The sequence below is a fragment of the Ovis aries genome, chromosome 2 (assembly GCF_016772045.2).
Source record: "Ovis aries strain OAR_USU_Benz2616 breed Rambouillet chromosome 2, ARS-UI_Ramb_v3.0, whole genome shotgun sequence".
NCBI classification, from domain to species: domain Eukaryota; kingdom Metazoa; phylum Chordata; class Mammalia; order Artiodactyla; family Bovidae; genus Ovis; species Ovis aries.
Genome location: NC_056055.1, coordinates 29500491 through 29768657, shown reverse-complemented (window position 1 = coordinate 29768657; position 268167 = coordinate 29500491). Strand labels below are relative to the sequence as shown.

At 40.0% G+C, this 268167-nt stretch overlaps 4 protein-coding genes across 26 annotated transcripts; 3 read left to right on the top strand and 1 right to left on the bottom strand.

Moving 5' to 3' along the window:
* Positions 1-47381: 47381 nt before the first annotated feature.
* Positions 47382-84356, top strand: HABP4 (hyaluronan binding protein 4). The gene is made up of 8 exons (XM_004005238.5): positions 47382-47843; positions 52289-52451; positions 59968-60129; positions 60342-60410; positions 62602-62685; positions 76990-77161; positions 80564-80749; positions 82985-84356. Exons 1-8 carry the CDS (start codon positions 47483-47485, stop codon positions 83039-83041), a joined length of 1254 nt encoding a protein of 417 aa, XP_004005287.2. The 5' UTR covers positions 47382-47482; the 3' UTR covers positions 83042-84356.
* Positions 84357-86214: 1858 nt separating this feature from the next.
* Positions 86215-218346, bottom strand: CDC14B (cell division cycle 14B). 23 transcript variants are annotated; one of them, XM_042243031.2, is made up of 15 exons: positions 218031-218346; positions 147650-147740; positions 147028-147103; positions 145014-145106; positions 132170-132246; positions 126898-126964; positions 124057-124119; positions 120637-120724; positions 120125-120355; positions 113575-113713; positions 112958-113117; positions 112169-112266; positions 102581-102697; positions 91147-91210; positions 90152-90168 (listed from the first exon to the last, which is right to left on the bottom strand). In XM_042243031.2, exons 1-14 carry the CDS (start codon positions 218188-218190, stop codon positions 91192-91194), a joined length of 1479 nt encoding a protein of 492 aa, XP_042098965.1. In that variant the 5' UTR covers positions 218191-218346; the 3' UTR covers positions 90152-90168; positions 91147-91191. The 23 variants fall into 23 exon arrangements, with proteins under 23 accessions (XP_027820020.1, XP_060265041.1, XP_060265048.1 ...); XM_060409056.1 differs by lacking the exons at positions 90152-90168; positions 91147-91210 and adding exons at positions 94235-98263; positions 204257-204338 and having other exon boundaries at positions 218031-218132; XM_027964219.3 differs by lacking the exon at positions 102581-102697 and having other exon boundaries at positions 86215-90168; positions 91147-91206.
* On the top strand, positions 155066-156109 carry LOC114112940 (S-phase kinase-associated protein 1-like). Its single transcript, XM_042243035.2, has one exon. The coding sequence runs from the start codon at positions 155167-155169 to the stop codon at positions 155656-155658; it is 492 nt and encodes a 163-aa protein (XP_042098969.1). The 5' UTR covers positions 155066-155166; the 3' UTR covers positions 155659-156109.
* Positions 169546-173475, top strand: LOC132659148 (uncharacterized). The gene has a single exon (XM_060409067.1). It carries the CDS (start codon positions 170554-170556, stop codon positions 171520-171522), a length of 969 nt encoding a protein of 322 aa, XP_060265050.1. The 5' UTR covers positions 169546-170553; the 3' UTR covers positions 171523-173475.
* Positions 218347-268167: the final 49821 nt, after the last annotated feature.

Sequence of the window (268167 nt, the reverse complement as noted above, 5' to 3'; positions counted from 1 at the left end):
GCGGGCTAGGGGCGGTCGTTGGCCGGCGGGGGCTGGCGTCTGCCCACCCCACCCGCCTGTGGCTGTTGGGCTGTAGTTCCCGCGCGGCTGCGAATTTAAAGGGCTGGGGCCCGCGCCGCCCTCCCGGTCCTTAGCTCCCGCCACCCGCTCAAGAAGGACCAAGGCCTTCCTACTGTAGTTTCTAGTAGACACCAAGAAGTGTGTAGTTTCTTAATGATTCCCGTCTGCCCAGCTATTGGACTCGCTGTGAGTGGACCCAATCCGCGCCCCTGACTCGCCCCAAGACTGAGGTGGGCATCAGTCCTAGCCTTCGCCTCCTCGGGCGTCGGTTTCCCATCTGTGCTAAGTAGGATAGTTAAGGAAGTCATCTCTGAGTGCCCTGTGTACTGTTCGCGCCTCGGAGAGACACGAACGCAGGCGAGTGTCCATTCTCACACTCGGGACGGATGCCCCAAAGACACCAGAGGACTCCCCGCCCTCCTGCCGCGGATCCAAACCCAGTCTAGGGCTGCCCCTTCATCCCCCATCTGGAATGGTGTGGAACTGTGGATGCCCCGGAGGGTTCCGGTCATTCCAGACCCCACTCGGCACCCAAGGGATCTTGATTGACAGGAATCAAAAGTCTGACAGTCAACATCCGCCCCCACCCCACCCCTGTCAGGAGCACTTTGGTGCTCAGAAAGGGATGGGGCAAAATGGAATGTCCAGGCTCGTATTCACTAGAATGTGAAAGAAGTGACTGTCTTGTTTTGTTCTTTGCTGTATTGCCAGGGCCAAGCCTGACTTGTTTTAGACTTTCAATAAATATTTGTTGAATAAATGATTTCCTTGTAGCTCAGTCGGTAAAGACTCTGCCTACAGTGCAGGAGACCCGGGTTCGATCCCTGGGTTGGGAAGATCCCCTGGAGGAGGAAATGGCAACCCATTCCAGTATCCTTGCCTGGAAAATCTCATGGACAGAGGAGCCTGGTGTCTGCAGTCCATGGGGTCGCAAAGAGTCAGGCACGACTGAGCGACTAACACTAATTAGAACAGGACTGCATAATAGATAGCTGAGTATTCTCTCCCTCTCTGCCCTCCACCCCCAATACACACACAGACATCTGTCCCATAAGTGTTTAAAAACAAGTACAACTTTTATAAACAACTTCTAAGATACATTTTAAAGTGATTTTTTAAAAAATATGGAATAGTGTGATTTTTTTTCACATAGTTTAAAAGGTGAGGGGAAATGTATACACTTTAGCTTTTAAATATACAAAGTACCTCTAGCAAGGTACACAAGAAACTGATACATTAGTTGACCCCAAGGAGGGGAATTGTGTAACTTGGAAACAGAAATGGAAAGATTTCAGAAGATACAACATATAATTCTGTATCTTCTGAAATTTGAAGCAAGTGAAAATATCTTTTTAGTAAAAAAAATAGTATGTATGTACCATTTCCTGGAGGCTTACTGTATTAATAGCATATATCTACTGATAAGGTGGATGAATGCTTCTCTCCCATTCTACTGTTCTCAACAATTCTGTGAGGTAGGCATTACTATTCCCACTTTATAGATGAGGAAATTTGAGGCTCATCCAAATTCACCTAACTTGATAAAAATACCTTGTAAGGATGGCTCTGAAAACCACCTATGGTTTATACTCCCTTAGCATCTGCTGAACAAAAGGAAGTGGCTGAAAACTGTGGGTCTCATATTTCTGAGATTGCCTCCACCCCCTGCCACATTTCCTTTTTTTAAAGATTTATTTTTTGGTTATGCTGGGTCTTTGTTGCTGCATGTAGGCTTTCACTAGTTGAAGTGAGTGGGCTCTAGAGCACAGACTCAGCAGTTGGTGCAGGGGCTTAGTTGCCCCAAGGCATATCGGATCTTCCTGAGTCAGGGATCCAACCAGTATCCCCTGCATTGGTAGGCAGATTCCTAACCACTGAACCACCAGGGAACCCCCCTGCCACACACACACACATTTATGAGACCTATTTCTCAAGTCTAAAACCTTTAGGTTTTCTTTAGAGATTAAAACCAACTTGACATTTTAATAAATAGGTGATATGGAAAGATGAAAGTTTATCTCTCATTTTACTTAATAAACACTCATTTTGTTTTTACAATTTTATGCCAAGTGACTGTACCAGATACTTCTGAATCCATCATAAGGAAAATACAATTCATCTATTTTATACTTGAAAAACAGTGAAAAGTAAAAAGTGATAATTCCAACTTGGACTCAAATTACCGGTTGAGCAAGATCCAGCAGATTAAGGACCAGCCAATAGTTACTGTTTAACAAGGCCCAGAGTGTGAGATGAGTCATTCAGAACCGAGACACTAACTTTCTGCTTCTAAAAATTATTCTTCATCAACAGTAACCTGGCAACTCCACTTGCTCTCTGCCACAAGAGAATGAAAGGCATGCCAGGAATTTGTGAACTGGGCAGAGGGTGATTCCAGGAGCAGAGCTGAGGACATGCAAGATCTGCTTGTTTGGCTCCATTTCCCTGCAACTAGGAAGCTTTCTGAAGTGTGCAGATCATATTTCTGATGTCTTTGTTTTGCCCTAGTCAAAGTGTAAATACTAAAATTGAGAATACTGAGACTCAGAGTACTAAAATTCATCTAAGGATACTTGCTATATTATTACAGTAGTCTTTCCAATTGTTTAAAATGTAGACCTCTTCTGGTAAATATATATACCTCAAACACTCTTTTTAAAATATGCTTAATGGTTTCAAGATAAAATCTGAGTAAAACAAAGCAAGGATTTTTTTTTTTTTTTTCACTTTGAAAACAGTATGAAAGCATTTGGAGCTGCTTCACTGCTACAATATCTTCCTATGTGAGAGGCTGAACATAACATAGATCCTGTTAAGTGATTTGTCTTCACAGCTAAAAGTGCATATAAAACAGCTGTGCAAATAAATGTAGATGAAATGGGATAAAAATGCCTGATCACTTGTTTTGACATAAACAGGAAAATATTTTACTGTAAAAATTCTCCAAAATAATTTTCTCAGTGTTCTAGTTGGCAACAAACTCAAATTTGAGTTCCACAAAGTCCTCTTAAAATGAATGAAACCTCGGAGGAAATGATTCCCTGCAATATATCAGTGGGGTTTTTAAGCTCTAACAACAGGAAATTATCTACATAGACCATATCTACATATCTTTCTTCAAAAGAGCTTTCCCCAAAATATTTTCCAAAAGGATTGTGCATGAGAGTTTCATTAAGTTAAGAGAAAAAGGAAACATTTTAAACATCTATTTACCTATTTACTGTCACAAATGCCCAGATATATCATTGTGATGATATTGCTAATTTTCTTAGAAATAGCTCTTTTGGTTTTAAATAATTTTGGTTACAAGTAAGAGTAACATCAGACCAGGTTAGAAAACAAAGAATTATTAAAAGGAAACAGGGGTATCAAATGGAGTCCAAAGTCAGGATTGGAACCTGAAACGTCATCTGAACCTGCTGGGGATACATGGTTTCCAGCCTCAGTTCCTGGCTCTATGGATGTGCTTCATTCTTTCCTCTCTGTAGACATACTTCTTTGCTTTTCCACATATGTTGCTAAATATACAGAACTATACACCAGCCTCTTGAGTTGTTTATGCCGTGTTCAAGTCACCAGAAGAAACAGATAGGCATTTACAAATCTCAACTTAAGATTATTAAGAGGTAGAATGTGATTGTCCAGTTTGAGTCAGGTCGTTCAATCAGCAGGCACAATCCAGTAGTAAAGATGTGGTACGTGGATGCTTCCCAAGTTGCTTCAGTTGTGTCCAACTCTTTGACCCCATAGACTGTGGCCCACCAGGCTCCCTGTCCATGAAGTTTTTCAGCCAGAAATTCTAGAGTGTGTCGCCATTTCCCACTCCAGGAGATCTTCCCTACTCAGGGATTGAACTCATGTCTCTTGCATCCCCTGCACTGGCGGGTGGATTCTTTACCACTGCCCCAACTAACTTCTGTTATCGAAATTGAAGTTTTTTAGTTTGTTGTTTTTACAATCAGTGCTTTAATGACAATTAAATCTTTGTCTACATCCATGATAATAATCTCAGGTTATATTTTTCTATGTAAAATTGATAGGTTCAAAAGTTTACAAAATGTTTTTGATATGTATTAGAATATTATTTCCACAGTTTATTGTGATCCACACAATCAAAGGCTTTGGCGTAGTCAATAAAGCAGAAATAGATGTTTTTCTGGAACTCTCTTGCTTTTTCCATGATCCAGCAAATGTTGGCAATTTGATCTCTGGTTCCTCTGCCTTTTCTTAAACCAGCTTGAACATCAGGAAGTTCACGGTGCATGTATTGCTGAAGCCTGGCTTGGAGAATTTTGAGCATTACTTTACTAGCATGTGAGATGACTGCAGTTGTGCAGTAGTTTGAGAATTCTTTGGCATTGACTTTCTTTGGGATTGGAATGAAAACTTACTTTTCCAGTCCTGTGGCCACTGCTGAGTTTTCCAAATTTGCTGGCATATTGAGTGCAGCACTTTCACAGCATCATCTTTCTGGATTTGAAATAGCTCAACTGGAATTCCGTCACTTCCACTAGCTTTGTTCATAGTGATGCTTTCTAAGGCCCACTTGACTTCACATTCCAGGATGTCTGGCTCTAGATTAGTGATCACACCATCATGATTATCTGGGTCGTGAAGATCTTTATTGTACAGTTCTTCTGTGTATTGTTGCCACCTCTTCTTAATATCTTCTGCTTCTGTTAGGTCCATACCATTTCTGTCTTTTATTGAGCCCATCTTTGCATGAAATGTTCCCTTCAGTTCAGTTCAGTTCGGTTGCTCAGTCGTGTCTGACTCTTTGCGACCCCATGAATCACAGCACCCCAGGCCTCCCTGTCCATCACCATCTCCCAGAGGTTACTCAGACTCACGTCCATCGAGTCCTTGATGCCATCCAGCCATCCCATCCTCGGTTGTCTCCTTCTCCTCCTGCCCTCAATCCCTCCCAGCATCAGAGTCTTTTCCAATGAGTCAACTCTTCGCATGAGGTGGCCAAAGTATTGGAGCTGCTTGGTATCTCTAATTTTCTTGAAGAGATCTCTAGTCTTTCCCATTCTGGACATGAACAACAGACTGGTTCCAAATAGGAAAAGGAGTACGTCAAGGCTGTATATTGTCACCCTGCTTATTTAACTTATATGCAGAGTACATCATGAGAAACGCTGGACTGGAAGAAACACAAGCTGGAATCAAGACTGCCGGGAGAAATATCAATAACCCCAGATATGCAGATGACACCACCCTTATGGCAGAAAGTGAAGAGGAACTAAAAGCCTCTTGATGAAAGTGAAAGAGGAGAGTGAAAAAGTTGGCTTAAAGCTCAACATTCAGAAAACGAAGATCATGGCATCTGGTCCCATCACTTCATGGCAAATAGATGGGGAAACAGTGGAAACAGTGTCAGACTTTATTTTGGGGGGCTCCAAAATCACTGCAGATGGTGACTGTAGCCATGAAATTAAAAGACGCTTACTCCTTGGAAGAAAAGTTATGACCAACCTAGATAGCATATTCAAAAGCAGAGACATTAACGTTGCCGACTAAGGTCCGTCTAGTCAAGGCTATGGTTTTTCCTGTGGTTATGTATGGATGTGAGAGTTGGACTGTGAAGAAGGCAGAGTGCCGAAGAATTGATGCTTTTGAACTGTGGTGTTGGAGAAGACTCTTGAGAGTCCCTTGGACTGCAAGGAGATCCAACCAGTCCATTCTAAAGGAGATCAACCCTGGGATTTCTTTGGAAGGAATGATGCTAAAGCTGAAACTCCAGTACTTTGGCCACCTCATGTGAAGAGTTGACTCATTGGAAAAGACTCTGATGCTGGGAGGAATTGGGGGCAGGAGGAGAAGGGGACGACAGAGGATGAGATGGCTGGATGGCATCACTGACTTGATGGACGTGAGTCTGAGTGAACTCCGGGAGTTGGTGATGGACAGGGAGGCCTGGGGTGCTGTGATTCATGGGGTCGCAAAGAGTCAGACACGACTGAGTGACTGAACTGAACTGAGCTGAGAATATTATTTAATCTTATAAATCCCATTTGAAACATCAATAACTGCAGGTATATCAGATAATCTCAGACATTTCTGCCACTCTAATGGCAGAAAGTGAAGAGTAACTAAAGAGCCTCTTGATGACGGTGAAGAAGGAAAGTGAAAGAGCTGGCTTAAAGCTAAATATTAAAAAAAAAAAAAAACTTAAAATCATGGCATCCAGGCCCATTACTGCATGGCAAATAGAAGGGGAAAAGGTGGAAGTACTGACAGATTCCAACAGCGCAAGAGAAGACTCTACATATGGACATCACCAGATGGTCAGTACAGAGATCAGATTGATTAGATGCTTTGCAGCCAAAGATGGAGAAGTTCTATTACAGTCAGCAAAAACAAGACGAGGAGCTGACTGTGGCTCAGATTATGAACTCCTTATTGCCAAATTCAGACTTAAATTGAAGAAAGTAGGGAAAACCTAGACCATTCAGGTATGACCTAAATCAAATCCCTTATGATTATACAGTGGAAGTGACAAATAGATTCAAGGGATTAGATTGAGTGCCTGAAGAACTATGGACAGAGGTTTGTGACATTGTACAGGAGACAGGGATCAAGACCATCCCAAGAAAAAGAAATGCTAAAAGGCAAAATGGTTGAGGAGGCCTTACAAATAGCTGTGAAAAGAAGAGAAGCTAAAGGCAAAGGAGAAAAGATAAGATATACCCATCTGAATGCAGAGTTTCAAAGAAGAGCAAGGAGCGATAAGGAAGCCTTCCTCAATGATCAATGCAAAGAAATAGAGGAAAACAATAGAATGGGAAAGACTAGAGATCTCTTCAAGAAAATTAGAGATACCAAGGGAACATTTCATGCAAAGATGGGCTCGAGAAAGGACAGAAATGGTATGGACCTAACAATAGCAGAAGATATTAAGAAGAGGAGGCAAGAATACACAGAAGAACCATACAAAAAAGATCTTCATGACCCAGATAATCATGATGGTGAGATCACTCACCTAGAACCAGACTTCCTGGAATCTGAAGTCAAGTGGGCCTTAGGAAGCATCACTATGAACAAAGCTAGTGGAGGTGATGGAATTCCAGTTGAGCTATTTCAAATCCTGAAAGATGATGCTGTGAAAGTGCTGCACTCAATATGCCAGCAAATGTGAAAAACTCAGCAGTGGCCACAGGACTGGAAAAGTAAGTTTTCATTCCAATTCCAAAGAAAGGCAATGCCAAAAATGCTCAAACTACCACACAATTGCACTTATTTCACAGGCTAGTAAAGTAATGCTCAAAATTCTCCAAGCCAGGCTTCAGTGGTACATGAACCATGAACTTCCAGCTGTTTGTTTAAGCTGGTTTTAGAAAAGGCAGAGGAACCAGAGGTCAAATTGCCAACATCTGTTGGATCATCAAAAAAGCAAGAGAGTTCCAGAAAAACATCTGCGTTATCGACTACACCAAAGCCTTTGACTCTGTAGGTCACAACAAACTGTGGGAAATTCTTAAAGACATGGGAATAGCAGATCACCTTACCTGCCTCCTGAAAAATCTGTATGCAGGTCAAGGAGCAACAGTTAGAATTGAAAATGGAACAACAGACTGGTTCCAAATCAGGAAAGGAGTCTGTCAAGGCTGTATATTGTCACACTGCTTATTTAACTTATATGCAAAGTATATCATGCAAAATGCTGGGTGGGATGAAGCACAGCTGGCATCAAGATTGCCGGGAGAAATATCAATAACCTCAGATATGCAGATAACACCATCCTTATGGCACAAAATGAAGAACTAAAGAACCTCTTGATGAAAGTGAAAGAGAAGAGTGAAAAAATTGGCTTAAAACTCAACATTCAGAAAACTGTGTCCATGGCATCCAGTCCAATCACTTCATGGCAAACAGATGGAGAAACAATGGAACACTGGCGGACTTTATCTTTTTGGGCTCCCAAATCACTGCAAATGGTGACTGCAGCATAAAATTAAAAGATGCTTTCTCCCTGGAAGAACAGCTATGCTTCCCTGGTAGCTCAGACGGTAAAGCATCTGCCTGCAGTGCGGGAGACCCGGGTTCGATCCCTGGGTTGGGAAGATCCCCTGGAGAAGGAAATGGCAACCCACTCCAGTACTCTTGCCTGGAAAATTCCATGGACTGAGAGGCTCCTCAGAGCCTGGTAGGCTACAGTCCATGGGGTTGCAAAGAGTCGGACATGACTGAGTGACTTCACTAAGACCAACCTAGACAGCATATTAAAAAGCAGAGACCTAACTTTGTGAACAAAGTTTTGGATAGTCAAAGCTGTGGTTTTTCCAGTAGTCATGTATGGATGTGAGAGTTGGACTATAAAGAAAGCTCAGCACCAAAGAATTGATGCTTTTGAAATGTAATGTTGGAGAAGACTCTTGAGAGTCCCTTGGACTGCAAGGAGATCCAACCAGTCCATCCTAAAGGAAATCAGTGATGAATATTCATTGGAAGGACTGATGCTGAAGCTGAAACTCCAATACTTTGGCCACCTGATGCAAAGAACTCTCTCATTGGAAAAGACCTTGATGCTGGGAAAGATTGAAGGCAGGAGGAGAAGGGGACGACAGAGGATGAGATGGTTGGATGGCATCACCAACTTGATGGACATGAGTTTTAGTAGGCTCCAGGAGTTGGTGATGGACAGGGAAGCCAGGCATGCTCCAGTCCATTGGGTTGCAAAGAGTCAGACATGACTGAGCGACTAAACTGAAGTGACAGATTTGCTCTTGGGCTCCAAAAATCACTTCAGACAGTGACTGCAGCCATGAAATCAGAAGACAATTGCTTCTTTAGCAGAAAAGTGTTAACAAACCTAGACATTGTGTAGAAAAGCAGAAACATTACTTTGCCAATAAAAGTCCGAATAGCCAAGGCTATGGCCTTCCCAGTGGTCATGTACGATTGTAAGAGTTGGACCATAAAGAAAACAGAATGCCAAAGAATAGATGCCTTCGAACCGTAGTTCTGGAGAATACCCCTGAAAGTCCCTTGGACAGCAAGGAGATCAAACCAGTCAATTTAAGGGAGAGCAACCTTAAATACTCACTGGAAGGACTGATACTGAAGCTGAAGCTCCAGTATTTTGGTCATCTGATGCAAACAGCTGACTCATTGGAAAAGTCCCTGATGCTGAGAAAGATCGAGGGCAGAAGAAGAAGAAGGCATCAGAGGATGAGATGCTTGGATGGCATCACTGATGCAATTAACTTGGGCAAATTCTGGGAGATTGCGAGGCCTGGCATGCTGCAGTCCATGGGGTCACAAAGAGTCAGACATAACTGGGTAACTGAACAACACAACAATAATCCCATTTGATGGGCTTCCCTGGTGGCTCAGACGGTAAAGAGTCTGCCTGCCAATGTATGAGACATAAGAGACGCAGGTTCAATCCCTGGGTTGGGAAGATCTCCTGGAGAAGGGAATGGCAATCCACTCCAGTATTCTTGCCTGCGAATTCCATGGACAGAGGAGCCTGCCTGTATAGTCCATGGGGTTACAAAGAGTCAAACAAGACAGCATGCACACACTCATCCCATTTGATAAGTCCTGAATTCAGTGTACTTATATCTTGTTTATTTTTCATTTTCTCCAGTAGGTTTCAAATTGCAGAGCATATCATAGAGGTTAAATTAACATTTGCTAGTTGACCAATTTTATAAGTTAATATGTGTAATGTGGTTGGGAAATATCACATTGAAGTATCAATATATGAAATTTGTTTAATACACATATAGGGATAACAATTGGTGATAACTTAAACTGACTATAAGTTAGAATTTGGTCTTAGGAAAAGGACAGACTCTCAAAATAACTGTAGTTTTTGCATTTACCCAATTCATTTGATTTATCACAGGGAATAAAGTATCCAGTGTGCCGTATGGAATCATTATTACCCTGAAACATAGCAGGAAGCTCAATGTTCCTCCTTTCTGTATTCAGAATGACCCTATGGCACTAACTGACTACTTATTGTCCCCTTCTTTCTTCATAATAAAATGCCTATATTTTTGATACATCATCCTGTGTGCATGCGTTCTAAGTCATTTCAGTAGTGTCCGACTCTTTGTGACCCTGTGGACAGTAGCCTACCAGGCTCCTCTGTCCAGGAGATTCTCGAGACAAGGATACTGGAGTGGGTTGTCATGACCACCTCCAGGAGATCTTCCCAACCCAGGGATTGAACCCAGGTCTCCCACACTGCAGGCGGATTCCTTACCACTAGTGCCGCCTGGGAACCCTGGTACATCATCACACCTAGCTAAAATTCTACATTTACCATCCTCTCTTGAGATTGGGGCTTCCCTCATAGCTCAGCTGGTAAAGAATCCGCCTGCAATGCAGGAGACCCAGGTTCAATTCATGGTCAGGAAGATCCCTGGAGAAGGGATTGGCTATCCACTCCAGTATCCTTGGAGTTCTGTGGCTTAGCTGGTAAAGAATCTGCCTGCGATGCAGGAGACCTGGGTTTGATCCCAGCATTGAGAAGATCCCCTGGAGAAGGGAATGGCTACCCACTCCAGCCTTCTGACCTGGAGAATTCCATGAAAGTCCATGGGGTCGCAAAGAGTCAGACACAACTGAGCAACTTTCATACCACTTGAAACTAGATGTGGCCATTGTGAATTAACTATTAGGCAATGTTATTAGGGATGGAATTTCAGGAAGCTTCTTTAGTCTTTTCACCCTTCTTCCCTCTTCCAACCTGAATTGTGAATGTGATGTCTAGAGTTTAGCAGGCATTCTGAAAAACTGAAGCTTAATGTAAGAATGATAAAGCAAAAAAGCAGAAGCAACAGCCTTGATTGATTCAACAGCCATACCTGCCAAGACAGCCCAGTTCTGGATATCTTTTACACGAGAGAGACATGACTTCGGTTTTAAGTTATTCTTATTTCAGGAATATGTTACTAATGACCCAAAGCCATTCCTAATTGGTGGAATACCTATATCCAAGTTGGATTTCAATTGAAAGGCTCTAATGACATGCTGAAAGTGCTGCACTCAATATGCTAGCAAATTTGAAAAACTCAGCAGTGGCCACAGGACTGGAAAAGGTCAGTGTTCATTCCAATCCCAAAGAAAGGCAATGCCAAAGAATGCTCAAACTACTGCACAATTGCAGTCATCTCACATGCTAGCAAAGTAATGCTTAAAATTCTCCAAGCCAGGCTTCAGCAATATGTGAACAATGAACTTGCAGATGTTCAAGCTGGTTTTAGAAAAGGCAGAGGAACCAGAGATCAAATTGCCAACATCTGCTGGATCATCAAAAAAGCAAGAGAGTTCCAGAAAACATCTATTTCTGCCTTTATTGACTATGCCAAAGCTTTGACTGTGTGGATCACGATAAACTGGAAAATTCTGAAAGAGATGGAAATACCAGACTACCTGGCCTGCCTCTTGAGAAACCTATATGCAGGTCAGGAAGCAACAGTTAGAACTGGACATGGAACAACAGACTGGTTCCAAATAGGAAAAGGAGTACGTCAAGGCTGTATATTGTCACCCTGCTTATTTAACTTCTATGCAGAGTACATCATGAGAAACACTGGGCTGGAAGAAGCACAAGCTGGAATCAAGATTGCCATGAGAAATATCAATGACTTCAGATATGCAGATGACACCACCCTTATGGCAGAAAGTGAAGAAGAACTAAAGAGCCACTTGATGAAAGTGAAAGAGGAGAGTGGAAAAAGTTGGCTTAAAGCTCAACATTCAGAAAATGGAGATCATGGCATCCGGTCCCATCACTTCATGGGAAATAGATGGGGAAACAGTGGAAAGAGTGGCTGACTTTATTTTGGGGGGCTCCAAAATCACTGCAGATGGTGACTGCAGCCATGAAATTCAAAGACACTTACTCCTTGGAAGAAAAGTTATGACCAACCCAGACAGCATATAGGCCTGCAACCGGCACACTAAGTGTGAGCGGCTGCGACTGACGCACTAAGCGCGGGTGAGAGGAGCAACCCCATGTCCGAGGTCAGGTCAGAAACTGGGAGGACCCCATGCCCGAAGGGCGGTGGCCAAGAGGAGGCACCTCATGTCCGAGGTCAGGGGCAGCGGCCGAGAGTGGCAGGCTGCGACGGCGCAGGAACAGCCAAGAGGAGCTACCCTACATCCGAGGTCAGGGGCGGCCAGGAGGAGCCACCCCGTGCCCGAGGCCAGGGGTGGCAGCCAGGAGGAGCAACCTCACGTCCAAGGAGTGGTGGCTGCGCGGGTGCAAGAGGGCCTAGAGGAACTATCCCACGTTGAAGGTCAGGAAGGGTGGTGGTGAGGAGATACCCTTCATCCAAGGTAAGGGGCAGCAGCTTCACTTTGCTGGAGCAGCTGTGAAGAGATACCCCACACTCAAGGTAAGGTAAGAGAAACCCAAGTTAAGATGGTAGGTGTTGCAAGAGGGCATCAGAGGGCAGACACACTGAAACCATACTCAAAGAAAACTAGTCAATCTAATCACACTAGGACCACAGCCTCATCTAACTCAATGAAATTAAGCCGTGCCCATGGGGCCTCCCAAGATAGGTGGGTCGTGGTGGAGAGGTCTGACAGAATGTGGTCCACTGGAGAAGGGAATGGCAAGCCACTTCAGTGTTCTTGCCTTGAGAACCCCATGAACAGTATGAAAAGGCAAAATGATAGGATACTGAAAGAGGAACTCCCCAGGTCAGTAGGTACCCAACACACTACTGGAGATCACTGGAGAAATAACTCCAGAAAGAATGAAGGGATGGAGCCAAAGCAAAAACAATACCCAGTTGTGGATGTGACTGGTGATAGAAGCAAGGTCCAATGCTGTAAAGAGCAATATTGCATAAGAACCTGGAATGTTAGGTCCATGAATCAAGGCAAATTGGAAGTGGTCAAACAAGAGATGGCAAGAGTGAACATCAACATTCTAGGAATCAGCGAACTAAAATGGACTGGAATGGGTGAATTTAACTCAGATGACCATTTTATCTACTACTAAGGGCAGGAATCCCTCAGAAGAAATGGAGTAGCCATCATGGTCAACAAAAGAGTCCGAAATGCAGTACTTGGATGCAGTCTCAAAAATGACAGAATGATCTCTGTTCGTTTCCAAGGCAAACCATTCAATATCACAGTAATCCAAGTCTATGCCCCAACCAGTAACACTGAAGAAGCTGAAGTTGAACAGTTTTATGAAGACCTACAAGACCTTTTAGAACTAACACCCAAAAAAGATGTCCTTTTCATTATAGGGGACTGGAATGCAAAAGTAGGAAGTCAAGAAACATCTGGAGTAACAGGCAAATTTGGCCTAGGAATGCAGAATGAAGCAGGGCAAAGACTAATAGAGTTTTGCCAAGAAAATGCACTGGTCATAGCAAACACCCTCTTCCAACAACACAAGAGAAGACTCTACACATGGGCATCACCAGATGGTCAACACTGAAATCAGATTGATTATATTCTTTGCAGCCAAAGATGGAGAAGCTCTATACAGTCAACAAAAACAAAACCAGGAGCTGACTGTGGCTCAGATCATGAACTCCTTATTACCAAATTCAGACTTAAAGAAAGTAGGGAAAACCTCTAGACCATTCAGGTATGACCTAAATCAAATTCCTTATGATTATACAATGGAAGTGAGAAATAGATTTAAGGGCCTAGATCTGATAGATAGAGTGCCTGATGAACTATGGAAAGAGGTTCGTGACATTGTACTGGAGACAGGGATCAAGACCATCCTCATGGAAAACAAATTAAAAAAAAAAAAAAGGCTGTCTGGGGAGGCCTTGCAAATAGCTGTGAAAAGAGAGCTGAAAAACAAAGGAGAAAAGGAAAGATATACCCATTTGAATGCAGAGTTCCAGAGAATAGCAAGGAGAGATAAGAAAGCCTTCTTCAGCGATCAATGCAAAGAAATAGAGGAAAAGAACAGAATGGGAAAGACTAGAGATCTCTTCAAGAAAATTAGAGATACCAAGGGAACATTTCATGCGAAGATGGGCTCAATAAAGGACGGAAATGGTATGGACCTAACAGAAGCAGAAGATATTAAGAAGAGGTGGCAACAATACACAGAAGAACTGTACAAAAAAAAAAAACTTCACGACCCAGATAATCAAGATGGTGTGATCACTCATCTAGAGCCAGACATCCTGGAATGTGAAGTCAAATGGGCCTTAGAAAGCATCACTATGAACAAAGCTAGTGGAGGTGATGGAATTCCAGTTGAGCTACTTCAAATCCAGAAAGATGATGCTGTGAAAGTGCTGCACTCAATATGCCAGCATATTTGGAAAACTCAGCAGTGGCCACAGGACTGGAAAAGGTCAGTGTTCATTCCAATCCCAAAGAAAAGCAATGCCAAAGAATGCTCAAACTACCGCACAATTGCACTCATCTCATGTGCTAGTAAAGTAACACTCAAAATTCTCCAAGCTAGGCTTCAGCAATACGTAAACTGTGAACTTCCTGATGTTCAAGCTGGTTTTAGAAAAGGCAGAGGAACTAGAGATCTAATTGCCAATATCCGTTGGATCATGGAAAAAGCAAGAGAGTTCCAGAAAAACATCTACTTCTGCTTCATTGACTATGCCAAAGCTTTGACTGTGTGGATCACAATAAACTGAGAGAGATGGGAATACCAGACCACCTAACCTGCCTCTTGAGAAATCTGTATGCAGGTCAGGAAGCAACAGTTAGAACTGGACATGGGACAGCAGACTGGTTCCAAATAGGAAAAGGAGTACGTCGAGGCTGTATATTGTCACCCTGCTTATTTAACTTCTATGCAGAGTACATCATGAGAAACGCTGGACTGGAAGAAACACAAGCTGGAATCAAGATTACTGGGAGAAATATCAATAACCTCATATATGCAGATGATACCACCGTTATGGCAGAAAGTGAAGAGGAATTAAAAAGCCTCGATGAAAGTGAAAGTGGAGCGTGAAAAATTTGGTTAAAGCTCAACATTCAGAAAAAGAAGATCATGGCATCCGGTACCATCACTTCATGGGAAATAGATGGGGAAAGAGTGGAAACAGTGTCAGACTTTATTTTTTGGGGCTCCAAAATCACTGCAGATGGTGACTGCAGCCATGAAATTAAAAGACGCTTACTCCTTGGAAGAAAAGTTATGACCAACCTAGACAGCATATTCAAAAGCAGAGACATTACTTTGCCGACTAAGGTCCATCTAGTCAAGGCTATGGTTTTTCCTGTGGTTATGTATGGATGTGAGAGTTGGACTGTGAAGAAGGCTGAGCGCCAAAGAATTGATGCTTTTGAACTGTGGTGTTGGAGAAGACTCTTGAGAGTCCCTTGGACTGCAAAGAGATCCAACCAATCCATTCTGAAGGAGATCAGCCTTGGGATTTCTTTGGAAGGAATGATGTTGAAGCTGAAACTCCAGTACTTTGGCTACCTCATGCTAAGGGTTGACTCATTGGAAAAGACTCTGATGCTGGGAGGGATTGGGGGCAGGAGGAGAAGGGGACGACAGAGGATGAGATGGCTGGATGGCATCACTGACTCGATGGACGTGAGTCTGAGTGAACTCCGGGAGTTGGTGATGGACAGGAAGGCCTGGCGTGCTGGGATTCATGGGGTTGCAAAGAGTCGGACACTACTGAGCAACTGAACTGAACTGAACTGAGACAGCATATTGAAAAGCAGAGACATTATTTTGTTAACAAAGGTCCATCTAGTCAAGGCTATGGTTTTTCCAGTAGTCATGTATGGATGTGAGAGTTGGACTATAAAGAAAGCTGAACGCTGAAGAATTGTTTCTTTTGAACTTTGGTTTTGGAGAAGACTCTTGACAGTCCCTTGGACTGCAAGGAGATCCAACCAGTCCATCCTAAAGGAAATCAGTCTTGAATATTCATTGGAAGGACTGATGCTGAAGGTGAAACTCCAATGCTTTGGCGACCTGATGTGAAGAGCTGACTCATTTGAAAAGACCTTGATGCTGGGAAAGATTGAGGGCAGGAGGAGAAGGCGATGACAGAGGATGAGATGGTTGGATGGCATGACCGACTCAGTGGACATGAGTTTGGGTAGACTCCAGGAGTTGGTGATGGACAGGGACGCCTGGCTTGCTGCAGTTCATGGGGTTGCAAAGAGTCAGACATGACTGAGCAACTAAACTGAACTGAATTGAATGGCAGGGTGGTCTCCTGTGTCACACAACTAGATATCCACCAAAAGATGTCTCCTTCCTTTTCACACTGCAGAATTTTCCTATAAAAGAACAGTATTGATAGAGACGACTGTTTTGTCATTCCATACACCTGAATGTCACCATGTCACTTCTTCTCAGCAATGTAATATGAGCAAAAGCAGTATGTTATTTCCAGACCTGCAATTTTAAGAGGAAGATGTGCCTAATCCACAATCTCTTCTCCTGTCTGTCAGCTGGATGCAAAGCATTAAACCAAAGACTTTGAATCCTTAAGAAATAGCAGGGCCACAACCTGAAAGGAGGTAATGTCCCTCCATCACCACAAAGAGAGGACCTGCCAGGCATTAAGAGCATCATGGAACGTTTGTTACAGCAGTCAGAATTACCTTAACTAACACAGAAATTAGAATCAGAAGCAGGATGTTGATATTATAATAATCCAACAATATGTGAAGCTGGGTTCATGATCAGGTGAAGGTGGCAAAGAAACTGGTATCTGAAGCTGAAGAGAGAGATCCATATCACAAGAGATTTGGCAAAACTGTCTAACTGGTAAGTTGGAAGGAAGACTATAGGTCTGTTGAGAAGCTTTAGAGGAAGCAGTTGGTGAGAGTTGGTGTGATAGCATATACTGATGTTTATTTTCAGCTTTTTGCAATTTCCTACAAGCAAAAGACGGAATTCAGGGAAAGATTGGCCAGTTTGAGAGCAGAAGTGAAATGTAATAGAGAAAAACCAAACACTGGGGCCTCTAGGCTCTAGGTGTTGCAGAAACTGACTTTTTCAGGTTCCAAACAGTCAGAGACAAGACCAAAAGAGGGACCTAAACTTATAGCTAAGGCAACAATCAGATCAAGAGTGCAGGGTTTTCACCTGCTGTTTCATAGGGCTTCAGTGTAGTGAAGAGAGCAATAGGAGGCAAAGAAACAGAGAAACAGATTAGGCCTCAGAATTCTGCCTAGGGTACAGTTATAGTCACACTGAAATGCCTGAGTGTAAATAGATTAGAAGGCTACTAAGTGCCACAAAGAATTCCTGACCATAAGCAGTCACAGGACAGGAAACCAGAAGGCATAGCCAGAATCTACTCTGAGAACTCACGCCCTCCCCATTTCAATGCCAGCCCTGCAGGATTTTGACATTTCTGTGGACTAAGAACTGCTATGTGTCTCCAGGTTTGCTTGTTTGATTGGGTCTTTTATCCTATCCCTGATCCACCATTGTATTGTAGAGAAGACAACTTTGTGGTTTATAGGTGATAAACCATGAGGAGCCACTTTGGGCTTTGCAAAGAGGACTGTGAACCACCGGGTTGTAGTAAATTGGATGGCTCTTTGGAGGAAATGAGTGTGTTCTATGAATGAGAAGGGTGCTCTTGGAGATTTGGTGGCTAGAGGCTTGGGGGAGATGTATAGCTATCTACTATTAAAAAGAAAATCATGGGCCCAAAATGCGGCCACTTATACTAAGCCCTGCCATCAAACCAGGGCTTAGTACCTAACTTAATTGGAGCGTCAACATCCCCTAGAAATTTAGTCTTAACAGGCCTGCCAGGAATTTTCTGCTCAGCACCTATAAGGTGATCTATCACATGGGCCCTCACCATCCTCCAACGGAAGATGAGGTATCCACCTCCCAGACCCCTTCTATCCCCCATAGGGGGGTCATCTAAGCCTGAAATAATCTTTCTGGTATGACTTTCTTATGTTGCCTTTAAAAAAGTTTCCCTTTTTGTAGTGTTTTGGCACACCTCACTACTTGCTAGATGGAATGCTGCCTGATTCGTGAATTATCCAATAAAGCCAAAAAGATCTTTAAAATTTACTTGGTTGAATTTTTGTTACTTAACACCACTAAAGGTTCATTTTCTACAAAGATTCTTTTTTAGTCCAAGGAATACATTTCCTAGACCCCTGTTATCTAGGTGGGAATTGTGTGACAAGTTGCCATGATATCATGTGATCAGAAGTGATGTGCTTCACTTTCACAGTCTCCCATTGTGATGCTGAGGATACAGCAGATGAAGTCTAGGCCTCAGGGACCAACAACATCAGCATCACCTGGGGACTTGATAGAAATGCAAGTGATTGGATTCCATCCCCCCAACTTACCACCATCCCCTGCCCCAACCTACAGAATCAGGATGAGACCCAGCAACTTACAATTTAGCAGGCCCTCCAAGTGATTCTGATGACGCTCAAATTTTAGGGCCACTGATGGAGCTCAGTCTCTAAGAGGCCTGAGTCCGTCTCTCCCCAAGGAGGAAAATCACCCACTTCTTTTGGAAAAATTAAGTTATTTCATGTTTGGCCATCAAACATTTGGGAATGTACCTGTTTCAACAGCTAGAGTCACTTTAATTCACTTGAGTTTGGAAAGGGGCTGAGAACCAAATCCATCTACACCAGACTTACCCTGGACACTGAGAATTGAAACTACTTCACTCCCCACCGACCTCATCCTCTACGTTGACATCTACAACACTTTTTTATTCCTCTGTTTTCATTAGTTTTCTGGGAGTTTCTTTCCCAGACAAATGTTGAAGTTCATCACAGAAAATTCCTAAAAGAAACTCTTCAAAGGAAGACATCCAAGGCTGTTTGAACCCTAAGATTCTTGAATTCCTAGCCTCAAAACCCATTCTTTGTTATTTTCACCCATCCTGAACAGTTTTATCTGATCTTTACCCAATTCTAATGAAGTCCCTACACGGAAAGACCTTTCTTAAGCCAAACTTCAAATTCTCAATGAGTTCTCCTGACCTTCCGCCATTTGAGAAACTGCCAAAATTCTGAGGAGATGTCGTTCTTCCTTACCAACATAAGCAGTAAACTCAGCTCTATTTTATCCATAAATTGTGTTAGTGATAACTGGGCGCTATCACTAAACAGGGCTGGCAGAATACTACTATATGCATAAGTTAGTAAATAAGGCAAGTGGAAATCACATAGATTGAGAGCATATTAAAATGTGCTTAACAGTAGAAGAATGAAATCATGGCATCCTATTCCTCCCTGGACAGAGTATGACCTTGGGCAAAAATTTAATAGAACTTATATAAGTACTGACTTGACAGCCTCAGTGAGATCTAATATGGCTAATGGAGCAGCCTGTAAAAGGTACCGTTTATGGGCTAAAAATAGGATTGCTTTGTTTTCCTAGAAGACCTGAGAGGTCATAATTTGAAAGCAGAGAGCAAAGAAGGAGCAATGAAGGTAAAGAACCAGTACATTTTATATTATAATATCTAGTAAATAATGCACAGGACAGATTCCATTTATCAAGAAATGGCTTATAAATTACGAGTAAGCAGGGGAATACTTCTCTTTCTCTTCATGAGTTTACTGTGCTACTTCTGGGAATTAAAATTTGTTCTGGGAGATGATATGATGAACACGACTATATATTGTTTTATTCCATAGTTAGCCTAGACAGTCCAGAGAATAAAAGATATGTTAAACTCTTTAATTCAACAGAGATCAAGAGAATAAGATTCTAAGTTACCCACAGCTGCCCTAACCTGCTTCTTGAAACTTGCAGCACCAAAGTCTGCCCTTACTTCCATGTCCATCTGTTCTGTGGGACTTGGAGAGTCACCACCAACACTTCTTCTCCAGGCCCTCTTCCCTGGGGTAATTATTCTAGTCTAGATTTGAATAACTCATACTTAAGGGCTTAGGGCTTCCCTGATAGCTCAGTTGGTAAAGAATCTGCCTGCAATGCAGGGGACCCTGGTTCAATTCCTGGGCCAGGGCGATCCCCTGGAGAAGGGATAGGCTACCCACTCCAGTATTCTTGGGTTTCCCTGGTGGCTCAGCTGGTAAAGAATCTGCCTGCAATACGGGAGACCTGGGTTCGATCCCTGGATTGGGAAGATCCCCTGGAGAAGGGAAAGGCTATCCACTCCAGTATTCTGGCCTGGAGAATTCCATGGAGTGTATAGTCCATGGGGTCACAAAGAGTTGGACACAACCAAGTGACTTCCATTTTCACTAGGGGCTTAAGCTGCTAAGTGAGAAACATAGATTCAGAATAAGACCAATCCTTATGTGTAGGGTCTAGATTTTCTTCAAAAGTAACAAGGGATTGGGACACCTGTATGAACAGGTTTAGAAGGAGGCACTTGCATAAGAAAAACATGGCCTCGATGACAGGGAGGCAAGAGATTAATGCAGGAATGAAAAGTCTTCATGGAGATTTTAACTTCTTGATTATTCATACCTAGAACTTTGTGGAAATGATATTCAGTGTATACTTTCGAGTTTTTCCTCTCTTGCATAACAATTTCAAGTTTTCGGAAAAGCCTGGTGCATCCTCAGAGGCATGCATTGTAGTCCAATAAACAATAAAGAACAAGGCAGAAAGGGAAGTCTGACTGGCTCAGGCTTCCTAGGCTCATGTGGAGAAGAAAAGGAGTCTAGGAGTTCTATATGGTGACTGGCTGGACAAAGGACGGAGTCAAAAGGGCAGAGAGGGACAGCTAATGGGAGAAACTCAGAAGAACTTAAAAGTAAGATCCCCATCTAAAAATATACACATATATTTCATTTGCTTGTAGAACTTCACAAGTATAGCTGAAAAAACATGGTGAACAAGTTACATATTTTGCTTAAGATCAAACAAAAAGTTATTATTTATCAAACTTGAAATTAGACTTTATTTACAGATGAAGACATTGTGAGAGCTCCATAAAGACCATAAATATCTTGCTGTATAAAATAAAATTGCCCTTTTTACAAATTTATGGTGACAGAAAATAGATTAGTGCCTTCCTTGGGCTAGAAGTGAAAACAGGATTGACTACAGCTGGGCAGAAGGCCAAGGCAAAAGAGAAGCTTTAACATTGGATTATAGTGATAAATACACAACATTGCAAAATTAAATCAAATTGTGCACTTAAGAGGAGAATTCTGTGGTAGGTGAACCCACTCCAGTGTTCTTGCCTGGAGAATCCCAGGGACGGGGAAGCCTGGTGGACTGCCATCTATGGGGTCGCGCAGAGTTGGACATGACTGAAGCGACTTAGCAGTAGCAGCAGCAGAACTGCTTTTAAACAAAATTCCCAATTGCCTTTTTCAGTTAAAAGGAATACTTACATGAAACCCTCATGTAATCAATGAAACTCTCTTATGAACATGCATCCTAAGACTACTTGGCCTTTAATCAGGGAAGAAATTAAGAAAAAATTAATTCCAGAGCATTGCTTTTGAAGTGAAAAATTGATGCCTTACCTGAAAATATAATAAACATCAACTTTTAAATAAGTAATTAAATAAAATCACACCCATGTTTGCAATTTGTTGTGAAGTATCTACAATACAGAAAATTATCCTCAACTGTATATTTATAATGCACTGTTAAATCTCCTATAAAATAAACTGTTTATTACCATTATTTTATTCCTCCCTTGGAAAATGGTTAAAGCTGATTCTATCTTTGAAGATATCTCAAAATTTTTCAAAGCTAATGATCTGAATTCATTCTTCTCTATATTGCCTGACCCAACTCCCCTGGCTAAAACTGAGTGAACAATGAGCAGGATTTGGAATTGGGTCTGAGAGAGTCAGCCAGTCTGTGGGTCGCTAGCATGTTAGCAGGTATGTTAAGGAGCTGTGGGGCAGCAGTCAGCCAATAAATGGAGAAGTGAAGAGATGATCTAAGAGAGATGAAGTCTGACGGACAGAGCCCACAGAGGGGAGACCCGGCAAAGGTGCAATGTGCTTCCTGACCTCTCAATGACCCTTCAGCTCCCAGGGGCCCAGCCGCATTTCTGTCCAAGGTTTCCAGAAGACACCAGGTTTTCTGTTTTCTGTTACTTGCAACCAAAAAGTCTTAACTGAAGCAGAAATGTAATTACATGCATAGAGATGTAACTGGGAGGATAGTTACCAAAATGGCAACATTGATTCTATGTGAGCAGTGAGACTGATGTTGATGTTTTATTTCTTGCAATTGTATAAATTGTCTATAATTAAAGTTGCTATTTTGCAATAGATTACATTTTATTGTAAAAAATACATATACATTTTACTCTTTTAAACATTTGACAGTGAACAATTCAGCAGCATTTAGGACATTCACAATATTGTACAGAATTCACCACTATCTGGTTTCAGAACATTTTCAACATTCCAGAAGAAAACCTTGTTCTCCTGACACAATTACCATTCCCCCTTCTCTCCCTAGGCCTTGGCAACAACTAATCTGCTTTTTCTCTCTGGACTTGCTCATTTAAAAAGGTTATATTTACTTTTTAAGGCTGACATGAATAAAGCAATAATAGCTGACCCCCCGAAGTTTTGTGGCTCCCTTGCTAACCTGTACCCAAAGACCTCTGACATTCCAAAGTACCTCTTTGGAAATGTGTGATCTCTTATAAGATTAAATTTATCTTAGGAATTAAATGTCAAAATTCTCTCATTAGAAGACCTAAGGCAATGGCACCCCACTCCAGTACTCTTGCCTGGAAAATGCTATGGACGGTGGAGCCTGGTGGGCTACAGTCCATGGGGTCACTAAGAGTCGGACATGACTGAGCGACTTCACTTTCACTTTTCACTTTCATGCATTGGAGAAGGAAACGGTGACCCACTCCAGTGTTCTTGCCTGGAGAATCCCTGGGACGGGGGAGCCTGGTGGGCTGCCGTCCATGGGTCGCACAGGGTCGGACACGACTGAAGCGACTTAGCAGTAGCATCAGCAAAGTGAATAAATGTTACAGATAAACCTGATATTTTCAAATGTGCACATGCCAAAGTAAGAAAAATTATTTCCTAAAAATAAAAGTCCTGACTCTTTTTGAATGATCTCTGTCCATACCGCCAGTACTTGTGTGGCTTCATAGTGTGGAAGCTTGATGTTTAACGGGACTAATGCTATTGTCTTTTTTCTGTATCTGGAGTTTAAAATTATATAGCAAAAGTTTTACTATTAATTAGCGGCTCTATGAATTTTCTTCAGGTTTAGTAGATTGATTAAAAGGGATATATGGGCACTATGTAAGCTTGAGGGAAAAATAGAATTATTTTACAAAATTCACAATAATAGGCAAAAGAGGAAACCATTTGCTTAAAAAAATCTTTACAATAAAAACTAAAAATTCCATAAATAGACATATCAATGTTCAAGACATCAGATAACACTAATTCTTCTCCTTGGAAAGAGAATTTATGATATGAATAGACTCCACCACCAATTTAAACTTTGGAATATAGTCTTCATGTTAGAAACTCTAAAAACTCTGCATCTTTGACTATATAAAGATGCAGTAGAAAATCACTAATTTTTAAAAAGAGTCAATGTGAGAATTGCCTGTCAATCCAGTGGTTGCTGCTGCTGCTGCCGCTAAGTCAATTCAGTCGTGTCCGACTCTGTGCAACCCCATAGACAGCAGCCCACCAGGCTCCCCCATCCTTGGAATTCTCCAGGCAAGAACACTGGAGTGGGTTGCCATTTCCTTCTCCAATGCATGAAAGTGAAAAGTGAAAGGGAAGTCGCTCAGTTGTGTCTGACTCTTAGCGACCCCATAGGGATTTTCTAGGCAAGAGTAAATCCAGTGGTTAGGACATTATATTTTCACTGCTGAATACTTGGGTTCAATTCCTGGTCAGAGAACTAAGATATCATAAGCCCAAGTTATGGCCAAAATAAAAGTCAGTAGGTATGCATTTCAATTTTAATGACAAATCTGAAAATGCTGATTTGTTTGAAGCAATCAAGCCATACTAAAAAAAATTCAAATGTGGATCTAGTGTCTATCTCATGATTGCATGATGATCAATGAGATAAGATGTGTGAAATTTGGTACTCAATTAATTGCTTTTGAAAATGAAGGTAACCCTCTTTGCAAGTCATTTTCCTACAGTCTACACAGCACTGAATATAATATTCCTCAAAGAACACATGTGAGTTAATTGTATGAAGTGTGTCAAAAATTATGAAATAATATAGTGTGTCATACAATTGAAATTCTTTATGATAATGCATTCTGCAATTAATGATTCTGCTTGCAAACTATTACATATAGAATGAATAAACAATATGCTCTTACTGTATAGCCCAGGGAACTGTATACAAATTTTGTGATAAACCATAATGGGAAAGAATATATCAAAGAATATACATATATGTATAACCTTGCTGTTCAGCAGATTGACACAATAGCCAAGATATACTTCAGTGTTTTTTTAAAAAAGAATGATTCTGCTGTGTAAAAAAAAAAAACTAATTATCTATCTAAAATGTATTTCTTTTTCTTTTTTATTGTGATTAAAGATATATAACATGAAATTTACCATTTTAATCATTTTTAACTGTATAGTTCAAGGGCATTAAATACATTCACATTTTGTGCAACCATCAACATTATTTGCATCATCCCAGACAGAAACTCTGAATTCCATTCTTCCCTCCCTTAAGCCCTGTTATTCTTCCCTCCCTCAGGCTCTGTTAACCCCTAATCAACTTTCTGGCTCTATGAATTTGTCCATTCTAGGTACTTCATGTTAGTGGAATCAATCTTCCATTTGCTTTTACCCTGAGAAAACAAAATAACCAATGTCTTCACCTTCTACTCTGTGCTTAATCGCTCAGTCGTGTCTGACTCTTTGTGACCCCATGGACTGTAACCTGCCAGGCTCCTCTGTCTATGGATTCTCCAGGCAAGCATACTGGAGTGGGTTGCCATGCCTTTCTCCAGGGGATCTTCCCAACACAGGTATTGAACCCAGGTTTCCCACATTGCAGGTGGATTATTTACCATCTGAGCCACCAGGGAAGGCCACCTTTGACTTCTCTTTCCTCAAAACTCAATGGATTTACAAATCCTACAGATACTATCTCCAGCATGCTCCTGAATTTATCCTTTCCTTGCCACCACGTCCCTATCTGCTTCTTCTCATACCCTTTAAGACCCTCCCCTCCAGTCTCTCTCCCTCAAGTTTCTCTCTACTTCAGTGCTTTCTCATTTCTTAGAAGTCAGCTGCCAGGTTATCTTTTCTCACCTCAACTGGATACAAAGCTAAGAGCTAAGGATGTACATCTTTGTGTTCTCAGCATTCAATATTGTGCCCAGCACATATGGTAGTCCCCTTTTTGAAACAGTGCCTCATAGGGCTAACAGAAATCGTGACTAACAGAAATCCTTGACCTTGTCTTATAGAACAGTAGATAAGGGAACAACTTGTTTTTTCAAATACACATAAAAAAAACCCCCTTCACTTACAACTTGCCTTCACTGAGCAAGCTTGCCTTTATTTACTTATTTGATAATCCCATACTCTCTGATGGAGAAGGAAATGGCAGTCCGCTGCAGTACTATTGCCTGGAAAATCCCATGGACAGAGGAGCCTGGTAGGCTACAGTCCATGGGGTTGCAAAGAGTCGGACATGACTGAGAGACTTCACTTTCATACTCTCTAAGCTTCACACAGCCTAGGCACTTGTAGCCAGTACTTGTCCAGGTCAAGCCAGCTAAGACTGGACCACCAACTCTAAAACGGCCTGATCAGGTGTCCAATGCACCAGGTGTCCTTTTAACATCAGAGGGCCAAAAACTCCATGTGAAGGTCATGTGCAAAAAAATGTTGCTGGGTTTAAAACTATTGGGTTGAAAACTATAGAAAATTTTAACTGGTAAATGTATCCAAATTGCCCTTCTAAAATGCAATAAGTTACATTCTTACCAGTAGTATAAAAGAGTAACTTTTTTTTCACATTCCCAGTGACACTAAATGTCATCTTTTTTATTATTGCTAGGTTGTTGGGCAAAAATCATTTATTTTTTATTCATTTTAATCTTTACTGAAGTATAGTTCATTTACGATGTTGTGTTAGTTTCAGGTATACAGCAAAGTGAATAAGTTGTATGTATATGTGTGTGTGTATGTATATATATATATATGCTGCTAAGTCGCGTCAGTCGTGTCCAACTCTGTGCGACCCCATAGATGGCAGCCCACCAGGCTCCCCCGTCCCTGGGATTCTCCAGGCAAGAACACTGGAGTGTGTTGCCATTTCCTTCTCCAATGGATGAAAGTGAAAAGTGAAAGTGAAGTTGCTCAGTCGTGTCCGACCCTCAGCGACACCATGGACTGCAGTCTTCCAGGCTCCTCCGTCCATGGGATTTTCCGGGCAAAAGTACTGGAGTGGGTTGCCATATATATATATATATCTCCACTCTTCTTTAGATTCTTTTCCCATGTAGGTCATTATAGAGTATTGGGTAGAGTTCCTTGAGCTATACAGGAGGTCCTTATTAGTTACCTATTTTGTATACAGTAGGGTGTATGTGTCAATCCCAATCTCCCAATTTATCCCTCCCCTCACTTTTCCTTCTATAGCCATAAGTTTGTTTCCTACATCTGTGATTCTATTTCTGGTTTGTAAATAAATTCATTTGTACCATTTTTTTTTAGATTTCACATAAATGATAAAAGATATTTGTCTTTCTCTGTTTCTGACTTCCTTCAGTGCGTAGAACAATCTCTAGGTCCATCCATTTTGCTGCAGGTGGCATTATTTCATTCTTTTCATGGCTGAGTAATTGTATACATTGTATACATTGTACCACATCTTCCTTATCCGTTCTCTGTCAGTGAGCATTTAGGTTACTTCCATGTCTTGGCTATTGTAAACAGTGCTGCGTGAACACCATGGTGCATGCATGTGTGAATTAGTTTTCTCTGGATATACACCCAGGAGTGGGATCATATGGCAATCTATTTTTGGTTTTATAAGGAACCTCTATACTGTTTTCAACAGTGGTTGTATCAATTTACATTCCCACCAACAATGTAGGAAGGTTCCCTCTTCTTCACACCCTCTCCAGCATTTATTATTCCTAGACTTTTGAATGATGGCCATTCTGACCAGTGTGTGATGGTACCTTATTGTAGTTTTGATTTTTATTTCTCTAATGATTACCGATATTGAGCATCTTTTAATGTGCTTATTGGCCATATGTATGTCTTCTTTTGGAGAAATGTGTATTTGAGTCTTCTGCCCAGTTTTGGACTGGGTTGTTTGTTTCTTTTGTTATTGAGTTATATGAGTTATTTGTAAATTAAGCTCTTGTTAGTTGCCTCATTTGCAAATATTTTCTCCCAGCTCATAGGATGTCTTTTCATTTTGTTTATGGTTTCTTCTCCTTGCAAAAGCTTATAAGTTTAATTAGATTCCATTCATTTATTTTTGCTTTTGCTTCTATTGTAAAAGTTAATGATTTTTAAAATTTTAATTTTACATTCTGCTACTTCATTGAATTCTTCTAATATTTAAATTAACTTTATCATTGATTTTTGAGAGGTTTGCAGGTATACTTGGACTGCAAAGAGATCCAACCAGTCCATTCTAAAGGAGATCAGTCCTGGGTGTTCTTTGGAAGGAATGATGCTAAAGCTGAAACTCCAGTACTTTGACCACCTTATGCGAAAAGTTGACTCATTAGAAAAGACTCTGGTACTGGGAGGGATTGAGGGCAGAAGGAAAAGGGGAAGACAGAGGATGAGATGGCTGGATGGCATCACCAACTCGATGGACGTGAGTTTCCGGGAGATGGTGATGGACAGGGAGAACTGGTGTGCTGTGATTCATGGGGTCGCAGAGTCGTACATGACTGAGCGACTGAACTGAACTGAACTGACAGGTATACTATCATATCATCTACAAATAAAATTATTTTTACTTCTTCTTTACCCATTCTGATGCCTCTAATTGATTTCTCTTGTCTAATTTTATTGGTTAATACCACTGGATCACTGAAAAATCAAGAGAGTTCTAGAAAAACATCTATTTCTGCTTTATTGACTATGCCAAAGCCTTTGACTGTGTGGATCACAATAAAGTGTGGAAAATTCTGAAAGGGATGGGAATACCAGACCACCTGACCTGCCTCTTGAGAAACCTATATGCAAGTCAGGAAGCAACGGTTAGAACTGGACATGAAACAACAGACTGGTTCCAAATAGGAAAAGGAGTATGTCAAGGCTGTAAATTGTCACCCTGCTTATTTAACTTCTATACAGAGTACATCATGAGAAACGCTGGACTGGAAGAAGCACATGCTGGAATCAAGATTTCTGGGAGAGAAATATCAATAACCTCAGATTTGCAGATGATACCATCCTTATGGCAGAAAGTGAAGAGGAACTAAAAAGCCTCTTGATGAAAGTGAAATAGGAGAGTGAAAAAGTTGGCTTAAAGCTCAACATTCAGAAACCTAAGATTGTGGCATCTGGTCCCATCACTTCATGGGAAATAGACAGAAAAAAGTGGAAACAGTGTCAGACTTTATTTTTTGGGGCTCCAAAATCACTGCAGATGGTGATTGCAGCCATGAAATTCAAAGACTCTTACCCCTTGGAAGGAAAGTTATGACCAACCTAGATAGCATATTAAAAAGCAGAGACATTACCTTGCCAACAAATGTCCATCCAGTCAAGGCTATGGTTTTTCCAGTGGTCATGTATGAATGTGAGAGTTGGACTGTGAAGAAAGCTGAGCACTGAAGAACTGATGCTTTTGAACTGTGGTTTTGGAGAAGACTCTTGAAAGTCCCTTGGACTGCAAGAAGATCCAACCAGTCCATCCTAAAGGAGATCAGTCCTGGGTGTTCATTGGAAGGACTGATGCTGAAGCTCCAATACTTTGGCCACCTCCTGCAAAGAGTTGACTCATTGGAAAAGACCCTGATGCTGGGAGGGATTGGGGGCAGAAGGAGAAGGGGACGACAGAGGATGAGATGGCTGGATGGCATCACTGACTCGATGGACATGAGTTTGGGTAAACTCCAGGAGTTGGTGATGGACAGGGAGGCCTGGCGTGCTGCGATTCACAGGGTTGCAAAGAGTCGGACATGACTAAGCGACTGGACTGGACTGAACTGAACTGAACTGAATACCTCTAGTACAATGTTGAATAGTAAAGGATAATCCACATAGTTTTCTTATTTCCAGACTTAGAAGAATTAATTGCTTGTAATGTTTGCTGATTAAATAAGAAACTAGTTTTAAGAGTAAGGTATATATTATATGCTTCTCTTGTGGCTTAGCTGGTAAATAAACCATGTGCAATGCAGGAAACCTGGGTTCGATCGCTGGGTTGGGAAGATCCCCTGGAAAAGGGAAAGGCTACCCACTCCAATATTCTGGCCTAGAGAATTCCATGGACAGAGGAGCTGTATAATCTATGAGGTCACAAAGAGTCAAACACAACTGAGTGACTTTCATGTTAACATATACGGATATATAATCGTGTTAAGAAAGAATTCTTTAATTTCTGTGTGTTTTTATAATGAATAGGTATTGATTTATTCAAAGGCTTGCCAGCTTCTTTGATTCTTTTTCTTGGCTTTATTAATATTATGCATGACAGTAACTGATTTCTAAATATTAAGCCAAATTTTCATTTCTGGAACATAACCCACTTGGTCATCATGCATTATTTTCTTAACATGGCATTGAATTATTTTTGCTAATTATTTTTTCTGATATTTTGCTTAGAATTGTGTGTCAATATTCATGAATGATGTTGGCCAAATAGTCTTTTTTCTTTGTACCCTATTTTGTTTAGATAGCAGTGTTATACTTGCTTCATGGAAAAAACAAGTAAGATTTCCTTCCTTTTTAATGCTTTTGATATGATGGTTTGGTAGTATTCCCCTAGGAAATTATCCAGGCCTTGTGCTTTTTCTTAGGGTAGTTATTTGATAATTTTTTTTGTTTCTTCTATGGAAACTGTTTTCTTTAAGCTTTCTAATTCTAATTCTAATGGGTTCTATTTTGCTAATCTGAGTTTCCCTAGGAAATTATCCATTTCCTTTAGGTGCTCAAATTTATTTCCATGGAAGTCTGCAAAGTGGGCTTCCCTGGTAGCTCAGACAGTAAAGAATCTGCCTGCAGCGCAGGAGACCCAGGTTCAGTCACTGGGAGGGGTAGATCCCCTGGAGAAGGGAATAGCAACCCACTCTAGTATTCTTGCCTAGAGAATTCCATGGACAGAGGAGCCTGGTGAGCTACAAGTTCATGGGGTCACAAAGAGTCGGACATGGCTGGGCAACCAACATTAACACTGCAAAGTAGTCCTATATGATTTTTAAAGGTTTCTTGTCCCTTGTTGATATTAATTTAAAATGTGACTTAAGAGAAATCTAATATGATGGGTGAAGGAATGAAAGGAGACTTTCTTGTTATTCTTGGTATGTTTTTATATTCCTTTTCTTTTTCAGTGGAAATGTTCATGTATTCCTTATATGAAAGTGAAAGTGAAGTCTCTCAGTTGCGTCTGACTCTTTGCTACCCCATGGGCTGTAGCCTACCAGGCTTCTCCGTCCATGGGATTTTCCAGGCAAGAGTACTGGAGTGGGTTGCCATTTCCTTCTCCAGGGGATCTTCCCCACCCAGGGATCGAACCCAGGTCTCTGGCATTGCAGGCAGATGCTTTACCCTCTGAGCTACCAGGGAAGCCCCCCATTCCTTACATAATTTTTATATAAGGAAAAATATTTCCTTATATAATTTTTTAAAAAGCAATATGAACAAAAGAATGAAGCCCCAAAGGGATATAGACACATGCATGCACACAGAGGGGTGGTATCTAACTGCTAAGCGTCTACTCTATGAGACCTATGTATGGCTCAGTCACCCTCCTTGATAAAAATTAATGCGCCAAGGTCCATTTGAATCAGCCAGTTCTTTTAAAAATTATGTGTATCTAACGCACATTTTGAAAATGACTGCCTTATTAGTTAGAGCACATTTTCAATGTACATACTGCCCCCCATTTATCCATCTCAACAGAAAGCCTCTCCATGAGCATAGGTATAGATTTCTCCCATAGTAGAGGCTATATCAGGTGCCCTAAAATTGATGACTGATCATTACTTTGACATAATGATAATACCTTCCATTCTTATGACGCTTTTCAGGCATTCAAAGCACTTTTACAGATTTTACAGATTTTCTTATTTGACTCTCACAATATCTCTGTTAGGTAGATTTGGCAGGTTATCTTCATTTTACAGTTGAAGGAAACATCCCAAAGAGATTACGTGGCTTTGCTAAGGCCATCTGGCTGGCATGGGGCAAGGGGAGTCCAGGCTCCAAGTCTGCTATTTTATGCTGCAGTGCTCATCACAAGCTGACTTCTCCCAGGCTGTGTTTTATTAGTATGCCCCATCACAATGCTTGCTAAATTGATAATGTCAGTAACAGCAATGTTATATAGGCAAAACAATTTAGAAACTGCGCTTTTAAGTGCTCACTCAGACTTAAGAGGGTAATTATATAATGACTTAGGAAACCCAGCCATGTAAAAAAGACTTTCTACAATGGCCAAAACAATCTCTGATGCTAAGCAAAGGAATAAAGTACATTGTATTGCTTAGCATTTTTGTTTAGCTGAAAATACAGTTTTAGACATTCTATCTCCATTCATTCAACAAATATTTATTGAGTGCCACTTATGTGCCAATCCCTGTTCTCAGCAGTGAGGATACAGCAGTGGACAAAGCAATGTCTCTGTTCTCAGAGCTCACATTCTAGTGGAAGGAGACAGACAACAAATAAAAGAATATACATCACGAAAAATGCTATGGAGGAAGATAAATTGGGAAATGGGGCTTAAAATGGACTGTCTAGGGAAGGTATCTCTGATAAGAAGACATCTGAGCAAGGATGGAAAAAGAATTCAGAGAATGAGTCTTATTGACGAAACAGCTCCAAACAGCAAGACCCTAGAGCAGGAGAGAATTCTGCCATTTTTTCCTTTTTAAATTTTTAATTGAGATATAGTTAAGATGCACTATTTCATAACTTACAGGTGTGCAACATCAGTTCAGTTCATTCGCTCAGTCTTGTCTGGCTTTTGTGACCCCATGGACTGCAGCATGTCAAGTCTCCCTGTCCATCACCAACTCCTGGAGCTTATTCAAACTCATGTCTATCAAGTCAGTGATGCCATCCAACCATCTCAACCTCTGTTATCCCCTTCTCCTCCCATCTTCAATCTTTCCCAACATCAAGGTCTTTTCCAATGAGTCAGTTCTTTTGCATCAGGTGGCCAAAATATTGGAGTTTCAGCTTCAGCATCAGTCCTTCCAATGACTATTCAGGACTGATTTCCTTTAGGATGGACTGGTTGGATCTCCTTGCTGTCCAAGGGACTCTCAAAAGTCTTCTCCAACACCACGGTTCAAAAGCATCAGTTCTTCGGTGCTCAGCTTTGTTTATAATCCAACTTTCACGTCCATACATGAATACTGGAAAAATCATAGTTTTGTCTAGAGGGACAGCTTTTTAATATGCTGTCTAGGTTGGTCATAACTTTTCTTCCAAGGAGCAAGCATGTTTTAATTTTATGTCTGTAGTCACCATCTACGGTGATTTTGGAGCCCCAAAATATAAAGTCTATCACTGTTTCCATTGTTTCCCCATCTATTTGCCATGAAGTGATGGGACCGGATGCCATGATCTTAGTTTTCTGAATGTCGAGTTTTAAGCCAATTTTTAGAAGTTCTATTTTATTTATAGTTACTATTAAATACTGGCTATAGTCCCTGTGTTGCACAATACATCCTTGTGGTTTATTTATTTTATACACACTTGTATCTCTTAATCCTCTACCCATATCTTGCCCCTCACCTCTTTTCTCTCTCCACTAGTAACGACTAGTTTGTTCTCTATATTTATGAGTCTATTGCCTTATTGTTACATTTCCTAGTTTATTTTTTAGATCACACATGTAAGTGATACCATACAGTATTTATATTTCTCTGACATTTCACTTAGCATAATACACCCTCCAAGCCCATCCATGTTGTTGCAAACAGCAAAATTTTATGGCTGAATATTATTCCATTAATTAGAACTGGACATTGAACAACAGACTGGTTCCAGTGGGAAAGGAGTACATCAAGGCTGTATATTGCCATTCTACTTATTTAACTTATATGCAGAGTACATCATGTGAAATGCTGGGCTGGATGAAGCACAAGCTGGATTGCTGGGAGAAATATCAATAACCTCAGATATGCAGTGACACTATCCTTATGGTAGAAAGCAAAGAAGAACTAAAGAGCCTCTTGATGAAGGTGAAAGAGGAGAGTGAAAAAGTTGGCTTAAAACTCAGCATTCAGAAAACTAAGATCATGGCATCCGGTCCCATCGCTTCATGGCAAATAGATGGGGAAACAATGGAAACAGTGGCAGACTTTATATTTTGGGGCTCCAAATCACTGCAGATGGTGACTGCAGCCATGAAATTAAAAGACACTTGCTCCTTGGAAGAAAAGCCATGACCAACCTAGTCAGCATATTTAAAAGCAGAGACATTACTTTGCCAACAAAGGTCCAGATAGTCTAAGCGGTGGTTTTTCCAGTAGTCATGTATGGATGTGAGAGTTGGACTATAAAGAAAGCAGGGCACCAAAGAACTGATGCTTTTGAACTGTGATTGTGGAAAAGACTCTTGAGAGTCCCTTGGACAGCAAGGAGATCCAACCTGTCCATCCTAAAGGAAATCAGTCCTGAATATTCATTGGAAGGACTGATGCTGAAGCTGAAACTCCAATAGTTTGGCCACCTGATGCAAAGAACTGACTCATTGGAAAAGACCCTGATGCTGGGAAAGATTGAAGGTGGGAGGAGAAGGGGACAACAGGAGATGAGATGGTTGGATGGCATCACTGACTTGATAGACATGAGTTTGAATAAGCTCCAGGAGTTGGTGATGGACAGGGAAGCCAGGCGTGCTGCAGTCCATGGGGTCACAAAGAGACAGACATGACTGAACAACTGAACTGAACTGATTATTCCATTGTGTATATGTATATACTATATCTTCCTTATTCATTCTTCTGTTGATGGACACTTAGGCTGCTTTCATATCTTGTCAATCATAAACAATGCTGTTATGAATATTAGGATATATGTATCTTTTTGAATTAGTGTGTTTTCTTTATCTATATATACACCCAGGAGTGGAATTTGATAGATCATGTAATTCTATTTTCAGTTTTTTGAGAAACTTCCATACTGTTTTCCATAGTAGCTACACCAATTTACATTCCCACCAACAGTGTACAAGGGCTCCCTTTTCTCCACATCTTTACCAGTATTTGTTGTGTTCTTTTTGATGATAGCCATTCTGACAGGTGTGAGGTTCTCTGACATTCTTAAATGTGTAGAAGAGAGCACTAATTCTCTCATACCCAAATGATCCAAAAAGGGCCTCCAGAACTCAACGTTTTCTCCATGATTGGAGACTCAGTGTCTTATATTAATATTTAAAATATTAATATAATATTTAAAATAAAATTTTAATAAATAGTAGAACCTACTATGCTTCTGTTGCTTAAACAATGTCAATTATTTAAAAAAGAAAAAACTAAGTTTTTTATTAATCTATTTTTATGTCTTCACCACATAGACACTATCTTTAGTCCTTGTTTTTTTTTAAATATTGCATTTTACCTGAAGAGTTTATGTAAGCTACACATCGTGAAGCTCTTGAAATTTAGTTGACCAGTGAAACGACCAGAAGAGATGCCTTTTTATGTAGACCTTTGTTGTGCTGAATTGCCCTTTGTGTTACTTCTTGCTCAAGATGCTTACGTACTTTTGTTACTGAAACACAAGTCCATGTGTCCAATGCACAGTAAGGTGAAACAATACTGAAATGTTGGAGTTCGGAACAGAGAAAGGTTTATTGCGGGGCCTTGCAAGGAGATTAGGTGACTCATGACTTAAAGACCCCACACTCCCCGAAAACTTTCAACAAAGCCCTTTTCCAGGAAAGGCAGTGGTGGAGCGTGGTTAGTTGTTGCAAACTTCTTGGTGTCAGAGCCTTTCTTCTAGAAGTCAGGTCACAGTCAGGTAACGATCTTCTTGTAACTCTCTACCAAACAAATGTTATTCTGTGTTCTAACAAGCAAAGGCAAGGTCCCAAGGCTCAGCTTTCACCCTCCAAGGTCCAGGTCCTGGCTAAGAGGAAGCAGATCTCAGTTGGCGGCCACCTCCGGGACAGGTCCCCAGACTCTGCCCAGCTGTCATCACTGAAGGAGCCAGGTGCCCAACTCAACTGACCCTCAGGCTCCTCAGGCCGCTCAAACCATGGGAGCTATGTCCTTCAGACTTGTGACCCAGGCAGACTTACACAGCTATTAGGTCGCAGAGGCAGGGATGGGGGAGGTTCACTGATGCCTCAAGGCCTGGGCCCGGCCAGTGGGGAGCCTTGGCCAGGGCTCCGGAGCCTAGCAAAACATAGTCCCCAGATTGTTCGCTGGGGCCCCCAGCTCACCTGCTGGCCCAAGGCTGGATGAGCTGGAGGTCCCAAGGGAGAAGCGCAGGATTCACCTCTTGCCTCACTGTGCCTGACAACCACCACTCTACCAGCTGGGTGAGTGGCCCACCAACAGTTGCTTGCTTGGAGAAGGGACCCACCGTGGTGCTGACCAACGGCTGAGAGACTGTTAATGGTTTCGAGGTAACTGTTACCTGGTAATGGAGTTGGGGATAATGGCAAAAAATGACTATGTGCTAAGAGCTGCACACTGCTTGCTCTATTACACTGTCTCTTATAGTTGCTCTATGCTAAGGAAACATCTAGGATATTTAGTATCTTTGTGTTATTGAACTCCCAGTCTGATGATCTCCAAACTCAAAACCCAGTGACCTAAAATAACAACCATGTTATTATCTTATGATTCTGTGGATTGACTGAACTCAATTGGGCAGTTCTTGCTGGTCTTTCTTGATGTATCTCAGGCAGCTGGTGGGGTTAAAGTCATCTGGAAGCTTCTGGTATGCAGAAATGGCTAAGTTTCCTTCCTTTCCCATGTGGTTTTGTGGGGCTTCCCAGGTGGCACTAGGGGTAAAGAACCCGCCTGCTAATACAGAAGATGTAAGAGACATGGGTCCAATCCCTAGGTCAGAAAGATCCCCTGAAGGAGGAAGTGGCCACCCACTCCAGTATTCCTGCCTGGAGAATCCCATGGACTGGTTGGGTTACAGTTCATAGGGTTGCAAAGAGTCAGACATGACTGAAGCTATTTAGCTTACCCACGTGATTTTAGGGCTTCTCCTCTTCATGTGGCTTTTCCACATGGCTGCTAGGGCTTCCTCAAACCATGGAAGTTAGGTTCAAGAAGAAAACTGAAGCTTTTCTTAAAGGCTAAGCCCAGAATTGGCACAGTATCATTTCTACTTTACTCTGTTTCTTAATAGTCACAGCCAATCCAGATTCAGTGAGGGAGGTGACTGCCCAAGTACATGATACTGAAAAGTGCCATTCATCGAAAGCCATCTTTGGAGAGCAGTCATAAAACCTCATCCTGCATTATCATTCCGTGTGTTTACTTTTGTTAGATCATCTGATAGAAAACTTATAAGACATACCAGTACAAAGTGTTATGCAATCGCAGAAAAGGGAATGAATGGCCAACACTTTCTGGTAGGGAAAATAATAACCTTGAAAGAAAGGAGAATTTAAAGCTAAATCTTGAGTGATGAATAGTCTCCCTGGGCAGATTAGATAGACAAAACAGCACCGGTGTGGTCGCTGATGCATGAAGAAGTCAGGGGTGTTTGGGGAACACAAGTATTTTCACTTTAGCTCAGCGCTTCCCAGATTCTACTGTGTACAGACATTTCTTCGGGACCTTGTAAAGTGCAGATTCAGATTCAGTGGCTCTGTGGTGGGCCTGAGATGGTGCCTTTCTAGAAAGCTCCTCGGTGATTTGCAGCTGCTGGTTCACAGATTGTCCTTAGAGAGTGAGATGAGAGCTTATTTTTAATATATTTCTAAAATATAATCTAAGCAGAAGAGCAGCATTATTTCAACATCTTAGTCAATGCAAACTTAGCTTGGACACAATATAGCTTTCAGTTCACCAAATTATGTGTTTTAGGGGTCTAAGTTGAACCGAAGTATACCATTTCCCCTACTTATGTCTCAGTAAGCACTCCCTCACAAAGTTCTATTGGTGATATAATTACAGACCCCTGCTCAGCTTCCTCTTAGGGCTCTTCTGAGAACTGTGCCTTAAATGCACAATGTCTGTTCCCAGCCTGCATAGCTCTTGAAGGAGTGAAACCGCGTCCTACTCACACCTAAACTGTTAGCTCAGTGTTTAGCAAAAAGCATTATGGTTAGGAGTATAGACTCACATTCCTGATCCCAGAACTACCACTTACTGAAGCATTAATCTCATGGAATTAATTAGCACATTAATTAATAATAATTAATACATACATTAATTAATGTACATGCCATACATATATGGCATTGTAAGCTGGAGATGGAAGAAGTATTCACCTTTTCTGGTTGTTGTAAGGATTAAACAGAAAATATTTGGAAACATTTAGTAAGCCTCTTGATGAAAGTGAAAGAAGAGAGTGAAAAAGTTGGCCTAAAGCTCAACATTCAGAAAACTAAGATCATGGCATCTGGTCCCATCACTTCATGGGAAATAGATAGGGAAACAGTGGAAAAAATGTCAGACTTCATTTTGGGGGGCTCCAAAATCACTGCAGATGGTGCTTGCAGCCATGAAATTAAAAGACGCTCACTCCTTGGAAGAAAAGTTATGACCAACCTAGATAGCACATTCAAAAGCAGAGATATTACTTTGCCAACAAAGGTCTGTCTAGTCAAGGCTATGGTTTTTCCTGTGGTCATGTATGGATGTGAGAGTTGGACTGTGAAGAAAGCTGAGCGCCGAAGAATTGATGCTTTTGAACTGTGGTGTTGGAGAAGACTCTTGAGAGTCCCTTGGACTGCAAGGAGATCCAACCAGTCCATTCTGAAGAAGATCAGCCCTGGGTGTTCTTTGGAAGGCCTGATGCTAAAGCTGAAACTCCAGTACTTTGGCCACTTCATGCAAAGAGCTGACTCACTGGAAAAGACTTTGATGCTTGGAGGGATTGGGGGCAGGAGGAGAAGGGGACGACAGAGGATGAGATGGTTGGATGGCATCACCGACCTGATGGACATGAGTTTGGGTAAACTCCGGGAGTTGGTGATGGACAGGGAGGCCTGGCATGCTGCGATTCATGGGGTCTCAAAGAGATGGACATGACTGAGCAACTGAACTGACTGACTGACTGAAGCCCTATATAAAATTCAACTATGATTATTAGCAATTGTATGGAATAATGAATCTTACAGATAAAAGAAGCATTGTCACATCCATTTAATCATGTAAATGTATTAATTAACTTCCACACATTAATTAGTTTGTTGCATTTTTACTTTACTTTTAACACATGCAAAATTGTCAGGAACACATACATGCAAAGAAGAAACTCACACAACAAATATTTCCTGGAAAGCACTTTTGCAAGCACTGAGGATGAGGCCATAAAGAAGGGAAGGGGAGGACAAAAAAATGAATTAGCTAAGATTCCTCGCCTTAGGGAGGAGAAATAAGAATAAGAATTATAATACAAAGTAAAAGAATCCAGTACCTCAAGAGGGGTGCCAGTGACATGTTCATGCTAATCGTCACTTGTGGGGAATTCCGTTTGCTGCCTGCCCAGCCCTCCACTCCTATCTGCTGGAATTGGAAACATTTTCCTTGGGGATCCACCTCGTTCACTCAGCTTCAGTTGAGGGGGCTGACTCCAGCTTGTCCTGGTGAACTAGGCCCTTTCCTTTCTAGCTTGGCTTATAACTATAAGGGTTCTAAAATGTCACTACTGGGACTATCTACACATTGAAACAGATCAAAGGGAGGTAAACACAGAAGAAAATACAGCAAAGAGATGGCAAGTGGCGGAATGAGAGGTCAGGTCCTGGTGCGGTTTGTCAGTGACCCAGCTATGCCTGACAGACTCTTGGACTTTTTTCTTGAGCCAACAGATTCCTTTGTTTTAATTATAGGATTTCTGTTGCTCACAACTGTAAGGATCCTGAATAAATGTGGAACCTAGAAGTTCTAAATTCCAAATTATTTTATTCAGACCTGATTAAAATTACAACCAAGACCAATGTTTTAATAGTAGGAGAGAGAATAAAAAACTCTTCTTTTGACATGAGTGCCTGAGAATATAAAGCACTGTGGTAGCCAGTAACATATTGACATAAGAAAACTGGAAAGAACCTCAGTGACACTAAGAATACAAATATTTGTTGGTATTCTCTCCTGCAGCATCCTGATTCTTTTTATTTTTTAACTGAAGGATAATTGCTTTACAGAATTTTGTTGTTTTCTGTCAAACTTCAACATGCTAACCTCAGCATCCTGACTCTTAATGATTTATGATTCTATAACCCCTAACTTGGGCTTCCCTAATAGCTCAGTTGGTAAAGCCTGCAATGCAGGAGACCCCAGTTCGATTCCTGGATTGGGAAGATCCCCTGAAGAAGGGAAAGGCTACCCACTCCAGTATTCTGGCCTGGAGAATTCCATGGACTGTATAGTCTGTGGGGTAGCAAAGAGTTGGACATGACTGAGTGACTTTCACTTTCACTTTTCACTTTCAATCCCTAACTTTGAAACTGTGTACTTGCTTTATTCATTTCCTGTGGCAAACTGAATTTGAATCCACTTATATTTGGTAACTGGAGAAGGCAATGGCAACCCACTCCAGTACTCTTGCCTGGAAAATCCCATGGACGGAGGAGCCTGGTGGGCTGCAGTCCATGGGGTCGCTAGGGTCGGACACGACTGAAGCGACTTATCAGCATCATCAGCATATTTGGTAACAACTAAGCCAGAAACTATGATTTCACTGATATTACCACAATTAACTCAACTGACCCAAAAGATAGATGAGATACTCTTAGAGTCAGAAAACATATTTTTGTTCTTGCATATATTATTCAAGTAGAAACCATTATAAAATAATATAATTTTTCAACCTTTTAAAATTTACTTCTTTGGTTTTATCCTCCCATAAACCATATGAGGAACACAGTATCAATTTAATTATCCTAATTTTACAGAGGAGAAAAGTAAGCAAAGAGGGAGCAACAATCCAGTGGCAAAACAGAGCATGTGGAGTGAAACTCTTCAATGATTCACAAATACTCACACCCTTTACAGCCTCACTGGTCCCTCCTCCTTGGCCCACATGTGAAAAGTGAAAAGAAAGTGAAGTCACTCAGTCCTGTCTGACTCTTTGCTACCCTGTGGACAGTAGCCTACCAGGCTCCTCCCTCCATGGGATTCTCCAGGCAAGAATACTGGAGTGGGTTGCCATTTCTTTCTCCAGGGGATCTTCCTGACACAGGGATCAAATCCAGGTCTCCAGCATTGCAGGCAGATGCTTTAACCTCTGAGCCATATAGTCAAAGGTAATAAAGCTACATGCTTTTAAACTCTCTTTCTGTGCATCTTAAGTCAATCTGGAAGATTTTAGTGTATTTTATTTTATTATTCCTAATGGAATTTGTCTATTAATTAACTCAAGGTAATTTACATTTTATTTGGTCATAGCAAACACCCTCTTCCAAGAACACTAGAGATGATTCTACACATGGACATCACCAAATGATCAATACCAAAATCAGACTGATTATATGCTTTGCAGCCAATGATGGAGAAGCTCTATACAGTCAGCAAAAACAAGACTGGCAGCCAACTGTGGCTCAGATCATGAACTCCTTATTGCAAAATTCAGACTTAAATTGAAGAAAGTAGAGAAAACCACTAGGTCATTCAGGTATGATCTAAATAAAATCCCTTATGATTATACAATGGAAGTGACAAATAAATTCAAGGGATTAGATCTGATAGACAGAGTGCCTGAGAACTATGGACAGAGGTTCATAACATTGTACAGGAGGTCCTGACCAAAACCATCCCAAAGAAAAAGAAATGCAAGAAGGAAAAGTGGTCATCTGAGGAGGCTTCACAGATACCTGAAGAAAGAAGAGAAGCAAAAAACAAGGGAGAAAGGGAAAGATAACACCCAACTGAATGCAGAGTTCTAGAGAATAGCAAGGAAAGAAAAGAAAGCCTTCTTAAGTGAACAAACAATGCAAAGAAATAGAGAAAAACAATAGAATGGGAAAGACTAAAGATCTCTTCAAAAAAACTGGGGATAACAAGGGACCATTTCATGCAAATGGGCATGATAAAGGATAGAAAGGACTTAACAAGCAGAAGAGATTAAGAAGAGTTGGCAAGAATACACACAAGAACTGTACAGAAAAGGTCTTAATGACCTGGATAGCCACAATGATATGATTACTCACCTAGAGTCAGACATCCTGGAATGTGAAGTTAAGTGCACCTTAGGAAGCATTACTATGAACAAAGTTAGTGGAGGTGATGGAATTCTGGCTGAGCTATTTCAAATCCTAAAAGATGATGCTATTGAAGTGTTGCTGCACTCAATATGCCAGCTAATTTGGAAAACTTAGTAGTGGCCACAGGACTGGAAAAGGTCAGTCTTCATTCCAATCCCAAAGAAGGGCAATGCCAAAGAATGTTCAAACTACTGCATAATTGTGCTCATTTCACATGCTAGCAAGGTAATGCTCAAAATCCTTCAAGCTAGGCTTCAGCAGTATGTGAACTGAGAACTTCCCGATGTAAAGCTGGATTCAGAAAAGGAACCAAAAGGGGAACCAGAAATCAAATTGCCAACATCCATTGGATCATAGAAAAAGCAAGCAAATTCCAGAAAGATATCTGCTTCATTGACTATGCTATAGCTTTTGCCTGTGTGGATCACAACAAACTGTGGGAAATTCTTAAAAATTGGGAATACCAGACCACCTTACCTGCCTCCTGAGAAACCTGTGTGCAGGTCAAGAAGCAATAGTTAGAACCAGACATGGAACAACAGACTGGTTCCAAATTGGGAAAGGAGAACATCAAGGCTGTATACTGTCACCCTTCATATTTAATTTATATACACAATACAGAAGAAGAAGTGAAGTCACTCAGTCGTGTCCAACTATTTGTGACCCCATGGACTGAAGCCCACCAGGCTCCTCCATCCATGAAATTTTCTAGTCAAGAGTACTGGAGTGGGTTGCCATTTCCTTCTCCAGGGGATCTTCCCAACCTAGGGATCGAACCCGGGTCTCCCGCATTGGGAGCAGACGCTTTACCGTCTGAGCCTACCAGGGAAGCCAGAATACATGATGCAAAATGCCCAGGCTGGATGATGCTCAAGCTGGAATCAAGACTGCTGGGAGAAATATCAATAACCTCAGATAAGCAGATGACACCACCCTAACGGAACAAAGCGAAGAGGAACTAAACAGCCTCTTAATGAAGGTGAAAGAGGGGAGTGAAACAGATAGCTTAAAACTCAACATTCAGAAAACTAAGATCATGGCATCCGGTCCATCACTTCATGGCAAATAGATGGGGGAAAAAAATGGAAAGAGTGACAGTGTTTTCTTGGGCTCCAGAGTCACTGAGGATGGTGACATTAAAAAATGCTTGCTCCTTGGAAGAAAAGCTATGACAAACCTAGACAGCATATTAAAATACAGAGACATCACTTTGCCAACAAAGGTCCATCCAGTCAAAGCTATGGTTTTCCCAGCAGTCAGATACAAATGTGAGAGTTGGACCATAAAAAAGGCTGAGCACCAAAAAATTGAAGCTTTCAAACTGTGGTGCTGGAGGAGACTCTTGAGAGTTCCTTGGACAGCAAGGTGATCAAACCAGTCACTCATAAAGGAAATGAACTCTGAATATTCACTGGAAGGACTGATGCTGAAGCACTAATTCTTTGGCCACCCGATGTGAAGAGTTGACTGACTCATTGGAAAAGACCCTGATGTGGGATGAATTGAAGGCAGGAGAAGGGGACAGCAGAGGATGAGATGGTTGGATAGCACCATTGACTCAATGGACATGAGTTTGAGCAAACTCTGGAAGAGTGAAGGACAGGGAAGCCTGGTTTGCTCCAGTCCATGGGGTTTCAAATAGTCAGACATGACTCAACTACTGAAAAACAACAGTTTACATTTTGTATGTAGTTAAACTTCACTGCATTTCCACTGGTGCTAATAAATAACTGCTATGAGATGGCTGGTAGTACCAGCCTTCACACTTCACTGCTTTTTTTGTATGCCTTATTTTCTAAGTTATATGATTTCATGCATTTTTGGTTTTTTCTTTTTGTTATCATAATTACTATCAAATGACTTTTACTGAGGATATAATCTGTGCCAAGTATGGTGATGAACACTTCATATGTATTATTGGACCCAGTTCTCTCAATAAACCTCAGAAGTAGGTACCATTATTGCCTCCTTTTTACAGATGAGAAAACTGAGGCACAAGAATAAGGAATATATCCAGGGTTACAAAGTCAATCAGTGGCATTGCTAGGATTCAAACCATGATTTAACTCCAAAATATAAGCTTTAAAAATTTTGGCAAACTAAACATAAAACTTATTATTTTAACCATTTTACAATTCAGTGGTATTTAATACTCTCACATTTTTTGCAACCATCACCACTATTTAGTTCTAGAAAATTTTTGTCACTCTAAAAGGCAACCTCATGCCCATCAAGCAGTCACTCCTCAGTCCCTGCCCCACCCCAACCCCTTATCTGTTTTCTGTCTCTTAAGGATTTGCCTATTCTGGACATTTCATAAATGGAATTATATAATATGGGATCTTTTGTGTCTGTTTTCTTCCACTTTTCATAATCTTTTCATGATTCATTCATGTTGTAGCAGGTATCAGTACTTCATTTCCTTTTTTGACCAAATATTAATCAATTGCACCCTCTTTAGTTTATCCATTAATCAGTTGATGTACATTTGGTTGTTTCCAATTTTTGTCTATTGTGAAGCTCTAATATGAACATTCAGGTAGAAGGTTTTGTTTGAACACCTGCTTTCAATTCTTTTGGATAAAAATTATAGGCTTTTGATCATAAACCTCTATTGACTCCAAGAAGGAAAAGACCGGATATCTTAAAATCTTCATTCAACAAATATTTACTGAGAATCTACTATTCAGCTACCTAGAATGCTAAGCACTGGGAATGTAAGTTACAATGAATAAGACAGACATCATCCCTGCCCTCCTCAGGAATGACAGAAAACTGAGTAAGTTAGTAAAACACAGACCTGGCAGCAGTTAAGATTAAAGGTTCCTTTTCCATTTGCTATTAAAGGAAAGTCAAACCTGATAATGAGCAAGATGCTATAATGGAATGCTTTTGGATGCAAGAAACTAGTACAACTAAGACTAGTTTAAAGGTGAAGACTATTCTCTACACCTCCACTGAAAGTATCCTAGTCAAAGTCACTATTATCACCTTTTCCCTGTAGCTCTGCAGGAATCTTCAGCTTGGTTTCCCTGCGTCCAATTTGACCTCCCACCAACATAGTTCTCCCACCACCTGTTCTCCACGTTACAGCTAAGGTGGCCTTTTTAAACACATGCTTATGCTTAAAATTTGCTTCCCATTGCTCTTAGAATCGGAGAAGGCAATGGGAACCCATCCATTCCAGTACTGCTGCTGCTGCTGCTAAGTCACTTCAGTTGTGTCCGACTCTGTGCGACCTCATAGACGGCAGCCCACCAGGCTCCACTGTCCCTGGGATTCTCCAGGCAAGAACACTGGATTGGGTTGCCTCCAGTACTCTTGCCTGGCAAATCCCATGGATGGAGGAGCCTGGTAGGCTGCAGTCTATGGGGTCGCTAGGAGTCGGACACGACTGCGGGAATTCACTTTCACTTTTCACTTTCATGCATTGGAGAAGGAAATGGCAACCTACTCCAGTGTTCTTGCCTGGAGAATCCCAGGGATGGGGGAGCCTGGTGGGGTGCAGAGTCAGACACGACTGAAGCAACTTAGCAGCAGCAGCAGCAGCAGTTCTTAGAATAAAGACCATTTATTGCCTTGTGTGTGTGTGCTTAGTCGCTCAGTCGTGTCTGACTCTTTGTGATCCCATGGACTGTAGCCTGCCAGGGTCCTCGGTCCATGGGAATTCTCCAGGCAAGAATACTGGAGTGGGCTGCCATGCCCACCTCCCAGGGATCTTTCCAATCCAGGGATTGAACCCAGGTCTCCTGCATTGCAGGTAGATTCTTTACCATCTGAGCCACCAGGGAAGCCCATTTACTGCCTTACATAAGTCTGAGGTAGGAAGTTTCCTGATTGTGATGTCAGCAGCTCCACAGCATCAAGGAACTAGGTTTTCTCTATTCTTCTGCTCTGCTATCTTCATCATCTTCATAGTCACAATAAGGATAAGCAACTCGAGGGATCATGTCCTCCTACATAACAAGGACCAAAGTACAGAAGTGGAAAGATGGCAGATCCCACCAAAAAAAAAAAAAAAAAAGTTCCCTCTAAGAAATTCTCCAGAATACTTCCCCTCAGGTCTGTTCGGCCAGATTTGCACCAAAAGCCTATTCCTACAGCAATCATGGTAGGGGAATGGCAGTACAAAGAGTGATTTAAGATTAATCAAGTCTGAGGCTAGAAAAGGGCCAAGTTCCCAAATGGGGCAAACAGCTACCTGATGCACCAACAAAACACATTTCTGGGAAAGTGTAAGAGGGAAAGGAAGAGTTGTAATATAGGCAGTGTAGAAAAGTGTCTCCATGAGTGCCTAAGCAAGAATTCCTGGAGAAAGTCTAATTCATGTTCTCCTCTGAACTTCAAGGCCTCAACTGAATAAAACAACCAACCAAACAAACAAAACAAAAACAAAAACCTTAAATCTCAACATGTCCAAGACTGCACTTGTGAGTCTCATCAAAGTGGTCTCTTCTAATGATTTCTTTGTGAATAACACCACCATTCCAGTTGTAAGAGCCAGAAAAACAGGAGTCATCAAATTCTTTTTCCTCACCAGCTGTATCTAGTCCATCATCGAGTCCTGTTGATATAACCTCCAAAATAGCTCTTGGATCTACTACTCTTTTCACCTCCACTGACAGTATCCTACTCCAAGTGTTTATCATCACCTTTTCCATGTAGCTCTGTAGGAATCTTCAGCTTGATTTCCCTGCATCTAATTTGACCTCCCACCAACATAGTTCTTCACATTACAGCTAAGGTGGCCTTTTTAAACACATGCTCATGCTTAAAATTTGCTTCCTGCTGCTCCTGGAATAAAGACCAAAATAAGGCTCTTCCCCAACTCTTCAGTCTGGAGAAGGAAATGGCAACCCACTCCAGTATTCCTGCCTAGATAATCCCGTGGACAGGGGAGCCTGGGGGCTGATCTACACGGGGTCGCACAGAGTCGTACGCGACTGAAGCGACTTAGCATGCATACATGCATTAGAGAAGGAAACGGCAGCCCACTCCAGTGTTTTTGCCTGGAGAATCCCGGGGACAGAGGAGCCTGGTGGGCTGCTGTCTATGGGGTCGCACAGAGTCGGACACGACTTAAGATACTTACCAGCACCACCACCAGCAGCAGCAGCAGCAGCAGCAACTCTTCAGTCAGTTCAGTCGCTCAGTCGTGTCTGATTCTTTGAGACCCCACGGACTTCAGCACACCAGGCTTCCCTGTCTATCACCAACTCCTGGAGCCAACTCAAACTCATGTCCATCGCATCAGTGATGCCAGCTCCCCAACTCTTAGCAATTCATTTAACTGGTTTTCTTTGAGCTTTCCACCCCACCTCAGACTTGTGCACTTGCCATTACTCCTGGCCCTTGCTATCCTTCATATCTCAGCTTAACCGTCATTCCCGCGGGAAAGCCTCTCCAAGCTTCTTAAGTAGGTCATAGAGAAGTCTGTGCCTTTCCTTCAGGGCACTTTTCTGCCTTAAGACTAAGATCTTCCGAAACAGGGAGCTAGTATCTCCTACAACATAACACCTGGCACATAGTAAGTGTACATTATATAGTTGTCGAATCAATATATACACTTCAAAGAAGAGTGGAAGATGATAAATGTGGACCCAGTCTCAGAGAAAACACAAATGACGGCCGTGACCCACCAGCATGGCCCAGCAGCCTGGACCACAAGATTCGTTGCTCCTCCCAGCAGCTCCGCCCCTTGGGTCCAGCCCCTCCCTGCTGAGTCGTGGGGCGGGGCATAGAGGTCGCCTGACGTGACAGCAGCCGGCCTCTGATTGGGCTTCCAGGCGTGCCGGCTAGGAAAGGGGGCGTGCCCTCGTGCGCTGATTGGCTGGTGGGAAGCAGCTAGGCGGGCGGCGGCGGCGGCTGTGCGGGGGCGGGCGCTGGGAGGGACGGGACTGGGCAGGGCAGGGTTGGGAGGGCAGTAGCTGCGGGTAGGATGGGTCCTCATCGCCGGCTTCGCTAAGACTCGCTCGCGTGGGCTGCCCGCGGCGGGCCCGCAGTGGCCGCGGCGGCATGAAGGGCGCTCTGGGAAGTCCTGTGGCTGCGGCTGCCGCAGGCGCCGCGATGCAGGAGAGTTTCGGCTGCGTCGTGGCCAACCGCTTCCACCAGCTGCTAGACGATGAGTCTGACCCGTTCGACATCCTGCGCGAGGCCGAACGCCGGCGCCAGCAGCAGCTGCAGCGCAAGAGGCGCGACGAGGCGGCGGCGGCGGCGGCCGGGGCTGGCAACCGCGGCGGCAGGAGCCCGGCTGGGGCCTCGGGCCACAGACCCGGCGCGGGCGGCGGCCGGAGGGAGTCCCAGAAGGAGCGCAAGAGCCTCCCGGCCCCCAGCTCGCAACAGCCAGATAGCCCAGGGGGCGGCCCGCAGCCGCCCGGTACGCGCGCCCAGCCCAGCACCTGGGTGTCCCAGGGTGGGCGCGGTGGGCGGGGAGGGGAAGGAGAATGGGGTCATGGAGGTCACTCCTCCTCGGCTGCCCCAGGACCTGCTACTGCGAGACTGGGGTCGCTGGAACCTGTTCCAGAAAGGGAAGGGGGCGCTGGGAAGAGTTGACCGAAGTTGAGGGTCCCAGTGGCTGAGGAAGGTGGGAAAAAGGACAGGGTAGGGGGAGTGTCACGCCCCTTCTGGCCTTTCCCAGTCCCTTCTGGGAGCGAAGGAGAGTGCAGGCTTGGAGTAGGGGGTTTCTGAACGGTGGGACTGAGCCTTTACAAGTTGGGCAAAGTTGAGGGATATTTCTTGGGTGGTGTATGAGGGTGAACACTGGGGTCGTTGCCCGAGGGCTCTCAGATCTAAAACTAGCAGGGACCTTCTCCATCCTCCAGCCGAACCTCTGCAAGATTCGCGTCGGGAGGCGAAAAGAAGCGTCGTGGAAAGGAGGGAGGGGAGTGCCTCTTAGGGAGAATGGAGGAGGGCGCACCCGGCCCCTGGGGGTGGCGGCGAGAACTCGGGGTGTGTGAAAGGATCGCCGGGGTGAGGAGCTAGGGCCTCTGTGATGGAGGGAAGGCCTGGGTGACCGCGGGGGTGGGCTGTGACGTCAGGGCCCCGAGCAGAATGCGGCGGGGGTTGACGCGGGGTCCCCAGCGCCTTCCAAGCTCTGTGCCTTCACCCATCCACCTCCCTTGCGGTGGCTTACAACAGTCACCCCGCACGGGTTTTCAATACAGCAAGTAGTGTTGATGGCTTGTGTAACTTGTCATTAACTCAGGCTGCTTTAAGAAAAGCGTTTTTAACCTTTTCAACAAGAATATGCAAAGTTCCCCACTCCCTGCTTAGCCAGAATGGCCGGTGCAAAGCTTGGTGTACTATTGACTGCATCTAGGCATGGATGGTGCTGAAGAGTCGTTTCTCACCTGAACTGCTTCAGTGGTAAAGCCTCCAAGATTCCACCTGTGTTTCCTCTGTTTTCCAAAAATAAAATAGTGGTCCTAAGGTTTCAGAAAAAAGTTTTAAGATGCATGATTCGACCACTCCAGCCAGTGTTTGGGAGTGTATTCAACTCGGCTTTACTGGCTTGTTCCTTGCTTACTTGATAAAAATTGTCAGCCCAGTCCTGAGAGAATAATTCCTGACTTGAGTGTTGGTGCCCTGACTTCTGCAGCTAGGTAATGTTTACCTCTATCTGTGCAGAGTTCAATCCAGCAATATCTCTTGAGAATCAGAAAATTAAGTCATTATAATATTGACAATTATTTTAAGTGCCGTTGAGATATCCCAAGATTTCTTGATAGGCAAGTACATATATAAGCCTATTTAAACAGTGAGTGAGACTTGAGATATATTGTACATTTTGTATATGTTCTATTTTTCTCTTAAATCTATTTAGATAAATATCATAGTAATAAAATAATTGGACAGGCTAAGCTTTATTTTTTAACAAGTGAAAATATGTATTATCTTTTCATGAGAAACAGAATTTAGTTTTCTCTGTTAATATATTGCTTTTTAACCTTTTTACTAGTAAAATTGTCATGCATTTTTGTTGTATTTTAAACAATTCAGAAGTGTATGAAGTAAAGTGAAAATGCATACTTTTCTTACTGTTAACACTTTGTATTTACACATATAAATGCACAGAGCTACTTCTTTTTTTCCCCTAAATTTCAGATGTTATAAACTCAGTTGCAGCCTGCATTTAGCATAATAAATAAACATCGCATTATAATGTAGTATGCTAATAACTTTTTCTGTCAATTGTTTATAATCCAGGTGATCTGGTTTTTGAGATCTGTATTAAAGAACTTTAGTTAATTTTGTAGTTAGAATGGAAGTTTTGTAGTTCTAGTTCTTTTTCAAGTGTGTTATTTTAGGAGCAAACAGCTCATTAATTTTCATTTGTGCAGTTACTGTACTGAATTTATCTGTAATGGGTGTTAGAGAGCTACCCTCTTAAGGTTTTGTAACCCTAATTGATATGGACTGTACTTCTCTAACACTAAAATTTTTTAAGTTTATTTGGCTATTAAAAGTGAATGCTTAGTGTAGACAAGAGTCAAAGTCAAAACAAGTTTGACATATTAACAAACAGTCACAAAAGGATGTGAAAATCATAAGATTTTCCCATAGAAATAGATTTTTAATATCCCTCACTATTTAACAATATAGACCGTTACTCAAAAAATTTATTCTTAATTCTTCAGAGGCTGTTTCAGCTTTGCTATTCCTGGCTTTTCAGAACTTCTCCAAGTCAAAGCTCAACTTTATTTCAGGGAAATCGTACTGTAAATTTTACAGTATTCTGTCTCTTTATGTGGGCTGGGGTTAGATCAGTGATCAGATTGCATATGCCAGCCTTTTATTTCGAAAGGGCTAGTAAAATTCAGTGTTTGCATTATCCACTTGGAGCTGCTGATCCAGCACAGAATGACTAGCTTCAGTTGCAGTCCTGATCTCTTAGTAGTAAGTTGTGGGAAAAACTGGACCTCTATTATCTTTGTTTTTTGGATTTTGGAAGGAAAATGAAATGTTTGCAGGGTATTGATAATTATTCTAATAATTATCAGGTCATATTTAATGCTTTTCAACTTATACACAGAAGCTCTGGAAGATGCTGTAGTATAAAGTATGTAGCAAATGTCATTTTAAGTTTTGAATGATGAATTCCAAATTTAATTGATACAGTTTTAAACATAACTTTGAAAACTGGAAGGTGGAAATAAGCTCTTAAGTATGATTAAGTGGAGATATTTAGTATAAGTTATAGATTATGGATAGGAAATTTGAAACTGTATTAAAATAACTTTTTACATTGAGGGAAAAGTATTACTATTGAGGTACTTGCTGATGGCTATTATGTCATAGTCTGTTACAGTTTCAACTTGTTAGTTAACTTTCATAATAACATTTTTGCCTTGCATTTTAAATGCCTCTTCCAAATTTGATCTCTCTTAGTAACATGTGTGCCCTTGGATATGGCTTTGCATACTCCTGGACAGCTGGGTATGAGTGTTGGTCTCTGTTTTATTTCTGAAATAAAAGCATAATGCTTTATTCATGATAACAGCTTTCCTGTATCCTAAACATGTCACAAGTTTAGATTGTGGCTTCAGGATTCAAATCAGATTTGAGCGTTTCCTAGGTTATGGGACATTAACTTAAGATCGAACTTAGATCTATTGTGTAACATTTCACATTTCAAGTAATTAACTAACAAGTAATAAATTGAGCAGTTTTGTGTTAGTGATGTTACAAACATGACTTTTGCTTTAAAATGAGGTCAGTAAGCTATTGAAACTGGGTTAATATTTACCTGTGCCTTCTTTATAAACTTTTGATAGAAAATGTTAAATGGGAAAATAGAATACAGGTAAACATATATTCTTTAAGAGTCATGAGTATCTCCTAAGTAAGAAAGGAACCCAATAGTTTAAATAATACCCATTAATTCAAATACATTTAATATATTTTTATAACCATACAATGAATGTGAAGGGTGACTTATACCAAGAAAAAGCTACTAAAATAAAAATTATACATAATATTGGAGATGGAGACCTACTAAATGTATACAAGGAAAGAATAAACATATTTTTGGAAGATTATTTAAGAAGTAACAATGTTCTTCATAATACATTGATATTTATCAAATAATAGATGCCTTAAGACGTAGAATCTGCTGAAAATTTTTTAAGTGTCAAAACTGAGAAGGGTGAAGGGAGAACAGGGAACACTGGAGTGGCCCCAGCCCCAGCCTCCTCAGTGCCGGCCTCTCCATGGACAGGAGATACCCCTTCAAATGCTGGCTGGCCCTTCCATGAGTTGGCAAATACCAACTTGGCCTCATATTTGAGAAGTGTGATTATAAATGTATAAATCCCATCAAAGAACAGGAAAATCTGTTTTCAAATGAGAAAAATTGTAATGATACAAACTATTTAAAAATGAAAACTTTAGTAGGTAATGAATGATAAACTATAGGTGGGATTCCAAATACAGGGTATTTGTCTTTTACTTTTCTGGAAAGACCTTAACTACCATGTTTTGATAAAGCTGCTCTTGTGAAATGTAGTTGATATATATCTTCAATAGCTATCACAAAGTCATTGTGAGACACTTAATTGTAAGTTAGTTGGTATAGTTTATCTTATCATAGTTTATAGGACATAAGGGAAAGCATATGCTTCAATGGTAATGTCAAAGTTTTATTAAAAGACAACTCTGAGCAGTAGTAGTATCAGCAACTTTTTTTCTTCTCTGAAGTTTTTCAAACTTCCCAAATTTTCCTATGACATTGATTTCTAGAAAAGTGAAATTTAAAAGTACTTGTAATAACGTGCTGCTGCAGACTTTGGGTTCTAGTTCTCCCCTTTGATTTCTCCCTCTCAGGCCAGAAGCGAACTCCCAGAAGAGGGGAGCAGCAAGGATGGAGTGATAGCCGAGGGACAGAGGTGACGCTTGATAGAGCAGAGCGGAGATCCTACAGGGAATATCGACCCTATGACACCGAGAGGCAGGCGGATTTTACACCTGAGAAGTTTACAGATGAAAAGTAGGTACTGCAGACCTCAGCTTAGAGGGTTGGAGGAACCAGGATTTTCAGAGGATATGAGCCTTTGCAAACTTTTGGTGGTGCTAGTCCTGGGAATAGTTTGCCAGTCTAACTAACAAATCACACTGCTTTAGGTAACACATGAAGGATCTTCCGTTGGTTCAGGAAATGATTACAAAATAAAAAGTGGATAGTTTATTGATAACTTTGAAAGACCTTCTTATAAACAAACTATACAGAAGTATGCTAAATTTTCTTTTGAAGTTTAGGCCAGAGGTATAATTATGTTCTTGATTTAGTAGAACTAATTTGGGCCACTAATGAATTTAAACAAATTTATGATGAAATTTGACCAAAAAACTGATAGAATGTGTGATGCCAGTTTAAGGCTTCCATGCCTTCTCTAGAGAGTGCTCTGACCTGGAAGATGGTCTCAGGCTGATACAGTCTGAGTAATATGGCAGTATGTAGGCTATCATACCCACCTGAACACAGGAAGCAGTTCTTAATGTCTTATGCTTAGTATTAACAGGATGGATACTTGCTGCCTCAAGTTTTTAATTATTAAACCTACATAGCACCAGATTTAGGTTAAAGCAAAACTGCTTGTGAATCACATTTAAAGGAATAGAAAGTTTAAAAAGCTAAAAGAGACTAGAATAGTGTACAGTTTAATGTCAAGGGCTGTGTTGTTCCCAAAGTCTTTTAACTTCTTGACTACATATTTCGTTACACATTCAAAACAGAGATGGTATATCTGCCACCATGTTAGAGGATGAAGGCAAGAGAAAGGTTTAATTCTGCTTTTTTGGGGTGATTAGTTCAAATTAGCTATGCAACGACTATAGTCTGCTTGCTTACAGAAAGCCTTCTAGATCAGAGCTGCGAGGGGAAGCATTTGTGTATTTTCCCCCTACTTCAGGGATTTATTCTGTACAAATAAAGAAATTATAACTCAGGTTTCTAGCTTTTTTAGTAGCAAAATTATGAGTTGTTTTTAAAGGATAAGTCTTTATATATTAACATGAAAAAAATGCCTTATTCAGGGATGATTTACAGAAAGTTGCAAGAATTGTATAAGAAATCCCCCAAAATCCATCCAGATTCTCCAAAAACTTTTTACCACCTTTTCTTTATCATACTCCTCCCTTTATCTCCCCTCCTCTTTCTCCTTTTCTCTCTCTGTTACACACACACACACACATACACACACACACACACACGCATCTTTTTTCTTTGGCTTTGAGAATAAGATGCAGAAATGTTTCCTAAAAACATGGTTCAGTTATCAAACTCATTAACATTGGTGCAATACTTATAATCTAATTATCTGAATCATGTAATCTATAGACTACTGAAACTATACCAATTGTCCTATTAATATGCCTTTCAGTTCAGTTCAGTCGCTCAGTCGTGTCTGATCTTTGCGACCCCATGAATCGCAGCATGCCAGTCCTCCCTGTCCATCACCAACTCCTGGAGTTCACCCAAATTCATGTCCATCGAGTCAGTGATGCCATCCAGCCATCTCATCCTCTATTGTCCCCTTCTCTTCCTGCCCCAAATCCCTCCCAGCATCGGAGTCTTTTCCAGTGAGTCAACTCTTCGCATGAGGTGGCCAAAGTATTGGAGTTTCAGCTTCAGCATCAATCCTTCCAATGAACACCCAGGACTGGTCTCCTTTAGGATGGACTGGTTGGATCTCCTTGCAGTCCAAGGGACTCACAAGAGTCTTCTCCAGCACCACAGTTCAAAAGCATCAATTCTTCGGTGCTTGGCTTTCTTCACAGTCCAACTCTCACATCCATACATGACTCCTGGAAAAACCATAGCCTTGACTAGATGGACCTTTGTTGGCAAAGTAATATCTCTGTTTTTTAATATGCTAGCAAAAGAAAAAAAAATCAGTTCAGAGTCCAGGAATGTGCATTACATTTACTTATGTATTCATTTAGGCTGCTTTGGGTCTTTGTTGTGGTGCATGGGGGCTTCTCTCATTAGGGCACATGGACTTCTCTTACAGAGCATGGGCTCTAGAATGCACCGGCTCTCCAGTTGGGCTTAGTTGCCCCATGGCTTAGTTCCCCCTGACCAGGGATTGGACCCACATCCCCTGCATCAGAACGCAAATTCTTAACCACTGGATCGCCAGTGAGGTTCCATGTATTGCATTTAGTCTTAAGACAGCTCTTTAGTTTTTCATTTATTTATGGAGTTGACATTTTTGAAGAACATCAACCAGTTATTCTGTAGAACAGTCCAGATTTGAGTTTGCCTGCTTTTTCCTCATGAGACAAGGTTCTGCATTTTGGCAGGGATACATTAGAAGTGTGATGTCTGTGTCCTTCCCAGTGTATCATATTAGGAATATGTAGGAAATGTTTACTTTCAAGGAAAGTTGAAAATATTTTTTGTGAAGTCTTACACTATCAGAAAAGATAACTTTCTCTTTTCTTAAAAAATACTTTTCATTTGATAAGCAGCCATAAGATCTTTAGTAAAAGTAATTTTATAGTCACTTTAGAAAATTCAGAAAATGAATAAAATTAAAAAAAATTTAAACCACTCTTTTACCATTTAAGATGACTACTGTTTAACTCTTCACCAGTTCATGTACACTGAGTACTATATATTCTTTCTTCACTTGACAAGTAGAAGTCATTAATGATGATGTCATGGACAGTGTTGGTAAGCATTTCTAATGGTTCTGTTATGATCTTTTGTTAGGAGTATTACAATGTAATTATTCCATTAGCATTGGATCTTTGCTCAGCTTTCAGCTTTTTGCTTCATGAATAATACTCAGTGAGCAGCCTTTTACACATACAAGGCCTTTCCTAGATGTAGTTCTTAAAGTAGGAATCCCAGTTAGGGTCTTAAAGCAGTGGTTCTCCACTGAATATCATGTATCCAAATCTGGGACCCAGCTGGTACTTCAGTGTGAGGTTGGATTGGTACCTGTAGTGTGAAACAAACAAAAATTGGAGGGGACTATTAATACATAGTGGCAAATCACCATGCTAGTAACATGTCAGCTTATTCTGTTGCTGTTAATAGTAATCTATAAGAGCATTTCTCGTAGCGCTTTCTGTAGACTTCAGTATGATAAAATTTGATCTTTGTTTATTTGATATCTATACATGTTTATTGAGCATGTTTATTGTATATAGGATTTCGATAATCTTAACAGACTACTTAATTCAGTCCTCTCAATTTATGGATAAGGATATACCCAGAGTTTTAGTGGCATGGATTTTTATTCCCTTAGAGCAGAACATAGTTTTCACATAGAAGCAATAGCCATGGATGGTGCTGCAAGTAACTGTCATGTGGCTTAGGCACAGAGATCAATCATGTCACATGTATATATTCTGGGAATGCAGCTACTGTTTTTAATGCAGTAAGATTTTTCTTTATTCTCCAAATGAGGAACTCTTTTTTTAAAAATTTTTTTAGTTTTTTATTTTTTTAATTTTAAAATCTTTAATTCTTACATGCGTTCCCAAACATGAACCCCCCTCCCACCTCCCTCCCCATAACATCTCTCTGGGTCATCCCCATGCACCAGCCCCAAGCATGCTGTATCCTGCGTCAGACATAGACTGGCGATTCAATTCTTACATGATAGTATACATGTTAGAATGCCATTCTCCCAAATCATCCCACCCTCTCCCTCTCCCTCTGAGTCCAAAAGTCCGTTATACACATCTGTGTCTCTTTCGCTGTCTTGCATACAGGGTCGTCATTGCCATCTTTCTAAATTCCATATATATGTGTTAGTATACTGTATTGGTGTTTTTCTTTCTGGCTTACTTCATTCTGTATAATCGGCTCCAGTTTCATCCATCTCATCAGAACTGATTCAAATGAATTCTTTTTAACGGCTGAGTAATACTCCATTGTGTATATGTACCACAGCTTTCTTATCCATTCATCTGCTGATGGACATCTAGGTTGTTTCCATGTCCTGGCTATTATAAACAGTGCTGCGATGAACATTGGGGTACATGTGTCTCTTTCAGTTCTGGTTTCCTCGGTGTGTATGCCCAGCAGTGGGATTGCTGGGTCATAAGGTATTTCTATTTACAGTTTTTTAAGGAATCTCCACACTGTTCTCCATAGTGGCTGTACTAGTTTGCATTCCCACCAACAGCGTAGGAGGGTTCCCTTTTCTCCACACCCTCTCCAGCATTTATTGCTTGCAGATTTTTGGATCGCAGCCATTCTGACTAGTGTGAAGTGGTACAAATGAGGAACTCTTAAGTAAACTCTTAGATCAGACTGTTAGGAAATTAGTCTGGATAATTATTCTGACTCCATACAGTTTGATTCTTTCTTTGGCTCTTTCTGCAGTTTACTTCTGGTCATTTAAGGTCAGCTCCAGTTCTAAAAGAATCACTTACTCAGAAGTCTACATTTTTTTTTTCTTCCTCACCAGAAAGAATTTTTAAAACTTGTTTAGTTCAGTTCAGTTGCTCATTCATGTCCGACTCTTTGCGACCCCATGGACTACAGCATGCCAGGCTTCCCTGTCCATCACCAACTCCTGGAGCCTTAAAACTTGTAGTAAAATGATAAAGAATCTGCCTGCCAATGGGGGAGATGCAAGAGATGCAGGTTCAATCCCTGGGTCAGAAAGATCCTTTGGAGTAGGAAATGGCAACCCACTCCAGTATTCTTGCCTGGAAAATCGCATGGACAGAGGAGCCTGGTAGGCTACAGTCCATGGGGTCACAAAGAGTTGGACACGACTGAACAGGCACACATGATGATGCGTCGCATGTTTAGTGTACAGTGCAGTGGCATTAAATACATTCTGATTGTTGTGCAACCATCACCACTAGCCACCTCCAGAAAACTTTTCATCTTCCCAAGTTATACCCATTAAACATTAACTCCCAATTCCTCCCTCCATGAACTTCATTCCCTTTACCTGTAAAACCTGTACCCATGTCTACTTATTAGGACTACAGTAAGAGAGTAGATTACAGGGATGTAATAGATGGGGAAACTGGAAACAGTGGGAGCCTTTATGTTTTTTGGCTCCAAAATCACTGCAGATGGTGACTGCAGCCATGAAATTAAAAGACACTTACTCCTTAGAAGGAAAGTTATGACCAACCTAGACAGCATATTAAAAAGCAGAGACATTACTTTGCTGACAAAGGTCCGTCTAGTGAAGGCTGTGGTTTTTCCAGTAGTCATGTATGGGTGTGAGAGTTGGACTATAAAGAAAGCTGAGCGTTGAAGAAGTGGTGCTTTTGAACTGTGGTGTTGGAAAATACGCTTGAGAATCCCTTGGACTGCGAGGAGATCTAACTAGTCCATCCTAAAGGAGATCAGTCCTGAGTGTTCTTTGGAAGGACTGATGTTGAAGCTGAAACTCCAATACTTTGGCCACCTGATGAGAAGAGCTGACTCATTTGAAAAGATGCTTTCCCTGATGCTGGGAAAGATTGAGGGCAGGAGGAGAAGGGGACGACAGAGGATGAGATGGCTGGATGGCATCACTGACTCAATTGACATGAATTTGGGTAAACTTCAGCAGTTGGTGGACAGGGAGGCCTGGCATGCTGCGGTCTTTGGGGTCGCAAAGAGTCGGACACGACTGAGTGATTGAACTGAATGGAACTGAAAAGTGGGATGGGATGGTTGGCCCAGTGCAATATTGTTTTCTTTTTGCTTGTATGTCACAATAAAGCTTCCTAAGTGGAGTCGAGGATTCCTCAATGCTTACCAACCTATAAAGAAATAGAGGATATCTTTTATAAGAAGGGAATTGTAAGGAAGCACTTGAGAATATTTTTAACTGGGAGGTGGGGTAGAGGTGGGGTAAACCTGTGGGATAAAAAAAAATTATTTAAGGGATTAAAATAAACCAGACCACAAAGCTGTTTTGGGGACCAGTTTCAGTTACTATCATATTTTTAATGAATTTGTTATTTTATCAGTATCTCAGCTAGATTTCATGTACATTTAAATCTAATTTTTACTGCTGGCATTATTTTCCACATATGCTTTTATGCTTCATTTCCTCTCAGTTTTTAGGTAGATGCCTTTTATGGCCCTGTCCAGCTTTCCGGTTAAGAACTTACTGTGTTACTTTTCATTTATTACTGTTTTAGAACTCTGCTTTAGATGTTTACTGTAATGTGGAATCATATTCTACAACAGTCTCCATTTAAAATTTTGGTTTTGGTCCGAGGAGGTGGGAGACAGAAAAAGCCAACTTGGGAAACTGATTTAAGGTGATGTTTCTTGAAAGAGACTGGCATAAAGTTAATGATCAGTGCTTCTGTATTTTTTCATCTTTTTGAGTAAGGAGAATTGTGAATTTTGTGTGTTTTTATCCACGATCTATAGTTGCTTTTTAATGTAACATTTTCAGCCCTGAAATACATCTCCAGTTCCGGTGTTTGAGCCACTAATGTCACTAGATTTCAATAATTTGTTGCTTTCAATGTTTTTCAAAGTCTTGACAAATTAAACAATACATAATTTATCTTATTAAACTAAGGTTTAACAATGAAAAAGATGAGATTCTTCCTGCAGAAGCTTTGGGTCTGGTGGAGGAGAAACAAGTCCCCATAAAGAGTGACCGTGACCAGATGGTAGCAGAGAGCAGTGAGGAGAAGCGCACAGTCAGGCCCTGGACCCAGGGGTTGTGGCAGGGGAAGAGAAAAGGCAGATTCTTTGCTTGGATACTTCTGTGATGTGAGTTAGGGACCACAGGGGGAGCACAACACTAAGCCCTTGGTTAGTGTTGGTCATGTATCTTCAGGGACATGAGGTGACATGGAGAAATGTCCAAGAAGTAACTGTCTTTATGACCGAAAATCAGAGATCCCCAAATGAGAGATACAGGGGCACATGAAGGGGTCACATATCAATAGCATAGAGATGAGGATGGTGCATGCAGCAGTGGGGAGGCTGGAATGCTGATATTCTTAAAGACAAATGGGTGGGTATCCAGAAGAAAGGTATCCAAGACACGTTCCTTAAAAAGACAAAGTGTGGAACCTTTCTTTATATGTGACTGCAGTGCCTGGCTCTGAGAAGTCGAATTGGGTGCCCAAGAAGCAGGATGAGTACCTTGTGTATGTTTGGATGTTACCTATTGCAAAAAGAACTTTTTAAGGACAAACAGGGAAAGGGAAACCAGAAAGAGCAGAGGAAAACTAGTGGTTGGCAGTATCAAATGATGCATAGGGGTCAAATGACCTAGAGACAGAAGTGGCTACTGGATTTAACAACAAGGACATCATCTTCAGCTATTTTCCTCATCTGTGGGCACTAGTTATAATTAATAAACTGCATGCCAAGAGCACACAACTGTGTCAAAGGTGGTATGTTTTCAGTAAAATTTAACCATTAATTTATTATTCGAGCCACAAGTTCTTTCCAACATACTATAGCCATAATGAACTTCTAAAATTTTTTTTCCTCAAAAAAAAAAAAAAAAGCCTTAGCTCTTTAATTCAGTTCACCACTTTTTATGGTACGCATTTCTTCCTAGACCAATTGACAGGTTTGATCGAGACAGACCACTGAGAGGACGTGGAGGCCCAAGAGGGGGCATGCGAAGCAGAGGCAGAGGTGGCCCTGGGAACAGAGCTTTTGACGGTTTTGACCAGAGAGGGAAACGAGAATTTGAGAGATACGGTGGGAATGATAAAATGTAAGTTTCTTTGTAATGCTATTTTCTCTTTAAGATCTCGATGTAATATATGGTGTGAATCTGTATGTCTTAATATTTAGTTGACTTTGTATTAGTATGCAGTTATTCCTGAGGGAGCTGATCCTGGGGCAGCTTTTCTGATCAACTTTACTAATTTGGAGATTGACTGGAGACTAGTTTCTAGTTTAAGGGAATATTCTTTCTTTTTCTAGAGCAATCAGAACTGAAGACAACATGGGTGGATATGGAGTTCGCACCTGGGGATCAGGTAGAGATACCAGGTATGGTGCAAATATGTATCTTCTGTGAACCTGCAATTAAGTGGAAATATCTGGACCTTTATTCTCCTGTCTTGAAGATTATGTCCTCTGTGGTATGCTTGTGGTATCTTTATATTTGTGTGCTTTATGTAGAAATTGAATTTAAGCTTTTGTTTCATGAGATAACTTTTTAAAACAGGTTTGCTATGTTGTAGTTAGAGTTGAAACCACTTTCAAAATTCTTTTGTCTTATTTTAGCCAAGCAAATTTGTATATTTGTTGATATCCCAAGCACATGGCGCTGTATATTTACCTATGCGTCAGATTGCTTTTTTAAAATTCCTGGATATTCTATACTTTATTTCTCTGTGACTTTGCAAATTTTTATGTGTATTGCATCTTGATCTTATAAAATTATTTGAAGATCCAAGCTCAATGACAGGTTTCACCTGAGGTTCAAATCTGGCATTTCTCTGAGGTTTTATGGTATCTCAGATTTGAACCAGTTTTGCTATTTAGGGGAGGTCCTTGGTTCTGCTGTTTCCGTCATTTCAGGGCTGCAGGGAAATATGAGGAATGAGTTGCTCCAGGATGTGTTATAGGGCAGACTTTACACAAATTTGAAGGCTTGAGGAGATCAAGACTTCCACATTTCTTCTTTTGAAGAATTTAAGTTTTTTACATACACTTATTTTTCTTAAATTTTTATCCTTAAAAATAAATGTATATGATAAGAGCAAATGTAAAGTCAGATTCACTGCCACTGCATGTTTGTGTTGTCCTTGAAAAGAAACTTGTTAAATGTTTACAGATCTTTTCATTTTGTTTTGTTTTACTGTGATAATACATTTTTCAAAATATGCAAGTACCTTCTGAATCATCTGATTTACCACCTTACTTAATACCACCTCATTTCAGTTTGCATTTCAATTTAAAATCATTTTGGCTCTAAATGATTACTTACTCTAAGAGGTAAGTATTGGCCTTGGAAGAGACCAAAATGTGCTCCTAGTAGCTGGTCTGTCCCAGTGTTAAAATGACACATACCCCATGGCACTTATTTTGGATTGGACAAAGTCAAAGCTCTTAGGTGATAATAATCTGTAATTGAATGGGTTTTTGTAGCATAAGACTTTAAATTCTTATTTAATACATTGAGATTTTGATTTGCCACCATGATATAGTCCAGTCATGTGCCGAGTCACTCAGTCATGTTCAGTTCTTTGTGACCCCATGGACTGTAATCCGCCAGGCCCCTCTGAGTTTCATGAGAATGAAATTTCTTTTGCTAATACTTTTTTAAAAAGCAATATTCATATAGGATTAATATCAACATAAAAATTAAGCTTATGCAATTAAAATTCAAATTGTTTTTCATTGTGCTCTAATTTCTAATCTGTAGATTGTATATTTAGATGTGATGGTATATAAATTAATGTTTCAAAGCCTTATTTTTCTGGTATCACCAGCTTTTGGTAATCCTACGCATTCTTTTATAGGGAATGTTTCTACTTTCTTGCCATTTTTTAAAGTTTGATATGGCATATTCTCATCTATTATAAGTCATTTAGGATTTACATGTTGAGAATTTTTATGGTCCCTGTTAATATTTGGAATTTCCTAGGATAATAAGATTGTATTGGAGAAGGCTATGGCACCCCACTCCAGTACTCTTGCCTGGAAAATCCCATGGATGGAGGAGCCTGGTGGGCTGCAGTCCATGGGGTCACTAAGAGTCAGACATGACTAAACGACTTCACTTTCACTTTTTACTTTCATGCATTAGAGAAGGAAATGGCAACCCACTCCAGTGTTCTTGCCTGGAGAATCCCAGGGACGGGGGAGCCTGGTGGGCTGCCATCTCTGGAGTCGCACAGAGTCGGACACGACTGAAGTGACCTAGCAGCAGCAGCAGCAGGATAATAACAGATTTGAATAGTTGTTCTGGTCCTTTCCAATATGTTTTTAATTTTAGTCCATCAATAAAAACTTGTATTTGTCGAATACTTTTTATATTTTTGGAAATTATTTATATGGATTAGCAATTAAGAGCATTTTTTTCTCTTTTTATTTTGATGTGGGTTACTTGTATGTACATACTAATTCCTTGAGGAAGAAAGGGCATTGAAGTGTGTGTTTTTCTGTCTTGAATATAGAAGGGCATTGATGTAAACAGATTTGTTTGACTAGACTGGTTCTTGTCGCTTTGCAGTGACACGGACCCGACTGCCCCCATGGAAGAGACCACAGTGGTGGAGGAGTCCCTGGGCCCCCTGGAGGATGAATCTCCAGCTAAGTGGGTATTTCATTCATTTTCCCCATTGGGTTGTTGGTCTTTTTCTTAAAGATTTATTAGAAGTCTTCATAGAACAGGAAGCTCAGCCTTTAGTCATATCACAGATGATTGATCTTAATGTGTTAATGAATAATCAAACTACTTAATTCAAATCACCAGCAGCCTGTACTGTAACTGGTCTCTCTCTCATCAGTACCCCCATGTTTTGTCCTTTTATTTTCTTCTGGTCCCTCCTTCCCTCTTTTCTTCATGGAGCTTAGTTCCTTAGTCCATCTCTAGCACCCTTGCCCTTGGGATCTATGAGTACCTTGCTAGCAGAATCCACCTCCTAGACCACTGATAGCCATCTGCCATCTCTCTACTTGCACCCACAGGCTGAGTACTGCAAGTCCCTCAGCAGGCTGGTGGGAACTCCTGTAAATTCCTGATCCATTTTGAAATGAGCCCTCAACACTGCCCAGCAATGCCCATTTCTTGGATTCACTCTTCCCCCTCACCCACTACAATGACCAATTCAGTTCTTATGTCCCTTCAAAGCCCTGACATTGCTTCCCACTTTCTCCTTCTTCCCACACTCACACCTCCTCTTTTATTTTCTGAGTACAACTTTGCTTCCTATGTCACAGAGAAATCAGAAGCCAGCAGATGGGAAATTTACAGTCTCCTGGGCTTCTTTCCTCAAGGTAAAATAGAGGTGCCATCTCTCCACCAACCTCTTCAGCCTTTGGTTCGTATTTCCTTCTGACTTCACTGAAATCTCAGTTAGCTCTTTCCTTTTTAGACATACTCACTTTCTTCCCCCCAAATCTGGTCTTCCAATCAGCATTTTATATGTGCTACGTCTCTCTTGTTTTAAGCCTCTCGTTGCCCCTACATTCTCATTCACCTTCCTTTTCGGGGTTGTGTGCACTCTTTCCTCATTTCTTCCCCTTTACTTCCCCTTCATTTCATCCTCACTTCTTTTGAAACAGTCACCACATGTCTCCAGACCTAACATATTTCAGTCTACAACTTTCTTGATCTCTCAGAACGTTTGACTTTACAAGCATACCTCAGAGATATTGTGAGTTTGATTCCAAACCACCTCATTAAAGCTCATATCACAATAAAGTGAGTCACATAATGGTTTTTGGTTTCCCAGTGCATGTAAAAATCATGTTTACACTATAGCGTAGTCTATTAAGTGTACAATAGCATTGTGTCTTAAAAAAACCAATGTGCATACCTTAAGTTAAAAATACTTTATTGCTAAAAGATGCCATCATTGGTGTCTTCAGTGAGTTATAATCTTTTTGCTGGTGGAGGGTCTTGCCTTGATGTTGTTGCTGGTGACTGATGGGGGTGGTGGTTGTTGAAGGTTGGGGTGACTACGCAGTTTCTTAAAATAAGACAACAATGAAGCTTGCCATATTGATTGACTCTTCATTTGAACACTTTGAGGCCATTATAGGGTTATTAGTTGGCTTAATTTCAATATTACTGTGTCTCAGGGAATAGGGAGGCACCAGGAGAGAGATGGAAAGACCAGTTAGTGGAGCAGTCAGAATCACGTATAGCAGTTACTCACTATGTTCATTGTCTTGTGTGGGTGCAATTGGTGGATTCCAAAATAACTACATTAGTAATGTCTGTGGATCTTAGATCACAGATTATCATGACAAATATAATAGTAATGAAAAGTTTGAAATATTTCGAGAATTACCAAAGACGCAGAGACATCAAGTGAGCAAATATATTGAGAAAATAGTGCTGCTAGCCTGGGCTGCCACAGATATTTAATATGTTAAAAAGGCAGCATCTGGGAGCTCAACCCAGTGCTCTGTGACAACTTAGAGGGGTGAGATGGCATGGGAGATGGGAGGGGGATTCAGGAGGGAGGGAACATATATATACCTGTGGCTGATTCATGCTGATGTATGGCAGAGGCCAACACAATATTGTAAAGCATTATCCTTCAATTTAAAAAAATAGAAGGTTTTTTTAAAAAAGAAAATTTTGGGAAAAACAAACAAAAAAGGCAGACTCTATGAAGCACAATAAAACAAGGTATGCCTGTGTTGATTTCCACTTAACCACAACCATCAGTTCTTCCCTTGCAGGCTTAGCCTTGTCTTTCTGCTCTTTTAAAATGTTGAGTTCTTCAGGGCTCTGCCTTAGACCCTCTTCTATGTGTCTAATGTCTGTTTATAAGGTCTCATGCACTCCTGCAGCTTGAATTGTCATTTATCTCCTGACTCCGGAACATATACCTCTGGCTCCAACCTTCAATATGGATTCTAGGCCCGTGTGTCCATCTGTCTCCTGGACACCTCCCCATCGACATCCCAAATGCTCCTCATGCCCACTGGCCAGAACTAAGGTCCACAGGCCCCATCTTCAGTGTGTGCTTAATCACTCAGTCGTGTTTGACTCTTTGCAACCCCATGTACTGTAGCCTGCCCGGCTGCTCTGTCCATGGGCATTCTCCAGGCAAGAATACTGGAGTGGGTTGCCATGCCCTCCTGCAGGGCATCTTCCCAACCCAGGGATTGAACCCAGCTCTCCCGCATTGCAGGCAGATTTTTTACCGTCTGTGCCACCAGGGAAGCCCCCATTCGCATTCGGTGTTTCTGTCTTTCAGAACAGCATCAGCACTTATCCAGTTGCATAAACCAGAAACCTAGGAGTCATTCTTGAGATTTCCTTCTTCTTGACCTGCTGTCTTTCCAGAATCCAACCTGTCACTCTACCCTGAGGATTTGTACCTTTTTATATCTACCATCTCCACTCACCATCTTAGTCTCAGCTACTGCTGTCTGTTCTCTCACCAGAGCTCCCAAGGGGGCTCCCTGTATTCTCAGCTTCTATCAACCTGTTCCACCCCAAAGTGGCTTTCACACTGCCATTCTGATCGGCATGCTCCCACTAAGACCCTACCCCCAGTGGCTTCCTGTCCTTTTTCTGTCCCTTGCCCTGACCTGCGCAGTCCTGTGTGGTCTGACCCCCAAAGAGCCCTCTAGTTCAACACGCCTATGCCTTCTCCACATGTTTACCACATGGCCCTTTTTCTTGTTTGCAAGCACCTTTCTCTAGCTCCTAAGACATACCTGCCAAAAAGCTTTCACAAATGCTGTTTTCTTGTTTTTCTATACTTCTCCTCTACAGCCCCTTCACCTATTTATTTAACTCTTCTTACTCATCCTTCCGCTGTGAAGAGGCAGGGTGTCCAGTGGTTAAGAGCAGAGACTCTGAGCCAGTGTTCTGGGTTCAAATCCTAGCCTGCCATTTACTAGTTTGGGCAAGTTATTTCATCTTTCTGTGCCTCAGTTCTTTCCATCTGTAAAATGAGAATAGTAATAGCACCTACCTCTGAAGGCTGTCAGAAGGGTTGATTAGGTGTGCATGAGTTTCAAGTAGAGTGGGGCCAGCTATATAAATATCTACTATTATTATTGTTACTTGTTACAAGAGTAAAGTGCTGCAATGATTGATGATTGTGAAAGCTGTTAATTTACTATTCAAAACAACTAAGAAGTATATTTAATTAAAGAAATAGATTAATAGTTAATATGAAAATTTAGACAGCGAGTTCACCAAAGAAATAGATCAACAGTGTATATGAATGTTAAGAAGTGAGTTAACTAGATACCCTCAGAAAAATTGGATCCTTTTTGAGCCAGTAAACCATTTATACAAGTTCAGATAATATAAGGCAGAATGATAATAAATTATAGCATAATTATAACCTTTAGAATTAATTGAGGTATTCTAGCATTCATAGTGTTAGATAAAATCTTTCAATTAAATCAGTTATTCTGAAAGACAAAATAAATACTTAATGATTCTGGTGGCAGTCTCTTTGTCTGCGATATCCTGGTGGAGCTAGTCAGCAAATCTCTCTCTCTCTGCTGACCATGGTGGACAGTGAGCATCCATTTAGATTTGCAGGAGCTGCAGTGCACAGCAGCTGTGCTCTAGTTGCTGAGCACACTGAGAAATTCATGTTTCTGCACTGCCTTGTCAAATTTTAAAATTATTACTACTAACATTTCTAATAATACAGTTACAGTTTTTTATAGTTTCAAAATGAGGCTTGTAAATACATCTTAGGATGGAGATGCGCTCTGGTCTCAGCTTTGTCTGGATATTGATCAAGCCAGAATGTATATTCAGTGAGACTCTTGGTTTCATATTTACCGCTGTGCTCAGTTGCGTCTGAATCTTTGCACCCCGTGGACTGTAGATTTCTGCTTCTGCTTCTCTGCCCTTGGAATTTTACAGGCAAGGACACTGGAGTGTAGTGCCATTTCCTATTCCAGGGGATCTTCCCGACCCAGGAATCAAACCTGCATCTCTTGGGGTCTCCTGCATTAGCAGGCAGATTCTTTACTACTGTGCCGCTTAGTTGGTAAATTTAATGTACCCTCACATATGCTCAAACCTATGACCCAGAGTGCATAGATTTTCCTCAAATTGGACACATTTTGTTGACAATTATATGTGTTATGACCTTCCTTCCTTCCTTGATTCATTACAGAAGTATTATATGTTTCTTGTATTGTGGTGTGCTAATGTCCAAGGATACCTGTGACAACTAACTGTGTTTTGCTTTAAGAATAAATTGAACATTTACCGAGCATTTTTTGTATGCCAGCAACTGCTCTAAGTGCTTCTATGGTTTAACTCACTTAATCTTTTGCTGCTTGTGAAGGAGAAGGTACTGTTAATTATTCTAATGCTGAGACATATAGGTTAGACAACTTATTTTTTGTAGGCAGCAGAGCCAGAATTTGAACCAGGTCTTGTAGCACAAACACTCATATTCTTAACTGTACTGAGTGGCACGGGCGTGCTCTGTTGTGTCCGACTCATTGAGACTCCGTGGGTAGCCTGCCAGGCTCCTCTGTCCATGGAATTTTCCAGGCAGGAATACTAGTGTGGGTTGTAATTTCCTTCTCCAGGGGATCTTCCCGACCCAGAGGTCAAACTTGCGTCTCTTGCATTGACAGGTGGATTCTTTACCACTGAACCACCTGAGAAGCCCTATACTGAGTGGTAGGAAAGGTTAAGAATGCCATTTAGATTAACTTGCTATTAAGAACTGCAAATCGGAGAAGGTGGTTCTGTAAGCAGGGAAAGAGCTACCAGGATCACTGAGGATTTCCCTGTTCAGTAATATGGATCAACAACTGCCTTCCTTCCTTAAAAATTATTAACCATGAGAAGAGAATGGTGAGGAAGCATTATTAAAAAATATCTGCAATGAATTATCTTGTACTTTGTTTCCAAGCATATTTGCTTAGACAATGAATATCATTATGTACTGAGTTTTCTTAATGCAGGACTATATCTCTTTAAAAATTTTTATAGCAAATTTATAAGGAACTCAAAGGTTATCATGAAATTCTCTTCCCTTTCAGTGCTTTGGAAGGAAGTAGGTGGTATTATTTACATGTTAGATTAGATCCATGTGCTCCAGTCAGGTATTCACTGAGTAAAGTTTTATGTCTAGAACCCACTTTTCCTTGATTGACATATCCAGGTGAAAAGATAACTGCCTGAATGGAGGTTTTGACATTTGTATTGAAGATTTGTATGCTTTCTCTGTCCGAATCTCAACTGTCTTCCATCTAAGCATTTTTTCTGCCCTCTTATTCCCTACATAGCATAGAGGCTGAATGTGGGCTTTGGAGATAGAATGATTGCATGTGAAACTTGTTAGCTATTTGTTAGCTGTATGATCTCCCTTCTTGATTTTCTTACCTGTAAAATGGAGCTATTAATTTTATCGAACTTGTGGGATTAATTATCACAGGCAAATTAATGTAAAGCACTTTGAAGAGCATCTGGCACCTAGTAAACATGCAGTGAATGTTAGCATTATTACCCATTTATTTCTACATAAAGGTAACTGTTGGTAAAACAGCTTTCTATTTCTTTTGTAATTTCACTCATTTAGAAATAAAATGTATTATTATCAATTTTACATATAGCATTGTTCGCAGGTCATACATTTGACACCTTATGTTTATAAGCACTTTTGATGGAAAATTCTCTCCAAAATTTTTCTGTCATAAGCCAAAATATAAAATAAATATAAATATTTATTATAAATATATTTGAATTATTCAAAAATGTATTTATTATAATGTATTTGAATTATTCAAAAAAAGGGTTGTTGACTTTAGACTGATAGCAGTATGATGCTTTTATAACTTAGAAATATACTTGCATTAGTCCTTCCTGAAACAGAATTAGCTGTATCTCTTGTTGAATATCCAGTCTTTGCTAAAGTGAAGTGCAGTGAAGTCGCTCAGTTGTGTCCGACTCTTTGCAACCCCATGGACTGTAGCCTACCAGGCTCCTCCGTCCCTGGGATTTTCTAGGCAAGCGTACTGGAGTGGGGTGCCATTTCCTTCTCCAGGGCATCTTCCTGACCCTGGGATTGAATCCGAGTCTCCTGCATTGTAGGCAGACGCTTTACCCTCTGAGCCAAATGTGGACTCCACATGTTTAGTCTTTGCTAAAATGACAGAATCCATTCTCACTGAATTTTTTGGAATTTATTAACTTCTATTAGATTATCTTAGTTACGAAAGAATCCTCAAATTTGTAGCATCCAGTTCCACAAATTTCTTTTTTTTTAAATTTTCTTAAATTATATATTTTTTAATTTTTATTTTTACTTTATTTTACTTTACAATACTGTATTGGTTTTGCCATACATTGACATGAATCCACCACGGGTGTACATGCGTTCCCAAATATGAACCCCCTTCTCACCTCCCTCCCCATAACATCTCTCTGGGTCATCCCCGTGCACCAGCCCCACATATTTCTTAATTCTGTCACAAATAGGCTACAAAACCCCTCATGACTCCTTAATATTTCTTTGTTTTTAGCTCTTTTTGTTAAAAGTTATAGAAAAAAATGTATACTGAAACTCCAAGTAAGTAATTGAAATTGAATTGTTACCAAATCATGGTCGTTCTTGTTTCATAGATTTCTCTACCCACTTCTTCTACTCCCAGGATATATTACATATCATCCAAAAATGTTTCAGAATAAAGAAAATAACTGGAATATCATTATCTCATCTAAAATTTTTAAGCAATCCCTTAATCTCATTAAATATCTAGTCAGTTTCTGAGTTTCCCTGATTATCTTAAAATCTTTTCTTAAAACAACTTATTTGTTTGAATTAATATTGAAATATACATTTTAATGGGTATGTTTTTAATATATTTTTATTAGTAAAACAACGTTACTGAGGTATAATCTGAATTCGGTAAACAGCACATATCTAGTATATATAGTTTTACAGGTTTCAAACAATCAAAGTAATGAGCACATCTGTCAGTCCAGAAAGTTTCTTTGTATCCCTTTGTAATCCCTCCCTCCTGCCCCTTCTCCTTAGGCAACCAGTGACCTACATTTTTGTCATTAGTTTGCAATTGCTATAATTTTATATGAATGGGATCATACAGCGTGTATTCTTTTTGTATTCTTTTTTTGTCTATATTATTTACTAAGCATGCATATTTTAAGATGCATCCAGGTTGTTAAATGTGTCAACAGTTTCCTCCTATTTATCCACTTTACAGATAGACCAATATTTGCTTAACTATCTACCTGATGATGGATCATTTAGATGACTTACAGTTTTTGCTATTATAAATAAAGCTTCTGTAAACATTTCTGTGGATATACATTTTCATGTATATCTCTTTGATTTCATCAATGATCCAGTGATGGTTTAGTAGCATATTGTTTAGCTGCCGCGTGTTTGGGTTTTTTAGAGTCTTTTTCTTGTAGTTTATTTCTAATCTCCTTTCATTGTGATCAGAAAAGATGCTTAATATGGTTTCTATTTTCTTAAATTTACCAAGGCTCACCTTGTGGCCCAGCATGTGGTCAGTCCTGGAGAAGGTTCCACGTGCACTTGAGAAGAATGTGTAGTCTGCTGCTTTTGGATGGGATGCTCTATAAATATCAATTAAGTCAAACTTATCTAAAGTGAAGAACTGGCTTTTAGTTTCATTGATCTTTGCAGTTGTTTTCTTTGTCTCTGTTTCATTTATTTCTGCTTTGATATTTATAGTTTCTTCTACTGACTTTAGGTTTTGTTTGGTTCTTCTTTCTCTAGTTATTTTAGGTGTACGGTTAAGTTGTTTAGTTGAGATTTTTCTTGTTTCTTGACCATTCTTCTTGTTTGGACCATTGAACTTTCATTTTCATTTGTCTGTATTTTTTTTTAATTTTCTCTTTGATTTCTTCAGTAATCCATTGGTTGTTTAGTAGCATATTGTTTAGCTGCCATATGTTTCTGTTTTTTATAGTTATTTCTTGTAGTTTATTTCTAATCTCATAGCATCATGATCAGAAAAATTGGTTGATATGGTTTCAATTTTCTTAAATTTATCAAGGCCATCTTGTTCCCCAGCATATGGTCCATCCTGTAGAATGTTCCATGTGCACTTGTGTAATCTGCTATTTGGGATAGAATGCTTTATAAATATCAATTAAGTCCATCTGGTCTAATGTGTCATTTAAGGCCTGTGTTTCCTTATTAATTTTCTGTCTGGATGATCTGTCCATTGATGGAAGTGGGGTGTTAAAGTCCCCCATTATTACTGTAGTTTTAAAAAAATTATTGTATTATTGTCAATTTATCCTTTTATGGTTGTTAGTATTTGCCTTACATATTAAGGTGTTCCTTTGTTTTGGGGTGCATATATAATTAGAATTATTATATTTTCTTGGATTGTCCCTTTGATCATTATGTAGCAGTCCTCCTCTTTTGTCTCTTGTAACAAGTCTTTGTTTTAAAATCCATTTTGTCTGATATGAGTATTGCTACTCCAGCTTTCTTTTGATTTCTGTTTGTGTGGAATACCTTCTCCCATCCTCTTACTTTAAGTCCGTATGTGTCCCCAGGTCTGAGGTGGATCTCCTATAGACAGCATATATATGGGTCTTGTTTTTGAATCTACCCAACCAGTCTATGTCTTTTGGTTGGTGCATTTCATTATTTTGATTAATCAATAATTGCATTAGTTATCAATATGTATGTTCCTATTACCATTTTTAAAATTGTTTTGAGTATGTTTCTTTAGGTCTTTTCCTTTTGTTGTTTCCTACATAGAGAAGTTCCTTTAGCATTTGTTATAAAGCTGGTTTGGTGGTGCTGAATTATCTTAACTTTTGCTTGTTGAAAAGTCTTTTTATTTCTCTGTCAAATCTGAATGAGAGCCTCACTGTGGAGAGTATTCTTGTTTGTAGGTTCTCTTTCATCACTTTAAATATTTCGTGCCATTCCCTTCTCGCTTGCAGAGTTTGTGTTCAGAAATCAGCCAATAACCTTCTGGGAGTTCCCTTGTATGTTACGTTATTTATCGGTTTTCCCTTGTTGCTTTTAGTATTTTGTCTCTAATTTTTGTCAGTTTGATTACTGTGTGTCCCAGTGTGTTCCTCCTTGGGTTTATCCTTCCCGGGACTCTCTGTGCTTCCTGGACATGGTTGACTATTTCCTTTTCCATGTTGGGTAAGTTTTTAACTATTATTTCTTCCAGTGTTTACTTGGGCCCTTTCTCTCTTTTCCTCCTGGGACCCCTATAATGCAAGTGTTGGTGCATTTAATGTTATCCCACAGGTCTCTTGGACTGTCTTCATTTCTTCTCATTCTTTTATCTACATTTTGTTCCACAGCAGTGATTTTCACCATTCTGTCTTATAGGTCACTTATCCATTTTTCTGTCTCAGTTATCCTGTTACTGATTCCTTCCAGTGTACTATTCATCTCTGTTCATATGTTCTTTAGTTCTTCTGGGTGTTTGTTAAATATTTCTTGCATCTTCTCCATTTCCCAGCCCCCTGCCCCCAAGATCCTGGATCATCTTCAGTATCATTATTCTGAATCCTTTTTCTGGAAGGTTGCCTATCTTCACCTTTCCGTAGCTTTTTTTTTTTTTTTCTGAGGTTTTATCTTGTTCCTTCATCTGGGACATAACCCTCGGCCTTTTAATTTTTGTTTAACTTTCTGTGATTGTGGTTTTCATTTTGAAGGCTGCAGAATTATAGTTCTTCTCTCTATAAGTTAATTTTTAACAACTGTATTTAACTGCCAAATCACAAAATTCCTGAAAAAAATATTGGCTGTTATTACTTCAGTTCAGTTCAGTTCAGTTCAGTTGCTCAGTTGTGTCCAGCTCTTTGCAACCCCATGAATTGCAGCACGCCAGGCCTCCCTGTCCATCACTAACTCCTGGAGTTCACTCAGACTCACGTTCATTGAGTTAGTGATGCCATCCAGCCATCTCATCCTCTGTCGTCCTCTTCTCCTCCTGCCCCCAATCCCTCCCAGCATCAGAGTCTTTTCCAATGAATCAACTCTTCGCATGAGGTGGCCAAAGTATTGGAGTTTCGGCTTTAGCATCATTCCTTCCAAAAGAAATCCCAGGGCTGATCTCCTTCAGAATGGACTGGTTGGATCTCCTTGCAGTCCAAGGGACTCTCAAGAGTCTTCTCCAACACCACAGTTCAAAAGCATCAATTCTTCGGCACTCAGGTTTCTTCACAGTCCAACTCTCACATCCATACATGACCACAGGAAAAACCATAGCCTTGACTAGATGGACCTTTGTTGGCAAAGTAATGTCTCTGCTTTTGAATATGCTATCTAGGTTGGTCATCACTTTTCTTCCTAGGAGTAAGCGTCTTTGAATTTCATGGCTGCAGTCACCATCTGCAGTGATTTTGGAGCCCCCCAAAATAAAGTCTGACACTGTTTCCACTGTTTCCCCATCTATTTCCCATGAAGTGATGGGACCAGATGCCATGATCTTCGTTTTCTGAATGTTGAGCTTTAAGCCAACTTTTTCCATTCTCCTCTTTCACTTTCATCAAGAAGCTCATTAGTTCTTCTTTACTTTCTGCCATAAGGGTGGTGTCATCTGCATATCTGAGGTTATTGATATTTCTCCCGGCAATCTTGATTCCAGTTTGTGCTTCTTCCAGCCCAGCGTTTCTCATGATGTACTCTGCATATAAATTAAATAAGCAGGGTGACAATATACAGCCTTGACGTACTCCTTTTCCTATTTGGAACCAGTGTGTTGTTCCATGTCCAGTTCTAACTATTGCTTCCTGACCTGCATACAAATTTAGTGCAAGCCAAATCCAGCATGGCATTATAGAGTAGTAGAACATGTTTCTCTGTTATTCATATTTTTAAAATTTTTTCTTAATACTAATAGTGAGAGGCAGAGGTTTGATCAAATTCAGGCTCAACTTTTTGGTAAGATTGTTGCAAAGTTTATGAAAGGCTACTGCTTATCATTTCCTTTATCCATTGATTTATTAGGCCTGCAAATTAGTGATAGTCTAATTCTATCATTCTTTCTTTATTTTAAGTAGCTGGGATGATCTATAAAGGAAAAGTTATACCTAGAACTAGTTGATTACAGTGAGGTGTAAGTTTGTTAAGGAAATGAAGGATAATAAAAAATATTTCACTTTTACTCATTTTCAGAATGAGTTGGCTCCCTCATATCTTTCTAAGGTGCCAGTGACTTTTTTTAAGTGTTGTTATGAACTTAGAGATTTAAACATATCTGATGTGTTTTAGTCCACTGAGATTTTATGCTTATTGGTACTTAAACTGATCCATGTTTTGACTGAAGGGAGCCTCTTCAAGTTGATCCTTGATGCTTCTGACACACATTCAGTAATCTTGGATAGCTTGCTTGCTCTCTGGAAAGACATGTTTATGACTCATCATCTGTAGTTCACGCCTTATACTGAGTCACTTTTCCAGGGAGCCAGAGTCCTTTAATAGAATATGGTATTTAGAACAGTATGGTAACACTTACACGTGGAATCTAAAATATGATACCAGTGAACTTATCTATGACACAGAAGCAGACTCACAGACATGGAGAACAGACTTGTGATTGCCAAGGGGGAGTGGGTGTTGGGGAAGAGTAGATCGGATGGAGTTTGGAATTAGTAGATATGAACTATTTTACATAGAATGGATAAATAACAAGGTTCTACTATATAGCACGGAATTCAATATCCTGTGATAAACCATAATGGAAAAGAATATGAAGAAGAGTGTATAACTATATATAACTGAATCAGTTTACTGTTTGTTGTAAATTAACTGTACTTCCATAAAATAAACTTAAAAGATAGATTATGGTATTTAGAAACCATAATCTAGGCACTGGGGTTACTTACTACTACTAGATTCTTAACTGTTTCTAGTACATTTAAGTGGATGAGCTGAGAAGGTACACATATACACAAACATTTTTATGATAAAATATATTATGAGTTTATTCATTATTTTCATTTGAAATTTAGGAGTATAAGATTTTAGCTAAACTTTCTTACATTTGTTTTTCTTTTTCTTCCATGCTGAAAATCCCAGTTGTCAGTAACATTGTACTATCATTTGCTACACACACGACAAATATTCATAACATTACCAACACTATCTTCAGTAACATGATTATTAAAAAGTTATATATAGAGATGAAAAATCAAATTTATATTTCAAGGCACTTTAAATAGCTTTTTTCTGATGCTTTTTTCGCCAGTGTGGTAAACAATTAGGTTAATTTGATTAATCTTGTTCCCAAATTTTAGATCTTGAATTTAAATCTGTTTTATGATTATACAAAATATTTACATGTTTCCAAAGTATAATCTGTTAAGACATGATATTTTCCAGTTAGCATATATCCCTGTTCTTTCCCTGGTGTATATTATGATTTTATTTTAAAAATCTGTATATATATATTTGTATGTTGTATTCCTTAGGTGAATGGAAACATATATTCTACCTTGCTGTTTTATCAGTATATCCAGGAGGTGCCCCATAGCAATATATGTATTTCTGATTCTTTTTTAGCTGCTTAGTATTCATGTTTGATGTCTATAATTTTTCCACTAAGATTTTCTCTGGATGATTTTGGGTCATTTCCAGTATTTGAGATTACAAAATTTAATATCGTTTTATATTTTTGCCAGTGTATATTTGGGATATGTCTTCATTTTAAATATTTATTTACTTGACTGTGCCGGGTCGTAGTTGCTGTACACCAGATCTTTTATCTTCATCACAGCATGTGAACTCTTAGTTGCAGCATGTGGGCTCTAGTTCCCTGACCAGGGATTGAACCCCAGGCCACTTGCATAGGGAGCATGGAGCCTTATCCTCTGGACCACCAGGGAAGTTGCTGGGATATATTTTCATATTAGTATTTTTCCAACATTGCATGTGTGAAAATTTGCAAACATACCTATTCCTACCACCTAAACTGATATAGAATTTACATATTGTGAAATGTGCAAAAATAAGTGTACATTCATTGTTTTGACGTTTGCACTTTTTTTAGTTGTGTCATTTATTTATATTGAGTTGTAAGCATCCTTTTTGTATTCTAGATCTAAGTCCTTTATCAGATAAATGGTTTGCAAATATTTTCTCCCATTCTGTGAGTTATCCTTTCACTTTCTTGATGGTATCCTTTTACAGCATGCAGGTTTTCAGTTTTGGTGATGTCCAGTTTATCTGCTTTTTCTTTTGATGCTTATGCTTTCAGTGTTGTGTCTAGGAAGCCATTGCCTAATCCAAGGTTTTATGCCTATATTTTCTTCGAAGAGTTTTATACTTTTGGCTCCTATACTTATGGTATGAGGTAGAAGTTCAACTTAATTCAAAGGAGAAATAACTTTTCAACAACTGTTGCTGGGAAAACTTAATATCCACGTGTAAAATAATGGTTTTTGGCACCCTGGTCAAAAAAATCAATTGTTCATAAATATGAGGGCTTATTTCTAGACATTAAATTTTGTTTCATTGTTATATATGTCTGTCTTTTTTAAGAATTCATGAATTTAAGGATGACATTTACAAAAGAATGCATTTGTGTTTATAACCTCTGTTCATGGTTCTCTATATATGTTTTGTCTCAATAGCTTCTCCCATTTGTTTCTACAATTATCTCATTTTGTATGTAATGCCATATGGGAAGGGAATGCTTGGTGGTGAGTATAATATTAATGTCACTGGGATGGTTATATTCCCATTTTTCAAAGACTGCTTTGAACACAGACAGGGAGTATCTTCAATTGGGAGTGATGGCATAAAATTATGAAAATAAGGAAGCTTATGGTTCAAAGATTTTCTTACCTTATTTAAATCTGAGATGGAGTTCTGTGAAAGTACATTAAACTAATGGGTATGACTTCCTCTTTCATAAAATAGACATTTCAGACCTATCAAAAATTATTCTTTATGATTATACTTCTTTTTAGAGTTCCTGAGTTGGAGATAGAAGAAGAAACTCAAGTTCAAGAGATGACCCTAGATGAGTGGAAAAATCTTCAAGAACAGACCAGACCAAAGCCTGAATTTAACATCCGGAAACCTGAGTCTACTGTCCCTTCCAAAGCAGTGGTGATACACAAGTCTAAATATAGAGATGATGTAAGCATGATGTTTTATATCTAGAGGTAATCTTCATTGTTACCTTATTGAAAATGAAATGGAACATTAGTAGCTGACATTCTAGTTTCAACATTATAGTAATCAGATGTGTCTGTTTCAACCTAAGAGTAACCATGCATGCCTAATTTTACTATATTTTTATTAAATGAAAAAAAAAATTGACCCATTAATACTTGATCCAAAGCAGTTATAGTGAGCACATTTTCTGCTCACTCCAGAACTGTGTGAAGACTGTGCTTACACTGTGTGTTTTAGTTGCATTTCAATTTGGTGTCAAAAGAGAGATCCAGAATGTTTCCCTGAATGATGCCATTTCATAGGATAACTACTAGGCATTGTCGTGATTAAATTAGCTTCAGTTATGATTCTTTTTTTTAAATTCAAGTATAGTTGATTTACAGTATTTTTATAGTTTCAGGTGTACAGAAAAGTGATTCAATGTTATTTTTCACAGTTCTAATTCTTAATAAGCGTGTTTAACTGAAGCTAGTTGATCACTTTAAACCAGTCAGAGTTGGGTGAATCCTTTCTTGTGATTTTGCAGTAGCTTTGCTCCCTCTGCAGAAATTCGCCAGAGGACCCCTGAAGTCCCTCCCCCAGGACAGGCACTGCTAGCATGGCCAGCTATCCATTTGGGATTGCTAACTCATTCTTAAGATCTGATTTTACATGGTTTGTGTTCACCTACTTGTTGGCGGCTTCAGCTTTGAAAATATCTTACAGCATATATTGATAAGGATGGTCAGAGAGTTATTTAACCACATTCTATTTGCATTCCTAAACTTAAGGGAGGGTACACTGACGCATTGTAATTTTAAAATTTAGAGTTAGTATCATTCAGTCACAGCTATTTATCTTGATACCAGTCTCTGTGTCAATGATGGTGGTGAGCACTCTTCCTCTCTGCTTGATGTTATTCCTTGATTTTCCATTTGAAAATCAGGAGTTTTATACTATGTAGATTTGTCTGTGTTCCCATTTACATTTTGGTTAGTTATATTCTTTTTATGAATAGTTTCTCTAGGGGATCATTTATGATACTGGATTCCTTCCTACCTCCTCTTTCCATCAGTCCAAATTCCAGGAGTCTGTGGTTTGAGCTGTTCCTCTAGAAAAGGCTTTTTGTACACATACAAGGCCAGAGCCTTATTCTCTCAAAAAGCTCTGTGAGGTCTTTTTACAAGTCTATCAGCTAGTTGGGTTGGGTTTTTTTTTTCCCTATCCACTTACTTTTTTTGTAAATAAAGTTTTGCCTAAAACAATTGTGCTGTCAGGATTTGAAATGTGCAGCTGACATGTTAAGTAAAAATAGAAGCTGTTCTTCTTAATCCACACCAGATTCATCTTTGCTGGCTTCTAAGAGAGGTCTCCTGGAATCTTTGAAGCAACTGGGTTAGCTGAGTCATGGAGCTTGGTCTCAGTAAGGCACACATCTTTGGTACTTATTAACCTTACAGCATTGATGATTTCAGCCAGGAATTGTTCTTAAAGAGACAGAAGCCAAATCGTGGTGTCACTACTTTGTTCTGGATACACTAAAGAGAACAAAAGCACTAGAATAATACCTCTTGTTTCCTTGGAGCTCTGTTCTTGCCAAAGTTAAGACCTAACAGTAACCTATGAGTAGAGCGGGCCCTTAAAGCACTTTGGCCTGGCAATTTGCTCACTCAACTTCCCCTGCAAGCTGTGCCTTCTTACTGGGAAGCTGTGTCTCTGCTGAGGTGCCTGGATAGCCAACTGTTTTCTAAATCAGGCAGTAGTTTATTATTTTGCCTGTTACATTTTTTGTGTGTTTATCTTGTTGTCAGAGTGCAAGTGTTCCTGAATTGTTCTTTCCTTCATCTTTTTAGCTTCAAGAGTACATCTGTCTAAGGACACAAATGTTAAACATGAAGCCTGGAGTAAACATATGGCCAAAAGGGAAATACGTGCTCTGGGAGATTTGATTCCATTTGCTGGACAAGCAAATGGATGTTTAACCGTATAACACTTTGGAGATTCTCATCCGTAATCATTGGCCTATTTTCTGCAGGTTCATATTTCTCTGTAGGTTTATATTTTACTTACAAGTGAGAAGTTTCATTCGTTGTTAGGAATTGAAACCAAATCAAATTTGAAGGTTTATTAATACTGTTTTATCAAGAGACAAAACTAATTTGACCTCTTGATTCATGTCTGACTCTTGTGATCCCATGGCCTGTAGCCTGCCAGGTTCCCCTGTCCATGGGATTCTCCCGGCAAGAATACTGGAGAAGGTTGCCATTTCCTTCTCCAGGGGATTTTCCCAACCCAGAAATTGAACCCAGCTCTCCTGAATTGCAGGCTGTTTCTTTACCATCTGAGCTACTACAAGGGAAGGCCCCATACAATAAAATGTATATTCTCAAAGAATTTTAACTAAGGCGGTTTTTAAAAAGCAGCCTGAGTTCTTTATTCAGCCTTGGTAGCAACCCTTAGATAATCATACTGTTGTTACTCTTTCCATATATTTTGAGTCAAAATTATTTACTGTAAATCATCCTGTTTTTGACATATGGTATTTGTACAGTCAGTACCCATGTTGAGAGCAGTTTCTCCATCAAGTTCTTTTCTAGGAAGGTGAATTTTCCTTATTTATCAAAGTAGCATTTGTGAACAAAACAAAAGGCAGGAACTAAAACTTTTCAGTCTCAGCAAAATACACTTAGATATGCAACATTTATAGGATTTCTGTTAGTCATGTTAAATCTTACATCTGAACCTACTAAACTGATAGAAATTTGGTCTGACTTGAAGTAAGTTCAAAAATGCTTGAATTAAGACTATGACACTACTGTGTATAAAGCAGGTAACTATTGAGAACCTACTGTATAGTTTAGGGAACTCTGTTCAATACTCTATGATAATCTGTATGGTGATAGAATCTTAAAAGAGTGGATTTATGCATTTATATAGCCAACAGGGGCTTTCCTGGTGGCTCAGCAGTAAAGAATCCAGCTGCGGTGCAGGAGACACAGGTTTGATCCCTGGGTCGGGAAGATCCCCCTGGAGAAGGACATGGCAACCCACTCCAGTATTCTTGCCTGGAGAATCCCAAGGACAGGGGAGCCTGGTGGGCTACAGTTCATTGGGTTGGAGCCAGACACGAGTTAGTGACTGAACAACAGCAATAGTGGGCTGACTTTGTGGTTACAACAGAAACTACCCCAGCACTGTAAATCAGCCACTCCCATTAAATAGAAAAAAGAAGGCCTGTCAGTATGAGAACGTGTGGCTGCAAAGTGCAAAACCCACGCAGCTGGAAGCAGAGCAGCAGCAGCATCTTCCCCTGCTCAGCCCAGCGAGTGTCCATGGAGACGGCCGTGTGTACGTTCTGTGTCTGATGCTGTAACTGTGTTTCAGATGGTAAAGGATGACTATGAAGATGATGCCCACGTTTTCCGGAAAGCGGCCAATGACATCACATCCCAGCTGGAGATTAATTTTGGTAACCTCCCTCGTCCCGGGCGTGGAGCCAGAGGTGGCACACGGGGAGGCCGGGGAAGGATCAGAAGGGCAGAAAACTATGGACCCAGAGCAGAAGTGGTGGTAAGTGTGTATATTCTAAATCCTGGATGGTTTTCTGAAGTGAGAGGATGAAGATGCCCTGGGCCTACATAGTTTGATTTTGGAGGATCATCAAGTTCGGCCTGATCTAGATAGAGGACGTTCTTTCTCCTCTGTCTAGTGTGGGCCCCATGTTAGAGTATTTGGAATGGTCATCAGCATGATGGGCATCAGTTGGATACAGACCATTGTGTAGCCCTGGCCTCCCGGGTCTCCAGGGAAGTCTGTCTGCTATGATTGTACACTCAGAGCTGGAGAAAAATTCACGCATGTGCATCAGATGAGGTCCCCAGGCCTGGTATTGAATTAGATCAACTGACAGTTGCTTACTACGGTGTAAGCAACCCTGTGCCCTGAAGCTTTCAGTGTAGACAGAATCATTCCAACAGCTTCAAGGCAACCTTTTCACGTCAAACCATTCTTTGCCACTCTTTAGCTGACACTGCCCTACTTCTGGGACAGACAACCTTGTTCCTTACTCCATGGGGCCTTTCTGCCTGCTGGCCTTCCTCCTACCCCTTTGCCTGTTTACCTAGGCTAGATCCTCTAACCTCCCTTCATCAGAGGAGGCTTCCAGACCAGGTCAGAGTCCTTCCTTTCTTTGAAGCACCATCTGCATTTGTAATTGTACTATCGCTGGTACAATTGTTGGTCAGCATCTGCTGTCTCCAGAAGACAGATTGGTTTCCCCAGTGCCTAGTATAATATAAGCTGTACTAGACGCTTCATCAGTGTTTTATGAACAAATATACCAATACCTGTTTAGTGGGAATTGGGCACAAGGTTCAGCGGCCAGCAGAGGCACCCATGCTGTCCTTGTGAGAATGGAGAAGCCCCTTCTTTGTGGCTGATCTTGGAAATATTCCTTTTGCTGCCGATTCCCTTATTCCAGGGAGCAACCCCTGGGAGGAGTCTAACTTGTTATACTTCAGCAAGAACGAAAACAAGTGTTTTTTCTGGGTAAATTTGAGGCCAGTTGGGAAAAAGGATCTATTCTGGAAATAGAAAATACACACCTGCCCCTTTCCAATAGCAGCTCTGCCTCTGTGGTGCAGTGTGGCTCTCTGGTGCAAGGGACCCTGCCACCCACCTGGGCTCTTCCAGCTCTGCACCACCCTCAGGCCCCACCCGCCTTCACAGTTGCATTGTGTCAGAATCCTGTTCTTTTTGCTCATTTGTTGTGGTTATCTCCAGAAGTTTCTCTTCTAGAAGACGTCACTTAACTGTAATGTGTGCATGGCCACCAGGTTGCACTGGACGCCCCGACTGTGGGCCTCTAGTCCCAGGCCATGTGTTACTGATGTGACCAGTATGCTCCTCCTGCAGGAGCTCTGTGAGTTCCTGAGGGTAGGACTGTCTTTAACCATCCTTGTATCTCCATGTAGCAAACATTCTGTCATGTTTATCGGATGAAGGAGGAGCTAAAGGGTCCAGGTGGTGCTAGTGGTAAAGAACCCACCTGCCAATGCAGGATACATGAGACACGGGTTTGATCCCTGAGTCGGAAGATTCCCTGGAGGAAGACATGACAGTCCACTCTAGTATTCTTGCCTGGAGAAGCCCATGGACAAAGGAGCCTGTTGGGGTATAGTCCATAGGGCTGCAAAGAGTCAGATACAACTGAAGTGACTTAGCACACATGCACGCAAGGTGCAAATAAAGGATCACAGTAAGGTTTTGTGGGAGTGAGGGCCAGGGCAGGGCGTGGGGGAGGCAGGGTGGCAGGCACTGCCAGCCATCCTGCAGTGGGGACAGAGCGGGTCAGAGGAGGGAGAAGCATGCTTCTGTGCCCCCCTCTGCAGGGTCTGGGCAGAACTTGGCTGCAGCTCAGAGCAGGGCCTCACGTGGAGTGACCCTGCCACTCTTCTCTTCCCACTGGGCCTCTCCCTCCCTCAACGTTTGGGCTGCTTACCCCTACTCAGTTAGTTCCTTCATGATGTTGGGAGGGATTGGGGGCAGGAGGAGAAGGGGATGACAGAGGATGAGATGGCTGGATGGCATCACCCACTCGATGGACGTGAATCTGAGTGAACTCCGGGAGTTGGTGATAGACAGGGAGGCCTGGCGTGCTGCAATTCATGGGGTCACAAAGAGTCGGACATGACTGAGTGACTGAACTGAACTGAACTGAGAGAGTAGGTACTGTGTTTCACACACTTTTGCACCCAAGTGGGAATGGGTGAACTGACAGTTGGTTTCAAAACTTCTCTTTTTTAGATACAAGATGTTGCTCCAAACCCGGATGACCCTGAAGATTTCCCTGCTCTGGCTTGAGACAGCCCAATTTCCCTGGCAACTTAAACAGCACTGGCATACCTATGAAGACTTTTCTTGCTGTGGGGAAGAGAGTCAGACTCTAAGAACAATAGATGTTGCTTTTTCCCGTGTAATTTGAACTCATTGTACTGTTTTTGGTCTGGGTAGTTTGTGGGAACAGGGATTTCTCCAGACACCTAAAGAGCAGCAGTTCTGGCTGGGGGTTAGTCTGGCACTTTCCCAGGAAGGTAGATAATGGTGATTATTTTTTTATTTAATGAATTCCAAATGTAGTTCAGAAATAATGTTTAAAACCTGTACATAGAGATTGTATTGAATCCTCCACAAAAGCATGGAGAGTAAAGCAAGTTGTAAAATAGAATCTATTGAGACTACTTAGTAAATTGTATAGATACCGGAAGGCTGTGTCCTTCAGTATTAGAGGAAATACATATAACTCTGCTATTAATTTAAAGCAGTCACAGCCTAGTTTTCAGCGACCAAGAAATTAAAATACAGTTCTATTTACCATTTACTTGTAAATGTTATATTCTCCTGGAATTTTTTTGGTTTTTTATTTAACCAATAATTTTAAATAGCTATTGTGCACTCAAAGGTTACCACTCTGTGGCAGAGAATTAGGGCAAGTATTGGGGTTTTTCATGGTGATTTAAACTACCTCGTGGTTTCTGTGTGTATGTAACACACACATACACACATGCTTAGTATAAATGTGCATATTTAGTGTTTGGGTGGTTTTTAGGATGAGTATTAAGTATACGATCTTTAAAATCATGTTATTTAACCCACCAATCAAATGAAAAGGGGTCCAGGGAAGAGTGTTGCAGATTTTCTCCCTCAAAGCTAGTGTCAGAATTCAACACCTGTGTACGAAGGCTGTCTGTCCCTGTCCTGGGCAAGACTTGTAAATAACACTGAATACCCATATGCAGTTTTTCTCACTCGGCCCTGCACCAGTTCGAGTTCCTCTTTCTTGCCTTTGGAGCATGTTAGGGTTAGCCCTAGCCCCACTAATCAGCAGGGCTGAGACTGGGAGGCCCATGGCGGTTCAGCTAGCTGCTTGTGGGTAGTGCTGCGATGGTGGCTGGGGCAGAGGCAGCTGTTAACAGCCCTGGAAGCTGGGGTGACACCCTTCCCATTTTACTGAAGAAACTGGGGAACAGTCACAAACTTGTTACACAGTTGATACGTTCATGTTGGAATCTGAACCTTGGTCTCAGGATTTGTGCTTTTTTTTGCCTTGCTATACTGTCCAAGATGACAGTTCTGAACTTGAACCCAAGTGTAAATAAAGGTTGGTATTCCCTCCTAACTTTGTGTATAGAGAGTTGAATCCTTTTGGTGACACCCAGGTCAAGAGGGAAGAACATGTGGAAAGACCACAGTGGAGTCATTTCACATTTTGTTGAATAATCAGAGCTGAACCCTTAGTCACATTAAGCCACTGTGGTTGACAGCCTACTTTTGGATTCTTGTTATCAATCTGAGTATTAAGGTCATTTTATTCCCCCTCCCCAGAAAAAGACAGTGAACGGGAGTACCCTAATCTGAGTTAAGAAGGCTTGTGAGAATAAATGTCAGGTTCAGCCGTGATAGTCGGCTGGTGCAGCGTGTCACTGCTCAGCAGGCTTGAGCTGTCACATTGTCATTCTGCCTTGCCTTGGCTTTGAAGATTGGCAAAACAGAGATCCCTTCCAAAATTCCCTTATTCCCTTTAGTGTCATGAATAACACTTGCAAAGCCCATTGTGCTAGGCTTCATGTTGTATGTGCAAACACTACATCCTTCCCAAAGAGACTGAGAATTCCTATGCCACAGAGCAGCCTCAGATCTCATGAAAGTTTGGTGAGGGGATAGGGGATGGCTTCTGGGCCTGCAGGGGTCTTCATTTGCTCACCAGGACTACCTCTCACCAATTTGGGGGGTCAGATGAATGTCAGGCTTTTGTCATAGGATTGTCCACAGTCCAGCCCCAGAGAAGACAGGGCAGCAGCACGGGGCAGGAGGAATCCATAATGTGATATAGGGAAACTCAGGAGGCAGGACTGAGTTTGGACCTGTACACGAGGCAAGGCCTTCCACAGGAGTTCCCCTGCATAACTTCTCTGAGGTGATTTGGTATAGACATGTTGTCATGAAGTGGGACACGTTTCTGGCTGATAACTTTAATACTAAGCAAATTAACCCCATCTAAGAAAACCTGTGAGTCTAACAAACCCTTTTAGAAAGTGGAGGTCAAGCATATTTGAATTCCCAAGGCAGGTGTGGGAATTCACGCCTTCTGACCCAAGAGCTCACTGCAGGGGCTCAGGCTGCCAGAGCAGGAGTTAGAGATGAGCTGGTCCCAGGACCTGCAGCGGGGAGAGCCTCATCAATAGAGAGGTGTGAACCCAGACAGGATGAGGGTTTGGTCCCTGCTTTGACCAGATGGAAACGTGACCATCTAGGAAGAAGCGGAGTCACCGCAGAAGCTGCTGCTGGCCGGGAACCTGGTGCTGGATGGTCTGAACATCTAGCCAGGCTACTTTGAAAAAGTACATCTTTTGCCCAGTGTTACTGATGAACAGTTGACATTTTCACCTCATGCAAGGCTGGCCCCTCACAGAAGCCATAGCAGGCACCCCGTTTTCTAGTGCTGGGTTCTAGTGGAGGCCCTGTCCTCCCTGATTCCCTGGCTCCTCCATGCCAGCCCAGGGCATAGGCATTTCAGGGTTGATGGCATTGCTTCTCCTTTGAAACCACGTCATGTGTGGTGTTGGCAAGTCCTAGGGAAGAGCAGGATCCAGATCTCAGAAGCTGGGAAAGGTCAGCCCTTGAAGGGAAAACAGGACTGCCACCTACTAACTTATCCAGGAGAGAGACACGCTGCCAACAGAGGGCGGGGAGACCAGAGCATGAGCCCAGCAGGACAAGCAGAGGTTCACTTTGAGGAAAAATTGTGCCCACTTTCCTCTCTCTGCTGCTGTTGTCCTCAGCACCCAGAGACGACAGGGCTGTGCGGATCACATTCTGTGAACACCTTCCAGGGCCCTGCCGCCTCCCCCTCCACATCCTCCCGACTCCGGCCTGAAGTGAGGTGCTCGGGCGGCCAGCGACACTGCCCACATGTCCCAGGTGTGGAGGCTCTTAGGATTTGTGTAGTAAAGCGAGTGGGAAAGGAAGAAAGCAAGTTATTGAAAAGAAATCTTTATTGTTAAATACAACACAAAAGTGCAAAACTTTATTGTAACCGCCACCTAAGTCAAGGAACCTATTTCCCCAGGAGGCTGTCCATGTGATCCTGCCAATCACAGCCTGCCCTCCTTCTAAGGAGTACTCCCTCTACTAAGGGGTACTATCCTCACTTAGAGGAAGCACTGCCCAAGGAGGCAAACCTTAGCGATAAGGCTCTGCCCTTTACCTGAATGTCCTTTAAGTCTGAAGGGTCCCCCTCTACCTTTGTTGCAGAACCTGGGTAACTTGAGGAAATGAGCATTTCTTGAGTAACTGCTATGTGCTGTCTTATAATTGTCTCATCACTTGTCAGGGAACAGGAAGAGACATCCATCTTCCATGCTCCCTAGCTAGTATTTGGGATGGGATAGGATGAAAATATTTGGGCGGAATGGGATGAAAAGATGAAGGAGAAAGAAGATTCGGTCCCCAAGCTGTGTTCTTTCTACACACCCCTGAAATTTCCAGTTAATGTTACTAGTCTCTTGGGCAAAGCTGCGAAGAGAAGATCAGGAAAGGCCAGAAGATACATGTGCCCTGTTGGAGCCAAAAGACCACATGGGGTGTGCTCTGTGTTTAGCTACTCCCTGGGGTGAGGTGGTGCCCATGGCAACGCCACACTGTGACACATTCTCCTAAAACATTTGAAGTACTCTTAGAAAGCTTTGGGGCTTCCCAGGTGGTGCTAGGGGTAAAGAACCCGTCTGCCAGCACAGGAGACATAAGAGACGTGGGTTCGATCCCTGAGTCGGGAAGATCCCCTGGAGGAGGCCATGGCAACCCACTCCAGTATTCTTGCCTGGAGAATCCCATGGGCAGAAGAGCCTGGTGGGCTACAGTCCTTAGGGTCACAAAGGGTTGGACATGACTGAAGCGACTTAGCACGCATGTAGAAGGCTTTAATAGGTCTCCTGCACAGGTGGTGATGGCGAGTCTTGGGAGGGCATGAGGCTAGGTTCAGGGCTGCTGGCAAGGTGCTGGTGGAGACAGGGGCAGAAGCTTGGCTCTCCTAGGGGCCTCATGACGCCTAAAGTCCGAAGTGCTCCAGGAGCCTCTGCTGGCCCAGGCTACCTCTGCCCATCTCCTGTTGCTCTGGGAGAGCCTTTTCCTTGGCCATAGGTTTCCCAGGACCCAAGGCAGTAGGGCTTTCCCCAACCAAACCACAAATGCTCTCTAAACTATCACAGCTTCACCACGGGTGAAACTGGCCCCATAGTGTGGGGAAAGCACCACTGCCTTGTTTCTTTGCAAAAATGTGGCCCCATTTCAGAAGGCTGACTTGGGAGCATTGTTGGGGAACACCTGTCATGAGAATAGAGTGGCATCAACTTACTCATAGGAAAAGGTCAGCGTTCATTCCAGTCCCAAAGAAAGGCAATGCCAAAGAATGTTCAAAGTGAAAGTGAGGTCGCTCAGTTGTGTCCAACTCTGTGTGTGACCCCATGGACTTGTAGCCTACCAGGCTCCTCCGTCCATGGGATTTTCCAGGCAAGAGTACTGGAGTGGGGTGCCATTTCCTTCTCCAGGGGGTCTTCCTGACCCAGGGATCGAACCCCGGTCTCCCACATTGTAGGCAGACGCTTTACCATCTGAGCCACCAGGGAACTACCACACAATTGCACTCATCTTACATGCTAGCAAAGTATTGCTCAAGATTCTCTAAGCCAGGCTTCAACAGTACACGAAAGCTGGATTTAGAGAAGGCAGGGAAACCAAAAATCAAACTGCCAACATCCACTGGATCATAGGAAAAGCAAGAGAATTCCAGAAGAACATCTGCTTCATTGAAGACACTAAAGCCTTTGACTGTGTGGATCACAACAAACTGTGGAAAATTCTTAGAGATGGGAATACCAGACCACCTGACCTGCCTCCTGAGAAACCTGTACGCAGGTCAAGAAGCAATAGTTAGAACCGGACATGGAACAACAGACTGGTTCCAAATAGGAAAAGGAGTATGTCAAGGCTGTATATTGTCACCCTGCTTATTTAACTTCTATGCAGAGTACATCATGAGAAACACTGGGCTGGATGAAGCACAAGCTGGAATTAAGATTGCAGGGAGAAATATCAGTAGCCTCAGATATGCAGATGACAGCACTCTTATGGCAGAAAAGCGAAGAACTAAAGAGCCTCTTGATGAAAGTGAAAGAGAGTGAGAAAGCTGGCTTAAAACTCAACATTCAAAAAACTAAGATCATGGCATCTGGTCCCATCACTTCATGGCAAATAGGTGGGGAAACAATGGACACAGGGACAGACTTTATTTTCTTGGGCTCCAAAGGCACTGCAGATGGTGACTGCAGCCACGAAAATAAAAGACTCCTTGGAAGAAAAGCTATGACAAACTTAGACAGCATATTAAAAAGCAGAGACATTACTTTGCCAACAAAGCTCCATATAGTCAAAGCTATGGTTTTTTCCAGAAGTTACGTATGGATATGAGAGGTGGACCATAAAGAAGGCTGAGTGTCAAAGAATTGATGCTTTTGACCTATGGTGTTGGAGAAGACTCTTGAGAATCCCTTGGACTGCAAGGAGATCAAACCAGTCCATCCTAAAGGAAATCCGTCTTGAATATTCATTGGAGGGACTGGTGCTGAAGCTGAAGTTCCAATACTCTGGCCACCTGATACGAAGAACTAACTCATTGGAAAAGACCCTGATTGTGGGAAAGATAGAAGGCAAAAGGAGAATGGGATGACAGAGGATGAGATGGTTGGATGGCATCACCGACTTGATGGACACGAGTTTGAGCAGGCTCCTGGAGATGGTGAAGGACAGGGAGGCCTGGCATGCTGCTGTCCATGGGGTCACAAAGAGTCAGACATGACTGAGCGACTGAACTGAACTTACACATAAGTCCCTCAGGGGTTTCTGAGAGTTATCAAAAAAGAGGAAGAGTATTTTCTCCAGAATAGCCACCCTGCCAGAGGCGCCAAGGATACCTCCAGTCGGGGTGTACACAACCCAGCCCCAGGGGACCTCACTCACCTGGATGAACCACCTGCATAGCTGTGTCAGTGGCTCTGGTCGGCACTTCACCTACCCGCTCAGATAGGAGAGCAGCACTAGAGCGTCAGAGAGGAAAACAACATGCCTGAGGTAAGCCCTACATTCTTGGCAGTGCAAAATGATCAGAAGGAGAGCGTTCTGGTGAGAAGGGAAAGTGAGAATGAAAGTGAGCGGGGGAGCCAAAGAAACGTTCAGTGAGCGGGGTAGCATGCTTGGGAGAAAGAAAGCCGGAGAAATGCAGAGGCCAGGTGGCCCAGCAAAGAAAGTGGAGACCTAGGGTCCTGTGACTAGCGTGGAAAGACCTCCTTCAGGGATTTTCACCGAGGATCCCAAAGGCCCAGAACAGGGCTTGGAACGACTGGAGAACAGGTTTCTTCAGAGCACACGTCTAGGGGGCACCCTCCAGTGCATCTGTGTGACCGGCACCCCTGGAGCTGGATGACGCTCAGCCAGTGACGCCAGGGAGGGCTTGTCTACAAAGTCTTCAAAATCTTGTTTCAGGGAGACAGAGGAATCCGCTCCCATCAGATGGTCACGAGGAGTCTAATGCAAGAAGGCTTAAAGCATGCTAACCACTTGGAATTGCACCACTGCCACAGAGGGGGTGCCAGCCTGGTCCTTCTCCCAACCCAGTCATCCAGGTAGCCTACAGGAAGTCCCAGCTCTGACTTTGGGCTGAGATCTCAATACCCACAGGAAGAATGAGGCAAAAACTCCTATGCTACGAGGCTGAGGCATGGGCCTGAGGAAACAGGTTTAAATTGCATCTTGAGAAAATTTCCGATGGTAAGCGCTGTGCTGTCCAGGGGCGACCTCTGGAGATCTAGTCCCTGCGGATCCCGAGCCAGATTAAAAGTCGGTCTAGAAAGGTCAGAGCCCGGGACATCCAACCATCACTAGAAAAGGGGGGGAGACAGACGGAGTTGTATTTACAACACCAGAACCTGTGGTAGGGGGTTACTGGATACTACAGGGCCTGGTTTAATTTGCTGGCTGGAGAAAAGACCCCAAGTTTCATGCTGTTCAAAAGTGGACAAATATGGGGTTGGCCAGACAGAAACACTCTGAAAGGCAGGAGTGAGCTAGGGTGGCCGCTAGTCATCATGTTCCAGTCCCCACTCCTGTCTGCCAAAGCTGAATGAATACTCAACTGCTACTTAAGGATGTGCCAATCACTGGTCTGCCTAGGCTTAGGGATGGAGAACACAGGATGGGCAAACTCCCTGTGGCTGCTACACTGATAGGCCAGGGCCAGGCAGGAAGGCTGGCCTGAAGTCCGAGTCCCCCACTTTCATGAGGATAAGCCTTGTTCTCAGGGTTAGCCCCCGCTGCCTCCTATATTAATGAAACCTTTCCTTCGTGCCCTTCCTCTACCAGCTGGGGCTTGGACCAGAGTAAAACAATATTCACTTCGCAGTCTACTGCTGTTTCCGTGACATTGCCCAGTGAAGCTGTGTTTGAACCTAATCAGCAGTTTGCAACCAGGGGCGGCACTGCCTCCTGAAAGTGGCTGAAAATGCGTATTGGGAGCGGCAGGGGGTGGGTGGGTGGGTTGGGTTACCCAATGGGTGGGAACACTACTGGCATTTAGTAGGAGAGGCAGGTGGGGGAGGTTTGCAAGGAATGCCAGACTGGCTGCATTCTCTGGAGTTCTACACAAGGAAGAATTGTCTGCCTGAAAAGTCATTTTGTTTTACATGGAGAAGCAAACCCACCATGAGAACCACTGTCTTTCTCAAAGCGAAAAAATGCACAAACCCTACTGCCTTCCCCTTTCTTCCTATTCCCACCCAAAGTCTCTTCTCATTTAAACTGATGATATCAGAATCAGAGGGGCCATAGCCAGGGTCCCACCCTGCAGGAGGCCTCCTTACCTGGGCATCTCAGTGTGGATAGAGCACCCGTCATCCAGAAGCATGTCAAAGCCATGCAGACTTGCTAGCAAAGAAATGAGACACAGTTGAGACAAGGCAGAGACCAGATGTGCTTCAGGGGCAGGGTGGAGGGATTTCCATTCCACGTGGACGGGGCCAGGTTCCCCATTGAGGGAGATGGGGTGATCTGTTGAGAGGAATCTGAAAGAGTTTCCCAGAGCCCATATGCTCCTCCAGTAAGCAAGAAGATGGTGAGACTATATATGATAAAGGAGTATATTATGCTAACCACTTAGAAGACAAAATGCCCCAAATCTGAATAATGGGGCAGCTCAAAGACTGGACTACGCATAGCAGGGAGGGATGGTGACTGAACCCATGGCACTGACCCATGGGGTCAGTGCTGTCCAGTTAGTTCGCCAGCTCAGCAGCGTCACAACAGCAGCTGCCGATATGGTGCAGAGGGAGTACAGAGGACTGTGTGTGAGTTCTTTTCAAAAGCATTAAGGCAATATTCTAATTTTTTAATTAAATATAATGTATATGGCTCGTAGTATGTACCAGGTGCTTGTTCTAAGTAATTAACAAACGTTAAATCCTCATACAACCATATATTTTAATTTTTTAGTTAAACATAACATATATGGCTCTTAGTATGTACCAGGTGCTTGTTCTAAGCAATGAACAAATATTAAATCCTCAAACAACCGTGTTAGATATTGTCATTCTGGCCCAAATCACACAGCTAATAAGCAGCAGAGCAAAGGTTTACACCCCGTCTGGATCCAGAATCCATGCTCTGAACTATTATTAACCAAGCTCCTTTCTGATGCAATGTACATCAAAAGCTTTAAGATTTTTGCATGTCCCTGACCTAGAAATGCCTTTTAAAAGAATTTAACCTAAGGAAATAAGCAGCACCACCCAGGAAGAATTTACATATGAGAATATTCATGCAGTGGTAAACCAGTAAAAAGCTGGAAACTACCTACACGCCAACAGTGGGGAGAATGGTTACTTAAGTCAGGGCATTCTACAGAGAAGTTTCTGGAGAATTCCTCCCACTACACTGCCTCTCAATGTACCCCCAGCTGCACTTAAGACCCAAAAGTGGAGGAAAAGAAAGCAATGGTGGATATTATGCTCCACACTGGCACCAGGCCCCATACTAAGGCACAATCACGTACTTTGGTCTCTTTTAATCCAAACACCATGCACTTACTAGTCCAGTTTTATGAGCGAACAAAGTGAGAGCCAGGAGGCAGATAAAGGATCCACAGAATAAATGGTAGAGCTCATTTCAGAATGCACATTGCTGACTGCCCTTTCCATACCAACCTGCTATTTCAATATGAAGGGGCCTTCTCTACTAAATCATTTCAGCACTCTGCCTTGATCACTCTCAAGAGAGTCTCAGTGTGTGAATTTCTCCCTTCAGAAGTCAAATGGTCTGGCCTCTTTAAAAATTCACCATTATACTTGTATGGAATTATGCTCTAGGGTCCAAAAATAGCAGAGACTGAAAGATGACCATCTGCTATCAAAAACTGGTCTTTACCCAATTAAGAGAAAATTATCTTAAGTGTATAAAAATTAATTTATTGAATCCTAAAGGAAAACAATCCTGAATACTCATTGGAAGGACTGATGCTGAAGCTGAAGTTCCAAGACTTTGGCCACCTGATGTGAAGAGATGACGCCCAACAATAAAAATTAAATTATTGAAAGCTAGGTGCCGAATGCCACTTGGAGCATGTCCCATGCGTTATCCAACTCAATTCTCATTATAATTGTTAAGGTGAAAATTCTCTTATTCCCATTTTAAGTAGAGGTGTTTAGCGAATTGTCCATGTGGTAAATGAAAACTGGACAGTGGTCAACAACAGAGAAAGAAAGCAAGAATCTACAGGGCTAGGGTCTCAGAGGCTGGGTGCTCACACTGCACAGCCCTGGAAGACACGGCTGCTCCCACGAGAAACAGGCACGTTTCATCCAGAGCCAAGCCTCAGAGCCTGACTGCCAAGCCTGCCCTCTTCACGCTCACATATCTTGAGCTGCTTGGCCAATGCCACCTGAGCTCCAGTGGGTCAGCAGGAGGGCACACAACTCAGGGTAAACCATGGAGGAGCAGGCAGACGTGGCAAAGCCTACAAACTGCTCTTTGAGGGCAGTGGTATGCAGGAGTTTGGATGAGAAGACCAGTCCCTTGACTTTGTACTTTGAAAACTCATATCCTAGCACAAATCAAAACTAAGTTCTTGGGGAACTGGACAGCACCCCTTAACAGGACAGGTTCCTACATCCTACACATAACCTTTGCATGATGATGTGGGCAATTAGGTTTTTTAGGATTCTGCCCTGCAAGAGACCAAGAGGGAAGGCAGGTAATTAGCTGTGGATGGCGTCGTTGGTTATACACTGGGATATGAAGTGCTCCAGCACTGGTCCTGCCTTTACTTAGCACTTTAATCCAGACCTTGGCAGGTAAAATGAAGGGGCTACAGTGTGTGACCCACGAGGCTCCAAGGGTCTGACTTACATGTGTCTTTTCCTTAGAAGTTTTCAGAAGGGTCAAACCTTTACATGACTGAGCTGGTTAGTGGGTATCTGTAGAGTGAGTTCATATCAGGAGCCCCCTCACTTGCTTACTGTCTTATCCTGAGGAAGATATTATAGACTAAACAGTATACCCCCAAATGATTAAGTTGAAGTCCTTCCACCAATACCTCAGAATGGAACCGTATCTGGGGACAGTGACTTTAAAGAGGTAATGAAGTTAAAATGAGGCCATTAAGATAGACCCTAATCCAACCTGATTCATATGATGAGAAATGGGGGACAGACAGAGGGGCACCAGGGATTGGAGGGCTCAGAGAGAGGCATCAGAAGAGAGGAAGAGAAACCACCCAGCTAACACCCTGACCCTGAGATTTCTAACCTCTAGAACTGTAACAAAGTAAATTTCTGTTAAGCCGCCCAGACCACATCCTAACAAACTAATACTGCAGAGGGTTCTATCCACTTTACACTTTAACCACAGCTTAACCATGATTCAGAATGATAAGTGAGCAAAAAATTCAAAAGGCTCTTTGGTTAATACTTTTAATGACATGATTATAATTATACAACTTCCATTATTCAACATTTTGTATAAAACCAGTTTACAATACACAAATGTGACAATATGTATCAAACTACATAGATATGCCAAGTTTACAGGCCATTATGAAGCTTTATCTTAAAAATACCTTCAGGAAAATAAACATTCATTCAGCCAGTTCTCTCAGCTTTATAAAATATGATTAGAAATATACATTTTACTTAAAAAAATCAAGACAATGATTGATCAAATATTGATTAATCAGTTACATTTTAAAACCTTTATTAATCTATACATGAGTGCAGGTTAGATAAAAGTCTGCAAATCATTGATATAAAACTGCAGTAATATAATCAGATGAACATATTTGCTGACAGTTAATTCTACTGGGCAATTAAGGAGGTAATTTCCTACACAGTATAGGTGAACTGTCCAGTCGATTAAACACATCTGTAGTATCTCCGCGTAGGGACATGGAGAATACTCAGATTTAAGAGAAATGGGAGAGCAGCAGCTAGACTCACAGGACAGTTTCGAGGGGAGAAAACTGTTACAGAATTAAAACAGACTTTTAAAGTTGCTTTTTGCTTTCCAAAATGCAATTACTAGTTTAAAAAATGTATGAAGAGAAGCAGCTATGCTACTTTCTGACAAACATCAAAGGAGCGCAATGCTCATTTGTCAAGCAAAGGAAAGGCTCCCAGAGCTCTTTGCATAACGCGGCCCAGAATGCCTGATGGTCCGAACAGCTCACCGAAGCATCTCACACTCCCAAGGGCAGACACATCGCCTCATGAGAACACTTGGGAACTCTTTTAGATTTTGTCTGGGCCCAAGAGGTAGAAATCACCCCTGTGAGAGGCGGAAGAGGGTAGGGAAGCAAGTGGGTGGGGGACAGGCTAAGAGAATCAAGTTTAGAACAGAAAAATTCTGGAGACCAGAAGAGCAGTGTGCCACTTAGATGCAGCTACATTTTGACAAGTAAGGCTACTTGATTTATTGAGGCACTGCTCAGGATCCATCCCTCTTCATTCGCAGGTTAGAGGGATTTCTAGTTTTTCTTTAGGATTACAAAATGGAAGTCTGTTCACACATCTAGGTACCCAGTTTGGCGGACATTCTTCTTTTGGACAGTCCCTGACTGTTGATGATTTGAGTCCCCAGAAAGCTTCAAGGGCACCTAAAAATATTCATTTCTAATTTTTATCCCAATGGAAATTCTCTTGGTGTATTTTCAAAGCTGTTTAAGGCTCTCAAGTTAAAGAAATCTCTCCATATCTGACATGCCCTATTTCATATTCCATACCAAGATCGTATACAAGAAATTAAAAATGAGATTCTGAGAAGATTCTTGGGTGTGCTGAAGTTTCAGCTGGGGACAGGAGGAAGAGTCTTTTATTCATAGCAGGAAGAACTTTCCATCAGTCAGACCCAGAGACTTCCTAGATTCTCAATATCCCCTTAACAACATGCTACACAATCCATCTGAAGCACTATCCAAGTTGTGTGTTCCAAGGAATGTTTCTTAACAAATCACTAGTTTGCTATGACTACTTTCAGTGAGCCTGTCAAAAACAAGGAGTTTTAGAAAGAACCACAGTGATAGCAACTCTAGCTGGAAAACTTGAGCAGCCACACAAAAAGTCAATTTGTAAAACAAAAAGTACATTGAAGCCCAAATTTTTCACTCTTGGCCAAAACATAAGATGGCTTATTCACTGTGAGGGAGACAGCATTTACTTGTTCTGATCAGCAAGAACGGTTCAGATGGAAGTTTGATTTTCATAACTGCTGGGGTCAGTTATGTAGGAAATGGCCTTTAAAGGTATAAAGGGAAGAAGAGTTGCCCTGAGAATTCAGTGTTTTATACCTGGGCACAGCTTGAATATTTAGTATCTCCCAGAACAACACAGCAAACACAATGTTTCTTTTCCCACTCAAAGCTTCATCAAGAGCTGTCTTCCCTCAGGTAAGCGGGTCTTTGTATTTACGAACTTTCAGGGACAGAAAACCACCATTTTTCTGAGGTCTGGTCCTGATGTTTAGAACCTGGCATGGCCCTACCGCATGGTGCCCAATGAGGAGGAGCTGCTTGTTTGATCAAAACAATGACATCTTCCATCTCCCCTCAAAACTAGGCAAACTTATAATTTACTCCAAGACAGTAGATACCATAAGAGACCCACAGTCTTCTAATAACTTTTTACATTGAACAGACTTTAATCTGCTTATTCCAACCACTCATTATTCTTTGTAACTATATTAAGAAGGCAGCTTTTTAAAAATGGAATTGCCTACTGACCTGATGCATTCATCTTGTAAAGAATGTGAAGGCATTTTGCCTTTCAATATATCTCCTCATTCTCGAAACTAGAATAGCCAAACACTGGTTAACAATAACTAAATCATTCACTTATGGAAGTAACCAAGGTGATTATAAATATTCTTTTATTTTGGGGCCCTGTTTCTTTTTAGCAGCAAATAAATTGTTTTGTGATTGCTTTACATTACAGACTGTTGTGTTTCTGTGGGATTGAGGGGAGAAGGCACTCTGCAAAGAGTTGTTAGTTGTATTCCCTAACCGAAGGCAACAGTGAATTTCTTATTTACAAATAAGGAAATCTAGATGCAAATAACCATGAGTGAAACCAAAAGGCCTGAGGCCATTAACATAACAACAACAAAAATTCACAATGCTACAGAGAAAGACCCTAACAAAATAACTTTTTTAAAAAGTCGTCATTGTTTGGGATCACTGTTTCCAGGGGAAACACCAACAGTGTGGGGTTTTTTCCTGTGTGGAAGTATGATTTTAATTTGTATGACTGGGTAACCAAATAGTGGGCAGCCTTGACATTCTTCAGACTCAAAGTGACACAAATAAGAATAACTTACAACAATTTTCCAACTCTGAAGCTAGTCTCTCTTCCTGAGTCTTCTAAAGCTACTACTAACATTCTCTTGATAGGTTTAGGTTACCGAAGTACCAATTTGTATTACAACATGCAACAGTCTTTAAATGTGGTTTTCACAGATTCTTGTTAATAAAGCACTCTTTGGTGGAAGACAAGCAGCTGGGTACTTAACAGAGTTAACATTACAACGGTATTACAAATATTAAAGTGAAGATGATTAAACCAAATAGTATCAAATCACAGAAAGTACCATTTCAGTAATGCTTGTTTTATCTTTATAAATTTTGACACAGGGTGAACAGCAAATAAATAAGTAAAAAACCTCCATCAGATCTTCAATTCTTCTGAAGGCCAGCAGCTAAAATGATTGCCATCACAGGGACATACGTGCACCACACAGACTAGTCAGCTCTCCTGATAACAGAGGGCTTTGATATTTACACCTGAGACTAATTTACAACAGCTTTTTGTGTTCAAGACATTACTATAGGAGAGTTGGGCCCTCTTCAAGTCATTCACTTGCACCCAAGCTCATGTAGTTATTTAAATTCCAGTGGACATTTTCTTCATTGAATAAACTTGTTAGGTGGAAAGCAGCTAAGGCTTTTGCAATTTTTTTTTTTCCCAAATAAATTGTGCTAAAGTCCTGTTGTAGTTTTCTGTTCCTAGAGTCTTCTTTCAGTTCTGGTCACAGGTTTTTACTTAACGCAAGACTGTTTTAGTCCTTGAAATGGAGGGACTACAGGGGAAAAAAAAAAGGATTTTACCATGAAGGCTTTTAAGTGTCCCATACGTAGTTATCAAAAACAAGGAAGGCAACATAATAAAAATATTGACATGCTAAAAAGGATACACTTGTATAATTCTTTAATGACAGATAACTTTGGAAAAGACAGTACAATATCAACCATAAAGTAAAGACAAACAGGAGAGAAAAGGCAGAGCAGAAAAAGTTTCAGTTCTGCAAAAAATTAAAAAACAATAAACGACAATAAAAAAAGAAGGGAGGGCAAAAGCAGCCGAGCAATGAGAGTACCAGAATGCCATCAAGGGCATTTGTTGCAAAGCATTCCTTTTCCTTCCTTCTCTCTGAGGAATCAGGCTGTGGGGAAAGTGGGAAAGAACGAAAAGATAAAGAAGTGTTACTTGATTATTTCCAAAGGCAGAATCTGGTTACAGAAAAAGCCGGGGCACTGCAAGCCGTTTCCAGTTTAGCAGAGTGCAGCCAGCACCCGGCACCTGCTCCCGCCTTGCTCCACACCGCCGCACAGCTGCAAGGGGACAGCCGCCAACCCTTTTCTGTATGTGGGTCAACTGATCTACGTTGATCTTCACCCTACCTCCCTTCTTTCCTTCCCCAAGAGATCACTGTAACTTTCAACTAAACAGCGACTTTCAGAGGACGACTGAAGCAAAAGGAAAGAGAGAAACCGATTCCCGTCTGGAGGTGACCCTCACTTAGATGATGATGAAGTTCTATTAGAGCAGCTCATCTGAATCAATCACTTAGTTTTCCGAGACCCCAAGAGAGTACTGAGTATAAAGGTCCAGGTCAGTTTGGGAAGCCAAGTGGGAAGATATCTGAAATTTCAAAGGAAGATTAATAATTTAAAAGAACAGAGGTAACCAGAGGAAAGAATATTTAGATACAACGTTCTGGGGCTCCTACAATGATACAGTTTTTAAAGACAATGGCAGTAACAAAAAATTAAAGCCCAGAGGTGATGGAATAGACACCGAGATCTGAGACTCTAAGGACAAGAAGCATTGAAAGGCATGATGATGGCAAACTTCACAAATGAGAAGACTTAAAAAGCCAAAGTCTGAAATGCAGCTACTCCCAACTGAAAGGCCTGTGAGGAGACTCATGGCTTCAGAGGCTGAGGAAAGAGTCTGAGTATTTATCTTCCTCCAAAATATAATTAGGCACAAAAAATAAGCAGAAAGTGATGGTTCCCAATGATGCAACTTAGACTAAAAAAGGCACTTGTACATGACAATTATCTTAGAAAACAAATGAAGTTATGATTTCTTTTAAAAAGGAAATGAACTAAAGACAGACCCAAAGAAACAACATATGCTTACAGAAACATGCACTCAATGGGTGAGCTGTGTAAAGCCATGAACCAAACCGAATGACATCAAATGAGCTGGCTAAAGGTTCTCAATCAGAGGCTTGATGATGAAGTGTTTGAGATCCATTCTAAAAGAACTTTTCAGACAGTCCATACGAGAACACTGAAAAACAGGCCAATTCAAGAAAGTGGATGAAGAAGGTGCCACACAGACTCCCCTTAGCACTCCATCTGCCACCAGACACGCCAGTGTTTCCATGCCTGAACTGTCATGGTTGTGCCAGAGCAGAGCTTAACACTCATGATTTACGTTTAGATGTGGCCAGTGTTCAGTGGATACATGGGAGAATAATCACCTGCCATGAGAGACACATGGTGGCAATTCTTCCCAACAACAAATATTTATGACAACATTCATAAGGATTTTTCAGTCTCCAAATGACTACTTTTTTAGCGTGTTTGTGCAGAAGTTCTTCAAAGAGGTACAGCCTCTCAATAAACTGTCAAAAGTCAAAAGAGCCAAATCAATAGAAAATGACTTTGGGTGAGGTGTTCATCCTGGAAGCCTCTAAGAGTAGAACAGAACACAGAAATGAAAGGTCAAGTTCTGTGGCACGATAGAGATGATAACACACAGACAACATCTCAACCTGCAAGAGAGAGGACCTCGCAAGTGGGAGTAACAGCAGACGGTCAGCCCTGGTGCCTTGAAAGCGTTTATTAATGCACACGGAAATGGGGTACTATTTTATATGTGTATATATGTGTGTACTGCTGTTCCAAGAAAAGATTTCTATTCAATACTTTAAAATTAGTTAACCATCTTAGCTCATATTATTTTGTCCTGAATCAGTTATCCTCCAACCAAAAACGAGTACTATCGTATAGGATAAAAGTACAGGCTACAGCTTGGGTGCCTGACACCCATTATTTCCTAGAAGCAGGAATGGGACTGTACATAATGCATTTGCCTTTCTCTTCTGAGCTGCAAGTGGTCGCAGTTAAGGTGATGTCAAAACAGGCCAAAGCCAGGCAAGAGGCAAAGGAGATCTGGCATGGAGGGAGGGCATGGTTAAAAGCACTATGAAACCCAGCTGACTCCTGTTGTTTTCCTTCTATGCCCCTCCAGATCTCTGAAAGTCCATTTCAGAATTTAAAAGAAGTCTTTGGTTTTCAGCACTATCCCAATTGCCTGAAAACAGCTTTGGGCTGTTTAAATACTCAAATTACTCAGTCTGAGCTCTACTTTAAAGTCCTCAAAGCAACAAGTCGAGGGACCTCAGGCAGATGCTCACTGCAATCAGGAACCACCTCTGCTGAAAAGCACAAGTTTAGATCACTAGACAAGACCTAGATGGAAAAACTGCCATCCGGCCACACCCTAAGAGGAGTGTGGTGAGGCCTGGCATGTACAGCCCCGGCTTCGGGACTCTAGTCATCTCATCTGAAACCTGGAGAGCACCATCCGGGAAAGCAGAAAGCAGAATTAAATGTGCAAAACACACCTGGCTGTGATGGAAGTCTGAAAAGAATACGTCCGTTCAAAATATGTCTAACTATCATCAGCAGCAGGCCTTTTACTTTAAATTTTTAATAATTTACATAAAAGTGTCAAAGTTAAAAAACTCCCATTTCCCCTCATTTATTGTAGAAAAGTTAGAGAAAAAGAAAATGATAAGAAAAAAAACTCCCCAACTGTTCTACCAACCAGAAGAACTGGTATTATAAGCATATTTTCCTTTTATCTTGGAGAAGAAAATAGCTACCCACTCCAGTATTCCTGTCTGGAGAATTCCATGGATAAAGGAACCTGGCGGGCTATAGTCTACGGGGTCCCAAAGAGTCGGACACAACTGAATGACTAACACACACACACACACACACACACACACACACACACACACAAATATTTAGGTTTATAAATATGTATATACCTTTATACATATATAAAACACATTTTACATTTATAAAATTAAAGCAATATTTCGTAAGTTTTATGTGTAGCCCTTTTCACTTATTGCTCCATAAGCAGTTAACCCAGGTCATTCATTAACTTTTCTTTGAAAACATGACTCTCAATTCATTTGGCAGAATTCATCAATCATTTCTTATTTCTTACTGTTATAAAAAAAATCCTGGTATTATGTTATAATGTACCTAAACTCTTGACTTTTTTGTCAGCATTTCTCTAATATTCTTCTCAATGGAATTAAAGAGTATTTGATACCTTCCCTAATGAAAAGTTTTAAACCCTAAAATCATGAATCAATGCCCAATTCTCAAACACTTGTTTGGAGGCACTATCACATTCTTAGCTAAAGAAAAGTTTGTAGTAAAAACTGTACAAAAGATTCTGCAAAGAGAAACAGTGGCAGAACTGAACAATTCCTTAAAACAGCAAAACACACAGGGCTCTCAGACTGTTAGTAAGTCCCTTAGGACACAGGCTGCCGGGGGGCTGCACCAGAAACCACCTCAGCGCTGAAGGCCGCGGCAGGCCCAAAGCCTCAAAGGTCTGAGAGCAGAGAAGTTAAAAAGTAGCAAGGAAAACTGTGGAGAACATTCCAAAGCCTGGTGCGGATTATCTTAGGCTGCTTGTGATCTCTGTAAGACAACACTGTCATGCCTCATGGGTTGCCAGCTCTAGGCAAAGATACATAAACACAAAAAAGGTGCCTCCCTATCCATCCTGAGATGATGGGAAGTGGGCAATCTGCTCTCTCCTAAAAGGGAATCTGATTTTGGAATATGCTGAAATGTCTCGGATCATGATAAACATCCAAAGACAACGGTGAGTGATGGATTTGGTCACAGAACATGTCCATTTTCTTGTCAGAGGGTATACTAGTGAAGGAAGTGCAAGATGCTAGGCCAGAAAGGGAAAGAGCTGCCCCTCTGGGGGTAGACTGTGACCAAGAGGACAGTTACTAGGTAAAGAAGGTTCCCAAACTCTCAAGAGCTCTCATTTCTCCACCACTTATGTGCAACTAATTCTCCAATAATTATGATGAGTCCGATATATAGACAGAAAGATTTCCTCTAAGTCCTGACAGAGAGCTTTGGAAGTTCTCAATTTAAGAACTCAGAAGGACACAACATTCTCAACTTTCCCATATTATGACCCAGAGACCACATTTCCAATGTTAAGAATGACCTCTGAAAAACAAAACATAACCGTAAATTAAAATGGTCCAGATTTTCTCAGATGATGAACCAGTCAACATTTTTGATTAATTTCCCATCACTGGGACTTTGCTTTCTCCTGTCTTCATTTCTATTTCCAGAAGATTAAACTGGAAAGCCAATATCTGAAACACTTCAGAAGAGTAGGGTTCTTTTCTCACCTTTTAAAACTGCTTTTTCTTGAAGCAGATCTGGTGGTTCTTTTAGTAATGCCTGCACTGCCAGAAATGTTAGGTTCAGATGTTTTACAGCTCTGAACACTGGACTGAAGAATTACTCTGAAAATAGTTGGAAAAAAAGAACATTATATTCACTGAAACAATTTGCAAATACTTGACAGAGGAGGGCATTTTTGCACTTTAGTGCAAATTACTTTCTTGAGAACTGATAGAATTTTCCATAAACAAATTTGTCAAAAAAAAAAAAGAAAAATCTGAAACACACTCTTATATCAAGTTCTTTTGAAATAAAGTATCTCATTTCCCTATGAAGGTTTACACAAAGATAACCAGAAAACTTTGCTTTCGAAAATTAATCATCTGGCATGTCAAGCAATTCCCACACCAAAGAAATCAATCAGAAAGACAAATTTCTGTGCCCCAAAGTAAAATCAGATTCTCAGAATTCTAGTCATGAAACAAGAAATCATTTTAAAACCCTAATTCTAAAGACTATGAATATAAATATATACACAGTATTCACTCTTCAAAGATGGAAGAACAAGCAACAGTACTCAAGTCAGCTTGAATCAAACTCAAGTCAAATTCATGTTTTTTGTAACATTTCAAATTTTAAAAAGATGTTCAAAGCAAGTTTTTAAAATCTGGATCACAACTACCTACTAAGTCATCAACTACCATTAAAATGAAATTGTTTTAATTTTGTGAAACTTTATTTAATTAGACTCTAGACATCTCAAGGAACTGATACCTATGGGAGTAGACTGCTCAGGAGGCAAATCAGAAAGAACCCCTCAGATAAAGCCCACACAGAATACCTACTCAGAAGTACAGGGTGTTTTAAATTTCCCCATTGAACTGTCATAGGGACAACAGCAGAAAACACCAAAAAATTTTATAAGCAATTGTTTTCTTCAAGAGATAATGACTAAAACACTGAACTTAATACATACACATTTATACATAGTCAACTTATAGTTATCTGTGAGAGAAAACACTATAAAAAGTTTTATCCTCATATATCCAAACATATAGGTGAGACAGCCAACAACAACTTCTGAGAACCCAGCTCCCGTGTAAGAAGAAACCTTTACAACTAACTAGCAGTTGGTCCTACCTCCTATGCCTGTGTTAACACCACATTAGTTAATAACCAAAGCCAGGTCCTTAAAATGTAGCAAATTCTTATAATTTTAGTATTACTCAAACCATAGAATAATTAGCATTTAGTAAAACGCTAACTTCTCATCATTGAAGAAACAATGGGGTTGTATTGCACTAGAGCAGAAGTCTGGAGGTCATTGGTTTTCAAGCCATTTGGGGGAGAGGAAGGGAGAGCTGAGGGTGGGGGGCTGCTAGCCAGGCTGTTTCTCTTTAAATGAGAAGCATTCCTGAAAGCTTTATGAAGAAGCCTTCAGTATCACTGAAGGAAACTGATCCTGAGTAAGCGAGTCAATGCTTGATTCAGGGTTTCTAATAGAGTTTTATCAGCCTATATGTTGACTGTTTTAACAAAACAGAAGATGTATATGCTGACATAGTTACATGATCAAAAAGGGCACCGACCGCTCTGACATATAAATTTTATCATTGAAAACAAGGAGTTATTTTTAAATTCTTTCTCATTTTATAAAGTGAGGAGAAGATATTTAGTTGTCTCTGCTAAGGCTGTGAATCTAGAATTTTTCATAGAGAAAAACAAAACAACAATTCCATTGCTATCACTGAAGCCCAGGCCCAGTGCTTCAGGCTGCCACTGCTGTCCTGAAGCCTCTCGCCCACTTAACAGGGCTCATGGTTTTTATCTCTATTTTTTATAAATGGAGAAAATGAGACTCTTGTTGGCTTTTCTGAAATACTACATCTACTTTTGAAATAATTTGAGGCTGCTGCTGCTGCAGCTGCTAAGTCGCTTCAGTCGTGTCCAACTCTGTGCGACCCCATAGACGGCAGCCCACCAGGCTCCCCTCTGTCCCTGGGATTCTCCAGGCAAGAGCACTGGAGTGGGTTGCCATTTCCTTCTCCAACGTATGAAAGTGAAAAGTGAAAGTGAAGTCAAGTATCAACTATTACACTGTAAATTCAGAAAAAAAAAACCAACAAAAAACAAGAGCCAATACACTACCTGCTGAGGATATTTACATCCTGATTTCTTAAATTAACTACTATGCTTAAATATTATTCAAACAAGAAATTACTGCTAATTCATATTTTAAGCTGATAGGAAACATCTTTTTAAAATTATTTACTTCTCTATAAAATTAGTGAGAACAATTCATGTGAAGTAATATTAGTAGCTGATAATTTATGTACAATTTTGAAAATAAGAGCATGACAGAAATTTGGAATGCATTAATCTCATCAATAAGATTCAGGTCATCAGTTATTTGCATTAAAAACAGACTAGTTATTTCATCTATAGGTTATATATCAATAAAGTGGGACGAAAACACAGCAACTAAACTTAGATATTACTTATATTACAAATAACACCCTAAGGTGGATTAAGCTAGCCAACAAGGGTGAAGTATTTACTCTGCCATGGGGATGCGGGAACTCAGTACCTCCTGCCTTGCACACCAAGCCAACCGCATAGCTTTGCAGGACAACATTCAGCACATGTCATTTCTCCTTTCCATCTTTTCCTCACAGAACCCTCAGTCTTACTTTCTATCTCTTGCCAATACTAGAATTCCTTTTCTTCTCTGCAGTATCTTTTGAGGCCAGGATTTTCAGATTTTGGATACAAAAATATCTTCAACTTGAGGCAAAGCAAAAAAAAAAACTGAAAAGCCAGGTCTCTAATCAATCAAGTCATAAAGTGCTCTGAAACAAATGTTCATTCCAAGAAGAGGCTCCATCATGCAACCATGCACTACACTGGCTGTCCACCAGTGATACAAAAAGAGCCTTCAAAATGATGGGCCTGAGGCCCTGCAACGTGCATTGGTCCCCTTCCCACTGTCTATGAGGTCCTTTGCAGCACATGAAGTGCCATTATAGGCTAGCTCTCCAGGCATGCCAGGCAACAACCTATCAGGCAATGCTACATCATCAGCCAATAGAGGCGAACGTCGACAGCAGTGCCCTGGAGTAGTTACCTCAAAAGATAATTACAAGGATTATACCTGTTTACATTACTGTTACTGCTGAAACCTTTTGGTTTCCATAAATTGAAAATTAATCAGAGCAGGCAAATACTCTGATTTGGGTCTAGAAACACAGTGGCAAATGTCAGTAATAAAAAAAAAAGTTATGTCCTGGCACAGAATACCAAAAAGAGCCTGACAGAGACTATTTTTAAACATACCTTGCAAAAAATAATATAAGCATGAAATGCCTAAATATTATTAGCAATGAGTCCATCTGTTCTAATGGCCACTCAGAATAGTTTGAGAAGAATAAATCTATGCAGTGCATGATGTTCCCGAGTCAGAATGTGTGAAATCTAAGATCAATAAGAGAAGTAAAGGAACAAAACAAAACATTGTAAAGGGATAATTCTTATCAGAAATACTGCATATGTAATAATAAGTCTGGGCTTCCCAGGTGGTGCTAGTGGTAAGAACCTGCCTGCCAATGCAGGAGACGTAAGAGAAGTGGGTTCAATCCCTGGGTTGGGAAAATCCCCTGGAGGAGGAAATGGCAACCCCAAGTCCCATGGACAGGGGAGCCTGGCAGGCTATAGTCCACAGGGTCACAAAGAGTCAGATACAACTGAAAAGACATAGCAAGCAAGCAAGCAAATAAGTCCATACCAATAAGATATTTTAAAAATATCATAAATAGGAACATGTTAAGCAGATTTTCCTTAAATTTGAAAAGAAAAGCATCTGCTAGATTTTTTAATCCTTTCTAGCCATTTGAAGACATTCAATGAAAGCACAAACAACTGGAGCTGGTTGCAATGGAATTCTACTTTGGAGGAGATCCTAGAAGGCACTTTTGTATTCCTTTATAACTCCAAAGTCCAAGTCAGAACAGGACAAGAAATTCTTAAAATTTGAACTACAGAAAAAATTCGAAGAAAAAAGAATGCAGCCTGGATGTAAGAGAGTAGCAGGGAACCACAGTTTCACAAGATACATCCTCCTTTTCTGGGCTCTTGCTCTTAACTACATGATGTTCTCCAGTAAGCTTCTTGCCACATTCTTCTGCAGAAAAGGAGTCTCTCCACTGTTAAGGTATTCATTTAATGACAAAGAGTATAAGGAGAAAATTGACTGTGCCTCAACTAGTCTAATAAAAACATTCTGATTACTTTTGGGAACGGAGGAAAGTGGGAGCACAAGGAACACAGTAATTGTCATATGGAAACACACAGACAAGAGACTCCAGTCTTCTCTGCTTTCCTACTTTCACTCAGCACCAAGTGCTGAAAACCATACTTAACTGTATGCCCTAAAGAGGAGGAAGTGAAACAAGGCAGAGGAGAAAAGTTTGCTTACTTAAGGTACAAGACTGGGCCTGCTGAGAGAGCACTGTGTACAATGGCAGAATCAGAGGTGAAAAAGGATGCAATGCTCATGAGACCTCACGGCTACAAAATCACACCTTTCCTAACAGCAGAAAACCGGTGGGAAAATTCTTTTTGCTAGATTGGAAAGACTACATTGAAGATATCTACTCAAGAAAACCAGAGGAAAGTTGTACAGACGACTGACTGAAAGAAAAACCATCCCAATGATCCCAAACTAACTATATATTTTTGACAGGGAAAAGAAACTACTTCATTGTCATCATAAATTGCTATTTCAAAAAAAAAATCTGTTAAGAGTAAGTGCATTTTAAAAACAAAGTGTGTTATTTTTAACGTCCCTTGTATGAAACTAACAGTGAAGACTTCCTTCCCTACCACCAACCCAGGAAGTGCAAAGATTCAGAATAAGAACCTTGGAAAAAAAGGCAAATCAAACAAAGCTAGAAGAGCTGATAGTGAGAAAAACATGCATCATGAGAAAAACACTGGACACCAGAGGTGAGCACTAGTAGAGAAATGGAATGGGACACTTACACAGCAGCTATCTGTCAAAGGTCCTGATGGCTACTGTGTTCTTAAACCATCGAGACAGAATAGCAGGATGGGGAGAATGTAGTCACAAACAATCCACCAGATGACAATACTACACAGTGCAGAGGTCAGCACAGCTAGGGAACATCTGGAAAGGGGCAAAGGGGAAAGAACAGATGTTCAAACTGAGAGGCCAATAAATAAATAAATAAAGCCACGTGTGAATTTCAGATACCCTGCGACGCAAAGGGGCAGGAAACAGGGACCAAACTTTGCTGTGTTAGGCTGGGGGAAAAAAGCTGTCTTCAGTTTTAAACAAATTTGCTATTTGGTAACAAAAGATTAGACCCAATCTCTAGTTGGATAACTACCCCATGTTAATTTAATTTGTATGATACAGAAATTAGAGTCACAGCTATGTGACTGAAATTCTTTAAAAAGCACAATAACCACACAGAAAACCAAATCACAAACAAAAATGAGGCAAAACCAACCAACCAAAAAAAAAAACCACAAAAAACCAAACCCCTGAACTAATAATTAACAACAATCTCATAGGAGGCACAATTAATTACAAGTGAACACAACACAGCATGTGTCTGCATTATAGATTTTCATTTGTTCCTCTAGTAAAGCTCATGGCAAGAGAATTATTTTCCAATAATGAAGCATATCTACTTACACTGTTAAGGGGGTTCTAAGGGATTATTCAAGGATAACTATATCTGTATCTTTACCTGCTCCCATAGGATGCACTTCCATGGATGAAGTTATAAAATCTACCGAATCAATTTTGGCAGAGACAGTAACAGACTTGCCATTACGTTGGGTATCACTCGAAGATCATCATGCTACATCACTGCCTGTCTTCATGGTAGTCAGGATCAGAGAAGTTCTCTGACAAAATCACTAGTTTCATAATTTCTAATACTTTAATTCTCCCCAAATATTGACTGTTTGTGAAACAGAAATTAATGACTGGATGTACGATATAACTTTCTTCTAAGAATCATCAGTACTCTTTTCACTCACTTTCCCTCTTACAAGTATTTTCATTTGGCTAAGTACCAACATTTGAGCAAAATAACATGTCCACATTGACACATGGTAGAAACATTTCAGATTTTTAACCCAAGCTTCTGCTCAGATTTTTACTTCTAAAAGGGGACTTTTAACTTATAAAACAACACAAAGACTTTGGAAGGAAAAGAAATCTCCAGTTGACCTTTTCTGGGGCCAAAGGAACTACAAAGAAGAGCAAAGAAGAGATCGTAACAGCCAAGAGGGTCGGAAAAAGCAGAGGGAATAAGGAGGAAGGATGGAAAATCTACTAATCTAAGATTAGTCATCTACTGTGACTAATCTTAAATTCTCCAGGGCCTTTACACATAATTAAGAGCTTAGAATTTCAGCATTTTGCTTTTTCCTTTAAAAGTGTGACTTAAAAGCTTATTAATTGTGTGCATGGGGAGAGGACAGTTTGGGACTATTCTATTGTTTTGGGGATTACAAATACAATTAAAGGGAATCAGCAGTGAAAGCTGAGGGCTGGGGTTCATCACTGGTCAGGGAATTAAGATCCCACAAGCCATGAACCATGGCTGAAAAAAAAAAAAAAAAAAAAAGATTTTTTAACATATGCCAAGGGGCCAGTGCCTTTTACACCTTTTGGGATAAGGTGGGGTGTAACTAAGGAAATGGATAGCATAGAGGCTGGAATTTTCTCCATGGGTTGTTGCTAGTTACTATCATTCAGCCATCCATCAAGTTCCATCTCAGGGAACTGCACATACCAAGATAAATATCACAGCATCTCGTGTCATCTTCTGGTTTCCAACAATATTTCTAATTTTAGTCTACATTCATTGCTTTCTTTTATGTTACCACAAACCTTTGATCTATAGAAGAGACTTTCGTAGTTTCATTTTTTTAGAAAGGAGCATCAAATGATTTGTACTCTTATAAAACATATTCACAAGGTAGCAGACAGAGTTACTAAAGGAAATTTCCGTTAAGCATTAGCAAACTCAAGAACCTTTGACTAAGCAGAATTCCCATTCCCTGACTTGCAACTTGACTTCTGATGCTGCAGATTTTTTAAAACAGAACAAAAAACCTGGACATAACTAAAAGCAGTCCCACAAAATCATTCATTTTATAGGGCTTGTGATTCCAAGTGCGGCCCCTGGACCAGCAGCATCTTTGACACCTAGGAGCTTGCCAAAAAAGAAATGCAGAATCAGATGGCATCCCAGACCCAGTGACCATTATCTGCATTTTAACAAACTGCCCAGGAGACTCAAACGCACACTGAGGTTTGAACAGCACTGCCCTAGGGCACTAGCTATTTCCTCCTGTATAAAACTGGCTTCAGAATGATTATTTGGAGGGACTATACTATTTTTAAATGAAGACTTGAAATTAAAAACAAAATGGCATTTGGAATTTAAAAAAATTATTTAAAATGCACCATTCTTACAGCATTCTAGTTGACTGCATGCACAACAGCAAAGAGAATGCTTAATTACTGCCTATAATCAATACTGATGCCTTTCACTCACATGGCACTTTATTATGGAAAACTCATTCCTTCCCTTTGGGTCTTTTAAGAATCTCCCAAGGCAGTGGCCCATGATGATACATCCTTTAAGCGGAACTGAACTTTGGAATTTAAGATTATGAGAAGAAACTAGTGAAGGACCACTTTTACTTAAAGAGGTCTGTTCTTCAGACTTAGGGACACAGTGAAAGGAGGAGAGAGTGGGAAAAACCGAGAAGAGTACATTGAAACATATACATTACCCTGTGTAAACCAGATGGCTAATGGAAATTTGCTGTATAACACAGGGAGCTCAACCTGGTGCTCTGTGATGACCTAGAAGGGTAGGATAGAGGGGGCAGCTGGTGGGAGAAGAGGGAAGGGATATATGTATACTTACGGCTGATTCATGTTATATGGCAGAAACCAACACAACACTGTAAAGCAATTATCCTCCAATTCGAAATAAATTTTCTTCCCCTCTAGCTCAGACAAGAATCTGCCTGCAATGCAGGAGACCTGGTTCAATCCCTGGGTCAGGAAGATCCTCTGGAGAAGGGAATGGCAATCCACTCCAGAATTCTTGTCTGGAGAATCCTATGGACAGGGGAGCCTGGCGGGCTACAGTCCGTGGGGTCACAAAGAGTCGGACACGACTGAGCAACTAACACTACTCCTACTCCTGTGTCATAGTTTCTTACCATTTTACAAGATGCTTGTTGAATAATAAGATAACCTGTCTCCATCACCAGAAAGGCAGGGCGGGGGGTGCTGCAGAATTTGGTACCCACCCCACAATGAAAGGTACTAGAAGGAAGGAATCCAATGGCACAGGTGGGAGCATCTGCTAAAGAATACCTTGGGAAAAAAGTACAATGGCCAAGTTTTTCACTTTACCATCTTTCTAACAATCCTGGATGTTCCTAGAGATTGAATCTCAACTAACATTTACATGAAGAACTGTAAGAGGACACACATGGACAACCTAATAACTACAAAACTTTCGATCTCCACTTTAAGTCTCCTTCTGTGACTTGAAATGAATTCCTCCAACAAAAAGTTCATATAAAAATATAGTTTAATCAATTCATTGTTGACTTAAAATAACATGACATTAAGCTACCATGTCACCACTAATTAAATTCCACCATATCAAAACAAATCATGTGCAATATGGTAGTAAATTTAAATAAGTCTGCAATTTTAACAACTACAGACAAATCTATAGTTATTCTATAGTTTACATCTGCTGTCACTCTCTTGAGGATGTAAAATGGTTATGAGAAATGAATACTGCATACCATATTAGTAAACAAAGAAATCAGCTATTGCAGCCACCAGCCAAAGGTGAGCTGGTATGCTCTGAAGGAACTCAGAAAGGAGAAGAATACCTGCCATCTAGCAGCCGTCAGACTGCAGCCACTCCCCACGGCGAGCCTTGAGGAGACTGGGATATGAAAACACTGAATATTGGACCCAAACAGCTGAGGTGCTGATCAAAGGAATGATTTCAGTGAGCCCAGACTCCTGCATCTTCCCACATATCTTCCCATAAATTCCTTCGCTTGAGATACCTAGCTTTCTTTTATTAATGGTGATCTTTCGACATTTAGACTATCTCCCCTTTCCTGCAAACTCCTATATATCATGGTGCCTCCCTCCACACCCCCATCACCTCCTCAGAGCAGTTCTCTCAGGGTTACTTGAAATGCTGCCTCCTAGGTTTCTAAAGTCCTAAAAATTTTTAGTCGACACTTCCTATCCACAGAGAAATAGTTTTCTGTATTTTGCTTTTCTATCTATACAAGCTAGAGAGGCTACAACAGAAGCCAGAGATAAATAAAAGATACCTAAGTTTCTTAGGCAACACCCTTAGATTGTAAATGAAGTAGATACTCATTTCAAGGTGGCATAACGGTCATGCAACCATGGAGAAAATGTACAGAAAAAAATGCTCATGAACGAAGGACCTTATACACAAATTAAATAACAACAACCACACGAAGGAAATCAGACTCACGTGAGAGGAATAGCATTTGTTTTTGACTGTCTTCTGCTTTTCAGGGCCCGAAGTCTATCACCTTGTGTCACTCCATTGATTTCGTCGTCATCACTGTACTGTGTAAGTAGAGAAACACTGAGCTAATGACTTAAGCTGTACTTATTGACGCAGTGAAGCACAGCAGCTATATCTATGCATACAGATCACACACAGACACATACAAATATATTCCTACTTTAACTTTCTGATGAACTCTAAAATATCTTGCTGCTGTCAAAATAAAGCTATAGGACACATTTCAGGACACCTTCACAAAGAACCCAATAGCACTCTTATTATAAAACATTTTGACAGTGAAGAGGCATAATGGGTTTTCAATATTGAAAACACTTCCTTTAAATTTTGCAATCTACTTACCACTACAAAACATATCTAGTATTGCTATCCCCTAAACTCTTGGTTCTTTAAGCTTCCCCATTTGCGAACAAGTGGTCTCCTAAATCAGCTATCATGAAATGGGAAAAAATAGGGAAAAGGGGTATCACTAGGTTGATATAAAGAGTTTGCTTTACATACCTCTTTTTACCCCAGTGCCTTGTGAGTAAACAAAACATAAACTTTAGTTTTATGGACACATAACTAACTATTTTGACTAAAAAGTTCCTAGACAGGGCAATAAGTATAAAAAATATGTGACGATAATCCCTCAGAATGTGCTTTATTTATCTACAGTTTTCTCCACGCCCTAAAAACTTCTCAACAGCACTTAAAGCAATGACAACAGCATGACGGGGGTGGTTCGATTACCAGTTCAGGTTCTTGCTTGTCTTGGTTCTCGACCCCATTGATTGAAATGTCATCCACAGCCAAAAGGAGTTTTGAGACAGCTGCTCTGTGTTTTCCATTCTCCTGACCCCTCAACTTTTGACGAAAATAGTCACCTTCTATCCAGAGGCTTGCCTGTTTCCTACAGCATGTAAGTAACAATATCAAAATACAGCCTTCCAGAAAGAAACATAACAACTTTCTCCTACTGCTGTTACCAGGGACTAAGAAAAATTCTAATTCCCATCACCTTCCAGACCCATGAATTCTGGAGGAATTACTGATAGCGCAGTTCATAAAGAATTTGTCTGCAATGCAGGAGACCCCAGTTCGATTCCTGGGTTGGGAAGATCCACTGGAAATGGGACAGGCTACCCACTCTAGAATTCATGGGCTTCCCTGTGGCTCAGCTGGTAAAGAATCCGCCTGCAATGCGGAAGAGCTGAATTTGATCCCTGGGTTGGGAAGATCCCTGGAAAACGGAAAGGCTACCCACTCCAGTATTCTGGCCTGGAGAATTCCATGGACTGTATAGTCCATGTGGTCACAAAGAGTTGGACACAGCTGAGTGACTTTCACTTTCACTTCCATCCACTTACATCATCAAAAATTGTTGCTGTGGTCCAATCACTGAGCCAGGCCTGCAGATTCTGACCCAAGCAATGGTCTCGGTTGCTGTCATCCTGTAATGCTTCATGATGTAGCAGGCTATCAAAGTGCCTGTTCGTCCAAGGCCAGCTTAGAAAAGAAACAAACCAATGAGACCTGGTCTCATCTGCTCCAAAATTTTGATGGGCAGGTAGAATTTTTTTAAAAGCTTCCCAGGATTCTGCTCCCCTCAACAATGCTTCTTATGTTTTGATGTACAGTACAACCAACTAGAGAGCTTTAATTGGTATGTGATGCAGCCTAGAAACACAGATACCTAAAATCTCCCACGTGATTCTATGTTTAACCAAGACTGAAATCCACTTTCTAAGAGATAATTCTCAGTAACAGTGTTTTATACTCTGGGTTTTCAGTTAATAATACCATCATCTTTCTAAAAATATAAGCTTAAAATCTTGTACTTTCTCCCTCACCCAACATTTTTTTCTACTCTACTTTTATACATATTTGCACATGGACTTTCCCCCCACTCTACTCCTATTGTCCTTTACTCTCATCTAGACGAGTATCATTACCTCCTGTGATGATTAAATCTAAGTGTCAATCTGGCAGGTGTAGTTGGATGAGATTGGTAGACTCTGAGTAAGCTGAGTGCCCTCCATACTGTGAGTAGGCCTCATCCAATCAATTGAAAGTCTGAAAAGAACAAAATATCCACCTCCCAAAGCAGAGACATTGCCAACAAAGGTCCATCTAGTCAAGGCTATGGTTTTTCCAGTAGTCATGTATGGATGTGAGAGTTGGACTATAAAAAAGGCTGAGTGCCAAAGAATTGATGCTTTTGAACTGTAGTGTTGGAGAAGACTCTTGAGAGTCCCTTGGCCTGCAAGGAGATCAAACCAGTCAATCTTAAAGGAAATCAACCCTTAGTATTCATTGGAAGGACTGATGCTGAAGCTGAAGTGCAATACTTTGGCCACTTGATGTGAAGGGCCGATTCATTAGCAAAGACCCTGATGCTGGGAAAGATTGAAGGCAGGAGAAGAAGGGGACAACACTGATTCAATGGACATGAGTTGGAGCAAGCTCCGGGAGATGGTGAAGGACAGGGAGGCCTGGCGTTGCTGTAGTCCATGGGGCTGCAAAGAGTTGAACATGACTGAGCAACCGAACAACAAAGTTAGAGGGAATTTTCTACCAGACAGGCTTTGGACTTCAACTGCACCACTGGCTCTCCTGAGTCTCCAGTCTGCCAGTCCACAGTGCAGCTTTTATACTCACCAGCCTATATATTCCCATAAGCCAGTTCCTTACAATAAATCTCCTTCTCTATATGTACATATCCTACTAGTTCTATTTCTCTGGGAAACTCAAACTAACACAGATTTTGGTACTGGAAAGTGGCATACTACTCAAACACTATGCAAAAATGTGGAAGTGACTTTGGCACTGGGACTATAAAGACCAGGAGAGGTTTAAGGCACATAACAGAAAAAACCTAGACTGCCTTGAAGAGACTATTGGTAGGAGGAATATGGACATTAATGGAGATTTCAGTGCAGACTCACGTGGAAACTGAAAGGAAAGCAATTCTTATTAGAAAGTGGCAAACCCCCCCCTCCCCCAGAAACCACCTGGCTGAATTGTGTTCTAGTGCTTTGTGGGAGACAGAACTTCTGAGGGATGCCTTTGGACATTTAACACAGAAGATTTAAATTCATAAGCAAAGTGCTGAAGGTCCAGCCTGGTTTCTCCTGACTGACATGAGGAGAGAGAGGTGAATTGAAGAAGTAATAGTTAAGCAAAAAGGAATGACAAACTAAACATTTAGAAAATTCTAGGCCTAGTCAATCTGAAAAAAGAGAGAAAGTATATTCTGGATACCAAGCGTAAGATTAAAAAATAAATTCCGTAACGATATTATTACCCATGGATTTAATCATGGGTAATTGAAAGCCATCTCAGCAGAAGCCAAAAACAATGACAGGATTACAGTAGAGGACACACTGACAGTTTGGACTAAAGAGGAGGATGAAAAAGGGCTAAATAGGGTGAAACAAAGGAAGGCTTTTTTTTTTAGGTTTCAGGGATTCCATAGGACTGGACAACGGATCTGGTTACAAATAAGGCCCATCCTTCAAGAGAAGGTTAGTATGACTCTAAGGGTGATGCAGAGGTCAGCCTGGCTGCCAATACAACCACAGGCCCAGAGGTCAAGGCTGTCTACTCCTAGGTTTTATAGGGCAGGGCCTCCTGTATAGTTTCAGTAGGCTAGGCTGCCCCTGCCCATAGCCACAGGGGCAGGGCTGCCACCTTGAGCCCAAGGGAGCTAAAGAGCCTAAAGATCCAATGGCATTTGCTTTGCTAGTCAAGGCTATGGTTTTTCCAGTGGTCATGTATGGATGTGAGAGTTGGACTGTGAAGAAAGTTGAGTGCCGAAGAATCAATGCTTTTGAACTGTGGTGTTGGAGAAGACTCTTGAGAGTCCCTTGGACTGCAAGGAGATCCAACCAGTCCATTCTGAAGGAGATCAGCCCTGGGATTTCTTTGGAGGGAATGATGCTAAAGCTGAAACTCCAGTACTTTGGCCACCTCATGCAAAGAATTGACTCACTGGGAAAGATTCTAATGCTGGGAGGGATTGGGGGCAGGAGGAGAAGGGGATGACAAAGGATGAGATGGTTGGATGGCATCACTGACTCGATGGACATGAGTCTGAGTGAACTCCAGGAGTTGGTGATGGACAAGGAGGCCTGGCGTGCTGCGATTCATGGGGTCGCAACAGTTGGACACGACTGAGCGACTGAACTGACTGAACTAATTGAACTTGCCTGGGACCTGTCACTACTTTCTGATTTCTCTCATTTGGAATAGGAATATCTATCCTATGCCCATTACATTATTTTACTTTATAAGTACATAACTTGTCTGGTTTTAGAGGTTCACAGAGAGGAATTTGCCTCAGAATAAATCATACCTGAAGTGTCAACTATGATTCAGGAGATATTTAGATGAGACTTTACATGTGGAATTGATACTGTAATGGGTTAAGACTTTGGGGACTGTTGGGAAAGAGTGAATGCATTTTACCTCAAATGAATACTGGGTGCCCAGAGAACAGAAAGTTATGGACTAAACTGTGCCTGCCCAAATCCAGATGTTGAAATCCTTAACTCCCAATAAGACTGTTTCTGGAAAAAGGGCCTTTGCAGAGGAAATTAAAGTTAAATAAGGTCATGGAGTGAGAGGGGCACCTAATCCAAGAAGACTTGTGTCCTGTTTTATAAGAGAGGAAGAGATACCAGGACTGACTATATAAAGAGGACAAAGAAAAGGCAGCTGGCTATAAGCCAGGAAGAAGGGCCTCACCAGAAATCAGCACTTTCATCTTCAACTTCTAGCCTCTAAACTGTGAGAAAGTGACTCTCATGCTCTACTGACTGACCTAGTTAGGCAACTCTCAAATTATAAGAAAATAACTTTTTTGTTGTTGAGTATTCTGTATAGTACTTAGAGCATACACTGCCCAATGAATCTTACTTTTCCCTTGATAATCCAACCTTCATTCACACCATCATCACTTTTCTTCACCAAAGATCTTATCATATCAAATCCTCTTCAGATATTTAACTGGTCAGCAGTGAACTTCAGAGTTTCCCAACCTCAGCACTACTGACATTTGGAGTGACAGAATTCTTTATTGTGGTGGCTATCCTGTGCATTTCACCTGAAAATCACCTCAACTGTTTATTATAATTGGAAAAAAATGAAATAACCAAAGTTGGATTTAGTTTTATTTTTTAGATTCTGGCAAAATATGCCTAATATAAACTTTATCATGTGAACAGATTTTTGTTTATGAATCATTTTCCTGATTTCAATTACTTCTCTATGATTAGCTCACTGAGGTTTCTTTTGGGGTAGGTGATATGAAAATTTACTACTATCATGATTTCACCATCAAAACTTATGATCTTGGTCTTTCCTTTTAGCCTTTTGTATAACACCAAAAGAGAGACATTGGCTACCTTGACAACCTTAAAGCAGATTCCAGGAATATCACCAACAGCATGACCTTTGCAACCAAATCCAGAACTTCATCATTTTCTTGGAAACATTCAAACGACAAAGGCTGTGAGTATTTTGTCTCTCTTGATTTGCTGAACCTGATACACTTCCTGATGGCAGAATTTGGCTGGCTGGCTTCAAACCCTACTTCTGTCACAATTCCCTTTGCATGAGAAGTGCCTCCAAAAGGACTGGTCCTAATAGGCTTTCTTGGACTGTCTATCATGCCACTTGTGATGGCTATGGAGCTTCCCAGCAGTATGAAGACTGCAATACTTGTCCATCCCGCTGGCGCCACAGAGCTAAGCAAAAGAGCTCATGGAGCATTTTTAAGACAGTCATTTTAAATTTTTTAATTCAAAGATCTATGTCTCTTTGGGGTCAGTTTCTGTTGAACATTGTAACCGTTTTAAAATGCAGAGACAGCATCATTAACAAATTAACATTGCTGTGCAATCACTACTACTATGTCCCAAGTATACTTGAGACAAATTATATCCTATTGGTTGGTGGGCAAAGAGTTCTGTATAAGTCTGTTAGATATAGATGGTTTGTTGAAAGAAACAAATATAGATGGTTTGTTGAATGAAATGGCAACCCACTCCAGTGTTCTTGCCTGGAGAATCCCTGGGATGGTGGAGCCTGGTGGGCTGCCATCTATGGCGGTTGCAGAGAGTCAGACATGACTGAAGTGACTTAGCAGCAGCAGCAGCAGCAGCTATTAATTCTTCAAATAATCTCCCTGCTTCTCTTTTGTCCCTTTGGGATTCCCAGAATCCATACACTGGCTTACTTCATGATGTCTCAGAGTTCCCTTGGGCTTGGGTCCCATTTCAGTCTTTTTTTGTTGTTGTTCCTCAGACCTAGGGGCTTCCTTGGTGGCTCAGATGGTAAAGCATCCGCCTGCAATGCAGGAGACCCGGGTTCGATCCCTGGGTTGCGAATATTCCCTGGAGAAGGAAATGGCAACCCACTCCAGTATTCTTGCCTGGAGAATCCCATGGACAGAGGACCCTGATAGGCTACAGTCCATGGGGTCACAAAGAGTCGGACACGACTGAGAGACTTCACTTTCACTTTCCTCAGACCTGATCATTTCAATTATTCTGTCTTTAAGTTTGCTGAATCTTCCTTCTGCCTGCCTATGTCTGCTTGTGAATCTCATCAGTAAATTTTTCATTTCAGTTCCAGAATTTCCTTTTTCCTTTTAATGCTTAGTCTCTCCTGTTGATATTTTAATTTGATTCATGCATTGTTTTCTTGACTTTGTGCACATTTTCTTTTACCTCTTTGAGCACCTTTAAGACAGCTGTTTTAGGAGTTCTCTGGCAGTCTGCTGGTTAAGACTCCATGCTTCCACTGCAGGGGGCATAGGTTCAATCCCTGATCTGGGATACTCCCATGCCATGTGGCAACAACAAAAAAATACAGTTGTTTTAACACCTTTGTCTAATAAGTTCACCCTCTGGTCTTTCTTTGGGACAGTTTCCGTTGATTCATTTTTTTTCCTTTGAATGAGCTATCCTTTCATGTTTCTTGGCAGTCCTTGAGATTTTTTGGTGAAAACTGAAAATGTGAATCTGATAATGTGGGAACTCCAGTAATTAGATTTCTTATATGCTCCAGGGTTTGCTGTTTAGTTTTTCTTTTCCCCAATGTTGGATTTTTCTTAACAAAAATATATTCCTTGTCTTCTTAGTTGAATAACCAAAAAAGAAAAGTTTAATAAATCCTGGTATATCCACATACTCATTCAATAAATACTTATTAAGTACCAGGCACTGTTCTAGTTACTGAAAATCTAGCAACTTGTTAGAAAACAAAGTCCAAAAGATAAGTTCTTGGAGTTTGCTCTGCTCACTGACATATGCCAGAACCTACCAAAGTAGGCACCGAATAGAAATTTAATGAATAAATGCATGTGATAAGCCTTTGTAGGGTTACCTATGAATACAACTTAATTATTATACTTTCCATATGAAATTGGCAATTTAAAAGCATTCTTTGGGACTTCCCTGGTCGTCCAGTAGTTAAGAATCCACTTTCCAATGCACGGTATGCGGGTTTGATCCCTGGTTGAAGAACTAAGATCCCACATGTCACAGGGTAACTAAGTCCACAAGCCACAACTACTGGGCCTGTGAGCTCCATAGCCTGCACAACACAACTAGAGAACCCACACACAACTAGAGAACCCACACGCCACAACTAGAGAGAAGCCTGCACACTGCAACAAAGACCTAGAGCAGCCAAAATAAATAAATAAAGGCGTTCTTTATATGTACAGCTTTTTTATGCCAATACCTCAATAAAGTAGTTCTAAGAAAAAAAGCAAACCACAAAAGGAAAAACAAGCACTCTTTAAAACAAAGGCATCTTCATGTGTCCTTGTATATAATCTAAATGAGTATGGTGTGTTTCTATACACACATATTCATGTCCACCACTCTTTAACCAACACTAGAAACATACCTTTACAGTGTACTGCAATGGCACCCTCTGCATTTTCACAAATATCCAGAAATTCTTTAACGATGGCATCAGTAGGGGTGCTGCCATCCGCAAAGAAAAGATCATAGTGATCGAAACCAGCATTTGTAAAGCGTTTGGCATCATACATCCTTTTATTCAGACGAATAACTGTAGTAACGTTGTGATTCTTAAAATATGGAATATAAGCCTCAGGAGAATGCTGATGGTAACCTACATGAAGAAATTCACCAGATGTTGTAAAATGCAGAAAGAAAACAATGGATAACAGTATCACTTGTGACTGCATGGAAACAGTATCTGGACTGGGGATTGAATACCAATTTGATTATAACTATGAAAAAAATAAAAAATTAAAATCCAGGCAGAACGATGAGATAAAATGTTCAAGAGTACACTTAATTAAGAGAGCAGAGCTTTGGCCTCTTTTAAAAGAAAATACCGGATGGATACTTTTAATAACAAAACTATACTAGTCTCATATTTTTGCATACCACTTTCAAGTCTGGTTCTTGAATGAGGTCCACAGAAGGCAAGAAATCGGTCTGGTATTATCCAATTTAAATCTCCATTTTCTGCTTTCTGCAAAGGGAAGATCAGAATTCATTTTTATATTTAATCTCCTCTCCATGTCCCTTTCAATAGTGAGCATCTTAAGGACTTCAAATCCATTTCCTTTAGCACAAAAGCTGTTTACAAATGACCATGAGACAGGAAACTAAAATTTATCCTGTTATGAATACTCCCAGGGAATAGTCAGGCCTCGATATCTGTGGGTTTTGCATCTGTGGATTTGGAAGGCTGACTATGAGACTTGAACCTCTGTGGATTCTGATAGCAGCAGCAGGTCCTGGGACCAATCCCCCCTGGATACCAAGAGACAACTATAGTTAGTTAAACTTCTGGTCCTAATAACTTTCACTTAACAGCATTTTTTTCTCCTACAATAATCAGCCTCTGGAAAATACAGCTGACTGCTGCTGTTATCCAGACTATGCCTAAATACTTTATTTCATCCAAGTTGCTGCTAATTAGTAAGAAAACCAAGTTTTCTATCATGAGGGATATGGAAACTTCCCTGTTTTCCTGAATTACTAATTGGCTTCCGATGTGAGCAATCATGACTTCTTAAATAAAGAAGAAAAAAAAATCAATTTAAGGTCCTTGTTTCTCAATATTTACTTTTTATTTCTACAGAGGCACCTTTCCATCATTTTGCTGCCTACTTAATTCGAGAAATCAATGAAAATTTTTTACTAAAATTCCCCAGAAAACTTAAAATCACAAGAATACGGAGATCACATCTACACTCAAATTTAAAACACTTTACTTCCTGTTATTAAGTCTTTTGGATTGAATTACACAATTATTCTAAGACAAAGTTCAAATTTAATAACAATAGAGATGGCTACAAACAGACTTAAGCAGAAAGTAGGAGACAGGTGATAGTGCGGAAGGAGAGAATATAAACACATCAGCTTTACAACTGGAGTATGTTTTCGTCTTCCTAAGAATAGGCAAGAAAAAAAATCAAGAGTAGTTTTAAGATCTATAGGTCAGGCAAGTAACCCTAAACTAATTTACCTGACTTAGTTATAAGTCAGGGGAACTGATGAGCCCATTTCATTTCAGGCTAAAAGATGTAAGTAAAAATGAGGACAAGCATTGCCAGATGTTCTGACTTTGAAGTAAAATCAGAGTCTTAAAATGAGAAATGTGTGATTAGATTTCACTGAATCACAGGTATCATATACTATAAGATGCATCCTGAATTCAGAAAAGTTAAAACAGGAAAAAAATGGGCATCATGGAATCAATGAAAACCACCAATCCAAAATTTCTAAATATAGAGACTAAGGGCTTCCCTCATGGCTCAGCTGGTAAAGAATCAGCCTGCAATGCAGGAGACCTGGGTTCGATCCCTGGGTTGGGAAGATCCCCTGAAGAAGGGAATGGCTACCCCACTCCAGTGGCCTGGAGAACTCCATGGACTCACAGAGTCAGACATGACTGAGCGACTTTCACTTTCATAGAAACTAAACAAAGCTACCATTATGGTCTGTAGCTACTTAACAGTTCCCCGTTGTCTCAATGTAATTTCTAAGTAAATGACATTTGTTGGTGACCATACTACTCCACAGCAATGCTGCAATTTCTGCACTGGTGAGAAGGAAGCTAATTAGCACTTATAATTACTCCTTAGTAAAAAACAAGTAACACTGAGGAAACACTAACCGGTGTTTTCATTAGTTTTGCTTATCTAAAAAGAGAAAGAATATTTTATTTTAAATGTTTAATTCTGATAAAGTGAAAGCCACTCAATTTTCATAAGGGGAAGTACAAAAAATGGTGTTAATAATTCGACTATATTCAGTAATTAAGATGGAAAATGTACATTGTACTTTATAAACATATAGCTATTACAGAGAAGCAAAGGCAGAGTTGGCCTAATGAATCACACAATATGCTTTTACATCTCTGGTACATCACAATAATGATCAGCAGTACCTATTAACCCAATTCATGAAGAAAATAGTTCAATTATACCTAGGGGTTTAAAATAATAGCTACTTTAGAAACTGTGAAAGAAATCTGAGGATTTAAGGTGCTGCTGAATAGAGTGTTGTCTGTGAAATCACTCCATTATTAGTGAGATTGTCTGCTCAAGATAACTACAGCAGGATAGAAAAAAAAAAAAAAACCAACCAAGATTCCACAAGTATTCTTGGCTGAAAAAGACATTTATCATAACATCTTACTCATTATCTACTTGGAGGGTAGAATGGGAGAATCAAATTACTCTTTCTTAAAAAAAAATACACTACCTTAAAAAAGCATAAAGGACATCTGTGGTTTTGCCTGTCTCTCTTCTCTCTGTGTACCACCCTTCTTTTTGGTCTGTATGATTTGATAGGGCTGACCCAATTTCAGCTCCTGGGATGACCAAAGTATTCTGCACCCACTCATCTGCTACCCTCACCAAAATCACAGCTTGGTTCAGGGGCAGAGACATGATGTAAGCCAAGCCAATGAGAGGAACTGGTGAGTCTTCCACTGGAGCTATGAACAACATTCTTTTCCAGTAAGCCAAGTAAATCAAAAGGGTAAATCAAGCTGTTGGCAGCCATCTTTATCCAACGGACATTATAGTTAGCTAACTTTTGGTCCTAATAACTTTCATTTAATAGCTTTTTGTGTGTAAGTGTCGAGGGGGAGGTGGGCTACAATAGTCAGCCTTTGGAAAATGGAGCTGGCTGCTGCTGCTATTCAAACTATACCTAAGTAATTCAGTTATTTCACCCAGGAAAAGTCTTATATAGTTGCTTCTTATAAATAAGAACTGGGGAGAACTGGCCTTGGAACAAAACTGGTTTCAACTCAATTTCTGGTAAGTGTTTGAATACCTGAATCTGGTATGCATGAAGTTACCCTTGCTCCTGGACATTTTTATGTAAACCAATAAATTTCCCCATTTTATTTAAGCCATTTGTGTTTACTTTTTGTAATCTGCATCCAAAAATGTCTTTACTTCATATAAACAAAAGGTTCTGACAAAAATACATGTTTTACAGAGGTAATTAGATGTATACTGGCTATTCATTTCATCAGAGCCTATGCTAAGGATTTCATAAACATTCTCTCATTTAATTCACTCTATAAAAGTCATCAATACTTACAAAAAATTTTTAACTAAAAATTAAAGAAAAATGCCTAGGAGCACACTCACTCACTCCAAAAGGATGTAACAAGTGCAAAAAATCAATAAGAACTAGGACTGCAGAAACAGGAGTAAGAGAAAGATGACTTTAACTCTATATACATCTAAATTGTTCAATTTAAAAAAAAAAGAATATGACTTCTGGAAGTAAAACATATATAAAAAAGAGTTAAAAACAATATCCTTGAAAACTTACTTCATAGTATTCATATTCATCCAGGTTAAATGAGTTGAAATTAAAGAAGCCATACTGCATTGCCTAAAATCCAAAGGAAAGCTTTTAAGAATAAAGATGCAAATAAGGAAACAATTTTCAATGCAAATTCTTAATAGTGAGTATCAGAAGGCACCCTTGAAAAGCATTGTAATTAGATTATGTTCCATGGAATAGCTTTCAAAGGAGGTGGACTACGTCTTTTAAATGCTTCTATCATCAGAAACATCAGTTACAACAAATATATATTTTAATGAGATTTTCTTTTTCATTTTCCTTCATTAATCATCCTATCCATGCAAGGTCTAAATTATCAAGCCTTCAAAGTAATCAAGGCGATGGCATCCCACTCCAGTACTCTTGCCTGGAAAATCCCATGGACAGAGGAGCCTGGTAGGCTGCAGTCCATGGGGTCGCTAAGAGTCAGACACAACTGAGCGACTTCCCTCTCACTTTTCACTTCCATGCACTGGAGAAGGAAATGGCAGCCCACTCCAGTATTCTTGCCTGGAGAGTCCTAGGGACGGGGGAGCCTGGTGGGCTGCAGTCTATGGGCTCACACAGAGTCGGACACGACTGAAGTGACTTAGCAACAACAGCAACACTAGTTCATTAGATGAACACCATTCAGGCTTCAAATATAATGCGTAACCCAATGGTTGCTAAACAAATAATAACAATGGGAAGAAACCATGGGTTAGTTTATATCAAACAAACCTCATACTTTATACATATCTTCACTTTCCAATTCTTCTGAACAGTCTTGAATTAAAAGATTAGTATTTCCTATACTAAAGACAGCCCTGAGACAAACACTAAAATGCAATTTTTTTGAGAGAAAAACATTTTTTTCAATAAGGAAAAAATACATGAATTTTCCTTTCTGTAGCCTCACTCTGAGTTACAGTAAGAAGAGTACGCTAAGCAAAGAAAGCAAAGTAACTATTTTCTGAGACAAGGACAATCTGGTGGCTTCTGACCATCTTTCTCCCTGCTTACTAAGACAGACTGTATGTAAGCAAAAATTCTTGCTCAAGAAGTTATTCTTGGTTGAAAAGGGGTGATTTTGCAAAACCAGTCTGCAAAATATAAACTATTGAAATATAAATGAGAAATAAGGCTACAATACCAAACAACAACAAAAATATAGTTGTTTAAATCCTAATTCCAAGACCAAATCTAAGATGAATTTTCTTTTGAATATGAAACAATATCTATCATATTTGGACTAGAGTTGTTCCTAATACAATAAAAAGTTATCAGTCTGCAGGGGGTTTCTAGTCTTTGAATCTCATAAGGAGATCTTATTAGAGTAGTATTTTTAAAAAGTAGCACTAAAATCAAGATATAATTATATTTATAAATATTTCAAACAATAATATTCAAAGTCAGTCACAAATAAAAATCTTTAAATGGAAAAATCAGAAGCTGTTGTCTCAAAAAAAATTAAAATGCAATATGAAAAAAAGCAATCTTTGATCTATAGTTATAGCTGATTAAACTTTGTATATAACATCTGATTAAAAAAAAACCACGAAGTCAATGTTATAGTAGATCATCGCCAAAGCCTTCATAAGTGTTTCTTCTTTGTTTTTTCAAATATATAAGGTTGTGGGACTGGAGAGAAGGGAGTCCTAATATCCTAGGATCAAGGACAAAAGTATGCCTCCCTGCATTAGCAATTTCCTAGGGTCCAAATGGCAAGGACTGTAACTGGGAGGGGTCATTTATACCTACTGTCCGTCCATCTCCTGATGGCATCCTCTGTCCATTAAGTGCCTAAATTGAGGCCTCATGGAACTATCTCAGAGTGTGCGGCAACCTCCATCAGCTCCTTATACCACAGAGTTGCTGGACTCAAATCCCCAAAATTAAGGTCCATCCTCACTGCCTTATTACAGGACAAAAGGTATACTAATTAACCTCTGAATCTGTATACTAACTCGGTCTCTCAGCTTAACCCATAAAATTTCTGTCAAAATTCTCAGAAAGCCACCATGTTTTATCATACAAGACAGTAAACTTGGGTTCCTTCTCCCTCTGAAAATACAAGTCACACAAAACTTTAAATGTTGTTGAAAGCCTATTTGATCCAAGGGCTACTGATTAACAATTCTAGTTTCCTGCACTGTCCTGATATTCAAAAACGACACTGGAGGGAGTGAGTGTTATAACCAGGGTCTGCTGTATCACCTGATTCCAGGAGACCCTGTTCATTTAGAATGTGATAGGAAGCTATCCCCTGAAGTCAAAGACAGCAAGCAGCCCTTGTCATAAAACACAGGAGTCATTTTTAAATAGCTTTGAGAAAGCAGTAATGACCTACTTAGTTTTTTATATAAAAGCTAGTAACAAACTAATGGGCTATTCAAATACTTCTGTTGAACTAGAAATTGAATTCTTGAAGATACAAAAACAAAGTGTTTAACAGTGTGTTACAGAAATATCTGTTGTAAACAGAACTGGTAGCAATCAGATGCATAAAATACATAAATCAAAGAGAATTCAGAAACCAGTAATTTACTTTTTGTTTTTCTTTGACATCACAATGCATTCAAAACCAATTCTGAATTTAGAACCTAATTACAAAACTGTTTCTTAATGTCCCCTCTGTTCAAGTGGCTTTTCACCCAACTCACACAGAGAAGCACTCAGATAAAGAATAATCTGTTTTCTAGTTGAGTGTCATTCTAATGTTGGCAGGGAAATGGGACACCTCTGACATCATATACATCTTAGAAGGTCTTTGGAGAAGGCCTGTCTTCCTTGCACTGTACTTAAGTTCTCCAGCACAACACTAGGCTCATCCTATGAGTCACTTACCTTCTTTACTGCATAAAAACAGTCAAGAAGTGTAATGAAGAAATTGCAACTTCCATAGGCAGCGTCTCTGAAATTCCAAAAGTATTGAAGCACATAGCTCAGTTAACTTAATTTTCTGCTGTATATCTCAAGACAAAGTTGACTGAAAATCAAACACATATTCAGTCTCAAAAGAAAAAAAAAAAGAATTCTTGCCTTTTGGTTTTTAAATAAAGGATAAGTCACTGTTATACATTTCATTGTACCTTCTACCTATTCCAGTAGATACTGTCTTATAGATGTGGATTAATAATGACCACATTCTAAATTTCAAATGATCTCTCTAGACTGTTCTTGGCTTTAATAGTTCAGCTTCAAAAGTTCCTTTTTGAGTTCAACTTCTCAATAGTATGTACTCCTCCTCTCAAAAAGAAAAGACATTTGAATTTGTTCTTCAAATACCATGTCAAATTGTTAGCAGGAAAGACTGCTTTTTGATTCTGTACATACATGTTGTGTATGTGTGTGTATCTATACCCATGTAGCAAAAAAATTTGGAGATCAAGATAGTATTTGAAATAACAGGTGCAAGCTACAGAGTATTTTGCTTCTCTCATTATGCTTTTATGACTTTTAACAATTTAACTGGATAATTATTTTCTGGTTCCAAGGACAAGAGTACCAATAAAACCACAGAAACTAATCAGTCAACTACTGTTACTAGAGTCACTCTACACTTGGGAAAAGTGCTTAAACAGTTAGGTAGATAGCCCCACTCAATACTATATCAATACCTATCAGTAATCTTACTACAAGATCAGTGACACAAGTCTCAGTATCAGTTAAGACTTTGTCCAGAAAAATAAGGTACTCCTCTATTCCCATCTGCTTCTCCCTTTTGTCTCCCTTGAGTCATTTCATTACAAAGTGAAAATTTTAAGAATTAAATAAGATAAAAATTAATTATGATCATTCTAGGCATGTCAAACAATTATGCTTAATCAGAATGGTACTTATTTGGTCCTTATGTGGAACCAGGTTGCTACTGGAGCTATAATTAATTGCCTGCCTTGGTTGGGTTTTCACACAGTAATTTACTTACCTGAAAAATCAAACTGTACATTTAAAATGTATAGACTTAGAGGATAAAGCGTCTGCCTGCAAAGCAGGAGACCTGGGTTCGATCCCTGGGTTGGGAAGATCCCGTGGAGAAGGAAATGGCAACCCACTCCGGTATTCTTGCCTGGAGAATTCTATGGACAGAGAAGCCTGGCGGGCTACAGTCCACAGGGTTGCAAAGAGTCGGACACGACTGAGCGACTTCACACACACACATACTAACATTAAAGAAAAGGGTATCCTTTTTAGCTAAGACAGCTTTAGACATTACTGTCTGAATTCATTAGAATTATTGCAGTATACATTAGCCTTCTTGAGGACTGGACACAAGGCCTCACAATATGCTATTTGTGTTCTATAAGCTTCTGATTTTAAAAGATGATCTTCCAGAAGCTAGAAAAGGTTTCAGTGTGACCAAGAAAATTATCTTTACCAATAGCTTACTGGTAATAAGCAGGAAGGAGAAAAACAGAATGACCTGCAGCTTTAGTTCTCAGAGCGTGCTCCCTGGGCAAGCAGCAGCAACATCAACCTCACTTGTTAGAAATCTAATTCTCAATCTGTGAGTCAGAGTTCTAGGGGTGAGGCTGGGTCCTCCAGGAGTTTAAGAACCACTGATTTACATGATCACACATAACGTTCTGTACAAAAAAATGTTTTATGGAATAAGGAATGTTTTTAAGATAGAGAAGCTAAGGTAGGAAAGTGAAGTTTAGTCTAAATCAAAATCAAAATTATCAGTAGAAAACCAATGAACTCTCAAATCACATCCCAATGTTTTTCGTCATTTTTTCTCAGTTAGCTATGATTGCTAACTTACTGATAATTCTTTTCCAATCAAGTTAAAGGCATGTCGATTCAGTTTTTGTGACAATTTGAGCATTTATTCAACGCATAATTGTGAATAACCTCCTGTGGGCCAAGTCCTGCTGTAATCAAGCTTTGATCTGACCTTGGATAAAGTTCTGCCATATTATGGGAATAGACAAGGCTCTTTCTTTATTCACTCATGTTTATTTCATTAACACTTCCAACTTTAAACACACCCACGTCTCCTTCCTCCCACCCAAGCAAGTAGACTTCTTCAAAATGGCATAATAGCAGCTATCAATCTGGATATAAGCCTTTGTGGGGTGAAAGCTTGTCATAGATAATTTAACAAACTTGGAAAAGCAGATGAGAATCAATAAAGGAATACTGCTTAGAAACAGCAAAACAATGTCAAATACTAGTTTAAAAAAATAACAATATTCATAGAAGATTATACTCCTAATACCCCCAAACTGCAAATAATCGAAGTATCTGTCAAAAGGAAAATGGACAGATAAAATGTGGTCTATTCATAGAATGGAAGGCTACAAAAGCAGTAAAAATAGGACAAACCACTAACACCTGCCACAACAAGGATAAACCTCACAGACAATGTACATCTTAAAAACTAGATCCCAGTTCTCCAAAAATGTATACTCTATGATTTCCTTTACACAAAGTTCAAAAATAAGAAACACTTTTAGAAAGGGGATAAAAGGGAATCTTTATGGGGACTGACAATGTTCTGTATCTTGAAAGGATGGTACTTACATACACAAATGTAGAAGTTTACTGTGCTGTACATATAAGAGTCATGGAATTTTTAACTGTGTCTAAGTTATACGTGGATTTAAAAAGGAGGAAACATGAATGTTTAACAAATGTTAGCTAGGGCTCAGGCACCAAGTGTTTCATATGCAGGATGTTAACTTAACCCTCATACTTCACTAGGATGATATTACTGTCATTCCCATTTATAGACTAAGAAACCAAGCCTTGTATTTGTAAAGAACCACAGAGATATTAGTTGCAGAACTTAGAGTCAAACTCTCATCTGTCTGAGGTCAATGGCCAAGCTATTAGCAGCTCTGCAATATTACCTCTCAAGAAAATAAAGAACAGAAACAAAAAAAAAAAGTCAATTAAGAAGCAAGGAGTATTATAGGTAATACCAAAGAAGAGATGCACATACTCTTCATAACTATGATCAAAGGTTTTAAAAAAAATGTTGAACTATATTTTATAGTTTTTTTTTATTTAGACAAGCAGAGAAATGTCTGATATCTAATATAATTCATTAAGAGAGATATATATATATAATTTTTAAAATCTGTCAAAGGCTGATGCTTTTGTGAAATACAGTAGTACATACCAATGTTGGTATTACATACCAATGATTATGCAATAATTTTATTTTTGTAAATAAAACTGAATTATTAGAAAAATGAAAGGAAAAAAACACATAAACACAAGTCTAAATTCTCCTATTGTTAGATTCCACAGACACAGACATACTCTGTTAAATCATAAACAAGTCTGTAAAATCCTACTCTCTATCCCTGTACTCATCACAAGCTGGTAACAAAAAGTTCACAGTCCACATCTGGAGAAACAATGCTTTAGATAAATCCAATATGATATCTATGAATGAAGAGATTAAAATTTCACAAATCTGAACTGATTTTGGTGAAGTCCTGTTTTTTAGAGAATTACTGATCTTTGTTCCTGGAACCAGAAGCAACTAACTACATTTCTTAATGCCAAACTTTAATAATTTTAAATACAGGTACGGCAGTAAACAGCATTTATTCTATTTTGACCCCTGTGTTTAAATTAATGTAAAACTTCCCTTACATTAATAATGTTTCATGGATCCTTACTTAAATTATATGAAATGTGTAAGCTTATTCCTGTTTTAGGATCTCGTCATAAACTTTAAGAATGGCACAATAAAGGATTGTTATTATATATAAAGAAAAATTCTGTACAACAAAATTATCACTGTATCAATGTATCTATGGTTCAGGAACCATAATCACTTCTTCTGAAGGAGGTACATGGTTGCTGTTATAAAGTTGAGAAAAATATGAGCACTCTTCAGTTTAGAAAATAACTTTCATCTCTTCCTACTCATCTCAAAGAATACTCAAGATGACGTACAAGCTAAGAAGAAAGGCAGTGATACTGGGTCCAAAGCGATTCTTCTATTGGCTAAATCACTAACATACATATAGCCTTTAGAGCAATACACAACTGAACTCTGAAGACTATCCTAACAAAAATCTCTAATTCATGGAATAAATCCATGGATAGTCCTACAGAGTTATTTAAGGAGACAGATTCTGCCTAAGGTTCGGGACACTCACTCCCAAACTTGTCCACAATTAAGTCAGGTTCATAATCTTACCCTTTAAAGGCGAAATTAGGCATTTGAGGTATATGCAGCAATCCTGAAAATATTAACTAATTTGCAGGTGGAAGAATGATGCAAAATTTGAAATTCTCAATACAGTACACAAAGAATAAAATTATTTCACACATTTATTATACATTAAGCACAAGTATTTAATTATAGAGCTAAGTCAAGCATTTTGATAAACAAGTAGAAAAACTTTTGGAACTTCCTTTGATTTAAAGGGAAAAACACTGTTTTTTTTTTTTTTTTTTCTCTTTTTTCCTCAAAATATCTTCAACACAACCATCTGGTAACTTTGAGATAAGGATGAGGATATGTCATTAACTTAGATAAAAACGTTACTTATCTCTTACCTTTATGACACAGGTGTTTTGGTTTTTTTAAGTAGCGGTACTATATTAGCAACCTCACCCTATATCTGCTTGCTGTGTCCCAAGAAAAAGGGGGTTCACTTCTGCCCCAGAAGTAACTTCTAATTATTGGGAAAACTTATTTCTTAATTCCTCAAGGCCAACACGTCTCAGTACTGGAAAATGGTAGTTTTGAAGACTGTACCTCCAAGATTCTCATCTGATTACAAAGCACAAATTTTCAACAGTGGGAGTGGTTCTGATTTCTCATGTAGAAGCGATTTACCACCACCACCACAGACATCTGACAATGTCTGGAGACATTTTTGGTTTTCATAATTAACTTCCTGGGGTGAAGGCATTGCTGACATCTAGTGGTTTAACAGTGATGCTGTTAAACATCCTACAGTACATACAACAATCCCCCCGACCCCAACAGAACATCAGTAGCGTCACTGTTACTCAGCCTAGACCTATGCTGTTATTTGCATCCACCCCAAAATGATTATCAGGTTTTCTTTCTTCAGAAACAACCATACCACAGTATTTCTGGCAAGGGCCTGATTAAATGAATCTACCATAATGTTCTTATATTTACCTGAAAGGAATATAGGCTGCATCTCCAAACATTAATATTCTATATGCGTCTTCTGGAGTTTTCCCCAAATATATAACCTACATTTGAAGAGAGAAGAAAAAGGCAATTTACTTCTAAATAAAGATATAGTACTGTCACTGAGAACTAAGTTTTGTACAATTTTTAGCCTATCAGCTGAGCCTGGTTCTCTAGCTTTCCCAAGGATCCTACGAGTCACTCAGTATCCTCTCAGTGAATTTCTCTTTTGTTCAGATCTGCTGGCATAGCTGGTTTCTGTTGCTTGCAATAAGAGCCCTAACCAACAACTTTTTACAACCTTTTGTGGTGAGAAGTATAGCATTAAAAAATTTTTTTTAATTTTTTGGCTATGCTGGGTCTTCACTGCTGAGCTCGGGCTTTTTTCTAGTTCTGAAGACTGGGAGCTACTCTCTAGTTGCATTGTGTGGGCTTCTTGTTGCGGTGACCTCTCTTGTTGTGGGGCATGGGCTCCAGGGTACGTGGGCTTCACTATTTGCAGCATGTGGACTCAGTATTTGTGGCTCCCAGGCCCGAGCGCACAGACTCAATAGTTGTGGCACACAGGTTTACTGGCTCCGTGGCATTTGGGATCTTCCTGGATCACGGGTTGAACCCATGTCTCCTGCATGGGCAAGTGGATTCTTCACCACTGAGCCATCAGGGAAGCCCAGAAGTAGCATTTTAAGAACAGATTTTATAAATCAAAATGTTAGACTAAGCACACGCTTTTACCTCACCTCCCTTCTAAAATACTCAAACGATATTAAAGAAGTATGTGGGTGGTGGCAGTAGAGGATGGATTGGGACTGGGACTGCGAGGCGGATGAGAGGAACAAAGATGCTGATTAACTCCATCCATTTAGATTTAACAACTTACGATATTGTACAGGTTTCCTACGAAACTTCATTTGTTTACTATTGTCGTCATTTGCTTCTTTTATCTTCAGAGCTACCTCATGCTTCCGTTTTCAACTGGTAGAATACTTCAAGTAGATTTTTTAGCATTTGAGGGCCACAGTCGATGGACCTCTTTGCATTTCTAAAGTATCTGGTTTTCTGCCCTGACGTTTATGGACCATATATATGATTTCAGGTCTGCAGTCCTTTTCTCTCAGTTTATAGCTGTTGCTCCATGCCTTTCCTCATTTCCAGTACTACAGAAGTATTTTACTAGCCTTATTCTCTCCTCCTCTTCCTCACCTGCTCCACTGGTATCCCTTTAAATAAGACACACCACAGCCCCAGGTAAACTTGCCTAGGACTTCTGACCCTCATTCTATCCAAAGGCACGTCTTTTTCCAACTCAGAATCTTCCAGCAGGGCATTTTCCACCCATATACAGAGACAAGGGGTGAGAGAGGCCACAAGCATCAGATGTGGCAAACATTTTATCACCCAAGTTCAATTCAATTCTAAAGCCTACTCTGGGGTAAAATACACTTTGAATTTGGACTAGTAAAAATAAATCACAAAAGGATCTAACTACAAATTTTTAAAATCTCCATTACTTAGATTTATATAAATGAGCTGTTTCTTCTACCAAATTGTGAACGTTCTGAAGTGAGAATCCAAGTCTTACGTTACACTGTAACTCCACATGCATAAATCATGTAAGGACTCTGATTTGATGCTTAATTTGCTGAACTTAAATTCACTTATAATAGTTAGGAAACTTTAAAATAATTGATAAAACACATTGGTATAAACATAAAAACATCACTGGATTAAGAATAATTATAAAAATAAAAAATCCAGCAAGAATCTCTGAAACTTAGAGAAGGATGTATCTTAAAACTAGTCAGGTTCCAGATGGCATTTTATCAATTTTGTTTTAAGACTCATAAATGGAAATGTCTATCCTGTTTCTAAAAATGATTTTACCCCATTTACTCTAAAAATAATACAGAACTATGATCAACTACACAGAATCTTCTAACACGTATTTATCTATAGCAGCATGTAAACCCACAAAGAACAATCAATCCCAAAAACAAAGGAATGCTTTCTTATCAAGTTTCAGACAAATCTTCAAGAACAGCAATACTGACTCATAGAAGGTTGTAAACTACCATGAATTAATTAATCAAAATCATCTATAATCACATTCAACATTTTATATTTATCTAATATATTACTTTAAGAAAAAAAGTCTTTTAAATCTTTTTTGGGGGGTCAGTGAGGGTAAGAATAAGATTTGATTCACTTATGTATTTGCATATATATACATTTCTAATACAACCTTCTCTCAAATTATACAAAATTCTCCTTAAGCACTGGTTAAAGATAATTCCTCCAACTCAAAACAGTAGTTCCTTGGTTTCTTTGGTTACTAAAATTGCAATGGTATTATTTCCTTCTAACTTTCAAAACAAAAACAGCCTCTAATACATTAAATAATTGTGAATGCAAATTCAGTTCAAGGAACCCAAAAACAATGTAACATTTTTTCCTATGGGAATAAAAAACGTAAACTGCTAGTGATGAAATTTTTAAACACAGACTTTAGGTACAACGAGATCAGCTGAAGAAAATTTACAGATTCAGAGTAAGTTTGTTACATAATGCTATCATCTGAATGTTTGTGTCCTATCTAAAATTCATGTTTATGTATACTATCATGTGAATTGAATCGCCAGTCTGTGTCTGACGCGGGATGCAGCATGCTTGGGGCTGGTGCATGGGGATGACCCAGAAAGATGTTATGGGGAGGGAGGTGGGAGGGGGGTTCATGTTTGGGAATGCATGTAAGAATTAAAGATTTTAAAATTTAAAAAATAAAAAAATAAAATTAAAAAAAAATAAAAAAATAAAAAAAAATAAAATTCATGTTTAAAACCTAACTTCCCAAAAGTGATAGTAGTATTAGATGTGGCCTTTGAGATGGTCGAGTGAAGCCCTCAAGAATGGGATTAGTGTCTTATAAAAGGGACTTCAGAGAGACCCCTAGGCCTTTCCACCATATAAGAGCACTCATTGGACTATGCTGTCAGCCCTATCTTGGACTCTCAGCCTCCAAAACTGTAAGAAAGAAACTTCTGTTATTTATAAGCCTCCCCAGTCTCTGGTATTTTGTTATAGCAGCTCCAGAGGACTAAACATGTAACAATCAAAGAAATGTTTTCTAACAATCTATAATTCTTAATTCTATACCCACTTCCCTAGTCAAAAGCCCTTCCCAAATAAAATTATCATTAATTTGTTCTTGAGAAGAATCCTTAAAATGGCTCCTATATTAACCTAAATTCTCAAATTAGTAAACTCTAAATCAATCCAATTTTACGATGCATCACTGTATTCCCAACAATATTCATCTCCTGATATTTTCACCCTTAATGAACAGGCCACCACTCTGTAAACAGTGGCCGGCTTCCCTGGGGGCTCAGATGGATTTAACGGTAGAATGTGACTTCTGAGGCTAGATCATAAGAATGTGGCTTTTACCGTGCTTTCTTTAGGACTCCTCATGCGAAGCAAATCAAGCTGTTATTTGTGAGGGCAGCCCACACGGCAAGGATCTGAGGACCTTTGGCAATAACCAGTGCTAGTTGCTGGGCATGTAAACCGGGTCATCTAAGCAGTGGATCCTCTCTAACTCCAGTCATGCCTTCAGATGACTACAGCCCAGCTGACTCCAGAAGCAGACACACCCAAGTTAGCCACTTTCAAATATATTCCCCACAGGAACCGTTAGAGAGAAGATCAGTTGTTATTTTAAGTCACTAAGTGTTGGCATAGTCTGTACAGTACCCAAGAGATAATACAGTAAGTAATGCAATAAACTATTACCAACTGATCATTTCAGTTTGTTGAAAGTGGCTAAATTTTTTTTTTAACGTGGCAAATACAGAAATGTAATGGTAAAGAAGCCCCACGGCTTAGGAAACGTAAGTAAAGAAAACTTGTTCTCTCTCTCCAGGGTAAGCAATGTCTCTGAAGGAGCAAAAGGCAATCTCACCGGAAAAATAAAATATTGGGGTAGAAAATACTTAGGAAGTCAGTAGTGCTTTTCATGATACATGAAAAGCATGGTTTTGTATACTGTGGGGGTTTTTTGGTTTGTTTTATTTTTTGCTGAACAATACTGTAGCCATTTCTACGACTTTCACTGCCCCCATTTAAAAAATTACCATCTACCTAAACCAGCCTCTCTGAAAACTTCTGATTTTGGATTGCTGATCTACGTTTCAATACTGGGAGAGGCTCAAGTAGCAATGGATAAATTAGTGGACTGAAAGAAAAAGATCATTTATAGTTTTAATTCTGACAGTTCAGGTCTCAAATAATAAAGCACAGTTGTTTAGACAGGTACTTCTCATTTCTATTTTCCCACAGAACATTTTTAAGTTTAGAGAAGCCTTACATATATATACTTAGAGAAGCCCTTGGCAGAGTTTAAAAAACCAAGTCTGAGTTAATCATAACAAAGGGTATTTAAATTCCAACAACAAATGTGGCAGCCCAATAAACCAGTAAACTATTTTCAATTATTTCTCACGGAGAAATGTCACAACGTTTCTTGTATTTAATTATTTCCACATCAGCCAGATGACACAGTCATTCCAATGCCAAGAACTTGATGATCTTTTTTAAAAAAATCACTATCCGGATTAACATACAATTTTCATAAATCAATGCAAACTGGAAACAGGTTTAAAGATTCAACTGCTGACTAAAAAAGTTGAACAAGGAAAAGGTTATCTGCAACAAGCAATTTATGTGTTTTAAAAAAGTAAATAACTGTCACAGTTCCTGCTAGTTAACAAATACTAGTTAAAAAAAGAAAATCCCAAATCACTCTAAAAAGAAAAAATGGGATGGCCTTACATTTCAATAGTTTTAACTTCTCAAATTACTTTTATTTGTATGTACAGTAGGTTGGTGTAATGATGTTCAATTTAGATAAAAGGAAACTGGAACTTTGGCGTAGCAAACACATCTCTACCATGGCCAGTCAACTAACAAATATGTAGGAATTTGCCTTGGCTATAAGGGTAAATGGATATATTCTATGTGAGTAGCAGGGACTTTTTTTGAGACAAAGCAAAAATCCCAAATTTTTAAAATAAAAACACCTAAATTTTAAACATCAGCAAAAACAAACTACACACTATAAATACTCTGTGGGTTACCTAAAGCTGGCAAGCTATTACTTTTTAACCCCTGGTGTTAACTGCTCACCCTGGATCATACTCTTAATCCTTATTTATAGATAAGAAACTGTGTAAAACAAGTACTAGAACAAGAATGGGGTCCAAAATTGCACAGAAGCCTCACAGATTTGCAAACACCATAAATGCTAGCCGCTAGCAAGTCTCACAGAGAGCGGAAATATCAGTTAGGCTCAGCAAGGTGAAAAGGGAAGTAGAGCTGTGATGAGCGATGGTGACAACAGCCAGCTTCCTCCACCACAGGGCCACGCTGGCCCCCTTCTGTGGCTCTGGTGCACCTCACACCCCCTCTGCGTGGCTGCTGTTTGCCCTGCCTTTCACAGATACCCAGGAAGGGTGCTTGCCCAGAGATAGGTGTTTACGAACACTTCGGCAGACCCATCCGGTTCTGTCTTCCAGTCTCTGTTACCCTGTCTAGACTGCTGTTTGTTGAGCTGAATTCACACACAGCGCTTTCAGAGACTTTCCCCTCAGCTCACCTTATTTTAAATTCTCATTTAATCCCTTCACCTTGCAGCCACCTTAACCCAGCATTGAGTTTCTGAGTCCAAAATAATTAAATCATTAAGAAAAAATGGATGACAGGTTCAAAAGATCATCATTAAATAACAAATTAAGCCCCTGAGCTCTTATTACAACTGTTGAAGCAATCTCAAATTCAATGAAATTTAGGATTCTACTCACAGATGGCTGAATTAATATATTCCTAGAATTTCATCAGTATCACAATTTTTGGTATAAATGTTTACAAGTAAACCATTCTGTAGGCTTAAAAATTGCTTAAAACAAAAATATAATAATAGACAGTGACATTTTGAACAGGGAATCTGTATGTTATCATAATTAGCTCTACAAAGTAATCTATTAAACATTGCAAGAGGGCAAACTTGCAAATTATGTACCAACAGTTTGCTTGTGTCATTTATTTTACACTCAGGATGCTTTAACCACAGAAAATGTTAGAAACAATGGTTCATTTCCCAGGCAAGTTCTCAAAAGTACATGGAGCCTATGGAAGAGCTAAGTAGTATATATGTGCATGAAAATATAAATGTTGAGACAGTAAGATATAACCAAAGCTGATAACCAGTAAAATACAATGGTATCATTTTTGTTTTTTAATATAAAAAGCAGATTTAAGGTGTAATAATGGTAGGTAGGACCAAAAAAAGACAGAAAATTACATTTAGGACATGCTTAATTTGTGCCAGATAGTCTATCAGACTGAAATTAAAAGCTAGCTCAATTTGAACCTAAATCCTTCAACTTCTGAAATGAAATCCCTAAACCCTTTACAATGGCCTCTTCCAAACAGCTGTTTGCAACTAGAAATTAACGTTTATTCCTTCCAGTGTAATAATATACCACTATTATTATAAAGTATACATGTAAGAAACTAAATAGAAAAGGTGACATTTCTAAAATGAATCACTATATATTGTAATTATGTTAAAAACTGTGTTCACTAAAATATTAATAAATTTTAATGTGACTGATAAGCTTTAATTTTTTAAAATCTTGATTTAAAAGCCTAGGTGCAAGTTCAGCTATTTCAATTCTTGATATTAATGGCTGTGGTAACTGAAAAAGATAGTCTTTAAAATTTGTTTCTCCATTCTTTGTATTTCTTGTGAACTGGAAGTTGTATCAATAGGCTTGTGCATTAGTATATGTTGTATCACATCAGAAAAGAGACTGCCTAAATTACCACTACTGGTGCAAAAAATGGCCACTGGATTAGGTGCTAACCATCAAATCCCTAAAGAGCCTCTTGATGTAGGTGAAAGAGGAGAATGAAACAGCTGGCTTAAAATTCAACATTCAAAAAAGTAAGATCATGGCATCCAAAATGGGGGAAAAAATGGAAACAGTGACAAACTTTGTTTTTCTGGGTTCCAAAATCACTGCAGATGCTGACTGCAGCCATGATATTAAAAGACACTTGCTCCTTGGAAGAAAAGCTATGACAAACAGCGTATTAAAAAGCAGAGAATCACTTTGCTGACAAACGTCTGTATAGTCAAACCTATGGTTTTTTTCAGTAGTCACCTACAGACAGATGTGACAGTTGGACCATAAGAAGGCCAAGCACTAAAGAATTGATGTTTTTGAACTGCTGTGCTGGAGAAGACTCTTGAGAGTCCCTTGGACAGCAAGGAGATCAAGCCAGTCAATCCTAAAGGAAACCAACCCTGAATATTCAATGGAGGACTCGTACTGAAGCTGAAGCTCCAATCCTTTGGCCACCTGATGCGAAGAGCTGACTCACTGGAAAAGACTCTGATGCTGGGAAAGATTGAGGGCAGGAGAAGGGGAGACAGAAGGTGAGTTAGATGGCATCACCAACTCAACAGACATGAGTTTGAGCAGACTCAGAGTTGGTGAAGAACAGGGAAGCCTAGAGTGCTGTAGTCCATGGATGGGGTGACAGAGTTGGACACAATTTAGTGACTGAACAACAACAATCAAATCCCTTTAATATATCATTATATATCATTTACCATGATGTGTAAATGCAAGTGCAGGATTGATTACACTAGTTTTTTAATCCTGTTCAGCAATGATGTACATTTGGCTAGTAAATTTCCAATTTCCTAAATGCCAATCAACAGATGCTAGAATAGTGCTGCACATTTTTCAAATATTTAGCAAATGAGTTAAGTATCTATTGAAATATTGTTAAAGCTGGTTTTAAAATTTTGTTTTGTGGCTATTAGTGTAATACTTTACTTCAAAAACTGGTTATTAAAGGGATCTGGCTATTCATTCTGCCTTCTTGGTAAGAAAATTGGTTTCAGGGTAACCAAAGAGTCCCAACTGAATGAGGGAAAGCTTAATTCCCATAAAAGTAAGCCAGCTAATAAGTGAAAGAAGAATGAATAATTAGAAAAATGTTATACTGATACCCTAATAAAATGATTGATTCAATCAAGCATATTTGATTGTTTAAAACACCAAGATGCATGGTTGATAGGGAACTGAATATACAAACAGTTCCAAAATCAACCCACACAGAATGTTTAAATCATAAGGACAAAACAATATACTGAAGAGATTGGATGGTTAGCATTTAATCCAGTGGCCGCAGCATCACTAATGGTAATGTAGGTATTCTATGTTTCTGATTGATATAACATATACTACTAATGCAAACCTATTGATACAACTTTCAGTTCTCAAGAAATACAAATAATGGAGAAACAAGTTTAAAAAATACCACAAATAAAAGAAAAAGAACAACAACAACAACAAAACACGAAGAAGAAACCAGAGAAATTCAAAAGGTGGAACTTTCTACAAGAAACTAGGTCTGGTTTCTTAAAAAACAAACAAATCAATGTTAGTTAAAAAGGACCATGTATGAGAGAGATTTAAGTACACAACAACCATATGCAATATATGGTCCTGAATTAGATACTGGTGTAGACATTTTGGATTAATTGAGAAATACAAATATAATCTGGGTGTACAGATGATGCAACATGTACTGAAATGAAAGAACAGATCACTGACTAAAAAAAGTCATGTGATAAAATTATACTGGTGAACATACACTGCTTTTATAAAGATAAAAGTATCTTTTAAAAGAAATTTTTCTAAGTTTCTCAAGGGTCCGAACATGGGATTTGTACACATTTTTTATAACAAAATGACAAAGTTTCAAACTTTTATTTTCGAAATGCTCTCACAAAAGTGAATTTGTTTGGAAAAGCATTTACTTCTCCACTTAGAATTTCATCCTTACTTGAAATGACAGGTTAAAGTACCACCACCCCAAAATTGGGCTAGGAAACAGCCACTGACTTATCGCAACAGGGCAGCAAACTTATCATTCTGTAAAATGCTATGATTATTAAATTATCCTTTTCTCAAAAAAAAAAACAAAAAAAAACCACACAAAACTCAGCTATCTTTTATGTCCCTCAACTCTTTTATTGTGACTGATACAGAAAGATTTTTAGTTTTACCCTAATTTGTTATCCAAGACTCTAATATTTCAGATAACTGGCAAATCCATTTACCAGGCCACATGAACTTAATAGTTAGAAACACAGTGAAAAGTCAAGCCGCTCTTCTTATTTCTTACACCACACATGGTGCCCGACCATCTGACAAAAGGACTAAATATAAGTACAGACATGTCAATCCTATTTTAAGTATTTGAGTATTTTAAGTATTTGTAAAGCCTAACTGCTTCTGTTGTTAGGGTAAAAAAAAAATAAACAGAATTACTAACTTTATCCTTTCACTCTCTCCATACCCTCTATTAGGTCCTTTTGCATAGGATGAAAGGAGAATGGTTCCTTTCAGAGGCCCAGAGTTTAATAAAAAGACTGTCAGTCCTTTTAAACAGAATCAGTCCATTTGGAATACTTCTTCCTGACTATACTTCCTCCAGACTTTTTGCTTTTGTGTGAATATTACTACACCACCCTCTAAGTCAGTCATTAAAAAGCCTTATTATCTCCAAAATTCCTCAAACAACTTCAGAAAAGGTCATCAGACTGGAAGGTCAATTTTTTTAAAATTTTTTATTTTTTTAATTTTAAAATCTTTAATTCCTACATGCGTTCCCAAACATGAACCCCCTCCCACCTCCCTCCTCATAACATCTCTCTGGGTCATCCCCATGCACCAGCCCCAAGCATGCTGTATCCTGCATCAGACATAGACTGGCGATTTGATTCTTACATGATAGTATACATGTTAGAATGCCATTCTCCCAAATCATCCCACCCTCTCCCTCTCCCTCTGAGTCCAAAAGTCCGTTATACACAGCTGTGTCTTTTTTGCTGTCTTGCATACAGGGTCGTCATTGCCATCTTTCTAAATTCCATATATATGTGTTAGTATACTGTATTGGTGTTTTTCTTTCTGGCTTACTTCATTCTGTATAATCGGCTCCAGTTTCATCCATCTCATCAGAACTGATTCAAATGAATTCTTTTTAACGGCTGAGTAATACTCCATTGTGTATATGTACCACAGCTTTCTTATCCATTCATCTGCTGATGGACATCTAGGTTGTTTCCATGTCCTGGCTATTATAAACAGTGCTGCAATGAACATTGGGGTACATGTGTCTCTTTCAATTCTGGTTTCCTCGGTGTGTATGCCCAGCAGTGGGATTGCTGGGTCATAAGGCAGTTCTATTTGCAATTTTTTAAGGAATCTCCACACTGTTCTCCATAGTGGCTGTACTAGTTTGCATTCCCACCAACAGTGTAGGAGGGTTCCCTGAAGGTCAATTTTTAAGGAATTCTCACTCATCTCTATAAATCTTTAATCGGAGAACTCCATAGTCTTCAATCAGATCAAACCTATACCACTTACTTACTTATTTACTTGGGGTATCCACACTTATGTCTTGACACTCCTTTGCTACTATTAATAAATCTCCTTTTCTTAGAAGTTTTTCTCCTGTTTCCCCACCTAGCATCATTATAGCCCCAATCTCCTACTTGAGCCAGCCAGTCATGGCTACAAAGCCATTTGCTACAGCCAAGAGCCATAAACCTCCTGCCAAGCTGGCTTCTAACTGAACAGAGGAATGAACTCAAGTGTAATTGTTTACCTGGCATTTTCCCAACCAGTTAAATCAGTGCTAACCTGGGAGTGTAAAACCCTGGATGGACTTCTAAATCTAAAACATATTAGCTGTAGAAAAATAAACTTCTACATGCCAAAATACAACCATAAACAAAGTCAAAAGGCTAACACCAAACTGGGAACCAGTATGCCAACACATTTTCAATCAATAGGCCAATGGGTATTGATCCATAGCTAGTTTTTTCACTAGCTAAAAAAAAAAAAAAAGCAGCAAATAATCTAAAAAGATTTCTTATTTATACAATTATGAAGTGTTTTATTTCCAAGACAACCCTTGGTTCCCACCATACCCACAGCTACCCTCTAAGGGATGAAGTTACCATATCTGGCTACTCAAGATCCCACCATTTTAGAGATCATCTCATCTGACCAGAGAGAGACGACTGGCTGACCCCGAAGTAGCCCTGGAGAGTGCTGTGTGTTCTGCTCAGGAGAACATTCTCTTAAATGAAACAACTTCAGCCATTCCAGATTTTTTTCCTGGGCAAGAAAGACTTTTACTGTTACACTAAAAGCCATTTCTTCAGGGTTCCCTTTAATACTTATGAACACCAAGAATTCTGGCTGTGTCCTTTTTCCTGGAAAGTTATCACAGTTTAATCTGTGGAGAGAGGTGTTCCTCTCCCCAGTGATTAGCCAAGTAATGGGACCAAATACCCCACTTAAAACAGCTACCTTCTTCATTCTCTTTCTCTTGGGATCCTGCAAAGCCCCCTACCAGCACTGCCCCCTCCGGAGTTTTGCTGCTAAGTACCATAAACATCAGGAAAGATGACAAAAGCCAAAAATTATAAGTCCTTATCTGGGTAAGCTTAAAAAAAAAAAACAAATTTTAAGAAACATAATCTACAACCTGTGTTTCATACATTCAGAGATGATAATAAAACTTAAGTTATCTCAGAATCGCTTCTCCTGATTACTTTTGTGAACATAAATAAACTCAAACCCCCAAAAGGCCTTAGTCATTGTTGTTAATGATATACCATAAACATAGAAAAGAAAACTATCCAACTATTTTGAGGTGCAATTTCAACAAGTACCGTGAACTTTTCGGTCTAATTACTGTAAATCCCAAATTTTCAAACTACACGTCAGAAAAATAGTTTTAAGTGAAAGCATGACAGAAGCATCCTGGGGGAAGAAACAACTTACCTCCAGAACTCCAGCACCAACCCTCTTTTTTAATCTAGAATAAGTACTTGATATTTTTCCCCATTTAGTAGGGCAGCTAGGTTCCACACCGCCAAAAACATGAAGACCACCACTCCAGAAGGACCTCTTGGCTTATTTAGGAAAATCTGTCACTTAGGTACTCCTAGAGATGAATGAAAGCACTAAACAAAACCTGACTCTAAATAACCAAATACTTTCCATGATATTTACAAATAAATGAAACTCATAAGTTATGAAATACTGGCTATTCCAAAATAGTCTTCCAAGGACCTAAACAGCCCACCCACTCAATGCTGTGTATCATCTACACAGTATGTTACCCATTCTCCTAGAATATTGACATGCCGTGTCCTCCTGCTATATGCTTTGAGATGTTCAGAATCACACCTCAGTGGGGGAAATACTGCCTGTGCTCAGATTATAAAGAACTCTAACCACATGTGATACACTTTTTCTGTATTTTGGTTTTGTTTTTAAAAATCAAGCGAAATCCTGACTCTATTTTCATAACTTTACTACATGTATCATGACTTAATAGAAACATAGCTTTGGGTCATTATTTTCTAAACTTCAGTGCCATAACACTTAAAAAGGTATTCACAGTAGTTGATCTTTTTTTTTAAAATAGACTTTTTAAAAGGCAGTTTCAGGTTCAGAACAGCAAAACTTGAGTAGAAGTTATGGATATCTCCCATATACCCCTTACCCTCTCCATAGACTTTCTTTCCCACTTGGTCAATTTTTATAAAGCCAAAGATGCTCTTTCTGGCAAGAAATCAAGATGTCTTAGAAAAAAGTAATATCAAAACGCCAACTACAAGTACCACTGTTGTACATGATTTCACTATATATTAGAAAAGTAGTTAAATACTTACCATATAACATCCAACAAGGAAAGCAGCATTTGCTTGTTTTCTCTGATCAGGGCCAGTAAAATGTATAATTTTCTTCCTCATCATTGTAATGGACTGCATAAAGATAAACAGTTGCTAGTATTTCCTTTCTAATTTCAAGTTTTCAAAAACTTTATTTTGTGATTAAAATAAATTCGGGATCTCACAATGTTGAAGCATTCAGAAAGACTTTTTAAATTGATACTCAAAAATACCATGTACATTCCCATAAAAGACATACTCTTGGAATAGAACAAATATACAATTAAAGAGTGGGGGAGGAAACACCTGAAACTAATATATCATAAATCAACCACACTTCAATGTTTTTAAAAGGAGGAGATACAAACAGATGCACTTTGTAAGTATAGACTATCTCTGAAAGAACACATAAAAGCTGGAAAAGGCAGTGAAAGAGATCGTCTTTCCTTTCCCTATTGTCTGATTTTTTTTCAAAAATCTATTCCTGAAACCTTTAAATTAAAAGAAAAGGGTACAAAAATAGGTAAAATAATTCATTCTGTTAGAAATCAGGATAGTGAATGGGGTAGGGAGGAGTGGAGTGAGGAGGGTGGTACAGAGATAACCAGGAGAGCCTAAACGGGCTGTTCCTGGGGTGTTGCTAGGATGTTCTGTTCTTGATTAAGTTAAAAATAAAAAGGATATAGAAAGTAAAATCAAAGGAACAACATGATTTGTTAATACTTCCTTACATGTACTTCACTAACTTGAGTTGAAATGTTTCAATTAAGGGTAAGAAATAGGACATATTCAGCTGAATAAGTGCAGTATTCCTTCACTTCTGTGAGCCAGTGTTTGAGTATTTCAATGAATGTGTACATGATGAATTTTCCTTTAGTTGTTTACACAGAGTAAGAGATCCAAGTTGATTTAAAAAAAAACAACAACCCAATCAGCCCTCAAGCAATCTAAGCATAAGACACTCTTACTATAAATTCTCAACACATTTTTATCACTATTAATTGAACAGGAATCAAAGTTTCAATCAGGTTAGATGGTCAATACTCTACAAGTTGTTCTAGTAAATATTAATGATTTTTTAATTTTGAAAAAAGGATGAATATAATCTTCACTGACCCAAAGTATAAAAGTCCTTAGATGGCCAAGTATTTCTGATGTGTAATTTTAAGTCTGATGTTCAAGGGAGAAAACACCTGCCTTACTCACTAATTAATTTTCATGTAATATAATTTTTAGTTGACAATGAGTTTTATTTCTGTGTAGTAGTCTAATAAATCATCAACTGAATAAACTTGTTTTTAAAGAGTACCCAACCCTAAATCCAGTATCTCTACTTGAGAATTTATAGTGACTCTTGGAACTGATAGCAGTATATAAACTTTTTATTTTATAAAACTAATAATTCAAAGTTTTTAAAAAAATAAATGAATAAGGTCTAAGTTCAAACCAACAGTAACATGCTCTTATAATTTAGTGATAGAATCTTAAATATATGCTGTTTGCTCCTGTTTCCCTGCCCCTTAATCATATGTGTAAAGGGTCAAGAGTCACAAGTAGTAAAATACCATGAGAGATTCACGGTATAATAACTGATTTCAAGGTATAATAACAGATGACCTGATTTCTCTTAGTCCCCTAACATTCCCTATCACAGTGAAGGGAGACAGAACAAAGACCAAAGGAAGGAAAGCTTCTCTTGTTAAGTTTCAGTTCTATTAGCTCCGACAATAAGAGATTCACTTTATTAGCAACTTCCACTTTGGCTTTTCAAGTACCTAAACATCACCAATCCAAATCAGAATCAAATGACCCAAACTTAAACCATTCCATCAAAACTCTAGAAAAACAAATAGATATACTATGACTTCATAAAACAATAAACCACATGTATGTCCCAAACACCACTGTAGTGAAAAACATGGCATTGCCTTTTTAAAAATAGATTCCCCCTCCTCCCTACAAGATCAGGCTAATAATGATTACTTACATGAAACCTCAGTAAAAAGTACTTTACCTTTAATTTCTTATTTATCTTGCAGCAGTATCTGTAAACCATTGCTAGATTGAGTGGCCCAAAATCTGCGTAGAAGCTGCAAAAATGAAACACAAAAATGTGTATGCATGTTCCAGGTGCTCTGAATATAACTGCATTTTGTAGCTACGAGACCAAAACAAAGCAAGAAAGTATACACCAAATTATTATAGGTCATATAACGTAAACGTTATTGACTAATAGAAGAAATACTCTTGGTAAAAGATGACTATTAAAAAACACGAAAAGCGCTACAACACCTTTAAATTTAACCTCAAATAATACATAAAAATACTTTCTGAATAAAAAAGGCTATTTTTCCACACATTTTTCCACTGGCAACATCATCTAACTTAGTATACTAGTTTATATCTCATTATACTGTAAACTATTATAATTTCAAATGTAAATTGTTAAACTTAGGAGAATTCTTTCACTTTTTTATTTTTCCCCTCCTAAGGATCTATTTTATTACCAAGGATTAAAATCATCATGCTGCAACTAACAATCAACAGATTTGCAGTGTTCCAGTTTTATAAACATACCTTCAGATTTTTCAAAATAAATGAAAGTTACTAACAATCTTTTAAAAAGCAATACTTACTTTTCATATTCAAGTTCATTATCTATGCTGAAATAATGTACATTTGATGAACTCTTTGGTCTGCTGAAGAGAATGGCAAAACAAAGGCGATCTGAAATGGAAAAATTGTAATGTTCCTTCCTTCACATTATTAAAAACGTTTCATATATCATGATGCAACTCTTTTCAGATGAAGTAAAAAAATTTCTTTTCCATGCATGTTTTACCTATGGTAAGGGTATCAGTGGGTAACTTCAAAATGTTCTATTTTGGTGGGTAATAATAAATAAGCAATTTTTAAAAAGGAGAAGTTGCCTTCAAATATTAGTTTCAAGAGCTGTAAGCGACTTTTCACATAGTGATACAACTCAATTTTTGGATGAACCTCTCATTGCAAAACATTAGCTATTCTAGATTTAAAAATTTCAGCAAGGCAGCAGGCATTTCATGGCTAGACCACCAGCCTTGATGATTCTCCCTATGTTTTCGCTATATTTTCAAGACATCCTAAAAAGTTATTTCAATAAGAAGCTATGTTTTAAGCAGAAAGACAACGCTCTCAAAATTGCTTCAAAATTAATCTTTACGGCTACAGAACACAAAACAAATCCTGGTTATCCAGTGTTCTTAGGGGTCACTTTTTTTTGATCTGGAACCACTACATCTGCAGTGATTTTTACAATCAGACAAATTACCATTATAACAGAGGCAATGAAAGTTTTCTGTATGATAAGTAAGAGATGAACCTGCATTGCATAAATGAAGTTAGGCTGCTATGAGGTTTAGCAAGAGTGTTAACAGAGTAATGCTAGGAGGCTCCACCCTTCCTTTCCCACCCCACCCCAAAAAGAGTTGCCCCAAAATCCTTGGGGAAGCAGTATGCCGCAATAACTAGTAGTAGTAATACTAATAGTAGTGCTAGCAGACTACTTACATTCAAATTATGGCAAAATCAAGTACAACCCTTAAAATAGTAAGAAACAACAGACGCCAGCTGGCATCCCTTTCCCAAACAGTAATTTAAGCAATTTTTGCCTACAATTCAGTGCACCCAATTGCTATATTTTTCTTGTGAATGCGTCAACTAAAACTTCTAGCAACCACAAACACTCAAACAGATGACGGCGCTTACTCCTTTTCAACCACAAATGACCCTTGATCCCCATGCACAGCGACCAGGGATTTTGCTCCGAGGTGGAGAGCCTACGAGCCATGGTGTAAGGACACAAGGGTCCCAAGTGCACACGTCAATGCGAATTCACCCCCAAAGCAGGACCACGTCTGAGCACTAGGAGTCCCGGGAGGCCACCCACGCCCATGAGACAGCCTCGGCTCTGGTTCCAAAGTTTAAAGGCGCGTCTTGAGCAGCAATGGGGGCTCCTCGACCCCTGGGCACTGCCCGATGCCCTCTAAATAGGGGGTGTCCCAGAGGCGCACCCTCCGCACTCACCTCTGATCACCTCGGCCACCAAAGGGGTCCCTGCACCCTCCCGGCTCATGACTCCACAGCATCTGGAAGGCGGGGCAGAGGGAAGTACTGGGCGGCCGGGGAGAGGAGGGCCGCGACCACACCCCCGAAGTTTAAAAAGCAAAAAAGTTTAAAGGGCCGCGCCCAAACACTCGGCACAGCGACGCCCCTCGGCCGGCCACCCCACCAGAAGCTCAGGAGAACCAACCCCGGAAGTTCAAAACTTCACAAACGCCCCAGACGGGGTGGTGAGGGACGGGTGCGGAAACCAGCCCCAGCCGCCCGGGCTGAGTTTCGCCCCGCCTCGGGGCCACTCGGCGGTCGGTCATCTGCAGAGCAGACCCCTCCAGCGCCGCAAGTCTCTACTCAAAGTCCGGAGGTGCAGCAGAAGGTCACAGAGGCAAACACGGGCCTGGTTAAGAAAGCGGCTCCCAAACCGATTAAAAGGATTTCTCGGAAGAGAAGGGCTTGGCAGTCGATCCGACCCCCAACCTTGTGCTCAGCCGTCCTCGCCGCCGCCACCAGGGGACGCTACAGCCAGGCCGCACGGAGACGTCTGAGCCTCGACAAACCCCGCGGGCTTGGAGCTCCCTCCGCTCTGGGGTGGAGACTCGCTGAGTGGCTCGCCTGAGTGCTGGTGTCTCCTTTTAAAGGTTCAAAATTTAAAGGTACGCCTAAAGCAGAGGTCATTCATTCCTTTAAAGGCCTTAGATTTCTCCTCAGAAAAGTATCTGGATGGTTGAAAAACAGGAATTCTGACGCGATGCTAAACGACAATTTAAGAATTTTCTAAACCTATGTTAGTCTCCAGTGAAAACAAAAGTAAGTTGCAGTATGAATACGGTCCTAATTTTGTTATATATGATATGGTAGTGGGATTATGGGGGATTTTTACTTCCTTCTGTATTCTAGGATCCCTACAGAAAAGAGTTACTTTAATAATCCGTGAAAAATGTTTGCAATGACTCTCCCTTAAGACGAACCAGCAATACAGTAACTACTGTTTCCCAAGAATTACACTCTTACTTGTCATCTCAATAGAATATACACGTTATATATCACAAAATATACATTTTTGCCTCAAAAGTAAACCTGCATTATCTCCTAACCTTATTCTAAACTTCCAGACAGACCAGATGTTTTTAAGTGTAAAAAACAAAACACTGAATTATTTTTTAATGAAGAATATATTTCTAAATGAAAACATCTATAAGCTATGAGAATCTGTTAAACTGGTAAACATTTAAAAAATAGTCTTCATGGCAATAAATACAAATTTATGACATAAACTAGAAAAATATTTTCAAGAACACACCCAACTTCAATTTTACCTTAGGGAGAAATAATAAAAATAAAATTTAAACTATATGGTACTACTTTTCCTTCGGACTGGCAAAAATGGAAGGAGTTTGATAAGCACTGTGTTGGTGAGGTGGGGAAACAGGCACTCTCATAGTCTATGGGTAAGAATGCAAACTGTGACAACCTCCATGAAGGGCAACAAAAGGCAATTTGGCAGAAATTTCCAAGGATGAAAATTGAACACTGGCAAGATTGCCAAGATGGACATCTTTACAGGTGTTTACAGGCTGAATGATTTATAGGTACATATTTAAAACACATATGTATATGATTATATATGAAATCTTGCATATCTCTGGAAGGAAACACAAAAAAACCCTGGTGTTTGTCTTTATAGGGGGAAACTATCTGTAATTAGGGAAGTTATGGTAAGAAAGATTTATTCATTTTTGTAACTTTTGAATTTTGTAGCACATATTACCTATTCAAAATTATAAAGCTTTTGAAAAGTAAAGTTGCCGGCTGAAAGTGTTCTTCCAAAGCTGACTTCATTAAGACACAAAGTATTCAGTAAACACAGTATAAGACAATCTAGAAAATGTCCTTTGCACACTTCTGAACAACAGAACTGGTTAGTGCTACCATCTCTTGAAATCCAGTTTCTTTTAACAAACCCAAATAAAACTGGAAGGAGCTACACAGAAATGGGGAGAGATTTCCCCCTCCAAATCCAAACCTGAAATTCAGTTCCCAAAGGAAATATTTTATATATTACAGGGTGAGGAAGAATCACTGATTTTCTCATGTCCAATTACCTGTGCACAAGATATTCTTAAATTGTTATCCTAGAGTCATATTGTGATAAACTACAATAGAGGCCAGAGTGCTGGGATGAGAGCTATTTATTAGAAAACTGGAGCTGGAAAATAGGTCTCTTTAAAACATTTTGATTAAAAGTTCATGATTAAACTTACTATCCTATTGTAAACCCATGTGTCCTCCCTTTAATGTGTTTGCAGTCAAAAACAAAACTGAAGTACTGAAGTGGTAAACTTTCTTGCCCTACACTCTCTCACACAGTTACCACTCCTGCTTCTTTGACAGAAAAGATACAGTAGAAGTATGTGAAATCTCATGGTTTTTAAATATTGACAAGAACATTCAAAATCCATCCTTGTGCCAAATTTGTCTACAGTTCTGATATAGCATATGGGTCTCTAGTTTACTACCTCTTCCTTTAATAAGTATTTGTTACATTAACAACAATTTCCTACATAACAACTAGCTGTTGGGATGAAAAGTGTTAGTCGCTCAGTCATGTCTGACTCTTTGCGACCCCTTGGACTGTAGCCCACCAGGCTCCTCAGTCCATGGAATTCTCCAGGCAAGAATACTGGACTGGGTAGCCATGCCCTCATTCAGGAGATCCTCCCAATCCAGGGATCAAACCCAGGTCTCCTGCATTGCAGGCAGATTCTTTACTGTCTGAGCTACCAGAGAAGCCCAGTTAATCATAAAATAGAGAGAGTTATATTCTAAACCAATGAGAAATGTATGTAGTAGTCTGGTGGCAATGATAACACAGGATCTACTTTTTAGTAGAAATGATGAAAAGAACTCTAAACACAATAAGCTTCCCACTCATTCTGTTTTCCCTCTGGAACCAGACTGACTTTACAAGTCCTGGCAGAGGAACTGGAGAAGTGCAAGTCTTCCCTATGGGGTAGTGAAGTCTGCCCTCAGTGAGCTCACTGTCAGACAAGCAGAAGGGAAAATTCACATCTCCTGGGAATAAGAAAGAACAGGCCAAAGAACAGCCTCCACCTGAACAGTGACTGTCCTTCAGAGAAGGCTACTAGCCATCACTCTCATCTATCGTTAGTCCCTTGTTCCTTGAGATGAGGAGTAACCAAGAGGAGCATAGGAAGAAATGTTCATAAAACAATGGCAACTAACAATTATTGAGAGTTTAGTGCCAGGTATTACATTAATAAGCTCATTAATATAAAGTAAATGCTACTACTACTATCAGTATTTTTCAGGAAAGGAAACCTAACCTAAAGAAGCAAAATAACGAACCTGAGCAAAGTCACAAACTTGTAAAGTAGCAGAATCAGGATCTTAACACAGGCTTTTTGCCTAAAGCCTGAAAGTTTTAAACTCCTGCCTCAGAGACTTGCCTTAAATATAAAGCAAGAATACTTAAAACAGTAAGATTTTAGCACAGCAACATAGAAACGTGAAAACCTAGTATATGAGAAAAATCAGTCACAAAGATGGCCTTACTCAGTAATGGACAAACGTCTATAAGTATGAAAAGAAAACGAGGTACCAATCTGACATATTATATAAAACAAAGATCAAATGAAGTAAATTTTTAAAAGCTGTCAGATAACTACAAAAATTATACCAACTAATTTTATGATTTAAATGGGACTTTTAAGCATGACACAAAACTCAAGGCATAAAGAAAAAAAAAACCCAGAAACTTGCAGAAAATATATAATAATCATCACAATGATAAAATCTGTAAAACAATATAAAAACCCAATAGAAAATAAAATTCTATAAAGGCTACAAACAAGAAAAGAAATACAAAAGGCCAATAGCCTATTAAATTTAATCTTACCAGTGGCTCAACATTAAAAAGTCCAACATCATGAATAGATTAGGGAAGAAACTCACAGAAGAAGTAATTAAAATCAACTCATTCCAAATTAATACTTTATACAATGGGACTAAAAGAGAATATTTTTAAACTGATCAAGGTTATCTTCCAGATACCTTGGGGAAATACCGCAGTTCATGCCTTAACTTCTATCTCCCTAAAATGAAAACCAATATGAAAATTTCTACTGCCATGACTTCTGTTTAATAATGTAATAACTGGAAGTGCTCACTGATGCCAAGATAAAAAGAAATGAGGGAAGAATTAGAAAGAAACAAAACTGTACTTATTTATACATGACTGTCTGCCTAGAAGATACAAAAGAATCTGTAGACAAACTATTAGAATAAATAAATAAATGTTTGTAAACTTTCTGGATTTACATGATTAGGAGTTTTTAGAAAAAGTTTTTCTGTGTACTACTTGTAATAACTAATAAAAAATATAAGTGCATAGTCATTTATGAATATAGGAAAGATAAAAGCAGGTTTTTATTGGGAAGATTCACTGTCACAAAGATGGTAATTTCATTCAAACTAAATGCATTCTTATCAAAATCTCAAAGAACTTTTCACAAAATTTAACAAGCTGACCCTAAAATTAATCTACAAGACCATAGCGCCAAGAAGAACTGAAACCAATTTGAAAACAAACATAAAGGGGCCTTCGCCCTACCAAATATTAAAACTTGCAATAATTTAGGCATGTGGAATTGACACATATACTAGATCTCTTATATACACATATATAAGAGCTCAGTGAAAGTGAAAGGGAAGTCGTTCAGTCGTGTCCAACTCTCAGCGACCCCAGGACTGCAGCCTACCAGGCTCCTCCATCCATAGGATTTTCCAGGCAAGAGTACTGGAGTGGGGTGCCATTGCCTTCTCCAAAGCTCAGTAACAGACCCCATATACACAGAAACTTCACTTATGACACAGGTAGCATTGAAGATCAATAGTAACAGTGTGTGTACACTCAGTCACTGAGTCATGTCTGACTCTTTGTGACCCCATGGACTGTGGCCCGTCTCCTCTGTCCATGGAATTTTCCAGGCAAGAATACCAGAGTGGGTTGCCATTTCCTACTCCAGCCGATCTTCCCAACCCAGGGATCAAACCCAAGTATCTTGCATTGGCAGGCAGATTCTTTAGCACTGTACCACCTGAGAAGCCACGGTAAAAGTAAGAATGCTCAACACGTGCTGTAGTGACAATTGGTTTTACATACTGTTAGATTCACGAATCAAGGTAAACTGAATGTGGTCATACAGGAGATGGCAAGAGTAAACACTGAGATTTTAGGAATCAGTGAACTAAAATGGATGACGATGGGCAAATTTAATTCAGATGACCATTATATGTACTACTCTGGGCAATAATCCCTTAGAAGAAATGGAGTAGCCCTCATAATCAATAAAACAAAGTCCAAAATGCAGTACTTGTTTACAATCTCAAAAATGACAGAATGATCTCTTTTCATTTCCAATGCAAACCATTCAACGTCACAGTAATCTGAGTTTATGCCCCAACCACTAATGCTGAAGAAACTGAAGCTGGACAACTCTATGAAGACCTAGGAGACCTCATAGAACTAACACTAAGAAAAGATGTCCTTTTCATCACAGGGGACTGGAATGCATAACTAGGAAGTCAAGAGATACCTGGAATAATAGGCAAGTTTCGTCTTGGAGTACAGAATGAAGCAGGGCAAATTCTAACAAAGTTTTGCCAAGAGAACACACTGGTCATAGCAAACACTCTCTTTCAATAACACCAGCAGACTCTACTTATGGACATCACCAGATAGTTAGTACCGAAATCAGATAGATTACAGTCTTTGCAGCTGAAGACGGAGAAGCTTTATACAGTCAGCAAAAACAATACCTGGAGCTGACTGTGCCTCAGATCATCAGCAAAATTCAGGCTCAAATTGAAGAAAGGAAAACCACTAGGCCATTCAGGCATGACCTAAATAAAATCCCTTAAGATTATACAGTGGAGGCTGTAGTGGCCTTGTTCTCCGCTTTTCAGTTTTGCTGATTGACGACGTCGCCCTGCTCACTTCAGCCTGCGGCCCGCCATCTCCTTGAGACCTAACACCATGCCTTCAATTAAGTTGCAGAGTTCTGATGGAGAGATATTTGAAGTTGATGTTGAAATTGCAAAACAGTCTGTGACCATCAAGACTATGTTGGAAGATTTGGGAATGGATGATGAAGGAGATGATGATCCAGTCCCCTTGCCAAATGTTAATGCAGCAATATTAAAAAAGGTCATTCAGTGGTGCACCCACCACAAGGATGATCCTCCTCCTCCTGAGGATGATGAGAACAAAGAAAAACGAACAGATGATATACCTGTTTGGGATCAAGAATTCCTGAAAGTTGACAAAGGGACACTCTTTGAGCTTATATTGGCAGCAAACTACTTAGACATCAAAGGTTTGCTTGACGTTACCTGCAAGACTGTTGCTAATATGATCAAGGGCAAAACTCCTGAGGAGATTCGAAAGACATTCAATATCAAAAATGATTTTACTGAAGAAGAGGAAGCCCAGGTACGCAAAGAGAACCAGTGGTGTGAGGAGAAGTGAAATTTCATGTCTAATGCTGTAACACTGTAAGGATTATTCCAAATACTAGTTGCACTGCTTTGTTTATAATTGTTAATATTAGAAAAACAGTCAACAAATGCAGCAGCAAGTCAATTGTATTAGCAGAATGTTGTCCTCATTGCATGTGTAGTTTCAGTACAGTTCCCAAACTTAAGGCCCAGTTTCTTCTAGGATGATTGAAAGTTTCTTTTCTTTGCTCTGAATAAAATTTAACTGTGGGTTCCCTATAGAAAGTGGCATTTTGGGCTTTCCCTTTTTGTAAAGCAATTTCTGCCTAGTTTATTGTCCAGTTAATTTTAGTTTAGTGACTTTTAAAGTTGGTGTTGTAAATAAAGCAACTTGCAGAAAACCTTCTGAAATAGAATTTAACAATGTATTATCTTTATTCAATTGGAAACTGGATAAAGGCTACTTGAGGTAAATGCTTTGAGTGGGGTTATCAGAGTGTCTTTAATCTTCCTGGAGGAGTAAGTACCCCTGGTATTCACTAGCCTGTATGTAGCAGGGCTTCCTTAGTTGGATCTGAGGGCTTATTTTTGCATTTTTAATCCTCTCCGCTTTGAAGGCTCAGTTACTACTCGGTTTGTGGTTTGGGAGGAGATAGAATAGTTCGCTAGCTTTTCAGTTAAAAAAGATAGCATATATGATGTGTCATCTTTTTATAATCAGTGATCCCATGTGGGGAAAACTATTCATACTACTTGCATGTAGAAAATAATTTAACCTTTAATGGTAAGATGTGTGGCATAACCCAGAAAGCATCCGTCATGAATGCAAGATACTTTCAATAAAGTTACCTAGTAGGTAGTAAATGGTTAAAAAAAAAAAAAAAAAAAAAGATTATACAGTGGAGGTGATGGAACAGATTCAAGGGATAAGATCTGGTAGACAGAGTGCCTGAAGAACTATGGATGGAGGTTTGTAACACTGTACAGGGGGTAGTGACCAAAACTATCCCCAAGAAAAAGAAATGCAAAAAGGCAAAGTGGTTGTCTGAGGAGGGCTTACAAATAGCTGAGAAAAGAAGAGAAGCAAAAGGCAAAGGAGAAAGGGAAAGATATTCTCAACTGAATGCAGAGTTCCAGAGAATAGCAAGGAGAGATAAGAAAGCCTTCTTAAGTGAACAATACAAAGAAATAGAGGAAAACAATAGGATGGGAAAGACTAGAGATCTCCTCAAGGAAACTGGAGATACCAAGGGAACAGTTCATGCAAAGATAGGCACAATAAAGGACAAAAATGGCAAGCTCCTCATAGAAGCAGAAGAGATTATGAAAAGGTGGAAGAATACACAGAACTCTACAAAAAAGGTCTTAATGACCCAGATAACCACAATGGTGTGGTCACTCACCTAAAGCAAGATATCCTGGAGTGTGAAGTCAAGTGGGCCTTAGGAAGCATTACTATGAACAAAGCTATTGAAGGTGATGGAATTCTAGCTGAGATATTTCAGATCCTAAAAGATGATGCTGTTAAAGTGTTGCACGCATTATGCCAGCAAATTTGGAAAACTCAGCAGTGGCCAAACATAAAGGGGGACTGGAAAAGGTCAGTTTTCACTCCAATCCCAAAGAAAAGCAATACCAAAGAATGTTCAAATTACCGTACAATTGCACTCATGCCATCAAGATTATGCTCAAAATCCTGCAAGCTAGGCTTCAGCAGTACCTGAACCGAGAACATCCATATGTACAAGCTGCATTTAGAAAAGGCAGAGGAACCAGAGATCAAACAGGCAACATCCATTGGATCACTGAAAAAGCAAGAGAGTTCCAAAGAAACATCTGCTTTATTGACTATGCTAAAGCCTTTGACTGTGTGAATCACAACAAACTGTGGAATATTCTTAATGAGATGGGAATACCAGACTACCTTACCTGCCTCCTGAGAAACCTGTATGCAGGACAAGAAGCAACAGTTAGAACTGGACATGGAACAATGGACTGGTTCCAAATTGGGAAAGCAGTACGTCAAGGCTGTATACTGTCACCCTGCTTATTTAACTTCTATGCAGAGAATATCATGCAAAATGCCAGGCTGGATGAATCAAAAGCTGGAATCAAAATTACTGGAAGAAATATCAACAACCTCAGATATGCAGATACCACTTTAATGACAGAAAGAGAAGAAGAACTAAAAAGCCTCTTGAAAGTGAAAGAAGAGAGTGGAAAAAAACTGGCTTAAAACTCAACATTCAAAACACTAATGTCATGGCATCCAGTCCTAACACTTCTTGGAAAAGATGAGGAAAATGTGGAAACAGTGTCAGATTTCATTTTCTTGGGCTCCAAAATCAATGCAGAAGATGTCTACAGCCATGAAATTAAAAGATGCTTGCTCCTTGGAATAGCTATGACAAACCTAAACAACGTATTAAAAACCAAAGACATCACTTTGCTGACAAAGGTCCGTATAGTCAAAGCTATGGTTTTTCCAGTAGTCATGTATGGATGTGAAAGTTGGACCATAATGAAGGCTGATGGCTGAAGAACTGATGGTTTTGAATTGTGGTGCCGGAGAAAACTCTTGAGAGTCCCTTGGACTGCAAGGAGATCAAATCAGTCAATCTAAAGGAATTCAGCCCTGAATATTCATTGGAAGGATTGGTGCTGAAGCTCCTAAACTTTGGCCACCTGATTCGAAGACCTGACTCATTGGAAAAGACCCTGATGCTAAGAAAGACTGAGGGGAGGAGGAGAAGTGGGCAACAGAGGATGAGATGGTTGGATGGCATCACCAACTCGATGGACATGAGTTTGAGCCAACTCTGAGAGATACTGAAGGACAGGGAAGCCAGGTGTGCTGCAGTTCATTGGGGCACAAAGTGTTGGACACAACTGAGCGACTTAACAACAACAACAAAATGCAGAGTACATCATGCTAGATGAATCACAAGCCGGAATCAGGATGCTAGGAGAAATATCAATAACCTTACATATGCAGATGATACCATCCTAAGGCCAGAAAGTGAAGAGGAACTAAAGAGCCTCTTGATGAAAGTGAAAGAGGAGAGTGAAAAAGCTGGCTTTAAACTCAACATTCAAAAAATGAAGATCATGGCCTCCGGTCCCATCACATCATGGCAAACAGATGGGGAAAAAAATGGAACTATGACAGGTTTTATTTTCTTGGGCTTCAAAATCACTGCAGACTGTGACTACAGCCACAAAATTAAAAGATGCTTGTGCCTTGGAAGAAAAGCTATGACAAACCTAGACAGCATATTAAAAAGCAGGGATACTACTTTACTGACAAAGGTCCACAGTCAAAACTATGATTTTTTCCAGTTGTCATGTACAGATGTGAGAGTTGAATCATAAAGAAAGCTGAGTATCAAAGAACTTGAGAAGACTTTTGAGAGTCCCTTGGACTGCAAGAAGATCAAACCAGTCAATCCTAAAGGATCAACCCTGAAAATTCACTGGAAGGACTAATGCTGAAGCCAAAGTTCCAATACTTTGGCCACCTGATGAGAAGAGCTGACTCATTAGAAAAGACCCTGATCTCGGGAAAGATTGAAGGCAGGAGAAGAAGGGGCCAACAGAGGATGAGATGGTTGGATGGCATTATTGATTCAATGGACATGAGTTTGAGCAAACTCCAGGATATAGTGAAGGACAGGGTAGCCTGGCGTGCTGCAGTCCATGGGGTTGCAAGAGACTGACTGGACTAGAGACTGAACAACAAGAGTAACATTGTCTAGGGTGGAAGGAGAGAGGAAATTCTATCTTTATCACATGACAGGCCACCACACACCAAAAAAGAAGAAGAATAAGAAGAAGAAGAAGACGAAGAAGAAAAAGCCTGGCTAGGGACTTCCCTGGTGGTCCAGTGGCTAAGACTCTGTGCTCCCAATGCAGAGGGCTCAGGTTAGATCCCTGGTCTGGGAACTATATTCCACATGCCACTAGTAAGAGTTCTCATACCACAGCTATGACCCAGAGCAGCCAAAGAAATACTAAGTAAAAATTTTTTGTAAAAGCCTAACTATAAGAAGAAAAGTTTTACAAGTCCTAGAAGAAAATATAGAAAAGTAACTCAAACAGTGGGGTAGAGATGGATTTAAAAAAATAAAAACAAACAAAAAAGTCTATAAAGCAAAAGATTGAGAAATTTGATTACATGAAGATTTAATGCTTCTGCTTTTAAGACCCTAAAAACAAAATTTAAAAAGGTAACTCACAGTCCAAGAAGACAGGTACAGTGCACGAAAGCAACTAAAGATTAGTATTCAGAATTTACAAAGAACTATAAATCAAAGACAAAAAGCTAACACTCCCATCAAACAAATGGGCAGAGGTTGGGACTAAGAAATTCACAAAAGAAGAAACCTCATTATCCTACCTTGCTCCTCTTTTTCTTACCTACCTACAGTGAGTATGTTTTTGGTCTGCTCTATGCCTTATAAGTTGACTTTATTAGTCAGAATAATGTATGGTAACAAACAACTCTTACATCTTTATGATTTAATTTACAAAAGAGGTTATTTCTTGCTGGTGCTGCATGTCCAGCCCAGATGCTGCAGTGGAGGAGGCTCTATTCTGCACAGTAACCCAAGGATTCAAGATGATGGAGGCTCCACCAATTTGCAGATGTATCATCTGGAATTCATCCCTGGGGCTGCCCAATATGCCAGTGACTATTTGTGTAAGTAATTCCACTAGCTTACAGATATAAATGTACATAGGTATAAACCAAGCTCCATAATGTTATCAGTAATAAAGTTTACATTTAATTTTTTTTCTGTTTAACTCCTATGTTCCTCAGTCAACTCCTCCAGAACAAAATGGGGAAGAGGAATCTTGTCTAAAGATGCTCCAGACATCCTCCCCCAACAATATGTAAGTCTCCATATTCACCTGTATTTCTAAAATATTTTATAAATAAATTTTTAAAAAGGGAGCCAACAGAAGAATTACAAAGTTTTCATACCTTTCAAATCACTGGAGCAAGTGAAAGAATAAAACTAAGAAAACATGATCAAGGCATCAAACACCAAGAAGAAACATGGCAATCAGAAAACAAAACAATTCCAAACATATCAGTAAGAATACAACATGCAAAATATTTAAATTCACATATTAAAATTTTTTCAAATTGAATTTTTAAAATTCAACATAGAGACTTCCCTGGTGGTCCAGTGGTTAAGAATCCACCTTGCAATGCAGGGGACAAAAGCTGGATCCCTGGTTGCAGAACTAAGATCCTACATGCCACACAGCAAGTAAAAGCACTCAGCAATGCAACTGCTGGGCCTGTACCACAGCTAGAGAACCTATGTGCTGCAACGAAAGATCCCGCATGACACAGTGAAGATCTTGCATGCCACAACTAATACCTGACTCAGCTAAATACATAAACAAATACAAATTCAGCCTATATATTAACAGAGACAATTAAAACAAAACCATACAGAAAGTGTTTTAAGGATAGAAAATGATACATTACACAGTTGCTAGGAAAAAGAGCAGGCAGAGCAATATCAACAACAGATGACATAGAATTTACAGCAAAAAGCAATAAAGACAAAGATGCTTCACGATTACATAATCTACCAAGAGACTACAACCATCACACATCTTAAACATTTTAAATCTATAACACAAAACTAGTGAAAACAGGAAAAATTAGTAAAGTCATAATAATAGGCTAACACACCTCCAAAACATAAAATAAGGAATTAGAAGCTTGATCTAGTAAATAAAGAGAATCACTTTCAATAGGGAGCACAAAATTTATAAAAAATAGGGTATTCACTGAAGTCATCACTTACTAGGTTACAAGCAAATCACAACAAAACAAATTCAGGAAAGCAAAGATCATACTTACAGATCATACAATTACTGTAGTTCAAGAAAATTTGAAGTTTATTGATGAAAATATAATAAAACAAGCAAAAATCTATCAACCTGAAAATATTTAAAACCTATTTCTAAATAACTTGCAACAAAAGGAAATTAAAAGACAATTCAACACAAATTATGTAACAATCTCAATAAGAATTCATATTAAAATCTGTGGTATTTGCTTAAATAAAAATGTGAAGAAAATCATGTGCCTAAAAAAAGTCTCCCTCTGTTAAAACATTCACACACACACACACACATCTACCTGGATTAAAAAGCTGAACATAATAGTTCTGGTTCCCTGTATTCCAGGCCACGGTAGGCTTGTCTTTACTCCTTTGAGATTAAATGAGCAGAGGTGAAATACATCACTTCTGGGTCAGTTCACTTAATTGATGGTACAAAAACCTCTATAGACCTCTCCTCTGACCAGCAGCTATCAAGATAATCCCAGAATACAACCATTTTAGAAAACTGGCATTTATAAGGAGTGAACATCACACATCTTCTGACTTGGGGCGGGGAGGGGGCAAAATTCCACTTCTAAGGATATATACACACATGTATACACATGTTCACCAAGAAAGGGACAAACGGTGGTTCCCAGAATCATTATTTGTAACAGCCAAAAACTGAACACAGACTAAACGTCCAGAAAGTCGGTGATGCCATCCAGCCATCTCATCCTCTGTCGTCCCCTTCTCCCCCTGCCCCCAATCCCTCCCAGCATCAGAGTCTTTTCCAATGAGTCAACTCTTCACGTGAGGTGGCCAAAGTACAGGAGTTTCAGCTTTAGCATCAGTCCTTCCAAAGAAATCCCAGGGCTGATCTCCTTCAGAATGGACTGGTTGGATCTCCTTGCAGTCCAAGAGACTCTCAAGAGTCTTCTCCAACACCACAGTTCTAAAGCATCAATTCTCCGGTGCTCAGCCTTCTTCACAGTCCAACTCTCAGATCCATACATGACCACTGGAAAAGCCATAGCCTTGACTAGACGGACCTTAGTCGGCAAAGTAATGTCTCTGCTTTTGAATATACTATCTAGGTTTGTCATAACTTTCCTTCCAAGGAGTAAGCGTCTTTTAATTTCATGGCTGCAGTCACCATCTGCAGTGGTTTTGGAGCCCCGAAAATAAAGTCTGACACTGATTCCACTGTTTCCCCATCTATTTCCCATGAAGTGATGGGACCAGATGCCATGATCTTCGTTTTCTGAATGCTGAGCTTTAAGCCAACTTTTTCACTCTCCTATTTCACTTTCATCAAGAGGCTTTTTAGCTCCTCTTCACTTTCTGCCATAAGGGTCGTGTCATCTGCATACCTGAGGTTATTGATATTTCTCCCGGCAATCTTGATTCCAGCTTGTGTTTCTTCCAGTCCAGCATTTCTCATGATGTACTCTGCATATAAGATAAATAAGCAGGGTGACAATATACAGCCTTGACGTACTCCTTTTCCTCTTTGGAACCAGTCTGTTGTTCCATGTCCAGTTCTAACTGTTGCTTCCTGACCTGCATATTGGTTTCTCAAGAGGCAGGTCAGGTGGTCTGTATTCCCATCTCTCTCAGAATTTTCCACAGTTTATTGTGATCCACAGAGTCAAAGGCTTTGGCATAGTCAATAAAGCATAAATAGATGTTTTTCTGGAACTCTCTTGCTTTTTTGATGATCCAGCAGATGTTGGCAATTTGATCTCTGGTTCCTCTGCCTTTCCTAAAACCAGCTTGAACATCTGGAAGTTCATGGTTCATGTATTGCTGAAGCCTGGCTTGGAGAATTTTGAATTTAGATATGTAATAGTATATCAATAACATATCAACCAGTATTGGTTTCTTAATGCCCCACAGTAATACAGCATGATGTTATGGACTAAACTGTGTTCCCTGCCTCAAATTCATGTGTTGAGGTCCTAGTCCTCAATATGGCTGTCTTTAGAGACAGGGCTTTTTAAGAGGGGTTAGTCACTCAATCCTGTCTGACTCTTTGCAACCCCATGGACTGGAGCCCAGTGGGCTCCTCTGTCCATGGCATTCTCTAGGCAAGAATACTAGAGTGGGTTGCCATTCCCTTCTCCAGGGAATCATCCCAACCTTGGGATCAAACCCAGGTCACTGGCACTGCATTCAGATTCTTTACCATCTGAGCCACCAGGAAAGCCCTTTTAAAGAGGTGAAAGTGAAAGTGAAGTCGCTCAGGCGTGTCCGACTCTTTGGGACCCATGGACTGTAGCCCACCAGGCTCCTCCGTCCATGGGATTCTCCAGGCAAGAATACTGGAGTGGGTTGCCATTTCCTTCTCCAGGGGATCTTCCCAACCCAGGGATTGAACCCAGGTCTCCTGCATTGCAGGCAGACTTTAACCTCTGAGCCACCAGGGAAGACTTTAAGAGGTAATTAAGGTTAAACGAGATTGTAAGGGTGGGGCCCTAATCCAATAGGACTGGTGCCCTTATAAGAAGAGGAAAAGACACCAGGAACGTACAGCACAGAGATAAGGCCACATGAGGTCATAGCAAGAAAGCACCAGAAATGAATCTTGCTGGCACCTTGCTCTTGGAATTCCAACCTCTAGATCTGTGAGAAAATAATTTTCTGTTGTTTAAGCCAATGAGTGCATATTTCTTACTATGGCAACCTGAGCAAATTACTTCCAATGATAATATTCAAGGAAACTAAAACTGGGTGAAGAGTATACAGGAACACCCTGTACTGTCTTTGTAATGTTTCTATAAATCTAAACGTTATTTGACCTAGAAGGAAATCGACACATTCTTAGTTAGGTACAATCTTCCAAGACTGAACCAGAAAGAAATAGAAAATACTAACAGATCAATCACAAGTGCTGAAATTGAAACTGGTTAAAAAACTTATAACAAACAAAAGTCTAGGACCAGAAGGCTCCACAAGCAAATTTTATCAAACATTTAGAGAAGAATTAACATCTATCCTTCTGAAACTTTTCAAAATTGCTGAAGAAGGAACACTCCAAAACTCATTTTAGGAGGCCTGAAACCATTACCCTGAGACCAAAACAAATCAAAGACACCACACAAAAAAGAGAAAATTACAGCCCAATATCACTGCTGTACACAAGTGCAAAAATTCTCAACAAAACACTAACAAACCAGATCAAACAACAGAATAAACGGTTTATATACCATGATCCAATGGGATTTATCCCAGGGATGCAAGGATTTTTCAATATCCGCAAATCAGTCAGTGCAATACACCATGTTAACAACTTGAAGTATAAAAACCGTATGATCATCTCAACAGATACAGAAAAAGCTTCTGCTAAAAATTCAACACTCTAATTTATGAGAAAAACTCCATAAAGTGAGCATAGAGGGACCTACCTCAATGATAATAAGGCCATATACAACAAACCCACAGCTAACATCATACTCAATGGTGAAAACCTGAATGCATTTCCTCTAAGAGCAGGAACAGACAAGGATGTCCACTCTTGCCACATTACTCAACATAGTTCTAGAACTACCAGCCATGGCCATCAGAGGGGGGAAAAATACATTAAGTCTGCTACATACAAACCTTCAAAGTTGTGAGCTTTCAAAGATGCAAATCATGTAAGTTTGTTCACGTCTGGCGTGCATTGTCACTGCATGCATTCTCTACAAATGGATGTGCTTTTGTCTACTTTATACTGTATAGTACTATATACAGCACAGCAGTACAGTATCTTTACAGGATATCTGGGAGTAAGCATAAAAGCAGCTTGTAATTGGTACTGTAAGAAGTGCCAAGCAATAATGATGGAAACAAAAGTGAAAATAATTGAGAGTGGAGCAAGGTGAAAAGATGGCAGACATTGCTTGTTCTTGTAACACGGAACTCCTTTCTGTACAACACAAGGAGCTTACTGATGGTGGAACTGGAGACCCAGAGAAAGGATGGAGAGACAAGAAGAAGAAGTAGTAACTGAAGAACCAAAGAGATTCATGATGCAAGGGGATTTTCTCTATTTGAGGAGGTACTGTCAGTTTTTGAGGCTCAGGACATAAACACAGAATGGTACATGAAAGACGCAGCAGCCATTCAAAATACAATCCAGTGCAACCGTGTCATCTGTGATGAGAAAAGACAGACATCATTGGATTCGTTTTTTTCAAGAGGGTAGACAGAATTGAATCCAGCAAGGAACCAGAACCTATGCCACTAATGTCAAGTGTGAGTGAAACTGCATCTCCCGTTGCTGCTGATTCTTCAGTTCTGCCATCTCCCACTCTCCATCCCCCCTCCACTCAGTAACTCTTCTTGCCTGTTCACTCAATGCCAGCCCCTGTATGCTAACTGTTGTACTGTACTACTGTGCTTTTCAAGGTTCTTTACTGTGAGAATAAAAATGTTTTCTTTATTTTTTGTTTTTTAAATATTATTTGTGTGAAAAGTATTATAAACCTATTACAGTACAGTACTATATAGCCAGTTCTATTAGTTGGGTATGTAGGCTAACTTCGTTGGGCTTACCAACAAACTGGACTTATTAACATGCTGTTGTAGTTCATACGTAGGGAATTTACTGTAAAAGAATTCAAGCTGGAAAAGAAGTAAAACTGCCACTATTTGCAGATGACATGATACTATACAAATTAATTTAAAAAATCCTGAAAAGATGCTATCAGAAAGCTACTAGACTTCATCAATGAACTGGATAAGGTTAAAGGATATAAAATTAATACATAATCTCTTGAATTTCTAAATGCTAACAATGAAAGATCAGAAAGAAATATTAAGGAAACAATCCCTTCTGCCATCCTATCAAAGAGACTAAAATACTTAAGAATAAACCTACCTAAGGAGGCAAAAATGTGTACTCTGAAAAATTATAAGACCATGATGAAAGAAACAGAAGACTACACAAAGAGATGGAAAGATATACCATGCTCTTGGATTGGAGGAATCACTGTTGTCCAAATGACTATAATACTCAAGGCAATCTATATATTCAATGCAATGTCTATCAAATTACCAAGAGTATTTTTCACAGAACTGGAACAAATTTTTTTAAAACTTATATGAAAACAGAAAAACCCTAATAACCAAAGCAATCCTAAGAAAGAAAAACGGAACTAGAGGAATCAGGCTCCCTGACTTTTGACTATACTATAAAGCTACAGTCATCAAAACAGTATGATACCAGCACCAAAATAAAAATGTAGATCACTGGAACAGGATAGAAAGCCCAGAGATAAACCCATGCACTTACAGTCAACTAATCTATGACAAATGAGGCAAGAACATACAATGGAGAAAAGGCCATCTCTTTCAATAAGTGGTGTGGGAAGGTGGGAGAACTACATGTAAAAGAAAGAAATTAGAATATTCTCTAACACCATATACAAAAATGAACTCAAAATGGATTAAAAATGTAAATGTTAAGGCTGAAAACTTTGGAGGAAAATATACAAAGAAGACTCTGACATAAATTGCAGCAAGTATCTTTTTGAGTCCGCCTCTTAGAGTAATGAAAATAAAGACAAACAAATGGGACCTAATCAAACTTAAAAGCTCTTGCCTAACAAAGGAAACCAAAGCAAACAGACAATCCACAGAATTTAGGAAAATATTTGCAGACAAAGCAACTTCAAGGCATTAATCTCCAAAGTATACAAACAGTAAATGCAGCTCAATATAAAAACAAACACACTAATAGAAAAATGGGCAGAAACTCTAAATAGACATTTTTCCAAAGACAACATACAGCTGACCAAGAGACACATGAAAAGATGCTCAAAATCACGAATTAGTAAAGAAATGCAAATCAAAACCACAGTGAGGTATCACCTCACATTGGTCAAAATGGCCATCATTAAAAAGTCTACAAACAATAAATGCTGGAGAGGGTGTCGAGAAAGGAAACCCTCCTATAGTGTTGGTGGGAATGTTAATTGGTACAACCACTATGGAGAATAATATAGAGGTTCCTTAAAAAACTAAGTATAGAACTACCATATGATCCAGCAATTCCACTCCTAGTCATATACCCTGAGAAACCCATAATTTGCAAAGATACATGCACCCCAGGGTTCACTGCAGCACTATTTACAATAGCCAAGACATGGAAGCAACCTAAATGTCCATCAACAGAAAAAAGGGATAAAGAAGATGTTGCCCATATATATTAGGTTGGTACAAAAATAACTGTGGTTTCAGATGGTGAATTTAAAATCATTACAACTAAGCTCAAACATATCTTTATTAATCAAAACAGGAATCATTACAATTAACCCATTTTTGCCAATGAGAAATAAGTTGGTTTATTCCTATAGCAGTGGTGGATTCATGTTGATGTATGGCAAAACCAATACAATATTGTAAAGTAATTAACCTCCAATTAAAATAAATAAATTTATATTAAAAAAAAAACTGGAAATAGAACTGCCATATGACCCAGCAATTCCACTGCTGGGCGTACACACCGAGAAAACGAGACTTGAAAGAGACATGTGTACCCCAATGTTCATCGCAGCACTGTTTACAATAGCCAGGACATGGAAGCAACCTAGATGTCCATCAGCAGATGAGTGGATAAGAAAGCTATGGTACATATACACAAAGGAGTATTACTCAGCCATTAAAAAGAATACATTTGAATCAGTTCTAATGAGGTGGATGAAACTGGAGCCGATTATACAGAGTGAAGTAAGCCAGAAAGAAAAACAGCAATACAGTATACTAGAATCCCAGGGATGGGGGAGCCTGGTAGGCTTCCGTCTATGGGGTCGCACAGAGTCGGACACAACTGAAGTGACTTAGCAGTAGCAGTAGCAGTAGCAGTAGCAGTAGCAGTAGCAGTAGCAAGGCATATATATAGAATTTAGAAAGATGGTAACGACAACCCTGTATGTGAGACAGCAAAAGAGACACAGATGTATAGAACAGTCTTTTGGACTCTGTGGGAGAGCGAGAGGGTGGGATGATTTGGGAGAATGGCATTGAAACATGTATAATATCATACATGCAACGAATCGCCAGTCGAGGTTCGATGCATGATACTGGATGCTTGGGGCTGGTGCACTGGGACGACTCAGAGGGATGGCACGGGGAGGGAGGAGGGAGCGGGGTTCAGGATGGGGAACATGTGTATACCTGTGGCAGACTCATGTTGATGTATGGCAAAACAATACAATATTGTAAAGTAATTAACCTCCAATTAAAATAAATCAATTTATATTAAAAAAAAATCTGTTCTTTGGGATTCAACTTGGAAATCATTTTGGAAATGCTCTTGGAAAGCATTTTCTGCCTCCTGCTGGTTGTGGAACCATTTTCCCTGCAAAAAATTGTTGAGATGCTTGAAGAAGTGGTAATTGGTTGATGAGAGGGCAAGTGAATATTGCGGATGAGACAAAACTTTGTACCCCAATTTGGTCAACTTGTAAAGCATTGGTTGTACAACATGCAGTCAGGTGTTGTTGTGGAGAAGAACTGGGCCCTTTCTGTTGACGAATATCAGCTGCAGGTGTTACAGTTTTTGGTGCACCTCATCAATTTGTTGAGCATACTTCTCAGATGCAATGGTTTCTCCAGGATTCAGAAAGCTGTCATGGATGAGACACCATCAAACAGTGAGTGCCCAAGACCTTTTTAGTGCAAGTTTGGCTTTGAAAAGAGCTTTGGAGCTTCTTCTTGGTCCAACCACTGAGTTGGTCATCACCAGTTGTTGTATAAAATCCACTTTTCGTCGCATGTCACAATCGAGAAATGGTTCATTGTTGTGGACAAGAAGAGAAGACAACACTTCAAAACAATCATTTTTTTGATTTGTAGTCAGCTTCTGAGGCACCCACTTATTAAGCTTCTCACCTTTCCAATTTGCTACAAATGCCCAAAGACCACAGAATTGCCAGTGTTGAGTTCTTTGGAAACTTCTTGTGTAGTTTTAGGAGGATCAGCTTAATGATGGCTCTCAATTGGTCACTGTCAACTTTCAATGGCTGGCCACTGTACTCCTCATCTGTATTTATTTATTTATTTTGATTTGTACTTTTTTATTTTATTTTTTACTTTATTTTACTTTATTTTACTTTACAATACTGTATTGGTTTTGCCATACATCAACATGAATCTGCCACAGGTATACACGTGTTCCCCATCCTGAACCCTGGTCCCTCCTCCCTCCCCGTACCATTCCTCTGGGTCGTCTCAGTGCACCAGCCCCAAGCGTCCAGTATCATGCATTGAACCTGGACTGGCAATTTGTTTCATATATGATATTATACATGTTTCAATGCCATTCTCCCAAATCATCCCACCCTCTCCCTCTCCCTCAGAGTCCAAAAGACTGTTCTATACATCTGTGTCTCTTGTGCTGTCTCCCATACAGGATCATCATTACCATCTTTCTAAATTCCATATGTATGTGTTAGTATACTGTACTGGTGTTTTTCTTTCTGGCTTACTTCACTCTGTATAATCGGCTCCAGTTTCATCCACCTCATTAGAACTGATTCAAATGTATTCTTTTTAATGGCTGAGTAATACTCCATTGTGTATATGTACCACAGCTTTCTTATCCATTCATCTGCTGATGGACATCTAGGTTGCTTTCATGTCCTGGCTATTATAAACAGTGCTACAATGAACACTGTGTACTCCTCATCTTTAAAACTCTCATCTCCTTGGCAAAACTTCTGGAACCATTGCTGCACTGTGTTCATTAGCAGTTCCTGGGCAAAACATTCCGAGTTGTCTATCTCCATTCCTTTACAACCCATTTTGAAGTCAAAAAGAAAATCACCTGAATATGCTTTTTGTCTAACATCATTTTCATAGTCTAAAATAAACAGCATGTACTAAGTCATTAACAAAAAAACATGAAGCAAGAAATGCACATTAAAATGATATAACATAACCACATTTATTTAAGAATGTATTCAAGATCAAAAGGCAAATTTCAACAACACAAAAACTGCAATTACATTTGCACCAACCTAATACATAGACTAATTACAATCTAATTATATTTGCCTAATACAACCTAGGAGACAGGGATCAAGACCATCCCCATGGAAAAGAAATGCAAAAAAGCAAAATGGCTGTCTGAGGAGGCCTTAAAAATAGCTGTGAAAAGAAGAAAAGCAAAAAGCAAAGGAGAAAAGGAAAGATACAAGCATCTGCATGCAGAGTTCCAAAGAATAGCAAGGAGAGATAAGAAAGCCTTCCTCAGCAATCAATGCAAAGAAATAGAGGAAAACAACAGAATGGGAAAGACTAGAGATCTATTCAAGAAAATTAGAGACACCAAGGGAACATTTCATGCAAAGATGGGCTCAATAAAGGACAGAAATGGTATGGACCTAACAGAAGCAGAAGATATTAAGAAAAGGTGGCAAGAATACACAGAACAACTGTACAAAAAAGATCTTCACGACCCGGATAATCACAATGGTGTGATCACTCATCTAGAGCCAGACATCCTGGAATGTGAAGTCAAGCGGGCCTTAGAAAGCATCACTACGAACAAAGCTAGTGGAGGTGACGGAATTCCAGTTGAGCTATTTCAAATCCTGAAAGATGATGCTGTGAAAGTGCTGCACTCAATATGCCAGCAAATTTGGAAAACTCAGCAGTGGCCACAGGACTGGAAAAGGTCCGTTTTCATTCCAATCCCAAAGAAAGGCAATGCCAAAGAATGCTCAAACTACCACACAACTGCACTCATCTCACATGCTAGTAAAGTTATGCTCAAAATTCTCCAAGCCAGGCTTCAGCAATACGTGAACCATGAACTTCCAGATGTTCAAGCTGGTTTTAGAAAAGGCAGAGGAACCAGAGATCAAATTGCCAACATCCGCTGGATCATCGAAAAAGCAAGAGAGTTCCAGAAAAACATCTACTTCTGCTTTATTGACTATGCCAAAGCCTTTGACTGTGTGGATCACAATAAACTGGAAAATTCTGAGAGAGATGGGAATACCAGACCACCTGAGCTGCCCCTTGAGAAACCTGTATGCAGGTCAGGAAGCAACAGTTAGAACTGGACATGGAACAACAGACTGGTTCCAAATAGGAAACGGAGTGCGTCAAGGCTGTATATTGTCACCCTGCTTATTTAACTTATATGCAGAGTACATCATGAGAAACGCTGGACTGGAAGAAACACAAGCTGGAATCAAGATTGCTGGGAGAAATATCAATAACCTCAGATATGCAGATGATACCACCCTTATGGCAGAAAGTGAAGAAGAACTAAAGAGCCTCTTGATGAAAGTGAAATAGGAGAGTGAAAAAGTTGGCTTAAAGCTCAACATTCAGAAAACGAAGATCATGGCATCTGGTCCCATCACTTCATGGGAAATAGATGGGAAACAGTGGAAACAGTGCCAGACTTTATTTTTGGAGGCTCCAAAATCACTGCAGATGGTGACTGCAGCCATGAAATTCAAAGACGCTTACTCCTTGGAAGAAAAGTTATGACCAACCTAGATAGCGTACTCAAAAGCAGAGACATTACGTTGCCGACTAAGGTCCGTCTAGTCAAGGCTATGGTTTTTCCTGTGGTCATGTATGGATCTGAGAGTTGGACTGTGAAGAAGGCTGAGCGCCGGAGAATTGATGCTTTTGAACTGTGGTGTTGGAGAAGACTCTTGAGAGTCCCTTGGACTGCAAGGAGATCCAACCAGTCCATTCTGAAGGAGATCAGCCCTGGGATTTCTTTGGAAAGAATGATTCTAAAGCTGAAACTCCAATACTTTGGCCACCTCATGTGAAGAGTTGACTCATTGGAAAAGACTTTGATACTGGGAGGGATTCGGGGCAGGAGAAGAAGGGGATGACCGAGGATGAGATGGCTGGATGGCATCACGGACTCGATGGACGTGAGTCTGAGTGAACTCCGGGAGTTGGTGATGGACAGGGAGGCCTGGCATGCTGGGATTCATGTGGTCGCAAAGAGTCGGACACGACTGAGAGACTGAACTGAACTGAACTGAATAAAACCTAATTACACAACCTAATACATGGGCTTCCCAGGTGGCACGAGTGATAAAGAACCCTCTTGCCAATGCAGGAGACATAAGAGATGCAGGTTAGATCCCAGGAGGAGGACACAACAACCCACTCCAGTATCCTCGCCTGGAGAATCTCATAGATAGAGGAAGACTACAGTCCATAGGGTCGCAGAGTCAGACACAACTGAAACAACTTAGCATGCGCAATACGATGGCATATCAGCCATAACAAAGGATGAAGTTATGTCACCTGTAAACATATCGAGGGACCTAGAGATTATCATACTAAGTGAAGTGTTGTTGTTCAGTTGCTAAGTCATGTCTGACCCCATGAACTACAGTAGACCAGGCTTCCTTGTCCTTCACACTACTGTATATAAAATATATAATCAATAAGGACCTACTTACTGAACAGACAACTCTACTCAATCTATTGTAAAAACCTATATGGCCTTTGTAATAACCTATATGGGAAAAGAATCTGAAAAAGAATGGATATGTGTATATGTCTATCTGAATCACTTTGCTGTACATATGGAACTAACACAGCATTGTAAATCAACTACAGTATGAAAATAAAAATTAAAAAAATGAAAGTTATTTTAAAAAAGTAACTGGGAGAAAATATTTGTAATTTATGTAACAAAAATATGTATTATAGAAACATTTTTAATTCATATCAAATATCTTAAAATTGCAAACCATCCCACAGAATACTGAGTATAGAAAAGGCAAGTGAGAAAAATAGAAATGACAAAAAAATATAATAGTAATTGTTAGCAACAGGAATAATTATCTAAAACTATGGTAGTCATACAATGACTTAGTAAGCATGAAATATTTTCACAGTAATTTTTCCACAAATTATTTAAAAAAAAAACTTGATCAATAGATACATGTAAAAATGATAGAGCAAAACTAATCATAGACAAATTTATTTGTATGAAAATAAACAGAAAAGCAACTATAAGAATGCCCATACCAAACTGCTTATGGAAATAAAACTGGAATTAGTGGATGGTGTATGGATGTGAGAGTTGGACTGTGAAGAAAGCTGAGCACCGAAGAATTGATGCTTTTGAACTGTGGTGTTGGAGAAGACTCTTGAGAGTCCCTTGACTGCAAGGAGATCCAACCAGTCCATTCTAAAAGAGATCAGTCCTGGGTGTTCTTTGGAAGGACTGATGCTGAGGCTGAAGCTCCAATACTTTGACCACTTCATGTGAAGAGTTGACTCACTGGAAAAGACTCTGATGCTGGGAGGTACTGGGGGCAAGAGGAGAAGGGATGAGATGGCGGGATGGCATCACTGACTCGATGGACGTGAGTTTGAATGAACTCTGGGAGTTGGTCATGGACAGGGAGGCCTGGTGTGCTGCAATTCATGGGGTCGCAAAGAGAATAAACTGAACTGACTCTTAAATGGAAAGATGAGTTAATAACCCCAGGCAATTACCTTTTGCCATGCTTCCTTATCTTGGTCTATCCTTCATCCCTGGACAAGAGAGAGTTAACTTAGGCAGGTTGACAAGGTGTCCAAGAAGGAGAAGGTAAACATTGTTTCTTTTTCACATTCTTTTGCCTTACTTAGATTAGTAGGCCTCACAGGCAGCAGTTTCTCTTGTTCAAGGACATGTCTTTTTTTGAGCTTTGGGTGAATGCTATGGAAGAAGGCCTGGGTAAAACTTCCACAGCCTTGAGCTCTGGATTAACCTGTTCCTTCTAGCTAATCTTGTGCTGATGTCATCCCAGGATGCATGTTATGGGAAAGGGTCTAGGCGAAATTCTCACAGCCTTGAGGCATTTTGTATCTATTCCAGATAAAAAGACTAGAGATCTCTTCAAGAAAATTAGAGATACCAAGGGAACATTTCATGCAAAGATGGGCACAATAAAGGACAGAAACAGTATGGACCTAACAGAGGCAGAAGATATTAAGAAGAGGTGGCAAGAATACACAGAAGAACTATACAAAAAAGATCTTACTGACCCAGATAACCATAACGGCGTGATTACTAACCTAGAGCCAGACATCCTGGAATGGGAAGTCAAGAGTGTCTTAAGAAGCATCGCTATGAACAAAGCTAGTGGAGGTGATGGAATTCCAGTTGAAAAGTGAAAGTCGCTCACTCATGTTCAATTCTTTGTGACCCCATGGACTAAACAATCTATGGAATTTTCCAGGCCAGAATACTGGAGTGGGTAGCCCTTCACTTTTCCAGGCAATCTTCTCAACCCAGGGATTGAACCCAGGTCTCCTGAACTGCAGGTGGATTCTTTACCAGCTGAGCCACAAAGGAAGCCCAAGAATACTGGAGCGTGTAGCCTATCCCTTCTCCAGGGAGATGTTCAGGATTCACGGATAGACTTGGGGTCTCCTGCATTGCAGGTGGATTCTTTACCAACTGAGATATCAGGGAATTCCAGTTGAGTTATTTCAAATCCTAAAAGAAGATGCTGTGAAAGTGCTGCACTCAATATGCCAAAACATTTGGAAAATTCAGCAGTGGCTACAGGACTGGAAAAGGTCAGTTTTCATTCCAATCCCAAAGAAAGGCAATGCCAAAGACTGTTCAAACTACTGCTCAATTACACTCATCTCACACGCTAGCAAAGTAATGCTTTAAATTCTCCAAGTCAGGCTTCAACAGTACATGAACTGAAAACTTCCAGATGTTCAAGCTGGATTTAGAAAAGGCAAAAGAACCAGAGATCAAATTGCCAACATCGGTTAGATCATCGAAAAAGCAACAGAGTTCCAGAAAAACATCTACTTCTGCTTTATTGACTATGCCAAAGCCTTTGACTGTGTGGGTCACAACAAACTGTGGAAAATTCTTCAACAGATGGAAATACCAGACCACCTTACCTGCCTCCTGAGAAACCTGTATGCAGGTCAAGAAGCAACAGTTAGAACTGGACATGGAACAACAGACTGGTTCCAAATCAGGAAAGGAGTACTACTCCAAGGCTGTTTATGATCACCTTGCTTATTTAACTTATATAGAGAGTACATCATGAGAAATGCTGGGCTAGATGAAGCACATGCTGGAATCAAAATTACCGGTAGAAATATCAATAACCTCAGATATGCAGATCACACCACCCTATGGCAGAAAGTGAAGAGGAACTAAAGAGCCTCTTGAAGAAAGTGAAAGAGAATGAAAAAGTTGGCTTAAAACTCAACATTCAGAAAACTAAGATCATGGCATCTGGTCCTATCACTTCATGACAAATAGATGGGGAAACAGTGGAAACATTGACACTTTATTTTCTTGGGCTCCAAAATCACTGCAGATGGTGATTGCAGCCATGAAATTAAAAGATGCTTGCTCCTTGGAAGAAAAGCTATGACCAACCTAGACAGCATATTAAAAAGCAGAGACATTATTTTACCAACAAAGGTCCATCTAGTCAAAGCTATGGTTTTTCCAGTAGTCATGTATGGATGTGAAAGTTGGACCATAAAGAAGGCTGAGCACCAGAGAATTTATGCTTTTGAACTGCGGTATTTAGAAGATTCTTGAGAGTCCCTTGGACTGCAAGGAGATCAAATCAGTCAATCCTAAAGGAAATCCGTCCTGAATATTCATTGGAAGGATTGACTCTGAAGCTCCAATACTTTGGCCACCTGATGCGAAGACCTGACTCATTGGAAAAGACCCTGATGCTGAGAAAGACTGAAGGCAGGAGGAGAAGGGGAGGACAGAGGATGAGACGGTTGGATGGAATCACCGACTTGATGGACATTTGTTTGAGCAAGGTCCAGGAGATGGTGATGGTCAGGGAAGCCTGGGGTGCTGCAGTCCTTGGAGTCAAAAGGGTCAGACATGGCTGAGTGACTGAACTGAACTGAGCAGATAGTTGAGAAGTATTATAAGGCCCCACTTAAACTAGTGAGGTGGGTACTCTCCTTCTGATGTCTATGTCAGAAGTTTTTTCTGCCACTTTCACTTTAAATAAAATCTACACAAAGCTCTGAGTGACTGAGACTGTCTTTGGTGCCTGAGTTAAATCTTCTCCTTCGGAGAAACCACGAATCTGGCGGCACTGTTCACTGTAAGCTTGGGGGTCATCCAGGATCTTCAAGACAGGTAAGAATACTCAGAGTTGGGACTCTTGCTCTTCTACTGTAGAGTCTCTACTAACTCAAAAGCATATGGACCAAACTTCCTTTCTCGCTCACCTTTTCCTGGTCTCTTTGACCATTTCGTAACTGCCTGGGGAACTGAAACTACTAACCTAATCTGTTGAATCACAGACTTTCAAGGGACTTGCAACCCATTCTGTTACTGTGTACTATTACTTAAGACCTCAAATTTGGATTGACAGTCGCAAAACACCTATTCTTGCTAGAAGCCAAAATTTACACCTGCATTTTCTTTTCGTGCACTGCAGACAGGAGCACATTTGGGAGCTGGGAAGAGCTCTGACTCCAGGAACACCTCTCAGGCTAGAGGTTGCTCTCTCAGCTGCCTGCCTCCGGGGCCCATAACCTGAAAGTGAGTCCTTGTCACACCTGTTCCTCCAGTTTATATGGAGGCACTGCTGGTGGCTATGCGACTTCTGAGGACACAGATTGGGAATCCTAGGATCTGGTCAGATTGGAAGTGCAGTGGGCTTTTCTTCCTTTGGTAATGCTGGCTGTTAGCAAACCAGAGGAGGCACTCTGGTGGCTTTTGTCTCAACTCCTTAGACATTCTTTCTGTAGAATCTGTGGAAATGAACTGGAAAGATTGGCCCTAATAGCTCAAGGACAAAAATCACTTTTTCCTTGCTGGCCAGTCCTTCACCACCTCTTTTGCTATCACATACCACTCCGGGTGGCATCAGAGGAGGAGCAGAAATCAGGCAAAGGTTTTAATGGTGAGGAACTGTACATCAGTCTGGGATGTCATTAGGTCTACCCCTGGTGCATCTCCACCATGCCTCGGTGGTAGAGCAGGGAGGGATGACAGTGAGACATCCATGTCAGTAAGAGACAGGTTAACTTTGGCCAGGGAAGGAAGCTTAGGGGGAAGACCAGTCTCCATCCCCATCTATAGCAAGGAGGGACGCCGCCGGTAAAAAAAAAAGCTATGGCACTGGGCACCACTTTTTTCTCTCTTACAGACGGGAGCTAATATTTCCAGAACCACCCCCTTTGAATTGTATCTTGGAAAACCTGGGATAAGTTTGATCCCCAGAGCCTATAAAGTCCCTTATATACAGGCTTTCTTTGCTTGAAGAGAAGACCTCACCTGCCTGGAGAGACAAACCCTACTGGGAGAACATCTTATCAGACAGTCTGCCTCTGTCATCAGAGGCAATTTGAACACTCTTTGGTTTAAATTTGGTTAAAATTTAAAAGTCACAGTCATTTAAACTCTGACTACAAAAAGGAGAGAAGACATTTTTGACACTGAATGACCACGAAATTCTTCCGACTTTGGAGAAAATGCTTTAAATGAAATCTTTTTGAAATTGCAAAATTAGGTTTTTTTTTGCACGTGCAATTAAAAAAAAGCTGGCTTATTAAAACACTTTTTTTGGAGCTCCAACCCTGCCTGAGAAATAGAAACATGCCTGGGAAAAAAACCCTGAAGTTAACTCTTATCATGTTCTTGAGATACACAGCCCACTCTGTCTGGGACTCCAGCCATGAGCAAACTGGTAGAACTTAAAGCCAAAGGGGAAAAAAAGGACAAAGAGATATTTTAAATTTCAAGTGGAAAACTGTGAGATCTCTCTCTGTCCAGATTTATTTGTGTCTCAGTGTGTCTCCGTACTTGGACAACACTGCTGAAGGCTAATTGGTCAATGAGCTCTATTTAATTGGCTTAAAGAAAAGTGCTTACATATCAAACAATTCTAAATTCAAGAAAATTAAACTAAAATGAATTGCAGGCTTGTGTGAACTGGGAAATACTCATTATTGAATTGATACCTGGTATTAATGTTTGTTTATTGATACTTTTACAAGTGGCATAGCTTGGGGTGATTTATGTTTGAAAGTGAAAGTTGCTCAGTTGTGTCTGACTCTTTGTGACCCCATGGACTATACAGTTCATGGAGTTCTCCAGGCCAGAATACTGGAGTGGGTAGCCTTTCCCTTCTCTAAGGGCTCTTCCGAACCCAGGACTCTCACAATGCAGGCGGATTCTTTACCAGCTGAGCCACAAGGGAAGCCCCAATCTACAAAATGTTATATAAAGTATCATTCACGGTTGCTGAAGAAAAGCAGGATGTATATTTTCAATAAAAAGGTATAAGAAATGGAATTACATTCTACTAAAGAAAAAGAAAGTAAGTCTAAACTTACAGGTGGCTGTTCTCTAAATGCACAAATGAGTGTAAAAAGGTTTGTGACAAGTAAAAGAGTTTTGTGCATGATACAAGTTTCGTAAGACATCAAACTGCCTTTGAAATCTTTTATTGGTACTTTGACTAAGTGAATAGCTATTGTTTCACAGTGAATATAAGTTGGCACCGAAATGAAATTTGGTTTTCTCTCCCTGTTAAAAGAACAAAGTTTTCTTGGAATGTGGATTTTGATGGCAGACTGTGGCGCACATAGACAAAGCTCATTCTTCTTTTACAAAAATTAACCTCTCATCAGGGAATTTAAAATGGATAAACAATGCTTGTAAACCAGTCAGAGCTATGGGAGTTCTAAGACAGAAACTTGTCTGGCTCCCTGACAAAGTTCACTTTTATTTGATAAGATAAAGACTTTTCTGGCTTCAGGGTTAATATCTCACAATGGAGAAAAAAAAATTGGTTAAAATGTATGTTCTACAATCTCCAGTGATTGGGGCACCCACTTTGCTGGACAGGCATTACAGACATTGGCAAAGAACTTCATGAGCTTCTTGGAGACTATCGTTTTCACTGGCATCCTCAGTCGTTGGGCAGGGATGGCAGAACAAAGGGATCAGTTGCATGAGATTAAACAGACTGCTAAATATGATTACAATTTTCATGACTTTTTGTCTGACATATTACTGGCTTCTAACCTTTGTTTTCAGATATAAAGAAGCTCTTCTCCTCAAGTTACTGATGCCTGAAAACAATTTAGTGATTCACACTTGTGGGTAAAATTAAAACCATTTTTCTTTTCTCTTTACCTTATCCCTCCAGAAATTGGAGATTTGGGTTCTGTACAGCCTCATCAAGGTAAAAAAGACTGTCTCTCGACATATACAGAAATCTCAAAGTATACTGGAGAGCTATAAAAGAAAAACCCACCCAACTGATGTCAGGCCTGTGGCATCTATTATGTTTCACTGAATATTAAGTTGCAGTTTTGCTAATTAAGGTCTGTATTTACTAAGACTCACTTCTGAGATAGTTCCTTGTGGTTATGTTACATTGCTAAGAGGTTTAATTATGTTATTAAAAAGGACACTCTGAGTTTGTTTCTAAAGTTTATCTCAGTAATCAGTCTTTAAATAAAGATCAGATGTTTCAGGGTCTACAACCAGGAGATTACCAGCAGGCTATAATCATTTTACAAGCTAAGTCAGATGACCTGGAGATGTCACTGGGCTATACCTAAGGGAAGTCCTTAAGTTCTTTCTTATGATTTTACTATTACTGCTAACTATATTGTTTTCTATATTGCCTGTTTCAAGAAGTGTTGCCCCTTACATTACCAAGTGTGCGACTGAGCCACTGATATAATGAGGGTACACAGTTCCTTATAAAATCCATAATTAAAATGGTGTGACTCTGTATATGAGAAGAAGCAAAAGGGAATATTTTCCTGGACCAAGAGACTAGTGAGACAGGTGCGGTCCACAGCCTTGCTGCACACAGGGCCTACCTAGTCCAGTAACAGCACCCTGAGTGGCCTATCAGTGAAATCTTCAACAGACCTGGGAATGAGCCTTCAGAGCACCATGGGACAAGTGAAAGTGAAGTTCCTCAGTCGTGTCCGACTCTTTGCGACCCCGTGGACTGTAGCCTACCAGGCTCCTCTGTCCATGGGATTCTCCAGGCAAGAGTACTGGAGTGGGTTGCCATTTCCTTCTCGAGGGGATCTTCCAAAACCCAGGTCTCTCGCACCGCGGGCAGACGCTTTAACCTCTGAGCCACCAAGGAAGACCATGGGACAAGATGGTCACGAAATGCCCCAAATCATGGTCAAACTCATGGCCATAAAGGGGCCCTGCATGGCACTTGCTGTCTGCCTCTACAAAGATTAACTCATGGACACTATAGCTGCTGACCTTCAACATCCCTGAAAGGAGTTCAGGGCAAAAATCAGAAATTAGACACTCGTCCTGTGCTCTGAAAAAATGGACAAAACAGGCCTTCGGATAGTTAGATATTTTCGGGTAAAGATTTTCTTGAGCGCAAATTCTTGCATCTTCTCATACCTAGAAAAACGCTAAAATTGTTAATGGTGACAGCTACTTTGGCTTATATATAACTAACACAATAAGAGGTTAAAGCCTACTTGGACAAACTTAGACAAGCGGCTACCTGGCTGTAAGTCTCCCTAAAACAACTGTCTACATAGGGGTTCAGCCTCATTTTTCTAAAAAGCAATGGTAAGACTTATTTTGTCTATTAAGGTTTAGGTTGTCACTCTTTCAACTACTTCTAACTGGGTTTGTTAAACCATATTCAAGATGTATATGAACACGCCACATGGCTCTATTCTACTAAAAAGGCCAGCCAAAGTGTTGATTCTGTCTAGATCAGGACCAAAGTTACTACCAAATGTAACCTGATTCTTACTCTTGCTTGGATCACTGATTACAATAATTCTTTTACTGATTTTTGGTCTCTGCCTTTTAAACTACTTGTCTAGTTTGTTCTTTCTAAAGGATACAATGACTTCAAAGACAAAGTAATTGAGATACAAAGATTTTGGTCACCCTTCAAAATGGACTCCTTATATGTTCCACCCAGGTCACAGATATAATTGTGGTTTACAAGTTCTCCTTGGTAGAAAAATATCTTGACTGTAATAATTGTAATCATCTTATTCTTGCTGTTTGCTCCTTCTATCTGTAATTGTATAACAAATTTTGTATCTAAGGGGCTTGAGGTTTTTTAAGTTACAAATGATTGTTCATGCTCCTACAACTTCTGCCTCCTCTAGCTATGACTTGGGGCCCTTGGATCAGAAACCCGGAATAAAAGGGTAAGGAGAATATACTGCTTCAACAGCTTAAGGTGGGTGCCCCTCACCCACAGCAAGCAGTTACTGACAGATTTCTCTGCCCCTTTCCCCTGAGCGACAATATTCTCCTAAAAGAAAAAGGGGGAAATGAGAGAGTTAACTTCAGCTCCATTCCATTCAGTTGCTCAGTCGTGTCTGACTCTTTGCAACCCCATGGACCACAGCACGTCAAGCTTCCCTGTCCATCACCAACTCCCAGAGTTTATTCAAACTCATGTCTATCATGTCGGAGATGCCAGCCAACCATCTCATGCTCTGTCGTCTCCTTCTCCTCCTGCCTTCAGTCTTTCCCAGCATCAGGGTCTTTTCAAATGAGTCAGGTCTTCACATCAGGCGGCCAAAGTATTGGAGCTTCAGTTTCAGCTCCAGTCCTTCCAATGAATATTCAGGACTGATTTCCTTTAGGATGGACTGGCTGGATCTCCTTGCAGTCCAAGGGACTCTTAAAGAGTCTTTTCCAACACCACAGATCAAAAGCATCAATTCTTCGGCGCTCAGTCTTCTTTATGGTCCAACTCTCATGTCCATACATGACCAGTGGAAAAACCATAGCCTTGACTAGATGTATCTTTGTTGGCAAAGTTACGTCTCTGCTTCTTAATATGCTGTCTAAGTTGGTCATAGCTTTTCTTCCAAGGGACAAACGTCTTTCAAATTTCATGGCTGCAGTCACCATCTGCAGTGATTTTGGAGCCCCCTAAAATAAAGTCTGTCACTGTTTCTATTGTTTCCCCATCTATTTGCCATTAACTGATGGGACCAGATGCCATGATCTTTGTTTTCTGAATGCTGAGTTTTAAGCCAACTTTTTCACTCTCCCTTTTCACTTTCATCAAGAGGTTCTTTAGTTCTTCTTCACTTTCTGCCATAAGGATGGTATTATCTGCATATCTGAGGTTATTGATATTTCTCCCAGCAATTTTGATTCCAGCTTGTGCTTCATCCAGCCCAGCGTTTCTCATGATGTACTCTGCATATAAGTTAAATAAGCAGGGTGACAATATACAGCCTTCATGTACTCCTTTCCCGATTTGGAATCAGACTGTTGTTCCATGTCCAGTTCTAACTGTTGCTTCCTGACCTGCATACAGATTTCTCAAGAGGCAGGGCAGGTGGTCCGGTATTCTCATCTCTTTCAGAATTTCCCACAGTCTGTTGTGATCCATACAGTCAAAGGCTTTGACATAGCCAATAAAGCATAAGTAGGTATTTTTCTGGAACTCTCTTGCTTTTTTGATGATCCAAGGGATGTTGACAATTTGATCTCTGGTTCCTCTGCCAGAGTTAACTTAGGTAGGTTGATAAGGAGTTCAAGCCTAAGGCCCCTTTAAGGAGGAGGTAAACATTCTTTCTTTTTCACATTCTTTTGCCTTAGAATAGTAAGCCTCTTAGGCAGCAGTATCTCTTGTTCAAGGACATGTCATTTTATTGAGCTTTGGATAAATGCTATGGGAAAAGGCCTGGGTAAAACTTCCACAGCCTTTAGCTCTAGGTTAACCTGTTTCTTCTAGCTAATCTCGTGCTGATGTCATCCCAAGATGCATGTTACGGGAAAGGTTTTGGGTGAAATTCTCACGGCCTTGAAGTATTTTTTTTTATCTATTCTCAGCTGCCAGTTGAGAGGTATATAAGGTCTGCATTCCAGGCAGACGCTTTAACCTCTCAGCCACCAGGGAAGCCCTAAACTAGTGAGGTGGGTACTCTCCTGCCCCCTTCTGATGTCTATGTCAGAAGCTTTTTCTGTCACTTTCACTTTAAATAAAACCTATACAAAGCTCTGAGTGACTGAGACTGTCTTTGGTCCCGGAGTTAAACCTTCTCCATCAGAGACCACAAATCCGGTAAGCTACCAGATTCAATGGTGCTTGACTCTCAATACACTGAGTACTCACTGTAAGAGCAACAACTGAGGCATGGCAATGGTAAGAAGGCTGTGTCAGCTCTTGGGCCATTCTCTTTAAAAACAAGAGGCCCTGAAACTTAAATCACTGGGAAAAATAATCTCTCTAGCCCCTTTGTTTCACATGCCCTCTGGTTATGTGACGAAAAAACAAAAATTAGAATTTCAGACCCTAGTTTCCTTTGTCATTAAATATTATGTAATTCTCAGTTAACTACTTTTATTTAAGATTTTTAATGTATTTACTAACTAAATTTACTAGGAGGTAGAGTACATTAACCAGATGAATTCTTCTCTTCTTGTTTTATATAATGAAAACTGAGTTGTTAGTTTACTTTCAAATGGCATGCTATTTTACTTTCAAAAGGTTGAAATGCACATGATTTAAGCTGGTTTAAGCTACCCTATGAGGCCAATCTGTTGATCTAGATGCAGTTGCTCTAATTAGAAATTCACACTCCATAGATGGACAGCTATTACTAAAGACGGAAACTCGTATTCAGGGGTGATACTGCAGATTTTCTGTTATTCATACATCTGGAGAACTTATAATTAAAACATCAAATGCCGAAAATGTTTTTTCATTGGTGAAACTAATAGCTTGTTAATCAGAACAATGGTTGCTAGAAGTGGGTTCTCACTGGTAAAATTAATGGCTGTTCATGTATGTAGATTGCCTAAAATATCTTAAATACAGATTACAAGAATCTAATGATACTCTTATTCAGGGATAGTGTATGAGACTCAAGTTTAGACGCCTAAACTGTTCTCTGTCCAGCTACTGATTGTGAGATATGATTAACTGGTGCCTAACAGAATCCTGTAACGAGAATATTATCGTTGTCTGCTTCAAGTGAACATTTCATAAAAGGAGTGATCTGAATACCTAAAAACACAGCAACCAAGCTTATAAGACAGGGTACATCATATTTTATGCCTGTTTGCTAAGTAAGAATATTTAATGACTTCGCTGTATGGAAGAATATTTTTATCTGAGATTAGTTCTCATTGTAACTCGGTAGCAACTTGGTACCCATCCATCTCAAGTTTTTCTGCGGTTACTACTATCTATCAAAAAGTCCTAAGAGTTGTGAATGACCAAACTGTGTCAGGTCAGTGTCCATCAGTATGATACAAAGAGTTGAGATCTGGCATCATGAACACGTCCTAAAACACTTGGATCATAGGGAAATCAGACACGTGAGCTAGAAAGAGAGTCACATAGAAGTAAAGGAGTCAACTTCAGCAGACAGATGTTTTTCTAGGATTCAAAGCCAAGAAGTTTGATAAGATAAATTCTAATTGATCTACCATTTTAAAGCGTTTCAAAGGGGGCAAGGAGAGATAAATAAATGGTAGGTCTCATTACAAATTTCATGGCAATGAATGAAAATCAAAAATTACTTTAATGAATATTTTTAATATATAATTGCCTTAATCAGGAGCAAATTCTTAATCACAATATTCATTCCTTATCTCCAGTGATATTTCAAGGCCCTTCTAACAATATTTAGGACATACCAAACCCCACTCCAGCACTCTTGCCTGGAAAATCCCATGGACGGAGGAACCTGGTGGGCCACAGTCCATGGGGTCGTTAAGAGTCGGACACAACTGAGCAACTTCACTTTCATTTTTCACTTTCATGCATTGGAGAAGGAAATGGCAACCCACTCCAGTGTTCTTGCCTGGAGAATCTCAGGGACGGGGGAGCCTGGTGGGCTGCCATCTATGGGGTCACAAAGAGTCGGACACGACTGAAGTGACTTAGCAGCAGCAGCAGCAGCAGCAGCAGTCCTATCAATAAGTAATTTTCTCTCTAAAGAAACTCCTCAAGGAGATTTTTTTCTAAATTACCATGCCAATTTTGCTGCAGTTTTTAACAAAATGGTGTAGAGAGGACTAAAGGTACATATTAAATTTTTAAAAATAGAAACCAAGACAAAAGGTTTAAAAACACTTTTGAAAGAAGTTACAGGAGCAGCCTATGAGTGCTGCCAAGTGTTAGTCGATCAGTCATGTCCGACTCTTTGCAACCCCAAGGACTGTAGCCCTCAAGGCTCCCCTGGCCATGGAATTCTCCAGGCAAGAACAATGGAGTGGGTCTCCATTTCCTTCTCCAGGGGATCTTCCCGACCCAGAGACTGAACCAGGTCTCCTGCATTGCAGGCAGATTCTTTACCATCTGAGCCACCAGGAAAGGGATAGCCTATAATCTTATGAAAAAAAGGCATTCAGGGTAATGCAAATTAAAACAACAATGAAATACCATTTCATACACACTAGAATGGCTAAAGTTAGAATGACAGTACCAATTTTTGAAGATGTGGAACAATTCAAACTTAAATATTGCTAATGGGAATATAAAATGGTGTTACATTTGTTGTTTTTCAGTCCCTAAGTCATGTCTGACTCTTTGTGACCCATGGATTGCAGCACATGTGGCTTCCCTGTCCTTCACTATCTACCAGAATTTGTTCAAATTCATGTCCAGTGAGTCAGTGATGCCATCCAATCATCTCATCCTGTGTCACCCCCTTCTCCTCTTGCCCTCAATTTTTTCTCAGCATCAGGGTCCCTTTCAATGAGTCAACTCTTCATGTCAGGTGGCCAAAGTATTGGAGCTTCAGGTTCAGCATCAGTTCTTCCACTGAATATGCACGGTTGATTTCCTTTGGATTGATTGGTTTGGTCTCCTTGCCATCCAAGGGACTCTCAAGAGTTTTTTCCAGCACCACAATTTGAAAGTGTCAGTTCTTCGAGGCTCAGCCTTCTTTACGGTCCAACTTTCACATCCATACATGACTACTGGAAAAACCATAGCTTTGACTATATGGATCTTTATTGGTAAAGTGATAGCTTTGCTTTTTAACATGCTAAGTTTGTCACAGCTTTCCTTTCAAGGAGCAAGCGTCTTTTAATTTCATGGCTGCAGTCACCAGCCACAATGATTTTGAAGCCAAAGAAAAGAAAATCTGGCTCGACTTTTTCCCCTTCTATTCACCATGAAGTGATGGGGCTGGATGCCATGATCTTAGTTTTTTGAATGCTGAGTTTTAAGCCAGCTTTTTCACTCTCCTCTTTCACCCTCATCAAGAGGCCCATCAGTTACTCTTCACTTTCTGCCATTAGGGCGATACCATCCGCACATCTGAGGTTGTTAATATTTTTCCCAGCAAACTTGATTCCAGTTTGTGAATGCTCCAGCCCAGCATTTCGCATGATGCACTCAGCATACGTTAAATTAACAGGGTGACAATATACAGGCATGTCGTACTCCTTACCCAATTTTGAACCAGTCAGTTGGTGTATGTAAGGTTCTAACTGTTGCTTCTTTACCTGCATACATTTTCCTCAGGAAACAGGTAAGGTGGTCTGGTATTTCCATCTCTTCAACAATTTTCCACAGTACGTTGTGATCCACAGTCAAATGCTTTAGGGTAGTCAATAAAACAGAAGTAGATGTTTTTCTGAAATTCCCTTGCTTTCTCTAAGGTCCAACGAATGTTGGCAATTTGATCTCTGGTTCTTTTGCCTTTTTTAAACCCAGTTTGTACATCTGGAAGTTTTCAGTTCACATAACTGCTGAAGCCTAACTTGAAGGATTTTGAGCATAACCTTACTAGCATGTGAAATGAGCACAACTGTTCGGTAGTCTGAACATTCTTTGGCATTATTCTTCTTTGGGATTAGAATGAAAACTGACCTTTTCCAGTCCTGTGGCTACTGCCTAGTTTTCCAGTTTTGCTGACATATTGAGTGCAGCATTTTAACAGCATCACCTTTCAGGATTTGAAATAGCTCTGCTGGAATTCCATCACCTCCACTAGTTTTGTTCATTGTGATGCTTCCTAAGGCCCACTTGACTTCACACTCCAGGATGCCTGGCTCTAGGTGAGTGACCACACTATCATGGTTATCTGGGTAATTAAGACCTTTTTTGTATAGTTCTTCCATGTATTTTTGCCATCTCTTTTTAACTCTTCTTAATCTCTTCTGCTTCTGTTAGGTTCTTAGCATTTCTGTCCTTTATTGTGCCCATCCTTGCATGAAATATTCCCTTGAAATCTCCAATTTTCTTTAGGTCTCTAGTCTTTTCCCCTTCTACTGTTTTCCTCTACTTCTTTGTATTATTCATGGAAGATAGCCTTTTTATCTCTCCTAGCTATTCTCTGGAACTCTGCATTCAGTTGGGTTTATCTTTCCCTTTCTCCCTTGCTTTTCACTTCTTTTCTTTCCTCAGCTATTGTAAAGCCTTTTCAGACAACCACTATGCCTTCTTGTTTTTCTTTTTCTTTGGGATGGTTTTGGTCACAGCCTCCTGTACAATGTTATGAACCTCTGTCCATAGTTCTTCAGGCACTCTGTCTACCAGATCTAATCCCTTGAATCTATTCGCCACTTTCACTGTATAATTAATTCATAGGGGATTTGATTTAGGTCATACCTGAATGGTCTAGTGGTTTTCCCTACTTTCTTTGAAGTTACATACACTTTCCCTATTACCCTGTCATCCTATTCCTAAGAACATATCCAACAAAAAGTAAAACATGTATCTACAAAAAGACTTATACACAAATATATGTAGCAGTTTTATAATAACCAAAGCTGGACACAACATGAACGTCAATCAACAGGAGAATGGATAAACAGATTGTGGTACATTCATACAATGGAAAATTACTCAGCAAAAACAAACAAATGAAGTCTTGATACACAAAATAAAATGGATGCATCTTTAAGATGCTTATGCAAAGCAAAGAACAGACACAAGAGGTCATGCTGTATGATTACAGATATATAAAATTCAAGAACAGTTAATAGTAGTCTATCCCGATAGAAATCAGAACAGTGATTACTTGGGATAAAAGGGAGTTGAGTGGAAAGGAGCCTAGAAGGAATAGTGGTTCACAGGAGCATAAACTTACTTCAAACTGTATACATAAATCTGTGCATTTTACTAAAAACGAACTAAACTTTGCTTTTTAAAAGCAGAAGAGACAGGGGTTGAGGTAGCCAAAAAGAATCTTGACTGGTACAGATCCATGAAAACACTACAGAATAAATTATTTTGTATAGAATATAATTAAGAACTATGTTGATCTATTAAGTATAAACTACAGACCATGCATGAAAAGTAAATTATACTGCAACTTAAAGAAACCAAAACTAAAAACATACCAGAAGAAACAGTATAGCTATTCTTGCAAGGAGTTTTGAAATATTAAATATTTTTATCCTTCCTCAGTTTATAAAAAGAAAAAGGCTACAAAGTGTTCCTAAAATCTTCATGAAGGAAAATTCACAGAACTAAAGCCTATCTTGTAATAGAAAGATTATCTGCCATTTCTTATATTCTATCAGCCAGATTATTTAAAAAGTACTCTGGATTGAGAATAAGGAGAAAAATGACTCAATATCATGTCATAAGCCTCTAACTAAGACTTGCTTTAAGTAAAATAAACATAGCAGGATATTCTGGAGTTCTTATATCTCTGGTCTAAAAACTAATAATCCAACTCACTCACACTACCAAGAACATCAAAGCCCACTGAAACTTTCTGCAGTGATGGAAATGTTCAATATCTGCTAACATGTGGTTAATGGTCACTATGATAAACACCATAGAATTAAATCCATTGGTTTCTAATCTATACCTTCTGACAAGTGGATAGTAAGAGACAAAGGACTCCACTGTCAGCAACACAAAAGCAAGGGAGCTATGACTTTGCTCTTGCTTTTAGGGCCTTTGGCCCCAAGGCTCCCACAGCACAACTCTGATTTTCTCAGCTGCTTGAAAAGAATGAGAGCACCTGTGGTCAGAAACACACCCTACCTAGCACAATGCCTAGGACACAACAGGCACTCAGAAAATGCCTGTTTAACAAACAAATGTAACTAATGGAAGGACAGACAATGTTCAAAGAAAAGGAAATTCTCATTTATGAGTACATCCTAATCTAGGCACTACACATATTATCTCACTTTTCACCACAGTCTTATGATACAGGTATTATCACTCTCATTTTACAGACTGAAGGCAGTGTCAAGGAAGAATAAGTAACTTACCCAAGGTTACTTGTGAAAACAAGGTAAAACAAAACTTTCAACAAATGTATCCCAAATCATTGCATACATAACAATAATTGCCCTAAAAATGTGGCCTCAAGTAAGCCTATGGAAAAATAATTAAATGGTTCAAGTAAGTGAGTTCCAAAATCTGCTTACTTTATATATCTGTCAAGATTAGTATTTTAGCTTTTTTCCCCGAAAAAAGGGGCAAAAAAACACCAAAAAAGTCATCATATAAAGAAGATGATTTACTTGCAGTTTCCCAGGCTCAAGTCCTTTCAAAACTTTGCTTCCTTGGGGAGCTATGACACCACAGAAGAAACACCCTGAGGGATCCAGGAGGAGAGCTGGAAGCTGCAAACCTTTGTGGAAACTTAAGAAAGAAAGTGCAAGGAGATCCAACCAGTCCACCCTAAATGACACCAGTCCTGGGTGTTCATTGGAAGGACTGATGCTGAGGCTGAAACTCCAGTACTTTGGCCACCTCATGCGAAGAGTTCACTCATTGGAAAAGACCCTGATGCGGGGAAAGATTGAGGGCAGGAGGAGAAGGGGACGACAGAGGATGATATGGCTGGATGGCATCACTGACTCGATGCACATGAGTTTGGGTGAACTCCGGGAGTTGGTGATGGACAGGGTGGCCTGGCGTGCTGCGGTTCATGGGGTCGCAAAGAGTCGGACACGACTGAGCGACTGAACTAAACTGAACTGAACTGAAGAAAGAAAGTGGGATATTCACTGAAAGCCTTCTATTAACCCAGCCACACAGCATTATCCAGCAAAGGAGCACACTACTTTTAATCACAGATTTTCTCAGTAGCAACATTTAGCTCTTTGAGGCAGTAACCCCAAAGACTTTAAGAGAAATTTGTTTATGCTTTGATTTGAGAAGGAAAAAACTCTTTCTAGGTTTGATATAATTTCAAGTTAGCCTTCTTTACGTTTTATTTTTTTTTAAGTTTTAGGAGAATTCATGAAAAATCCAGGAATTTCCATGTTCATGCTGAATTATATTTAATCTATTTTATCGATGAAGTGATATTTACCTAATAACTATGAAGCAACTTTATACTTTACAGTATTATTTAGTTATCATTGAAAAACTATCTGAAAACAAGAGTGAAATCTTCCTGTTGAAAACAATCATAAAGTCCTAAGTATTCTGATCAAATTTACAACTAGTAAGTATATTTTATTGTCTTTGTTTAAATCGAGTGGATATGTGCAAGGATTCTCTTTACGTTTAATCATACATCTTAAATTTTCCTAAACAATTCTAATTTTAAACATTCTGTTCCATTCTTAAAAGCAGCCCTTATAATTGTCAGATGCACTTACTTGCTTAAGATATAGGTAAAACATTCTCTGAAATCTGTATTCTTGGTATCAAAGAGCCTAATAAATTCCAGGAAGAAATGCCACACAAATAACTATGCTCAGATTAGTATGAAATAGAAACAGATGCAAAACTGAGTTTTCAACAATGATAAATTCTTTTTGTGCTCTTTTGATCACAGCATAAAACAGTATAAATTTACCATCTTAACCACTTGTAAGTGTACAGTAGTGTTAACTATATATGCCTTGGGCAGTACATCTGTAGAACTTTTCATCTTGAAAAATTGAAACTCTATACCCATCGAACAGCAACTTCCCCCAACAATGGCAATTACCAATTAGTTTCTATTTCCAAACAATAGGTTACTTTAGATTGCACATAACTGGAATCATACATTATTCATCTTTTGTGACTGGCTTGTTTCACTTAGCATAATTTCTTCAAGGTTCATCCACATTATAGCCTATAACAGGGTTGCTCTTTTTAAGACTGAATACAGATATGTATTCACACATACATATATGATGTATACATCAACAGACATATATGTTGCTCTACATATTTATGACATTTTCATTATATATTCATCTATCAATGGGCAATTCCACGTCTTGGCTTTGTGAAAAATGCTGCAGTGAACACGTGTGTGTAACTATCTCTTCAAGAGCCTGTTTTTAATTCTTTTGGATAAATACCCAGAAGTGGGACTGCTGAATCATACAGAAGTTCAATTTTTAATTTTTTCAGGAACCCCTGTACCCTTTTCCATAGCAGCTGCACCATTTTCCGTTTCCATCAACAGTACACAAAGGTTCCAGTTTTTCCACATCCTTGCCAACACTTCTTACTTTGAGCATGTGTTGGAGTTGTTTTGGTTTTGGTTAGTGGCCATCCCAACATGTATGAGACACCTTATTGTGGTTTTGATTTGTATTTCCCTAGTAATAGTGCTGAGCATTTTTCTCATATGCTGTGTGACATCTTTAAAAAATTATTATTAGCAGCAGCAGATGTATATATACCTATCTGCCCCCAGTTTTTGGCACAGAGTTCCTAAAACCTTGTGATTTCCTAAGTGATAAGAACACTAGGAGTGTTTTTTATTCTAATATTTGGTCTTTGACCCATGTTCCTGAGACCAGGATACCAAATCCCTTAGAATTTCCAGGGTATCAAGAGAGTCTCTAGTTCTAAAGAGGTGACCCTGGTGGGCTCCAGGATGGGGTATGGTCTCCAGAAAGATCAAGCTATATTAGAAACTGAGAGGTTTCAGCCCTGACCCAAATTCGATATATGAGAGAGGGGCTGAAAATGAAGTTGATATCACGCCTAAGTCAGGAAGCCTAGATAAAAATCCTAATAGTATGAGTTTTGAGAGTTTCTAGGTTCATAAACACAGAGAGGTGCTGGGAGAGTGGTGGGCCCTGAGCGGGTGAGAAAGCTCTGTGCCCCTTCGGCATCTCTTCCATCTGGATATTTAATTATATCCTATGTTATATCCTTTTTTATAATAAACTGGCAAACAGTAAGTAAACTGATTTCCTAAGTTCTATAATTGAATTAATCAAACCTGAGCCAGGATTGTGAGAACCTCTGATTAATAGCTGATTGGTCAAAGCAGAGGTAACAACATGGATTGTTGATTGGCAGGGGGTGCATAGTCTTGTGGGACTGAGTACTTAACCTGTGAGCTCTGACACTAGCAACAGATAGATACCGTCAGAATTAAATTGTAGAGCACCCAGCTGGTGTCACAGAATTGCTTGGCGTGGGGAAAACCAGAAATGTCAGAAGTGAAGTGTTCAGTGTGGGAGTAAAGGAGCTTGCACAGGAGGAAAGACTCTGAAATCTTTTCCCAGTACAATCTATTGGCTATTTGTATATCTTCTTTGAAACGTCTATTCAACTTTTGCCCATTTTTTAATTGGATTGTTTATTTTCTGTTGAGTTGTAGGAGGATTTATATATTCTGGATATTTAACACCTAATATTAACTCATTTACCAGATACATGGTTTGCAAATATTTTTCCCATTCCATAGGTTGTCTTTCACTGTATTGATTCTGTCCTTTAACAAGCAGAAGTTTGACGTAGTCCTATTTGCCTGTTTTTGCTTTTGTTGCCTGCTTTGGCGCATATCCAAGAAATCACTGCCAACTTCAGTCCCTTATGTTTTCTCATAGGAGTTTTACAGTTTTTGGTCTTACTGAAATTCTGAGCTCATTTTTGTATATGATGTAAGGTAAGAGTCCAGCTTTATTCTTCTGCATGTGAATACCCAGTTTTCCCATCACCATTGTTGAAGAGACTATCCTTTCCCTATTGTGCAACCTTGGCACCTTTGTTTAAAAGTATTTGACCATATACATGATGGTTTATTCTGGGGCTCTACTCTGTTCCATTGGTCTATATCTATCTTTATGCCAGTATAATACTGGTTTGTTGTTTTTTGTTTGTTTTTTATTTTTATTTTTTACTGTTTAAAATACCTTTATTTAGATGTACTTTATGCACAATAAACTGCACATATTTAAAATCAACTTTGATATCCACATACACAATGAATCAAGATAGATATTTTCATTACCACCTAAAGTTTCCTCTTGTGCCTCTGTAATCCATTCCCCCTTCCACATCCATCCCTAGGCAACCACTTATTTATATTCTGTCACTTAAAACAATTTGAGAATTTTTAGAATTTTATATAAATGGAATCTTAATGCTTCTTTTTATCAGTGTTGTTTCACTTCACCTAGTGACTTCAAGGTCCATACGGTTTGCTGTACTTATCAACAGTTCTTTCCTTTATATTGCTTAATAGTATTATTCCATTGTATGAATATATAACAACTTGATAATCCATTTGCCTGTTAATGGATACTTACTGGTTTTTAATTTTTACCTATTAACAAAGAAAGCTGCCTTGAACATTCATGTAGAAGTCTTTGTGTGGACAGATGTTATCTTTTCTCTTTGGTAAACACCTAACAGTGGGATCACTGGGACATGTATGTTTAGCTTTTTAAGCAACTGACCAGCTGGTTTCCATCATGGCTGCATCATTTCACACTCGTCAGGACAGGATATGAGAGTTCTAAATGCTCCGCACCCTCCTCAACACTTGGTACAGTGAGTTTTTAAAATATTTGCCCTTTTTATTGCTGAGTACCATATTATTTTGATTACTATAGCTTTGCAATATGTTTTGAAATCAAAAGTGTGAAGCCTAAGCTTTGTCTTTCTATATGAATTTTAGGATGTTTTTTCAATTTCTACAAATATGCCATTGGCACTTTGATAGGGATTGCTTTTGGCAGTATGGACATTTTAATAATATTAAGTCTTCCAATTCACAGACAGGGAAAGTCCTTCTATTTATTTGTGTCTTTGTTTTAATTTCTTACAGCCACGTACAACTCTAAGTTTTTAAAAGGCCATTCTGCTTCAGAAGCAAATTCCTAACTCACCTATCAAATAAAGAAATCTATTCATTGAATACAATCACTATTAGCCATACTAACTTACTCTACATAGTTCAAAAACAGGTAGCTAAACAAGGGTATTAATAGAGTCTTATTTACAAGAGCTAAATTAAGATAAAATACCAACAAGATCAGAATGATAAATCTCTAAACTTTAATAATTAAAAACAAAGCCGTGAGGTAATCATCTACATTGTAAATGTTGTATTAATGTAGTTATAGTAACTCTTCAGTCTTTATTCTAACATCTAAACATTGACTAGCCATTTCTACCTTCCAAACCCTTTGGTAGGCACTGTGAAGCCTAAGTAAGATTAAAGTATTCTTCATAAAGAGTTCAGCTAATTGCTCAGAAAACTATTAATACGTGAAATAAACAGAAGAGAAAAAATACCATTTATAAAAGTAATAACAAAGATTAAAGTACCTAAGAAAAAAAGGGTTAAAACTTGTTAAAAGTGTAAGACATTGTACAGTATGAAATTTTAACACATTAATGAGTTACTAAAGACTTGAGCAAACAATAAGCTATACCACGTTTGTGGACAGGAGAGCCATCATCCTAAAGATTTCTTTTTTTTTTTTTTTTTGTCCAAGTTAATTCATATAAGTAACCAGCAAGATTTTTTGTTTGTTTATGGAATAGGCAAGTTGATCCTAAAATTCATATGGAAAGATATGCAAGAACAAATAGGAACAGCTGGAGAAAAAGTTGTTTTTTTAAAAAATGAGTTCTAAGATGGAGTTAGCACTATCAGATATTACTCCATTACTAATACAGACTATTCCTAGTACCCAGTAGACATATATACAACAGAACAAAAGTTCTGAAATAGACCCAGCCACGTACAGGAACTCAACACATGACAAAGATGATAAATCAAATTGGATGTTGAATAAATAAACAGTATTAGGTAGCCACCTGAAAAAGTAAATAGAAGCAATTCCATGACCTCAGAGCAGAATAAATTTCAAATGGAGAAAATATTTAAATGAAATGAAAACAGAAAATATATAAGAAAACAGGATTTCCACTGCTAGCCAAGATAGAATAACAGAGACCTGATTTACTACTCCTCCTTTAAAAAATTTTTAATCAGACAAAATACATTAAATAATGGTTTTCAGGACTCTGGATTTCAGGCAATAGAAGGCAGCAATCCCCAAGACACAGCAAATTTAAAAAAAAATCAGCCGTACAATTACCCCCAGTTTATGGCTACTGCACAGAGAGGATAAACCAAGACAGAACCCAACAGACACGGAGCTGTGATGAAACTGAATCCAAGGAACCAAGGAGCAAAAGTTCACAGTACAGAGTACCAAAGAGAAGGAAGCTGCAAAGAGGGAACCCTGCGCATGTGTGCCCAGCCACGTCTGGCTCTTTGCGACCCCATGGACTGTAGCCCACCAGGCTCCTCTGTTCATGGAATTTTCCAAGCAGGAATACTGGAGCAGGTTGCCATTTCCTATTCCAGGGATCTTCCTAACCCAGGGATCAAACCCAAGCTTTACTACTGAGATACCTGGGAAGTCTGAGGGAATCTCAGAGATCTGTAAAAACTCTCCAACATTTGAGAGTACAGAACACACATGCTAGGAAACTGCTGAAGTCCACCTGAAAGGATTACAGCCAACAGTGTCTGGCATTCACACAAGCTGTGAGAGTACTTGTTTTCCCAGGTCATTTTGTGAAAATTCCTAAGTTGCAGAGGCCACTGGGTAAGACTCAGGAAGGTCTTGCCCCAATAATGAATAATTCGTTCTCAACTGAGCACTGATCCAGCCCCACTTAATACATAAAAGCAAGAACTGAAAGTATGAAATTAGTAACTTTACTGCATTCCTGGACAAAACTTAGTTAAGATTGATAAAAATACAAAAATATCCAGCAGCCACTAAAGTAAAATTTAGCATCCAATCAAAGACTGCCAGGCATGCAAGGAACCAGAAAAATAGGACCCACTATGAAGGGACTAATCAATCAATCAAAATTGACCTAGAACTGAGGGACAAGTTAGAATTAGCAGAAAAAAAATTAAAAGTTATCATAACAGCGTTTATATGTTCAGTAAGTAGATGAAAATATATGTCCACCTAAGCTTATACACACACACACGTTTAATGTGATCTAGTTATACAATGGCATATTTTTCAGCCATAAAAAGAAATGAAGTATGGTACATGCTATAAGATGGATGAACCTCACAAACATCATGCTAAGTAAAAGAAACTAGTCATATCACTAATAGCATAATCCTGTTTCTATGAAATACCCAAAATCTACAATGACAGAAAGTAGATTAGCGGTTACCCAGGGCTGGAATAAGAAGGTGAAAGGAATGGGAAGTCATTGCTATTAGGTACAAGGTTTCTTTGTTGAATAACAAAAATGTTCCAAAATTAGATTATGAGAATAGTCATACAACTCTGTAAATATACTAATTATCCCCCAAAATAATATTTTAAAAATATTTAGTATTTAAATACTACATAAAATGTATTACAAAAAATAAACCACTGAAACGTACACTTTAAATGACTGGATTATATGGTACGTGAATTATATCTCAAAAGGCTTTTATTTTTTAAATAGAGTAAAAAAAAAAAGTAGACACAGAGGCTACAAAAAAAGGTCTAAATTGAGCTTTTCTAAAAATGAAAACTATAATCTATGAGATAAAAATTACATTGGATTTGATTAATGGCTAATAAAAAAATAGGAAAATAATAGTAAATTTTAAGGTATAGCAGTAAACCTATTCAAATGAAAGTGAGAGGGGGAAAAAAAAAATCCAAAAAAAACTGAACCATCAGTGAGCTCTTAGGCAGCTTAAAATGGCCTAAATATATATATTTTAAAAGGCCTAATATATAAGTAATTGTATATTAAGGAAGGGGAGCAGGCAGAAAAAAATATTTAAAGAAATAATAGTTGAAAGTTTCCTGAATTGATAAACTCTTTAAACCCACAGATACAAGAAATTCAAAGAGTCTTAAGCACAAAGTGAAGAAAAATATGCCATAATCAAATTCTCAAAACCAATGATAAAGAGAAAATCTTAAAAGCAGCCAGAGGAAAAAGCATGCATTACATCAGAGAAACAAAGATAAGGATATCAGATTTCTTGTAGGAACCAATGTAACTGATAAGACAACAGAACAAGGTCTTTAAAAGTGCAGAAAGAAAAAAGAAAAAGGCCAGCCTTGAATCCCATACTAAGCAAAAACCTTTCAAAAGTAAAGGCATTTTTAAACACTCAAAAGATAAAAGAGATCTGAACTATAAGAAATGTTTAAAAAAAAAAAAAAAACCTTCAGGCAGAAGGAAAATGATACCTTTTGGAATTCTGGCTCTACACAAAGGAATGAAGAGCACTAGCAGTGGTAACCACATGGTAAACACAGAAGACTTTTCTCAATTGCTCTTTAAAAGCTGATTGCTTTAACAAAAGTGAAAACAATGCAACACGGGGCTTATAACATACATGTAAGTAAAATGCTTAAGAACAACAGCATACAGGCCAGGGTGGGAGAATTAAACACCTAACAATTCGTTAATCACTTTGTTGAGATAAAGTTATGACTTAAAATCCTCTTAAATCATTAAGAGGAATGATTAGCCGGTTCACTTACAGATTTTGCGAGGCAAGACACATCACAACCACAACTCTAACATAATCAAAAGGCAAATGATAAAGAGAAAACACATTTTTAAGTCATCACAGATAATAATTTCCTAATAATATACATGGGGTTCCTGGAACCAATCCCCAATGGATACTGAGGGACAACAGTATTTACCTATCCATAATATCAAGTCCTAACCAATACCGGTTAGAACTCCATGCTTTCCCTGCCAAGAGTCCAGATTCAATCCCTGGTCAGAGAACTGAGATCCCACAAGATGTGCAGTGGGGCCAAAAATAATACAAAAAAAATAAATAAATAAATAAACCAAGTTTTAAAAACTATGAAGGTACTTTACGAAGGGACAAAGGGGAAAAAGAGGGGTTATTCTAAATAGAGCTTATATTTACAACCTAGAAACCATGATAGGAATCCATGGCTTACAACCTGTAAATATTTCTACCAATTTTATGAAAATTAATGTACATTTTCCTCGGTAGAGGAGCCACAAAGAAATACATAATTATATATCCATATACTGAAATAATATACGTCCTCTAAGACATATTTGAAAGCAAAAGTAAAAGTCACTCAGTCTTGACTGACTCTTGCAACCCCATGGGCTATACAGTCCACGGAATTCTCCAGGCCAGAATACTGGAGTGGGTAGCCTTTCCCTTCTCCAGGGGATCTTCCCAACCCAGGAATTGAACAGGGATCTCCTGCATTGCAGGTGGATTCTTTACCAACTGAGCTATCAGGGAAGACATATTTAGACACGTACTTATTTTTAGGACAATGAAAGATTCCGCTGTGACATAAGTGGAAAAAAGTAATGATAAAATTATTTCATGTTTATCTTATTCATATGAAAATATATCTCTTTACAGAGATACAAATATACACTGAACAATCTAATAGGCTAACTTGCTCACCTAAAAGGCACATTCCTGTCTCTCTGTGGTTGGGTGGGACCACGTGATAATTCTAGCCAATGAACTATAATGAAAATGGGTATTTAATTGTTGATCAAGGCACTCCACAGCATTCTTTTCCCCTCTGGCACAGAGACCAGCTGTATTAGAGACTGTTCTGCTTATAAGCCTCGGTTCCCAAACAATTACAATAAGCAGAAACCCTTGCCAATCCACCGTGGCTGTGAAACAGAAACAAGAATTAAATCTTTCTTTTAAACTAGGGGCTTCGGTCGTGGCTCAACTGGTAAAGACTCTGCCTACAATGCAGGAGACCTGGGTTCAATTCCAGGGTTAGGAAGATCCTCTGGAGAAGGGAACGGCTACCCACTCCAGTATTCTGGCCTGGAGAATTCGATGGTCACAAAGAGCCCAACATGACTGAGTGACTTTCACTGTCACTTTAAACAGCTGAGATTGAGAAGCAGCTTATTATTACAGTATAACCAAGCCTAAACTAACTGATAGAGACCACTCATGCTAGTAAAATCACTGATCTTTTTCTTTTCTTTATGTGATGTCTTTTTAAAAACGAGCACCTGTATCTTAAGAGACTTTATTTGGAGGTGGAGGACAGACACAGGTTTTAGCATGGGCCTTAGCATGAAGCAGATACTGACTCAACTCAGAGGCTTTTATCATCACATCTTAATTTAGAGCAGCTTGAAAGCATGATCAACTAGGATCTTCCAGCTTGCTTTGTTCCAATTCTGTGCTCACTGAGCAACCTAAGAGCAGTAAAGAAAAACAAAAAGGCAAGGTACAGATCAGTGCGACTAATGAACCATAATTTGCATGCGAGGACACAAACATACATACATCTGCACACACAAACATACATATATTTGTAAATACATAGAAAATCTCTGGTAAGTCGTAGAGGAGGTCAGCTTTGTCAACTGATCCTGAAGAGGGGAAATAAGCCACTAGGTGACAGATGAGAGTGGGAATCTTACTCTCTGCTGTTTATACTTTTGTAGCTTTTAAACTTGAACCATGTGCATGTATTATCTAAAAAATAAAAAAAGGAAAAACAGGCAACTCTAGGTGAAGAGTATACTGAGTGCTGTTTAGTGGGCCATATTTCAAAACCAGAAAGCCTAACAAAGGGACTTGCATGGACCAATGATAAACATGTCAGGAACCCAGGATCAGGAATGCACCTCAAGTACAAGGAACATGATTACATAGGGCAGGAAAGATCCACAGCACTAGTTTTTCTAATAGGTTCTAAAAGCTGCCCACTGATATTCAGGAAAATGATGAAAAACTATCTCTAATGTCTCCAAAGTTGAGGCTTTTAATAATGAATCTTGATCTTCTGTGAAAGCTTCAGCATTGTTAAATTCCAACTCTTAACAAGATTCCCACCCCCCACCCCACCCCCAACCCCCCCCAACAGACTGAATTACTGTTTCCAAAGAAAATGAAAATGAGCTATGCAAAGCTTTATTTATATGTGAAAAGCATCCTAAAGTAGGAAAAGAACTCTTACTTACACTATATAAGGTAAACTGTAATTTCCCCTACTTTGTATCCGTGTAACACTTTGTACACACATTATACAGTGATTTTAAACTCTTGAGCAATCATTAATAAATCAATCGTTTCATTTATCTTGAACCATTCACAAGAGTACCTAACACTCGCTACCTGGCTTTACTAGAAATAAACGACATACGGTAGCTGACTTCATAGGCACAAACTCCATTTAGCCGAGGATGAGGAGTTCCTGGAAATGGCACTTGCTCAGAGTCCGCAGTGTCCAAGAAGATCAGATCTGGCATTCTACACTGACAATGGCTCAGCTCCTTCCAGTCACTTCACATTCACTGAAGTCAGGACTGTCTCTGGTCCTAATGTTTCTAGACGCTAACCACACAACTGTGAGTTAAACCTCCAAGGTACAGTGCTCTTTATTAAGCTTTTCATTAAATCAAAGAACTTCCAACTATCCTTAATTACACACAAATCTTTACACCTTGTTTCCTGAAACAATTCCTTGCAAAGGCCTCTTTAAGCTCGCATCTTACAGCTTAGTACTCTCCTATTGGGTCTTTCCAGAGAAGGCAATGGCACCCCACTCCAGTACTCTTGCCTGGAAAATCCCATGGATGGAGAAGCCTGATAGGCTGCAGTCCATGGGGTCGCTAAGTCCATGGGGGCATGACTGAGCGACTTCACTTTCACTTCACTCTCATGCATTGGAGAAGGAAATGGCAACCCACTCCACTGTTCTTGCCTGGAGAATCCCAGGGACGGGGGAGCCTGGTGGGCTGCTGTCTATGGGGTCGCACAGAGTTGGACACGATTGAAGCAACTTAGCAGCAGCAGCAGCAGCATTGGGTCTTTCTAACAAACGCACTGTGCCTTTTCTCAACATCTGCAATCAAAATTGCCCCACCAGGACAAAGCACAGGGACAATAACATTCAACTCAGATAATGGTTGAGGGCTAAGTAGCTAAGAATACACTAGTAGCACTAAGAGCATGTAGAAAAAATTTAACTATACCATAACCAACTGCAGGGGTCACCCGCCTATTCTCCCCTTCTCAGCACAGAATCTAATGATACCAACATTGTTTCAGGACCTTCTCCCACCTGCAGGGCCCATGTGGGCTGCTTTCACAGCACTTCAAAAGTATCACTCACCCTCTGAGCTGCTGCTGCTGCTAAGTCGCTTCAGTCGTGTTCGGCTCTGTGTAACCCCGTGCGACCCCACAGACGGCAGCCCACCAGGCTCTACTAATGTACAAATATCTCAGCTCCCTCCACCCTCACTTGTTCTATAGTGGCTCCCAGATTTCCTGTGGACTCAAACTTCAGCTGCTGCTGCTGCTGCTGCTAAGTCGCTTCAGTCATGTCCAACTCTGTGCAACCCCGTAGACGGCAGCCCATGAGGCTCCCCGTCCCTGGGATTCTCCAGGCAAGAACACTGGAGTGGGTTGCCATTTCCTTCTCCAATGCAGGAAAGTGAAAAGTGTAAGTCGCTCAGTCGTGTCCAACTCTTAACGACCCCATGACTGCGGTCCACCAGGCTCCTACGTCCATGGGATTTTTCAGGCAAGAGTGCTGGAGTGGGGTGCCACTGCCTTCTCCGAAACTTCAGCTACCACAATAGAAACTTGCTTGGCAAGCACCTCCTGACCCTCTCACTTACCTATTCACTCTACTTTGACAACTGCCGAAGACCATCTCCTAAAGAAAGTACTTGCCTTGGAATCCTTAACTCAGTCTGTTTGCAGGGTACAGGTACAAGAAACAAGACAGTGACTGCAGTTTTATGTATGCCTATTTATAACTAGTAGAATGTTTTGATGGCAACAAAGCAGTACTACATATGCCTAAGTTAAATGGGTTGTGTAAAAGGTACACCAAAAACTGGCATTATTTAAAAATTGCTTTTGAGGCAAAAGGGCTTCCCTGATAGCTCAGTTGGTAAAGAATCCGCCTGCAGTTCGATTCCTGGGTCAGGAAGATCCACTGGAAAAGGGATAGGGCTACCTACTCCAGTATTCTTGGACTTCCCTTGTGGCTCAGCTGGTAAAGAATCCGCCTGCAATGAGGGGAGACCTGGGTTCGATCCCTAGGTTGGGAAGATGCCTTGGAGAAGGGAAAGGCCACCCACTCTAGTATTCTGGCCTGGAGAATTTCATGGACTGTAGAGTCCATGGGGTTGCAAAGAGTCAGACACGACTGAGTGACTTTCACTTTCACTTTGTGGCATAAAACAACAAAATTTATTAATCCTATTCATAAATCTTAACATTAGAATAATACTTGTTTTTTGAAATCATTTTAAAATACAATCCTTAATCCAAAGCATGGATTTTTTTAAAATACAAGTTTATCGCTTAGCCTTTGGAATATTTAACATTTTTATTTTAGAAATTCCCAAAAGCATTTAAAAAAAATCCTTTAGCACTGAGCCTGGAAATGGTTTTTTTTTAATCTATCAACTTAGCCTCTAAAAATGTATTTGTTCAAAATAATCTGAGTAGGTCCTATTAAATAATACTTTAAGGTTTATCTCCCTTTTCCTGCCCTCTTGAGTAAGACAGATTTCATTAAATAAAGTATTTTTCCATTTTGGAGCAAAGTTGTTATTTCATTCAAGTTAACTGCAGTGTCTTGACATTTGTTACTATTGGCAAATAAGAGCAGGACACAAGGGGGAGGGAGGAAGAGGATATTTCCCCCATGCTGGAACAGAAACTATCTCCAGTCCCAACAATCATCCTATATACACACAAATGTCACCATAGTAGTCGCAATGGTACTCTTAGGAGGAAGGAGAAAGCAGACTTCTGTGTGTTACTATGATCAAAAACAGTTCCTGTGGGTTCAGCATGGGAATGTTAGAGAATCTTTTATAACACAGCTCACACCTCTTTTCCAAGTATCCTAATATTTCAGAGGCATCTGTCTTTTGAGTGTCCATGACATTCACAGATAAGTCCTCCATGCAATACAGGTGATATAGAGAGATACTCATATATAGGTATAGATATCACCCAGTTCTGTGTACTGAAGTCACTTCCCAGAGATCCGGGGTCAAGTATGAAATCTCTATCACAGCTCTTGCAGGACCCATTGCAAGGAAGAAACTATAAAATGCACTCAAACATATCCTAAGTGGATTTTTACTTCAAGCCTTTTTAGTCACAATAGTTTAAAATTAGACTTTGTGTTAGATTTCCAGTTCAAGATGGCAGAATAGAAAGATGTGTGCTTATCTCCTGCTGCAAGAGCACCAAATTCGCAACTAGCTGTTGAACAACCATTGACAGGAGGGCACTGGAACTCACCAAAAAAAGATACCCCACATCCAAAGACAAATTAGAAGCTGCAACAAGACAGTTAGGAGGGGCACAATCATGATAAAATCAAATCCCATATCTGCTGGGTGGGTAACCCACAAACTAGAGAACAATAATACCAAAGAAGTTCTCTCACTGCTGTGAACATTCTAAGCCCCACATCAGGCTTCTCAGCCTGGGGACAACAAAGGGAAGGGAGATCCCCAGGGTATCTGACTTTGAAGGCCAGCAGGATTTGATTACAGGACTTCCACAGGACTGGGGGAAACAGAGATTCCACTCTTGGAAGGCACAAACAAAATCTTACATGCAACAAGACCCAGGGGAGTGGAGCAGTGACCCCTCAGGAGACTGAACCAGACATACCTGCTAGTGCTGGAGGGTCTCCTGTGGAGGCATCAGTCAGCAGTGGCTCACCGTGGGCACAGGCTCACTGGCAGCAGCAGTCCTGGAAGGGGCCCCTTGGCATAAGTCCTCTTGGAGGTCCCCACTAACCCTACCATAGAGCCCTACCCCAGGCCAAACAACTAACAGAGAGGGAGCACAACCCCACCCATCAGCAGACAACTGGATTAAAGTTTTACCAGAGCAAGACCTAGTTTTTCTATCTGCCAGTCCCTCCCATCAGGCAGCTGATACAACCCTCTTAGCCTCCTCCATCAGACGGCAGACAGAAGAAGCAAGAAGAACCACAATCCCACAGCTAGAACAAAAACCACATTACAGAAACTTAAGCAGGATGAAAAAGCAAAAAGTTATGTATCAGATGAAGGGACACAATAAAACCCCAGAAAAACAACTAAATGTAGTGGAGATAGGCAACCTTCCAGAAAAAGAACTTAGAATAATGATAGTGGAGATGATTCAGGACCTTGGGAAAACAACGGAGAAGGTGCAAGACCTAGAACTAAAGAACAAACAAACAGATGAATAATACACTAGAAGAAATCAACGGAATAATTGAGGCAGAAGCACAGATAAATGACCTGGAGGACAGAATGGTCGAAATCACTGCTACAGAACGGAATATAGAAAACAGAATGAAAACAATGAAGACAGCCTAAGAGACATCTGAGACAACATTAAATACACCAACATTCACATTACAGGGGCCTAAGAAGGTGAAGAGAAAGAAAAAGGACCTGAGAAAATACTGAAGAGATAGCAGCTGAAAACTTTCCAAACATGGGAAAGGAAATAATCAAGTTCAGGAAGCACAGAGAGTTCCAGGCAGGATAAACCCAAGGAGGAACACCCCAAGACATACACTGACAAATCAAACTGACAAAAATTAAAGGCAGATAAAATATTAAAAACCACAAGGGAAAAATGACAAATAACATATAAGGGAACTCCCATAAGGTTATCAACTGATACCTCAACAGAAACTCTACAAACTAGAAGGGAATGGCATGATATATTTAAAGGGATGAAAGAGAAGAACTTACAACCAAGAATATTCTACTCAGCAAGACTCTTGTTCAGATCTGATGGAGAAATCAAAAGCTTTACAGACAAGCAAAAGTTAACTAAATTCAGCACCGCAAACCCAGCTTTACAACAAATACTAAAGGAACTTCTCTATGCAGGAAATACAAGGCAAGGAAAAGACCTACACAAAATAAGTCCAAAACAATTTTAAAAAATGGTAGTGGGATTACACATATTGATAATTACCTTAAATGTAAATGAATTAAATGCAGGAACCAAAAGACATAGACTGGCTGGGCAGATGAAAATATCATGTATGCACTTCCACTTACAACATCATTCTACTTAATCCCCCAAACTGTATGTGACTATTTTATACTGCTAGGTTAATCATGTTTCCATTATGGCTTGCAATTATAATGATCTTATTATAATAAGATCATTATTGCAACTATAATGATTTTATTTTTTGTGAAGCTATTGATTGTGAAAACTGATAAATGTCTTCTACTGTTGTGATTTTTGCTTAATGAAATAACTATCATGATTGGTCAATAGAAAAATAATAGAATTCTGTATCACAAAAACTATCATTAATAGAAAAACCTGTAATTACTTTTTAAAATCCAGATGCAAATCAGACTTATCTTGGAACTTTTTGAAAAATACAAATGCCCCGGTACTGTTTTTCTTCAAAGCTCCAGATGTGTTTCTAAGATGCAGCCATGTTTAAAAATACCCAGACTATATGATGATCTTTTATCTAGTTAGTTTCATTTTTTTCTACTTCATATTCAGTGCTCCCATTTCATTTAATTTATGTTTTCCAATTTGTTGGTTTCTTTTTTTAATGTTCTTTATGTATGTAAATATATAAAATATGTATATATTTTTTTAAATGTATGAATTTTTGCTAGCTAAAAAGTTTATTACATTTTGATTCCACTTATTTGACTCAGTGTAAATAGAATGCTACATTTAAAATTTATAATCACTCAAAATTTTTATATATTTCCATGTATTTTGGCATCTAGTATTGCTGCTAAAAGTGTAGAAAGTTTTCTGTCTTAGTGATTTAAAAAAAAAATTGAATGACCCTTGAAACTTCTAATCCAGTTCTGAGAATATAAAGAAACATTATGCTGTAAAAAAAAAAAAACAAAATTAATATGTAATACAGCATTATTAACTAAAGTACAGATTTTGCTCAAATCTCACAAAATTTTATGCCAGTGTACATTATTTGTTTTCATACATTACTCAAGACTCCACATTGTATTTAATTACATTGATCAGCTTCAGCTGCATGCAACAAATTCTGGTAAATTCTCTTTTCATTTTTATTCTACTTTCCAATTTTCCAATTTTTCCTTATTATGGCTTCTTAGATATATCCCTCATTTTAAAAGCAGACATTTAATTTCCAAATACATAGGAGTTTTAAAAATATCTTTGATATTAACTTTTCATTTTGATACTAATTTCTCATTCAAATGCTCTCTTCTCTGCAATCACTTTCTGTGTTTCTGCAGTCTTCTAACTTTATTGAGACTTTCAATGGCTAAGCCATAGATCTCTTCTGGTAAATGTCACCCTGCACTTGAAAATATGTGGGTCATTTTCAAATATCTTTCGATACTGATCTCTAAGATAATTCCACAGTAATAAGAAAACACTCTCTGTATAATTTCAATACCTTTAGAGGATGAAATTTCTGCACCTGATTTTATGTCTTTGGATATGTTCCAGTGTCTCTAAGCTTACAGTCTATGGGAACTTGAATTTGCATCCTACTATTGTGTGAAAATTGTATAAATCTTAATTATGTTGAATTAGTTCATAATGCTTTTCAGGTCTACTATATTCTACTTCTTTGTACATTCATTCTATTCATTTCTCAGAGTTTGATATTGAAACTCCAATTAAAAATCTTAATTTATCTACTAAAACAAACAATTATAATGTACAGTAGAACTATATGTAACTTTGTTCTGTATTTTCCAAGTTGTCTGTAAATGTGTTATCTTATTTTCACAATTTAAAAAATAAAAAAGAAAGATAAGAAAAATACAACAGAGGAAAAAAAACAGTAGTTTCAAATTAGAATATAATAGTGGAGTTAAAATCCCAACCTCAGTTGTGTTTGCTAGCTAAATTCTAAGCTTTTTTGAGTTTATTGTCAAAAAAGGAAATAAATGCAAGTTAAGATGTTTGTTTCACTTGATGCTTCCAAAAAGCTAATGACAATAGTACAATATAAAATTCTAAGAGCAGTTGAGAACAGCTCTCAAAATGTAAAATCATAATGTTAATTCTGTTACACATTCGAGTCAAAGCAATTCTTCCTCAGCACCTATAAAAGAACGTGAAAATCAGAATGCTTTTCAGTTTAAGTCACACACACCAAATCTAGTTCTTAAAATATTTAACCATCTTCATCTTTAGTGCCTCTAATTTAAGAAGCAATATTCAACTTAAAAGGTGCTCTGTAATTACCTCCTTTACCAATAAATAAGATATTCTTAAAAATAAAACAAAGTATCTCATTTTAAATTATGTCCTATGTGATACTTTGACATTCAAATTACAGATACAGAATTAATTGGAATCCAGACCTTTCACTTTAGCTGTTTTAGTATAGTTTTCAGTATATTGTTAACCACATGCATATATTCATATTATATATATATATATATAATGACTAGTTATATACCAAAATGAAGCTTTTTCTCGTTTCTTTTAAAGGTTAAAAACATGCACGAGAAAGACACCATGAGACAGATCATTTTCACCACATATTGAAAAAAATAATTCACTTTGTGTAGGAATTATCAAGTGACATTTCCATCACAAGTTTCTATAAAACTAACGCTGTTTAAATCTAAAGAGCAAAATTACTTAATGATGACTTATTCCTTCATTGCCTGTCTTCATTGAGATAATGACTTAAGAGTACATTCCTTTCTCAATCTTTCAGTGATAACAAGCATGTTGTTACTAAATCTTCACATCCCCTCCTCCCTTCGTCAGTAATACTTGGCCCAGTGCCTTGTTCAAAGCAGTTGCTCAATAAATATTTGTTAAATAAATTCCATAGCACAACTTATACGAATACAAATGAGGATAAATGAGCAAAATGCAGAGAATGATTCAGCTGAGACGGTCCTAAAATAAAGGACTTTGCAGAATTCATAATCTGTAATGATATTATAGCATTATGGATTGGATATAAAAAGATCAATATCATAAATTGCATAGCAGTGCCAAGAAAGTAATTTTACTTTCAAATTAGAACTTGAAGGAACAACAAATATCATCAGCATCAGGAACAAGATGTTTTTCTTTTGTGCAAAGTACATTGTCAACCAAATTTACTGGTATAAAAGTAAACTATCTGAGAAATGAAATAAATATGCTATATCATGCAATTAGAACAAATTTACCCTGCCTAACTTGTTCAGCTTTTCAGACTGAAAGACAATCGGACCAAATTTTTGAACTGACTGGTGAATAAAGAACTCTAACAGAACTGCTCCTCTAGAATATGAATGATACTAAGAAAGGAGCTGAATAAAAGATGAAGAGAATAAAGTCAGAAAATGTTTAACTGAAAATAATATATGGGCCATTCAGATTTGTTCTTTTGGTAAATAACTGTAGTTGAAAATCAAAAAGAATCAGAATATTTTTTAAAAATAGGATATAAAAGAAGTCCCCTGTTCCCAAAGTTCAAGTTGGCATTTCATGAGATTTCCCTCTTATCAAACACTGTAAGATATATGCCTGGCCACTAAGCAAAGAAATGCCAAGAAATAACTAACCTGTGGGGGGCAGGGTAGGGATCAAGAACAGCTGTTACAATAACTCATTCTAAGTATCCTTTCAGCAAATGCCTACAAAAGTAAGATTCATTTTAAATAAAAATTTAGTATTACCAAAAACATCTACCATCTAAAATACAGCACTCATAATTAACCCAACAAAATATCACAGCAACTACTTCCAGCATTATCTGTAACAGAAACCAACAGAACTTTTCATATAAAGACAGATTTCAACTTAAGTTGTAAACATGAAAGATACTTTACAGTTAAAAAAAAAAACTAAAACTGCTACCTAAGACTAAAATTAAAACAAACAAACAGGAAGGGATGGAACCAAGAGTCACAACTAACAGGTTAAATCTACAGTTTTAAAATCATCAAAGAACTGCAAAGTATAGTCAATGATCTGAATACCTTTGTTGGAGCAGTATCCATGAAAAGCTATAGAAAAAAAGAGAGAGAGAGAGAGAAGGGCTTAAAACTTTCAAATAAACTCGAGAATCCAGATGAGATGTACACATTCCAGTTAAATAACCTTGTATATCAGAAGTCAAAATCAACTTCACTTTGGAAATTGTTTTCTAAGTTAATCCCTGGCTAATGTTAGTCAGCACTTCGAGAAATTAAATAAATTAGACTAAACAACCTTGGAGGCTAAAAATAAAAAAATGTAAAGAAACAGTATTTGAAAATTGGTTATCTCCTGCTACACCACTCTTTTTGTCTTCAATACAATCTCTCCACTTTTCACCCTCAGCAACCCCTGCACCTACTTACCTCACTCATAAATGTGTCTGACCTAAGTGAAGACCAGCTTTGACACAGAGATAAACCAATCTACCCAAGTTTTCCTTTCTATTTAAAGACAATTATAAAAGTAATTTTAATGTGAAGGCCTTAAAGGACTTACTAAGATCAAAAATATTCTATAGCTAGCATGGGAAGAAAAACAAAATACTGGCTACTAAAATTGTTTTTTCCCAGTGTAGCAAAAAAAAAAAAAGTAGATTTAAAGCTATCATTTCTTATCTTATTTATATTATTTTCTGACTCCCACCCCTTCCAAATAAATTAGGTTTCTGTGCCACACATTAAACATTAGAGAGGCCTCTTGAAAGGTAATTTGTTTTACCCAAAACAAACACCCTGTCTGCCAAGAACACCACCAGTATCAACGCTTTTGGATCTGTGAAATACTCTTTGAAACGAAGGTACTAGAGCACAGTCAAGATTTAAGTTAGCCACTCTGAACAATTTGTACTTCATCAGTAAATAATTAACTTTAAATAACCTTCTACCTGAGGCTCTCCCATGAGATCTTTGCATTTTTTATGAAGAACTCCCCCACCCCCAGCTCCACCCCCATAAGCTTAGTTACGATTTAATAGTAAGCAATATATGAACTCTTTAGTATAATAAAAATACATAACAATAGCCTCAGAAGAGTTTTGTTTTATTCTTCCTCTTACAAGAAATCTTTGAAGAGAAACCGTTAACGTTTTTCCCAAGGCAGAGATTATCAACTCGGCGCCAAGCCTCCTCCGCGGCTCTGACAAATACTGAGCCAGCCTCATCTGGAGTGTTTCTGCCCTGAAGATCACATTCAGAAGCAGGGCGAGGAACACACTGCATTTTCACTGTTCTGAGTCACCGAACCTTTTGTGCAAGCACACATGTGAGGGAAATGTTTGATTCTGAGCCTGAAACCCTCCCAACCATGACTGACTGTCTCAGCATGCCCGCTGTACCCCCTGCCTTGCCCACTGCTGGCACACTTAATATATCAGAGACCATTTTAGGAGCCCTGGTTGTCATGGAGGCACCAGGCCAGGCACTTAACATGCGTCCCTTTCATTTCATTCTCCCAACAACTCTGCAGACTTTTTAAACAGAGGAGAGAATTCAGGCTCCAAAAGGTTATTAACAATCTAGCTGTGTTCAGTCCTTGAGTGGAGAGACACCAGCTTTCCCTGGTGTCCTGGAGCCTAACTACTAGAATTAGCTCTTTAAAAACTCTACCATCAGTTTTTCTTCCCCAGAGATTTCAACCATACTATGGTTCCCCTACAGGCTAGTTCTCCTTCAAACCCTCCAAGTTTTATTTTTTCAAATAAGGCAGAAAACATCACCTCCATGAGAGCAGGGACTATCTCCAGCAGTAACTTATTTTAAGCACTTAAGGCAGGGGTGGGTGGGGGGGGGGGTGCAGGTAGGGATGGGGGAAGCCTGCCAGAGTAGGTATTCATTACAGGTTGAAGGAATGAAATATCTGGAAGAGTTAGGGCTCTAATGACGGCCAACTTGCAAAGTATTAGGTTGGTGAAAAAGTAACTGTGGTTTCAGACCAAAAATTTCAAATCACTATAAATAGGCTCAAACACATCTTTGTTAAACAAAATAGGAACCGTGACAATCAATACGGTTTTGCCAACGAGAAATAAGTTGGTTCATTCCTGTAGCGTAAGAATTTTGTGCTTCAGGATTTGACGAACTCTTGGAAAGCATTTTCTGCCTCCTGCTGGTTGTGGAAGCATTTTCCCTGCAAAAAGTTGTCAGGATGCTTGAAGATGTGGTAGTTGATAGGCAAGAGGTTGAGAAGGGCAGATGAGGCAAAACTTCATAGCCCAATTTGTTCAACTTTGGAAGCGCCGGTTGTACAGTGTGCGGTCAGGCGCTGTCGTGGAGAATTGGACCCTTTCTGGTGACCAACGTCGGCGGCAGGTGTTGCAGTTTTTGGCCAGCGCATCTCAACAATTTGCTGAGCCCACTTCTCAGATGTAATGGTTTCAGACAGCTACAGTGGATCAGACCGGCAGCAGACCGCCAAACGGTGTCCATGACCTTTTTCAGTGCAAGTCTGGCTTTGGGAAGTGCTTTGGAGCTTCTTCTCAGTCCAGCTACTAAGCTGGTTGTTGCCAGTTGTCTATGAAATCCACTTTTTGTCACACGTCAAGCCAATCAAGAAATGGTTTACTGTTGTTGCATAGACTAGGAGCAGAAAACACTTCAAAATGACAATTTTTTTAAATTTCCAGTCAGCTCCTGAGGCACCCACTTATCGAGCTTTATCACCTTTCCAATTTGCTTCAAATGCCCAAAGACCATAGAATGGCTTGAGTTTTTCAGCAACTTCTCTTGTAGCTGTAAGAGGATCAGTTCCAATGATCTTCTCAATAGGTCATTGTCAACTTCCAATGGCCGGCCACCACGCTTCTCATCTTCAAGGCTTTGTCTCCTTAGCAAAACGTCTTGAACCACCCCTGCACTGTACGTTCATCAGCAGTTCCTGGGCCAAATGCGCTGTTCATGTTGTGAGTTGTTTCCACTGCTTTATGATCCATTTTGAACTCAAATAAGAAAATCACTTAAATCTGCTTTTTGATTTCCATAGTATAAAATAAACAGCAAGTAATAAGTCATTAGCAAAAATAAGCAAGAAATATACATTAAAATACGTATAACATAACCACATTTTAAGAGTATATTCCAATATCAAGCAGGAAAGTTCAACAATGTAAATCACAATTACTTTCATACCAACCTAATAGCATGAGCTTGGAAGGACCTGAATTGTGTACTTAGCTTGCTTACTTTTCCAAGTTTACTAGATAATTATTCATCTCTCTAAATTCAACTTTATAAATACTATTTATGTTGCATCATCTAAAAAGTAGCAGAGGAATAACTAGATGTTCAATGAATCATTTACATATAACTGTGAAGCAGCTTTATCTGTCAGAAATAAAAAGCAGGTAATCAAGACTTTCCCAAAAAGAAGTTGCATCAATTTTGCTAAAATTACATCTCGAATTCCTCAGAGGGAAAAATGGACAACTGTGAAATTTCTAGATAATCTCTTAAAAATCTTCCAGAAAACACCAGTCCAGTCAATTCAGAGTTCCCCCGAGACTACGTCAGAAATATCCAAGAAATGTCACTGGTATGCACCAGTGCCTTCCTTCCATCCTAAAAATCCACAAAATGGTTTCCTTCTAGCTCTCTCCAACCCTCACGAAATCTGGGGAAATCCATTCTCATTCTAAGGCACAGAGCAGTTAATCTGTGTTGACTGTCAGCTCCTAGCATTAATACCATCTCTGTAAGCCAGTTACTCTACTTTCCCTTCATCTTTATGCCCAAACACTCTATGTGGCAGCAACACTGAAACGTGTTAAGTGTCCGCCTTTTTATTGTTGCCTGAGAATTAAACTCAAAGCAGATGACTAACATGATACCATCAGAAATAAAGATGCTGAAGAAATAAGCAAGTACACAAATCAAGGAAATAAATTCACACTATGCACAGAGTAAGTATACACATGTCATGAATAAAAAGAAAAATGAACATTACAGACTTTGATGAGTTTCAGTTACTAAAACTCAGTAACCTAGTACATGAAACTCTTGAAGAAAAATTATTTCCTCTTTAATCAGTGCCCCAGGTTAATAGCATTCCTTTTCTATTAAGAAAACTATGCTTCTATCACTGCAAACAATGAATATGCATGATTATTTTACACAATAAGCATTCAATAAATTCTTGAACTAATGAATAAATTTTCCCTGTCTAATGATATCTAGCATGATTTTTAAAATCCCAAAAAGAAGGGGGGAAGATCAATGCTATATCTGTTCAATTTTATTTGATGAGTATCCAATACACCATGAATTAATGCTTTTAAATAACAACCCTGACCTCAATTAGAGCTTCTCCAATAAAATTATTTACTGTTACAATATACTCTTTAAACAGTAGAATATAATGGCAGACACTGAAAAAGAGTTTTTCTTCGATTTAAGACAAACCACCAAGAAAATCTTTTAAGGCAGTAATTACCGTCAATTTTCTCTACTAGTCTGGAAAAAATTTTTAAAGTAAAATAAATTGAAGATGTGTACCAACTATTAAATCCTATAAATTATCAAACACAGAGATTATGCAGTAATGTATAGTCTTTAAATTTTGTTTCTATATTAATAAAGAGGAAAGGAAATGTGCTATGTCATTCATGGAGGGTCCTATTTAAGGGACAAGAATATATACCAATCAAAAAGATTCAGATTTCTGGCCTCAAGGAGGTTCACAGGAAAATAAAAAACCTGACTGTGGGGAATTTCCTGGTGGTCCAGGAAATTCAAGTAGGGGAACTAAGATCCCACAAGCCTTGTGGCCAAAAAAAAAAAAAAGAAAAAAAATAGAGCCTGACTGTATCCAACACTTTTTCCCTGGGTATTTCTCTCATCCAGATACCTAGCTCCAAATTCAACTAAAAGCCCTTCTCACTTCCCTTCTTCCTCCTGCTTCCTAACTGGTAACTCATTAGGATCTTATCTTTACTCAGTTTCTCTTTAGCATTAATGCATATAGTTTCTTTCACATGATTCACTGATACTGCAGCAGGAAAACAGGTAACACTCATGCCACTGCATATGGCAAGAACTGAGTGAATGGCTAATGAGAGGTTGATGGGGTCTGCTTAGGAATAAAACCTGGGTCAATCTGCTCCTTCTAAGAGTAGTGCCCAGTTTATCACGGAGGTGGGCCAGACAAATAGTGACCACCTAACAAAGGACAGAGGAGCAAAAACAGGAATTAAACATTCCATGTTAAATGTACACACGTGAAATACCCTGGGATCTATGGGAATTCAACTTACAGATAAGATAGATTGTAACAGAAATGTCAAGGGACCAAAGTTTTTAAAAAATTAAAAGGTAATATATTGAAAGGCAGAGTGGGGAGAATAATGTATATTAATGTTTACAAACCAACCCCACTGGGAAAGAATCTTCACAATCCTATAACAAGTATCGGTGAAGATGTGGAATAATTGATAATTGCTAGTGAGAATGCTGGTGGTACAGCTGCTTTGGAAAAAAAGTCTGGCAGTTCATGGAGTTACCATGTGATCCAGAAATTCTACTCCTGTAGGTATCCGAAGGAACTCAAAACAAATGTCCACACAGAAACTTGCATGTGAATGTTCGTAGCAGCATTATTCATAATTGCCCTAAAAGTTCACTCACAAATGAATAAAACTCAATAAATCTGGCCTGACCACTTCACATTTATGACACAGTCACACATGTAGGTAGATAAGCACACTGATGCTATCTGTGTGCAGCAAGGACTGGAAAACCTCCAAATAACCATTTATTTATTAGCATTAAATAAATGACAATTAAGCCATACAATGCAACAATTTGTTGTTTAGCCGCCGAGTCATGTCCATCTCTTCTGTGATCCCGTGAACTGTAGCCCACCAGGCTCCTCTGTCCATGGGATTTCCCAAGCAAGAATACTGGAGTGGATTGCCATTTCCTTCTCCAGGAGATCTTTCCAACCCAAGGGTCAAACTAAAATCTCCTCCTGCATTAGCAGGCGGATTCTTTACTACTAAGCCACCAGGGAAGCCCTACAATGCAAAAATACGCAACCATTAAAAAGACCACTCTTGTGGGAAGGAGAGGGGAGCACACACAAAAAAAGAGAACCATTCTTGCTGGTATGGCACAGTTTGCAGAAACTTAAGTATGAGTACAAAACTGAAGGGAAAGAAGATGTTACAAGAAAGGGAGACTAATTATATTCATACATCTGTTTTGACTTTAAAAACGTGCATACACTATTTTCAGAAAACTGAGGGAAAAACAAATTGAGAAGGATGGTACCAGGTTGCCATTTGCTGAGGATGAGGTCTCAAGCCTTCCCTACAAACCCAATAAAAACAAATCCCCACTTTGCATCCTAAGTTACTGCACTTATCACATCCAAACAAACTGATTTAGTATCATTTTTCCCAGGAAAACAAGACTGTCACTAAGGGATACATGGAGGAATTCTAGGGGAAGTTCATTTCCTTAAGCCCTTGGGTTAATCTTGTCGAGATTAGACCCTTCCGTTATCTGGGCTTGTAATCTAAATAAAAGTATTGAGATTATATACGGTGCACCAATTCTTGCCTCAATATTCTGCTTGGTGATATCTTCTGACATTAATTCACTGATCACTACCTCAGGAGAGCAAGCCACACTGCAGTTTTTTCTCCATAAAGAAGGAAAATTTACTCCAATGACTTGGCTGACAGAAACTTCCTTTAAAACATAGACATTTAAAGGTATATATGTATACATTTAAATCCACATATCCTACTTTATGGTATTATACTTCATATCTGTTTTGGTCTAAGCAGTAATTAAAACCAAATGAGGCAGTTCTACACGTACTAATACAGAACAATCTTTTTGCTAAGAAACACTGAAAAGGACATGCAAAACAATGTACTGTATGCTGCGGTGGCTTGGGTACGGTAGAGAATGTATACATGTAAACATGCCAGTCTATTTCTAGAAGGATTCACAAAGGACTAGCAGTGTAAGCTGCCTCCAGGTTTCGACATCCGGTTGCTGAGACCAGCTTTTCTCTATATATAATACTCCTGTTTACCTTTGGAATTAAGAATTCTGTACCAAGTAAGCGTTACTTGTCCTAAAACCAAATGCTACTCAAAAAGGTCCTTAGAAGAGGTATATATAACAAGACACAAGGACTGTGTGTGTCCTTCACCCGGGCCATCTCCTCGGCAGTGCACACCAGTGGGGCCTGGGCACAGCCTAAGCAAGAGGGCTTCACCTCCTTCAGCGCCAGGCGCTAAGGTGGAGCTGGGCAGGTGCCAGTGAAGACACGGACTTACCGCAACCCCTTCCTCCTCCTCCCTCCTCCTCCAGTCCCCACGGGCCTCTTATTCAATGTAGAAACCTTCCGCTCTACACTCTACTTTCTGTGAAATGGACCTTAGTTTCCAACTGCCCATCAATCTAAAAACATTTCTAATAAATTTCTGTGTTTGAACATTTTCTAAATTAATGTTCTGACCACTCCAGCTCACCTGGTTTATCAAAGGCTATGAGCGGGAAACAGTTTACATCAATAAGAACCCTACACACCGAGGTGTACACACTCCACGCCACAGAAAGCGGACTGAAAATTCTCTCAAATGTAGATTAAGCTGGGGTGTTTACAAAGCGTTTCCACATAGGTCATCACATTACACGCCTTCCACAAGCTTCAGGGTCAATCCTGGCAAACCCGACGGCTCCCAAACTGTATTTATGAAGTCTTCAAGAATTTGTATAAGAGTTACTAATAATAAAGCAGCTATCAAACGGCTGCCTTTCTACCTGCAATTTCTCAGAAGTGACAACTCCGGGCATTCATCACACTGAACGGTTCAAGTGCCATCAATGTGACATTCCTTCCAGAAGCAAGACAGGGGAATTATCCCGAGGTCTGGGGTGTGCTAGTGCGCGCGCTGGGGAGAGGACGAGTGCAATGAGAACCAGGGCGAGGATCTGGCTTCCGCGCCCGGCCAAGGAACGCCGCCCCAGACGGGATTTCCCACAGAGCAGCGGAGGTTTGGCAAACGCCAAATAAACGCTGCAGCTCGGGTGCCGGCGCGTTCAGCGCGCTCGGGGAATCCTTTGGAGTGATTCGGAGGTTCAGATTCCTTAAGGGCCAACCGAGCTTGCAACCCAGGAGGCGGTATCAACTCGAATTTAGGAAAATCCCGAGGCGCCGAACAGACGCCAGCAATTTAGAAAGGTGACCCTCGGGCCATCCTGCTGGGGTAGGAGGATGCAAAACAGATAAAGTTACAGCTCTCAACAAACGCAGATGGAAACTCGGGGTAGGGGGGCGCTCCCAGAGCCAGGCTCCTGAAGGGGGTGTGGCCGACTAGTGCTTTTAGGGGGTGGCGTGGAGGCGTGTCAGTAGGGCCTTGGGAGACGCCTCTGCTGCCCTAGGTGGGTGGGCTAGGACCCCCCCCACCCCGAGCCGGGCGCCGCGTGTCCCAGGCGCCCCGCCATGCTCTCGCTTGCCGGCTCACCGGTGATATCCAGGTACAGATCGTCCTGCTGGTCCAGGTGGTGCAGTTCCTGCGACGTGGAGCTGCGGCTCTTCTTCACTCCCGGAGAGGACGACGAGCACCGCCGCGAGCAGGGGGGCGCGGCGGCCCAGTTCGGCCGCCGCTCGCTCTTCCGCTTCATGGAGGCGGCCGCGGCCCGTCAGGGGACCACGACCATGGCCTCGCGCGCCCACTAGCCCGCCGAAGCCCCCGCCAACCCCGCGCGCGGGCGCTCGGGGCGGCGGGCGCGGAGCGGCGCTGCGGCGACGGCAGGCGCTGGCGGAGCCGGGCGGGATGTGGCCGCGCGAGAGCCGGAGGAGGGGCCTGGCCCACCGCGCCTGCCCCGCTCCCTCCTGCGGCCGCCGCGGGACCCGCGCAGCAGCCCTCGCTACAGCGCCTCCTGCCGCTGCCGGCGCCCCCCAGCCCGCCCCCAGGTGCCCGCAGCCCGCTGGCGCGGCCGAGGCGAAGGTGCTGCCGCCAGCGGCTGGAGCTGCTCGGGATAACCGCGCGCGCCCACCGCGGCCACTGACGCTGCAGCAGAGGCGCCAGAGCACAGCGGGCCGCGGCTCCTGGGGACCCCAGGAGGGCTGTTCCGTGGAGCTTCATTCACAAAAAAGGGCCCACAAACCTCCTCGGGGCCCGCAGACTGAGGCCTTTCATTGGTCAGCGGGGAGTGACGTCACGTAGACGGGGCTTTTCTACCGGCAGGTAGTTGGTGACGCCATAAAGAAAAGTCTGAGTGGTTCCGCCAATCAAAGATAAAAGTGTGCTCGTGACCCTTGGCAACCTCCCCTACTTTTCTGCTGCTTCTGTGTTACCGGAGTGCCTAGACCCCAGTTCCTAACTTCCTTTAGAGAGCCACCGAAGCTTTACACAGCCGAACAACTTAACTCCAGTTCTTTGGCATATATATCATTTTAAGTATTTCTTCGTTTTCCCTGCAATTTTGCCGAGTGACAGGGGCTCTCACCATGGCTACTGGCTTGGAAGAGTATGAACTTCTTAAACTGTCTGCTGTTATTATAGACTTAATGTAGAGTTGATTTCAGAACTTAGTAACTATTAAATCAGCTACGCTCTTTTTATTTATTTCATTCTGACCTATGCCCACAATTCAAATAGACCAGGCAAAGGGTCTATTAAGAGGCCAAAAAAATACCGTGGAAACAACGATTTGCCATAATGGTTTGCACCTCGAAGTCCTTCATCTCGGAATCCTGCATCCAAATTGACTCAGTAGTTATGCATGCCAGGTGCTAAGTTTTGTTACTGTTTTTTTTAACCTAAGGTATCAACAGGTCCTTAGGTAAAATACTATGTTGAATGTTGAAGTAAAATAAGTATTGAAGTATTGAAGCAAGTGACGAATTTGATCCTTTACCTTTTATCAGGCAAACTGTAAAATTATATTCCTTTTTTTTTTTTCCTACTGGGTTAAAATAATGCCTGGTCTTTCTAGAACTTAACCAAAACTGTCATTTTGGAAGGCCTTTAAATTTCCATGATGGCATGGAAAAGACTGACAAGACTGGAGGGCAGTATTTAGATTTCATATCCCCAAATTCTACATTTTGAAACGTATTCCTAATTTTTCACCAGTATTTTAACGTTTTACACTGCAATTGCTGCTAGCCTCTAGAAGAAAAAAGATGACTTTGAGTCAGTTCCCCAGGAAGCCTCTCAGAAATGCAAATTTCCATGAAGTACCTCCCAGAGGGGCATTGACTTCTACAGGGAAGGCCTTTGCCTAAAGCACTACTAATTAAGGAGAAATGGGGTTTGGGAAAAGCTGTGTCTGTGTGACTGTGGCTTTTGAACAGCCTGGAACTAGAGGTCTGCCACTTAGACCTGAAACTTAGTAATCATGTTCATTCTCCCCCTTTCCCATAAGGAAATCAGTCAGGGAAGGTCTTAAATTTAAAATGGTCTACATGTTGTCTGTAAGGGCAGCAAAGAAGCAAGAGAGTTGGGAGGCTGTGAAGTACGGTGCAAACAGAGCCTATGCAAGCGGAAACCTACCCATCCCACTTCCTTTGTTTTGTCTGAGAAGAGAAGGCCTTTCGCACTGAACTGAGGCTCAGTGATAGAAAGGCTGCCGTTTTTCAGACTACCTGTCATTTTGCAAGAGTAGGTCTTGGTTTTTGTTTTATTGTCTTGATGCCGAGCAGAGCCCTGTGGGACTCCTGGGCATGGAGGCCGTTTTGTCCTCCATTTCTTATAGGCAAGACTTGAGCCTCCATGACTTTCTCTCAGTTCCAAATGGCAGAACAGTTACTAAAGAAAAGAGGACCAGCAAGGAAACCAGCTGAAGCAAGATTAAGCGACCAGAGAGGCTTATCATTTCATGGCAAATCGATGGGGAAACAGTGGAAATAGTGACAGACTTTATTTTAGGGGGCTCCAAAATCACTGCAGATGGTGACTGCAGCCATGAAATTAAAAAGACGGTTACTCCTTGGAAGAAAAATTATGACCAACCTAGACAGCATATTAAAAACCAGAGACATTACTTTGCCAACAAAGGTCCGTCTAGTCAAGGCTGTGGTTTTTCCAGTAGTCGCATATGGATGTGGGAGTTGGACTATAAAGAAAGCTGAGCGCTGAAGAATTGATGCTTTTGAGCTGTGGTGTTGGGAGAAGACTCTTGAGAGTCCCTTGGACTGCAAGGAGATCCACCAATCCATCCTCAAGGAAATCAGTCCTGAATATTCATTGGAAGGACTGATGCTGAAGCTGAAACTCTAATACTTTGGCCACCTGATGCAAAGAACTGACTCATTGGAAAAGACCCTTGTTCTGGGAAAGATTGAAGGCAGAAGGAGAAGGGGATGACAGAGGATGAGATGGTTGGATGGCATCACTGACTCAATGGACATGAGTTTGAGTAAACTCTGGGAGTTGTTGATGGACAGGGAGGCCTGGCGTGCTGCAGTCCATGGGGGTCACAAAGAGTCGGACATGACTGAGTGACTGAACTGAACTGAGGCTTATCAAGATTAGGAAGCTGGACCACCTAAGACCCTGCACACATGGTAATCTTGTCACCAGCCACACCCTCTTGCAACTTTTCAGAAGAAAGAATACAAGACTGTTACTGCCTTGGTCTTTATCGAATCCTCCTTCTGATTATATAACCTTTCTCTGCTCACCAGGGAGCAGGGGACAGTCCTTGCACTAGCCTGCTGTGTTCCCCCTTTGCCTGGCAAAGTAATAAAGCCATTCTTTCTTTCTCCTCCGTAACTCTGTCTCTGTGTTTCTGTTTGGCACTGGTGCACAGAGAGCCAAGATTTTGGCAACAGTATTGAGGTATAATTGACATATAACATTATATTAGTTTCAGTTGTACACATAGTGAGTTGAGCAAAATATCACAGTAAATCTGGTTAACATTGAGTAGGTCTTGTTTTGAATAGAGGATACATGGGAGTTGTCCAGTTGGCTCCTTAGATTAAAGAAATTCAAGTACTCTCTGACATTCTGTTTATTGGAGAGTGACTTATCTAAATGTCAGGCTAAGATTACGATGTCAAGAAGTTCACTTATATCAATTTGTTTTCTCTCACCTTCAAATGCAATGTTCAGGCTAGAAACTCTAATAAAATACATATGATTTCAGTAAAAGAAAAAGTTAAAAATATCAATAACTATACTGTTAAGCATTTTCACATTTTACAAACATTAAAATTACATGGTTTTGTTAAGTATAACATCATTAAGAGAGAAGTTATATGATGACACTTTGAAATTATGTAGAAATATCTTCCATTTTGGGGAATAGTTAGTCCATATATGAAGCATAGGCTTCCCTGATAGCTCAGCTGGTAAAGAATCCGCCTACAATGCTGGAGACCCCAGTTCAATTCCTGGGTCAGGAAGATTCTCTGGAGAAAGGATAGGCTACCCACTCCAGTATTCTTGGGCTTCCCTGGTGGCTCAGTTTGTAAAGAAGCTGCCTGTAACGCAGGAGACCTGGGTTTGATCCCTGGGTTGGGAAGATCACCTGGACGGGGAGGGCTTGGGAACCCACTCCACTATTCTTGCCTGGAGAACGCCTATGGACAGAGGAGCCTGACGGGCTGCAGTCCATAGGGTCACAAAGAGTTCAACATAACTCAATAACTAAGCACACCATAGCATGTGAAGTATACACACCAAAGTTTATATTTTGTTTTTAGGTTGTGTTTAGACAGTTGAAGAAAAGTGCTGTTACTCTTTGATACTTGTTTTGAGTATAACACATCTCTTCAACAAATTAACTCTTTCCACTGTTCAATAAGCTGAACTCTGGGCTCTTGAGAATTTGGCCACAGGAAATAAAGTTTAGCTTGCTTTTTTGGTTGGCTAGTTTGTTTTTCAGATTGACCATTGATCATAGAATTTTAGAGCCTGAACGCACCTTAGACAATATTTGGTGCAAGACTATCCTTTCACAGTGAGGACCTAGGGACCCACATAAGTGGCAGTGGCAGCACTTGGGGCCAGAATCCAGACATTTTCCAGGGTTCCGATTGTCTTTCCTTGAACTGGCAGAGCTTAGAGAACAAGTGCAAGTGCTTCTGGTTGTGATCTCAACATCATGGGTAGCACAGTGTAAAGTTAAAAAGGGAAGGAGGGGCTCTCTAAAATAGTCCTTTCTACTAGGTGAACTGACACTGAAAGGAAAACAAATATGGAACATTTTCTTATATATTTTAGGTGACTCATTACCCTAAAATTAATAAAAACTAGTGGGTATGTATGTAATGCTAAAGTTTCAAATGATAATATAAATTTCAGAATCAGTGAATTACAGCTTTAACTATATGAAGATAATTTGTTTAAGATCAAATTGTCATAAAGACTTAGAGGGTTTAGAGAGGGTTTAGATAGTTTTGAATGTATTTTTCCTAAATACATTAGGAAATCTTCACTAGCTCAAATCTTCTAGTTCAAATCTTCATTGGCATATTTAAGGAGAACTGGTTTTATTTCATTGCTTCTTCTGGTAATCTCAATGTTAATCTGAAATCCTTCATGTTCCTGAGACTGAAATTCTCTTAGAATTGCAAGAAAGAAGAAAATGATATGTAATTATATATATTTGTATATATATATATATATATACATATAGTTGTTTTTTTTAGCTACCACCACATGCTAGACACAGTACTAAGGGCTTCACACAAATGCCCTATTTGATGCTTTGGTTCTTGCTTTCTAGATGAGCACTTCCTCATTTGGACAGGTCAAGGCAGTTACCTCACCCACATTCTGCAATGAGTTTGGTTTGAAAACCCATGTCTCTTTCTTGGGGCCAGCACAATTCATCACAGGTTGAGAACAGAGTCTGAAGAAATCTTTCCTTGTAGGTGGGTTTCTGAAATTGAATAACCTCTGTCTGTGCTGAGTTGCTCAGTCGTGTCCAACTCTGCAACCCCATAGACTGTAGCCTGTCAGGCTTTTCTTTCCATGAGGATTCTCCAGGCAAGAATACTGGCGTGGGTTGCCATTGCCTTCTCCAGGGCATCTTCCCAACCCAGGGATCAAACCCAGGTCTCCCGCATTGCAGGTGGATTCTTTACCATCTGAGCCACCAGGGAAGCACTATAGTTGTGTAAATGTAAATTTTGATTGATGTTTTGGACCTCAGATCAGACCCTAGTGTTATAGATTTTAAAAACAATAATCTTGAAGGTAACTTGGGTATTTTGGTTATGTTCATTTCTTCCCACCAAATAATAATAATAATAGTAATAATAATGGAATAATGGAATGTTGGAGTGAAGGTGGGATAGAGAATGAAGAGAATTCTGATTGAGTCATATGATCAAGTATGACTTGATCACCCCAAAGCCAAAGAGGCTTGTGCTTAAGGAACTGAGAAATGCCAAACTCTTTCACATTACCTTTACCTTGTAAAACATGCTTAAATGCCTTTCACGTACTCTCAGATATTCAATATGTCAATAGAGTAGAATTTAGTAATTTGAAAAAAAAAGGAAAATTATTAAAGATCAGTACGTTCATGAGCTCCCTGGCTAAATGCTTCTACCAAAGGTGAATGAAAGTACATGCTCATTATTAGCTTTTTAAATCTAGGTTTTATTTTATGATAGTGGCTTTTTACTTCCAAGAATTTTTAGTAAGGGATTATTCTTTTTCTCTTGTTTTATTGCACATGACCTGAACTTCCCAGGTGGCTCAGTAGGTAAAGAATATGCCTGCAGTGTTGAGACAAAGGAGATGCAGGTTCCATCCCTGGGTCAGAAAGATCCCTTGGAGGAGAGCATGGCAACTCACTCCAGTATTCTTGCCTGGAGAATTCCATGGACTAAGGAGCCTGGCAGGCTACAGTCCATGGACTTTCAAAAGAGTTGGACAGGACCAAATCAAATGAGCACGCATGCACATATGACCAAATAATACATGAACACGATTATAATTTTTTTATTTAAATGCAAAACAGAAATATATATGTGTGTATGTATATATAGATTGTTGTTCTGTCGCTAAGTCGTTTCTGACTCTTGCAACCCCAGAGACGGCAGCATGCTAGGCTTCCCTGTCCTTCACTATCTCCCAGAGTTTGCTCAAATTCATGTCCATTGAGTTGGTGATACTATGTAACCATCTCATCCTCTGTCATCCCCTTCTCCTTTTGCCTTCAATCTTTCCCAGCATCAGGGTCTTTTCCAATGAGTTGGCTCTTTGCATCAGGTGGCCAAAGTTTTGGAGCTTCAGCTTCAGCATCAGTCCTTCCAATGAGTATTCAGGGTTGGTTTCCTTTAGGATGGATTAGTTTGACCTCCTTGCAGTCCAAGGGACTCTCAATATTCTGAACCAAACCCTATGAACTGTCCTATAGATACTGAAATCCCCACCAGGTGGAAGGAAGAATTTAACTGCATGATGCCCAGACTAGAACCATGACATACATTGCTACAATTCTAAGAACTGACCTCAAGGAAAGGGGAACAAACCAACCCTGAAATCAAAGATGAACTGTACCTAAGATAGTCAAGATGATATGATCAGAGCACCAATGACCAATTCTGAGCTGAGTGTCAGAGCTGACTGTGCTGTTTCTTCATGTAGCCCCCTTCCTCTGTTTATAAAAACTCTTGCCCCTCGATTGTCAGAGATTGGGGTGAGTTGGCCTTTGGACAGGTGGATGCTTCCCCTACTCCCCCAATCCTTTTGCCAGAATCTGATGTAAAGGAAACTTTCAGTAGATGTGATTTACATCTAAATATATAGACTGTTAAGGTGGTTATCTATGAGGACAGGATTGTTACTGAAACTGGGGTCCAGCTGCTTGCTGCTCAGAAGCTAAGAAAGAGGCCAGGGTGGTGAAAAAGGCAGAGGAACCAGAGATCAAATTGCCAACATCCACTGGATCATCGAAAAAGCAAGAGAATTCCAGAAAAAAAATCTACTTTTGGTTTATTGACTATGCCAAAGCCTTTGACTGTGTGGATCACAACAAACTGGAAAATTCTTAAAGAAATGGGAATACCAGACCACCTTACCTTCCTCCCGAGAAACCTGTATGCAGGTCAAGAAGCAACAGTTAGAGCCGAACATGGAACAGCACACTAGTTCAAAATTGGGGAAGGAGTGTGTCAGAGCCGTGTTTTGTCACTCTGTTTGGTTATCTTATATCTAGAGTACATAATGCGGAATACTGGGCTGGATAAATCACAAGCTGGAATCAAGACTGCCAGGAGAAATATCAATAACTTCAGATATGCAAATGACACCACCCTTATGGCAGACAGCAAAGAAGAACAAAAGAGTGTCTTGATGAAGGTGAAAGAGGAGAGGGAAAAAGCCAGCTTGAAACTCAACATTCAAAAACCGAAGATCATGGCACCCAGTCCGGTCACTTCATGGCCTATCGATGGGGAAACAATGGAAACGGTGACAGATTATATTTTCTTGGGCTCCAGAATCAATGCGGATGGTGACTGCAGCCATGAAATTAAAACCCACTTGCTCCTTGGAAGAAAAGCTATGACAAACTTAGTGTATTAAAAAGCAGAGACATCACATTGCCTATAAAAGTCTGTCTAGTCAAAGCTATGATTTTTCCAGTAGTCATGTATGGATGTAAAAGTTGGAACATAAAGAAGGCTGAGTGCCAAAGGATTGATGCTTTTGAACTGTGGAGTTGGAGAAGACTCTTGAGAGTCCCTTGAACTGCAAGGAGATCCAACCAGTCAATCCTAAAGGAAATCGACCCTGACTATTCATTGGAAGGACTGATGCTGAAGCAGAAACTCCAATATCTTGGCCACCTGATGCGAAGACCTGACTCATTGGAAAAGACCCTGATGCTGGGAAAGATTGAAGGCAGAGGGAGAAGGGGATCACAGAGAATGAGATGATTGGATGGCATCACCAACTTGATGGACACGAGTTTGAGCAAGCTACGGGAGTTGGTGAAGGACATGGAAGCCTGGCGTGCTGCAGTCCATGGGGTTGCAGACATGACTGAGTGACTGAACAACAACACCAACATACTCTCCAGCAAGAAATGACATGTTTAGGACAGCTGGAGACATTTATATATGGACTGGGCAGTATGTGATATTAAGGAAATACTGTTATATGTTTGGGATATGATAATAATATGGCTACATAGGATAATGATCTTATTCTGGTGGTACAGACTGAACTGTATCTCCCCAAAATTCGTATTTTGAACAATGTGATGGTATTAGGAGGTGAGGCCTTTGGGAGCTTATTAGATTTAGATGAAGTCAAGAGGGTATGGCCTGCATGTTGTGATTAGCACTCTTATAAGAAGAGGGAAAGAGTGAGGACACATCTAGAAGATAGTTGTCAACAAACCAGGAAGAGAGCCATCACCAGCAATTGACTCCAGCAGCACCTTTGACCTCCAGGAGGTAGCAGTGAGCTGTGGCTTGAAGCAAGATCTTAGTTCCCTGCCCAAGAATTGAACCTGACTTCCCTGGTGGCTCAGACAGTAAAGTGTCTGTCTACAATGTGGGAGACCTGGGTTCAATCCCTGGGTTGGGAAGTTCCTTGGAGAAGGAAATGGCAATCCACTCCAGTACTCTTGCCTAGAAAATCCCATGGACGGAGGAGCCTGGTGTCCATGGGGTCGCAAAGAGTCAGACATGACTGAGCGACTTCACTTTCACTTTCAGTTCAGTTCAGTCATTCAGTCGTGCCCGACTCTGCCACCTCATGGACTATAGCATGCTAGGCTTTCCTACCCATCACCAACTCCTGGAGCTTGCTCAAATTCATGTCCATCAAGTCAGTGATGGCATCCCACCTCTGTCGTTCCCTTCTCTTCCTGCCTTCAATCTTTCCCAGCATCAGGCTCTTTTCCAATGAGTCAGTTCTTTGCATCAGGTGAATCCCATCCAATGAGTCAGTTCTTTGCATCAGAACCTTAGTAGCCTGGGTGAAAACCAGGAATCCTAGCCCCTAGCCCACCAGGGGATAGAGGCTGGAAGATAAGTTGTCCTCACTCTTGCCCTCATTGAAAACTGAATTTATCAAGGAGGCAAAAACTGTACAAACAGGTACAAAGTTTATTACAAGAGACACAGCACAATAAGTGGGGAGCACACAGAGAAACTCTTTATTTAAGACAGAAGGGAGTGGAGATAGACACCCCGAGAAGAAAGTTTGTGGGAGTCCTCCCTAATGAGGAGGAGTACACCAGAGAGGGATCCAAGTGACTTATACAGGGCAGTTCTTCCTGATCTTTGTTTACCTTTGGTCAATTATCTCATTTCTTGTCCATATCTGACCTGTCCTAGGGTTCTCACCAATATGCACATGCATCTTTTTGCCAACATGGATTCCAGTATAGAAGCCTTGGGGAGGTTGATGCCACCTGTTATGGGGAGGCACCCTCCCCATTTTTGAAAACTCCCCCAAGGAGTTTTTCTGCATGTATGTAGTCAGGGAGATCTCCTTGTCCTCAGGACTGAGAAATATGTGGTCTCTTTATCTTTTGTCCATGCAGGATTCAGCTCCTCCTTGCCCCTGCCATGATCTTTGCCTTGAGTATCTGTCCACAAGGGACAGATTCCAGCTGCTCAGCCTGGGGTCTATCTATCTCCTGCTTCACCTGATCTTGGACTTCTCATGTTCTGAAATAATAGAAATAATTGTCTGTTGTATAAACTACTCAGACTGTGGTATTTTTGTTATAGCAGCCCAAGCCAGCTAATATATCCAGTAAGACATACTAAAGAATTTATGGATAAAGTGTCAGAGTGTAACCATTTAAATTGTTCTGTAAGTGTGTACCTTATATCACCTTCTATCTGCCTGTCCTTCTATCTATGCAGCAACTATGGCAAAGTAATAAAAATTGTCAAATCCAGGTAATGGTTGCTTGTTTTTTCATTGTCTTTCCACTTTTTTCTGTGTTTGAAATTTTTATAATCAAAGTCAATTTTTCTTTATATTCCTACATATTTTTTAATTCTTACTTTGATTTTTCTTGGGGTCACATTCAATGGCTAAACTAATTTGAGGAAAATGTATATATTCACAGCATTGAATTTCTTTAATGGTAAAGGCATAATTTTCAATTTATTTATGTCTTTTTATGCCCTTCAGTAAGTAAACCATCATAGGTTTACTAGGAGGCATTGCATGATTTTGCTGCAATTGTGAAAGGGCCTTTTTCACTCTTACATAGTTTCTGCTTGGTCTTTGCTGATGGATAGGGAAGCTTATTGACTTTATGTGTTGTTCTTGTGGGCTCCCCAGCTGGCACTAATGGTAAAGAACCCACCTATCAATGCAGAAGACATAAGAGATGAGGTTTTGATTCCTGCATTGGGAAGATTCCCTGGAGGAGAGCATGACAACCCATTTCAGTATGCTTCCCTGGAGAATCCCATGGACAGAGGAGCCTGGCAAGCTACAGTCCATAGGGTCACAAAGAGCTGGACACAACTGAAGTGACTTAGCACACAGCACATTGTTCTTTTATCCTATGATTGGTACTAAAAGGTATAGCCTCTATTTATAGTAAGAAATGCAAACTTTTTTCTCATTAAATATATACATCTCAAGCCTCTTTTGTTCACCAGGGAGATAACATTTTAAATTATTTTCCAGACTAATTTCAGTTCCCTCTCCTGGCTTCTCACAAGGCCCAGAGGTCTACTGGTGCAAAAGAAATTACAGCTATTACAATCTGACCAAAAAGGAAAACCAACTACATCTGGGAGGCTCTTGTTTATACTAAGGCCAAACAACTATTTTAGCCCCATCTTTGGGCAATGCAGTCTCTCATCATCTTATTTTTGTAATTGTAAAGGAGGCTTTGTGAGAATTTATTACTCTTGTGTTGAGAGTAAACTCTGAGGGTATGGTCGGAAAATTGTGATTTCAACTACAGAAATTTCCTGCTGTATTTATTTCTAATGGGCTTAAAAAAAATCAAGGCATAATTCAGTTCAGTTCAGTCTCTCAGTCATGTCCGACTCTTTGTGACCCCATGAATCGCAGCATGCCAGGCCTCCCTGTCCATCACCAACTCCCAGAGTCCACTCAAACCCATGTCCATCAAGTCAGTGATGCCATCCAATGATCTCATCCTCTGTTGTCCCCTTCTCCTCCTGCCCCCAATCCTTCCCAACATTAGGGTCTTTTCCAATGAGTCAACTCTTCGCATGAGGTGGCCAAAGTATTGGAGCTTCAGCTTCAACATCAACATACAATAAAATCAAAGATTTTAGGTATTAGTTCAGTGAGTTTTAAAACTATATACACCTGTGTAATTGGGGCAGGAGGTAGTAACCCTGACCCCACCCTCATCCAGTGTAGATACTCCAGGAGGAAAATAGCCAGAAAAACTGAGGGAGGAGGCTGAGCCTTGCCCAGGTACAGGATATAACACCACGTATTTCTCATTCTCGAAATCAGGAGACCTCCTCAACCACATGTGCAGAAAGGCTGCGCTGTGCTGTGCTTAGTCACTCAGTTGTGTCCGACTTTGCAACCCCATGGACTGCAGCTACTTGGAGGTCAAAGGAGAGTGATGTCAAGAGATGCTCTGCCCATATGCCTCTTAGGTAGAATTCATCTTGGCTAAGAGATGTGTATGCACACATGGGAGGATCCCGAGATATACCAAATATGGACTCTGAACCAGGCAAGTCAAAATGATTGGCCAAAGGAAACCCAGAAGAAACACCCCATAAAGGTAATTCAAATTACCATGAGGGTGCCACTCTCTCTGAGCCCACCTGTGTGTCTATCCACTACATGTATCTCTTTTTCCTCCTAATAAATCCTTTACTTGTTTTACTACTTTCCATCTTTGTGGGAATACTTTTTCTGCAAAGCCAACAAGCCAGGGCCTTGCCATTGACCACTGGTCTAGTGGCTAGGATTTGGTGCTCTCACTGCAATGACCTGACCTCAATCTCTGGCCAGGAACAGAAGCCCCCTTCAAGCCACTGCAGGCTGAAGCCACCTGAGGTCATAACAATCACCCAAAACAAGATACAGAATCATGGGCCCTTTAAAAATACCATTCATGCAAAGATGAGCATTGTTCCCTGTGTCAGGCCTTTATCTTGACCATCCGTTGCCATTCCAATTCATCCCCCACTCTTCCATTGTCCCTTCTTGCTGCTCTCCATCGTCTCTGACACCTGTTGGTACCATGCCTCAGTTTCTGAAACTTTCCTCCTGTTCTCTCACCCTGACTGAGCTGGATGGTCTCTGCTTCCTGGAGTTTTGGTCCTTTTCTTCATTGTAGGGCTTGGCTGTTCTCTGCTGGACTCTGGGAAATTTGCTGCAGACCCAAGTTGTCCCTGCCTTTGGCCCCAGCTGCTGGGCCAAGACCACCAGGCTTCCTCCCACTGAGGCTTGGTGGTGGTAGGACAGAGCTTGTGCAGATAGTAATCAGGAGAGATAATCAGGTAATCTGAAGTAGCTAATAGCTTCTTTCAGTTCAGTTCAATTCAGTTCAGTTGCTCAGTCGTGTCCAACTCTTTGCGACCCCATGAATCCCAGCACACCAGGCCTCCCTGTCCATTATCAACTCCCGGAGTTCACTCAGATTCACATCCACCGAGTCAGTGATGCCATCCAGCCATCTCATCCTCTGTCGGCCCCTTTTCATTCTGCCCCCAATCCCTCCCAGCGTCAGTCTTTTCCAATGAGTCAACTCTTCGCATGAGGTGGCCAAAGTACTGGAGTTTCAATTTAGCATCATTCCTTCCAAAGAACAACCAGGGTTGATCTCCTTCAGAATGGATTGGTTGGATCTCCTTGCAGTCCAAGGGACTCTCAAGAGTCTTCTCCAACACCACAGTTCAAAAGCATCAATTCTTCAGTGCTCAGCCTTCTTCAGAGTCCGACTCTCACATCCATACATGACCACTGGAAAAACCATAGCCTTGACTAGACAGACCTTAGTCAGCAAAGTAATGTCTCTGCTTTTGAATATACTATCTAGGTTGCTCATAACTTTTCTTCCAAGGAGTAAGCGTCTTTTAATTTCATGGATGCAGTCACCATCTGCAGTGATTTTGGAGCCCCCCCCAAAATAGAGTCTGGCACTGTTTCCACTGTTTCTCCATTTATTTGCCATGAAGTGATGGGATCGGATGCCATGATCTTTGTTTTCTGAATGCTGAGCTTTAAGCCAACTTTTTCACTCTCCACTTTCACTTCCATCAGGAGGCTCTTTAGTTCTTCACTTTCTGCCATAAGGGTGGTGTCATCTGCATACCTGAGGTTATTGATATTTCTCCCGGCAATCTTGATTCCAGCTTGTGTTTCTTCCAGTCCAGCGTTTCTCATGATATACTCTGCATATAAGTTACATAAGCAGGGTGACAATATGCAGCCTTGATGTACTCCTTTTCTTATTTGGAACCAGTCTGTTGTTCCATGTCCAGTTCTAACTGTTGCTTCCTGACCTGCATACAGGTTTCTCAAGAGGCAGATCAGGTGGTCTGGTATTCCCATCTCTCAGAATTTTCCACAGTTTATTGTGATCCACACAGTCAAAGGCTTTGGCATAGTCAATAAAGCATAAACAGATGTTTTTCTGGAACTCTCTTGCTTTTTTCATGATCCAGCAGATGTTGGCAATTTGATCTCTGGTTCCTCTGCCTTTTCTAAAACCAGCTTGAACATCAGGAAGTTCACGGTTCACGTATTGCTGAAGCGTGGCTTGGAGAATTTTGAGCATTACTTTAGTAGCATGTGGGATGAGTGCAATTGTGCTGTAGTTTGAGCATTCTTTGGCATTGACTTTCTTTGGAATTGGAATGAACACTGACCTTTTCCAGTCCTGTGGCGACTGCTGAGTTTTCCAAGTTTGCTGGCCTAGTGAGTGCAGCACTTTCACAGCATCATCTTTCAGGATTTGAAACAGCTCAAGTGGAATTCCACCACCTCCACTAGCTTTGTTCGTACTGATGCTTTCTAAGGCCCCCTTGACTTCACATTCCAGGATGTCTGGCTCTAGATGAGTGATCACACCATTGTGATTACCTGGGTCGTGAAGATCTTTTTTGGACAGTTCTTCTGTGTATTCTTGCCATCTCTTCTTAATATCTTCTGCTTCTGTTAGGTCCATACCATTTCTGTCCTTTATTGAGCCCATCTTTGCATGAAATTTTCCCTTGGTATCTCTAGTGTTCTTGAAGAGATCTCTAGTCTTTCCCATTCTGTTCTTTTCCTCTATTTCTTTGCATTGATCTCTGAGGAAGGCTTTCTTATCTCTTCTTGCTATTCTTTGGAACTCTGCATTCAAATGTGAATATCTTTCCTTTTCTCCTTGGCTTTTGGCTTCCCTTCTTTTCACAGCTATTTGTAAGGTCTCCCCAGACAGCCATTTTGCTTTTTTGCATTTCTTTTCCATGGTGATGGTCTTGATCCCTGTCTCCTGTACAATGTCACGAACCTCAGTCCATAGTTGATCAGGCACTCTATCTATCAGATCTAGGCCCTTAAATCTATTTCTCACTTCCATTGTATAATCATAAGGGATTTGATTTAGGTCATACCTGAATGGTCTATCAGTTTTCCCTACTTTCTTCAATATAAGTCTGAATTTGGTAATAAGGAGTTCATGATCTGAGCCACAGTCAGCTCCTGGTCTTCTTTTTGTTGACTGTATAGAGCTTCTCCATCTTTGGCTGCAAAGAATATAATCAATCTGATTTCAGTGTTGACCATCTGGTGATGTCCATGTGTAGAGTCTTCTCTTGCGTTGTTGGAAGAGGATGTTTGCTATGACCAGTGCATTTTCTTGGCAAAACTCTATTAGTCTTTGCCCTGCTTCATTCCGCATTCCAAGGCCAAATTTGCCTGTTACTCCAGGTGTTTCTTGACTTCCTACTTTTGCATTCCAGTCCCCTATAATGAAAAGGACATCTTTTTTGGGTGTTAGTTCTAAAAGGTCTTGTAGGTCTTCATAGAACCATTCAACTTCAGCTTCTTCAGCATTACTGGTTGGGGCATAGACTTGGATTACCGTGATATTGAATGGCTTGCCTTGAAAACGAACAGAGATCATTCTGTCATTTTTGAGATTGCATCCAAGTACTGCATTTCGGACTCTTTTGTTGACCATGATGGCTACTCCATTTCTTCTGAGGGATTCCTGCCTGCAGTAGTAGATACAATGGTCATCTGAATTAAATTCACCCATTCCAGTCCATTTTAGTTCGCTGATTCCTAGAATGTCGACGTTCACTCTTGCCATCTCTTGTTTGACCACTTCCAATTTGCCCTGATTCATGGACCTGACATTCCAGGTTCCTATGCAATAGTGCTCTTTACAGCATCAGACCTTGCTTCTATCACCAGTCACATCCACAGCTGGGTATTGTTTTTGCTTTGGCTCCATCCCTTCATTCTTTCTGGAGTTATTTCTCCACTGATCTCCAGTAGCATATTTGGGCACATACTGACCTGGGGAGTTCCTCTTTCAGTATCCTATCATTTTGCCTTATTATACTGTTCATGGGGTTCTCGAGGCAAGAATACTGAATGGTTTGCCATTCCCTTCTCCAGTGGACCACATTCCGTCAGACCTCTCCACCATGACCCGCCCGTCTTCGGCGGCCCCATGGGCCTGGCTTAGTTTCATTGAGTTAGACAAGGCTGTGGTTCTAGTGTGATTAGATTGACTAGTTTTCTGTGAGTATGGTTTCAGTGTGTCTGCCCTCTGATGCCCTCTTGCAACACTTACCATCTTACTTAGATTTCTCTTACCTTGGGCATGAGGTATCTCTTCACAGCTTCCTTCACCTTACAACAAATATTTTTCCTTTCAATTGTTGCAGGATAAGAAAGGCATCCTTGTCTGACTTTGCCCTTATCCACACAGTTAGAAGTAAATTAACGGCATCAATTTCAAGTCACTTCTTCAGTTGTAGGAGGATAAAGGCAAATTGTTCTTTATCCCGTATTGTTGCTAGGAGGAAATTCCCTACAAAGATTTTTTTCAGCTTTCAAAGAAAACTAGCTACCAATTCCAATACACTGGATTTTCTGTCTTTTTGTTACAAATTTTCCCATCTATGAGGAAATCCTAGCTCAATCTTGGTTCTCCACTTGCACGTACTATTTCCTAGAGGAGTAGGAAAGGTAGGAAAGAGTAAAATGCACAGATCTGTAGTTTTAAATTTTTAAATGGTGGAAGTTTTCACTACTCATGATTTTTTTTCTTCTTCAGTGACACCAGAGCACAAATAAATGGGTAGATTAAGTTGGATTCTCCATTAATTTCCTTTCCATTTAAAGATATTCAAGTGAGTAGTGAATCATTTTATCCAAATGTAGTGGCTATGCCAAAGACAAAAACAGAAGCCTGAAATGATCCATAATACAGGCAGTTTCTAGGAATGGTTTGCTAAGGTGTATTTTCATTTAACAATATTTATTGAAAAAAAAGCAATTATGTTTTCACATTTAATATATTAATTCTTTCAGTTTATGTATTACTAAAAATTATTTTAAACTAATGCTTCTGACTGAAATGTAACTGCCCAAATAACACTCAAATGTATTTATAGATTCCAAGTGATGAGTTTGGGAATCAGACATGTCCTGAACTATGTTATACCCTGTTCCTCCAATAAACTTTTACAATGGCAAATCTAATTATAATTTACTATCAGTTAAAATATTCTAACAGCTCCTAGCCCAATGTAGGGAAAGGCTTCCTGAGTTTATTTTCTAAACCATCCTATACATTTCCATGATAGTCATCTTTAATTTTTGTCTTTTTTCTTCAAGTTTTATTAAGATATAATTGCCATACAGCACAGTATAAGTTTAAGGTGTACAGTATAAGGATTTGGGTTTAAAAAATTTTTTTGTTTGTTTTGAAAGTTTTAAACCTATGGAAAAGTTAGTTTAGGGAAAATAATATCTGAACTATCTGAGAATAAGTTACAGACATCATGACTGTATCTCCCAAGAACAGGGACATTTTCTTACACAACCATAATATCAAATATTATAAAAAATTTAGTCCTTCTTCAAACTTCACCAATTGTCCTAATACTATCTTTTATAGCATTTTCCCCCCTGACCCAGGAAGGAATCCTTTTCCTAAAGATTAGCTTCATGATGCACATTTTTGCAGGAGTTCTCTGCTGTGATGGTACATCCTTTATATATCAGATTAGGAAATCCAGAATGTTGGTCTCCCCCACCCCATTCCGTGAATGCTCAGTTGTTCAGTCATCTCCAGCTCTTTCCCACTCCATGGCCTGTAGCCTGCCAGGGTCCTCTGTCCATGGGATTTCCCAGCAAGAATACTGGAGTGGGTTGCCACTTCCTTCTCCAGGGGATCTTACCCAAGGATGAAACCCGCGTCTCCTGTATCTTCTGCACTGGCAGGTGGATTCTTCGCCACTGCACGACCAGGGAAAGTTAAGTCGCTCAGTCGTGTCCGACTCTTTGCGACCCCATGGACTGTAGCCCACCAGGGCTCCTCTGTCCATGGATTTCTCCAGGCAAGAATACTGGAATGGGTTGCCATTTCCTTAGGCCTCCCCCATTCCAGGTAATCCATGAAAACTTCCATTCATTAAGCAGTTAGTTGTCTATCAGATTTTCCACTGTAAAGATGCAATTTTTCTGTTTGTATCTAATAAACGATTTGTGAAGAGATACTTTATAAACTTCCACCCAGTGACTTAGTACACAGTGAAGACTCCAAATGAGTTGCTACTATACTGTACTATACTATACAGTGCAGACTGGTGATTTTCTAATTGTCTTCTACATTCATAAATTGACATTCTAGACCTTTTTCCAAATTACAGAAATTTCTCCAAATTCTAGACGTTTCTCCAAAGAAGACATACAGATGGCCAACTGGCACATGAAAAGATACTCATCATTGCTAATTATTAGAGAAATGCAAATCAAAGCTACAGTAAGGTTACCACCTCACACCAGTCAGAATGGCCATCATTAAAAAGTCTACAAATAATATGGGATTTCCCTAGTGGTCCAGTGGTTAAGACTCCCTGCTCCCACTGCAGAGAAGACAGGTTTCATCCCTAACCAGGGAACTAAGACCCACATGTCACATAGTGTGGCCAAAAGAATTTTTTTAAATGTCTACAAATAATAAATGTTGGAGAGGGTGTGGAGAAAAGGGAACCCTGCTACACTTTTGGTGGGAATGTAAATTAGTGCATCCATTTTATGGAACTCAGTGCGGAGGTTCCTCAAAAAACTACCACTAGAGTTGTCATGTGATTCAGCAATCCTATGGGCATATACCCAAGCAAAACTATAATTTGAAAAGATACATGTACCCTAATATCCTATTTCCCCAACCAGGGATCACAATTGTGTCCCTTGCAGTGGAGGTGCCGTCTTAACCACTGGACCATCAGGGAAGTCCCACACCCCAATGTTTATTGCAGCATTATTTACAACAGCCAAGATATGGAAACAACCAAAATGTCCATCAACAGATGAATGGATAAAGAAGATATGGTATACATATACAATGGACTGCTACTCAGCCACAAAAAAGAATGAAATAATGTCATTTGTAGCAACATGGATAGAGATTATCGTACTAAGTGAAGTAAGACAGAAAGAAAAAGACAAACTCTGTATGATATCACTTATACGTGGAATCTAAAATATAACACAAATGAACATATCTATGAAACGGAAAGACAGATACAGAGAACAGACTTGTGGTTTCCAAGTGGGGGTGGGGAGGAGGGAAGGATGGGAGCTGGGATTAGCAGATGCAAACTAGTATATATAGAATGGTTAAATGACAACAAATATACCACAGGGAACTATATTCAGTATCCTGTAATAAAGCAGAATGGAAAAGAATATGAAAAAGAACATATATATATGTATATATATGTTTACAACTGAGTACAGCAGAAATTAACATTGTAAATCAACTATACTTCAATAAATTTCTTTAAAAAATCAGCATTCTATAGAAAAACAGAGTTTTCTTTTCTCTCCCTTTTATGGGTGTATTAACATATGTATGTATGCATGTAGATGGATCATGGACTATCACTTGTTTTCTACAATGGGTTAACCCAGGAATTACACCAGGGTCTTCTGTATTGCGCTTCTTTTGTGGGGAAAAGTTGGCTTAAAACTCAACATTCAGAAAACTAAGATCATGGCATCTGGTCCCATCACTTCATGATAAATAGATGGGGAAACAGTGACAGACTTTATTTTTGGGGGTTCCAAAATCACTACAGATGGTGACTGCAGACATGAAATTAAAAGATACTTGCTCCTTGGAAGAAAAGTTATGACCAACCTAGAAAGTATATTAAAAAGCAGAGACATTACTTTGTCAACAAAGGTCCATCTAGTCAAGGCTATGGTTTTTCCAATAGTCATGTATGGATGTGAGAGTTGGACTATAAAGAAAGCTGAGTGCCAAAGAAATGATACTTTTGAACTGTGGTGTTGGGGAAGATGTTTGAGAGTCCCTTGGACTGCAAGGAGATCCAACCAGTCCATCCTAAAGGAAATCAGTCCTGAATATTCACTGGAAGGACTGATGCTGAAGCTGAAACTCCAATACTTTGGCCACCTGATGAGAAGAGCTGACTCATTTGAAAAGACCCTGATGCTGGGAAAGATTGAAGGCAGGAGAAGAAGGGGCCAACAGAGGATGAGATCATTGGATGGCATCACCGACTTGATGGACACGAGTTTGAGCAAGCTCCAGGAGTTGGCGATGGACAGGGAAGCCTGGTGTGCTGCAGTCCATAGGGTCGCAAACAGTCAGACACAACTGGGCAACTGAACTGAACTGTGTAACAATACATACTTTCAAAGTTTTTTCCTTCGATGAGAACTTTCAAGATTCAAATTTGAAAAACTGTATTCAAATATGCAATGTTGTTGTTCAGTCACCTGGTCGTGTCCAACTCTTTTCGACCCCATGGACTGCAGTACCCCAGGCCTCCCTGTCCCTCAGCGACTCCCGAAGTTTGCCCAAGTTCATGTCCATTGCATTGGTGATGCCATCCAATCATCTCATCCTCTGATATCTTATTCTCCTTCTGCCTTCAATCTTTCCCAGCATCAGGGACTTCTCCAGTGAGTGGGCTATTCACATCAGGTGACCAAAATACTGGAGCTTCAGCTTCAGCATCAGTCTTCCCAATGAGCATCTAGGGTTGATTTCCTTTAAGACTGACCAGTCTGATCTCTTTGCTGTCCAAGGGACTCTCAAGAGTCTTCTCTAGCACCACAGTTTGAGGGCATCAATTCTGTGGGTGCTCTGCCTTCTTTACGGTCCAACTCTCACAACCTTACATGACCACTGGGAAGACCATACCCTTGGCTATACGGACCTTTGTTGGCAGAGTGATATCTTTGCTTCTCAACACACGGTCACAGGTTTGTCATAGCTTTCCTACCAAGAAGCAATTGTCTTCTGATTTCATGGCTGCCGTCACCATCCATAGTGATTGTAGAGCCCAAGAAGAGAAAATCTGTCACTGCTTCCATCTTTTCACTTTCTATTTGCCATGAAGTAATGGGACCATATACCATGATCTTAGTTTTTTTTCATATTTAGTTTTAAGCCGGCTCTTTCACTCTCCTCCTTTACCTTCATCAAAAGGCTCTTTAGTTCCTCTTCGTTTTCTGCCATTGCAGTGATATCATCTGCCTCTCTGAGGTTATTGATGTTTCTCCTGCCTATCTTGATTCCAGCTTGTAACTCATCCAGTCCAGGCTTTCTCATGATGTGCTCAGCATAAAAGTTAAATAACCAGGTGACAACAGACAACCCTGTCTCCTTTCTCAATTCTGAACCAATCAGTCATTCCGTATAGAGTTCTAACTGTTGTTTCTTGACCCACATACAGGTTTCTCAGGAGATAGGTAAGATGGTATGGTATTCCTATCTTTTTAAGAGCTTTGACTGTGGAAGGCTTTAGTATAGTTGATGAAACAGAGGTAGATGCTTTTCTGGAATTCCCTTGCTTTTTCTACAATCCAGCGAACGTTGGCAATTTGATCTCTTGTTCCTCTGCCTTTTCTAAACCCAGCTTGGACGTCTAGAAGCTCTGGGTTTGTGTAATGCTGAAGCCTAGCATGCAAGATTTTAAGCATGACCTTACTAGCATGGGAAATGAGTGCAATTGTTCAATGGTTTGAAAACTCTTTAGTATTGCCCTTCTTGGGAATTGGGATGAGGATTGACCTTTTCCAGTTCTGTAGCCACTGCTGGGTCTTCCAGATTTGTGGACACATTGAGTGCAGCACTTTAATAGCATCATCTTTAAGGGTTTTGAATAGCTCTACTGGAATTCCATTATATCCACTAGCTTTATTGGCAGCAGGGTTTCCTCAGGTCCACTTGATTGCACACTCCAGAGTGTCTGGCTCTCGATGACTGATCACACCATCATGGTTATCTGGTTCATTAGGATCTTTTTTGCATAGTTCTTCTGTGTGTTCATTCCATCACTTTTTGATTTCTTCTGCTTCTACTAGATCTTTACTGTTTCTGTCCTTTACTGTGCCCATTTTGGGGCAAAATGTTCCCTTGATATTTTCAGTTTTCCTGAAAAGATCTCTAGTCTTTCCCCTTCTGTTTTTTTCCTCTGTTTTTATGCATTGTTCATTGGAGAGGCCTTCTTCTTGTCTCTCCTTGCTATTCTTTGGAACTCTGTGTTTAGCTGGGTGTACCTTTCCCTTTCTCCTTTGCTTTTCACTTCTCTTCTTTCTTAGCTATTTGTAAAGCCTCCTCAGATAAGCACTTTGCCGCCTTCCGTTTCTTTTTCTTTGGGATGGTTTTGTTCGCTGCCTCCTTACAATATTATGGACCTCCATCCATAGTTCTTCAGGCACTCTGTTCACTAGATCGCTTGAATCTATTCGTCACCTCCACTGCATACACATAGGAGATTTGATTCAAATCGTGCCTGGCTGACCTAGTGGTTTTCCCCACTTTCTTTAGTTTAAGTCTGAATTTTGCCATGAGAAGCTAATGATCTGAGCCACACTCGGCTTCAAGTCTTGTTTTTGCTGACTGTATACAGCTTCTCCATCTTTGGCTACAAAGAATGTAATCAATTTGATTTTGGTATTGACCATTTGGTGATGTCCATGTGTAGAGTTGTCTCTTGTGTTGTTGAAAAGGGTGTCTGCTATGACCACTGCATTCTTTTGGCAGAATTCTGTTAGCCTTTGCCCTGCTTCATTTTTGTACTCCAAGGCCAAACTTGCTTGTTTCTCCAGGTATCTCCTGACTTCCTACTTTTGCATTCCCATCCCCTATCATGAAGACGACACCTTGTTTTTGGTATTAGTTCTAGGAGGTCTTCCTAGAACTGATAAGCTTCAGCTTCTTCAGCATTGGTGGTAGAGGCAACTGTGATGTTGAATGGTTTGTCTTTGAAATGAACCGAGATCATTCCCACGGTTTTGAAATTGCAACCAAGTACTGCATTTCAGACTCTTGTATGGGATTCTTGCCCACTGTAGTAGATATGATGGTCATCTGGATTAAATCCACCTATTCCTGCCCATTTTAGTTCACTGTTTCCTAAGATGTCAATGTTTATTCTTACTACCTCCAATTTACTCCTGCTTGACCATGTTCAATATGCAGTACAGTTACTATTAACTATAGTCACCACATTGCACATTACACCCCCGTGATTTTTTATTTATAACTGGGAATTTGTACTTTTTGAATTCCTTCATTCATTTTGCTGGATCTTATGGTAGTTCTATTTTTAATTTTTTGAGGAATCAGTATAGTGTTGTTCACAGCGGCTATACCAGTTTACCTTCCCTCCACCAGTGCACGAGGATTCTCTTTTTTCCATATCCTCACCAACATTTGTTCTTTCTTGTCTTTTTATTATTAGCTATTCTAACAGGTGTGAGGTGATATTTCATTGTAGTTTTGTTTTGCTGTTCCCTGATGATTAATGATGTTGACCATCTTTTGATGTACTTATCTGTATGTTTTCCTGGAAAAATACCTCTGATACATTTTTTTGTTTTGTTCTGGTTTTCATGTTTGTCATTTTTTGTTGTTGTTTGTTTGGGTTTCTTGGCCGATGCATGCAGCTTGCAGGATCCTACTTCCCCCACCTGGGATTGAACCTGTGCCCTCAGCAATGAAAGTGCAGAGTTCTAACCACTGGACCACCAGGGAATTCCCTCCAATTTTTTTTTTTTTTTTTTTTGCTGCCCCAGTGTTAGTTGCTGCATGCAGGATCTTCATCGTCTGGTGCAGGATCTTTGTCATAGCATGTGGGATTTTTAGTTGCAACATGCAGGATCTAGTTCTCCCATCAGGGATCAAACTTGGGCCCTTCTGCCCTGGGAGCATGGAGTCTTAACCACTGGGCCACCAGGGAAGTCTCTACTACATTTTTTAAAGTATTTTCTATTAGTCCCTTTTCCTCTTGTTTGACAGAATTAATTCACAGGAGGCCTTTATACTTGCCAATATAGAAATAAGTAACACAGTACATCAAAAGTTGAGCTTTTAGTTTCATAAAATGGAGAGGAAAGCACACTGGTTTAGGCGGCAAGAAAGATGAATGTTATAAGAGATGTAGGCACGTTGCTTGGAAATATGAAGCTATTTTTTGTTTACATCAAATCAGTAAATACATTCACATATGGCATTTTAAGTCCTTGGGAGTCAAAGTCTGGAAATGTCAGTGATTACAGGCTGCTCTCAGAGTGAAGTTAAATAACAGAGCTGGAATTATTTCTAAAGAAATCTTTAAAATATTCTGAGTGCAACCTATTTTTAAAAATGGCATTATAAGAAGAGTGGCATAATATTTGAAATAATTTTCTAGAAACAAGCTTTACTTCCAAAAGAGCTTTGATCAAACGCTTCATGATGAATAAGGCTAATTACACTTACGGTCCTTATGAGCTGTTTTTAAAAATTCATGTGCAAACCTTCTTCAAGCACTTTAATCTCCTGCATTCCACTGCAAGACCTGCTTTGAAACACTAAATGGTTTACTGCCCCTGCACAGTAATTATTTATTTTACTACTCTACTGGCTTCCTTTGTAGCTCAGATGGTAAAGAATATGCTTGCAATGCTGAAGACCAGGGTTTGATCCTTGGGTCAGGAGGATTCCTGGAGAAGAAAATGGCAACCCACTCCAATATTCTTGCCTGGGAAATCCCATAGACATAAGGAGCCTGGTGGGCTACAGTCCACGGGGTCTCAAAGAGTTGGACATGACTACCTCAAATTATCCTATTTTTTTTGTTACCCTGATATTCTCCCTGCTCTACCTAGATATATTCTGAATGCTTAAAGGCAGAAATTCTGCTTTATCTGTCCCTTAAGTCTTTCATAATACCTAACACATAATAAGAACTCAAAAACATCTTTTTCTTGATTATCAGTCTACATCACCGACAAGGCAGAAATGCAGCATAGGTCCCAAATAAGAAAGACACCTCTGTGTTATTAAGTAAGAACTGAAAGTAGAGCTATATGTTCTAAAGGTGTACAAATTATTTTTCCACTTTCCATATATAAGTATAAAATTGATGACTGACTTCTCTCTCAATGCATATGGTGTAAAGGCAGTTATTGGGTAATAATGTAAGGCACAAAGCAATGACTATATCTACATAATAGGCTATGGTATATACATATATATATATATATGAGAATATATATTATCATATGTATTTATGTATATATATATATCATATATACATACATATATATATATATATATACACACACAGAAGGCTGGGCTTCCCTGGTGGCTCAGATGGTAAAGAATCTGCCTGCAATGCAGGAGACTCCTGAGCACCAAAGAACTGATGCTTTTGAATTGTGGTCCTGGGGAAGACTCTTAAGAGTCCCTTGGATAGCAAGGAGATCATACCAGTCAATCCTAAAGGAAATCAATCCTTAGTATTCATTGGAAGGAATGATGCTGAAGCTGAAACTCCAATATTTTAGCCACCTGATGCAAAGAGCCAACTCATTGGAAAAGACCTGGATGCTGGGAAAGATTGAGGACAGGAGGAAAATGGGGCAACAGAGGATGAGATGGTTGGACGGCAAAACTGACTCAAGAGACATGAGTTTGAGAAAACTCCTGGAGATTGTGAAGGACAGGGAAGCCTGGTGTGTTGCAGTCCATGAGGGCTGAAAAGAGTCAGACCCAACCTATCAGCTGAACAACAACAATGAGATATATATATATATATATATATATATCTGTGTGTACACCTATACATTTAATTTTCAAAAGTACTACACACCATTTAAGAATACAAAAGGTATTAAGAATGACACTACAGATACCCATGTGCCTACTACACCACTTAAGAATGAAATGTTTCCAACTCAGCCATAGTCTCCCATAGCCACTCTAATCACCTCCACCTTCATCCCCTAAAATATTTTCATTATTCTATTTATCATTGTTTTACATTTCTTTAAAACTGCAATACATTTAGGCATTCTTAGGCAATATATACTATTTAAAACCTCTGTGTGTGTGTGTTAGTTGCTCAGTTGTGTCCGACTCTTGGTGACCCCATGGATGGTAGCCCACCAGGCTCCTCTGTCCATGGAATTCTCCAGGCAAGAATAGTGGAGTGGGTAGCCATTCCCTTCTCCAGGGTGTCTTTCTGACCCAGGGACCAAACCTGGGTCTTCTGCATTGCAGGCGGATTCTTTACCATCTGAGCCACCAGGGAACCCTATACAATTCATCTGTATTCCTGGTGATGGACATTAGGATGTCCCAAGCTTGTGAAAGTGGAGTCACTCAGTTCTGTCAGACTCTTTGTGACTCCATGGACTGTAGCCTACCAGGCTCCTCCATCCATGGGATTTTCCAGGCAAGAGTACTAGCGTGGGTTGCCATTTCCTTTTCCAGGGGATCTTACCAACCTAGGGGTTGAACCTGGTTTTCCTAAATTGCAGGCAGATTCTTCACTGACTGAGCCACCAGGGAAGCTCCAGCTTATAGCTGTGAACAAACAGTGCTGCTATAGACATTCTTGGGCATTTCATCTGGTTTATATAAGACTGACTCTAGGGCTGTATTTATATATATTTTTTATAACTAGGTATTACCAAGTTATCCTACAAATAGTTTCCCCAACTTATGCTTTCACTGTCAGTGTATGAGAGTACTCATGAATCTATATTCCCAACACCTGTATTGTCATACTTTTTATTTTTTACCAAATTCCAGAGTATAAAATAGTATATCATTGTATTTTTAATCTGCATGTCTTTAGTTACTAGTGAGGTTCAACATTCTTTCACATGTTTATTAGCCTTTTATGAGATTTTTTTTTCTCCTATGATTTTGTGTCTTTCCCCAAAAGAGGTCTGGCCTTTGCTCCATTTCTTACAGATAATCTCTAAGCCCTTGGAATATCTGACAGGAGTGTTTTTGTTTGCCAGGGCTTAGGTCACACCAGATAGACTAATGATATGATTAACAATTGTCCAATCACTATGGAAAACGACAAATTGGGACTAGATCTACCATGCAATGCAGAAATTCCACTTCTGGGTGTATACTCAAAGAAGCTGAAATCAGGATTCTGAACAGATATATGCAGCATTATTCACAATAGCCAAGATAAGGAAGCAACTGAAGTGCCCAACAACAGATGAATAGATTAAAAAATGTGAAATACACACATGGGCATACACACACACATACATATAGACACAATGGAATATTATTGAACTACAAGCAGGGGGCTTATCTTGCCATCTGTGACAACATTAATTAACCTTGAGTACACTGTGTTAAGTGACATAAGTCAGACAAACAAGGACAAGTACTGTATGATATCACTTATATGTGGAATCTAAAATAGATTGACTGAGGGGGAAACTGGGTCTGTTCTGAGGGGCAAAAGAGTCCAAAATGCGGTACTTGGATGCAATCTCAAAAACGACAGAATGATCTCTGTTTGTTTCCAAGGCAAGCCATTCAATATCACAGTAATCCATCTATGCCCCAACCAGTATTGCTGAAGAAGCTGAAGTTGAATGGGTCTATGAAAACCCACAAAACCTTCTATAACTAACACCCCAAAATGTTGTCCTTTTCATCATAGGGGACTGGAATGCAAAACTAGGAAGTCAAGAAATACCTGGAGTAACAGGCAAATTTGGCCTTGGAGTACAGAATGAAGCAGGGCAAAGGCTAATAGAGTTTTGCCAAGAAAATGCACTGGACATAGCAAACACCCTCTTCCAACAACACAAGAGAAGACTCTACACATGGACATCACCAGATGGTCAACATCAAAATCAGATTGATTATATTCTTTGCACCCAAAGATGGAAAAGCTTTATATAGTCATCAAAAACAAGACCAGGAGCAGACTGTGGCTCAGATCATGAACTCCTTGTTGCCAAATTCAGGCTTAAATTGAAGAAGTAGGGAAAACCACTAGACCATTCAGGTATGACCTAAATCAAATCCTTAACGATTATACAGTGGAAGTGAGAAATAGATTTAAAGGACTAGATCTGATAGACAGAGTGCCTGATGAACTATGGACAGAGGTTCGTAACATTGTACAGGAGACAGGGATCAAGATCATCCCCAGGAAAAAGAATTGCAAAAAAGCAAAATGGCTGTCTGAGGAGGGCTTACAAATAGCCGTGAAAAGAAGAGAAGTAAAAAGCAAAGGAGAAAAGGTAAGATGTACCCATTTGAATGCAGAGTGCCAAAAAATAGCAAGGAGAGATAAAAAAGGCTTCCTCAGTAAACAGTTCAAAGAAATAGAGGAAAACAATAGAATGGGAAAGACTAGAGATCTCTAAGAAAATTAGAGATGCTTTCCTGGTGGCTCAGAGGTTAAAGCGTCTGCCTGCAATGCGGAAGACCCGGGCTCGATCCCTGGGTTGGGAAGATCCCCTGGAGAAAGAAATGGCAATCCACTCTGGTATTCTTGCCTGGAGAATCCCATGGATGGAGGAGCCTGGTGGGCTACAGTCCACGGGGTCACAAAGAGTCAGACATGTACAGCAATGGTATGGACCTAACAGAAGCAGAAGATATTAAGAAGAGGTGGCAAGAATACACAGAACAACTGTACAAAAAACATCTTGACAACCCAGATAACCACGATGGTGTGATCACTAACCTAGAGCAAGACATTCTAGAATGTGAAGTCAAGTGGACCTTAGGAAGCATCGCTATGAACAAAGCTAGTGGAGGTGATGGAATTCCAGTTGAGCTCTTTCAAATTCTAAAAGATGATGCTGTGAAAGTGCTGCACTCAATATGCCAACAAATTTGGAAAAGTCAGCAGTGGCCACAGGACTGGAAAATGTCCGTTTTCATTCCAATCCCAAAGAAAGGCAATGCCAAAGAATGCTCAAACTACCTCACTATTGCACTCATCTCACATGCTAGTAAAGTAATGCCCCAAATTCTCCAAGCCAGGCTTCAACAGTATGAACCATGAACTTCCAGATGTCCAAGCTGGGTTTAGAAAAGGCAGAGGAAACAGAAATCAAATTGCCAACATCTTCTGGATCATGGAAAAAGCAAGAGAGTTCCAGAAAAACATCTATTTCTGCTTATTGACTATGCCAAAGTCTTTGACTGTGTGGATCTCAAAAAACTGTGGAAGATTCTGAAAGAGGTGGGAATACCAGACCACACAACTTGCCTCCTGAGAAATCTGTATGCAGGTCAGGAAGCAACAGTTAGAACTGGACATGGAACAATAGACTGGTTCCAAATTGGGAAAGGAGTACATCAAGGCTGTATATTGTCACCCTGCTTATTTAACTTATATGCAGAATACATCATGAGAAACGATGGGCTGCAGGAAGCACAAGCTGGAATCAAGATTTCCAGGAGAAATATCAATAATCTCAGACATGCAGATGACACCACCCTTATGGCAGAAAGTGAAGAAAAACTAAAGAGCCTCTTGATGAAAGTGGAAGTGGAGAGTGAAAAAGTTGGCTTAAAGCTCAGCATTCAGAAAACAAAGATCATGGCATCCGGTCCCATCACTTCACTTCATGGCAAATAAATGGAGAAACAGTGGAAACAGTGCCAGACTCTACTTTTTTGGGGGCTCCAAAGTCACTGCAGATGGTGACTGCAGCCATGAAATTAAAAGACATTTACTCCTTGGGAGAAAAGTTATGACCAACCTAGACAGCATATTAAAAAGCAGAGACATTACTTTGCCAACAAAGGTCCATCTAGTCAAGGCTATGGTTTTTCCAGTAGTCATGTACGGATGTTAGAGTTGGACTATAAAGAAACCTGAGCGCCAAAGAATTCATGCTTTTGAGCTGTGGTGTTGGAGAAGACTCTTGAGAGTCCTTTGGACTTCAAGGAGATCTAACTAGTCCATCCTAAAGGATATCAGTCCTGGATATTCATTGGAAGGACTGATGTTGAAGGTGAAACTCCAATACTTTGGCCACCTGATGGGAAGAGCTGACTCACTGGAAAAGACCCTGATGCTGGGAAAGATTAAAGGTGAGAGGAGAAAGGGAGGACAGAGGACAAGATGTTAGGATGGCATCACCAATTCAATGGACATGAGTTTGAGTAAACTCTGGGAGTTGATGATGGACAGGGAGGCCTGGTGTGCTGCAGTCCATGAGGTCTCAGAGTCAGATATGACTGAGCCACTGAACTGAAAATAGTCAAACTCGTTATAAAACAAACATAGAGCAAAATGGTAGTTACCACGGCATGAGAGGTGAGGGGATAAGATTCATGTTTAAATGTACAAACTTGCAGCAAGCAGTAAATAAGCCATAGTAAATAATTCATATACTATAATACATACTGCTGCTGCTGCTAAGTCACTTCAGTCGTGTCCAACTCTGTGCGATCCCATAGATGGCAGCCCACCAGGCTCCCCCATCCCTGGGATTCTCCAGGCAAGAACACTGGAGTGGGTTGCCATTTCCTTCTCCAATGCATGAAAGTGAAAATTGAAAGTGAAGTCGCTCAGTACTGTCTGACCCTCAGCGACCCCATGGACTGCAGCCTTCCAGGCTCCTCCATCCATGGGATTTTCCAGGAAAGAGTACTGGAGTGGGGTGCCATTGCCTTCTCCTATATTAATGTAACAGTGTTGCAGTAACTCAGCTGGTAAAGAATCCGCCTGCAATGCAGGAGACTCCAGTTTGATTCCAGGTTGGGCAGATCCCCTGGGAAAGGGACAGGCTATCCACTCCAGTATTCATGGGCTTCCCTCTTGGCTCAAACAGTAAGGAATCTGCCTGGGTCTGATTCCTGTGTTGGGAAGATCCCCTGGAGGAAGGCATGGCAACCTACTCCAGTATTCTTGTTTGGAGAATCCCCATGGACAGGGAAATCTGCTGGACTACAACCCATGGGGTTGCAAAGTGTCAGACACAACTGAGCAACTAAGCACACACATGTTGTACTGTAATAATGGAATGTGATAGATTTTGTTACAACTGCAATCATATTATATATATGTATCAAAGTAACACATTGCACAGCTCTAATTTATACAGTGTTATAGGGCCTAGAGGAGCCATCCCACATTGAAGGTCAGGAAGGGCAGCAGGAGGAGATACCCCTCATCCAAGGTAAGGAGCAGTGGCTGTGCTTTGCTGGAGCAGCTGTGAAGAGATACCCCACGCCTAAGGTGAGAGAAACCCAAGTAAGATGGTAGGTGTTGCAAGAGGGCATCAGAGGGCAAACACACTGAAACCATACTCAAAGAAAACTAGTCATTCTAATCACACTAGGACCACAGCCTTGTCTAACTCAATGAAACTAAGCCATGCACACGTGGCAACCCAAGACGGGTGGGTCATGGTGGAGAGGTCTGACAGAATGTGGTCCACTGGAGAAGGGAATGGAAAACCACTTCAGTGTTCTTGCCTTGAGAACCCCATGAACAGTATGAAAAGGCAAAATGGTAGGATACTGAAAGAGGAACTCCCCAGGTCAGTAGGTGCCCAATATGATACTGGAGATCAGTGGAGAAATAACTCCAGAAAGAATGAAGGGATGGAGCCAAAGCAAAAACAATACCCAGCTGTGGATGTGACTGGTGATAGAAGCAAGGTCCAATGCTATAAAGAGCAATATTGCATAGGAACCTGGAATGTCAGGTCCATGAATCAAGGCAAATTGGAAGTGGTCAAACAGGAGATGGCAAGAGTGAACGTCGACATTCTAGGAATCAGCGAACTAAAATGGACTGGAATGGATGAATTTAACTCAGATGACCATTGCAAGGAGATCCAACCAGTCCATTCTGAAGGAGATCAACCCTGGGATTTCTTTGGAAGGAATGATACTAAAGCTGAAACTCCAGTACTTTGGCCACCTCATGCAAAGAGTTGACTCATTGGAAAAGACTTTGATGCTGGGAGGGATTGGAGGCAGGAGAAGAAGGGGACGACAGAGGATGAGATGGCTGGATGGCATCACTGACTTGATGGATGTGAGTCTGAGCGAACTCCGGGAGTTGGTGATGGACAGGGAAGCCTGGCGTGCTGCAATTCATGGCGTCGCAAAGGGTCGGACACGACTGAGCGACTGAACTGAACTGATAAGGAATATTTGTTCAATTTTTAAAATACAATTTATGGTAGATGTTTTTAGTCATGTGGTATCAGCTTAACTCCTGGAGACCGAGGTCAGCTGCCTGGGGTGTTAACCATGAAGCTCCAGTAAACACTCTGGATACTGGCTTGGATGAGTTTCCCTGGTTGGCAGTACCCCATGCCTTTGATCACCATCGATGCCAGGAAAGAAACAGTCCCCATGGTGAAAAGGCAACTAGAAGCTCTGCACTTGGTACTTTCCTAGACTTGGCCCTATGTCCTTTTTTCCCTTGGTTCATTTAAATCTTTTAAAGATTTTTAAGTTCTAAAGATTTTACTCCTTTCCCTGTGATAAACTGTAATTGTGAGTATAGCAGCTTTCAGTGAATTCTGTGAGTCCTTTTTATCTTTAATTGGAGTATAATTGCTTTATAATGTGTTAATTTCTGCTGTACAGCAACATGAATCAGGTATATGTATATATATATCCCATCCTTCTTGAGCCTCTCCCCACCCACCCCCACATATCCCTTCCTTCTTGAGCCTCCCCTCACCCACCCCCACCGTGAGTCCTTTTAACAAATTATCCAACCTGAATATATGGTTTTGGGACCCCCCCCACCTTGAAATGGCAGCTGGTGTCAGAAGGGAGAGTAATCTTGTGCACTATGCCTTCTAACTTTGAAGTGATTGATTTCTTTTTATCCTATTATATTGTTTAACTTAAAAAAAAAACTTATTTGTAGAAGTTCGCATGTATATTTTTAAATTTTATTTGGCTGCACCAGATCTTAATTGTGGCACACGGGATCTTTTTTTAGTTGTTGGATGTGAGGTCTTTCTGTTGCAGCCTGTGTACTCTCAGTTGAGGCATGTGGGATCTAGTTTCCTGACCAGGGATTAAATCTGGGCCCCCTGCATTGGAGTGTGGAGTCTTAGCCACTGGACCAGAAGAGAAGTCCCTTAATGTATTCTTGATCAGTTCAGTTCAGTTCAGTCGTTCAGTCGTGTCCGACCCTTTGCAGTCCAAGGGACTCTCAAGAGTCTTCTCCAACACCACAGTTCAAAAGCATCAATTCTCCGGTTCTCAGCAGAAGCAGAAGATATTAAGAACAGGTGGCAAGAATACACAGAAGAACTGTCTAAAAAAGATCTTCACGACCCAGAAAATCACGATGGTGTGATCACTCATATAGAGCCAGACATCCGGGAATGCGAAGTCAAGTGGGCCTTAGAAAGCATCACTACGAACAAAGCTAGTGGAGGTGATGGAATTCCAGTTGAGCTGTTTCAAATCCTGAAAGATGATGCTGTGAAAGTGCTGCACTCAATATGCCAGCAAATTTGGAAAAGTCAACAGTGGCCACAGGACTGGAAAACGTCCGTTTTCATTCCAATCCCAAAGAAAGGCAATGCCAAAGAATGCTCAAACTACCGCACAACTGCACTCATCTCACACGCTAGTAAAGTAATGCTCAACATTCTCCAAGCCAGGCTTCAGCAATATGTGAACTGTGAACTTCTTGATGTTCAAGCTGGTTTTAGAAAAGGCAGAGGGACCAGAGATCAAATTTCCAACATCCGCTGGATCATGGAAAAAGCAAGAGAGTTCCAGAAAAACATCTACTTCTGCTTTATTGACTATGCCAAAGCCTTTGACTCTGTGGATCACAATAAACTGTGGAAAATTCTGAGAGAGATGGGCATACCAGACCACCTGACCTGCCTCTTCAGAAACCTGTATGCAGGTGAGGAAGCAACAGTCAGAACTGGACATGGAACAACAGACTGGTTCCAAACAGGAAAAGGAGTACGTCAAGGCTGTATATTGTCACCCTGCTTATTTAACTTCTATGCAGAGCACATCATGAGAAATGCTGGACTGGAAGAAACACAAGCTGGAATCAAGATTGCCAGGAGAAACATCAGTAATGTCAGATATGCAGATGACACCACCCTTATGGCAGAAAGTGAAGAGGAACTAAAAAGCCTCTTGATGAAAGTGAAAGAGGAGAGTGAAAAAGTTGGCTTAAAGCTCAACATTCAGAAAACGAAGATCATGGCATCTGGTCCCATCACTTCATGGGAATTAGATGGGGAAACAGTAGAAACAGTGTCAGACTTTATTTTTGGGGGCTCCAAAATCACTGCAGATGGTGATTGCAGACATGAAATGAAAAGACATTTACTCCTTGGGAGGAAAGTTATGAGCAACCTAGATAGTACATTCAAAAGCAGAGACATTACTTTGCTGACTAAGGTCCATCTAGTCAAGGCTATGGTTTTTCCAGTGGTCATGTATGGATGTGAGAGTTGGACTGTGAAGAAAGCTGAGCGCCAAAGAATTGATGCTTTTGAACTGTGGTGTTGGGGAAGACTCTTTAGAGTCCCTTGGACTGCAAGGAGATCCAACCAGTCCATTCTAAAGGAGATCAGTCCTGGGTGTTCTTTGGAAGGACTGATGCTAAAGCTGAAACTCCAGACTTTGGCCACCTCATGCAAAGAGTTGACTCATTGGAAAAGACTCTGATGCTGGGAGGGATTCGGGGCAGGAGGAGAAGGGGACGACAGAGGATGAGATGGCTGGATGGCATCACTGACTCAATGGACATGAGTTTGGGTGAACTCCGGGAGATGGTGATGGACAGGGAGGCCTGGCGTGCTACAATTCATGGCTTCACAAAAAGTCGGACACGACTGAGCGACTGAATTGAACTGAGAAATCCATTAAAGAGAATTAGATTTGGTTGAAAATAATAGTGATTTGACAAACCAATCCCCGATTCAGTGTATAAAGAATCTGCCTGCAATGCAGAAGACATAGGAGACAGAGGTTTGAGCCCTGGGTCGGGAATATCCCCTGGAGGAGGAAATCGCAACCCACTCCAATATTCTTTCCTGGAAAATCCCATCGACAAAGGAGCCTGGAGTCCATAGGGTCACAAAGAGCTGGACATGATTGGGTGACTAAGCATACATACAAATATGGCGCTAATGTATTAATCTTATCCTATGGAATCAAATATCCCTGTACCATTTATTTATTAATTCTCTATCTTTTCTCCAGTTATTTGCAGCAAGACTTGGTCATGTGTCAAGTGTCTGTGAACATATATAAGTTTTCTAATCTATTCCATACGTGTATATACATCTTGCTAATTCCATACCATCTTAAACTGTTATGGCTATATTCTGAATTTTTATATCTTCTAGAATAACACAGTTCTTGCCTATTGTTCTTTAGGAATGACTTAGCTTTTCTTTTTGCTCTCTATGTAAATTTTGGAACCAGCATATCAAATTCCATGAAAAATTCTGCAAGTCTTGGTAGGCATCTGTAGATCAATTTGGGAACACCTAACATTTTTAGGATAAGAATTCTTCTTTGTGAATATATTGTATCTTTATACTTATCAGGTCCTTTAAATATTTCTTTAATAAAGTAATATAGTTTTCTCAGGTTTAACATGTTGGATTTATTTCTGGGTCCCTTATAAGTTTTATTGCTCTTATAAATTATTTTATATGTTTATTTATATATTTATTGTTTTGGCTGCACTGCACAGCTTTCAGGATCTTAGTTCTCTGACCAGTATTTGAACCCAGGCCCTTGGCAGTGAAACCACAGCGTCCCAACCACTGGACTGTAAGGGAATTCCCATAAATGATTATACAATTAGTTTTCTTCTTATTAAGGATAAGTAGAAATGCATCTAAATTTTGAACATTGACATCTATTCAGCAACGTATCTTACCATTTTTAAGAATTTATCTCTAGGTTCTTTCTGGTTTTCTATGTAGACAGTTACGGCACATGTGACAAGTGAGAGTTTTTCTTCTTTTCTAATTCTTATACATTTTGTTATTTTCGTTGTGGTTTTGAAGTGGCTGGAAATTTGGTATAATGTCAAATGTTAGCAATAAAAATGAACAGTGTCATATTCCTTTGTTTAAGGGGAAGTGTTATGGCTATATTTGTCATAGGTTTTTGACAAATAGATTTTATAAAATTTAGGAAATTCTTTTTTATTCCTAAATTTCTTAAGGTTTTCTTTTCTAATATGAACAGATGCTAAATTTTATCATGTGCTTTTTTTTAAAAAATAGCTATATATATGTTTTTCTTAAATGTGATAATGTGATGGAGTTATTAATTGCTACTGTGAAACCAAATTTGCATTTCTGGAATAAACTCTATTGTGGCAATTAAATATTTTATATGTTGCTTGATTCTGCTTGCCAATATTCATTTTAGGAATTTTGCAATAGTTCATGGGAGAGTCCAAACTATAATTTTCCTATCTTTTATTGTCCTCGTCTGATTGAAATGCATGCACACTCAGTTGCTCAATCTTGTCTGACTCTTTGCCACCCCATGGACTGTAGCCTGCCAGGTTCCTCTGTTCATGGAATTCTCCAAGCAGGAATACTGGAATGGGTTGCCATTTCTTACTCCAGAGGCTCTTCGTAACCCAGGGTTTGAACCTGCATCCCCTGCACTGGCAGGCAGATTCTTTTCCATTGTGCCACCTGGGAGCCAAGGTAAAATTAGTCTCATTTTTCTTTTCTCAAAAGTTTCTATAAGATTGGAAATATCTGTAATTGAGTTGCTTTGTTGTACAGAAATAATTAACACAACATCACAAGATTGTGATTCAACTATACTTCAATAAAAAGAAGATATGAAGTATCTTTTTCTTGAAAATTTGGTAGAATTTACTTCTTCATCTGGTGTTTTACTTGTAAGAGCAAAACTCTTAGTTCAATTTTGAAATGGTTATAAGGCTATGCAGGTGTTCTATTTCTTCTAAGACTTTTGAAAAGTTACTTTTTAGGTAAAATATATTTCTTTCCTTTAAATTTTCCAATTTATGGGCATACAGTTATTCAGAGTGTTCTCATATTTTAATCTCTGCTATGTGTGTAGTTAGGACCCTGCTTTTGCTACTAATATTTGTGCTTAGTCTTTTTTTCTTCATCAGTTTTGCCACAGATTTCTCTACCTAATACCAGATTTTAGCCTGTTGTATCTCCCTATTATTTCTTTGTCTCTATTTACAGAATCAAAGGTCAGTGTAACTTTTCTTATGTCCTTTCTTTTATTATTCGGGTTTAGTTTGCTGCCTTTTTATGATTGTTTTGTTTTTTGGGTTTTGACCTCGCCATGCAGCTTATGGGCTCCTAGTTGCCCAGTCAAGGACTGTACCTGCACCCTTGGCTGTGAAAACGTGTAGTCCTAGCCACTGGACCACCAGGGAATTCCCTAATTGGCCACTTTTGTAACTTAAAGTTGAATCCTTAGTCCATTCATTTTCAGCCCTTTTTTCTTTCCTATTATGAGTATAATATGGGTATAAATTTACAATAGACTATTTTTGAAGAATTCCATGAGTATTGTTATTATTTAGAATATTGTTATTATTCAGAGTATTGTTATTACTCTTAACATCCTTCACAATTTCTATTTTGTCCCATGAATCAGTGTTTTTTAAACTTAAAAATGTCTATGGAGGGTTTGTTGTTGTTGTTGTCATTGATTTCTACTTTAGTTGCAGTGTGGTAATAGAACATGGTCTAGATGAAACTGAGTCTTTGAAATTTATTGAGATTTACTTTAAGGGATAATGTATGGTCAATGTTTTATGTGTTCTTGAGAATGATGGTGTTTTGTTATTTTGATTGGAGGATAATTGCTTTATAATGTTGTATTGGTTTCTGCCATACAATAACATGGATCAGCCATAAGTATACATATGTCCCCTTCTTCTTGAGCCTTTCTCCCACCCCATCCCATACTTCTAGGTTGTCACAGAGATCCGGTTTGATTTCCCTTAGTCATACAGCAAATTCCCGCTGGATATCTATTCTACATATGTTAGTGTATATATTTCCTCGCTACTCTCTCCTTTCATCCCACCCTCTCCTTCCTACCTACCCCCTGTCCATAAGTCTGTTCGCTATGTCTGTGACTCCATTGTTGCCCTGCAAATAGGTTCATCAGTACCATTTTTCTAGATTCCATATACACAAGTTATTACATAATATTTGTTTTTCTCTTTCTGACTTATGTCACTCTGTATAACAGGCTCTAGGCTCATCCATCTCAGTAGAATTGACTAAAATTCATTCTTATCTGTGGTTGAGTAATATTCCACGATTTGTTTATCCATTCTTCTGTCAATGGACATCTAGATGGGTGTTTTTTAAAAATTCTTATCTGTTAATTAAATCAAGCTTATTATGTCTATTGTTCAACTCTTTTTTATTCTTTTTAAAAAAATTTTTTGGCTGCACTGTGTTGCATGTAGGACCCTACTTCCCAGACCAGGGACTAAATCCTCACCCCCTCCATTGGAACTGTGGAGTCTTAACCCCTGGGTTGCCAGGGAAGTGCCAGCTATTCTTACTCTTCATTACTGCTATAATAATAAATGATACTTCATTCTTATTGTTTTATTAATTTTATTGCTTCATCCATCAACGATGATCAATACAGTGACCACGTAACTAACTTATAGTGCAAACTCAAACATTAGAGTGAAAAAAATCCACAAAAATAATTCAGTTCAGTTCAGTCGCTCAGTCATGTCCGACTCTTTGCGACCCCATGAATTGCAGCATGCCAGGCCTCCTTGTCCATCACCAACTCCTGGATTTCATTCAAACTCACGTCCATCGAGTCAGTGATATCATCCAGCCACCTCATCCTCTATCATCCCCTTCTCCTCCTGCCCCCAATCCCTCCCAGCATCAGAGTCTTTTCCAATGAGTCAACTCTTCGCATGAAGTGGTCAAAGTACTGGGCAAGATTATATAATTTCTTGAAATATTGACAATTGTTTCAACGTGAGGGGACCTATAATAGTCTACTCAAAAACTATTAAATTTTTTTCTAAACATTTACAACCTTTTAATATTGACTATTTGAACTTTAAAAAGGGAATTCCTTGGTTTTCCAGTGATTAGTATGCTGTGCTTTTGCTACCAAGGGCCTGAGTTCAATCCCTGTTCAGGAGGCTAAGATCTCACTAGCCACATGGCCAAAAAAAAAAAAAGAAAAAGGGAATAAGCAGAATAATTATGCTTAGCCCATATTTATATACTTTAGTCTGTTTGTAAGCTGAATCTGTCTCTAATACCATGTCATTGATATATTGCTGAAAACTATTTTTAATATGGTTTTATTATTTTTAATTCTTACATAAAATTCTTTGAAACCTTATCTAAAGTTGAATTTTATCATGAAATGACTTAGAAGTGTAAGCCTCTTCATTTGACTCTTCTCTGTAGTCCACATTTCAATCTGAGAATATTCTATCTTTATAGGTACTGAGGTATCTGGTAAACTCAGGACAAATTTTTCTAAATGAAGGTATTTTCAAGTTAATTTTTTCATATTAAAAACAAAAACTTTGGGGGCAGGGATAAATTGGGAGATTGAGATTGACATATACACACTACTATACGTAAAATGGGGCTTGCCAAGTGGCACTGGTGTAAAGAACCCACCTGCCAATGCAGGTGATGTAAGACACAGATTTGATCCCTGAGGAAGATCCCCTGGAGGAAGAAGAGGCCAACCCACTCTAGTATTCTTACCTGGAGAATTCCATGGACAGAAAAGCCTGGTGGGATACAGTCCATAGGGTTGCAAAGAGTTGGGCATGCCTGAAGTGACATTGAAGTGACTTGGCATGCATGTATATGTAAAATAGATAACTAATAAGGACCTACTATATAGCACTTTGGGATGGTTTTGGTTACTGCTTCCATACAGGGTTATGAACCTCTGTCTGTAGTTCTTCAGGCACTCTGTCTACCAGATCTAACCCCTTGAATCTACTAGTCACCTCCACTGTATAATCATAAGGGGTCTGATTTGGGTCATACCTGAAGGGCCTATTGGTTTTCCCTGAAAATGAAAGTGAAGCCGCTCAGATGTGTCCAACTCTTTGTGCCCGACCCCATGGATGGTAGCCTACCAGGCTCCGCGATCCATGGGATTTTCATGGTTTTCCCTACTTCTTCAATTGAAGTTTGAATTGTGGAATAACAAGTTCATGACCTGAGCCACAGTCAGCTCTAGATCTTGTTTTTGCTGACTGTAAGAGCTTCTCCATCTTTGGCCACAAAGAATATAATCAATCTGATTTCAGTATTGACCATCTGGTGTTGCCCATGTACAGAGATGCTTTTTATGTTACTGGAGAGGGTATATGCTATGACCACTGTATTTTCTCGGCAAAACTCTATGAGCCTTTGCCCTGTTTCATTTTGTACTCTAAGGCCAAACTTGCCTGTTACTCCAGGTATCTCTTGACTTCCTATTTTTGCATGCCAATCCCCTATAATGAAGAGGACATCGTTTTTTGGTGTTAGTTCTAGAAGATCATGTAGGTCTTCATCAGTTCAGTTCAGTTCAGTTGCTCAGTCGTGTCCGACTCTTTGCGACCCCATGAATCCCAGCACGCCAGGCCTCCCTGTCCATCACCAACTCCCGGAGTACACTCAGAGTCGCGTCCATCGAGTCAGTGATGCCATCCAGCCATCTCATCCTCGGTCGTCCCCTTCTCCTCCTGCCCCCAATCCCTCCCAGCATCAAAGTCTTCTCCAATGAGTCAACTCTTTGCATGAGGTGGCCAAAGTACTGGAGTTTCAGCTTTAGCATCATTCCTTCCAAAGAAATCCCAGGGTTGATCTCCTTCAGAATGGACTGGTTGGATCTCCTTGCAGTCCAAGGGACTCTCAAGAGTCTTCTCCAACACCACAGTCCAAAGACATCAATTCTTTGGCGCTCAGCTTTCTTCACAGTCCAACTCTCACATCCATACATGACTACTGGAAAACCATAGCCTTGACTAGACGGACCTTAGTCAGCAAAGTAATGTCTCTGCTTTTGAATATGCTATCTAGGTTGCTCATAACTTTTCTTCCAAGCAGTATGGCTGCAATCACCATCTGCAGTGATTTTGGAGCCCCCCAAAATAAATTCTGACACTGTTTCCACTGTTTCTCCATCTATTTCCCATGGAGTGATGTAGGTCTTCATAGAACCATTCAATTCCAGCTTCTTCAGCATTAGTGGTTGAGTCCTAGACTTGAGATTGCTATGATGTTGAATGGTTTACATTGGAAAGGAAACAAAGTCATTCTGTCATTTTTGAGATTGCACTCAGGTACTGCATTTTGGACTCTTATTGACTATGAGGGCTACTCCATTTCTTCTAAGGGATTCTTGCCTACAGTAGTAGACGATGATCATCTGAATTAAATTCACCCGTTCCCATCCTATATACTTCACTGATACCTAAAATGTCACAGTTCACTCTTGCCATCTCCTGCTTGACCATGCCCAATTTACCATGATTCATGGGCCTGACATTCCAGGTTCCTATGCAATATTGTTCTTTATAACATCAGACTTTACTTTCACCACCAGACTCATTCACAACTGAACATCATTTCTGTTTTGGTCCATTCTTTCTGGAACTATTTCTCTGCTCTTTCCCAGTAGCAAATTGGACACCTACCAACATGGAGCACTCATTTTCTGGTGTCCTTTTTACCTTTTCATCCTGTTTAGGGAGTTATCAAGGCAAGAATATTGGAGTGATTTGCCATTCCCTTCCCCAGCGGGCCAAATTTTGTCAGAACTCTTCATCATGACCCATCCATCTTGGCATGGCTTGTAGCTTCACTGAGTTAGATAAGGCTGTGATCAATATGATCATTATGGTTAACTTTCTGTGATTGTGGTTTTTGTTCTGGAAGTTGTGAGATTGTAGTTTTAAAGTAGTTGTCTGAGGAGGCATTACATATAGCTCAGTAAAGAAGAGAAGTGAAAGGCAAAGGAGAAAAAGAAATATATACCCAACTGAATGCAGAATTCCAGAGAATAGCAGGAGAGATAAGAAAGCCTTCTTAACTGAACAAAGCAAAGAAATAAAACTAGAAATCTCAAGAAAATTGGAGATACCAAGGGAACATTTCATGCAAAGATGGGTACAAAACAGGACAGAAATGGTATAGACCTAACAGAAGCAGAAGATATTAAGAAGAGGTAGCAAGAATACACAGAAGAACTGTACAAAAAAGGCCTTAATGACCCAAGCAGATGGTGTGATCACTCATCTAGAGCCAGACATCCTGGAGTATGAAGTCAAATGGGCCTTAGGAAACACTGTTACAAACAAAGCTAGTGGAAGTGATGGAATTCTAGCTGAGATATTTCAAATCCTAAAAGATGATGTTGTTAAAGTGTTGCAGTTAATATGGCAGCAAATTTGGAAAACTCAGCAGTGGACACAGGACTAGAAACTATTGGTTTTAATTCCAATCCCGAAGAAAAGTAATGCCAAAGAATGTTCAAACTACCATACAATCTTGCTCATTTCACATACTAGCAAGATAATGCTCAAAATCCTTCAAGTTAGGCTTCAGCAGTATGTGAACCAAGAACTTATAGATGTACAAGCTGGATTTAGAAAAGGCAGTTGGATCATAAAAAAAAGGGATTTTCAGAAAAACATCTATTTCTGCTTAATTGATTTTACTAAAGCCTTGGCTGTGTGGATCACAACAAACTGTGGAAAATTCTTTAAAAAGATGGGGATACCAAATCAATTTATCTGCAGGTCAAGAAGCAACAGTTAGAACCAGACATGGAACAACAGACTAATTCAAAACTGGGAAAGGAGTACTTCAAGGCTTATTTAATTATATGCAGAGAAATTATATACAACCATGAGAAATGCCTGGCTGGATAAATCACAAGCTAGAATCAAAATTGCTTGGAGGGGTACACTCCATCCCCCTTCTGATGTCTATGTAAGAAGCTTTCTCTGTCCCTTTTTCACTTTAATAAAACTCTGCTACACAAAAGCTCTTGAGTGATCAAGCCTGGTCCCTGGTCCCGAAGCTAAATCTTCTTCTTCGGAGATAAAGAATCAGACACTGTTCATGGTAAGCTATCATCTTGAGGTCTCGTCCGGGATCTTCAAGACAAGGTAAGAACACTCAGAGCTCTAGCCTCTCTGCTCTCTCAGTACTCACATTTTCTGCTTTACTTTAATAACTCTATGGTGTGCTTGTGTGAATGAATGACACAGCCTGTGCAAAGTGAGCACTGAGCCCTGCTCTGCGGTTTCATGGAGCCTCATAATGACTGAAGGCAGCCTCCAAAAGGGGAGCTTTATTGGGTTTTTAACCAACCTGTCAATGCCAAGAGACACCCAACATCCTTGCAAGGGGAGCAGCCAGAAATGGGCGAAGGATGTGGACCGAATTTTCCTTTCTCGGTCAGCTTTTCCTGGTCTCTTTGACCACTTCATAATTGCATGGGGAATCAAAACTACTAACCTAATCTGTTGGATCATAGACTTTCAAAGGACTTGTGATCCAGGCTGTTACTGTGTACTTTTACTTAGACCCCATGTTTGGAGGTTTGTGACATTGTACAGGAGACAGGGATCAAGACCATCCCCAAGAAATAGAAATGCAAAAAAGCAAAATGACTGTCTGAGGAGGCCTTTCAAATTGCTGTGAAATAAGAGAAGTGAAAAGAAAAGGAGAAAAGGAAGGATATACCCATTTGAATGCAGAGTTCCAAAGAATAGCAAGGAGAGATAAGAAAGACTTCCTCAGCGATCAATGCAAAGAAATAGAGGAAAACAATAGAATGAGAAAGACTAGAGATCTCTTCAAGAAAATTAGAGATACCAAGGGAACATTTCATGCAAAGATGGGCTCAATAAAGGACAGAAATGGTATGGACCTAACAAAAGCAGAAGATATTAAGAAGAGGTGGCAAGAATGCACAGAACAACTGTACAAAAAAGATCTTCATGACCCAGATAATCAAAATGGTGTGATCACTCAGCTAGAGCCAGACATCCTGGAATGTGAAGTCAAGTGGGCCTTAGGAAGCATCACTACGAACAAAGCTAGTGGAGGTGATGGAATTCCAGTTGAGCTATTTCAAATCCTAAAAGATGATGCTGTGAAAGTGCTGCACTCAATATGCCAGCAAATTTGGAAAACTCAGCAGTGGCCACAGGACTGGAAAAAGTCAGTTTTCATTCCAATCCCAAAGTAAGGCAATGCCAAAGAATGCTCAAACTACCACACAATTGCACTCATCTCACACACTAGCAAAGTAATGCTCAAAATTCTCCAAGCCAGGCTTCAGTAGCATGTGAACCGTAAACTTCCAGATGTTCAAGCTGGTTTTAGAAAAGACAGAGGAACCAGAGATCAAATCTCCAACATCTGCTGGATCATCTGCCAGGAGCTAGCGTGAGGAGTCCCGCCCATGATAAGGTCATGAGGAAGGAAGCCTGACAAAATGCAAGGATGTGATCAAGCTTCAGGGGTTCCCCCTGGAATTTCCTGAGCATCCACTCCCCCAAAAATAAGAATCTGCCTGCTTTTCCACTCTTCTGATATTCTCTGGAAAAAGTCAAATCAGGGCTTTAGTCTTCTGTATTTGAAAGGGATGTTTCAGTTAAACCCCTCTGATAGCTCTCTAGCTTGCCTAACAGGTTCCCCCGGACCTCTTATAGCTTGTGAATTGCTTACAGCCCCCAACTGCGAGAGGCACAAAGCTTAAAAGCATCTTAAAGATACAGAGCCTTTTCTAAAGAGCTAAAAATCATATTGGTGATGGGTTTTCACTGTTGACTTAATGATCGCTGCCAGACCTCTATATTCTTTATCTTTTAGGCACCTGGGAGGATGTTAATCAATGTAAATGGGATATGGAAAAAGATATACAGTAGTTGTGATGTTAGCAACACTAGACTTTTGAGTTAATTACTTTTGTTTTGTTATAAATCACTGTACTCCTTTTAATTGTTATAAATTGCTGTGTCTTTGCTATGTAAGAATGTAACTTTATTTAGTGCTTTCTGAGAATGGCACCAGACTTTGGGAAGATCAACACAAATAAGTCTTCTAGTTAACAAACCCTTATCAGAAAAAAGGCTGTAAAATGTTAATTGGCCCTTTTTGGCCAGAAGATGATGTAAATCACCTAAGACTTGTGTATACAATTAGATATGCAGAGAGAAAAGCCTGGTTTTTGATAAGAGTCTGGGCTGCTAATGCTGCATAATTTTGTGTTACCCATTGATCTCCATGTTTTATCAAAAGTATAAAAGGCCTTCTGAACAATAGAGGATGGGGCCAGTCGCTGGACTGGTTTCCCCCGTGTCTCCTCTCTAATTTCTGGATGAATTTCCATCTGGGACTTGGAGGCTTACCATGTCTACTTACTTGTCCTGGATTTTAAGATCCATGCGAGGGGGAGCCCAAGGCGGGGCACCCCCCAATATTCAAGAGGACGCCGGTGGCCTAATGTAGATGGTGCAAGCTCCTTGTCTGGAACTTTATTGGCTTCCCACGTAAACCAAGTTATTCAGCCTTCTTTTTCTACTTAATTTTCCTACTACACTATTTCTCCCTAATCTAATCTTATATTAATAAATAAATAAGTCTTTCCTTGCCAATGCCGTCCTCACTTCGAATTCCCTGGATCCACCGGGGCTGGACCCCAGCAATCATTGAAAAAGCAAGAGAATTCCAGAAAAACATCTATTTCTGCTTTATTGACTATGCCAAAGCCTTTGACTGTATGGATCACAATAAACTGTGGAAAATTCACAGGAGACAGGGAAATGGGAGACAGGGAAATTAAAGAGATGGGAATACCAGACCACCTGACCTGCCTCCTGAGAAATCTGTATGCAGGTCAGAAAGCAACAGTTAGAACTGGACATGGAACAACAGACTGGTTCCAAATAGGAAAAGGAGTACATCGAGGCTGCATATTGTCACCCTGCTTATTTAACTTATATGCAGAGTACATCATGAGAAACGCTGGGCTGGAGGAAGCACAAGCTGTAATCAATATTGCCAGGAGAAATATTAATAATCTCAGATATGCAGATGACACCACCTTTATGGCAAAAAGTGAAGAAGAACTCTTGATGAAAGTGAAAGAAGAGGGTGAAACCGTTGGCTTGAAGCTCAACATTCAGAAAACTAAGATCATGGCATCCAGTCCCATCACTTCATGGCAAATAGATGGGGAAACAGTGGAAACAATGGCTGACTTTATTTTTGGGGGGCTCCAAAATCACTGCAGATGGTGATTGCAGCCATGAAATTAAAAGATGCTTACTCCTTGGAAGGAAAGTTATGATCAACCCAGACAGCATATTCAAAAGCAGAGACATTACTTTGCCAACAAAGGTCCATCTAGTCAAGGCTATGGTTTTTCCAGTAATCATGTATGGATGTTAGAGTTGGACTATAAAGAAAGCTGAGTGCCAAAGAATTGATGCTTTTGAACTGTGATGTTGGATAAGTCTCTTGAGAGTCCCTTGGACTGCAAGAAGATCCAACCAGTTCATCCTAAAGGAGATCAGTCCTGGGTGTTCATTGGAAGGATTGATGTTGAAGCTGAAACTCCAATACTTTGGCCACCTGATGCAAAGAACTGACTCATTTGAAAAGACCTTGATGCTGGGAAAGATTGAAGGCAGGAGGAGAAGGGGCCAACAGAGGATGAGATGGCTGGATGGTATCACCGACTCAATGGACATGAGTTTGAGTAAACTCCGGGAGTTAGTGGTGGACAGGGAGGCCTGGCGTGCTGCGGTCCATGGGGTTGCAAACAGTTGGACACGACTGAGCGACTGAACTGAACTGAACTGATGGAAGTGCTTAGCCTTGCTAGACTAGGCAATCCTTGCCAGAAAGGAACTAGGAGCATGTATGGAACGAGGTGGAACTCTAGCTCTAGATCGTCTCTCAGTCTAGAGGTTACTGGCTTGGCTGCCTGCCCTGGGGGCCAGGGATCTGAAAGTGAGTCTTCTGTCATGGCTGTGCCTCCTCTCTATATTGATAGAAGCACTGATGGTGACCATGAGGTTTTTGAGGACACAGATTGGGAATCGCAGGATCTATTAAGATTGGAAATATAGTGGGCTTTTCTTCCTTTGGTAGCACTAGCTCTTAGTGGACCATAGGAGGCTCTCTGCTGGCTTTTGTCTCAACTCCTTAGGTATTCTTTTGTGGAACCTGTGGAAATGAACTGGAAAGATTGATTCTAGTAGCTCGAGGACAAAAAAAATCACTTTCCCCTCACTAGCCAATCCTTCACCACCTCTTTTGCTATACCTATGTGGCAATGACTCACTGCTTCTATTGAGGTCAGGACTGTACTCGGGAATGGGCATGGGCACATGTAAGATGGATGCTTTCCCTAGTAGTACTAGCCTGGGAAACATTCCAGGAAAGCTACTCTGTTACACTCTGGGTGGCATCAGAGAAAAGGGCAAATCAAACAAAGGTCTTGGTGGTGTGGAACTAAGAGTCTGGGATGCCATCATCTCCACCCCACCTTGGTGGTAGAACCAGGAGGGACAAGTAAGACACCTGCATTGGTAAGAGACAGACTAAGTCTGACCAGGGAAGGAAAACTTCAGTGGAGAGTCTTGTATATACTCCCATCTAGAGCAGGGAAGGACGCTTCTGGTGGAAGAAAGCCATGGCTGTGGATGCCGCTTTTTTTCTCTTACAAATGGGAGATAGCCATTCCAGAACCACTCCTTTAAAATGTATTTTTTAAAAAAGCTGGGACGTTTGATCCCCAGAATTTAAAGAGACATGCCTGATCTTCTGTGATACCGAACGGCCACAGTATCCTTTGGAAGACAGGGAATGCTGACCTGTCGAAGGATCTCAATCATTACTGTTTTACAACTAGACCAGTTCTGTAGGAAACAAGAGAAATGGGTAGAAGTCCCATATGTGTTGCTCTTTATCTCTCTGTGAGACATGCCGGACTTGTGTCCTAAGGGTGCAGATTTGGGTGTGAAATCTTCAGCTGCCTCCTGTTCTCTTACCTTGCCGCTGTATCCAGGACTCCCAACTGAACAGGTTGAGAGTCAGGGCACCCTTCCAGGAGGGGTTGCCTCTGTCTCAATAGAAATTCAAACAGTATCAATTGCAGTCAAGATTATTGAGAGGATCCAAAAAGTACATAGAAGCCTTTACGGGATTAACTTTACTTTCTGAGCTTAGTTGGAGAGATGTAATCTATGTCTTGGGACACACGCTGACTCTTGACTCTAGTTTTGGGGGAAGCGACTACTTTTGGAGATGAATGGCTTGAACGTGAGACAAGGGGAAAGAGGGAACATGAAATAGCCCTCCTTCCTACTAGGAGTCAAGCAGTTCCTATAACAGAGCCTCTTTGTCAGATGTATTCATGAAGGACTCAAGCGAGCACATGCTAAGACTTTAAACTATGCTCAGTTTGCTGACATAGAACAGGGAGAGAAGGAAACTCCTGATAAACTCCTAGTCTAGACTATGGGAGGCGCTCCATAACTTTACTGACGTCAATCTTGAAAGTGCAGAAGGAGGAATGATCTTAAAAGAGATTTCTCACTCATTCAGCTCCAGATACCTGCCGTTAAGTTTTTTAAAAAACAGGCATTTGGACCAAATCAATCTTTAGAAAAACTGTTACAGCTGGCTCAGATGATATATTATGGTAAAGAATATAAAGAGGAAAATAAGAAGCAAAAAAGAACCAGGCAACAGACTGAAGCCCCAACCATGGCAGTTAGATCTGCTATGAAACAGCCTGAGGAAAAAATGCCCAGAGGAACCCAGGTGAGAAGGGATGGACTTGTTATTACTGTGGAAAGGAGGGGCATCTCAAGTGGGATTGCCCTCAGGCATCTAAGCTCTCCCCGGCTCCAGGTCCGGTCTGCAAAGGACCATACTGGGGAAGAGACTGCCCTCCAAGGTGTAGGCCCCAGGGGTCGGACTCTCAAGACAATCTGGACTGAAGGTGCCGGGGGATCCCCACTTAAGCTCCCGTCCTAATTACACCGAGGAACCCTGGGTATTAATAACTGTGTGTGTGGGGGGGGGGGGGGGGGGGGTGTCAATCAGTCGATTTCTTTTGGACACTGGGGCAACTTTCTCAGTGCTCACGGAAGCCCCTGGCCTTCCTTCCTCCTGATCCACTACTGTAACGGGACTGTCTGATGAGCCAAACATTATTATGTCAGTCATCCTTTAAGTGGCAACTGGGACTCTTGTGCTGTTTTCTCACGAGTTTCTAATCATGCCAGAGTCTCCCTCACCCCTCTGGGGATGGATATACTGAACAAGGTCCAGGCCTCTGTTTTCATGAATATGGAACCAGCTCTTTTTAATGGAACAAACTGTAAATCCTAGAGTGTGGACTGATGGAAAAACTGTGGGTTGAACACAAAATGCTGTTTCTATCTTTATCAAGCTCAATGACCCTCACCTATTTTCACATCAAAAGCGGTATTCACTAAAGCTGGAGGTTAATGAACAGGCAAAATCTTACTGTACTGACTTCTCATGATGTAAGTGGGATCTTAAACTCTAAAGTTCAGAGTAACAGTCAGTTCAGTCGCTCAGATGTGTCCGACTCTCTGCGACCCCATGGACTGCAGCACACCAGGCCTCCCTGTCCATCACCAACTCCTGGAGTTTACTCAAATTCATGTCCATTGAGTTGGTGATGCATCCAACCATCTCATCCTCTGTTGGCCCCTTCTCCTCCTGCCTTCAATCTTTCCCAGCATCAGGGTCTTGAAATTCAAATGAGTCAGTTCTTCGCATCAGGTGGCCAAAGTACCGGAGTTTCAGCTCCATCAGTCCTTCCAAAGAATATTCAGGACTGATTTCCTTTAGGATGGACTGGTTGGCTCTCCTTGCAGTCCAAGGGACTCTCAAGAGTCTTCTCCAACACCACAGTTCAAAACCATCAATTCTTTGGCGCTCAGCTTTCTTTATGCTCCAACTCTCGCATCCATACATGATTACTGGAAAATCCATAGCTTTGACTAGATGGACCTTTGTTGGCAAAAGAATGTCTCTGCTTTTTAAAATGCTGTATAGATTGGTCGTAACTTTTGGTCATAACTCTAAGGAGTTAAACATCTTTTAATTTCATGTCTGCAGTCACCATCTGCAGTGATTTTGGAGCCCCCCAAAATAAAGTCTGTCACTGTTTCCCCATCTATTT

Excerpts from the sequence above, each read along its gene's own strand:
- CDC14B (XM_060409050.1), bottom strand. The coding sequence starts at position 218,190 with ATGAAGCGGAAGAGCGAGCGGCGGCCGAACTGGGCCGCCGCGCCCCCC. Across the intron at positions 147,741-218,030 it reads TCTGTACCTGGATATCACCG|ATCGCCTTTGTTTTGCCATT; the intron begins GTGAGCCGGCAA and ends TTTCCATTTCAG. Across the intron at positions 120,356-120,636 it reads AAGAACCAGACTTGAAAGTG|GTTACCATCAGCATTCTCCT; the intron begins GTATGCAAAAAT and ends TTCTTCATGTAG.
- LOC132659148 (XM_060409067.1), top strand. The coding sequence starts at position 170,554 with ATGGAAAAGAAATGCAAAAAAGCAAAATGGCTGTCTGAGGAGGCCTTA.
- HABP4 (XM_004005238.5), top strand. The coding sequence starts at position 47,483 with ATGAAGGGCGCTCTGGGAAGTCCTGTGGCTGCGGCTGCCGCAGGCGCC. Across the intron at positions 52,452-59,967 it reads GAGAAGTTTACAGATGAAAA|ACCAATTGACAGGTTTGATC; the intron begins GTAGGTACTGCA and ends ATTTCTTCCTAG. Across the intron at positions 60,130-60,341 it reads TACGGTGGGAATGATAAAAT|AGCAATCAGAACTGAAGACA; the intron begins GTAAGTTTCTTT and ends TTCTTTTTCTAG.
- LOC114112940 (XM_042243035.2), top strand. The coding sequence starts at position 155,167 with ATGCCTTCAATTAAGTTGCAGAGTTCTGATGGAGAGATATTTGAAGTT.